At 43.0% G+C, this 270,264-nt stretch overlaps 1 protein-coding gene across 4 annotated transcripts; it reads right to left on the reverse strand.

The window, feature by feature from the left end:
• Positions 1-25,681: 25,681 nt before the first annotated feature.
• Positions 25,682-235,951, reverse strand: arhgef18b (rho/rac guanine nucleotide exchange factor (GEF) 18b). 4 transcript variants are annotated; one of them, XM_063032416.1, is made up of 32 exons: positions 235,209-235,951; positions 188,967-189,100; positions 182,694-183,169; positions 159,912-160,119; positions 147,045-147,141; positions 145,370-145,427; positions 143,380-143,421; positions 142,512-142,535; positions 136,068-136,148; positions 134,240-134,342; positions 132,134-132,284; positions 86,974-87,041; positions 82,565-82,619; positions 72,071-72,215; positions 67,489-67,601; positions 66,387-66,527; positions 59,966-60,219; positions 55,478-55,603; positions 55,267-55,384; positions 54,215-54,469; positions 53,982-54,058; positions 53,358-53,536; positions 50,605-50,696; positions 49,238-49,417; positions 48,302-48,442; positions 48,080-48,210; positions 45,589-45,645; positions 44,931-44,978; positions 42,120-42,596; positions 32,702-33,107; positions 31,272-31,397; positions 25,682-29,241 (listed from the first exon to the last, which is right to left on the reverse strand). In XM_063032416.1, exons 1-32 carry the CDS (start codon positions 235,282-235,284, stop codon positions 29,090-29,092), a joined length of 4,791 nt encoding a protein of 1,596 aa, XP_062888486.1. In that variant the 5' UTR covers positions 235,285-235,951; the 3' UTR covers positions 25,682-29,089. The 4 variants fall into 4 exon arrangements, with proteins under 4 accessions (XP_062888486.1, XP_062888487.1, XP_062888488.1 ...); XM_063032417.1 differs by lacking the exon at positions 142,512-142,535; XM_063032418.1 differs by lacking the exons at positions 159,912-160,119; positions 182,694-183,169; positions 188,967-189,100; positions 235,209-235,951 and adding an exon at positions 148,209-148,241.
• Positions 235,952-270,264: the final 34,313 nt, after the last annotated feature.

Here is a 270,264-nt window from a genome sequence, read left to right on the forward strand (position 1 = left end):
TGCAGAGTGACTTGGACAGGTTGGGTGAGTGGGCAGATGCAGTTTAATGTGGATAAATATGAGGTTATCCACTTTGGTGGCAAGAACAGGAAGGCAAATTACTGTCTGAATGGTGTCAAGTTAGGAAAAGGGGAAGTACAACGAGATCTAGGTGTCCTTGTTCACCAGTCACTGAAAGCAAGCATGCAGGTACAGCAGGCAGTGAAGAAAGCTAATGGCATGCTGGCCTTCATAACAAGGGGAATTGAGTATAGGAGCAAAGAGGTCTTTCTGTAGTTGTACAGGGCCCTGGTGAGACACCTGGAGTACTGTGTACAGTTTTGGTCTCCAAATTTGAGGAAGGACATTCTAGCTATTGAGGGAGTGCAGCGTAGGTTCACGAGGTTAATTCCCGGGATGGCGGGACTGTCATATGTTGAAAGATTGGAGCAACTGGGGTTGTATACACTGGAATTTAGAAGGATGAGAGGGGATCTGATTGAAACATGTAAGATTATTAAGGGATTGGACACACTAGAGGCAGGAAACATGTTCCCAATGTTGGGAGAGTCCAGAACCAGAGGCCACAGTTTAAGAATAAGGGGTAGACAATTTAGAACGGAGTTGAGGAAACACTTTTTCACACAGAGGGTTGTGGTTCTGTGGAATGCTCTGCCTCAGAAGGCAGTGGAGGCCAATTCTCTGGATGCTTTCAAGAAAGAGTTAGATAGAGCTCTTAAAGATAGTGGAGTGAAGGGATATGGGGAGAAGGCAGGAAGAGGGTGCTGATTGTGGATGATCAGCCATGATCACAGTGAATGGTAGTGCTGGCTCGAAGGGCTGAATGGCCTACTCCTGCTCCTATTGTCTATTGTCAAAGGCATCCTAGTAGATTACCTGTAGCTGGCCCCGAGTGCTGGCAGGTGGCAGGAGAATTGGGGAGTGGATGAGCATGTGAAAGGGAGGTAGTGGGGGGGAGGGAACTGATAGATGTAGTCTGAAAGCTGGCATTGATTTGCTGGACTGAATGGCCTCTTTGGGTGTTATAAGAGAATAAATCAATATTTATTATATTGACAATATTATATTTAAAAAATACAAGTACTTTGACTTTCTCTTAAGATCTCAGCTTTCCCAGAAGCCGATCCTCAGCTGCCATGTGCTATCTTTAAGAGCTCTATCTAACTCTTTCTTGAAAGCATCCAGAGAATTGGCCTCCACTGCCTTCTGAGGCAGAGCATTCCACAGAACCACAACCCTCTGTGTGAAAAAGTGGTTCCTCAACTCCGTTCTAAATTGTCTACCCCTTATTCTTAAACTGTGGCCTCTGGTTCTGGACTTTCCCAACATTGGGAACATGTTTCCTGCCTCTAGTGTGTCCAATCCCTTAATAATCTTACATGTTTCAATCAGATCCCCTCTCATCCTTCTAAATTCCAGTGTATACAACCCCAGTTGGGTCACTGGGTTGCAGCAAAGGTCACGGAACCCGACAAAATCCAGGCTGTGGGACAGACAAGCTGTGATCTGGGTCCAACTGTGCCTCAGGCCTTGCTGCTCCAGCACGTGGAAAATGACTCAGGTGTACCCTGTCCCCAGAAAGAAAATAGTCATAGTCATAGTCATACTTTATTGATCCCGGCGGAAATTAGTCTTCGTTACAGTTGCACCATAAATAGTTAAATAGTAATATGTAAATTATGACAGTAAATTATGAAATAAGTCCAGGACCAGCCTCTTGGCTCAGGGTGTCTGACCCTCCAAGGGAGGAGTTGTAAAGTTTGATGGCCACAGGCAGGAATGACTTCCTATGACGCTCAGTGTTGCATCTCGGTGGAATGAGTCTCTGGCTGATGTACTCCTGTGCCCACCCAGTACATTATGTAGTGGATGGGAGACATTGACCAAGATGGCATGCAACTTGGACAGCATCCTCTTTTCAGACACCACCGTGAGAGAGTCCAGTTCCATCCCCACAACATCACTGGCCTTATGAATGAGTTTGTTGATTCTGTTGGTGTCTGCTACCCTCAGCCTGCTGCCCCAGCACACAACAGCAAACATGATAGCACTGGCCACCACAGACTCGTAGAACATCCTCAGGCAGATGACTCAGGTATACCCTGTCTCCAGAACGCAAGGCAAGTCCAGTCCAGTGAACTGATCAGCCCACTCTCAGTCATTAGTAAAGAGCTGGAGGGTGTTGTCAGTGACATCAATGAACATCTACTAATAAACTACTCACTGATGCACAAGAGACTCCGCAGATACTGGAAATCCAGAGTAACACACACTCACAAAATACCGGAGGAACTCAGCAGGTCAGGCAGCATCTGTGGAGATGAGTAGGTAGTTGACTTTTCAGGCCAAGACCCTTCTCAACTAGAAGGGAAGGGAGATGATGCCAGAATAAAAAGGCGTGGGGAGGGGCAGGAGGACTAGCTAGAAGATGGTAGGTGAAACCAGGTGGGTAGGAAAGGCTGGAGAAGGAGGAATCTGAGAGGACAGGAGAGTGGACCACGGGAGAAAGGGAAGGAGGGGCACCAGTGTGAGGTGAGAAGAGGTAAGAGGCCAGAGTGGGGAATAGAAGAAGAGCGAAGGGGGAGCGGAAGGAGAGATCAATGTTCATGCCATCAGGTTGGGTGCTACCTAGACGGAATATGAGATGCTCTTCCTCCACCCTGAGAGGGGCCTCATCGTGGCAAAAGAGACCTTGGACTGACAATGTCAGAACGGGAGTGGGAAGAGGAATTGAAATACTTGGCCACCGGGAAGCTCCGCTGTAGGCAGATGGAGCAGTGGTGCTCGGTGAGGCAGTCCCCCAATTTATGTTGGGTCTCACCAATGAGGAGGCTGCACCAGGAGCACCAGATACAATATTCAACCCCAACAGATTCGCAGGTGAAATGTTACAGGCCTCGCCTGGAAGGACTGCGTGTGGGGAGGAGGTGAATGGGTAGGTGTGGCACTTCTGTTGTTTGCAGGGATATGTGCCATGAGGGAGGTTAGTGGGGAGGGGCAATTTGACAAGGGAACCAGAGAAGGAACAACCCCTGCAGAAAGGGGAGAGGGGAGGGAGTTAGAGATATACCTAGTGGTAGGATCTCGTTGAAGGTGGCAGAAGTTGCAAAGAATGACGTATTGGACATGGGAGCTCATGGGGCGTCAGGTGAAGACAAGAGTAGCTCTATCCTTGTTAAGGTGGTGGGAATACAGGGTGTGTGTTGACGTCTGGGAAGTGAAGGAGATGCGGGTGAGAGCAACGGTGATGCCCAGTTTCACTTCTACCAGGACCACTTGGATCCAGACCTCCAAACGTAAATGGCAAGTAGCATTCATGACACAAGATACCAAGCATTGACCATCTCCAAAAGGAGAGAATGCAGCCACTTAAGGCTGATTTGTACTTGTGCATCAACTCGACGCCGTAACCTTCGCAAGAGGCCTACGTGCATTATGAGCATTTATACTTGTGCGTTGGTGTGTCTGCGTCGCTCTGCAATTCGGGCATGTCGTGCATGCGCACACACCTGCCTGTGCAAGGCTTCTTGGTCACTGTGGTCTTTCTCGGGGTAAACAAGTTTAAAGCGAGCGTCTTTTTTCGTCAAAGCGAAATGTGTCCTCCATAATTCCGGAGGTCTGTAAAGCTTTATGGAAAGCATTGCAGCCAGAGTTCCTTCCCTGCCCTTCAGTCGCCCAATGGGAAGCTATTGCAGCTTAGGAGGAAATGCGATGCTACCAAGCGGACCAATCACAGTTGTTTGACCTGCGTTGCCGCGACATGTAGTTACATTTTGGGAGAGCTGCGTGTCAGGCTACAGCGTAGGGATCCGCGTAGGCTCTGCGTAGGGTTCGCGGTGACACCGTACTTACAGCGTCCAGTTGACGCAGAAGTATAAATCAGCCTTTACTCTCAATGGTAGTGTCATTACTGAATCCACTGCCTCAACACTGTGTGGGAGCTATTTACCAGAAACCGAACAGTATCAGGGTGTAAACTCTGTAGTTGAAGAGCAAGTCGTAAGCTGAATATCCTGCAGAGAGTGACTCATCACCTGAAACCCAAAGGCACAAATCAGGAGCACGACGGAATACTCTACACATGCATGGACAGACACAGCTCCAAACAGCACTCCAGAATCCAGGACAATGACACTGATCTGCCACACAAATCACTGATTCCCCCTCCCTCCACAGCACAGTGACTACAATGACCAGGATTAAGCAAATGCTCACCAAGGCCACTGGGACAGCACTTCTCAAAACCATCATTTACCACCAAGAACAAAAAGGGCTTCAGGTGTATGGTAACATCACCATAGATACATAGAAAACCTACAGCATAAAACAGGCCCTTCAGCCCACAAAGCTGTGCTGAACATGTCCTTGCCTTAGAACTACCTAGGCTTACCCATAGTCCTCTATTTTTCTAAGTTTCATGTACCTACCCAGGAGTCTCTTAAAAGACCCTATCGTATCCACCTCCACCACCGCCACTGGCAGCCCATTCCACGCACTCACCACTCTCTGTGTAAAAAACTTACCCCTGGCATCTCCTCTGTACCTACTTCCAAGCACTTTAAAACTATGCCCTCTTGTGCTAGCCATTTCAGCCCTGGGGAAAAGCCTCCGACTATCCACACGATCAATGCCTTTCATTATCTCATACACCTCTATCAGGTCACCTCTCATCCTCTGTCGCTTCAAGGAGAAAAGGCCAAGTTCACTCAACTTATTCTCATAAGGCATGCTCCCCAATCCAGGCAACATCCTTGTAAATCTCCTCCACACCCTTTCTATGGATTCCACATCCTTCCTGTAGTGAGGTGACCAGAATTGAGCACAGTACTCCAGGTGCGATCTGACCAGGGCCCTATATAGCTGCAACATTACCTCTCAGCTCCTAAACTCAATTCCACGATTGATGAAGGCCAATACACCATACAGTCAATCTGCACAGCAGTGTCCAATGGACTCGGACCCCAAGATCCCTCTGATCCTCCACACTGCCAAGAGTTTTACCACTAATATTATATTCTGCCATCATATTTGACCTACCAAAATGAACCACCTCACTTATCTGGGTTGAACTCCATCTGCCACTTCTCAGCCCAGCTTTGCATCCTATCCATGTCCCGCTGTAGCTTCTGACAGCCCTCCACACTACCCACACCTCCAACCTTTGTGTCATCAGCAAATTTACTAACCCATCCCTGCACTTCCTCATCCAGGTCATTTATAAAAATCACGAGGTGTAGGGGTCCCAGAACAGATCCCTGAGGCACACCCCTAGTCACCGACCTCCATGCAGAATATGAGAATATGACCCGTCTACAACCACTCTTTGCTTTCTGTGGGCAGGCCAGTTCTGGATCCACAAAGCAATGTCCCCTTGGATCCCATGCCTTCTTGCTTTCTCAATAAGCCTTGCATGGGTACCTTATCAAATGCCCTGCTAAAATCCATATACACTACATCTACAGCTTTACTTTCATCAATGTGTTTAGTTACATCCTCAAAAAATTCAATCAGACTCGTAAGGCTGATTACAAGTAAGACTTTGCCTTTGACAAAGCCATGTTGACTATTCCTAATCATATTATGCCTCTCCAGATGTTCATAAATGCTGCCTCTCAGGATCTTCTCCATCAACTTCCCAAGCACTGAAGTAAGACTCACTGGTCTATAATTTCCTGGGCTATCTCTACTCCCTTTCTTGAATAAGGGAACAACACTCGCAACCCTCCAATCCTCCGGAACCTCTCCCGTCCTCATTGATGATGCAAAAATCATTGCCAGGGGCTCAGCAATCTCCTCCCCTCACTTCCCACAGTAGCCTGGGCTACATCCCATCCAGTTCCGGTGACTTATCCAACTTGATGCTTTCTAAAAGCTCCAGCACATCGTCTTCCTTAATATCTATATGTTCAAGCTTTTCAGTCCACTACAAATCATCCCTACAATCGCCAAGATCCTTTTCTGTAGTGAATACCGAAGCAAAGTATTCATTAAATACCTCTGCTACCTCCTCCAGTTCCATACACACTTTTCCACTGTCACACTTGATTGGTCCTATTCTCTCATGTCTTATCCTCTTGTTCTTCACATACTTGTAGAATGCCTTGGGGTTTTCCTTAATCCTGTCCGCCAAGGCCTTCTCATGGCCGCTTCTGGCTCTCCTAATTTCATTCTTAAGCTCCTTCCTGCTAGCCATAAAGTTTTCTAGATCTCTCTCATTACCTAGTTTTTTGAACCTTTCATGAGTTTTTCTTTTCTTCTTGACTATATTTACAACAGCCTTTGTACACCACAGTTCCTGTATCCTACCATCCTTTCCCTGTCTCATTGGAATGTACCTACGCAGAACCCCAAGCAAATATCCCCTGAACATTTGCCACATTTCTTCCATACGTTTCCCTGAGAACATGTGTTTCCAATTTATGCTTCGAAGTTCTTGCCTGATAGCCTCATATTTCCCCTTACTCCAATTAGTTTCCCTAACTTGTCTGTTCCTATCCCTCTCCAATGCTCTGGTAAAGGAGATAGAATTGTGATCACTATCTCCAAAATGCTCTCCCACTGAGAGATCTGACACCTGACCAGGTTCATTTCCCAATACCAGATCAAGTACAGGCTCTCCTCCTGTAGGCGTATCTACATATTGTGTCAAGAAACATTCCTGAACACACCTAATGAACTCCACCCCATCTAAACCCCTCACTCTCGGGAGATGCCAATCAATATTTGGGAAATTAAAATCTCTCACAACAACCCTGTTATTATTACTCCCTTCCAGAATCCATCTCTCTATCTGCTCCTCGATGTCCCTGTTACTATTGCGTGGTCTATAAAAAACACCCAGTAGAGTTATTGACCTCTTCCTATTCCTAATTTCCACCCACAGAGACTCCGTTGACAGCCCCTCCATGACTTCCTCCTTTTCTGCAGCCATGATTTTGAAGCTCTGCTGGAATCTTGACGATTCCCCATCGTACTTCTGAAAACTCATCATGGGTTGCTGACCTAGTGGATCAGCAGAGCCCTGACCATTTTCAGACGATCTCTGACGATATCCCAATGCATCGCTGACCATTTTCCCAAAGTCTGCGGGGCCCACGGATGGCACCCCGCCAGAGATTTTACACTGACGTTTCTGCGGAAGCTCTGTGATGAACAAGGACCAGATTGACACACACACACACACACACCTATTCTTTGCTCTGGCTTTACCTGAAATTCATTTATTGAAGATATGGAGCTTTACTGGAGAATAACTATGATTTCCAGAGTGGTTTTACTTATTTATTATATCAGGGTTAAGATCAAAAAATTCAAGTAAAATAAAAAAATAGGAACCTAGATTTTTATCTTAAAGTCTTAACTAAATCACAAATGCATTACAATAGTGCGGTTGGTGTCCATGCTCCAGGGGAGAATGCCTGCATCTTCCTCAATTAGCCTGCTGATGCTCTTCTTGCTTTCAATGAGCGAGAAGAGATTTGCAAGGGTGTGGCTTGATCTGGAGAGTTATATTTACAGAGTGAGACCAGCTTTTCCAAGCTGAAGCATCAACTCTCCGTCTCTATCCTCAGACACTACCTGACTGGCTGAGTGGTCCCAGCATTTTCAGTTTCTGTTTCTGATCTCCATCACCTACAGTTTTCGTATTTCGATTTGCAGTTGCTGCATGGGCTTGATCTTCTGCTGCTTGTTACGCTGCTGGCGTTTAAGACAGCAATGAAGGTCCTCCATCCCTCTCTGTCCTTGGCTATTCAGATGTAGGATTCTTCATTGCTCTTTCCATAACAGTGTAGGTTTACCAGTCAGGGTTGTTTGCCCTGAGTGGAACCCCAGAATCTGGACCACTCTTAGTCTGGCCTCTACCCTTTGACCTGTTTGGCATGAGCCAAAACATAAAGCCCTGACTCCAGCCAGTATAGCTCTCCAGGTCATTGAGGCACACAAGCCTCCAAACCCTACAGCAAGGTTATGGTCCTCTTCAAAGAGACTTAATTTCCTTGGAACTAAAGACACTGGGGGCCGGGAGGGTGGGGGAGGTGGATTTAATTATGAGGGCCACAGGCAGGGTGATTAAGAGGAAGCTAATCCCAATCATAGAAGTCAGTAACCAATGGATATAGTATTAGTTAATTGGTAGTATTAGAGAGAATAGGCATCCGTTAGTCTTGTGAGACCATGGATTTGCGCCTTGGAAGGTTTCCAGGGCGCAGGCCTGGACAAGGTTGTATGTAAGACCGGCAGTTGCCCATGCTGCAAGTCTCCCCTCTCCACGTCACCGATGTTGTCCAAGGGAAGGGCACTAGGGCCGATACAGTTTGGCACCGGTGTCGTCGCAGAGAAATTTGTAATTAAGTGCCTTGCTCAAGGACACAACACGCTGCCTCAGCTGAGGCTCGAACTAGCGACCTTCAGATCACTAGACTGATGCCTTAACCACTTGGCCACGCGCCAGAGAGAAGACGGCAAAAATGAATTTTACTCAACAAGCTGTGGATGTCTGGAACTCACTGTGGACAGTTGCACATTTCAAAAGTTCCTGAATGAGATCTTGAAGCTCTGTAACTGCAGCACCATGAATCAAAAACTGGGAATTGGGATTAACCAAAAGATCCACCGGTGGCTAGTGCAGACACAATGGGCTGCAAGACCTCAAGATATGCTGAGAATCTCCGTGAGTTCCATGAACCAGATACGGGGAGTACAAGACCAAAGAAATTATGATAACTGGTTAATGTTTGGAGCTCAGCTGGTGATTAGTTTAAACTCTGGTTGCAGGAAAGATGAGAAGGCCTGGGAGAGGATGCAGAGGAGTCCCAGGGTTTGGGTCCACACACAGTGACTGGAGAATGATCCTCAGACCAGAAAATGGTGATCCTCTGAGGGGCTCAGGCACAGGATGGGCTTTGCTGGGGTTAATGAGCAAGAGGACACAGGTTTAACAACCAGCAGGAGAAGGAACATTTGCTTTATGATGTGTATTCTAATCTAGAACATTCTGTTCCAGAAGAGAGTGGAGCCTGTGTAGTAATACTAATAACTCTAATAGTGATAAAAAGGAACTGAATAAATACTTGGAAGAGAAATCAAAGCAATGGAGGGAGAACAGCTATCAAAAAATATGCATGTGATGTCTGCATCTTTATTGTAAGCGGCTAGTTTTAGAGACTGACTGTGCTTAATCAGGAATATAAAGTCATTTAAATGTCAATTGGATTGAAAGAAAAAATATATGAAAGGGTTCTAACTTCACAGAAGTGCACCTCTGAGATGAACGACTTCTCAGCTACTAATGATTTACAACTTGCTCAACCTGTTTTAGAGTCTGTTACAGACCTGCTGACAAGAGAGAAAATCAGGGGTAATTATATATTTATAATAGCTTAAATTAAAACTCGTTATGCAGTTGGCCTCGTCAGCAAAGTGGGATTGAGTGTGCTGTGTAAAACTATTTCAGAGCAGATTTGTCTTCAGGCCCGGAGCAGTGAATTGTCACATAACCTGATCTGTCATGGTACATGCTTCTCGATTCTGAAGGTGCCCATTATATACAGGTTGGCAAGGGTGGGTGGGTGGGTGGGGGTAAGAGCTTATCATCGCGAGCAAGAACCATGGCTGATAGCACAGCTAAGTTCAAACACCCCAACTAGCAGAAACATCCTCTCAGTTTCCAACAAGTACCTTGCCCTCAGCAATGTTGTGTGTCAATAAGGTCGTCTCTCATTCTTCTGAACTTCAAAGCATAAAGGCAAACTTGCTGAACTCTCTTCACACACCAATTGCTTCATCTCAGAAATCAAACCCATCTGGGATTTCTAATAATAAGCACAAGAGATTCTGCAGTTGCTAGATATCTTGAGCAAGGTACACAAACGCTAGAGGAACCCAGCAAGTTAGGCAGCATCTATAAAGGGGAATAAGCAGTCGATGTTTCAGGCCAAGACCCTTCATCAGGACTACTTCTGCACCATCTCCAGTGACAGCATTGTCTTGCTTATATACGAAGAGTAAAATTGCACATAGTACTGCAGGACTGGTTTCACCAGTGCTTTGTCAAACCACATCAAAGCTTCCCAAAAGGACAACATTCCATTTGTCTTCCTAATTATTTATCTTACCTGCATCCCCATATTTCTTTGTACCATTTTGTAGTTTAATTCCACTTAAATAATAACTTGCTTTTATATTTTTATTTTCCAATAGATTATCACACATTTCTCCACATTACGTACCACTTGCTCTTCAGTTATCCCATTCACATTCCTTTGCAGGCTGCACATGTCCTCCTCAGAATTTGCAAAGTCTTTATATCAGCAGCAAATCAGGCTGCAATACACCCGACCCATCATCTAAATCATTAGTGTAGATTGCACATAGTTTAGATCCAGTAGATAGACACTGATTGCCAGCTTCAAAATTACTAGGGTTCTGCCTTGAAGACCGAACTATTTACAAACTCTGCCATTTCTCTGTCAGTCTTATCCTGATAAAACTGTTGCAACGATTCATCTGGTTCCTTGTCATTCAGGAACAGAGATCTGCTCTCCTTGCATTTTATTTTATCTTTACGCTTCCTTTTTATATAGCCGTAGCCGTATTTTCTATTTAATTATTTATGGTGCAACTGTAACGAAAACCAATTTTCCCCCGGGATCAATAAAGTATGACTATGACTATTTTAGAATATTTGGTAGTTTGTACTCATGATTTACTTTCTCCTGACAGCTACAAACATTCTTTGTTACTTTTCTGAAAAAAAACATCTCCAACTACTAAGGCTACTCTTAATCTTCAAACATTGAATGGCTTTTCCTTCATGCCCTTAGCCAGAGATGGTGCCTTCTTCTGACAGAACCTTTCTTCCTTATTGGTGCTTGATCAGGTTTAGAACTGTCATGGGTGAACCACTTAGAAGTCATGTGTAGACCAGACAATGTAAGGATTTCTGTTCGTTCTGAATGGTAAAGAACCAGATGAGTTTTTGCAAAATGCAAACATGAGGAAATCTGCAGATGCTGGAATTTCAAGCAACACACACAAAATTGCTGGTGAACGCAGCAGATCAGGCAGCACCTCCAGGAAGAGGTACAGTCGACATTTGGGTCTCGGCCCGAAACATTGACTGTACCTCTTCCTAGAGGCGCTGCCTGGCCTGCTGCATTCACCAGCATTTTTTTTGTGTGTGTTGCTTGAGTTTTTGCAAAAGTTCTGTCATTTCACAGTCACTACTATTTCGAGGCAACTTTTGTTAAAAATATTTCAGGTTTATTTCATGACTTGAATTTACCAGCTGCTATGGAGTGGTTTCATCTTTCACCCCCCATTTCAATAGTCCAAGCCACTAGCTGCTAATTCACCAGAGACACAACTACAACGCCATAACCTTTGTACCAGCGCTGAGCTGTGATCTTGCTGTGCATCACTCTGAATGATCTAACAGACCTGAAAAATAGTTAATTTGCACTTGAAGGCAGCATGGAAATGCAAATCTTTCTTCGTCCTAGGCAGCTACCGAGGAAAGGGTTGGAACTGCATACTGTGACTCCCTGCCCAAGAACCCCGTCCATTTGTGCTTCACCCTGTGGATAGACACCAATGAGCCTTTAACAAAAAAAAGACTAATCCATTTCAGAAGGTGAACTGCATAATGGATGCGTCTGAACACCTGGAGAATGCAAACAAGTCCACAACCAGTTTCCTTACCATGCACCTCAGATGATTAAAGCTTAAAACAGCCCTGATAATTGCAACCACACCCAGCTTGCCCATACCTGCATGGCTACTGTCCCAACCTTTAATCTCCCCGATGTCTAACAGCCTACTTTCATGCTCCTCCTTTACTTCTGATTGGTTAAAATGCCCCAGCAACAGAGTAGGAATCTTCCATCCAGTGGATACTTTCTTTTCTTGTCGCAGTCCTGCTCTTTCTCGCTCGCTGATTGGCTGCTGAGTCCACTGTTGCTTAGTCGCTGGGCTTTAGCGAGTGGGGAGTATTGTCCTGATTCGGGGTTGGACACTGGCTGCTCTTGTCTTTGCATGTCGTATTGTTCACCACTGCTCACTAGTTACAGGTGGAGGTTGGTGCTGAGAGAACCCAGCTTCCAAGGATTGCAGTTTGGGGGGGGGGGCAGTGAGGGTATAAAATGATAAACTTGGCAAACTCACTTTTAGTTATCTTAATCTAATAGAAATGCAGGCGAGCTGCTAACCTCCACTGCTGTGGTGTCTCAAAATTGAAAGTACATTTACTGTATTATCAAAGTACGTATGTCACCATATACAACCCAGAGATTCATTTTCTTGCAGGCATTCACAGTAGACCATTCGACAGAGGAGCAGAATCAGGCTATTCAGCCCATCTATTCTGCTCTGCCATTCCATCATGGCTGATTTATTTTCCCTCTCAACCCCATTCTCCCGCCTTCTCCCTGTAACTTTTAATGCCCTGACTAATAAAGAACCTGTCAACCTCTGCTTTAACGATACGGCCTCCAGCCCTTCAGAGCCGCCTGTAGCAATGAATTCCACAGCTTCACCACCCTCAGGCTAAAGAAGTTCTTCATCTCCGTTTTAAAGGGAGGTCTCTATTCTGAGGCTGTGTCCTCTGGTCCTAGACTGTTCCACTACAGGAAACATCCTTTTCACATCCACCATCTGGGCCTTTCAATACTCAATAGGCTTCACTGAGATCCCCCGCCCCTCCCCACCCCTCATTCTTCTAAACAGTGAATACAGGCCCAGAGCAATTAAACAAAGCTCATACTTTAACCCTTTCATCCCTGGGATCATTCTCCCGATCCAGTCCAATGCCAACACATCCTTTCTGAGATACTGTAATGGCCTCACAGTGCCCTCCAAGTGCTCTCTGACCAATGTCTTATACAGACTCACCATTACACAAAGGATCTGACATTTGGAAAATAAGATAAGAAAAAATTCATTGCTCAGAGAAAAAATATAGATCTAACTTTTATAGCCATTCATGATAGAACAAGCCGCTTATCCAGGAATTCGTTAGTGAATGTCTTCTGGACTGCCTCCAATATCTGTATATTCTTTCTTACATAGGGGACAAGACAGGTGTGCAGTACTCCCGGTACCGGTGGCTTCACCAGCACTCTGTACAATGGCAATAAATTGTAAACTCCAGTTCCCCAGCGATAAAACCCTAAGTGCTATTTGTCTTTGAAATTACCAGCTCAACCTATCTGCTTTTATTGCTTAATGCACAAGAACAGCTAGGTCTATCTACTAAACTACACGATGAAAGGGAAAATGGAGGGTCACGTGGGAGGGAGTTGTTAGATTGATCTTGGAGTAGGTTTAAAGGTAAACACAATATTGTGGGCCAAAGGGCCTGTACTGTTCTATGTACTTCGCTCATTTCTAACATCTTTGTTTATGGTCCTCTTTTTTGATTCTTCTGAAGTGCATAATCTCACACTTCAAGATTTTAAACGGCATTTTGGCTAGTTTACACCCACTCACTGAATCGATCTGCACCCTGCCTCAAAGCCCAAACAGCCGCTTTGCAGCTTCCCTTTCCAGCTGCTCCAGGGTCATTGATGAATCTGGATAACTCGTACTTTGGGCTCACTTTCAGGTATCTGCGACCCACCCCTAAACTGATGTAGGAAGTTCTGCTCCGGAGAACTGAAAATGGAGGTCTAGGCTGGGGCTCCAGGGCAGGTCAAGGATGAGCTGAGCACTCAAATATTCTGCTTCTCATCTTTCATATACAGATTAAACTGAGGCCCAGTCTGTTCTCACAAGTACCTAAGGGATCCCATGGTCCTTAAAACAGAAGTACAGGGAAGATATATCCATTCTCAGGTCAAGATGCACTGCACAATCACGATGATTAAAAATGTATTCTGGTCGGGATTTGAAAACTAGATGGTTTACGCTGGGAAGCTGAAGAGAAAAGGATCTTGGGAGAAGCATTAGCATCCCAGGGATTAAAGAATTAAAGTCATTGTGCAACAGGTTAGTCACACCTTGGCAATCTTCCCTGTCACACCGGAGAATATATCAAAGATGTTTCCCCAATATCAGAGGCGTTCCTTTATTCACCATCTTGATTTCTCTCTGAAATAAATGTGCTTCAGGTACTGTATAGTGATTTGACAGGTTGGTCATGGCTGGAAGTAACTCTTGCTTGAGCAAGACCCAGACATCCCACCTCTCCTGGAAGTTCCGGGAGTCTCCCGCATATTAATAGTGGCTCCCTGGTGCCCGCAAATTATATACAATATCATGGAAATCAATTTTTTTGAGGGAGAAAGCGAGCGAGCGTGAGAGAGACCACGAGAGCGAGAAAGAGCGCGAGAGCGATCACGAGAGAGGGAGAGAGAGAGAGAGAACGAGGGCACGCCATGACAGAGTGTTCCAACAAAAGAAAATATAAAACATACGTCACCCCAGACTACACTGAAGTGTACCTCTGCCTAATAGGGGTCAAAATAATGACAGTGTTGCTCGCTGCACTGTTTGCAACAGTGACTTTTCTATTGCCCATGGTGGGTTAAGACTGTAAAAGACATGTTGAGGTGAGTTTAACAGGTGTCATTTGTTCATTAGCATAGCTAACGTTAATTAAACTAGCTGGCTAGCTGCTAAGGAGCTACTCTATTGCAGACATCCCACCTCTCCTGGAAGTTCCGGGAGACTCCCACAAATTAATGGTGCTACCTCCCTGAAATGAGTTTTTGCAGGGTGGGGTGTCTGAAGACCTTGACCCACTGCATTTAGCCTACAAGCACCACAGGTTCTTCACTAGGCCTTGGATCAGCTGGACAACAGCAATATTCATGTCAGACTGGTGTTTACTGATTACAGCTCAGCATTCAACGCCATCATCCTCTCAGAAGTAACCAACAAACTTCAAACCTGGGCCTCTGAACCTCCGTCAGTGACTGGATCCTTGACTTCCTCATCAGGAAACCACAGTCAGAGCAAATCAGTAATAACATCTCCCCGTTGACAATCAACACAAGTACGTCTCAAGGATGCATGCCTAGTCCACTCCTTGACACTCAGAACTCTGTGGCGAGACACAGCTCCAATGCCATATACAAATTTGCTGATGGCACCACTGTTGCTGGTAGAGTCTCAGATGGAGACAAGGAGGTGTAGAGGAGTGAGACAGGTCTCCTGGTTGAGTGGTGTCACAACAGCAACCTCGCCCTCAGTGTCAGCAAGAACAAGGAGATGATTGTGGACTTCAGGAAGGGGAAGTCAGGAGAACACACCATCAAGGGACCAGCAATGGAAAGGGTGAGCAGCTTTATGTTCCTGGGCATCGACATCTCAGAGGACCTGTTGTGGGACCAACATTTTGATGCAATTATGAAGAAGGAAGGCTTGTGGCTATAGTTCATTAGGAGTTTGGGGTGATTCAGTACGTCACCAAAGACTAACAAATCTCTACAGATGTACTGAGGAGAGTGTTCTGACTGGTTGTTTCACTGTCTGGTATGGAGGCTCCCACGATCAAGATTGGTGGAGGCTGCAGGGGACTGTAGACTCAGCTGGTTTCATCATGAACACAACCCTCCCCCAGCACTGAGGACATCTTCAAAAGGCATTGCCTCAAGGCAGCAGCATACATCATTAAGGAGTCTCACCATCTGGGACATGCCCCCTTCTCATTACCACCATCAGGGAGGAGGTACATGAGCCTGAAGACGCACACTCAACATTTTAGGAGGAGCTTCTTCTCGTCCACCATCAGATTTCTGAATGGTCCATGAATTCATGGACACTATCTCACTATTCTTCCTTCGTATTGTTTATATTTTCGAGTAACTTTATGTCTTACACTGTACTGTTGCCACAAAACAACAAATTCCATGACATTTGTCAATGATAAACCTGATTCTGCTATTAATTCATATTGGTGTTTGGCTACTTTTACTCAAGTCATATCCAGAAACCAGTCCTGCCTCCTGGTCTCTCTGTTAAACGACTGGGGGATATCTGGAGGTCTCTAACTGGAAAAGCCCCCAGCATGGCCCCAGTATTTCAGCTGGAGGTCTCCCACTCTGAAACCAAAACCCTGCAGGCGCTGACAATCTGAATTAAAGACAGAAAATCAACCCCATTGCACCACCCGAGGCTTGATGCCCCTTACGTGTCCTGAACAATAAACCTCACTGCCCACAAAGGCTAAAGCATCAGCTGATACAGATCAGAATCCGGCCCCATACATTGCCTGAGGACAACCAAGCTTGCCCAAAGTTGGGCTGGACCTGCTAAATTACCTGAGTTCACTTGGGGAAAGATGGTGACTGGATTTTCCATTCAGCCGAAAAGCAGAAGGGCCGCTGACCTGACAGATTCGTCACATCACAGCCTCAGGCCAGAGGTTATGTGCAGGGTTTGTGACCTCAGCCTTCTGATTCATAGGTTCCCACCGAGTCACGGGCAGACAGCTGACCTGAAAATGGTCAAGATTGAGGGAAGATTTGATAGTGACAGTACAAGGAGAGCAGATAAAATACAATGATGAGAAACTTTTGATAAAGGAGGCCATTCAGCCCATCATACCTGTGACATCTAAAGATCCATGCAATAATTCACCCAATCATAGGCCGAACAACCTCCTACTGAACTGTACTGTTCTATAACATCCCCTCCCTGTTGACTACCTCTCCTGCTCTGCTTTGGCCTCTACCTCACTCATATCACCTATATGACAGCAGTTTGACATCTCAGGCAGGTAATTAAGGTTCAGACAACACACATAAGATGCTGGAGGAACTCAGCAGCCCAAGGTGTAGAGTCTTACAGCATAGATACAGGCCCTTTGGCCTACTACATCCATGACAACCATTAAGCACCAGTTCACACTAATCCCATTCACCAGAAGAGTCTGTAAACTCTGATGTCTTGGGGATTCAGGTGCTCATCTAGAGATCTCTTCAGGCTGTCTGCTTTTGATGTCCTCTCAAGCAGTAGGCGTGGGATTGTTTCCAGACCACCGCAGGCTCCCCTCGTGGCAGCAACTTTGCTGTGTGATCCTCCTGTGCACAGATGAGACAGTAGGTGCCATTCTCTTGACTCCCTCCACTAGTCAGTGGTTAGTTTAAACTGTTGCTGATTTAAAGATGACTTTCAAATCCTGGAACGACAAGACGGTAGAGGAACTCAGCAGGTCAATGAAAAGTATCAACCTAAAACGCCAAATTTCTATTTCCCTCCACAGATGCTGCCTGGCTTGCTGGGTTCCCCCAGCATCCTGTGTGTGTCTCCAGTCTCTTGTCTCGATTTCAATACCTGGAAACAACCAGTTTTAAGTGGACTTTTACAGCTTCTTGGCAGAGACGTGTAAGCAGTTTCGCTTTGCGATTGTCAGCTATTAGAGAGTTTATGTCCCGTTTTTATTGCTGGAGATCCTCAGCAATATGCCACTAGGAGACAGACTTTAGAGCGAGACACTTGGGCGCCTGGGAGAGGGCAAGCAGCTGAGGATATCCAGGACATAGCCTGCTCTCATCTTTCTTGGAGATAAGTATTGCAGATTAAAGGTAATCTCTACCAGACTTCTGATCATGTTGAGGTACTGTACATAACATTTCTTCACAGGAAGGTTCAGCCAAAACCTTCATAAACACAACCAGATTCGCAGAAGCCCTGCATGTTCACAGGCTCCTGAAGCATTATCAATCCACGGACACTACAGAAAGGTACAATTCCCTCTGCACTCTCACCACAACAGTCCAGAATCAATTCCACTCCAGACTTGTGTGCAAATGTACAACCATTCCAGGCTTGTGAGCAAATATACAAATCAGACTTGTACGCTGGGGGCATTCTGCGCCGCAGAAGGAGCAGTTTTAAAGTAGGTCTGCACTACCAGAAGAACATTACTGAGGGGGTGTCACACCAGTTAGAGTGAGACCTGCGCCTGACAGTAAGGAGCTCTACATCATGGAGATTGGCAGTACTGCAGACCAACCACTACTTACTGAGCGAGCACCGGCCACCATCGCTCTGCCAGAGAGGCCGTGGCGAGCACCAGTGCTGCCCTGCCAGAGGGCCAGCGCTGAGCGGGAGTGACGCATTCTTAGTGGGACAGTACCAAGGGAGTGCCACACTGTCAGGGGAGTAGGACCCAGCAGATCTGGCAGCATTTGTGGAGACAGAAACTACTAAACTACTAACATTTAAATGACTTATCAACAGAAATGGAGAAGTTTATTATAGATGACACAGGATCTTCATTCTCTTCCCCGCCACCCCCCCCCCCCGGGCTAATACGAGAGGGCACAATTTTAAGGCGACTGGAGGAAAGTGTAGGTAGTGGGGTGGGGTGTTAGAGGTAGGATTTTTTTAAAAACAGAGTGCCAGGTGCATGGAGTGTGCTGCTGAGGGTGGTAGTAAAGGCAGGTAAATGAGGAAGATTTAACAGGTTCTTAGATAGACACATGGATGAAAGAAAAATGGAGGGCCATGTGGGAGGGAAGCATTAAGTTGATCTTGGAGCAGATTAAAATGAAGGAGCTGTACTCTATGTGCTATGATTTAAGGACGGGGAAGGCTGTCGAGTCTGGGTGTGGCATCGGTGCGAAGAATGACAGATAGAGTCGGTGACGATGGGAGTGTGGCGGTGGTGTTGGGGAGGGGAAGGGGAGTGCGAAGAATACAATCGAGGATGCAGCACAGCCGGCGGGGTGGGAACTGAAGTCTCATGTTAACTTTCCTCACTCTGCATCACCTCATCCATCTCCCGAGGCTTGCCGGAGACGATGAAAGCTGTACATTGGGTCATGAAGTTATACAGCACAGAAACAGGCCATTTGGCCCATCTCATCTACCCCATGCTAGCCAAGTTTCCTAGTTCCATTTTTTTCAGGCTTTGTGGTCCGTTGGTTTTCAGATTGATGTCTCACTTCAAAGATTTCAATCTGACACTGCATCACAACAGCAAGGGCTGCATCATTGGGAACATCCTTTCAATAAGACACAACACCGAAGGCCCATTTGTGCTCAAGGACAGATAGAAACTGTCCAGTGTAATGGACTTACCTGGGGTTCGCTGGCCAATATTCTACCCTTCATCCCATCACTGACCAAATACAGAAACAAAATGCTGCACATCACATTCTTTTAATTTATTAGTATTAAAAACCGTCTGCTTAATTTCTCACGGTGGTTGCTGGCAGCTTGTGCATATATTACAAAGGTGAGTACACCTTAAAATAACTTCCTTGTTTCTGAAATGTTTTAAAACAACTGGAGGCAATTAAAGACAACACAAGAGAAGTCTTTTTTTAAACTTGACATTGTTTGCATTATTCGTAATCAAAACAATCCAATCAAACGGAAGATCAGAAAATGAAACACCTATCCAAAACTGAACAAAGCACAATACACCCAAATATTTCTACTTCAATTAACAGATTTTGCTATTTGGGAGCTTGCTGTGTGTAAATCAGCTGCCTTTTGCACTCTACCAATGTAACATTGCAGATTTGCTGCTCTGTCAGAGTTGTGGTCTTTTGGAGAAGACATTTGACTAACACTTTGATAGGTGCATAAGTTCCCAGGGCATGGACTCAAAGCAGGAAATCTCTTGGCAGCCACCCCGAGAAAGACGGTTTCAGCCTGGGAACTAACTGATTGAAGAGACAGTCTGGGCGTTGTGCAACATCAGAACCGCTCAAAATCCAAAGAAGAACTTTTGAAATATAGTTTATTTATTAGAGGAAGTGGAGTAGCCAATTTGTGAAGATGACAAGATAAAACTACTTTTTAAAAGTCTGCTCCCCAGCTATCAGCAGCATTTGTGCAACTCACCTGTGCTGCTCCATCTCCTCGCATTAGATTCAGATTGAATTTTCATAGGTACATTGAACTATACAGTGAAATGCTTCAATTGTATCAACAAACAATAATGCCAAAGGTGTGCTGGGAGCTGCCCACAAGTGTCGCCACACGTTCCAGCACCAACATAGCATGCCCACAATGTTCAGAACACCCAAGCTGCAACAACAACAAAACAACAGTAAAACAAGACCCTTTCCCATCCTCCCACACACACACGCATGCACAGAGGCCTCCAACGCCAGGACGGGCCACCTCCGGGGCTCCAGTCTCTGGCCCTGGACTCTCATAGAGGCCTCCAATGTCCAGTCCCTGGCGTAGTCTTGCAGACCTTGGACCTCTGACCTCCAGACAAGCCAGTCCGGGGGCTGCAAACTGGGGGCCTCTGGTCTTCAACCTCCAGCTTTGCAGACCTCTGGGTATCAACTCCAGGCCTTGATGATCACCGGTTTTACCTTCAGGCCTTGACCCCAGGACTCACTGATCACGGGTGTGATCTTTGGGCCTCGGCACGAGGTCTCGTCAATCATGGGAGTGACCTTTTTTTTGGGCCTCAACTTGCAGACATCCAACCCCAGGAGGGTCACTGGCCCTTGTGATTCCCACCCGAACGGACCTCTTATCAGAGGACTTCTGGTCTCCTCAGCGTCTGCCAGCTTGACTTTCAACCAGACTCCGAACACGCTCTGACTCTTCATTTACTGCCTCTGACCTCTAACTGACCCTTATCCCTGTCCCCAAATCCCAAATCTTGCCTTTAACCTCTGCACTGCCCCCAAAAGCATCGCTACAAACCTAAATAAAACAAGTCTGAGCCACAACAGCGAGGGACATCGCAACTCAGTGCTATCTTGACCGGAACTATCCCTTGCTTTAGCTCTGGGCGAAGGCTCCCAATCACAAATCCTGCTTACATGAGGTATATAATTCAACCTCCTCCTCAAGAGAGCAGTTAAGGAGTGGACTCCCTCAGCTAGACTGCAGTAACTGGGCTGAAAGCTCTACATTGTGCCGAGCCATCACCCTCTGCCTTCGAGGCCAGACCGTTGCTCAGTGAGGCACAGCCACTGAGCAGAATCAGCTCTTTGTTGAGAACAACCCTCCAGCAAGGGGCTGATTGCAATCGTTCCCAGAGCAAACGTAGGGAGCACCGGCCTCTGCGGTGAGCAAAGCTTTAATAATGGAACCATTCAAACCAAACAGATTCAGATTTAATCTCACAGATGAGGGATGCTTTGGGAGCAGTTGTGCAAACAGTTGTGAACAATTGCAAGTTATAAAAACTGCTCCTTTTCAGTTCTTGAGAATGAACATATGACATAATCAGTTCTAACTTCTGCTCCCACGGTCCTGCTTCTTTATCTCAACTCCTATCACTCAACCTGCCTTTAATTGCAAGAGCCGAGGACGAACTGGTTGAACGAGAGTCAAATCCAAATATTTTTTTTTAGCCCTGAGCATGAAACGCCCGTCACATTATCCATTCTGTACTTTGTTCCCTGTGAACCGCTTTCATACAATGAATGAGGACAAGCCCGCACAAGCTCCCGGACCTGCTCATTTGAGCTACAACCATTAGCTTTAGAAAAGGACTTGATCTTCCCCCACACAGAGAGCATTGCGCGCTGGGGAAGGGGACAAATTCCCACTGAACACCCCCATGTCAGGACTGAGCACTTGCAGTTCTATTACCCTAAGGTTAAATAAAGCTTTTTGATTGATGTCCCAACCATCACCACAAACATTCAGGGTTTCCACCAGCAGCCCATTGCAGCCGCACCGTGCCACCTACAAAACACATTGTAGTTACCCCTCCAAGTTAATCTGGCAGCAGCTTCCAAACCTGTGATCACAACCATCCAGAAATGCTCAGCGGGGTCACCATCACGATTTGCAGTGGTCTAATCCTCCCTGATGACCAGCAACTTACCTCCACAAAGACGAGTTCAATCAGGAATGGCCAATAATCATAAACACAAGAGCTTCTGCATATGCTGATAAAATGGAGCAACACACAAGCCAGGCAGGATCTACAGCCCTCCACTGATGCTGATTGGCTTACAGAGTCCCCACAGCGTTTTGAGAGGGTTCTAAGGCAACACTGCCATATTATCATAAAGTCAAATCAGGTGATTTCTACGTACCTTCATTGGGAACTGGAGTTGGACTGACCAGTCCTGTGCAGGTGTCAGGTTTGAAAGTAGATCTTCCATCCCAGGACTGAGTCCCAGCATCCATGTCAAAAAATTATCGCCGCTTGTGTATTTCCCCCCAATTCAGGCCAAATCATATTGGAACAATTTTGCCTCATTACCATAGGGTAAGAACACAGGAAGTAGTTTAAACCCAGTAACAGCCTTCACACTGCAATGAAATAATGACCAACCTCAGCTAACCCCTTTCCCAGAAATGTGATCTCCCAAAACATAGAATGCAGATCCACACTGAGGATCCTAGCTAACCCATTTATAGGGAAAAGGCCTAAATGTATAGTCCTTACCTTACCTCCATTTTAGATAATATCCAATAATGAGGCCCGAGGTTGAAGACATGCTCACTTACCACTGCATTCTCAAGTTTTATCTAAACACATTTGTTCGATGTTCAAAGCATGATACACTCAGTGGCCACTTTTCCTCCTGTACCTAATAAACTGGCCACTGAGTGTTTGTTCATGGTCTTCCGCTGCCGTAGCCCACTCACTTCAAGGTTTGACGTGCTGTGCATTCAGAGTTGTTCTTCTGCACACCACTGCTCTAAAACATGGTTATCTGAGTTACTGTAACTTCAACCAGTTTGGCCAATCTCCTCCAACCCCTCCATTAACAAGGCATATTCACCTACAGAACTGCCGCTCACTGAACGTCATTCGTTTTTTTCACCATTCTCTGTAAACTCAAGAGACTGTTGTGTGTGAAAATCCCAGGAGTTCAGCAGTTTCCGAAACACTCAAACTAGTAAGTTTGACACTAACCATCATTCTACAGTCCGTCACTTAGATCACATCTTTCCCAGTCTGATGTTTGGTCTGAACATCAACTGAACTTCTTGACCATGTCTGCATGCTTTTATGCATTGAGTTGCTGCCACATGATTGGCTGATTAGATATTTACATTGACGAGCAGGTATACAGGTGTACCTCAGAAAGTAGCCACTGAGTGTAAAATGTCAAAACTTTATATGGCAATAGGGACCGGCTTCTGAAGCAACACATACAGATACATATTTCCCAATATGTATCCCGACGTTGTACTTGTGAACATAGGAGTTTACATCTATAGGGTTAAGCTATTCTTTTGGATGTACAGTACAATAGTTAAACAATAAATGAGTATGCCAATTGGGGTTCCTGAATGAAAAGGAGAAAGAATGTGTGGTTTATCCTTGAATACACAGATTATTCCACTCCTAAAGAGCTATGAGCAGACAGAAGTTTCACAAATTACTGCCCCGCCTTTCAGATGAATTGTTGAATCAAGGCTTATGAGCATTTCCCACATGATTGACAATTAAAGTTGGGGAAATTTATCCAAGGAAGGTATTTTGTACAGTTGAGTGTCATGTTGACTGAATGAATAGTTTGGTCCCTTCCATTCACTGTGTTAAAAGTCAGAATTTAATAAATCTCTTCCCATCGTTTGTTTACTCAGGCTCTCCAATTTGAGGTTCTGCTCATCTTCCTTTCACCTCCAACATTTAGTCATGTGATCTATGATGTCATGTCATGTCATTCAGTGGCCATTAGGTACACCTGCTCACGACTGCAAATATCTAATCACCCAATCATGTGGCAGCAACTCAATGCATAAAAACATGCAGACACGGTCAAGAGATTCAGTTGAAGTTCAGACCAAATATTAGAAAGGGGAAGAAATGTGATCTAAATGAGTTTGACCATGGAATGATTGTTGGTGCCAGATGGGGTGGTTTGAGTATCTCAGAAATTGCTGATCTCCCAAGATAATCATGCACAACAGTCTCTAGAATGATGCGTAAAATAAACAGACAAAAAATCCAATGAGCAGCTGTTCTGTGCATGAAAAATGAGGCATCAGGAGAATGGCCAGACTTGTTCAAGCTGACAGAAAGGCAACAGTAACTCAAGTAACCACAAGCTACAACAGTGGTGTGTAGAAGACCATTTCTGATTGCATGACATGTCGAACCTTAAAGTGGATGTGTTACAGCAGATGACCACACCGGGTTCCACTCCTGAGTGTATGTTTTAACTGTAGTGATGTTGCCAATATTTGGAATTGATTTTCCACACAAGAAACACTCAGTCCCAACCCAATCCACTGAGCTCACAGAGTCATCACAAAATAGAAACATTGCTTTCTTTATTGCTGAATCAGATTAATCCTACACAGCTCTTCATTTTACTGTGGCAATTAGAATAATAATCCATCATAAAAACAAATTGCTCAACATGCTACAATCTTGTTTACACTTCATTGAAGAAAACAGGTGACAATTTAACAGAATATAATTTCTTTAAATTTTACAACATGTAACAAAACTACAAGATCCTGCTTCACCATTACTGGCAGTAGGTTAACAAGACAGTTCTGAACTATATACAGACTATACATCCTAATATGATATATGATCAAAATCTCTCCACCCTTTTCATTATATGCTATAGTCTAAACAGACAATCATATGACTTTACATTATAAACAGCAGTCTGGGACCTGAGTCACTAAATGTACATTTTATCTGGAGGATTGGCAGGAACACTGATTCCACTCTATTGACAAATCCACCCCCACCCCTCATTCTCTTTAGTTTTCTTGGAAAGTCTCCTGAAGGCACAAACTTTGTCACAAGTGAATAATCATTTGTAACTCCACCAAGTACTTTTATTCCCAAATGGCCAAAGACAGAGTTTCAGGGTAAGCTCACTTGGCTGTGGAAACGTCAGTTCAGTCCACACTCAAGTGATTCACAGTGGCTGATGTAACTGTTTATGCTTATCCCCATGTAGCAAGCCCAGCGCACCAACACTAGCACAGAGAACAGATGGATTAAACTCCAGGTTTCATTCAGTAACACTTTTGTGAAATTTAGTCACAAAAATAACGCATGGTGACGGTCTGAAGTGAGAACGAAAGTGCAGCGCCTCAAATGAATCTTGAATAATGTTAAATACTGAAAGGGTTTATGGCACCTTAACTCATTCTGCATCATCCTAGTAACTCACTGCACTGCATTCTTTAGCCCTGGTAACACTGGTTACCTTCATATTCTTGTCCGTGTCCTCCCTTCATGCAATCTGAACTGTTCCACAGGAACAGGCAGAACCCTGGTACCCTAGCTGATTTGCAAGCAAGGCTGGACTTGAGTGTTAGGTTGGTATTAGGGCCTGAATCTCGCTCTTCTCTATTTTTCAACAGATGATGGCAGGAGTGGAAACCTCTGGGAGATGTTTCATTAGCGCTGGAACACTGCAGTAACTCCTATGGATGACAGACAAGGGATTGATGCATAATTGACAGTGGTAGTACTCAATTTATCCCACTCTTTTTAAGAATGACCTTGATTTCGAGGTAAGAATGGTAGAAGGGATAAAATGGACCACCTTTTGTTACCATTTTTTGCTAGCAACAGCCTTTTACTTTGAGAAACCATGGTACTTTTTGAGAAATTAACTACATTTAAAAAACACTGGGAAGTTTGCAAGCAAAGCTAGGTATGAATTTCAGCATGCAGTCACACACAAGTTGAGGTACTGGCAGTGCTATAAGAGGGATGAAGAGTTATCATCTTCTGAAGACATTGTGCTCCTCTCTGTTGTGAAAAATGATCAAACTTGGAAATGCAAACAGTAGACTGAAAAAACGTGATTTCAAGATCAGCATCATTGTCTGACATATGGGTATCTATGACATTTTTGAGGACATAATTAAACACTGGAACACCTGTTGCCATGTCACCTCTTCCAATGGACTCAAACTTGGCAACACATTAGGACACAATCAGGGAGTACAAAGAGAAACACATCAAGAGGCATTGGGAGGGTTTGCTGCTTCCAAGTATTCCCCAGGCTCAAACCTCTCACATTCTGCCCATGTCAACTGGTACGGAGAGACTCAGGTTCCTACTGGCCGAAGACTCAAAGGGGCAAACCCTCAGCCTCAAGCAAGATCAAGAATATTGCAGATCTATTAAAGGATATGGACTTCATTCATGTATTACCCTATTACATGACCAAGGGAAGTCATGTGATCAGGCAGTAGTCAAATGATAACACCTATCAGTGGAATGTTTGTGATTTTCTATTAGGTCTCCGATTGCCACTTTAGACCAAAATACAGTAACTCTTTAATTACAGAGTGCATTAAAGTGCTCTATGACTTTAAAAATTAATTGCTAAAACATTTTACAGAATAACCAACTATAAACAAATGAAAAAAAAATCCTTAAGTGCAAATTGGTGAAAAACCCGCTCAAAAATTACAAGTGTAAGATATTTTAGTGGTTAATGCTTTCAATACCTTCAAGATTCTTTAACTTGCCAAAAAGTATGTATTTTCCCCCAAATAGAATGCAATAATTCAAAAACAAAGTAGGGTGTTCTCAAACTATTCTCTAATTATGATCATTGACAATTATGATTCTTTACTGGTAACTGGATCAGCTGAGTGTCGAATTGGACAAGGGTGAAATTTGGTTTAAACCTGCATACACCAAATACTATTACGAGTAACCTTCAACAAAAGGACGTGCATACATGCTCAGATTAGAAGTAGGGGCTTATCCTGTCAAAAAACCGACACTTCCTGTTCAACAGTGCATCCTCTGCAAAATCATAACCAAGTTGGTTATCAAGCAGACTTGATCCACTCTGGGTGCCAGCACAACCATCTCCTTTCTTACAATGTGGAGATTTATAGCCAGAGATAAAGAGAAAGCCATGGTGTAACACAAAATAAAGAGAAAGCCATTGTGTATTAGAATCACAAGACACCAACAGTACATGAAGAGTGCACCTTCAAGCAAACAGTATTCTCCCAGAGGAATGATCCTCCAGTCCCCTTAGGTGGGTGGGCTGATATGAAGGCATCCATTGAAAGTATACGATCAGACATGTGAGGAGTACTGGTCGATAGCAATCTAAAGACAGAGTGTGCCTGTTCCCTGAAATATAAGTTAACATTATGTGCAAATGAATTAAAGATGTACTGTATGGGCACATATACAAGTGTGTAACAGCCCATGAGCACATGATGTTAGCATATCTCCCGCCAGTTTGGTTTTGATTTCAAACTCTGTTCTGCATTCATCAATTGACACTCAGATAAAACAGATATTCTCTCACCACATTAAACTGACCTGGGCTTTCTCCCCAAGTAGACCTGAGTGCAAACAAATGGTAAATTTAAATGGCAATAGGGCCAAACCAAGACAGGAGATGTTAGTTTGATCTGCAGGTCTGTGCCATAAACCAGTCTCAGCCAGAGAGAGCACAATAACTACCTTCAACATAAATTACATCAGTAAATTTAAGTGACCTGTTACACAATGTAAAAATGTAGACATCAGACCAAGGTCAGGACAGTCTCAGTAGTGGAATAACCTATGCTGACACAATGAGGATGCCATCAGGAAAGCTGCTGACACTTTTTCACAACTCAGAAGAATAAAATACACAGATTCATGCCAGGAATGGCAGTTATCAGAACTATGGTGGAAATCTTTGGTGGGTGGAATTAGTTATAGCTAATCTATTAACTTAGAAATACCCAAACCTAAACAGCCTTGAGGTTCAACACCTACTGAAAAAACAAGGGGCTAGTTTGGTCATCTAAACAATTCTTCCAATTATTTTTGCTTTGCACTTTATTTTTCCAACTACTTCAGTTGCTAAGAGACTCCCATCTAATCGATAATGAATGCTTGTTAGCACCTAGAATAAATTTAAGACCTGGATGTGACTGCTGCATCAAAAGCTACAGCTCTGAGATATAAAGGACTGACACGTGCTCTTCTATTTTTGACAGCACCAATTCTTTTCTCCACTGCACCTCCATCTCATGTGAAAAGCAGGGTGGTTGCAGTCATAGCTGGCCATAGTCTGCTCATTCAAAGGTTCAGGAGGAGCTGGTGCGCTGGCCAGGGTCCACAGTATCCAGTTTCCACAAGGGTCCAAGAATGGCTCCAACCAAAAAACAGCTTTAAAGAAGCTTAAATATTTGCGAGAGAAGCCATTCATATACCTTGGACAACATGGGTGTTTTGGCAAAATTGCAATGTACAGAAATCCAAGTTTAACACAGTCAGTCCATGTGCGACCCAGACTATAGTTGGCCTTCTCACTCCAGATGGAGGAATATTACGTCCAACTTGTCTCTTTCTCTTTGGTCCAGGGCAAAACCACAGCCAATCACTAACTTTAGCACAAGGTCCTTGCAACTGCACCCCACATAACAATGGATCTGCACTCAAGTCCTTCCCCCAAAACATCACCAACCACTGATGCAAATACTGCAACAGAAATAGTTACAAAATAATTGGATTAATTACCAGACAATACTTGGGGATGCCCATCAAAGGAAATCATTTCAATCCAAACCTTTCACATTCCCTACTGCATTTTGCTTAGACTGTGAAACAATGAATAAAATTCCATTAGAGTGTATTTAAAAAAAACTTTTAAGAAAGTCACAGATTCATTAAAAATTATAAATGTTAAGGTGACGTTCCTGATTCCTGGCATAAGGAGGTTTCACTGGACCATTGCCGACATTGCTCCCTCTGTACCATTCCCAGGAGGGGTGGAAGTTTAACAGTTTAAGCTGCTGTCTCAGTTGGTGAATGTTTGCATTCCCAAACCACTCGTTACATAACCACTGTGTCCAACCATGATCCGCACTAAGACATTTGTCGCACAGGGAGGGTGGCTTAGAGTTCAAAACAGCATCTTCCTGGTTAAAATTCTTGATTCAGTTATATCTCCTGATAATGAGTGGAAAGCCATGCATAAAATATCAAAAGCAGGTTTTAAAATTGGTCACCCTTTTCAAACATGTAGACCTGCTGCTGGTATTCACAATGCAGTCAGGTCTCTGGCACCATCTCGATTCAGAAGCACTAGCCTGGGACCATCGACGCGTTTCAAGCAGTAGCTGTCCCTGTGATCAGTACTGATACCCCTCCATTCCGTCCCTTCCCACCCTTCACCCCCAAAGTTATTTTGGGATTTTCCTGGGTTTTGCAGGCTATCCAGTGGCTGTGATCTCTTTTGCTTATGTCCCTCGTGATTCAGAAGAAAATGATCTCGTTGCCAGATTCATCCTGTCCACTGGGCGGCTGCTTTGTCGCCGTGGCAACGGGTGCATTCTGGAGCTGAGATCTTCCACTTGGCATCGTGTTTGACTGTGGCTCAAGCTGTATGTCCATTGGAACCACAGGTTCTGGGATAGCAAAGGAAAACACCAGTTAAAGCTAGCAGCTTCTTGGCAGTGGTGCCTGCAGTAACTTGCTGCATTATTTTTCCTTAAAACAGTGATATAAAATATCATTGGAATGACTCAGACTGATCCCCCAACTACCCACTGCTCTTATGTTATCTTTGAGATAGTTTATTATTTCTGTTCTTGTCCAAGGAAAGCAACCATGAGATTCAGGACTGGAGAAATATTAAATGCAGAACAAACATTCTGGAACAGCCCACAATTCTCAGGCCAATGCTGAACCAACCAATCCATGTTTAAAAAAATGTTTCTATATTGAATCCCTATAATTATCACTGGGACACAAGACCTTTCCATACACACACACAGTAATAGTAATATGGCCAATTGGCTTTTGCTGATGCTGGCTAAGGGAGTCAGGTCAGTGGTAGAGCTCTTTAAATAGTGGTGTAGCTTTTAATATTCCTGTCAAAGTATGATATTTAAATCTATACCCCACCCCCTCCCACAAGTTTTACAAAAAAATGAAATATAAGCACCGACTTCCAAATTAAGGAGCAATAACTGAAGACATAGTTATAAGAGGCGAACATTGAGGAAACGTCTGAAAGTGTCTTTTCAAAAGGTTTCCAGAGGGAACTGCAGTGTGCAGAGACGTAGTTAATAGTTCAGAATCAGGCTTAAAATCACCAGCATATGTCGTGAAATCTGTTGTTTTGCAACAGCAGTACATTGCAATACATAGTAAGAACAATTATAATAATTATATGTAAAAAAAAAAGTGCAAAAAGAGAGGGGGAAAATGACTGAATAGCAGATTAGGAAGGAAAGAGAATGCACCCTGATGTCAGAATGGAGAACGTGCAGCCATTCTGATTGGTACAATTAGATAACGTGAAGCACGAAGGGATACGAAACAGGACAAGGACCTTAAAACTCTGTGTGGACAATGCTACAATATGAACTTACTAAAGGACAACTTTATGAAAAGGTACATGACCATGTGGAAAAACTTCACTTGATTGGCTGCAACACTCTTTGGGATATTCTGAAAGGAAGGTGAAATGCATTTCCTTCTTTGACAATAAAGCCATTTTTGTTATAACCACTACAGGAAGATTTAATAGGTGTAATTAAAATAATGAAAAGCTACAACAGAAATAATGGAAACAGATACCTTGGACTGAGAATGATAGACTGCAAGATTAAATGTAAAATATCTATCTCAGTGAAGTCATTTTTTCCTCTTCTTAATTCATCAGAGGTTCAGAACCTCTGTGGAGCAACTGAGGAAAAGTTAATAAAAGATAAAAATGGGCTGAGAAGAAAATAAAACCTTGGGGACAAACATGGGTTTTTGCTTGCTTGATGGGTAACAACTAATATGGATTGGTTGAGCCAAACGGTTGGTTAGTTTCAATTATTTTCATGCTGGTAAAGAAGTTAACAATCTGGTTCTCGAATCAGGTAGGTACCCTGAACATGAACACAAATTGATAGGGTTTCATGGCCCGTTTCAAAATTAAACACGAGAAATTCTGCTGATGCTGGCGACACACAGAAAACAATGGAGGAACTCAGCAGGTCAGGCAGAACCTATGGAAATGAATAAACTGTCAACGTTTTGGGCCGGGACCCTTTTTCAGGACTGGGATGGAAGGAGGATGACGTCAGAGTAAAAAGCTGGGGGGTGGGGGGGAGAGGAAGGGAGATAGCTAGAAAGGGTTAGGTTGACCAGTGGTCAGGAAGGGTAAAGGGGTGGAGAGGAAGGAATCTGATAGGAGAGGAGAGTAGATAAGAAAGGAGGACCGGACCCAGGGGGATGTGATAGGCAGGTAAGAAGAGGTAAGAGGCCAGAGTAGGGAACAAAAGAGGAGGGGAGGGGGAGAGAAATTTTATTTACCAGAAGAAATTGATATTCATGCCATCAAGTTAGAGGCTCCCCAGACAGAATATAAGGCATTGCTCCTCCACCATATTTCAATGTTGTTTTTTTATAACTACATGCAGGCCAGACTGGCGATCCTCACCTTGATGAGGGAGACTTTGGAGGCTTGATATCACAGGGCTTGAAGACCTCCTGCCTTTCAGTACTGCATTATCTTTTGCAAAAATGCTTGTTGGATTGTTTTGTCTGAAGTCTGCAGTAACTGATCCTTGAAAGAAAGGAAGCATTATTTATTCAACTGATGCATAAAGGACAAGTTGCAAGAATAAACAAGGTAATGCTCGTTTCTGGACCATTGAAAGGGTGCCTTGAGCTGGAGGATAGATTTGAGGCAACAATGGGCCACTGTCTGCTTTCAGAGCCACCATTGGCCTTCTATGCCCCAGGCTCTTGAGAATAAAGAGCCAAGTTTCCTGCTCCCAACTTCTGTCGGATGACTGGCACTTGGAAGGCATCATAGTTAAAAGATAACAACACTCTTTTGTTCTTTGGGGAAGTCTTCTGATGCAACAAAAAGGCATGGGAGGTTAGGGCTAGATATAAAGTTGGAGAAATTAGTCTGATTTAAAAAGGAACAAAATCATATTCTATTTATGTAATGGGAGATTTGACGAGAGTTGGAGTTGACAAGAGGATTCAAGGTCAAGAGTTGGTGAGAGGACATTAAATAGATCATGTTGATGTATCATTGAGAAACAAGGTGGGGTGGTTTGGGGAGAGAGAGGGTACACTGAACAATTGTCCAATTCAGGCTACAAATGGAGTAGCTGAAAGATAACATGCTGAATTACGGGGTGGCATGATAGTGTAGTTGTTAGGACAATGCTTTACAGTATAGGTGAACCAGGTTAAATTTCCACCGTTGCCCATAAGGAGTTTGTACTTTCTCCCTGTGACTGCGTGGATTTCCTCTGGGTGTTCCAGTTTCTTCCTACAGACTAAAGACATATTGGTTAGTAAGTTAATTCGTCATTGTAAATTGTCCCGTGATTAGGCTGGGGCTAAATTGGGGGATCGCTGTGTGGCACAGCTCAAAGGGCCAGAAGGGCCAATTCCGTGCTGCGTCTCAATAAATAAATAAATTAGACACAAGCAGGATATGAGGAAATATTTCAAAAGGCAGGTAGGTTCTTGATTTTAGTGGCAATTAGGGCAATAAAAGATTGGGCTTCAGTGGGAGAGAAAAGGTGGCAGGTTGGTAGGTTAATTGGTCATTGTAAGTTGTCCTGTGATTAGGCAAGGAATAAATTGGGGGATTGGTGGGTGGTGTGGCTCGAAGGACTGGAAGGGTCTATTCCATGCTGTATCTCAACAGATAAATTGAGCACTGGTGGAATAAATGACCATTTGCTGCTCCAAAAACTTAAGAATTCATTTCAAGTATTAAACACGGAACACTAACATTTAATATCCCAAAGTTTATTAGAAATCTGTGGCTACTCTTGAACTGAATCTCAACATTCACACACTTACATTCAGGAATGTTTAAGTAAAATAATTATGGATGTGTACCTGATGTAGATGGCACTAATGAAGACGGTATGACAATGACTGATTGTCGGTCCTTGCCTTTTCCACCCTTCTCTTTTCCTCCTTTTAAGGTGGCGAGTTTTGTGGGGATTTTCTGTTGCACTCCAGTGTGCTTCAAACTTTCATTAGTGGTGCTGACGAGATGAATGGGCACATTGGCTTTTGGAATAAGGGATTGTCGAATCTCAGGGGTACGTGCAAACATTGAGACTGTGCTGTTCTCCCTTTGAAGCTGGATTTCAGTAGATCGCTCAGAATGTTCCACCAATATGCCTGGCTGCCCAAGGTCCTTCAAACCATGCAGGGTCAATCCTGCCTCACCTGGTGGTAAGAGACATACTTCCATTCGGTCTCCGTCAAGGCTGTGAGAGTGAGGGAAGCCTGGAATCTAAGATTCAACAATAAATTATGAGTCTTCAGCATGCTAGATATCAACAGACTGCCTGGAAGAACAAAGTAGCCTCATCTTTTAGAAACATACACAACATTGCAAGGATGTATCAGGTACAGGAACAGTCTATACTAGCACCTCAGGACTATCCTGTATTCAATAAAAATCACACCTGATCTTCCACCTCATCCTTCTTTTCATGCCATATCCCATTTAATGACTCAGATTCAGATTAATTTATCACATATGCGTCAAAACATACAGTGAAATGCATTGTTTGCATTACACACCCAAGGATGTGCTGAGGATATAGCCTGCAGTGTCTGATATTATTCCTACAGATATGTAAACATACCTGCAAGGTACATCAGTATACTGAGCAACATTTATGTTTGAACCTTGGGTAATATTCTGGCTTAAGAGTTAGAAGGTTATTTGTTCAAATTCTTTGCACATTATACTGTCTAGCACCCCGTAGCCTGGTTTTGAAGCTCCGAATCAGGTTTATTATGACCGGTTTACATGATGTGAAATTTGTTGTTTTGCGATAGCAGTATGGCGCAAAAACGAAATTACTAAGAATTACAAAATAAACAAATAGCACAAAAAAAATAATGAGGTTTTTAAAAATCTGAAGGTGAAGGGGAAGATTTCTGAATCTTTGAGCCTGGGTCACCAGGCATCTGTACCTCCCCCATGATGGTAGAAGTGAGAAGAGGGCAGGTTCCAGATCATGAGGGTCCTTAGTGATGGTGTCACCTTCTTAAGACATGGTCTCGGCGGTAGGAAGGTTGTGCCCATAATGGAGCTGGCTGAGAATATAACTGTGTAGACTCTTACGATCCTGGACACTGGAACTGCCATACCAAGCTGTGAGGCAACCAGTCAGAATGATCTCCACTATACATCTATAGACATTTGCTAGTGTCTTTGGTGACATATCAAGTCTCCTCACACTTCAAATGAAGAAGAGCCGCTGGTGTGCCATCTTCATGATTGCGTCAATGTGCTGGGCTGAGGACAGACCTTCTGAGATGTTTCCACCCAGAAACTTGAAGCAGCCCAACCTTTCCACCACTGAGCCCTCAAAAAGTTTTGGTGTTTGCTCTCCTGACTTCTCCTTGCTGACATCCACAATCAGCTCCTTGGTCTTGCTGACATCAAGTGCAAGGCTGTTGCTGGCCCACTCAACTAGCCCCTCTCAATCCAGTACGCCTCCTTGTCACCATCTGAGATTTTACCAACAGAGGTGTCATCTGCGAATCTATAGATGGAGTTTGAACTGTGCTTTGACACACAATGAGGAGGCAGAGAGAGCAGAACAGTGGACTAAGCACAAATCTTTGAGGTGTATCTGTGTAATAGCAAGATGTTATCACTGATCCGTATGGTTTTCTCCCAATGAAGTAGTTAAAGATCCAGTTGCAAGGGAGGTACAGAGGTCCAGGTTTGGAAGCTCGGTGATTAATTCTGAGGGAATGACAGTATGGAAAGAACTGTATTCAATAAACAACAGCCTGGCACACTTTGCTGTCACCTAGAGCATGCTTTTGGTACGTAGGAAACATTTACACAACAGTTCAAACAGCTAGAATAAAGTGACCACCATTTATTTCTGAAAGGACCTTGTGTACAAATTCATTGATGGGATATGCGCACTATAACTGCTCTAAGGTGGCGGTAAGTTGTTCTTCTGGAACTAGTGTGGTCCTTGTGCAGTTGTTGCGTAGTTGCATGGGTGTTGAGACAGACCAGCCCCATCTTTTGCTCTCATCCCAATGAAATCCAGTCTGCAAAGTTCAACTGAATGAACCAAGTTAAAAACACCTCTTGTATTTCTCCAAATCAAACTACTCCTCAAAGGATAATTCACTGCAACAGAGAAATGTGTAATTTTTGAGGGCTTGGATAAAACTATATGGAATTAAAGCTTCATCCTTCAACAGTGATTGTCCTGGATGTTTTTCTTGTGTTTGCAAGATCCTGCTGGACATGGTAATGTGGAATACTGCAAGTCCAGTTCACTGGTTTATTGGCAAGACAGATAGCAGGGGAGTTGCGTGGCTTCAACCTCATGCTACAGGATCACCTGAGCTCGCCCAGGAGGGGAGCTGCTGGACGTGGTGTGGAACAGCGTCCATGCTGGGGGGGGGGGGGGGGAGGGGGTTGGCCCCACCCATCGATGCTGCCCTCCAGTGTGGAAGACAAGTCAGATTGTGTGCACACATGCTTCTGTGGGCTGCTGAGGGCTTGTTCTGGCCAACAACCATGCACCATTGATTTACAGGACATGCCACTCAGGGACTTGGGCTATATAATTCTTTTGTGTGACTGTATATGTTTACTGCTATCTTATATGTGCCTGGTGCTGTTTCTGCCTGGAGGTACTGTCCCCCAGAGCAATGCTGTTTGACTTGGCTGTATTCATGGCTGAATGACAATTACACCCGAATAGGGCAGCATGGTAGCGGCTAGCACAACACTTTACAGTATCGGTGACCTGGGTTCAATTCCTGCCACCATCTGTAAGGAGTTTGTACACTCTCCCTGAGAATGCATGGGTTTTCCCGGGGTGCTTCAGTCTCCTCCCACAGTCCAAAGTACCGGTTGGTAGGTTAGTTGGTCATTGTAAATGATCCTGTGCTTTGGCTAGGGTTAAATCCGGATGACATGGTTCGAAGGGCAAGAAGGACCTATTCCACACTGTACTATATCTCAATTAATAAATAACTTGAACTTCAAGGAGGGGAACTGGCCTTATAATGCACTTGGGTAAAGATTAATTCATTTCCTCACACGAGGTCGGATCCCCTCACATGAAAAATAAATTGCAACACATTTTACAGAAGCAAAACTATTCTTCCTCTGCTAGTTTGTAAATCTTCCACTGATTACGCAACCGTAACTGATGGTGTGCACAGTTTTCTGAACAGGCAGGTAGAATTAACAAGGCTCATCGCAATAGAAGCTTTCAGTAATTCTACTCACAAAACTACTCTACTGCCCTCTGGTGGACCAATTGTCATTAACCCAAAGACATTTTGACGCAAATTTCTAATTCATACCTAATGAGAGACAGTGCAGAAGTCAAACCATGTATTTATTTCTTCATTAAACCAACAATACTGAAGTTTAGTTATAGCCTCAACCAGGCTATCTTAACACAGATGGGCCAAAGGGCCTGTTCTACATTGTACGACATTAAGCTCCAGATTATGGAGTGAACAAGAGAGAACACTATCATATTCTTACTGTAATTTATAGTATTTTTATGTATTGCATTGTACTGCTGTTGCAGAGCAACATTTTTTACGATATTGGTCAGTGATAATACACCTGATTTTGACTCTGCCCTGTCTGTTTTGTTATTTATTTGACAGTAAATTCAGCCATGAGTAAATCCACAATCCTTAATTTTATAGATTTTGTATCAGCAATGTAATTACGTTAGATGTTTCAGACTAAAACTAACATTTTGTTAATTCATTCAGCTTGTAACTCTTCACCAATCAAGACAGCAGGTGAATTTAGCAAACCTAAAGTTGCAAGAAAAAGTTTGTGAACCCTTTGCTGTTACCTGGTTTTCTGCATTAATTACTCATAAAATGTGGTTTGATCTTCATCTGGGTCACAGTAAAAGACAAACACATCTGCCTAAACTAACAGCAAACAATTCTTCTTGTCAATACTGAGAACACTATTTAAACAATCACAGTCAATGTTAAAAAAAAGTATGTGAACCTCTGGGGTAATGCCTTCCACAAAAGCTATTTGGAGTCCGGTGTTCCAATCAATGAGATGAGATTGGAGGTGTGGGTTGTAGAAGTGCTTGTCCTATAAAAAAGGCACGCAAAGTCAGGTCACTGGCACAGCCTGGTCTTCTCAAGAAAGATCTCTTTATGTGCACCATGCCTCGATCAAAACAACATCCAAGCACCTTAGAAGAAGAATTGCAGAGATGCATGAAGCTGGAAAAGGCCACAAAAGTATTTCCAAAGACCTGAGTGCTCCATCAGTCCACAGTAAGAGAAGTTATTTACAAATGGAGAAAACTCAGTACTGTTGTTACTCTCCCTAGGAGTGAGCATTCTGCAAAGATCACACCAAGAGCACAACTTGCAATGCTGAAAGAGGTGACAAAGAACCCAAAGATAACAGCAAAAGACTTGCAGAAATCTCTTGAACTTGCTAAAGTCTCTGTTCATGTGTCTACTATAAGAAAAACACTGAACAAGAATGGTGTTCATTGAAGGACAACACAGAGGAAACCACTGCTCTCTAAAAAAAATCACAGCATGTCTCAAGTTTGCAAAAGACCACCTGGATGTCCCACAATGCTTCTGGAACAATGTTCTGTGGACAGATAAGTCAAAAGTTGAACTTTTTAGCAGAAATGCACACCACTATGTTTGGAGGAAAGAAGAGCACAGCATACCAACACCAAAACCTCACCCCAACTGTGAAGCATGATGGAAGGAGCATCATGGTCTGGGGCTGCTTTGCTGCCTCAGGTCCTGGACAGCTTGCAGTTGTTGAGGGAACAAAGAAAATTGTATCAAGACATTTTACAGGAGAATGTCAGGGTAGCGATCCATCACCCGATGCTTAATAAAAGTTGGATGATGTAACAAGACAATGATCCAAAACACAAGAGTAAATCAACAACAGAATGGTTTAAAAAGAGGGAAGTTTTTGTTTTGGAATGGCCAAGTCAGAGTCCAGACCTTAACCCAATTGAGGTGCTGTGGTATGACTTGAAGAGGGCTGTTCATGCAAGGTATCACAGAAATACTGATGAACTGAAAGTTTTGTTTGGAGGAATGGTCTAAAATTCCTTCTTGCTGTTGTGCAAGTCTGATCAACAGCAATAGGAAACGCTTGGTGGAGGTTATTGGTGCTAAAGGAGGTTCTAGCAGTTATTAAATACGAGGAAGGGTTCACATACATTTTCCAGCCTGGACTGTGAGTAATTAAGCAATGTGCTCAATAGAGACATGAGGAGTGCAATTCTATGTATGTTATTAGTTTAGGCAGATTGGGTTTGTCTATTATTGTGACTGAGATGAAGATCAGACCACATTTTTGAGTAATTAATGCAGAAAGTCAGGTAATTGCAAAGGATTCACAAACTTTTTCTTGCAACTGTAGTTACTGAGGCAGTGTTTATGTGGTGTTGGTGATTATCTGGTCATTACAGAATCACAGAATGCCTTCTGCCGTAAGCAGCACTCAGATGGCTCAATCTACACTGACTTGAGCAAGGACAAACCAACTCAAGCCCATTTTTTTCCCCTTAGCTTTGCACATTCTTGCTTTTCTGATACGTTGGCAGCCTTCTTTTGCTACAAATGAAACCGCCTGCACCACAACCCCAGTAATTCCTTCTAGACTGCTACAACTGCTAACTTGTAATTTCTAAGGTAAGGACATATTCAGCACAGCTTTGTGAGCCAAAGGGCCTGTATTGCGCTGTAGGTTTTCTATGTTCTAATTTGCTTTGCAAAAATAATTCCACGTCATTTATGGCTCTTTTGATGATCACACTCATTGTACACCCCCTTGACTCCCCACATGGCTGAACTGACTTTACTTTGTTGAGAGTTTGAAGAGATTTGCTATGTCACCAAAGACTTGCAAGAATCTATAAGGTATAGTGGGGGGGGGTTGCATTCTGGTTGGCTGCATCAGAGCCTAGTAAGGGGGCTCCAATGCGCAAGACTGCAAGAGGCTGCAGTGGGTCGTAGGCAGTGCTTCAATGCAGTGGCGTTCATCATTAAGACCCAATGGCATCTATCACTAAGGGTCCTCGCCATCCAGGACATTCTTCCTTCTTGTTAGTAGCATTGGGGAGAAGGTACAGGAGCCGGAAGAACCACACTCAACAATCTAGGAACAGCTTCTTCAACTTTGCCATCATATTTCAGAACAGTCCGTGAAATCTAATCCATTTTTTTTCTCGCAATTCTAAAAAATTTTATAATTTAAGGCAATTTCATGTCTTTGAACTATACATTGCTACAAAACAACAAATTTCACAACATACACGCCAGTGATAATGAACCTGATTCAGATCCTCTATCTACTTCAATCATACGCTTCCTGATTTTAAGTTTGTCTATCACATCCCTTCGTAACACCCTGCGTTCCAAGAACAACCTCAGATTCTCAAGTTTACCCATATTCCTAAAATTAATCTGGGAATGAGGGACGTTATCTCTTTTTTCACCAATTTCTAAAGCTTTTTCACCTTCCCTAAAGGGTGGCGTCAAAACATTGCAGCTGAATTAGTGTTTTATAAAAGCCCATCATTACCTAAGCTCTGGTGCTTCTTTATAAATGCTTTATTGAAATTTCTAAAAATTACAAAAACTCATTCTAAACAACACTTATATCTTCTCGAGAGCAGCCGCCACTAAACATTCAATCAGCCAATGAGAGCACTTTACATATGCTCTGTGCCACTTACAGCCAATCACGTATTAGTTCACATTCTGCCTCCTCCACATAAGCATTCTTGTTCCCTCACCAATTTATTCAATTTTTACACCCATAATGTCTGGAAAACGGCCTGCAAATTCCAGAGAGGGTAGTACATCTAAGATGTCTAAGAAAAGCATTAATATGGACATGAAACTGCCAGTGATAAGGTGTTTGGAGGCTGGTGAGCCTCAGGTTGATGTTGGCGCCTCTTTGAAATTGGCTATATCTATGATCAGAACAATTATAAAAAATGCAGACAAAACAAAAGCTCCTGCAACAACTACCTCAAAGTTATCATCAATGAAGACGACTCGTACAAGGAGCCATTTGTTTGGAAAAAATGGAAAATAGACTAAATATATGGGTGGATGACCAACCACAATGAAACATGCCCTAAAGCCAGCTGGTATAATGGAAAAGGCAAGAAACATTTTCAATCAATTTCAAGAATAAGTCGGTAACATTCACAGTCAGCAGAGGTTAGTTTAATAGATTTAAACAGCACAGTAATCTCCATAGCATACATATCTCTGGTAATGTGGCCAGTACAAACAGCAAGGCAGCCCAGGATTTTCCTGCAACAATGAAGGCCATAATCGTAAAGGACAATTATCCTCCTGAGCTTGTCTTTAATGTGGATGAACAGGCCTATTTTGGAAAAGAATACCTTCTCATACTTTCATCTCCCAAGGAGAGAAACGTGCATCTGGGTTCAAGGCTACAAAGGACCAGCTAACTCTCTTGCTAGGAGGCAATGCTAAGTTAAAGCCTATGATTGTGTATCACTCTGAAGCACCACGAGCAATGAAAGGCATTTTAAAGTCATGTCTATCAGTGATTTGGAAATCAAAGAAGAAAGCCTGGGTGATGATTGATGTTTTCCAAAATTGGTTTGTTTCACATTTTTGTCCAGCAGTGAAGTGTATTGTGAGGAGCATGATCTTGAATCTAAAGCAATGTTGGTGCTTGATAATGCCCCAGGCCACCCTGAGAATCTTGACACGCTTTGGACCTGTATTCCTGTGGAAGTGGTTTACCTTCCACCCAGCACCACTTCATTACTCCAACCAACACTCACAACACGCTGGAGGAACTCAGCAGGTCAGGCAGCATCCGTGGAAAAGATCAGTCAACGTTTCGGGCCGGAACCCTTCGTCAGGACCGAAACGTCGACTGATCTTTTCCACGGATGCTGCCCGACCTGCTGAGTTCCTCCAGCGTGTTGTGAGTGTTGCTTTGACCCCAGCATCTGCAGATTATTTTGTGTTTGTCATTACTCCAACCAATAGATCAAGGAGTAATATTGAATTTTAAAGCCTATTACCTTCGTCGCACATTCAAGCAACTGTAGAAGAAACAAAAGTTATGAGAAACAATCCATCAGGCAATTTTGCAAAAAACTGCAAGGTCATGAAAGCTTTGGACAATATCAGAGTACCTGGGATGAAGGAACTACAAACTGCATGAACGGAGTGTGGAAGAAGCTATGGCCAGAAACATGTAAAGACATCCTAGAATTTCAGGGGGAACCAGTCATCCAAAGCATCATTGAAATGACCAGTGAGTGGGATTAGAGGATGCTAATGATGGCGATGTTGAAGAGTTACTGCACTCTCATGGTGAGAGCCTTAATAACGAAGAGCTTCGAGAATTGGCAGAGGAATGTATCCTGGGTGAATCTGAGGACACGGATGGAGAAGAGGAGACACCAGCAAGAAACCTCACCACAAAATTCCTCAGCATTAGCATCACCACAATCACACAAATCATGGACCAGTTCACCGATAATGACTCTGACTGGGAGCAAAGCAGTAAGGCAAGAGAGGTGTTTTCAACAGGATTTCCTGCTACCGAGAACTGTTTCACTAGAGTAAACTTCAGAAAAGGCAGCCAAACCTCGATGCCTACTTGAAGAAGCCAAAATTAGAGGAGAACCCACAGCCTGGTCCCTTCTCTAAGATGTAATCACCACTCGCTTCCCTCCGCTGCTACTGCCATGTGTTACTGTTCCACTGATGTACAGGTTAAGCCTATTTGCGTGTTTGTTACTCCACGAATTAGTGTATACATAATAATATTTCATATATCTCAGGTTTGATTGTTTTATATATCTGGTATACATGTCCATTTACATAATGTTATAATGACCCCGCACACCGCTCCACTCGGAGCAGTGCATCCTCAGCGTTAAGTGGGGTCTGAGTGTGCATCCATTTGAGGGGTCCCAGTTTAATAACTCAAAGTTAGCACCTGAATTTTTGTTTATTAACAGTGAACACTGTAAAGTGTGAAATGTACATCTGTAGTCTTGAAAGATTGGCTAATGGCCTATTAACCTGTTGCAGCATTCAATATGTGAATTTGTACACTTCACACACCATTTTTTATCGTCTCTAACTGCGCATGCAATGTGCTCTCAGGATTAGAATGGAACGCCGGTCTAGGTTTGTATGGAGAGTAGCACTGGACATTGAACTTAGTACGTTGAATGAACAATCATGCAGTCACCAGATGAAACCCATTCTTTACCTGTCCAACTTCAGATGAAACCAGGACTGGGTTCTGCTTCAGATGCTTGCGCTGTTGCTGTTCAAGGCGCTCCCTCTCCTTCTCTACTGTTCGCTGGGACTCTCGGAGCCGTTCCAGATCCTGCTGGTACTCCTGCCGATGTCGTTCCAGTTCCTCCTTGTTCTGAGTCACCTGCTCTGTCAACCTTTGCAAGTCCTCCTCGCGCTCTTGGAGCCGAGCCTCCTGTAGTTCCAGCTCCCGTCTCTGGCGATCACGTTCCCGCTCCCACTTCTGCTGCTCCTGCCGCACCTGGTTCTGCAGCTTCTGAAAATTTGCTCGCTCTTCACGCTGCTTCTCAAAGTTCCGTTGCTTTTCTTGCTCCAGGAGCTGGCTTCCCCGTGAGGAACTCAGTGCAGGTCGGTACTGTCTGTCCCGCTCCCAGCTTGCACTCATGCTGCGCTGCATCTCAATAAAACTGTCCTGCTGGGCAATCATAACCTGAGGGAAACAATCAGAGCATTTAAACAAGGGTAAAGAGTGTAGTAGTAATTGAGAGAGGGAGGTAACATTTGCTCTTCACATTCAGCCTCAATCTTCCACTTGAACTATCTACTCAGTCTCTCCAGATGCTTTGTCCACTACTAATTTCCCAGACATCACACCTGCCCCTTAGCAAAGTTCATATAAAAATACTTCCCCAGGTTAAGCAGTAAATTATTTGTGCTACTTTCAATTTAGCTCACATTATCATCTGATGACACGAAAGCTGGGGGTTTTGTGGATAGTCTGGAGGGTTGTCAGAGGTTACAGCTGGACATCGATAAGATGCAGAACTGGGCTGAGAAGTGGCAGATGGAGTTCAACCCAGACAAGTGTGAAGTGGTTTATTTTGATAGGTCCGAGACAGAATATAATATTAATGGTAAGACTCTTGGCAGTGTGGTGGAACAGAGGATCCTGGGGTCTTGGAATATAGCACACTCAAAGCTGCTACGCAGGTTGACAGCGTTGTTAAGAAGGCGTATGGTGTGTTGGCCTTCATCAACCATGGATTGAGTTCAAGAGCCGTAAGGTAATGTTACAGCTAAACAAGACCTTGCTCAGGCCCCACTTGGAGTTCTGTGTTCAGATATGGTCACCTCACTACAGGAAGGATGTGGATACTCCAGAGGAAATTTACAAGGATGTTGCCTGGATTGGAGGGCATACCTTATGAGAATAGGTTGGGTGTACTTGGCCTTTTCTCCTTGGAGTGACGGAGGATGAGAGGTGACCTGATAGAGGTGTACAAGATGATGAGAGGCATTGATTGTATAGATAGCCAGAGGTTTGTCCCCAGGGCTGAAATGACTAACATGAGGGGGCATGGTTGTAATGTGCTTGGAAATAGGTACCGAGGGGATGTCAGGGTAAGTTTTTCACACAGTGGGTGCATGGAATGCACTGCCAGCGGCAGTGGTGGAAGTGTATACAACAGGATCTTTTAAGAACCTTAGATAGGTGCATGGAGCTCAGATACATAGAGGGCTATGCACTAGGGAAATTCTAGGCAGTTTCTAGAGTAGGTTACGTGGTTGGCACAACATTGTGGGCCGAAGGGCCTGTAATGTGCTGTAAATCTCTATGTTCTATGGTCTATGTATCCCTACAATAGACAGACCAGATTGTGTGACAATTTTGCAGAATATCTATGTTCAATTTCAAGTTTGACTGAGATTTCAGTTGCCTTTCACTTAAATTGTTTGTCTCACCCCTAATCCTGTCCTTTCAGCATTGCTTCAGTGAAGCTCAAGAAATAAAAAGAAATGTTCTGAACAGACACATTACAGTCTTCCAGATCCGTGCAGAGCTCAGCAATTTCAATTTTTATTTCTGGCAATTTAAAGTGGTTATTCTGTTTATAATGCTTCCCTTACTTAAACCTCCACCAGACTGCTTTGCTCCCTGCATGTCCATTTCCACTCTTTTCCATTCACAAAATCACCCCTCTTTTCTCTCTGACCTCCACTGTATCACAGATCTATCCTTTTATGGACCTTTCCTCTCAATATCTCAAAAGTTTTTTCAAAACTTTTCTCAGTTTAGGTCATTGTCTCTCTGCAAAAATAATAAAATCTCTGCAGATTCTACACAATCCAATTATTTCAAGAATTTATTTATTTCACTTTTCCAGCATCTTCTGTATTTACTTATCTAAGCAAAATGGCATCTCTTCACCCTTTCATACCAAAATATCTGAACCCATTCTAACCTATATCAAAGGTTTTTGCAAATAATACACCCATTTACAAGTTCAATAAGATCCTGTCGTACACTGACATGATACTAACCACATCATCCATTCTGATGTCACATGCAAATTTTGAAATTGGACCTTCTTAGGCCAAGCCCACACTGTTTATTAAACACTGATAGTTCAAGAGTTGACTGCTGTGGAAATGAGTTTTCCATTTTTCTGCCAGTCTGAGTAACCACCCTAACTCATGCCTTCATCTAATATGCTACTTTATCCTGATGTTTTGGGATTTTACTGAAGATCCTTTGATACTACATCTACTGCTGATGTTTCACTAAACCTCTGTCATTTAAAAAAAAATAGGCTAGTCAAAAAGACACAAGTTTGAAGTACTGAACTGGTATCAGCAGGTGTGCCCTCTTGGATAAAGAGGAAGATGCAACCCTCTGAAATGCTTCGGTTATCCGTGGATGTTGTGACTAGCAGGAAGGAGGATAATATTTTCATTTCATGAATGTTGTGCTAAACAGAATTCTCCAGCTACGCTCAGTCTAAATCAATTCTTATGTGTATTAAAATTATTTAACAAAGCTCACCTTCAGCTTGTAGAGCAGATCTGTCAGCCTCTGCACACTCTGAACAAACTAAAGAAAAATAGACATATATTACATCTGGAAATAACACAAATACCCTAAAAATTAACCTTTTTGTTTAGATCTTAATCTAACAAAAATATAATTTCTCTAAAACTAATTTTCTCTTGCTTGTTTTGTAAGTGGATGTGTCAATTTTGTTCCTTGTAAGTAAACACACTGCCATCCAAATTGCAATTTTTGAGCATCTCATCTCCAAACCCTCTAGGGTTTTTAAAACAAGTTTCATATTGTCTCAGCACTACTTTGGTTAAATTTTCTTTCCTTGGGAGGGGAGTGCAAGAACTTGCCCTGCCACCTGTCCAATTGCCCACTTTGCTAATTTCACATCTCTACTCACTGGCATGATGGTGGATTGAACCATCCACTTTAACCTTTCCAATACACTGCACTCAATGAATTGGTAACAGATAGTGAGGAGCTTGTGTCTTCCTACCACCCTCCCCTCCCTCACCCCAATGTATTTTGGGAGTCGACAGGTGGTGCCTTGGTAAATGCTTGAACCTGTACACAGCTGTTTAAACATAATAGCATTTTAAAAAATATTTATCATTGTATTACTTTAGGAAATTCAGTCAAATTTATTTAAAACAGAACTGACCTCTGAATCACACAAGCTGACACTGCTGCTACTGCTGTACCAGCGAGATAGGTCACTCTGAAATGCAGCAAGTGGAAATACCAGATTAGACAATTATAAACACAAGAGATTCTGCAGATGCTGGAAATCCAAAGCAATACACACAAAATGGACAGGCAGCATCCATGAAAATGAATAAACAGTTGTTGTTCTTCAGGACTGAAAAAGGGAAACATGCCAGAATAAAGAGGTGGGGGGAAAGGACGGATAGCTAGGTGATAGGTGAAGCCAGGGTAGGTGGGAAAAATAAAGGAGTGGAGAAGGAGGAATCTGATAGTAGAGTGGACCATCAGAGAAAGGGAAGAAGGAGGGGCACTGGGGGAGGTGCCAGATGAGAAGAAGTAAGAGGCCAGAGTGGGAAATAGAAGAGGGGATAAAAATTACCAGAAGGAGAAAACGATGTTCATGCTATCAGGTTGGAGGTTGCCCAAACTGAAATGAGAATAGAAATAGAATGAAAATGGTAGGCCACTGGGAAATTCCACTTTCAGCAGAAGGAGTGGAGGTGCTCAATAAAGCAATTTATTGCTCAATTTAAGACGGGTCTCATCAATGTATAGGAGGCTGCATCAGGACAATAGACAACCCCAATAGATTCACAGGTGAAGTGTTGCCTCACCTGGAAGGACTATTTGTAGCCCTGAATGGAGGTGAGGAAGGTGGTGAATGGGTATGTGTTGCACTTTGGCCTCCTGAAGGGATAAGAGGAAGGAACGAGATTAGTGGGGAGGGCAAGTGGACAAGGGAATCACGGAGGGAGTAGTCCCTGCGGAGAGCAGACTGTGGGGTTGGGGGGGGGCAAGGGGAGGTAAAGATGTATTTAGTAGTAGGATCCCTTTGAAGATGGTGGAGGTTGCGGAGAACGACGTGCTGGATGCAGAGGCTCATGGGATGAGTGCGAATGTTCGGGAAATAAAGGAGGTGTGGGTGAGGGCAGCATCAATGGTGGAGGGAGGGGAAACCCCATTTCGTGAAGGAGGACGACGTCTCTGAAGCACTGGAAAGTAAAGCCTCACCCTGGGCACAGATATGGTAGAGACGAAGTAACTGAGAAAAGCGAATAGCATTTTCATAGGAGACAGGGTGGGAAGTGGTATAGTCAAGATAGCTACGTGAATCAGTATGTTTATAAAAGGTGTCAGTAAATAGTTTGTCTTCAGAGATGGACACAGACATTGAGGAAGTGTAGGGAGCAATCGGAAATGACCAAGTGAATTTAAGGGCAGGGTGGAAAGTTGGAGGCAAAGTTGATAAAATTGACAAGCTCAGCATGTGTGCATGAAACAATATCGATACAGTCACCAACGTAGTGGACGAAGAGTTGGGGAGCATTACCAGGGAAGGCTTGGAACATGCACTGTTCTATGTAGCCAATGAAAAGGCAGACATAGCTGGGACCCACTGAGATTAGACACAATGTTAGTTATTGTCCAGTTAGGGGTTTTGGTACACAGATCCAGTCTATTCAACTGCCTGCAGCAGTACGAAGCTTCAATACCGTTTTTTTTTAAAAGTTATTGCAACCAACAAACCACTGATATTTATAAGGTTAATTTTTCCATGGAGATTCAATTCACTGATGCCACATGAGCTTCTACACATTAGTTCATGTCAACAAAATAGATGTTTAATGAGAACCTGCTCATTTCTTCCTCTTGTTGTCCGGGCAGACACGCTGATTGTTATGATTTCCAATAAATTTTGATTAGTGACAAGTAATCATGAGAACATCTCACTTCTCTGCCCAATCCTTCTGATTTTAAATACTGCAGTGCTGGTGTTAAAAAAATCATTACAAGTCAGAACTACAGTCACTTCAATCATAGAAAGGGAGCCTGTTGACTTAGTGAATTGAACAGCTTTTTCACTGTTTGCTGATTTAAGCTTGGATAGTGGAAAGGTTGCTACAGCAATTGGCAAAGAAGGACAGAAAAGTCACTGTGGCCTGTGTTAAAAATAGTAGAGCTAATATTTGTTAGTACAGTGTGTATGTGATAGGGTTTGGCTTCAGAAGGTGATTTGCTGAGGGCATTGTAAAGAATGAAAACTACTGCTGAAGAGACTTTCCAGTAACTGATAGGCTATCAAGGACAAAGAACAGAGATCAGAATTTTAGGATGGAGGAGGTATTGAGTGTTAGTTATTGACTGAATAGGGAACAGTAACATTAGAGAGTATGTTAGGTTAATTAAGAAAAAGATATTAATGAGGTATGAATTAGGCAAATGCACGGGATCAGGTACAAAGCTCATCTGGAAATTTATGCCATAGATAGGGTGAGCTGAATGGTCTGCACATTGTAATTTTTATGCAATGCATGATGTTACCATTGAAGATTATTAATTTTTACCAGTTAATCATTGAAAGATTTACGGAATATACTCGATGGGAATGGTGGGGAAATATTGTCAATGCAAGAGATGAAAGTCACACATTAGAGCTGTTGTACTACCTGTCCACTCTCAGCCTCCATGGACAGGTCCAGCAGTTGGGAATCAGAACTTGCCCGAGCTCCAGCTCTTTCCCTCATCTTCAGCTCAATGCTGGAAGACAGTGTGTTTGACTTTCGTTTGATGGAGCCCTCTGAAAATACAAGGGTGAGAGGAAAATTGAAATCACTACAAAAACAAAACTGCAGCTTTCATAAAACATCTAACCAAGTTGCTGCTATTACCTTTGCTGGGACTGGCCAAGCTGCTGTCGTAGCCTCCAAATGTCTCTGCTCGCCGTGGCAGCCCTGAGGACCCCAAGTTGTCTTCTAACTGCCAGTTTATGTTGCTGGGCTGACAGGCAATAAGGCTCTGAAGTTTTTCAACTGCAAGGATAAAAGGTTGTGTTGTTTATACGAGATCTAAGGTCAGTTAGAAAAACTCAAGCAGTCTACCTTCCCTCACAGGTCAAATTATGCACTTGGAAAGAGCTTAAAACTTAAATAAAGCTGTTAGTGTTTTAAGGGATGTTAGTGTACAAGGCCACGCCATCTGCTGGAAAGATGAGTTGGTTGGAAGCATAGCAAGATGTGGAAGAGCAGGGCTTAATTACTGATGATTGACGAGATCAACTCCGATCTGAATGTTGACTGATCTGCACTACGTGCCAGCTTGAAACAGTTGTAGTCCAAACCAGAATCAAGGGAGGACATTCACAATATCTAACTTTAAGAATGACAAGATCTACATTAGAAATTATCCACCTTCAGCTTCATGGACAGGTCCCTCAAACAGTATGCTGCTAACAAAGGAGAGTATCAAATAGAATCAAGTAACTGGGTAACAAAAGGAACCTATTTTTGTTATAAAGCTATAGAGTGTAAGCACTAACTAACCATTTATGTGTGAAGGATGGTCTTTAGTGATGTGCTAGAGAATATTTGTGGTCCAGTGTCAGAATATAAAGAAAGGAAATGAAGAAAAGAGAAGAACATTGTTGGAGAGTGGGCAACTGGGGAATTCAGGACTATTTGATTTTTGTCTTTTATTATTGCTGGAGTGCTGGTAACTTGCCTGCAACCGTATTACCCAAGGAAAGAGCTTGAATGGTATTGTCACCATCTTAAAACCATGCTGATCCTAATGTCAATACAAATTCTGTGCACCTTGGTCTGACTAACCTTCTTTCAACACCTCAGTGAACACAATATCTCCCCGCTGAGACTCCACAGTGTCAGCTCGAAGCAGTGATCGCTGTCTTCCTGTATCCAGGTAACCACTGACTTCAGCTATTTCACTGTAAATATCCAACTTCTCAGCCAGGGTCCGCTTCAGCACGTCATCCTTTGCAGTCAGAAGCTCTGGAAGTGAAACAAATAAACAGTCAGAGTGGAACCGCCGTAAATGCTGCCGGCCTCAGAATTTACAACCCACAACAGCATAATCAAAAACATGAGATTCTCCTGGGCTGGGGTCAAAGGTAACACTTGGTACAGAAAAGAACATTCTTATATCCCTCGATTACTGTGGATTCCTAAAACATGTTGCTCTCATCCTTGAATAAACTGAATGCCCATGGATCTCCAGGATAGATTGCTTAATTACAAGATGCATTAGCAAGGGTAGCATTTACTGCCCATTTTTAAAGGTGGGAGAAAAGCTAAATTCCAAACTGTCTTAGTCTGTGCATAGGTGCTGCTGGGTACAGACTTTCTGAATCATCACTGGGTCAAATGCCCAGGAGAATCGCACATTTTTAACCCTATACGGCATGTGACTTGGAGGGGAACCTACAGACGCTGTCACTCCCAAGCATGCACTGTGCTTGTCTGAGCTGGTAAAGGATACTGGCTTGCTAGGTGCCGTTGAAAAAAGTCTTGATGAATAGCAGCAGTCATAGATTTTGCGAAATGGAATTATGGAAACTAGAAATGAAGGCAGAAGTTATTTGTTATGGAGAACTGGTGCCCATCAGATGGGCTGCTTTGAGCTGGATACGGTCAAACTTCAAGAGCTGTATTTGCACTCACATGGAGGCTGTTGCACATCTATCTGTGCATGGTAGAACGCGCTGGAGTTAGGTGGTGAGTAACTCACAGCAGGATATATAACCTCTGATTGCTCATGTAGCCACAGCATTAATGAACTGCTCTAGTTAATTTTCTGATCAATAACCTTTAGGATGTCAATGCTGAAGCAACTCAGCGACGTCAGTAAATGTCACAGGGATTAGTTAAACTATATTCAGTTCTCTCAGACTGCCTAACTGGCTGATCTCAAGCAGTGAACAACAACGACATTACAATTTCACACAAATCTTGGGATACTGATGGAAAAGTTTCCTTTCCAAAGGTTTCTCACTGACTCTCAAAAATGAAAAACATACACACTTGAGCAGGTGTAACATACACTCTTCAACACTCGCAGGTGAGGTACAGCAGTTCTGCTGATGCCTGGGCTTTCCAAGGAGACAACAACCATCTTGGGTAGCACAAGCAAAAAAAAAGCAGCCAATTCAAAATAATAATTTCTGGGAAGTTCCTCTTACGTTGCAATTCTTTGATTCGGGCAACTCGACCCTCATCCTGTCTCCATTCCTCCTCTTGCTCACCAAGGACTGTGGCCTCTTCCATTGGGTACCTAGGCAAAGTAGAAGAGCTTTAGCCACAGGGTTAAAGTCAGCAGGATGCAGTCGCAGAGGTACTAAACAAAGACAGCAGGTTTTGCCTTAAAAGTCTTGAAACTACTTATCACCTTTCACAGCTTCACGACACCTCAAAGCATTTCATAGCCCTTAAGTGTTTCTGAAAAGAAGTGACTTTTGTTACCAAGTAAATGCAGCAGTTTGCAAACAGCAAGCTAGCAAAAAAAAGCACCCACTCAGTGAACAGATTACCTACTTTAGAAATTCTAATGAACAGACAACCGATGGACAGAAGAGCAGTGACACTCCCATTGTCTTCAAAATAGAGAAGGCATCTTTTACATTCAGCTGAAAAGTCCTTTGTTTAATGATTTTTCCAAAAGATATTAAATCAAATTGGAACTTTTTTTTGAGGCTTCACTGTCAACGTATTCAATTGATCATCCCTGGCCATCCTAGCCACCTTGAAGTACTGCAGCCTGTATGGTGGAAGTTCTTCAACAGGGCATTTGAGCATTTAGACCAAATGCCAATGAAGGAATGGTAATATCTTTACAAACATCTGTTTTAGAAAATTTGCACGCGGTAGGCTTTTATGCACTTTTTGCTGTTATCCTTTAAATGGTGAAGAATACAAACATTGGACCCACACACACAAAATGCTGGAGGAACTCAGCAAACCAGGCAGCATTAATGGAAAAAGGTAAACAGTCAACATTTCAAACCCAGACCCTTCATCATTACAGGAGGGGCAAGTAGAGATAGTGGACCTTGTAGATAGATAATGTAACCCACCAGTGGCAGGAAAAGCAAATGATCAGGGGGAGGATGATGCACTGACTGATCAGGTTACTTTGTTTTTGATGTGCTGCAGAGCTGAGTACTGCTGGAGCTGCATTCTTCCCCGTGTAGGTAGTCTAACACACTCTTTGCAGCAGTAGCCTTTTAAATGATAATGACTTAATCACTTAACAAGTCACTTATGTAGAATAGTCAAATTCTTAACTCAAATCTCCAGCTTCAAGATCAGATAAGTTTCTAGTCAATGTTAATTCATAAGGTGTTGCTGTTTAGCAACCTGGTAATGGTAATTGTGTTGAGTACTGAGACTAGGCTCCCCATTCAAGATTACCTGAGATTTGTGAGAAATAAATGTCACTTTATCAACTGAATATGAGTATCTGGGAGAATGAATGTCATTGTCCAAGCTACTGCCATACCATCACAAATTAGAACAAAGAATTTGACTGCCATTTTCACATACTTGGTTCCACAATCACCAGTAATGCTGAATCCAACAAAAAACTGCAGTTGTCACATTCAAGTTGAGTAAGATTATACAGGCCAACAACAAATGGAGAACACCCAACTATTCACCTGTTGTATCTTTACTGCATGTCTATATAGGCTTGGAAAACATTTGCAAGGCAAGAGAAAAGGCTTTGATTCTTCCTCCTTCACTGCCTTAAGATTAACCTTGGGCACTGCTGATGGGATAATTCACCAATTTAAGAGGTGCTGGAGTATGCAAAAGGTCAACATATATTCAACGACTGGCCATCCATGTTTGTGGTGGTTTGGGCACCATAGTACACAACCAATGGTCATCCACCTCTGCAACTGTAAGCAAGGTTTGAAGAAGGTGGGCATAACACAAACACTGGGAGATGGCCACTGATGGTCTAGACCACTGAAGGAAGTTCAAACTGCTGCAAAGGGGGGCCAGAGATAACCTTCTCAGCTTCTCATTAATCTGCAGTGAAGATTGCCACATCAGATTAGGCTCCCGAGCCACCCAGGTATCAGACAGGAAACTGACCACCAATGCATAAAAACTCTCAATTTACATATGCTATGCATGTCCATGTCTGCATTTCACCCTTTCTTTAACTGAGGACTTGTGAACAGAACTGATTACAATGCAATTTATAATCAGCCTCTCCTGATGCACAGAAATTACTTAAAGGGCAGTGTAGATGATTGAGGCTAGAAAATTGTGCCGAGTGACCCAATCAACAACATACTGAGGTCAAAATTAGCCTTCAACAATCAGGAAATTCCTCCCTACTGTTAGGTATCACAGCAGAGCACACCATCAGTACTCCAATGGATGCTACATCTCTATAGTTGAGTAAACCTATGACTCAGGTGCTGACTTCTATCGATATTCCTTAGACAGGAAACCAAAAAAGACAAACTTAAATTATTACTGCAGCAAATGTCATTAAACAGAAGGATCAATCGATCTCAAAGATGAAGACATTTTGCCATTTCATCATGTTCCTTTCAAATAGCTCTCTTTGCTCGCTCACTTTTGTATCAGTCAAGTTAGAATTTACTCAGTAACACAATACCTATTTCCCAAAACCATATACTGTGATTAAACCATGGCCAATGTACTGGTTTGCCTCTCAGTAACAGATCCACCTGCCAGACCTAGCCAAAGGAGCATTTGTAAATAGTGTTCAACGTGGACCGAAGAGCATGAGAGAGAGCATTAGTGGTGGAACAGCCACTCAAGGGCAGTAGCCCAGGCAAGTTGAAAGTGCACTGGTAAAGCCACTGTTAAGAAGAAAGACCGTGCCGGTGGGTATAGCTCTCCAATTTATGGTTAGCACTTCTGAAATAGAGAGGCATTGTTTGATGTGTTACACTACCTGCATATTGCATCCCGAATAACTGCCATCCAGGTGTTGCGCTCCTCCTTGGAATTGGTGTGGATTTCGTACATCTCAGGGCCCTCGTCAGAAGCACTGATGAGGAACATTCCTTTCTCTTCATTGGCTACTTCCCTGACGATCAGCTTGTGCAGTGAAATGCCAGCTGGCTTCTGGTCCTGAGAATTTGGAGAGAGGTAGAAAATTAATTAGGACAATAATATAATGACTTAAAATAGACACACAGCAACTGGCAAGAATACTTTTATAAACAGATGAAAATAATCTTTCCCCTTTCCTGTACATCCTTTCTGCAAGCAGACTGTAAAGCAGTTCTCCAGCACTGCAAATCCCTTGAAAAATCAGAGGTGACAAGTCTCCCTCAATCATACATTTTTACCTCCTATCCAACTGGTTTGCACAGAGTGAGCGGACTTATAGTTTGGCATTACACAACAGGTTTTTGGACAAGTACAAGAGTGAAATATGAGCCACACTGCTTTTTGCAAGAGGAGAGGAAGCAGAGTAACAATGGTTTGTATTGCTTGTATTGTACACCTTCAGTCTATAAACAAATGAGTAAAGCTTTGTTCAACGGCCTTTCCTCCACCCCTGCAAACTTACCACAGTGGCAAACAAATATTTCTGATCCTTTTCTTGAAGTAACAGAATCACATCTGTCAAAAGGACAGCCAGAATGTCTAAAAAGAGAGGTGGAATAGGAAAATAATTAATAACTCCTTCTCCTTGCTACTCATCCCCTCCTAACATGTCCCTTCCCCTCCACCTTCCTCCATCTTCAAGGCAAGCTGTTTCTATTTCCCAAACTTAGGACAGAAGTTACTCTGGATTTCTACCTTTTAGCCGCCCAGACGCTGCCTTCCAGCAGACTACTCCTTCATATAAGAGTCTTCTCTTTGTTCGCATCATGTTGATTTTATCGAAGATGCTTCCGTTCTTGAGCTTGGCTGTCGACTTAATATCCATCCTATCCACAATCGTCTTCCATCGGAGAGCTTTCTCGTACAGACTCACTTTCTCATCTACTTCTGTTATAGTGTCCTTTATTAGGACCAATGCCGTGGTCAGCTCTTCATGATCCTCTGAGCCAGCTAGGGAAAGACAAGGGGAGCACTCATCATCTTTAGTGGGGTCTTGGAGACTCCGTGGTGTGCCTGCTTTATTTTCCCCAGTGCTACTCCATAGCTCTTAGGGTCACACATTCTTGAGTGAGCTACTTTTTGAGTAACAGTGTACATGGGGTGATGCAATGAATCAACACCCACAATGTCCCACTTCTGTCTTCCAAATAGTACCTCATGGGACAGAGTCCTCAGATGGACACATATTAAGTACAATCCATCATTCTCTAAAATTAATTTTAATGAGATCACTTCACATACTCAAGGAGAACTGGAATAACCCTGCCACTCCGAGATTGAAACTAAAGGGAATGAGTGGCTGATGCCAGTTGAACGAACTGTGTCATAACGGGATAGGCTATGGATACAGGTCCAGAATCCAGAGCAGAAAGCATTCTGGAAACAAATGAGCTAAGAGGAGAGTAATGTCTCGAAGGAAGCACAAGTTGAAAATGAAGTATATGAATCTGGCCACTGTGCTGCTTATAAAGTAAAGGGGGAAGGTATGGAGAGAGGGTTTAGATCACTGAGGTGCAAGACCTAAAGCATAAAACTACAGGTTGACACCAAAGGTGAACTGAATGAATGAATTGATTTCATTACTTACATGAGGAGTGAAATTCTTTACGTTACGTCTGTCTAAATGTGCAATGTGCAATTTATAGTAATTTGTAATACAAAATGGGAAGTCTTTTCAAAATTCAGTGGAACAATCCAGCTTCATCAACAGTACAGCAAAGTGACAGCTTCTGTTAAACATACCATACCTTCAGTATTTTGAATAATCCTCTCCACTAACACAGGGTACTTTGTAATACGTTGAGTGACTAACAAAATGCACTCCTGCACCCCAAGGCGTCTCACCACAGAATAGTTACTTAATTTCTGTAAAAGATAAAATACACTATGTCAGACAGCTCTGCTTTTCTAAACACGACTTGAATAAATATTCCATTTCCGTCTCTTCACCGTGCTCACCTTGATCAAGTTCTGAAACTTCTTATTCTGCTGATACATTACTTTGTAACAATTCACTGCCTCATTGTGCTGACAACAGAAGTTCCCATACTGCACTTTCATTTCATCTCCACATTCACCTGAAAACTGAAGCAAAAATATATTTATAGATGTCCGTCCTCCGATAATAATCCCACATATCTACATTGTAATCAATTCTGGCAAAACTTCAACACGAGGAAATCTGCAGACGCTGGAAATTCAAGCAACACACATAAAAGTTGCTGGTGAACGCAGCAGGCCGGGCAGCATCTCTAGGAAGAGGTACGGTCGACGTTTCAGGCTGGGACCCTTCATCAGGACTAACTGAAGGAAGAGCTAGTAAGAAATTTGAAAGTGGGAGGGGGAGATCCGAAATGATAGGAGAAGGCTGGAGGGGGAAGAATGGAGCCAAGAGCTGGACAGGTGATTGGCAAAAGGGATATGAGAGGATCATGGGACAGGAGGCCTAGGGAGAAAGAAAAGGGGGAGGGGGGAAAAGCCCAGAGGATGGGCAAGGGGTATAGTGAGAGAGACAGAGGGAGAAAAAGGAGAGCGAGAAAAAGAATGTGTGTATATAAATAAATAACAGATGGGGTACGAGGGGGAGGTGGGGCATTAGCGGAAGTTTGCAAAGTCGATGTTCATGCCATCAGGTTGGCTACCCAGACGGAATATAAGGTGTTGTTCCTCCAACCTGAGTGTGGCTTCATCTTTACAGCAGAGGAGGCCATGGATAGACATATCAGAATGGGAATGGGACGTGGAATTAAAATGTGTGGCCACTGGGAGGTCCTGCTTTCTCTGGCGGACAGAGCGCAGGTGTTCAGCAAAACAACCTCCCAGTCTGCGTCAGGTCTCGCCAATATATAGAAGGCCACAACGGGAGCATCGGATGCAGTATATCACCCCAGCCGACTCAGAGGTCAAGTGTCGCCTCACCTGGAAGGACTGTCTGGGGCCCTGAATGGTAGTGAGGGAGGAAGTGTAAGGGCATGTGTAGCACTTGTTCCGCTTACAAGGATAAGTGCCAGGAGGGAGATCGGTGGGGAGGGATGGGGGGGGGGGGACAAATGGACAAGGGAGTCGCATAGGGAGCAATCCCTACAGAAAGCAGAGAGAGAGGGGGAGGGAAAGATGTGCTTAGTGGGATCCCATTGGAGGTGGGGAAGTTACGGAGAATTATATGTTGGACCCGGAGGCTGGTGGGGTGGTAGCTGAGGACCAGGGGAACCCTATTCTTAGTGGGCTGGCGGGAGGATGGAGTGAGAGCAGATGAGCATGAAATGGGGGAGATGCGTTTGAGAGCAGAGTTAATGGTGGAGGAAGGGAAGCCCCTTTCTTTAAAAAAGGAGGACATCTCCTTCGTCCTGAAAAGCCTCATCCTGAGAGCAGATATGGTAGAGACGGAGGAGAGACAGGGTGAGAAGACGAATAGTCCAGATAGCTCTGAGAGTCAGTAAGCTTATAGTAGACATCAGTAGATAGCTGTCTCCAGAGATAGAGACAGAAAGATCTAGAAAGGGGAGGCAGGTGTCGGAAATGGACCAGGTAAACTTGAGGGCAGGGTGAAAATTGGAGGCAAAGTTAATGACGTCAACGAGCTCAGCATGTGTGCAGGAAGCAGCGCCAATGCAGTCGTCGAAGTAGCGAAGGAAAATTGGGGGACAGATACCAGAATAGGTTTGGAACATAGATTGTTCCACAAAGCCAACAAAAAGGCAGGCATAGCTGGGACCCATACGGGTGCCCATGACTACACCTTTAGTTTGGAGGAAGTGGGAGGAGTCAAAGGAGAAATTATTAAGAGTAAGGACTAATTCTGCTAGACGGAGCAGAGTGGTGGTAGAGGTGAACTGGTTACGTCTGGAATCCAAAAAGAAGTGGAGAGCTTTGAGACCTTCCTGATGGGGGTTGGAAGTGTATAGGGACTGGACATCCACGGTGAAAATAAAGCGGTGGGGGCCAGGGAGCTTAAAATCATCGAAAAGTTTCAGAGCGTGTCCCATTCCCATTCTGATATGTCTATCCACGACCTCCTCTGCTGTAAAGATGAAGCCACACTCAGGTTGGAGGAACAACACCTTATATTCCGTCTGGGTAGCCTCCAACCTGATGGCGTGAACAATGACTTCTCAAACTTCCACAAATGCCCCACCTTCCCCTCGTACCTCATCCGTTATTTATTTATTGGTTTATATACACACATTCTTTTTCTCCCTCTGTCCCTCTCACTATACCCCTTGCCCATCCTCTGGGCTTCCCCCCCCCTTTTCTTTCTCCCTAGGCCTCCTGTCTCATGATTCTCTCATATTCCTTTTGCCAATCAACTGTCCAGCTCTTGGCTCCATTCCTCCCCCTCCTGTCATTTCAGATCTCCCCCTCCCACTTTCAAATCTCTTACTAGCTTTTCTTTCAGTTAGTCCTGACGAAGGGTCCCGGCCCGAAACATCGACTGTACCTCTTCCTAGAGATGCTGCCTGGCCTGCTGTGTTCACCAGCAACTTTTATGTGTGTTGCTGGCAAAACTTGTCTTTTTTCTTAAAATTGAGAAATTTGGCGAGAATGATTTTCTTTATGAATTTAGTACATCAGCAGGGTATAGACAGTAAAGCTCTCTCAAATGGTAAGCCAGGTGCAGGATGTAGTATAGCTTTGTTTACACTGTTCTACTAAGTACAGCTGGTAAGGTACAAGAACATGTTGATGAGTTTCCACTTCAGCTGTGGATCAATATGAATTTCACTGCAGCACTGTAACACGTTAAGAGGTGAGGTATCCCAAACTGCTCAGTTCTTAATCTCATGAATAAGATTAAAAATTTAGTTCAAGTTAGGGGTAGGCTTTTCACTCTAAGTTCACAGCTATAAGACTCCTATCCAGAATTTATTTGTTGCAATGTCACAAAAAAAACACGTTCAATAAACAACCCCATCATCCATACATTCTTCCCACGGTCTCCCTTCCTCACCCCTTCCATTTATTCTGTGGTCTGCTATCCTCCCCTATCAGATTCTATCTTCTTCAGCCTTTGATACTTTCCACCTGTCACCTCTCAGTTTCTCATTTCACTCGCACTCTCCCCACCTCCCCCTTTCCTGGATCCACCTACCACCTGCCAGCTCTTGCTCTACCCCTTTACCCCTCCAACCTTTATCTCCTCTTTCTTTCCAGTCCTGAGGAAATGCCAAATGTCAGTTTCCTTCCACAGATACTGCCTGATCTATTGAGTTCCCTCATTTCCTTGGTGTTGACCAGATTCCCAGCATTTGCCAAAATTCTCCAAGCTTGCAGTGATATGAGTGCTTATTCCTGTAAATTTCAAGTGACAGCAAGTTCTGAAAAGGTTTGTTGACTGCCATTGTATTTATCAGTAAGCAATAAACCAACAATTTTTACATTTTCAGTATAAATTTGTACTGAGTAAACTCAGGGTAAACATGTGGTAATTACTGAAGAAATAACAAGAAAACACTCAAACCATCTACTGAAAAGTTTAAAATGACATTTCAGTCATTGGGTGTGGGTGTTACTGGTAAACTCAGCTATTTATTGCCTATCCCTAACTATCCTTGGATCTGAGACCACTTCAGAGGATACCTATACTGTGGCAAATCTAGAGTAAAGCAAAAACTGGAATTAGAACAGAAGATTTCTTTCCCTAAAGTACATTAGGGAACAGATGTTTTATTTCATGACAATCCTATAGTTTTAGGGCCATGATGATTAATTCTAGGTTATTATTTCAGACCTTTGCTTTGTTAACAATTTAAATTCCTCAGTCAGCAGAATGGAATCTGAACTAATCACTTGATCAGAGTCTGGTAGCATCACTAGATTAACTAGACCGATGGACTTTTGATCCATACACAAGTTAAAGACCAACCAGAACAGCAGGGGGAATTTAAATTCAAGTAATTAAACAACATCTGGAATAAGCAGCCAGCATCATTAATAGTAATCATGAAACTATCAGATTGTTTAAACTGCTCATCTGGTTCATTGCTGCCTTATGCACATCTCCAGAGTTCAGTGATGTATTTAACCTTTGACAATTCTCTGAAATGGCTTGGCAAATTACCCAGTTCAAAGGAAATTGAGTATTAACATTAAACTGCGGCATTATCAAATGATATTTAAAAAAGGCGGAGTGCTGGAATACTAGTCCAATCCCGTAATAACCATAATCATTTATAATACAAACTGAAAATCTTGTAAACACTCAACAGGTCAGGCAGCGTCCGTGGAAAGTGAATTAGAGTTTCATTCAGGTTGAGCTCTGTGTTGTCTAATCTGCTGAGAGTTTCCAACGTATTCTGTTTCAATTTCAGACTTCCAGTACTGACAATATTCTGATTTTCACTATGGTACAGCTCGTCACCTCCCTCAATCTGAGGCATAAAAGGAAGCAGTAAAGCCTCTTTAGTCTCCATCAGCGAACAATGAACCACGATTACGCCTGCTGGTTACCTGTTGCGTGAGGACATCCCCAATTCTCTGGATGAGGTAATTCCGTTCACTCCCTTCCTCCAAAGAACTTTTCCGTCGTTCCTTCAACCGAGCAAAGAAACACTTGTGGATCTCCAGTAACCGGCGCAAGCAGGGAAAAATTCTGTTCACAATACGCTGGTCGCTCAACTGAAGCTCCTCCTCCATTCCCCGGCAGTACACATACAGCATAATTTTCAGAGTTCGGACATGATGCATCTCCGTCTGCATTAGTTCTAGGGACAAATGAGAGAATCACAGATTTATAGATATTTATACCAAAGATGAGGCCATTCTGTTTACTGAGTCTGTGTTGGCTGAAGGCAAGCTATTAAGATTATTCCAGCTGTCCCTGAACAGCTTTGAAGGTCCAAGCTCAAAGCACATCAAGTGCTCTCCCAGAAATTCCTTAAAAGAGGATTTTTTTCACTTTCATGGACCATGTTCAGGATCCCAGAGTTTTGCACAAATAGGCAACGTCTGCGTTACCAGGGTGGGAGATATCGTGGAACGGGAGAAAAAGGAGTGTTTTGCAATTTTCCCGTAACAAAGCCCACATCATTTGCAAATGCATCAAGAAACACAAGTTGAAAAACAAAATTGTGCAGATTTATTTATTCAGTCCCCACTCAAATTCTGAGAGTTAAAATTGTTCAGTACTTCAAATTTTTGAGCAATGATTTGAATTTTGTGAGGGTGGATTTCTGTAAATTGAACGACTGCAAAGCCTGTATTAAGCATCTTTTATATATCTTTCAAGACCTCACAATTATAGAAGTTGAAAAATATCAGTGATAGGCCATTTGGCCCTTCATGTATTATCCAATTAGTTTTTCTTCACCTTAATTCCAAAGGAATAACTCCTTAATTTGAGACTGTAAGCTCATATCTGAGACATTGCAGGGAGGGCAAAGATTGTGTGTGCATCTGCTTTGTCAAGTTCAAAAGAACTTTCTATGTTTCAATGAGATCACTTCTCATCCTTCCGAAGACTAAAGACCAGAGCACTCAACATGTCCTCATAGGGCAATCATTGTAACACAGAAATCTACACAGTGAAGGCTCACTTATCTTCCTGTACAGCAAGTGTATCCTTCCTGCATGCAGTATTTCAAGATCATTTTCATTAAGGACCTATCTGATTATTTTTACTTTCATACGTCAATCATCTTACAACAAAGGTCAATATAAAATTTGCCTTTCTGTATGAGAATAGTCAAGGGTTTATGTATAATGACAGCATTTTAAAAGCTCTTATAACCTAAACAATACTCTGCTTTTCCACTGAAGTGGTTTGTGGAGTGGTGCGGGAGGAATCACTTACTCCTGAATAAGAGAAAGTCTGCAGATGCTGGAAATCCGAGCAACACACACAAAATGCTGGAGGAACTCAGCAGGCCAGGCAGCATCTATGGAAACAAGTACAGTCGATATTTCGGGCCAAAACCCTTCAGCAGGACTGGAGAAAAAAAAGCTGAGGAGCAGATTTGAAAGGTGGGGGGGAGGGGGAGAGAGAAACACCATGGCCTCCTCCACTGTTTAGATAAGGCCACATTCAGGTTAAAGGAACAACACCTTATACATATTCTGTTTGGGTAGCCTCCAAGCAAATGGCATGAACATCGACTTCCAAAACTTCCAGTAATGCCTCCCCCCTTCACCATTTCCCATCCGTTTGTCCCTCTCTCATGTTATCTCCTTGCCCGCCCGTTGCCTCCCTCTGATGATCCTACCACCCCCCCCCCACTTTCTTCCTTGGCCTTCTGTCCCTTTCACCAATCAACTTCCTAGCTCTTTGCTTCATCCCTCATCCTCCAAGTTTCACCTACCACCTGGTGTTTCTCTCTCCCTTCCCCTCAGCTTCCAGATCTACTCCTCAGCCTTTTTGCTCCAGTCCTGCCAAGGGGTTTCGGCCCGAAGTATCGACTGTGCTTTTTCCCATAGATGCTGCCTGTCCTGCTGAGTTCCTCCAGCAATTCGTGTGTGTTGATCACTTACTCCTGAATGTGGCCAAAACCAGGGAGATGGTGATTGAAATTAGGAGGAAGAGGACTGTCACAAGTCCTGCATACATTCTGGGAGAAGTTGCAGTGGTGAAGGAGTACAAATACTCGACAACAGACTTGACTGGAAAACCAACACCAAGGCTGTTTACGAGAAGGGGATGAGCAGACTCTACTTTCTAAGGAAGCTGAGATCCTTCAATGTGTGCAGCAGGATGTTGGAGATCTTTCGCCAGTCTGTTGTAACAAGTGCAGTCTTCTTTGCTGCTTTACGTTGGGGGAACAGCATCGGTGCTGGTGATGCAAAAAGACTAAATAAGCTCATTAAAAAGGCTGGATCCATCCTTGGCTACAACCCAAACTCTACTGAGTTAATGGTGGAGAGGAGGTCACTAAACAAAATGTTATCTGTTATGGACAATCTGGCACATATCTCCATGACCTACTGAATAAGCAGCAGACCACCCTTTTGAACAGAATCATTCAGCTTCACTGTCACAAGGATCGTTACAGAAAATCTTTCCTACCAAATGCAATAAACATATACAACAGTTCATCTCTGTGCGACAGAAGATCACACATTATAGTACAATAGTCTGTTTTATTATTTTATACATATATTATTGCACATTGGTAAATTGTGTATATTATTATTCTGTACATCATTAGTTAAGTCTGCACACTGCTAAGTGTGTTTTTAAATGTTGCTGATGTAATGAAAGAATTTCCCACTCAGGATCAACATTTATTATTAACTTAACATTTTTCCAATTTCATTTAGCTTCCTTGAAACTTCCTTTCATCCTCTTCATACCTCACATTCATCCAGCTTTACATCAGATACAAATATTTATATTACTTCGTGTCCCTGTTGTACTTATTCTGCTTTCCACCTACCTTTTAGTCCACAGAATCCTGCGTATTCTTTTTAAAAAAATCTCTATTGAACCTTAAAAGCTTTCTGAAAGTTCAAATACGCCACAGCAATTGCTAATTCCTCATGTATTTTGCTCATTACAACTTGGGAAAACTAATTGATTAGAAAAACACAATTTCCCCTTTTAACAAAACATGCTGATTCTGTTCAATCCTACTGTACACCTTAATCCCAGCATATAGTATTTTTCCTTACTACAGATTTTTTTAGGCCAAGTAGTTAGTACTTCCTTATCTCCCCTTTCTTAAATAATGGGAGTTACACTTTCTACCTACCAATTTGTTGGAACAATTCTAGAGTCAACATTCAGCAAACCGGACTCTCAAGAATGCAGATATGGCCAGGGCAGCCATTGCTGGAGCAGATTTGGAACCAGACTGAATTTTGGGTCGGAATGAAGTGGCGGGGACCAGGCCCAGGAGTGGGTAACAAACTGATGCAGATTGAATCACTGACCCAAATTAAAAAGATTAAGGCATTGAGGCCGAGGGTGGGGGACAAACTGTAGTGAGCAGTTCAGCTCACTACTCTGGGAGGCTTTACTCGCCTTAGTGCAGAACTGACTCTTCAGTTGCAGCCTGCAGGCATCGGCATTCATCTCATCGTTGAAACTGGTTCCAAGGCTATGGCTTGCAGCCACTGAGATCTTGGACTGGCTGTAGTGCTGAACTAGCTACACGGCTGGGGACTCTGTGGCTCATGTTCTGTGGATTGTTTGTTCACTTTTTTATTATTTGCAAGATTTGTGCTTTCTTTTTCACACATTGAATGTATGACTATCTTTATAGTGTGGATCTTTCTATGAATTCTACTTTGTTTCTTTTGTTTTGTGGCTACCTGCAAGAGGACGAATCTCAAGGTTGTAAAAGGAATACATACTTTGATAATAAATGCACTTTGAACCATCTGTTCAGCCATCTCTTTCAAAATGTTAACATTATGTTTTCTGTACAGGGACACTTCTTTGTCTAAATGGTCATTCTGAACTGAGTACACATCATCCGTACTGTTGCAATAATGAATCATAACTGATTAAACAAGCACTCTGTTCACTAGAGGTTTTCCTCTGCCTCTCCTTTCAGCCACTTTTACAAGAACGGAGTTGAGTTCAACATTTTTTGACTATATAAATGAGCAGAGGGAGACATTACTGTGCATTTTCCAACTTGCTGACGGCAGAAGTAAAATTTCTAGTGAGGGGGAAACTTGGGCTTGATTGCAACAGAGGTAGGTAGGTCATCAGGCCCTGAGGATTTATTTCTTCTAAATATTTTATTAATGCTAATTTTTTATGTATTAATGATGTTCGCTGCTGAAATGTAGAAACTGCAGTCATTATAACTTGACAGTTAAATTGTACACACAGCAAGCTCTCACAGACAGCAATGTGAAAATGAAGAGATAACATTTATTAAGGGATAAATATTGGTCAGGAAACTAATGCACTATGATTATTTATGATTAAAATGCACTATGATTATTTATACCCTCCAGAGAAGACAGGCCTTGGACTTATCTGAAAGAGTATCTCTGGCATTTCCCTGTATTACATTGGAATTTCCACTAAGATTTTTGTGCTCAAGTCTCTGGAATGAAATTTAAACCCTACTCCTGAGGTGCAGACTACCAATTGAGCAACAGCTGCCACGGCGTAAGCAAGCCCAGAACACCCTGGGGCTGCTAAGCAATAAATGGTAAAATTGGGATGGGTTGCATGTCACATTTTCTTTGTTACAATCAAGCCCAAGTTTCCCCCTCACTAGAAATTTTACTTGTCATCAGCAAGTTGGAAAATGCACAGTGATGTGCATTTATGTGGTGAAGAAATGTTGAACTCCACTCCACTCTTGTAGAATTGGCTGAAAGGAGAGGCAGAGGAAAACCTCTAGTGAGCAGAGTGCTTGTTTAATCAGTTACAAGTCATTATTGCAACAGCACAAATGATGTGTAGTCAATTCAGAATGACCATTTAGACACACAAGCAAGCGTCGCTGTACAGAAAACACAATGTTAGCATGAAAGTACAACAAGGAATTAGGAAAGTGAATCAAAAATGACTGAAAATGGGATGTTGCATTAAAGTAGGCAGATCCTGCTAAAACTGGAGAAAGTGTTAAGTGGCACTACTGAAAACATTTGGTTACAATACAAATTGAACACTGCCCCAATTGTGCCAACTGCCCTGAATTCCTCAAACTTTCAAAAATTTATCTACCCGCTCTTTGAATACTTCAAATAATCTAGCCTCCACTGCCCTCTAAGGACAGAATTCCACAGATTCACCATCCTCCATCTAAAGAAATTCCTATCAACTTCTGTTTCAAATGACTGTCCCTTTGGTCACGATTATTAATGGCTGTTTTATGAGGAAATATTAAGAGGATTGGGTGTATACAGAGTTGAGAAAAATGAGAAGTGATCTTACTGAAACACAAGATTCTTTTTGGGAATAGGAAGTGGCGTTGGGAGAAGTTGTTATGATAAATGCTGGGAATTCTCATTGTGGGGAATCTAGAATAAAGTGTGACCCAGTTAAGGAGATAAGGGTGATATCCTTCTCTGAGATTCATTAACCTTTGGAATTTCTCACCCAAGAAGAGGAATCTGCCAAAATGGAAGGATTTTTGGTTTACAGATTACAGGGAACAGGCAGGAAGATCAAACTAGGATAAAGACCAATCAGCTATGATCTGAAAGGGAAAAGGCTTGAAGAGCCGCATGGCCATCCCGATCTTATTTACTTATGTACGATCAAGAGGATCGTTTCAGTTAAAGCTTAAAGCCAATAAAGGTAGCAAAGAGATTCTGAGCGACATTGAAACAGCTGATCATAGTGTTTGGGGGGTGGGTGGAGGAGAGGGGTGATGGCTGTAAGAATTTCACCAGCACCTCTGAGTCTGGAGTGATTTATACCAAGTGGCTCCTGTTCTCCTGCTCGAAAAGATGTGACAACAGACATTAGGGCAAGAAGAGGCTAAAGTCAACTCTGATAATATTGGTCAAAAAGTTTAATAGTAATGTCTTCCAAATTCACCCACAAAGGATGACAACCAAGTATTTGAAGGAAGGTCTAATCAACATGGAACCATAGTTTGCAAGAGACAGCAGCCTCAGGACAGAAAATTGGTCAAAGACATCTTGGTGAAACATACTGCATTTTGCAATGACTTTTGTAAAAGTTCACACTCAACCTTTGTGACCAGGTGAAACCTCAGACCCCGAACTGCAGCTGAGCCTAAAAAGATGTACATGAAAATTTTTGTACAAACGCATCAGGTGGCTCAACACAAAGAGAGAGAGTATTTTTTTAAAAAGTACTCACAAGCCAGGTGTAATATTCAACTAGCAAATCACTGTGACTTGTGGAAATGTGACATGCCTCCTTCAAAGGTACTGAACAAAATTTCAAACTCTCTGGTATTTCTAGAGAGATTAATAGGATGAAGACTTTCACTTCTCTTACCGTAAATCACATCTTGCCTTTTGATGACTTCCTTACTTTGTTTCTTTGCATACGCCTGGTCGACAGCAAGACTCCACGATTCAGCTTCAAACTCTTGGCCATCTACCTCCAATTCTGCCTTCAGAGAGGCGTAAATGGTATCTGAACCACAAAATAGGAAGGTTGATTAGACAAGGTTTACATTCATCCCTTTCCCTCAGTGCTACTTTATGAAGATGATCCTTTCTGAGTTATCACTCTAGCATGAGACTATCTAATCCCCACCTCACAGCCAGATGTCCATATCTTACATTCTACCTATTTATGGAGTTTCCAGAACCCATCCATTTACAGGACATCCAACACCCTCCGCAGTTAAATATCAATCACCACATACTAATCTCAACGGTGCTCCACAGATTCTTCAGTGGCATCAATCAACACTGGTTACATTATGGCCTGGTATGGAAACACCAATGTCCTTGAACAGAAAATCCTACAAACAGTAGTGGATAAGGCCCAGTCCATAATGGGTCAAGTCCTCCCAACCACTGAGTACATCTACATGGAGCGCGGTCATAGGAAAGCAGCATTCAAGGACCTCCACCACCCAGGTCATGCTCTCTTCTCCCTGCTACCATCAGAAACAGTTATTATCCCTCAACTACCAGGCTGTTCAACCACTGGGGATATCTTCACTCACTCCATCACTGAATTGTTCCCACAACCTACGGACTCACTTTCAAGGACACTTCATTTTATGTTCTCAATATTTGTTTGTTTGTTTGTTTGTTTATTTATTTAGTTGTCTTGTCTTGCACAGTTTGTCATCTTTTGCACATTGGTTGTTTGTTCATCCTGTGGGCACGGTCTTTCATCGATTTTATTATGGTTCTTAGATTTACTGAGTATGCCCACAAGAAAACGAATCTCAGGATTGTATATGATGACATATACATACTTTGATAATAAATTTACTTTGAACTTTGAACCAATGGGAGAGCAGATCATGAAGGATTGTAGTTCTTATTTCAGCCTGTGCTCTGCCCATAGTGGGTGCAGATTTACACCATGTTTATTGCAATACACTTACTGTTATACATCACTCAGCATGATGTCCTACCTTCTGCCACAAGGGACTCAGATGATGAAACCAGACTTAGAGATTCTTCAGTGCATGGTTTACCTCTTGTGATTCCATTCTCCACCTCCTGTTCCATCTCCCCTGCAGTTACTCTAAACCACCAAACATGCACATATTAGAGTTCAACAGATAGAATAAATTCAACACAATGCTAGAATGTAATGAGGCTGGAAGGCTATTTCTGTTGGGACAAAGGACCTTATAAAATTTATCTGAAGTGTCCCAAACTATAAAAAGATACATTTGTGTTAGCCACTTGGGTATTGTATCCCACGGTATTTTGGCTCATTCTTTTGGCTATTTTTTCATCAAGACACTGTTATTGCCATGGGAGATCTAAGTGCTAAAGCAGGACAAGGTGCTGATGGAAATACCATAGGAAAATTTGGACTAGGGGAAAGAAATGAAAGAGGTGAGAAATGGGTAGAATGGTGCAAGATGAATAATCAGGTCATTATGAATACCTACTTTAAAAACTATCCAAGACACTTGTGGACCTGGAAAGTCCAGGTGATAACACTAGAAATCAAATTGACTTTATTCCTATAAACCCAAGATTTAGAAACTCAGTGACTCAATGCAAAATGTATCCAGGTGCAGACTGTAATAGTGACCATAACCCAGTAGTATGTCATGTAAAAATAAAACTTAAAAAACTAAAGAAGCAAAAACCTGAACAATCCCTTGACTACTTGCAATTAATTAAAGAAAACTGAAGACAAAAATTTACAATTGAAGTAAGGAATAGATTTCAAAGTCTAGAAATAGAATCTGTTGAAGATGATAGATGTAGAAATGAAATTTAACTCTCTAAATAATGCCTTGGTAGAATCAGCAAAGTCAGTGATTCCTAAAAAAGAAAAAAGCACAAAGAATAAATGGATGACAGATGAAATCAAAAATCTAATGGAAGAAAGGAGACGGAAGAAAGCAAATCCTATAGAATATAAGTCCTTAGATAAAAAAGTTAAAAGCTTATGTCAAAAAGCCAAAGAAGAATGGTTAAACCAGGAATGTGAGCAAATAGAAAGAATCCCTATTACTAATTCAAAAAGGTTACATCAACGAATCAAGAATATCACTGGTAAAAAGCTCCTGTTCTTCAGGTGGATGTTTGAAAGCAAAGGACGGTACCATTATCACAGATGAGATTATGAACAGATGGACTTTGTATATTCAGGAATTGTTTGAAGACTACCAAGGCAAAAAACCAGCAATTAAGAAAAACATTGAAGGTCCAAGTATTTTAAAATCTGAAGTTCGTCATGCAATAAATAAGATGAAGACAGGAAAGGCAGCAGGTCCTGATGAATTAGTAATAGAACAAATTATTGCCCTTGAAGATTATGAATTGAAAACTTACTGATTTAATCAATGATATTTATGAGACCGGAATAATACCAGAAAAGATGAAAAAAATCAGTATTTATCACTCTTATATAACCATATAACAATTACAGCATGGAAACAGGCCATCTTGGCCCTTCTAGTCCGTGCCGAACTCTTACTCTCACCTAGTCCTACTGACCTGCACTCAGCCCATAACCCTCCATTCCTTTCCTGTCCATATAGCTGTCCAATTTAACTTTAAACGACAACATCGAAACTGCCTCAACCACTTCTGCTGGAAGCTCGTTCCACACAGCCACCACTCTGAGTAAAGTAGTTCCCCCTCATGTTACCCCTAAACTTTTGCCCTTTAATTTTCAACTCATGTCCTCTTGTTTGAATCTCCCGCACTCTCAATGGAAAAAGCCTATCCATGTCAACTCTATCTATCCCCCTCATAACTTTAAATACCTCTATCAAGTCCCCCCTCAAGCTTCTACGTTCCAAAGAATAAATACCCAACTTGTTCAACCTTTCTCTGTAACTTAGGTGATGAAACCCAGGTAACATTCTAGTAAATCTTCTCTGTACTCTCTATTTTGTTGACATCGTTCCTATAATTCAGTGACCAAAACTGTACACAATACTCCAAGTTTGGCCTCGCCAATGCCTTGTACAATTTCAACATTACATCCCAACTCCTATACTCAATGCTCTGATTTATAAAGGCCAGCATACCAAAAGCTTTCGTCACCACCCTATCCACAAGATTCCACCTTCAGAGAACTATGCACCATTATTCCTAGATCCTTCTGTTCTACTGCATTCTTCAAAGCCCTACCATTTACCATGTATGTCCTATTTTGATTAGTCCTACTAAAATGTAGCACCTCACATTTATCAGCATTAAATTCCATTTGCCATCTTTCAGCCCACTCTTCTAACTGGCCTAAATCTCTCTGCAAGCTTTAAAAACCTACTTCACTATCTACAACTCCACTTATCTTAGTATCATCTGCATACTTACTCATCTAATTTACCACCCCATCATCCAAATCATTAATGTATATGACAAACCACATTGGACCCAGTACAGATCTCTGAGGCACACTACTAGTCACCGGCCACCAATCTGACAAACAGTTATCCACCACCACTCTCTGGCATCTCCTATCCAGCCACTGCTGAATCCATTTTACTACTTCGATATTCATGCATAACGATTGAACCTTCCTAACCAACCTTCCGTGTGGAACCTTGTCAAAGGCCTTACTGAAGTCCATATAGACAACATCCACCGCTTTTCTCTTGTCAACTTTCCTAGCAACCTCTTCAAAAAATTCACTAAGATTTGTCAAACATGACCTTCCACGCACAAATCCCTGTTGACTGTTCCTAATCAGACCCTGTCTATCCAGATAATTATATATACCATCTCTAAGAATATTTTCCATTAATTGACCCACCACTGATGTCAAACACACAAGCTGATAATTGCTAGGTTTACTCTTAGAACCTATAGAACTCATAGCAGTCCACTCTGATTCTCTAAGGGACCAATTTTATCCCTCACTATCCTTTTAGTTTGTTTGTTTCTTCCCAAGAAACCTGGAGCAATAGAATGTGAATTACATAGGATCATAAGTTTAATGAGTCATATCACCAAGATACTTCTAAGAATTTTGATGACAAGAGCTAAAAGTAAGATACAAACTGAAATAGGCAAAGAACAATGTGGCTTTGTGAAAGACAAAGGTATAAGAAACGCAATATTGATGTTAAGGATACTATCAAAACGAGTTATTCAAGTGCAAAAAAATTTGTATGTTTTATCGACTACACAAAAGCGTTTGATAAAGTGAAGCACAATAAGTTATTTAAAATATTACAGAAAACTCTAGATCTAGACTCGAAAGACCTCCGCCTAATCAGAAATCTGTACTGGCAACAAACTGCCGCTGTAAGAATAAATGGAGAAGTGAGTCAGTTTACGAAAATCAAGAGAGGCATTCGACAAGGGTGTGTTTTCTCCCGATTTATTTAATGTGTACAGTGAAACAATATTACAAAAAATGAGACATTTTGGGAATCAAAGTTGGCGGTGAAAACATCAAAAATTTCAGATATGCAGATGTGTTAATTGCAAGTATGGACGAAGAACTACAAAACTTAATTGATATAATTGTTGAAGAAAGTGCAAAAATGAGTCTACCTATCAACTGCAAAAAGACAGAATCTATGTTGATATCCAAAAAGAAGGAGAATCCTATCTGCAGGCTGAGAATAAACGAGGAAGACATAAAACAAGTACAGAACTTTTGCTACTTAGGAAGCTGGGTGACATCACATGGCAGGTGTGATATGGACATCAAAAGAAGAACAGGCAAAAGACACCTTTACGATACTGACTGATACTAAACTAGGCATGACAACCCGCCTCAGAGCACTGAAATGTTACTTTTGGAAGAGGTAGATGCTGCCTGGCCTGCTGCGTTCACCAGCAACTTTGATGTGTGTTGCTTGAATTTCCAGCATCTGCAGAATTCCTCGTGTTTGTGAAATGTTACTTTTATCCAGTTATGTTATATGGCTCAGAATGCTGGGCAATATCTAGTAACATGAGGAAATGAATTGTAGCAGCAGAGATATGGTTTTTGAGGAGCATGCAAAGAATATCATGGATGAAACAAATATCTATTGAGGATGTCATGAACAGAGCAAACACAGAAAGAGAAATAATGTATGAGATCACGAAAAGGCAATGTAACTTCATTGGACATGTGATTAGGGAAGAGAAGTGAGAATGCATGGTAATTATGGGAAAGATTGAAGGGAAGAAAGCAAGAGGAAGACAAAGACAAATGATGATGGAGACAGCAGCCAGAGAACTGGAAATGAATACCAATGAATTGATCCACTTGACTCGAAACAGGAGTGTGTGGGCCATGGCAGTCAAAGCTCAAACTGGGCATGGCACCTGATGATGATGATGACTCTTTCATCAATATCAATTATATCAGATGAGGTTCCTTCTCATAATTTAATTCAATATTCCAGGCGAGGTGGATTTGAGAAGTTTCACAGGCCTTGCAATCACTTTACCTGTCATTGCACCTCTGGCTGGATATTATAGTTCAAAGATTTAGAAGTATCTTTATCAGTCACGATGTATTTCTCAATATCCGGAGCTAATGAATTAACATATTTTCTAAGTGTATAAAGTCATACAAACCCGTGACTGCTGATACTGCTAGCACTGGATGAAGAAGGTTGGGAAGGTCGTCTTGGTGGAATGGTCATGCCGATATTCCGCACTGTGCCAGGCATGCCATCCGTGACCACTTGTGCACACCGTGGCTGTTCCCTCACCGAAGATACTGTCCCAACAAAAAGTTCAAATGTTAGTAAAATAAGACTAACTCTGCCTCTTCCATCTCAAATCCAAATCTTTCAAGTTGTACACTGTCCCTAAACTTTCATCCTTGACACTGGCACCACCACCCGGTGATATAAAAGCACAATCCTTATTTTGTTCTACAGTATTCCTTGATATTTTGCCTTATCAATATGGCCCTTCTATAGTTTATATCAGACACAAAAAATTAAGCTTCTCATTTGTAATTCAATCTCAAGTGGTCATACTTGAGGCAAGGTGAATCTGAGTTTAGCAGGATGCAACTCTGGCGAAAAAACACAGGAAAATGCAAATACTAGTTGATTGAAAACAGAAAACAATGGAAATGCTCAGGTCTGATAGCACCATTAGACAGAGAAATAAAGTTAAAATTTCAGATCAATGACTACTACTCCATAGTCCACAAATGAAGGCAGATAATCCATCACGCCACCATTTCCATACCTCTTCCACCCAACGTCCTTGCCTCTACGCCTTCATACCAGACATGACCCTCTGACCTGTGCCTTAGTCTTTGACCACCTTCACCCTGCAGCTAAAACTTCATTCTCAAACATATATCTACAAAATTCACTAGGCCATTGTCCCTTTACTTCATTAGAAATTAGTTATTATCTCAAGTATTTTTTATAAGATAAAGAATCCTATTTATATAGTTGATTTAAAACCCCCAAATAATTTGAACTGCTTCACACCAAGGCTGATGTATTAAGGCAGGGGTGTCAAACTCATTTTAGGTCACGGGCCAGATTGGGCAAAATGCGACTTCATGCGGGCCGGATCAGTTGTGCGCACGTGTGCTCCCACAGCTTTCGTTGCCTTCATTTTTTTCAACCTGCTCTCATGTGTCTCAGTCTCTGCTATAACTACAAAGTGTTTCACTTTACAAATTTTGTTTGTTATGAAGAAGATTGCCAAGCAAGCATTATTTTTATGATTGGTATTAACTTACAGTAGTAGGCTACAAAAAGTTGTGATGAGAGAGAGAAAAAATGATGCTATTTTGGCTAAGATTGTTTTGGGAGCCACACCCTTTCCATTAATAAACCATTTGAAATCGAACATTAGCAGACACAAATGTAGACCTAACAAATTGTAAATGTAGGCTACACAACTGCACCTAATTTTTAGTAGCCTGCTTCCAGCAATCAAACTCAGACAATGAACAGTTAGCTTCTAATTTTTACTGAAGTGATCATATTTACAACAATAGAAGTCAGAAAATGAGTGAATCACAATATTATGACACTCAATATTTCATAATGCATTTTGCTTACATGTCGCAGTGCATTGAATAATGTCACTCATTTTTCACTTGCTGCTTCCAGACACCTGACATCTCTTGGCTTTAACCAGCCTGTCAACATCAGGGACCAGTTTCTGAGCAGATATGATTTTCATAATGTCATTTAGATGTTTGTGTGTCAGCTGCGAGCGCTGTTTGGATTTGTTAATGTTCAATATGGAGAACGCCTGCTCACAAAGATATGTTGTCCCAAACATGCAAAGGATCTTTGCGGCAAAGTCTGTCATCTTGGGGTACATCTGTCCCAGGCATTGACAGAATGAGTCCAGACCCACAGTCTCAAATTTATATTTCAAAGCCGAGTTACACTGAATTTCAATTAGTTCCATTTGGAATTCCTCCGGCACATCTGACGCTGCCTTGATGGCAAACGGCGAGCAAAATAGTGAGAATTCCTTCTCGAGCTGAGTGAAGACTTGGAAATGATTCTGAAACTCACTTTTCAGCCATGATATTTTGTCCTTGTACCTGTCCATGTTGTCCTTGTTCCCATGAGCGACACGCACAGTCTGCAAAGAGGGGAAATAAGCTGGGTTGTTCTGGGATAGTTGCATCTCCCACAGGCCTAATTTAATTTGAAAGGCATGAATGCTGTCGTAGTATTCTGTAACAAGTTAGTTGTGGCCTTGCATGTTAACATTAAGCACATTTAAGTGCTCTGTTATATCCACCAAAAATACAAGATCAGGAAGCCAGTCTGGGTCATCCAACTCTGCCACTGGCTTCCCTTTCTCGTTCATGAATAGTCCAATTTCCTCACGTAATTGAAAAAAACGTTTGAGCACAACCCCTCTGCTCAACCAGCGGACTTCAGTGTGGTAGGGTAGGCCGTGTCCAATATTACTATTGGACAAAAGAGTGTCAAATTGCCGACGGTTGAGTCCCTTGGCTCTAATAAAATTAACCGTTTTGATTACTACATCCATGACATTGTCCATTTTCAGGCTCCTGCTACATAACACCTCTTGGTGTATAATACAATGAAAATTCCAGAATTCCTGCTCTGAACTTTCTCTCTGAGTTTCGCAACAACACCTGCCTTTTTCCCCAACCATGGACGGTGCGTCACTTGTTGCCACGCTGACAACGTGACTCCAGTCAACCCCCAGTCTGTCCAAGGCCTCGACAAGGCTGGAGAAAATGTCGTTTGCCATTGTGGTGTTTGTCATGGGCGCCATCTCCACAAACTCCTCAGTGACGGTCAAAGATGCATCAACACCACGAATAAGTATTCCCAGTTGAGCTACATCAGTCACGTCACTGCTCTCATCAATTGCAATAGAGAAGGCAATAAATGACTTCACTTTGTCTCTTAGTTGACTGTTCAAATCTCCTGCAAGGTCTCCAATTCACTCTGCCACAGTATTTCCTGACAAGCTGATATTACCAAAAGCCTGTCTCTTCTCAGGGCACATCAGCTCAGCCGCCGTCAGCATGCGTGCTTTGATGAATTCCCCCTCTGAGTATGGCTTCGACGCAGCAGCTATTTTGTTGGCAATAATATAGCTGGCCTTGACAGCTCCATCATGAGTCTCTCAAATTTTGGTGAACACCGATTGCTGTTTTTCCAGAGCTGCTTCAAGCTCATTTACCTTTTGCGTTCTGAGTCGTCCTGTATACCTGTCATATTATTCTCCATGTGACGTCTCATAGTGTCGTTTAATATTGTACTCTTTTGCCAGAGCCACTTGTTACGAGCATATCAGACACACAGGTTTGCCGTTGACCTCACAGAAGAAAAAACTATCTTTCCAATTATCGTTGAATATTCGACCTTCGATGTCAACTTTTCTTGGAAAGCATTTTGAACCACAGCAGCGAACAGTCTCAACCTTGCTACAGGTGTTACTTACCTGAGTATTCTGTGTGTTTACACTGTGTCTGACGACGTAAGTGGGGCCCTAGTGGTCTTCTGTGCAGGGTGGTAGGTGCTTATGCACAGCGGGTGGTTAACTGCTGCCTACTGTTTTCTAAGTGCACACAACAAGCTGCTGGCACAGCAGGCGGCACAGACAGCGGTGGGGGGGGCGGGGGGAGAGAGAGAGAGACAGAGAGGGGGAGAGACAGGGGGAGAGACAGGGGGAGAGACAGGGGGAGAGACGGGGGAGAGACGGGGGAGAGACAGGGGGAGAGACAGGGGGAGAGACAGGGGGAGAGACAGGGGGAGAGACAGGGGGAGAGACAGGGGGAGAGACAGGGGGAGAGACAGGGGGAGAGACAGGGGGAGAGACAGGGGGAGAGACAGGGGGAGAGACAGGGGGAGAGACAGGGGGAGAGACAGGGGGAGAGACAGGGGGAGAGACAGGGGGAGAGACAGGGGGAGAGACAGGGGGAGAAACAGGGGGAGAAACAGGGGGAGAGAGGCTGCCGTACAGTTACATAATAAATAGTCATGAATATACTTCACCCCCCCACAAGTCATCCCACGGGCCGAATTGGACAACCCTGTATTAAGGACTACCTTTCTAGTGCAACGCTGAGAACAAACTAGACTTACAATGCTTTAAATTAGCAAGTGAACTGAGGCTTGTGATGTTTATTTCAGTGACTCTGATCAGCATTAAAATCCCAAAGGTTTTAACCAAAGGGGAACAATCTTGCTGCAAAGTTAGTTTAAAAAACACCTTTCAAAAGGATCAAGCTTTGCTGCAAAATCTCTGATGGTGAAACAGCCCAAAGATAAAGGAAGTTCACTTAGATGAGGAAGTAGAAACCAAAATATACTAATGGAGATACAACACAGCCATGCAGAGTTAGCTATGCCTAATAATTTTGTGCCACTGATACAAACCCTTGGAGCTGTTTCCAAATTAAGCACTGGGATATGGAACAAAAAAAATCAAATGGAAGAACTCAGCGGGTCAAGCAGCATTCGTGGAGGCAAAAAGTGTAAACTGACATTTTTGATGAAGGCCCTTCATCAGGATTAGTGGGGGGTGGGTGGAGGAAGAGGAAAGGAGTGGGAATGGAGGTGGATTAGAAGGTTGCTGATGGGTGGCCAGATGGGCAGGTGAAGTCAGGTGGGGGAAGGTAGATGGGAGAAGCGAACAAAGGGAAAAGAAAACTAGCTCGGCAGGTGAGCGTGGATTACCGGAAATGGGAACATTCTATGTTCGCATCATTGGGTTAGCTATCCAAGTGGAAAGAGTGCTGTTCTTCTAAGTTGAATTTCGCCTCACTGTAATAATGGAAAAGGTCAAGGAAGACAGATTGATGTGGGAGTGGGAAGGAGAATTAAAATTACATGCGACCATTAGCTCATGATAACTACAGCAACCAGGACACAGGTACTCACTAAAACAATTGACTGTCCTGACGAAGGGTCTCGACCTGAAACGTCGACTGCGCCTCTTCCTATAGATGCTGCTTGGCCTGCTGCGTTCACCAGCAACTTTGATGTATGTTGCGTGACTATCCTGTACTTTATTTCACCAACTTAAAGGAGGCCACCACAGTGTAAGCAATAGGAGCTGCTCTATGACATACAACTGCCCACTAAGTTGCCACTGCAGACAAACCTGAGAGGCTCAGGGATGGACCATGTAGTAGATGGTAATTACCACACTGCTGCAGTTGAGGAGTACTTCATGTCTTTGTGGCACATCCCTTAGATCTAACAAAATGAGCTTTACACTTCATCTAACCCCTGAACCACAAGTTAAGGATGCCACTACTAAGAGTTTGAAAATGTAAAGTACAAAACATTACCTTGATGAGAAAAACAAAACTTTAATTGTTTGGTCAACTTATGACACAGGACAGCACAACCCAAGGTTGTCTTGGATAAAAACTTAATCTACTCCTTCAATCAAGCACTGCTTGTCAGCTGTTAGGCTGCAGCCCTGATTCAAATACTGATTTAAAGATCAGTGTGACCTGGATAATACAAGCTGAACTCAGGAATCTCAGCCAGATGGAAGAACTCCACATGCAGGCAAAGTGTAGGATGAGATAACGTATTCAATTCAGGATCTAATGAACTATTCCCCATGAGTGGCACAGTGGCATTGCAGGTGTATGACTGTTTAGTGGTTCCAGCAACCTAAGTTCAATTCTGATTTCTACTGCTGTCCATATGGAGTTTGTACATTTTCCTGGGGGTTACCCCACCAAAGTGCTCTAGTTTTGTCTCAACTCAAAGACACGCTCTATGTTAATTGGTTACTATAAAATACCCCTCATGTTGGCAGTTGGTGGAGAGTTAGTGGAGGGCGGGTGTTAATGGGTTAAGCGAGAGAATATGTTGCAAAGAAATGTGAAGGAAATTGGAATGATGGGATTGCACTGAATGACCCCATATGTTTTTAAGGAAATATGGAAATATAAAATATGAAACATTCCTCAATAACAAAAATACCCCCCTTACAAAGAAACACACACAAAATGCTTGGGGAACTCAGCAGGCCAGGCAACATCTGTAGAAAAGAGTAAACAGCCAAGGTTTCAGTACGAGGCCCTTCACCAGGAAAGGACAGAGAAGCCGGAGTAAGAAAGTGGGGGGAGGAGAGGAAGCCTTCGTACTCTGACTTCTCCTCTTCCCTTCCAGTCCTGATGAAGGGTCTCGGCCCGAAACGTCAACTGTTTACTCTTTTCCCTAAATGCTGCCTGGCCTGCTGAGTTCCTCCAGCATTTTGTGTGCGTTGCTTTGGATTTCCAGCGTCTGCAGATATTATTGTGATAACCTCCTTACAAATTAGTCCACCTCATAATATCCTCTAAATTAGTTTATAAGTTACAGGGATACTTAAAATGGGAGACTGTTCTCTCGCAGAGGTGGCCAGTGCTTCCACACACCAAGTGACAATCAGCACAGGAATGACAATCTGTGGCACAGGGACCAAAACTCCATCTAGTGATAAAAGTACACAGTTGCAGACTCAGACTCTCAGAATAATGTCCAAATAAGGAGTCCTTGCATTCAGAGAACCCTTTGTACACATTACAGATTTTTAAAATCTATTTCTGCAAACTTGCTGCATGAAGTGAAAAACACAAATGCAGGTAAACCTATACAAATTGAAATATCCTTAGCATCAAGTTCCCTCTACATTAAGATTTTGTTTCAAGTTTCTCTCCATTCCTCCAAGTGTGAATTATGTCACTGTGCAGATTCAAGGGTAAACCCTACCCCTCGGCCAACAGCTCATTTGTACTGTGCAAGTGCAGCAACAACTAAATAAGCCACAGCTCTCCAAGTGTTTCCAGCCATGGAAGACAATGAATTTCACCCACCTTGGCTTAGAAATTCTCTGGCTAAAGTTCACCCTTCCACAACCATTAAAGGAAAGCTTATACAGTCATTATTAAAGTCTCTGACAATTTGTGCTTAAATTGGTTGCAGCATTTCCTACATTAATTTGCTGTAATGTAACTTTGGCAGAAAAAATACTATATAAAGGCAAGCCCTTCTTTTTCTCGGTTCACTTAGGAGGGCAGGTCAGACAAAAAAATGCAGATCTACTTTAGATGTGTACAAAGGTGTATTGGGTGGTGGACAGTAAGGGGAGTCAGAAGTCATTCATATTTTGGATTACACACTAAACAATCCTATCTGCCCACTATGGTTAGTCTGGTGCCTTACAAAATCATCAATTGAGTTAGACAGAAACAGCTTGCAACTTTGAGAAAGTAGTAAGTACCACTTGCACCATAAAAGTGCCAAGCAATAACCACCTTGAACAAAAGTCAAACTAACCATTTACCCTTAATGAATGCTTTTCTATTGTCAAATTTCCTACCATCAATATCGTGAAACTTACCACTGGCCAGAAACTCAACTGGATCAGCTAAATAAATATTATGGCTAAACGACAGGAACCCTGTGGTAAGTGACTCACTTGTCGATCCCAAAGCTAATAAGACTTGGGTCTTGAAACCAGGAGTATGATGAAAAAACTTTCCACTTGGATAAGTGCAAATCCAATCCTGAAGTAACATGACAATATGCAGAACAAGGCAATCCACTTGATTAGAACTCCGTCCACACTTTAAACTTTCATTAACTCCAGCACTGACACACTGTGGTTACAATATATACAAAACCAAAAAGTGCATTTTCCTGGGATAACCAGGCAGTACCTCCCAGATCAGTTCTATCTATCAGAGTTCAAAGGTTCAAGGGAGGCAAAAACATAACTGAAGGCTGTCCTTCAAGTGTCCATGATGCTGTGAAGGCATTCTGTAGTCTAAATTCTAGAATTCCTACTCAAGGACCTGCAGGTGTAGCCTCATTAGTACCCTATACAGTTGCAGCAGAACCTCCCTGCTCTTAAGTTCAATTCCTCTATCAATGAAGGACAATATTCTATTTGCCTTCTTGATAACTTGTTGCATCTGCAAACCAACCTTTTGCAATTCATGTACAAGCACTCCCAAGTTTCTCTGCACAACAGCATACTGCAATCTTTCACCACTTAAATAATCTAATTTTCCTTTCAAAGTGGATGAGCTTGCATTTACTAATATTGTACTCTATCTGCCAGACCTTCGCTATATCTCTCTGCAGATTCTTCGTATCGCATGCACAATTCCATTCAATTTGGCATCATCAGCAATCTTCCAAATCTTTAAAAAGTATCACAAATAGTTGCAGGCCCAGTAACAACCCCTGCGGCACTCCGCTGATCACTGCCAACAAGAGACACACCATTTGTCCCAACTTCTGCATTCTATTGGTTAACTAATCCTCCATCCATTACCCTCAACTCCATGCATCCTCATCTTGTGGGCAAGTCTTTTATGTAGCACCTTCTAGAAATCCAAGTATACAAAATCCACATATTCCTATTCCCCTTTATCCCACTACGCTCATTATATCCTCAAAGTACTCTAAGTTTGTCAAGAAGGATCTGCTCTTCATGAATCCATGCTGTGTCCATCTAATGGAACAACTTTTATCTAGAATGTCACTATTTCTGCCATAATGACGGGGGCGGGGGGGGGGGGTGGATAAAAAACCTTAATTAAAACAGTTCCCAAACATGAAGTATTCTAGAGGAAGGATGAAGCAACTGTGGGTGACAAGGGAAGTCAAAGACAGCATAAAAGCAAAATGGCATACAACAGCAAGAATTAGAGGTAAGTTAGAGAACTGGGAAGCTTTTAAAATTCAAGAGAATGCAACTAGAAAAACCATAAGGAGAGAAAAGATGAAATATAAAGGTAAGCTAGCCAAAAATATCAAAGAGGATACCAAAAGATTTTTCAGATTAATAAAGAGCAAAAGAGAGGGGAAAGTAGATATTGGACTGTTGTAAAATGAGATTGGATAGGTAGTAATGGGGGACAAGCTCATTAAGTATTTTGCATCAGTCTTCACTGTGGAAGACAATAACAGTATGTCAGAAATTCAAGAGTGTCAGGGGGCAAAAGTGAGTGTAGTTGCTATTAATGAGGTGCTTGGGAAACTGAAAGATCTGAGGGTAGATAAGCAAATGGACATCTGAAGGTAGATAAATCAACTGGACCAGATGGATTACACTCCAGGGAGGTAGCTGAAGAGATTGTGGAGGCTTTAGTAAAGATCTTTAAAGAATCATGAGATTCTGGAATGGTTTTGGAGGAGTGGAAAATTTCAAGTATGATTTCACTCTTGAAGAAGGGAGGGAGGCAGAAGAAAGAAAATTATAGGCCAGTTAGCCTGACGTCAGTGGTTGAGAAGATGTTGGAGTCCATTATTAAGGATGAGGTTCGGGGTAGTTAGAGGTTAAAGTCAGCATAGTTTCCTCAGGGGAAATCTTGCCTGACAAATCTGTTGAAATTCTTTGAGGAAATAAAAGGCAGAATAGACAAAGATTTTCAGAAGGTTCTAATAAGGTGCTGCACACGAGGCTGCTTAACAAGTTAAAAGCCTATGGTATCACAGGACAGATACTAAGCATGGATAGAAGACTGATTGATTGGCAGGAGACAAAGAGCCAGAATAAAGGGGGCCTATTCTGGTTGGCTGTTGGTGACTAGTGGTGCTCCGCAGGGGTTGGTAGCAGGGCCACTTCCTTTCATGTCAATGTCAACGATTTGGATGACTTTGTGGTCAAGTTTGAAAATGAAACAAAGATAGGTGGAGGGGTAGGTAGTTTTGAGGAAGCAGGGTGTCTGCAGAAGCACTTGGAAAGATCGGGAGAACGGGCAAAGAAGTGGCAATTGGCAGATGGAATATAGTGGAGGGAAGAGTATGGTCATGCACTTGGTAGGATAAAAGGCATATACTATTTTCTGAACAGGGATAAAATTCAGAAATCAGAGGTGCAGGATTCCCTAAAGGTTAACTTGCCAGTGGAGTCGGTCATAAGGAAGGCAAATGCAATGTTAGCATTCATTTCGAGAGGACTAGAATATGAGAGCAAGGATGTGATGCTGAGGTTTTGTAAGATATTAGTCAGATTGCACTTGGGAGTATTGCGAGCAGCTTTGGGCCCCTTATCTAAGATGTGCTGGCATTGGAGAGGAGAGAATGATTCCAGGAATGAAAGGGCTAACATGAGAAGTGTTTGATGCCTCTGGGCCTGTACACACTGGAGTTTAAAAAGAATGGGGCGGGGAGGGTGGCAATGAAACCTATCAAATATTGAAAGCCCTAGACAAAGTGGATGTGGAGAGGATGTTTTCTATAATGGGTGTCTAGGATCCAAGGGTACAGCCTCAGAACAGAGGGATGTCCATTTAGAACGGAGACGAGGAGGAATTTCTTTAGTCAGAGGGTGGTGAATCTGTGGTATTCATTGCCACCGACAGCTGTGGAGGCCGGTATTGAGTAGATTTAAAGCAGAGGTTGATAGGCTCTTGGTTATTAGAGAAGGATAATAAATTAGCCATGATGGAATGGCAGAGCAGAGTCGCTGAACCCAGTTGTCTAATTCTGCTCTTTTATCTTAAGCCCTTCGCATCAAGCCACTGTCCTGAAATATCAATACTCTTTCTCTCTTTAAAAATACTGCCCAACTTACAGTATATTTTCCACAATTTGTGTCTAACATCCCGTTAATCTGCTTTTGTGAAGAACTCACCGTGTTGGGTTGTGCTCTGTGGACTTCCTGTAAGTTTTTGCTGGGAATCTTTTAGCTGTGGAAAAAGATTAGATAAAATGTTAATATTCGCATTGGGTTCTACTATATTCTGTAGTGTCAATAAATTACTATATTTATCAACTATTCTAAAATATCAACCCTGATAATGCAGACTAATAAACGTCCTTTGTAAGAATGCGTTTTTTTCTTTGCAGGAAAATGGGAAATAGTTTTGCAAGTTATCACATGGGTTTATAGGCATAAATAAATATTAACCAGAAATCCCTAAGAATGTCCTTGGGATCTCTGGAAGTATGTTAAAATTGCCCTGAAGAGTATCAACATTTACTTGCAGTGTGTCTCAATATTTACAAGGGACCTATAGATCAGATGCTCACAAGGTAGCATGAAAGGATGAAGATTTTTTAATATAGAGTGAATTATGAAAAAGACTACATTTTTATTTAGAGATGAAGGTCATTAATTTTAAAGTATTCTTGCAAAATGAAGAGTTGCAAAGGGTTGGAGCATGGAATGCTTTGATTCTGGCAACAGTTGAGAGAAGAGATTACTGCATCATTTAAAGCAAATATTTGAACCTGAAAAAAATAAAACAAGTACAAAGAGAGCTAGGTTACTTCTAGATTGCTCAAGCAAACTGCTGGCATCAGCACTGTATCAAATAGACTCTTTCTAGGTTATAAACTGTAATGGCTAAATTATCAATGGAAAATCGATGAAATCCTTCTTTCAAAAACATACTTCATTGCAAATCATTCTGATGGGTTCACAAGTCTATTATATCTTCATGTAACTACAAAGAAGTAAATCTAGGAAAAGAGCTTTACAGTTGGTCTGTGCACTCAAATGCTATCTTATCCCAAAGAACTGCAGTTTAAAGTATATACACAGCTGTCTATATACTGAACACCATCTACATGCAAAGGCACCAATTTTATGATAAACATCTTCAGTATAATTCCAGGTCTGTACTTGAGGTTGTTCATGTTAAGCTTGAAGTCTGTACAGTAATAGGGAGATTACAGATTTTTTTCACACTCAGCACCCCAAAGGGGAATCAAACACCAGTAGGGGTCAGCCTCAGAAAAGATGTTAAAATTTTGCTGCTCTTCTGACAACTACAAATTATGATACATTTACCTGTAAAATCCTTGTTCAACTTGACCTGAAAATATCTAAACTACGTCCTTTACAGCTCCTTAGATAGCCACCACCCTCATGCATGAAGGGGACTACAATCACCACTTTCTGCTAACTTCAGAGTGTCAATAGCAAAAAAAGTCTCACCAGAAATCTGCACAAACTGACAGACTTCAAGGATGGTGCTGGAACAGGAAGATATCACACTGCTGGAAGTGGAAATGCAGGACAAAGTGCATAGATGGGAGCTTAACTCCACACTAAACCTTGAGCAGTGTCTGAATTGGAAGTGACTAATACTATGTTGATGAGAATAACAAAACTGATCCAGCTGAGTTGGGTGGGAACCACTACTGCACCAAGAGCCACTCACTCTTTCAGCATATTGCTCAGCAGATAATCTATTGTAGGTTAAATCCAAAGCATTGTGTGCCTAGCCCTGGGTGTGTATATTTATCCATGTATTTAAAAACACTAAATTGAAAAGGGGGTGGGGGGAAACAGATAATGACTGCAATCAAAATACTTAAGTGCACATAAATAAACTGATTGCTTTCTGAGTCACTTCCGCAGCTCTGGCACAGTCCAGATACATTTTCAAGCATTTACAGCCAATTTGAAATAAAGAAGCATTATGCTGATGCAATAATTTTCTGGAAATAAATATGCCATTAACACTGGCATTTATCATTCAACTTGATCTGCAAGGCATGACCAAAAGCTTGCCTCAGATGTAGCACACTCTGGGCTCATACTGCAACTGAAACACAATGCTGCGATCAATACTGGCAGTCCCAACAAAGCAACAGAACTGGAGCAATGTGGAAACCAACTGTAACTATTTGTCCATTGCCTGCCAATTTATATTAGTTAGAATGGGGGAGCGGCAGTGGGCAGTCCAGTTAAGCACAGTAACGAGCTTGCAAAATGTTCTAGGAGGTAGCGAAGTCACTAATGCAAACTATCATCGGTGATCTTTAAACCGCAGTTCAATTTAACTCAATTCAAAGCAACTGAGGTCAGTCAAATGCTGTTGAGAGCTCTCCAACTTTCAGTGAAGCCTGGACTTTAGTGACATTCACGATGACACCAAGAGCAAGCAGAGTCCATTTTGGATTTATCGTCCCCTCTAAATGCAAGCTGGAACAGAAACCACCATTTCAAGCTGAAACTGTGATGGAAATTTAGGAAGAGCTGTCAAAAGTAGCCACAGTGAGTAAATGGGAGTATTCTCTGTATACGGCACATACAATAGCCACTGTGCCAGCAATGAAGGGAACAAAGATTTTAATGTATGCCAATCAAGGTAAGCTGCTTTGACCTGGATGCTGAGTTGAGTTTCATCGGGGACACATTTTTATTCAAGTTTCATTCATGCCACCAAGCTCCTGTTTTGTAGGTAGTGGAAACCTTTTAGGTATCAGGAGGCAGGTCACTGCCACAGAATCCCCAGACTCCTCTGACTCCTCTAACCAGTATTTCTGTCTAGTCAAACCTCTGGCCAACGTTGACCACCAGGACTTGGCAATAGCATTGCCATTGAATGTTAAGGGCAGGTGGGTAGGGGAGATGGTCATTACCTCACAGTTTCTCACTCTGTACTAGAATATTTTCTGGGATGTCCTGCATTTTGGCAAAGGCTGTGTCATTTGCTGATTAGTTTCAAATAGTATTAAATATTGTGCAATGCATATCTATCATCTCCACTTTCCCATTAACTTCACCCATATTCTACCACTCACCTACACTAGCAGCAATTTACCTTGGGCAATTAACCTACGGACCATATGTATCTGGAAGGAAATCAGAGAACACAAGGAAATAATTCCATGTGGTCACCAAGGTTCCTTGATAGAAACATAGAAAACCTACAGCACAATACAGGCCCTTTGGCCCACAATGCTGTGCCAAACATATACTTACTTAGAAATTACCTAAGGTTACCCATAGCCTTCTATTTTTCTAAGCTCCATGTACCTATCCAGGAGTCTCTTAAGACCTTATCGTATCCACCTCCACCACTGTCACCGGCAGCCCAATTCCACGCACTCACCACTCTCTGTGTAAAAAACTAACACCCAACATCTCCTCTGTACCTGCTTCCAAGCACCTTAAAACTGTGCCATAAGTGAGGACATTCACTCTCGCCTATGTGAAATACAGCTGCATTCATGTTTACAACAGGAATTCTGCAAATGCTGGAAATACAAGCAACACACATAAAAGTTCTTCCTAGAGATGCTGCCTGGCCTGCTGCGTTCACCAGCAACTTTTATATGTGTTGCATTCATGTTTACTTGTTTTTAAAAAAAAACAGATATTAAGATTTCAGTGAGGATGATGCCAGAAATTTAATCAACTCTGATTCTTTCAGTAACAATGTCATCACTGGCTAACCTTCAGTATTGATGAGTGTAAGTTAGTCAAAACACTGCGCTGGGGTGCTGGCCACTGAAAGGAAAGAAACAAACAGAATATATCCTAGAATGTTACCTACAGTAATTTTCTTTGAATTGGGTTCTTTCGGGTTTCTTGCTTTGTGGCTACCTATGAGCAAGCAAATCTCAAGGCTGCATAACTTATACGTTCTTTGATAATAGATGTTCTTGAATCTTATTAAAATTTTCCTTATGGAGCACTGCAATAAATTAAAATTGGTTTGTGGTGCAAGTCCAAAAGTGCACAAAACGAAGATGACAAGCACTTAAGCCTCAATAAAGTCACAAGGCAGTATAAATCTTAGGTTTGAAAAACACGGAGACTTTAGAAGGACGAAAACCAGTGCCAGAGACCCAGGAAGGCAAGATCAGAAAAAGGGAGCTTGGAGAGAGGAAGGAGAATATCATAAAGGAGAAAGACAGGGAGAAGAAGAGCTCCATAATTTCAAGCACAAGGGAAAAAAATGACAGAGCAGCAGTCAATTAGTGCCACGAAGACAAACTGCAGAGTACATTGGAAAACCTGTTTAACAAATTGTTTAAGAAGAAAGTACTCTGGGTTCTTGTTCTGCAGTGAGCTATTCCACCTGCTGAATCACAACACTGCTGAGTACAGGAACTTGTCTATCTCAACAATCGCTGCTGTAACTTTCTATTTTTTTTTATCTCCAATATCATGCTTGACCTTGAAACCAGCTCAACAAAAGACTCTGTCACCACTAAAAAGAGAAATGATTAAATAATAACAACCAAATACAACATATAAACAAGATAAGCAGCATCTGCACAAAACACAGGGGAAACACTAACCTTGCTCTTGGAAGTACTGCATTCAGCTAGAAGATTCCTGCAGTTTTTGTGTACATTCACAGCACAGTCTGCAAAGAAACACACAAATGTCAAAAGTTAAAAAAAACAGAAGATGTCTCAATGGTCAGGCATCAAAAAGGAGAGAAAGAATAAACATTTCAGATTGACGACCTTCCTTTCCACTTTACTTTACCTAATACAACGACACCAATTTGAAATAACCACCACAAATGGCATTTATTGACATGGGTAAAACAGCATCTTTAAATAAAAACAATAAACTACTGGAACACTTCAAGTTCTAGCTGGAACGAACTGTCCTTGGGTCAGGTAGACTCGGACATCTATCTCCAAGGGGGAGGCTCAGATGGGGGCACAAGACATTCTAAATTGGGCAGACAGATTTCTCCCTCCATTATAGCCACATACTGCACTGTCCATAGGACACAGATATGCAAGCAAAATAGGCCATTTGGCCCATCAAGTCTGCTCCACTATTCCATCATGGCCAATTTATTATCCATCTCAACTCCATTCTCCTTCCTTCAACCCGTAATCTTTGATGCCCTGACTAATCAAGAACCTAACAACCTCCAGTTTACATATACCCAATGACTTGGCCTCCATAGCCATCTGTGGCAATGAATTCCACCTATTCACTACAGTCTGGCTAAAGAAATTCCTCCTCATCTCTATTCTAAAGAGATATCCCTGAATTCTGAGGCTATGCCCTCTGGTCTTAGACTTCCTCACTCTTGGAAACATTCTCTCCATATCCACTTTAACTAGGCCTTTCAATATTCAATAGGTTTCAATGAAAACACCACTCATTCTTCTAAACTCCAGCGAGTACAGGCCAAGAGCCAAACACTCCTCTTAGATTAACCCTTTCATTCCTGTGAATCTCCTCTGGACCCTCTTACACTTGGACTACTTACAACTCTCTTCCTTTTATTGGCCTCTGCTGAGCGCCTAATAGATTGTATGACTGCAGCCTGCCGAAAAGTTCAGAAATGCCCTGAGCTCTTTATGAACTTCATGCTGCCTCAGCCAATCCACTGCTCGCAATGACTGCAGCCTGCCGAAAAGCATGTCCTCCGTCAGTCACAAGACAATCATGAACTGTAGGAACCTTGGTCTATTTTAACCCCACCTATTATCCCACAATGTCCGCACTATTGGCCTCTGGAATTCTTGGGATAAAACCAGGTACCTTCTGGACTTGTTTATCCACAACACTTCCACATGGCATATAGCCTTCAAATTGATTAATTTTAAAAATGGAAAATTTCACAGAAGTAATCAGCCAATATTTTTCTACTAACATACCAGCACATGAATGGATTCTTCATTTAAACTGCAGCAAGCAGCAACAGAAAAATGCACCAAGTAATCCTGACTTTGATTGATCCACATATTATGAAAACGGGTCAAAGAAAAAATTGGGCAGCAAATCCTTATCAAAGGATATGTGAGCAGCTGATGCTAATTTCAACCAAGCTTGATTACAGCTTTTCAACAGATATTATACAAAAATTAAAGACACTCAGAATTAACGTTCTGAGCAATGTTAATGCTGCATGAAATACATCAGCTCTTGTAAAGTGATGTAGAAACATCTCTGGCTAGTGATACTGCTTATCAGGAAATCTTTGCTCTGTCTAGCTCACCACTTCCTTTAGAATTGTTGATGATTTCTAATTCTGGATTTCACTTAAAGCAATTTTTGTTGACTCCAAAAAGTAAAAAAAAAGAACCTGAGAGTTGCTATAAATATTGAACTTCAACTCTAAGGAGACATAATGAAATTTCAATCATGTTATCCAAGAACAACACTGACAATGAAGCAAGCACTGGGTTCTGGACAGCATCAAAAATAAAATTATTGAATTAAATTTTCTGCAGTTCAGTTAAAGATTGAAGCACTGTTGCAGCAAATAATCTGAGCTGACAACCCGAAGTAGGATGGAGTAGGTGCAGCTTATCAAAGGCACTATCTTTCAAGCAAAATAAGGCTCCAGCATACTTGTTTGGGTAAATGCACAAGAGCTTGAAGTATAATTTAAAGGTCCCTTTCTCAGTCACTAGCCAAAATACAGCTTTCCGAGACTGATACACTGGTAATTCATTTCACTTACTGTGGGATTTTGTGTGCTGGTTGTCTATGCCTTTTTTCTCCATACAAAATAATAACTGTACTTCAAAACCAATTCATAGCATGTTAAGGGGATAGGAAGGATGCTATACAACTAATTTACTCCTTAATCTGAGGAAAATACAATCGTGTACATTTTGAATCTGCATAAAGCCAACTGATGCTGGTCTTTCAATTAGATGGTTTACTGCTAATAGACTGATTCAAAAGTAACATTAATGAATCTTAGATTTCAAAGAACCAAAAAATTAAAAGCAGTAATGTTGAAGCAGTAAATAATTGTTTAAATCGCTGGTCTCTTCATAGGAATTGAATCAACAGAAAGGTGTTGATTACACTGCCCAAGTAATGACTAGCAAAGGGAGCATTGGAAATGTAACAGTTTTAACGGTGCATTATGCCGGCTGGTGATGTAGCAGCATCCGCATCAGACTTCAAGACAAGTGGATCCGTGTTCGAATCTGGCTGGCTCCCTGCATGCTTTCCATCCGTGCTGGGATGAGTGTCGAGTTAGCAACACAGCCTCGTAAAAAACAGACAAAAATGCTACAAAAACGGCTAGGTTGCCTCCCGATGTGCCACAAGACGCAGAAAGGAACAAACAAAGGCAAGAGTGGATTAATAAACTTGAATTCATTGCTTTAATTACAGTTGCAACGTGGTTGCTCTGTGTTCAGAATCTATCAACAGGATGAGGGAGAACGTGATCACAAGAGATTCTGCTCATCGATTATGTAACTTGCTGATCAGTTGAACAGGTTTGTGAAATACATTAGACTACGAATTCAAACTCTGATGATTACTTGAGCTCAAAAACAAAGCTGACAGCCCGATACAATGGTAAAAATAATACTCATGAGTATTAGCATTTTCTTAATGGGAATAGAAAGGTAGTCCAGATGAAATCGTGGCAGAAGAGCTGGTGTAGGGGGCAAGGATTCAGGTTCACGGATCTTTTCTGGGTTTGCGGCAACCTGTACAAGAGAGACAGGTTGCACTTGAAGCAGAGGGAGACCAATATCCTAACGGGAAAATTTGCTAGGTACGAGGTCTTGGATCATATGCATATTACAAGGAAGGTCGCATTTGCAGCATTGAAGCACATTAACGCCAGCAAATCCCCAGGACCATACTGGATATTACTGGAGGCCAGGGAAATTGAAAAGGGCCTTGAAGAAATATCTGCATTGGCGTTAGTTACTGGTGAAGTTCCAGAAGATTGAAGGCTGGCTACTGTTGTTCCATTGAGGGTAGCACAGTCACTACTGGCCAGCAAGCCAGCCTGACTTCAGTTGCAGTGAAGTTACTGCAGGGGATTCTGAGAGACAAAATCTACCATCTTGACTACCTAAGTCAAGGCCTGATCAAGAATAGTCAGCAATTTTTTGTGCATGGGAGATCATGTCTCGAATTTTTCGAGGAGATAACTAAGGGGATAGCTGAAGGTAGGGCAAATGGATGTTGTCTGCATGGATCTTAATAAGGCCTTTGACAAGGTCCTGCGTGGCAGGCTGATCTGGAAGGTTAGGCTGCAAGGGATTCAAGGGGAGCTAGTGAGGTGAACTAGCTTGATGACAGGAAGCAGAGGGTGATGGTTGAAGGTCAATTTTCCAGCTGGTGAAGTGCCCCAGGGGTCTGTGTTGGGATATATTCATTATTTATGTAAATGATGTGGATATGAATATACACGACAGAATTCTCAAAAACGCTGATGATACTAAGTTAGGGGTCTTGTTGATTGTGAAGCAGGTTACAATGAATTGCAAAGGGATCTTGATCAGTTAGGAAGATGGGCTGCAGAACGGCAAATGAATTTCAACTTTTGTAAGTGTGATGTGATGCATTTTCAACATTCAAACTAGGATAGAACACACAGTGAACAGCAGGGCACAGACAAGTGTTGTGGAACACTGTTGTGGGAATATAAGTGCACAGTCTGCTGAAAGTAGCTGCACAAGTAGACAGAGTGGTGAAGGAAGTGTTCAGCCTGTTGACCTTCAGCAGAAAGGGCATCAAATTTACTATTGTAGCACCTCCACCATGTAAACCTAAAGGCACAGATTCTGATCCACCAGTATCTATAGGGGGAGGGATGAAGAGGTGAAGTTTAGAAAGGAAGTCCAGGACCTGAAGAGATGATTCTGGAGAGGCCAGAAATAGAGATGATTACAGACAGGAGGATAAACACCATGAAAATAGGATGAGAGGTGATGAGCTCTGGCGTGTCGCTTAACCAGTTTAGATCAGCAAGAACAAGAGTGAGTAATTAAAATAAAACTTTTGTTCACTTTTTCATCCAAAATGTAGCAGCTGGATTTTGCCGACCTATTTTGGAAAACCAGTTACATAGTGTGGACTTGGGAGGCTGATCAGCGCTGCTTTAATCTAGAAGGAACAAAAGCATGGCTTTGTATTGTTAGTTTATAAAACTATTGTATCTCAATGCAATGGTTTCCCTTTGAGTGTTGAGGCCTCTGATGAACAGCCTGATCAGTTGGTGTTTCAATTAGACCGAGACCAGTTGCAATACTGAAACCTGTTTCTCAGGAATTAAAACCTAATTTGTATACTGTGTAATGTATCATCTTAGTAAAGTTTAGATTCCTCCATCTCCCCCACACCATCTCCAGTCTACCACATCTCAACATTAGACATCTTGCCAATCAATCAAGCATGAAGGACGGAGTCAAAGTTTAGATATGATGAGGGGTTTCTGGATTAAGTTCAAGTAAGAAGTATGGTGGAATTTATACAGAGCACATCATGTTTTCTTTCTAAATTGATTATTACCTGAGCCAATAAACCAAGGAAGATCCCAGGCTGCTAGTTTCATTCTGGAGCTGCTTTTAAAGAATGCTTGGCCTGACCCTTCAACAGTTGTTTGAAGGAGTCAAGAAATGACTTTGTTGTACTACATGTGGGCAATAAGGATCTGTTTTGCCAGCAACGCCCACATGTCAAGTGTTGAAAATGGTGTTCCCATCTTAGAATATTTGATACTCTCAGTTTCAAACTGAATACAGGACTGTGACAGTATGGAATGATTAGCTGCATTCACCTCTGGCAGCACTACCAGAGCCATGAAGTGACTGTTGTGTATGAAATGTTTGTGTTCAGTTCTCCACAAATCACCCTTCCTGCCAGGTCTATTTGGTTTGTGAGTATTTTATTTCTAACTTTAGAAGGTGCTAAGTTTCCTGGAGCAAGAAAATAGGACAAATACTTTTTCTCTCAACACTTTTCTCATTACAATTTTTTAATTAAGTGGATAAGATGTATTTAAAATTGAATTTCACATATTACCGGAGCACATCAATAGAGATCTATGTAAGCAATGTTCTATTAGCAGAGAATTTTTTTAAAGTACTGGTCAGGATAGCAGGAAAAGATGTGACTGTTTTATTTAAATAATACTAGTACTGTGCAAGGAGAATTAGTATCATATCCAAGCATCACAGTCATAGAGTAATACAGCACAGAAACAGACCCTTTGGTCCTACTGGACCATGCTAACCACAGCATCTTTCCTGCTGGTCCTTTTTGCAAGTATTCAGTCCATAACCCTCCAAGCCCTTCTCCAAGTACCAGTCCAAAATCCTCCTGAATGTTGCAATTGTACAAGCCTTGACCACTTCCTCTGGGAACTCATCCCAGGTACTCATGATCCCCTGTGTAAAGAAGTTGCCTCTCAGGTCTCTCAAATCTCTTCCCTCTTTTATCTGTGGCCTGTAGGGTTGGACTCCCCAACCCTGCATAGATGGCTATGACTGCACAGCTTATCCATATACCTCATGATTTTATTCACTTATGAGGCCACCCCTCATTCTCCTGCGTTACAGAGAATAAAGATCCAGTGCAATCTAACTCAGGCCTTCACTGAGTTGTCATTCATGGCAACAGTAATCACCAACCACTAGAGTCCAAGTTGACAAGCCCTGAAGAATGTACCTGCCTTTCCAAATAAATGGCACATGTCAATATGAGGAAGATTTTCTCTGTTTCTTAGGACTAGATTGATGTTGTACTCACCAATTAAAACAACTTACTCCAATCAAACATTAACCAACAAGATTATCTCTGACTTGCTACTCCCTCTATGTAAACATACAGAGTGCAACCCCAGAGGAGGCTTTCCTGCATGTAAAGCCTCACTCCTTGTATTGTATTAGGGTGCAATCCAATCTATCACTCGAATATCCTTCCATTCAACCTAAGTGTTTGGAATAGCTTGGGCAATTGAAATGACAAAGATAATAAATTGATAATAAATAATGACAAAGATAATAGTAACTCAAGCTGATCATGTAACAATGACACTATTCATAACCATAAATAAAATCAAAATACTCCCTAGTCAGAGTACTTTGTGTAATACTGGGCCTCGTGCTGCAACATAGGAAATAAAGGAGACAGTGAAAGATCACACAAAAAGAAAATTTGGATCTCCACCCACCCCGCATTCACCAAAGAATAATACAGATCATGGAAAGATCTGATTGAAGTGTTTATACAAAAGGATGGAGACAGGATAAATAAAAGTAAAATCTGCAATTGTTGTGGGGTCAACAGCAAAAGGGATGTATATCATGCAGAAACTACAAAACATTAGCAGGGCTCCCATCTGGGCTGTAGTGTCCAACTCTAGTCACATTACATGGAAGGTAAGATAGCATTAGAGAAGGTACACTTCTGCCACCATCTATGGGGAATCTTAAGATATGATTAAAGAATGGATTTGCTCTAATTACCCTTTGGAAAAGAGCAGTGTTTTAGTTCAACTACATCAAATTTTAATAGAATTCTGATGAACAGGAGGAATCCATTTCCACAGTAAAGAGCTCAATAATAAGTAATTTGGATTTAAAGTAAAATGCTGGAGTAGAAGAGATTTGGGAAAAATGTTTCAATTGAAGAACATGGCAGGAGTCTGGGACTCACTGCCTACAATGATGTAGAGCTAGAAACCATCACTAAATTTATAAAGCAACTGGGTGAGCACTAAAGGCTGATTTATACTTGTGTGTCAAGCTTGCACCGTAGCCTACGCAAGTGGGCAACGCCGTTGTGAGCATTTATACTTGTGCGCTGGTGTGTTTGCGTCGCTCTGCAATTTGGGCACGTTCACGTCATGCATATGCACACACCTGCCCGAGCAAGGCTTCATGGTCATGATAGTCTTTCTTGGGGTAAACAAGTTTAAAGCGAGCGTCTTTTTTCGTAAAAGCAAAATGTGTCCTCCATAATTTTGGAGGTCTGTAAAGCTTTATGGAAAGCATTGCAGCCAGAGTTCCTTCCCTGCCCTTCAGTCGCCCAATAGGAAGCTATTGCAGCTTAGGAGGAAATGCGATGCTACCAAGCGGACCAATCACAGTTGTTGCAGTCTGCGTTGCTGCGACGTGTAGTTACATTTTGGGAGAGATGCGCGTCAGGCTACAGCGTAGGGATCTGCGTAGGATTTGCGGCTACGCCGTACCTACGGCATCAATTTGACGCACAAGTATAAATCAGCCTTAAGTATCATTTAAAGATTTTCAGATCACAGCTGGAAGCCAAGCCATGAATGACAACTTCCTCCTGTACCATATATTTCTATTTCTATTCTTTGAAGTTTACCAGATTTCAGGTAGATTATTAAAAATGTGAGAATTCAGAAACTTAAAATATGTGCATGTACTTACATCACAGACACACACAGTGCAGCCACGAAATTCTCAAATGGCAGAAATGGTATGAACATTCAGTATTACACTGAAAATGTGAATAAGGACAAATGGTTGAGTAAATATGATTAAAATTTATTTGAGTGGAAGATATATGTCAACAAAGTCTAGTTAGTTAAAATAATCCACTTCCATGTTATGGCTCTTTAGCAGCACAGAGTCATGTCAGATTCCAAATTATATATTAACAGAATAAAACATAGAGGTCTGGCTGTTGAAAGTAGATGCGAGAACTGAATTCAGAGCTAGGGTAAAGCAAAATAGCTTCTGATACTTGATTAAATATAATTCAGCACCTTTGGTGTGAGAAGGAAAAGATCTATGTAAAGCAACAGGCATAAAAGCAAGATTTTACTTTGAAAGCAATGTTACATCTTAAAATGTAACTCACCACCTTCATAAAGTCCATGATTCATGCTGGGGTAATCTTTCAAGCATGTGAGATAAAACAAAAACAAATGTGAAGCAAGATCTGACAACAGCACAGATCTTTTAATGATTTCAGCAAAAAGAACGATATGTACAACTGACCTTATGCCAACTGCTAGTCCAGACTAAACTTCAGTGAGAATATTTATGCAAGTCCCTCTGATTGTGCAGTATACTAAGATAACTCCAATAACACCCCACAATTTTTTTAATAAATGCAAGCCTTGCTCTGTCCTCAGGTAACCACTGACATGCAAAGAGCATTATGACCAGACTGCAAATTAAACAAACTGAATGCTGCAGAAGAAATTTTAAAAGCAGGTGGTCTGTAGGAAGGTCAAAAATTTTCATTACTCACTAAAGTTTCTTTCCACTGCTTCCAGGTCTATTGTCCTTCAAAGTTGCAAAGCTGAAATTAAGCTGGGTGGAGTAAGTTGTGTAGTTTTGGCACCACACAGGAGGCAGGAACCTATGCCAAATGCATCTGAACTCCTCCAAGATTCGCTGCCACTGGCCTTATCTTGCACATGGCAGTTAAAAACAAAATCACATAATTCCTGATTCTTGTTTATTATTCACCCAAACTTCACCACTCATGTTATACAAAGGAAATACTGAAAGCCTGAGTCTCAAAGTTATACAATTTCAGATTCATTCTCACCAGCATGAGATTCCAGTCTCAGTGCATTTTACCCTCCAATGTCATGTGATTACATATCTACAACAAATATAGACCCAGTGTTAAACAATGATCAGCACCTACCAATACTGTACAACTGAGTTAGAGCTCATGCCTGCTATCCATACACAACTTTCACACACTGACATGTTACTGAGGTGCAGGAGGAAATTGTGACTTGCTTGTGGACAGGCTTGCATATACTGACAATCCAGCAAACTTTAGCACATATTCACTCGTGAGGGCACCCTACACATCCTAACAAATGGCAAGGGACATCAACAGATAAAACTAATAGCTGTAGATGCTGACATTATCAGGGACTTTCTGTAAGCTGAGACAAGCTAAGTACTGCATCAGATTTTGACAGCATAATGGAATCTTGGAAACACTTAGGTCAGGCAACAGAGTACAGAGAAAAACAAGTTATGACGAAGGGTCTCGGCCTGAAACGTCGACTGCGCCTCTTCCTATAGATGCTGCTTGGCCTGCTGCGTTCACCAGCAACTTTGATGTATGTTGCTAATATTTCAGTCAATGGCCTGAAGATGTTAACTATGCATTTGCTGTTTTAATTTCAGATTGTTCAGGCATTAACGCTATAATTACTGTCACCTTCCCAGGAAGTTCCCAAAGGTACTGACATAGTGCTGGGATGCTCAGGGTGTACGTTGGTTTGTTTAAGTGTCTGAGAGTCAACTAGTTAAATTAGAACAAAGTTGGCATGAAAAAAAATCCCTTTTTAAATAAGTAAAATAACAGAAATAACATATTAGTGAATAAAAATGGAAGTGTAAATAAATAAATAAAAAGGGAATCCCAGACATCACGGAGCCCCAGTAATTTGACATCAACTTGCTGCAGGAACAGAAATGACCTTCTCCACAGAGCACAGCCCATGAAGTCGAGGAACAGACAACGAGCTGATCTGCTTTTTGACAATGTTATAACCCATGAGTTAAACTACATTGCTTGCCAAATCAATTTCAATTTTCCATTTCAATTACCAAGTATCAATTTCCATTTAAAGCTAACATCAGATCACTGACAATAAACTCCTTAACCCTGATCTTAGCAATTCATTTTACTGGAATTAGGAGAAAAGATGGGAAATAAGAGCATGAGACAATACAGTTGGCCAATCTAATATGCAATAAACAACTGACTTCAAACAAGCAAGCCCTGATCTGGGAACAATATATTCTGAAATCTTATGACAGATGCAGTTCCAACCTGACACATATGGCCCATGATGATTAGAAACCAGCTAACTACTTTGAAGTATAAAAGACATTTATAGTAAGCAGACTGTTTTATCCAAGCCAGAAGGAAAAGTCTTTCAAACTGTCCCCAATTTCCAGCTTTATCAATGCAATTGCAAATTACAGCATACGATATTATGGATTTGGTGGTAAAGGTGGGTGGGGGAGAGTGGTAGAAATAGAAATTTCTGCAATTCCTCTCAAACTCTCTAGCAATATTTTTGTGTGCCAGCACTCACTGACCTTTTATATTCTATGCCTCAGTTAATAAACCAAGCTGCACACTTACCTTCATTCACTTTATTTACTTGTTCTGCTACCTACAAGCATCCGTGGATGTGCACATCAAAATCCTTCTACTGATGAGATTCTTCTGTCAATTATGGGTTCCTCTACCTCGCTCATCTTTTCAAAGTCCGCTGCCTTACAATCCTGCGGACTGAGTTCCATACTTCACTTTTCTGATACCAAGCAGGTTTAATGATAACCTGCTTGTCACCAATCCAGACTACCTGCCACTTGGCCAGTTTCTGTAATGAAAGCACCTTCTTTCAAGCCTACAACAGTAACATACAGGTTCATAATCCCTTATCCGAAATCCTTGGGGCCAGTTGCATTTCGGAATTCAGAATTTTTCGGATTTCAGACCCCCCCCCCGATACCAAAAAACACGTATGCTCAAGTCCCTTATTTAACCTGTCTCAGTGAAGTGGACTTTAGGACCCAGCGGTGCACCAAACCTACGCACATCCACCCATATACTTTAAATCATCTCTAGATTACTTATAATACCTAATACAGTGTAAATACTATGTAAATAGTTATTATACTGTATTGTTTAGGGAATAATGACAAGAAAAAAATTTATTTCCAACAAAAACATTCAATAAAACATAAAAATATACAGCTTCAAATGAACCGAATCAAACATGGTAAATGACATTGGAATAAATGTAGAACGTCACTGTCACTATAAAACTTCAGTGACTTGTCTTTCTGTTTATTTAAATCATATACAGTAGTCGTTCCGACAATATTTTCTTCAGTCAGACGCTGCACAGACACACCACGATCAAGCTTCTGCAATAACTCCACTTTTTGCGTTATTGATAATGATAGATGCTTCCTTCTCTTTTTCTCATTGCTACCCATAGAGGTATCTGCAGCTCTTTTTGACATTTTCACAGTGAAATTAAACACGAAGTCAACAGTGAATATCAAATATCAGCGAACAGCAAATGCATGTATAACCAGTACAAGCGCTGAGCCACAACTGACGTCTGGCGGCCTCTGCTAGTGCTGCCATGTCACACCTGAGTGACGTCAGCTGTTGGCGAAAAAAAAATTCGGTTTTCAGAGCTTTTTGGATTTCAGAATTTCGGATAAAGGAATGTGCACCTGTACTATGAAAAGCATGGAACATAAAAATAGACTGGCAGAGCTGCAATGCCAACAACCACCTGTCAATAAAACAGCAAGGCATTGTTTCTTGCATTTTGTAGAAACAATTTTGGATACAATTTGCCCACTTTCCCTTATGTCCTGACGTGGAATTACAAGAATCGCCTTGAATTGAACCAACAGAAACAAATCAAATGTGTTAACCACATTGACCATATATCATCACAAAGATTCAATCAATATATGACCTTCCCTTAACAAAATCATAGACTGTCATTGATTAACCTAGCCTTTCTAAATTGATTTCCCTTGTCACTCAAATATTTTCCATTAGCTTGTTCAACATCAACTTGAAGCAGCCTGATCTCTTAATTATTCCATGCATATTTTCTCCCTTTACATGCAACACTGCCAACCTTTAATGCCTGTGCCATAGTTTTAAGATGCCTGAAAAAAACAACAATTTTCCTAATTTCCTTAAGTTCCACCCAAAATATTTCCTACTATTCAATGCTCATGGCAAATCTTATTCCAAGACTGACTCATTTACATTAAAAATTGCTGATCAGATATATAAAGCTCTTAATATTTTCTTGAAGAACTGAATCTAATATCTCAAACCTTCTCATTAATGACAAAATTTGCAAAACAATACTCCTTTAAGATATACAAAGTATTCATTTACTGTACCCATCTTTTAACTCTTGATCTTTTGAGCTCATCATTATTACATAATATTTACAAGTTTTAAAAAAATTATTTAGCAGCATCTTTTCAAGCTCTTTCTAATGTCCTCGTTAATCTTACCACCATACTTTCTACACTCCTTTATGTTTTCTGTAAATAGAAAACCAAGCTAAAGATTTTAAACTATTTTTTGTTTTTAAAAAAATCACTTTTCTGCAACATGATCTATTTTTGTGATGCTCTGGTTTTCTGCAGGCAAGCTTCTGTATAAACAGAATCCATCATGTTTATACCAACAGCTGTAAAGTAACTGGCCTGATTTTATGGGGCCTTACTGCAGGAGTTTGCTGTAGTGCTGATTGGTAATGTCATTCTAAGAAAATGTGGCTTCAGTGCAGACATATTTGTATCACTTAGGTGGTCTATGCAGAGCCAGAATCCAGTCACACACTTATTTAAGAGGGTGACATTACAGAGATGAGGTAGTAAAAGAGATTGAAAAGGGGTTGGACATGCACAACACTGAAAACATGCAAAATATCATTAATTGAAAATGGTACCAGCATCAAACACAAATCACTGGGAATAACTGATCAACTATATGTTATTGACATTCCAGAGGCATCCCCCACAAAAGGAGCTGTTCAGTCCGAGCAGACTGCTGCAGCACCAACATTTTCGAGGCTCTTGCTTACTGGGGCTATTTCACACAAGCTGCCAGCTGCACATGCCCCAAGAATGACTGATAATATGCTGACCCTGACTCTGTTTAAGTGACTTTCATCTTAATTTTTGGACTTCGACTTGCCTAAACATGCAGATCATATGAGTGATGGGTGGTAACTGCATGAACACAGCCCTATTTTAATGCTTATTCAAACACTCAAAAATTTGCCAAATTGATCCATCCATCAAGCAGTCAAACTGGTTTTCAGAAGTCACTAACGCACTCAGTTCTTGGTACAATCAACTGTACAAAATACGCAGTCCATTCTCTTCATACGTACTCAGCAATCCTGAGTACCATCTATGGCATCACCCATGACAGCTGCTTCAGAAACTCTGTTCAACAGCCTGTCAGCAAGACTATCTCTGAATTCGCTTTTACCCCCAGATACACATCGGTTCCAAAAGCCTTCATTCACGGCTGAGCACCACGGGCGGTTAGAGCTCACAGTACAAGATCGCTTTTCACCTATCTCGACTGCAGATCCGATGTGTTTCTCTTCCAATGTCTACTTTCATCTACTGTAGCTTTCATGCTCCCACTATTATGCACCAATTTTGTCATTCTTCTCTCCCACCCTTATTTACAAATTATTTTCTCCTTTCACTGTAAGGACAAAATATTACCTATTTCTACTTCATCCTAAACTTATTTTATTTATTTAGAAATATCGCATGGTACAGACCCTTCCAGGCGAACCAGCTTGCGCTGCCCAATCATACCCATCTGACTAATCAATCCGCTAACCTGTACGTCTTTGGAAAGTGGAAAGCAGAGCACCTGAGGAAACCTATGCAGTCACAGGGAGAATGTATAAACTCTACTCTGGAAACTTTTTGGAGAGACATTTTTAATATTATCTCCAAGGTATTGAATATAGATATCTCTCCTCACCCTATTACTGCTATCTTTGGACTACCTAAGATTTCCAGTAATCTTTCTCCTTCAGCCCGTAGAATGATTGCATTTCTTACTTTAATGGCGAAAAGATGTATCTTACAACATTGGAAAGAGCTGAATGCTCCAACTACCTTTTTTTGGTTTTCTCAGACGATATTATGCTTGAATTTGGAGAAAATTAGAAGCAATCTTTATGATTCTTCACTTAAATTTGAACAGACCTGGAGATCTTTTATTCAATATTTTCATTTAATGTAATTTTTTTTCCTCCTCTTTTTTTGCTCCATATTTATATACCCTTCTTGTTTTTTTTACTGTTTTTAATGGAGGTCGGGATTGAGGACGTGATTTTAAGTTTTTTAACTCTGCTTGGTTCCAAGTTAGCCCATTGCTTTGCTTTGCTTTTAGTTAGTTGCACGGTGGTTTTTTTTTCCTTTTCTCTATTGATATATATATAAATTAGTATACTATTATGTTACCTTAGTATGTTATGTTTAAATTACATTGTTTGTATCTTTTTTTTGTATTAATATCTCCTGTAATTTTATTATATTCTAACAGTGTATTACTGCCTATATGGCTTACCTTTTTGTATACTTATTCAATAAAAAGATTTAAAAAGAAAGAAAATGTATAAACTCCTTACAGTACTGGAACTGAACCTGGGTCACTGGCACTGTAACGTCATTACCCTAGCTGTTATTCTACCATGTGCCAGATCTATTTCTCTTCCTACACATGCCATTTGATTGGCCATAATTTTCACATTTTCTGGCTAGCATAGTATTGCAACAACTATTTATCTAATGCTTTTAATGTTAAAACTATCCCAGATGCTTCGCAGGGGTTTGATCAAAGAAAAATATTATGGCAAGCCCCACACAGTGATTTTGGGGCTCTTGGCAGAGCCAGCATTTAATTATCCGTCCCCAATTGCCCGAGAAGTTGGTGGTGAGCAGTCTTCATGAACTGGTGCAGTCCTTGAAGCAGGGAGGGAATTCTAGGGATTCTGATCCATTAATAGATGATATATTTCCAAGTCTGCTTATGTGCAGCTTTGAGGGCAATATCCATGTGGCAATGATTCCATGTTTTTGCTGTCCTCATCCTAACTGGGAGAGGTTGTGGGTTTGGAAGGACCTGTCTAATGACTGAAAGTTGCTACAACGCATCCTGTTGATGTTACCAATTGTGTCCACGAAGTAAGACAATGACAAGAGAAGGGACGCTGATCGAAATGGCTATTTTGCCCTATGTGGTGAAGAGCTTACTGTATGGTGCTGAAGATTCACTCACCCGGACAAGTTGTGGGTACTCCATCACACTTCTGACATGAGATTTGCAGATGAACAGGTTTTGGGAAGTCTGGCAGTAGCTTACATGCTGCAATATTCCTGGCATCTGACTTGTTCTTGTTGCCACATTGTTCATATGGCTACCGCAGTTCTGCTTCTGGTCAATGGTAAACCCCACGAGATAGGTAGTGGGAATTCAATGATGCCACTGCATGTCAAGATGTGATGATCTATATCTTGCCATGTCAATGCCTAGCACTTAAGTGGCATGAATGTTACTTTGCCATTTATCAGTTCAGGCCTGGATATTGTCTTAGCCAAGGAGATGCTTCAAAGGATGAAGGAGATAGATTTAGGAGATAGGATTTGACAGGGAACTTCAGAGCTTATGGTCATGGCATTTCAAAACAAAGCCATCAAAGATGGAGTGATTAAGTTTAAGAATTATTCAGGGATCCTCTATACCTCCAATATCCTCAGTAATCTATCACTCAATTGTTTCATTAGACGGTTGAATTAATTAACAATCTTTATGTATTTACATTACTGGAGAGTCTGAGAGGTTTGCTAGCAAGAGCTGAAACTGCCACCTTTGATTAACTTCATAACATGGTTTTGAGCTGCTTCCTGAGCAACTAGCTTATTGAAGTTATTTCTAGAGAGCTGTTATCAGAAGTCAGCAAATTATCCAAATCTTATATAAAAAATGCATCTGTTAATCTTTCCTTATTTTTGATATTTTTCTTTGATCTGTTAAGTTTCAATCATCTAATAAAACTGTAGATAGCAGAATCTCAGAAAGCGTTAAAACCACAAAGCATTCTGTTATTATGTGATAAGAACACCAACGGCATTAACCTCTATTTTTGTACAGATGAAGTGCCATGCTGTTCCTAGACTACTTTATTTCAGATTTCCAAAGCATGCATTCTCACACACATTCACCTCCTCTGGATTATGGTTTACTAATGTAAAATTAGAACTTAGTTCAGATAGCTGCTGTTTCTCCGGCTCAGCATTAGCAACCCCACCTCAGGAGAGCAGTATTACCTTTGAACCAGAAGATAGTGGTTCCAAATCCTACTCCAGAGAAAATTCCAGGCTCAGACATCAAATGCAGTTCTGGGAGAGTGTTGCAATGTGAGGCTGTTCAAGCCAAATTTCACTGGGGTAAGGCACTCTGGGAGCCCCAGTGTCACGAAAGACAACACAGAAATCCAATTCTTCTTCCCGTTTGGAAAATTGTGGCTCTGTGCCCTGTTTTGGGAACTAAGTGCAGAATCTAGACTTGCACTCAAATGTAATACTTAGGAAATACAGTCGTGATGGATGGACGAAGTAAACCAGAAATCTACCTGCATGTCTGTGTGGTTCTCCAACCCTTTCAATTTCATGGTAAATATTTCTTTGTTACCCACAGATATCCTAACAGATCAACTACACTCTTCATTCTCAGCACCCCCCCCGCCAAATCTCCTGCAGCTCAAAGATTAATTGCTGACAAACAACAGAGTTTTGCTAGATGTTCTGCTAGATGTATTTTTCCTGTATTGTGAGACTGCCAGGATGGTGAGCAACTGAATGGGCTCTTTCTCTCCTCCTCCCCACCCCCCAAAACAAGCATTTCCCATATACTTGCCGTTGCTATTCCAGGACATTGTTGAAGTAAAAACTTTTGCTACATTACTGAAATCAGTAACAACTGATATAAGCACATGAAACAGCTTGGGGAATTTCTGAGAGTTAAGAATGAGAGACAGATGATGTGACTTTACATCGGAAAAAGATTGCATTATAGGCCATTTTCTACAAGTCGTCTGTATCTCATTGGCCCGTAGCAAACTCCACTATTCCATTTCCATCAAGACTGAAACTAGACAATGATTGTGGGAAGTACTTAACCATACAGAGTATCACAATTGCAAATATCATTAAAAGTTCAAAAGATATGTGTAGGGCATTTTTTTTTAAAAGAATGGTGGGTACCTGGAATGCACCACCAATGAGATTGGTGGAGGCAGATACGAGAGGCATTTAAGAATCACATAAATATGATGGGAATGGAGGGACATGGATCACGTACAGGCAGAAGGGATTAGGTCTCATTAGTTTAATCAGTTTAGCACAACATCATGGGTTGAAGGGCCTGTTAATGTGGTGCACTGTTCTGTTCTGATAACCATCTTCTCATTTCCAGAACCAAGGTAGAACCCACACAGCTTGCACACGGACAGCGTATCCCTACCGACTTCATAAAGCATACAGAAATAAAATCGCTGTTTTGTAGAATTTAAAAGATAGAATACTTAAAATATTACACATGGAAACTCTCAGTGCGACAGAAACTGTTCAGTCCTTGCCAGGCAATCAGGACTGTTCACAATAGCTGCTTTTGGCAGAGTAACAAAGTGAAGATGCCAGCCATGACTCAGTTGATATCTCACCTCCTTTTGTGTCTGAAGGTTAGAGACTTGAGAGCTGAACATGGACAATTAAACAGACACCAAGACGGTGATGTAGCATTTAAGATTGCGATGAATCGGCACCTCATCTGCCCTTTCTGAACCAGAATCAAAATTGGATTTATTATCACCGTTTTACATGATGTGAAATTTGTTGTTTTGTGGCAGTAGAGTAGTGCAAAGATATAAAATTACTATAAATTACAAAACAGTGTGGAAAAAAAAGGTAGTGTTCATGTCTGTCTGAAATCTGATGAGAGAGAAGCTGCTCCTGGATCACTGAGGGTCACTGACATAAATTGTGAAACTTGTTGTTTTGTGACAGCAGAACAGTACAAGACATAAAAATTACTCTGTTTAAAAAATAAATAATGCAAGAGTCAAATAACCAGTCATGCTCATGGACTGTTTAGAAATCTGATGGCACAGGGGAAAAAGCTGTTCCTAAAGTATCGGATGTGGATCTTCAGGCTCCTGTTCCTCCTACTCGATGGCAATAATGTGAAGACGGCAGGTTCTAGACAGTGAGGGTTCTGATAGATGTAAAAAGTCCTTCAGGGATTAATTGCTGACCTGTTTATTAATCCCTCATAACAGATTGTATCGGGTCCATCTGACTTTGCTGCTTGTGTAAGCTTGGAATACAGGCTACTCTTACTTGTCAACAGGATGTCATTAGCTGTAGAGTGTTTTAGCACATACTGGGATTCTGAAAGGCAACACTTACTTTCTTTTTATTAAAGAGATGCCTCCAAGCCTGAAGCAGCCAAAATTCTAACTGCATGTGTGATGACTGCACTTTTTTTCACATTAATGGATGTTATCTAGAATCACAGTCATAGATATGCAGAAAATAGCTAAAACTGCATTTTGGGTTAACCGAACTTCCTAAATGTTGGGTCCACTAAGCCTGCAGATAAAAGCTCTTCAAGTGCTCAAAGTGTTGAGGGTTTCTGGCTCCCCTCCCTTTCAGGAGAAGTTTTAGACTCTAATCACTTATTGAATGAAGGTATTTTAGACCATAAGACAAAGGAGCAGAAGTCGGCCATTCGGCCCATCGAGTCTGCTCTGCCATTTTATCATGAACTGATCTATTCTCCCATTTAGTTCCGCTCCCCTGCCTCCTCACCATAACCTTTGATGCCCTGGCTACTCAGATACCTATCAATTTCTGCCTTAAATACACCCAATGACTTGGCCTCCACTGCCACCCGTGGCAACAAATTCCAAAGATTCACCACCCTCTGACTAAAAAACTTTCTTCGCATTTCTGTTCTGAATGGGCGCCCTTCAATCCTTAAGTCATGCCTTCTCATACTAGACTCCCCCATCATGGGAAACAACTTTGCCACATCCACTCTGTCCATGCCTTTCAACATTCAAAATGTTTCTATGAGGTCCCCCCTCATTCTTCAAAACTCCAAGGAATACAGTTCAAGAGCGGACAAACGTTCCTCATATGTTAACCCTCTTATTCCCAGAATCATTCTAGTGAATCTTCTCTGTACCCTCTCCAACGTCAGCACATCCTTTCTTAAATAAGGAGACCAAAACTGCCCACAGTACTCCAAGTGAGGTCTCACCAGCGCCTTACAGAGCCTCAACATCACATCCCTGCTCCTATACTCTACTCCTCTAGAAATGAATGCCAACATTGCATTTGCCTTCTTCACCACCGACTCAACCTGGAGCTTAACCTTAAGGGTATCCTGTACGAGGACCCCCAAGTCCCGTTGCATCTCAGAACTTTGAATTCTTTCTCCATTTAAATAATAGTCTGCCCGTTTATTTCTTCTGCCAAAGTGCATAACCATACACTTTCCAACATTTTTTCCAAGTAATCCTTCTGCCAGTTAAACTAGTGAGTTAGTTTTTTTTCCCCTAAGTGGGAAATAGGTTAGCCCTCTAGTTACTTTCCTCACTATGAAAGAGGTCCTCTCTGTTCATTAAGTCTTTGTCTCTCCTTCAATTAAATCTCCACCAAGTTTCCATTGTTCCAAGAAAAAGAAATTTAGCCTAGACAGCATTGCCCCAATATTCCTATAAGTTGCCTCTGGCCTCTCCAATGTAGCATTATAAACTAAATTGCACACAATGTCTAACTGTGGCCCAGTACCAATCAACTTCAACCTCCTTCCCATTCGATGAAACTCTCACTCATTCAATACAACCTCCTGCTCAAATACTTCAACCATGTAACGTTAAATCAAGAAGCCTCCATCAGGAAGGAGGTACAGAAGGTATGCAGTCAACGAGTCAGGACCAGCTTCTTCCCCGCTGCCAACCGATTTCTGAGTGAACATTGAACTTACGAACACTATCTCACTACTTTTTGTTATTTCTATTTTTGTGCTCCTTAATTTGTTATATATAAAGCACACACACATTGTAATTCACATTTTTTTCTATTATGTATTGCATTGTACTGCTGCTACAAATATTGTTTCAATGACATATGCAGGTGATACTAAATCTGATTCTGCATCCTCACAACTGGTTGAAAGCAAATCATCCATGCCCCTGAGGGATTGCCAAAGAATAGTTCTAGAGTGACGTCTCCACTCCTGCATTCTAGAACCTCAGCCAAAACAAGAATCCCTCATTTTGTACATTCTTAGCCTGTACCTTTCAGTAAATTTTCAGATATGCAGATCATTCCATTTCACACTTATACTACCAATCATGATGCATTCCTTTGCTTCATTTACCTCCCCCCACCCCAAAAAGCACGCAAACAACATCAGGGAGACTCAGCATCAGTTCACTTACTTTCCCTGGAGATGAGCCTGGCCTGTTTCCCACATTACAATAGTAACTATTGTAACACTTCACTGTTTGTGAGATATCAGACTATCAAAAGTGAACATGACAGGCATTATAGAAATACAAGAGGTTTCGTTCAGGTGTCATAAGTAGAGGGGGCCTTAGTCGATTGCTCCAATTATTACAGATAGCAGGGGCATATAGTTGGTGTGTATGGGGGAAGAGGGTGGCCAGATTTACGTGGGATGGGTGGGTGGGTGGTCAGTATAAGGGAAATCTATTGCAGGGGAAAGGTCTATAGGGGTAACAACGTTTATGGAGTATGAGGGCTCGTTTACCGGGGGGAGGGTGGTAGTGGTGAGACTCCGGAGGGAGGGGAGCAAAGTTGACCGGGATTGCTGAGTTTTGCGGGGGTAGGTTTGCCAGGGATGGTGAAGTTTGTGAGAGTGGGTTCATCGGGAGGGAGAGGGGTAGAGAAATTTATGGGGGTGGGTTTATCGGGGTTTGTTGGGTTTAAAGATAGTGGGGGTAGTGGCTGAGGTGAAGATGTTGCGGAAGGATTTGGGGCCACATGGGCCCTTTCTCGCGTAGGGGCTCACTTCCAGCCTCCAAGCAGCCTGCTGACGGACCTGTCACCGCTCCTTACCTGTAGCAGCGCGGCCTAGGACACAGGAAGGCGCCTGGATCCGTATCTCGGCCCGGGCCGGACAGTGTAATCCAGCCAGCGACGCGACTTCCAACCTTCGGCTGCGGTGAGCCGGAACCTGCCCCGTGGGATGCTGGGAGTGCCTTCTGATTTGCATACGATCTGCATATCACAACATTCCACCAACGGGGCTTAAAGGGGCAGTTCACCAGGAAGTAGCAGAAAGAATCCACGAGGATTAAAAAGACTTCTCTAGGATTCGAAACTTAGTTTTGACAGAGATGAATAACTGACCAGGAGTTCCTCTGAATCAGGTTTAATATCACTGGCATATGCCGTGAAATTTGCTGTTTTGCGGCAGTACTTTGCAATAATAATAGTAATAATCTATAAAATGCAATAAATGAATAAATAAATGGATAGAAAAATAAATAAATATTTATAAGTAAGTAAGTAATGCAAAAAGAGTCGGAAAATTGTAAGGTAGTGTTCATGGGTTCATTGTCCATTCACAAATCGAACGGCAGAGGGGGAAGAATCTGTTCCTGAAACCTTGAGTGTGTGTCTTCAGGCTCCTGTACCTCCTCCTTGACGGTAGCAATGAGAAACAGGGCATGTTCTGAGTGACAGGGCAGATGCCACCTCTTTGAAGCATCACCTTTGGAAGGAGTCCTCAGTGCTGGGGAGGCTAGTGCCCGTGATGGAGCTGGCTTAGCTTACAAAGTCCTGGCCAGAGCTTCTGGTCTGTGATTCTACCGCATTATTGATGGGGCTGAATAATTCAGCAAGTCTGAAAGCAAACTGGGCATCAATTCCACAATCTTGATAAAAGTCGATAAAAAAAAATGTCAAGCTGTGCAAAATCTTCCGCAATCCTGCAGCACTGTGGTAACCCATCAAGATCAGATGGGTTAGATCGATCCTGGATACAAATGAGTTCTAAGCACTCACAGAAAAATCTATCACATTGATATTCTTTCCTAAACACTATTTCCTCCTGGCAGGGGCATATTGAAGGTGAAAATCAAACTGCTGAGCCTAGAAAACACTGGGAATCTAAAAGGAATTACATAGCTTGGAGAACCACAAAACTCTGATACACTGTTGGGATGCAATCAAGGTGAACATCAAAAAGTTTTAATTTTCATAAGCATGAGTGTCAGATGGAGTTGTGCCAACTCCAGAAGAGCATACAGAATGGGAATCTGCCACAGTCAGTGAAGGTGGATAAGGAGATGGAACTCTCAGAGGCAAAGTGCTCGCAAGCCTCAAAAATAAAATTTCTCAACACAGCAGCTGTCGGCTGAGATGTGCTCGGCTTGAGGGATAAGATGGGCACAGACAGTTACGGCACTTTCCTGCCAGCATGGGCATAAGAGAGGGGCAGGGGTACTCAAGTCAAAGCCTCCACATGCATGGACAATGTCTTCAGCCTCTTCTCTGACCTACTAATCAGCCAGTTGATTGATGAGCATCAGAAGCATCTTAAAGAGACCTCAGAGGCTGGAGTCCGTTGCAGCAAAACCGAGGGCGTGTTTGTTGGCAGCTGGGGTCCGACCAATACTTTGTCCCTTTCACAGTAAAGTTTCATTATGTGAATGCACTACCAGGAAATCGGCAAAAGTTTGCTGCAGCCAATAGCTACGATTTAACAGAAGTCGGGAAAGGGGGAAGAAGCATTGCTCCAACCCAGTGGCAGTGAAGAACCGGGTCAGCAAGTGTAAGGTGACCTGGGGGTTAACATACATAGCACAGGTGTGGCCATATCCTGCCCCTGTTCCAAAGAGGTCATCTAAACCCTCTTTATCTTCTGAAGACTGAAAATTCATCACGTCCATAGGATGTGAGGAGTGAAGTTCCAGAGACAGGGGGTGCAAAATGGATTCATTTCTGATGACCATGTTTGTGTGTGGCTGCACCACACCACACCGTGCGTACAGTCGGTTACACAGGTACCGAGTGTCACTATATGCTGAAGCTCTAACAGTCCTCCATTTTGTGAAGGGCAGTTAAACCATGACACCCCACCTGTCACTTGTAGAAAACTTTCTGGGACAAAAGCAAGTTTGACCACAAATCCATCAGGCCAGTGGATGTCCTGTGGGAGAGAGAGGTACCGAGTCCTGTTGGATGGTTCTCTGAGGACAATGTCGAACAAGTGCTACAACCTTGGTTGGTGAGAAGGTCGCTCCCCTGTGGGAAGTTTCAGTCTCACCACATAAGGCCCTCAAGGCGGTTATTGTGTGGAAAGAGACACCCACCCAGTTCCTTATAGACTATTTGTTTGCCAAGGTTATCTGGAATTGGACGCAGAACTCTTTATGTTGGGGTTCATCTTAAGCAGCTGTGTGACACGTAACTCTGTGCTCTAAAGGCTGTCCCCAAGGATGCGAACTAAAACAAAATATTACTACTGCTGGCAAACCCTCAGCTTGGTGAAAGATTAACTTTGGTCTGCCTGGAACTTGTTGGTCCTCTGGTGCAAGGTGTCCACAAGCAGATGCTGGCAACGAGCACGTTCCAGAGTGCAGGGGCAGATGCTGAAGGATGCACCGAACGTTGGTACAGCTGCTGCAGAGGCTCTGTGAGAAAGGATCTTAGTCTAAGATCCCGTAGCCACTGGACACAAAGGGGCTGCGCTTTGAGTAATATCCTCTCAAATGTTTCAGTGATATAAAGTTTGGAGCTGAAAAGTGCATGCATTGACTTGCTTGAAACTGATGAAAGTTTTTAACTTGAACTATTACCATTTTAAGGTTAAGATCAGATTAGCTTTATTTGTCACGCGCATTGAAACATCGCAGTGTATAGCAAAATGCATTGTTTGCATCAACGACCAACACAGTCCGAGGATGCGCTGGGGGCAGCCCCCAAGTGTCACCATACTTCCAGCACCAACATAGCATGCCCACAATTTACTAACCCTAACCCATACACCTTTGGAATGTGGGAGGAAGCCCACATAGTCATGGGAAGACGTACAAAGTCCTCACAGACAGCGTCAGGAATTGAACGTCCATTGCTGCAAAGTGTTGCCCTAACCGCCATGCTTCTGTGCCACCTGTGTTGCCAACCGACTCCTCAGCATTTTCTGATTTTGTCACAGTATCGCAAACCCCGCCGTGCGATGTTTATTCAAGGTGGCCCACAGATCATCCCTTCTGGTCTGTGTGGCTCGCCATCAGCCTGGTGTGTTCACCAAATGGTATCACCAGAAGTGACAACTAATTGCACTTAAACATGCTGGAGCGGCATGCAGGTAACAAAAGAAACGGACGTGGGTTTGGCCTTTATTTTTCACTAGTTGAGGAGATGGAAAATGTTTTTGCAGCTCCCCATCTGTGATGATCTTTCCTACAACTAAACCTCTGCTATTTAAGATTCCCTTCCTGACTTAACCAAAGACTTGCCTTCTTTAATCACCCCTCTGGCAGCCTTTAACAGTACCAAGCTAACCATGATCTTCCTAATTTTCCTCACTTTTCACAGGCACTTCCTTCTCTATCTGGCCGTGGTTAATTGGTGCCAGCAGTGGTTTCTAATCCCAGAGGCACACCATTTTAACTCTGAATTTCTAAAGGATTTGTCTTGCCTTCACACACCTACCCTTTTCCTCATTTAACTGCTGCCCACTGGCGATACCAACTCCACCTTTTCTAATGACATCTATTTTCACTCACTATACTACTTTTGTCCACGATCAAGCCACAATTTAGACATGTTTGAGTCAAATAGGCCTTTGTTTTTCCTGACTCAAATAGGTCAAACAGTCATGATCGAGCCTCAGTTTCCTCCATTTCAACCTTGGCTCTCAAAGCAGAAGACACCCCACTTTCCCATCACCTTCGTGGGATACTTTACCACGATGAAGACACTGCAGAACTGCAAATTGCTGGTGGACTTCAACTATTCCGTTCCACTCATTCAGCTGCCTTGTTTTCCAATATTCTCATAGTCATCTTTATAAAGAGGGGCAAGATCGCATCACAGTTCCAGCATCTCAGGTTCAATCCTGACTCCAGCAGTCCAAGTAAAGTTTGCATGGGTTTCCCTAAAGTGCTCCCGTTTCTTAGAACACCCCAAAGAAAGAGTCACAGTCTCCATCATTTGGCTTCTGTGACCATAGATGGCAGCAGAGAGGAAGCCGATGAGCGTGTGAACTAAGGGGAAATAAGATAAGGGAGAATTGGAATGATGGGATTGCTCTGCTGGTTTGTAAAAAATAAGTTAAATATCTTCGTGAATTTATGCTTCTCTGATTGTTCACCTTCCTCAAGTTTTACAACTCCCTACTTGTTCTTCCGATTTCACGTGTGTCCATATTGTTGCCATCACTCCTGGAATTCACTTCCTAAATTCTTCAATCTCTCTCTAATTCTGTTCTCTAATTCGTGATCTCCATTTGACCATCTAAATTCCTGCTTTGGCTTGGGGTCCATTTACTTCCGAAAGTGACGCACACAAAACGCTGGAGAAACTCAGCAGGCCAGGCAGCATTTGTGGAAGTGAGTAAAGAGTTAATGTTTCAGGCTGCGACCCTTCTTCAGGGCTGACTGGAAAGGAAGGAGGAAGACTCTAGAATAAAATGGTGGGGGAGTTGTTGGAGAATACAGTAGCTAGAAGGTGATAGGTGATGCCAGGTGGGTGGGAAACGTAAAGGGCTGGAGAGAAAGGAATCTGATAGGAGAGGAGAGTGGACCATAGGAGAAAGGGAAGGAGGAGGGGCATCAGGAGGAGGTGATAGATAGGTGAGGAGAGGTAGGAGGGGTAATAGAAGAAGGAAAGGGAAGGGAAAAAATTTAGCAGAAGGAGAAATTGATGTTCACGCCATCAGTTGGAGGCTACCCAGATGGAACACAAAAGTGCTTTATAGGGAGTTACCAGACAGCCTTACTGTTGTGGGAATTTCTTGTGAGCTCAACCAGCTAGGTCTCTGTTAGTTTCTTTCCCCAAGGACTATTAGTAAATGATTTTTAAACAAAAACAGCATTATTGGTGTCAAAAATGAATCCAAACAACTAAGCCAACATATGAACTTGTGTGGCCAAGACTATTATGGGTTCTGAATTCAGCAAAACATGACAAACTGCAGGAACCCTCACTAAAGCAAAGAGCAGATGAATATTTTTGTAAAGAACATTCTATTTTGTAAGAATTCCTTGCATCTAACCTTTCCATCTTTACAAATGTAAAACCGTCCATCAAGCCAGTAGGGTCTATTGGAAGATAAGCTAATGATTTCTTTCTTGTGTCCTAGCCCATCCTTATCGATTAGACAACACTAAAAGAATGATTCACTGATGATCACTTTTCAATTTGTGAGATCTTGCTATGTCCATGAGGTTTTTCCTGATTCCTGCATTACTACAATGCTTACATTTTGAAGCTACTTTGAAAAATGTAAAGCTGAGTTGGAAGTCTTGGTATTATGAATGGTGACTTTGCCATGACTTCCCTTCTCTGAACCTGGGCTCCTCCTGTTTCCATATCCACATGTTCCAGCCTGTCACATCATAGTTTTAAGGCTCCGCTGCAGTTGACTCTTGCCTCCTATACACCATCACTTCTCTCAATTCCTTCAATGGCGGTACAGTAGCGTGGCTGTTAGCCTCACAATGCCAGCTAACACTGATCAGGGTCCAATTCCCGCCAGTCTGCAAGGAGCTTGTATGTTCTCCTTGTGACCGCATGGAACTCCCCTGGATGCTCCTGTTTCCTCCCCCATTCCAAAAAGATGGAAGTATAGGGTTAGGTTTTGTAAGCCATGAGCACGCTATATTAGCACTGGAAGCATGATGACACATGCAAGCTACCCCCAGTGTTGGTCGTCGACACAAATGAAGCATTTCACTATATGTTCTGATGCTTTGTTGTACCTGTGACAGATAAGGCTAATGTCTCTTTTCAACCCTTGCAAATGTTAGACGGCTTGCCCAACATTCGGCCCGGGATGCACAGAAAATTTCCTTCAACTAAATATTGCAAAGATCAGTATAATATTTGCTGCTGTCACAAATCCCATTCCTTCTCGACTGAATTAATTCTTTTCTAGCATTTGTCTGAAATTGAACCAGGCCACTTGCGACCCAGTGTCATGTTTGCTTTGGACCAGTAATTCTGACCATCGATAAAGGCTGCCAAAGTCTACCTCCGTCACATTGTTTTATCTCTTTGCTGCTGAAACACCTTCATGTCTTTGCTGAGAATGCCCAAAGGAAAACAAATCTCAGGGTTGTACAGGATATGGTGACATAGATGTACTTTGATAATACAATTAACTTTGAACTTTTTGAACTCTGGCAGGCTATTCTATTGCACTGAATTCCTCACCTGACTTACTCGTACTACTCTTGTAAAGGAGGTCATCCAAAATTCAGCTGTTCCCCCACCACACTGACTCACACACTCCTCCTCCTTTTCAAATCCCATGATGGTAGCACCTCCATCCATCACTCTAATCTTCAGCTGTACAACGTTCCAAAATCTTAGTGATCCAATAATCCCGCCATCTCAAAGTGCAATCACTGCACCATTAGTGGTTGCATCATCAGTCGTCAGGGCTTCTCTTCTCTCCTCAAAATGTCCTGACTGACCAAACTCTAGTCAATTGGCTTTATGTGTATGAAATTAATCAGGAAATTAGAAATGTGTGCAATAAAGGAACAGCAGTTATAATGGGTGACTTCAATCTACATGTAGACTGGGTGAACCAAATTGGTAAAGGTGCTGAGGAAGAGGATTTCTTGGAATGTATGCGGGATGGATTTTTGAACCAACATGTCGAGGAACCAACTAGACAGCAGGCTATTCTGGACTGGGTTTTGAGCAATGAGGAAGGGTTAATTAGCGATCTTGTCGTGAGAGGCCCCTTGGGTAAGAGTGACCATAATATGGTGGAATTCTTCATTAAGATGGAGAGTGACATAGTTAATTCAGAAACAAAGGTTCTGAACTTAAAGAGGGGTAACTTTGAAGGTATGAGACGTGAATTAGCTAAGATAGACTCGCAAATGACACTTAAAGGATTGACGGTGGATATGCAATGGCAAGCATTTAAAGGTTGCATGGATGAACTACAACAATTGTTCATCCCAGTTTGGCAAAAGAATAAATCAAGGAAGGTAGTGCACCCGTGGCTGACAAAAGAAATTAGGGATAGTATCAATTCCAAAGAAGAAGCATACAAATTAGCCGGAGAAAGTGGCTCACCTGAGGACTGGGAGAAATTCAGTGTTCAGCAGAGGAGGACAAAGGGCTTAATTAGGAAGGGGAAAAAAGATTATGAGAGAAAACTGGCAGGGAACATAAAAACGGACTGTAAAAGCTTTTATAGATATGTAAAAAGGAAAAGACTGGTAAAGACAAATGTAGGTCCCCTGCAGACAGAAACAGGTGAATTGATTATGGGGAGCAAGGACATGGCAGACCAATTGAATAATTACTTTGGTTCTGTCTTCACTAAGGAGGACATAAATAATCTTCCAGAAATAGTAAGGGACAGAGGGTCCAGTGAGATGGAGGAACTGAGTGAAATATATGTTAGTAGGGAAATGGTGTTAGGTAAATTGAAGGGATTGAAGGCAGATAAATCCCCAGGGCCAGATGGTCTGCATCCTAGAGTGCTTAAGGAAGTAGCCCAAGAAATAGTAGATGCATTAGTGATAATTTTTCAAAACTCGTTAGATTCTGGACTAGTTCCTGAGGATTGGAGGGTGGCTAATGTAACCCCACTTTTTAAAAAAGGAGGGAGAGAGAAACCGGGGAATTATAGACCGGTTAGCCTAACGTCGGTGGTGGGGAAACTGCTGGAGTCAGTTATCAAGGATGTGATAACAGCACATTTGGAAAGCGGTGAAATGATCGGACAAAGTCAGCATGGATTTGTGAAAGGAAAATCATGTCTGACGAATCTCATAGAATTTTTTGAGGATGTAACTAGTAGAGTGGATAGGGGAGAACCACTGGATGTGGTATATTTGGATTTTCAAAATGCTTTTGACAAGGTCCCACACAGGAGATTAGTGTGCAAACTTAAAGCACACGGTATTGGGGGCAAGGTATTGGTGTGGGTGGAGAATTGGTTAGCAGACAGGAAGCAAAGAGTGGGAATAAACGGGACCTTTTCAGAATGGCAGGCAGTGACTAGTGGGGTACCGCAAGGCTCAGTGCTGGGACCCCAGTTGTTTACAATATATATTAATGACTTGGATGAGGGAATTAAATGCAGCATCTCCAAGTTTGCGGATGACACGAAGCTGGGTGGCAGTGTTAGCTGTGAGGAGGATGCTAAGAGGATGCAGGGTGACTTGGATAGGTTGGGTGAGTGGGCAAATTCATGGCAGATGCAATTTAATGTGGATAAATGTGAAGTTATCCGCTTTGGTGGCAAAAATAGGAAAACAGATTATTATCTGAATGGTGGCCGATTAGGAAAAGGGGAGGTGCAACGAGACCTGGGTGTCATTATACACCAGTCATTGAAAGTGGGCATGCAGGTACAGCAGGCGGTGAAAGAGGCAAATGGTATGCTGGCATTTATAGCGAGAGGATTCGAGTACAGGAGCAGGGAGGTACTACTGCAGTTGTACAAGGCCTTGGTGAGACCACACCTGGAGTATTGTGTGCAGTTTTGGTCCCCTAATCTGAGGAAAGACATCTTTGCCATAGAGGGAGTACAAAGAAGGTTCACCAGATTGATTCCTGGGATGGCAGGACTTTCATATGAAGAAAGACTGGATGAACTGAGCTTGTACTCGTTGGAATTTAGAAGATTGAGGGGGGATCTGATTGAAACATATAAGATCCTAAAGGGATTGGACAGGCTAGATGCAGGAAGATTGTTCCCGATGTTGGGGAAGTCCAGAACGAGGGGCCACAGTTTGAGGATAGAGGGGAAGCCTTTTAGGACCGAGATTAGGAAAAACTTCTTCACACAGAGAGTGGTGAATCTGTGGAATTCTCTGCCACAGGAAACAGTTGAGGCCAGTTCATTGGCTATATTTAAGAGGGAGTTAGATATGGCCCTTGTGGCTACGGGGGTCAGGGGGTATGGAGGGAAGGCTGGGGCGGGGTTCTGAGTTGGATGATCAGCGATGATCATAATACATGGCGGTGCAGGCTCGAAAGGCCGAATGGCCTACTCCTGCACCTATTTTCTATGTTTCTATGTTTTCTTGTGAAGGCTCTTAGGGTTATTTTGCTACATTAAACATGGTATTTTTATTTTTAAAAGCTGTTTTTTTATGATCTTACATGTTCTAACAACAGCTGTCTTGAGTTTTTGTTTGTGTAAACTAAACAGTGAGGAAATCTACAAATGGAGCAAATTATTCTGGAACTAGACAAGAATGAAGCCAAAATGAAGATTCTGGTTTGGGATGCTGTTGGAGAGAAGTGAATGGCTTAATGAAAGTGACCCAAAGAAGAATGACAGGCTATGAGGATATCTAGGATACCATTTGTTGCGGGGGGGAGGGGGGGAAACAAATTAAATAAGAATAAAAACAAATTCTGTGACCTTCCTGTGAAATCTACTGGTTGGAGGTAAATTTTAAAGGGTTGTGCCAAAACCTAATGTCAGTGGCAATGTTAGTAGAGAGAGATACATAAACACGGTCGGTAGAGAGAGGCACATGAACACTGGCAGCACAGACACACATGGACACTGCCAGCAGACAGGATAACGCACACACAAACATTGCCAGTAGAGGCACAGAACTACTGCCAGCAGAGAGACACACAAGGGTACCAGCAGAGAGAGTAACACACAAACATTGCCTGCCGTCAGAGAGAGAAGGAGAGGTAAACAGTATCAGCAGAGGGTGACACAATCATTGGCAGCAGAGAAGAGCAGCACGAGAGAGAGGGTAGAGCTAGCCTCTCAGTCGGAAATACAACCCTGTTAACACAAAGTAGTGGGGCACCAAATAATCCGAGTATCTGTAGCTCTGAACGTCTGTGTGTTTGCAGATACTCAAAATAACTCCTACAGAACCTCAGAATAACTACCACCCATTACTACGCTTGTTCTCTACAATTTCCTGTGTCTGACTGCCATACGTCAGATATATTCGTGTTTTTTGCACAGATTGCCTCACACTCTTCTGACACGGCTAGAAAAATGAAAGAAGCGACAAAGCACTAATTACTTCTTGAGCACGTAGTCTGGGTGCGTCTCCTGCTGGACATGTCTAGAACCAGTCTCTAAATAAGGAGTTAGCCATTCAAAAGGAATTTCTTCAGTTGGAGGGTGCTTAAATTTTGTAACTCTCTACCCAAGAGGTTTTTAACATAGCAAGCATATGGGGTTAGTGCAGGGAAACAGGGCTGAAGTGAAAGATAATTCAGATTCAGAATCAGAATCGGATCTATTATCACCGGCATGTGTCATGAAATTTGTTAACTTAGTAACTCAGTGATAATATATGTGATAATATAGACAGAAAAAAGTGAATAAAACTCAGGATATTGAGATAGAATGATCGAGGAGGGGCTGAATAATTCGTTGTCAAGCTCAGCTCACATTCATTTTGACGCTGGTAGGGTCTGGCTCAGATTGAGTTTTCAGTCTGTCCTGGGCAGGCCTCAAATTCAGTCACAGAGAAGTCTGTAAGTCAGGGTGGCTTTAAAAGAAACTAAATAGATATTGCCTTGAAAATAATAAAACCTCCTGAAGAGTCAAAACCAGACACTGAGCATTGACAGAACTAAAGACAGAAACCAACAGTACGGAGATCTGCCATGCCTGTGTTCTGGAAAAATTTCCTTTTTAAGTATCTGTGCAACATCCTTTCGAAGTTACTATGGCTAGAGGCCCGGAGGCAGCCTGTCCTGGGGGTTGGAGGACTGCATGTGTGGGAGGAAAGGGTTTCGTTTTGTTGCTGTTGTTCTGCTGAACACTGGGTGTGCTCTGTTGACACCGAAACGTGTGGCGATCCCTGGGGGCTGACCCCAGCACATCTTAGTTTGTGTTGGTTGTCAATGCAAAAATGATGCCGTTCACTGTATGTTTCAGTGTACGTGTGACAAATAAAAAGATCTGTCTCTCTCTCTAGTTGATGCAGAGCAACACCCTGCAGGAACACTTTTCCTCATCTCCTCACTGCATTTTTTTTCATTATATGAAACATGTTCTCAAGTAAAAGACCCATGTAGAATCAAAGCATCAAACAGCTGGAGTTCAAAGAGCTTTTTGAAGGAAGAGGAAAGGTGATGAGTTGTTAATAGTTGAGGAGAATAAAGACTGGAGAGAGGTAATAAAATCGAACAACTGACAGAAAGAGTAAGAGAGAGTTGGAGAGCGAGAGAGAGAGAGAGACTGAGAAAGAGAGGGTAGAAAAGAGGAAGTGATAAATAGACAAATAGACAAACATGAGAGAAATAAATATTTTGCCCTCACTGACTGATCACGCCAAAGCAACACACACATAACACGCTGGAGGAACTCAGCAGACCTGCCGAAGCATCTAGCACGAAACGTCGACTGTGCTCGTTTCCATAGATGCTGCCTGGCCTGCTGAGTTCCTCCAGCGTTTTGTGTGTGTTGCTTGGATTTCCAGCATCTGCAGACTTTCCCTTGTTTCTGATCACACCAAATGCAGTTTAAACAGAGCATACAGGTGGAAAATTGGTGAAGCGGGGAAAAGAGGCAATGCTTGAAATAAATATACTGGTAGAGTAGCCATAGTCATGAATATAACATGTGTAAGGAAAGGGAAAGAGATGTCGCTTGTTATTATATTGAAATTCATTCAGATTAGGTTAGTAAGGTAGTAAAAACTATTCTATTAAAAAAAACAGGTAAACATTGAAATTAGCCTGATAACTCTAACCTCAGCCAAGCAGATATATTCCCCTTGTCCTTTTGCTAACCCTTCCACTCTCTATAACGTAAAACTAATTTGTCTTTCTAAGTTACTGGTGAAAGGTTAATTTAATTCCTTTTTACATAAACCACAATCAATGCTTTCAACATTCGATATTTTTAATAAGGAAACCACGTGTTAGTCGTTGACCTGAGAGAGTTCACTGTTACCATCGGGTAGGAGGTACAGAAGCCTGAAGACACACACTCAGTGATTCAGGAACAGCTTCTTCCCCTCTGCCATCCGATTCCTAAATGGACATTGAATCTTTGGACACTATCTCACTTTTTAAAAACTATACAGTATCTCTGTTTTTGTACTTTTTTTAATCTATTCAATATATGTAATTGATTTACTTGCTTATTTATTATTATTTTTATTTTGTTTACTTTTTCTCTTTAAGCTAGATTATGTATTCCATTGAACTGCTGTTGCTAAGTTAACAAATCTCACGTCACATGCCAGTGATAATAAACCGGATTCTGATTCTGATTCAGTCAAGGCAGATATACATGGGGTCTGGATAACATCGACAAGGCCATTCTGACTGGAGACCTGAAGCTCTGGTGCTTGCAGTTGGGACCCCTACCCCGGGTGATGAGGCCACTTACTATCTACGAGGTCCCACTGACAACCGTGAAAAAGCTTGAGCAAACCATCATAAAGACGTGACTCAGTATCCCAAGGTGTATCTGTCTCTATGGTAAAGGAGTCCTTGAACTATCTTTCACCGACCTTATAGAGGAATTTGGGTGTTCTAAGGTGCATATACAGACGATACTCATAGACTGTCATGACAAGACCATCAGTAACACCGCACGGACCTTATCAACTGGGTGGAAGTGAACCCCAGCTGATGTGGTGCAGCAAACAACAGCAGCCCTTAGGCCCAGAGACATTGTGGGGCAAGTCCAACAGGGCAGGGGCGGCTTTGGTCTGGCAGCAAGTGGATCCACCTAGCACAAGGCCACAATTCCAGAGCGGAGGAAGATGATTGTCGAGGAAGTGCGGCGACAAGAAGAGTCAGAGAGAAGTGTCTCCCTGGCTAACCAGGGGCAATGGATGCGGTGGGAAGGCTTTGAGAGGAGGAAGATTAGCCGGAAGGACATATGGGAGATGGAAGCAAACAGACTTAGCTTTCTTATCAGAGCTACATGTGATGTGCTTCCATCACAATAAAACCTCCACCAGTGGTTCGGTGAGGGCCCAACTTGTGCCCTGTGCCCGATTCTGGCAACCCTCAAGCATACCGTGGCAAGCTGCAAAACCAGCCCCACACAAGGCAGATACACGTGGTGTCAGTACCAGGTCTTAAAGGGTCTGGCGGCGGAAATCAAGCCCAAGAGGATAGCATCCTTGCCCCCTCGATCAACTAACACTGTGACACCAGCAACATTTGTCCAGGAGGGAGGGAAAAGAGCAACTAATCTCCCTCCTAAGTCAGAAACAGGACAGGTGAACATGGCCCATGACTGGGAAAATGCTGGTGGATGTTAATAAGCAACTCACCTTTCCACCAGAAATTGCTACTACCAACCTCAGTCTAGACTGGGTTCTCTGGTCCAGTTCATTGCAGATCGTCTACGTCGTGGAACTCACTGTCCTGTGGGAGGATTCAGTGCCTGAAGCTTATGAGCACAAGAGGCTACACTATGCAGATCTAGCAGCTGAAGCTCAGCGGCGGGGCCGGAAAACCAAAGTTTGTCCTGCGGAAGTGGGTTGTAGGGGATTATAGCTACACCCACCATCAAATTGCTGAAGGAGCTGGGGATCCATAGTCAGACTCTACGGCAAATCATCAGAGCCACGTCAGAGGTGGCGGAAAGGAGCAGTCACTGGCTTTGAATCAAGCAAGAAGACCTCTTCTGGGTTCCAAGATAGTATCTAGAGAGTGGAAGATACAGTGGTGGTGACTGTGGGTCGCCAGAAGTCATCGTCGAGCCCTCCGGAGATGTAGTGGGCTAATCAATGAAACAGCGAGGAAGGAGGGTGCCCACTTGAAAACCCCTGTGTGTCAACCCTGTGCCACTCCCAACATCAAGGCAGTCTCAAGCAAGTGCTCACAACCCACTGGCATGAGGGATAGTAACATCTTATCCTGTGTTTTTTTGATTTTAAACCGTAAGTAAGAACTACAGGAGGAGCTGTTTCTTACTCTATTCCCCACACTGACCTTTTACTTCTCACTTGCCTATCACCTCCTCCTTCCCTTTCTCCTGTGGTCCATTCTCCTCTCCTATCAGATTCCTTCTTCTCCAGCCCTTGACCTTTCCCACCCACCTGGCTTCACCTATCACCTTCCAGCTAGTATCCTCCCCCTACCCCACCCCCACCTTTTTATTCTGGCACCTTCCCCTAGCTTCTCAATCCTGAAGAAGGGTCTCAGCCTGAAAAGTTGACTGACTATTCACTTCCACGGATGCTGCCTGACCTGCTGAGTATCTCCAGCACTTTGTGTACATATCACACGCTGCTCTACTGGTCAATAAGATCCTACTTCCCTTTGATGTACTATCCTTCAATTCCCTTACCAGCTAAAAATCTATTTTGAACAGTTTGAATATATCCATCAACAATATGAACACACACAGTTCCTAAAAAGAAAGTATTTACCCCCACCCCTTTGAAAGTTTTCACGTTTTATTGTTTCACAACACTGAATCACAATGGATTTAATTTGGCTTTTTTTGACTCTGACCAACAGGAAAAGACTCTTCCGTGTCAAAGTAAAAACAGATCTCTACAAAATGATCTAAATTAATTACAAATATAAAACACAAAATAATTGATTGCATAAGTATTCACCCCTTTGAATATGACAAATCATCACTGGTGTAGCCAATTGGTTTTACAAGTCACATAATTAGTTAAATGGAGATTACCATGTGCAGTCAAGGTGTTTCAATTGTTTGCAGTAAAATACACCTGTATCTGGGAGATCCAACTGCTGTTGGGTCGGTATCCTGGCAAAATCTACACCATGAAGACAAAAGAACACTCCAAGCAACTCCGTGAAAAGGTTATTGAAAAGCACAAGTCAGGAGATGGATACAAGAAAATTTCCAAGTCACTGAATATCCCTTGGAGTGCAGTTAAGCCAATTATCAAGAAATGGAAAGAATATGGCACAGCTGTAAATCTGCCTAGAGCAGGCCGTCCTCAAAAACTGAGTGACAGTGCAAGAAGGGGACTAGTGAGGGAGACCTATGACAGCTCTGGAAGAGTTGCAAGCTTCAGGGGCTGAGATGGGAGAGACTGCGCATCCAACAACTGTTGCCCGGGTGCTTCACCAGTCGCAGCTTTATGGGAGAGTGGCAAAAAACTCACATGAAATCTCAGCTAAAATTTGGAGACTCTGAAGTCAGCTGGAATAGTCTGATGAAACCAAAATTCAGCTTTTTGGACATCAGATTAAATGCTACAACATACATCAAAGTTGCTGGTGAACGCAGCAGGCCAGGCAGCATCTCTAGGAAGAGGTGCAGTCGACGTTTCAGGCCGAGACCCTTCGTCAGGACTAACTGAAGGAAGAGTGAGTAAGGGATTTGAAAGTTGGAGGGGGAGGGGGAGATCCAAAATGATAGGAGAAGACAGGAGGGGGAGGGATAGAGCCGAGAGCTGGACAGGTGATAGGCAAAAGGGGATACGAGAGGATCATGGGACAGGAGATCTGGGAAGAGAGACAAGGAGGGGGGGAGTGACCCAGAGGATGGGCAAGAGGTATATTCAGAGGGACAGAGGGAGAAAAAGGAGAGTGAGAGAAAGAATGTGTGCATAAAAATGAGTAACAGATGGGGTACGAGGGGGAGGTGGGGCCTTAGCGGAAGTTAGAGAAGTCGATGTTCATGCCATCAGGTTGGAGGCTACCCAGACGGAATATAAGGTGTTGTTCCTCCAACCTGAGTGTGGCTTCATCTCCACAGTAGAGAAGGCCGTGGACAGACATGTCAGAATGGGAATGGGATGTGGAATTAAAATGTGTGGCCACTGGGAGATCCTGCTTTCTCTGGCGGACAGAGCGTAGATGTTCAGCAAAGCGGTCTCCCAGTCTGCGTCGGGTCTCACCAATATATAAAAGGCCACATCGGGAGCACCGGACGCAGTATATCACCCCAGTCGACTCACAGGTGTTTTATGCACACATTCTTTCTCTCACTCTCCTTTTTCTCCCTCTGTCCCTCTGAATATAGCTCTTGCCCATCCTCTGGGTCACCCCCCCCCCGTCTTTCTTCCCGGACCTCCTGTCCCATGATCCTCTCGTATCCCCTTTTGCCTATCACCTGTCCAGCTCTCGGCTCTATCCCTCCCCCTCCTGTCTTTTCCTATCATTTTGGATCTCCCCCTCCCCCTCCAACTTTCAAATCCCTTACTCACTCTTCCTTCAGTTAGTCCTGACGAAGGGTCTCGGCCTGAAACGTCGACTGCACCTCTTCTTATAGATGCTGCTTGGCCTGCTGCGTTCACCAGCAACTTTGATGTATGTTGCTTGAATTTCCAGCATCTGCAGAATTCCTGTTGTTTAGACTAAATGCTACGTTTGGCATAAGCCAAACACTGCCCATCATCAAGAACACACCATCCCTACCATGAAGCATGGTGGTGGCTGCATCATGCTGTGGGGATGCTTCACTGCAGCAGGCCCTGGAAGGCTTGTGAAGGTAGAGGGTAAAGTGAATGCAGCAAAATACAAGGAAATCCTGGAGGAAAACCTAATGCAGTCTGCAAGAGAACTATGACTTGGGAGAAGATTTGATTTCCAGCAAGACAATGATCCCAAGCATAAAGCCAAAGCTACACAGGAATGACTTAAAAACAACAAAGTTAATGTCCTGGAGTGGCCAAGTCAGAGTCCAGACCTCAATCCTTTGTGAATTTGTGGCTGGACTTGAAAAGGGCTGGTTACTCACAATCCCCATGCAACTGACAGAGCTTGAGCAGTTTTGTAAAGAAGAATGGGGAAAAATTGCAGTGTCCAGATGTACAAAGCTGATAGCGACCTCTCTATAGACTCACGGCTGTAATTGCTGCCAAAGGTGCATCTACTAAATACTGACTTGAAGGAGGTGAGTAATCATGCAATCAATCTTTAATAACTGTAAAAAATTTAGACTATTTTGTAGAAATTTGTTTTCACTTTGACACAAAAGTGTTTTCTGTTGATCAGTGTCAAAAAAGCCAAATTAAAAGCCCAGACAGCTCTCCCTCGAATCTCAGGAATTTCTCCCCATGCCTCGACGCTCGAGAATAGGCTTAGCTAGTTTTAAGTGTTGTTGAAACATCATCGTGTTCACTGCAGGGACGAGAGCCCATTTATCAAAAGTGGTTGTTTAATGTGATGTCACATGCCAATGAAGATGTAAATATTTCTCACATGGCTGTTGGCTCAGTAATAGGTGCTGAGTCTGGATTTTGTCTCTCCTGAGTTTTCTAATGAATTGTGAAGAACCACTTCTGGAGTGGAGGGTGCGGTGGCTAATTTTAGGGAGAGGGTGTGGGAGTTTTGATAAGGTAGGTTCAAAGTGTATAATAATGGTCCAGAGGAAAGAATCATGCTGCAGTAGTGAATCAGAGATTATAGGTTCAAGTCACACCCAAAAAGACATGGGCACAAATAGTCAGCCTGAACCCTCTATTGGAGATACACTTTATGAATGAGATGCCAAATCAGTGCTCCACCCAGCATCTCAGAGGCACAAACCCCTATTCTGAAGAAAGGCAAGTTACCAAAAGTGCCTCTGTGTCATTACTTATCCCTCAAACACCATCACAGCTTATCTGAATATTATCACGTAAGGAGGGAGGAGAAGATGGCAGTGCAACGCAGCGTGTGCGGCCGTTCTGAATGATATTGATATGTGTTAACTAGGGGCCGTGCACAATCCTGATTTGATGGAGACAGACGTGAGAAGCACGGAGGAACATCTGGAGAAACTTCTGAAATGCCCGCTTCGCTGCCCTGCTACTGTGCAATCGAGAATCTCCGGAGGGGAAGGCCCCAAATCCCCGGCTTTGCCTATTGCCTGTTGCCAGGGTCAGGGTCGAAGTGCTCGGCAGAGATGGTGCTCGGTGCTCGGTGTCGGAGAGCTGGTCGGAGGCTCGGAGTTTTTGGATGGACTTGGGGTCGGACTGTGGTCGGCTGCTTCCAGGATGCTGCATCGGCAAGTTTGCGGCGCTGGAGGTTCACCGTCGGCGTGTAATGATGGGACTTTCGAGAGACTTTTTATCGTGCCATGGTCTGTTCTTTATCAAATTATGGTATTGCTTTGCACTGTTGTAACTATATGTTGTAATTATGTGGTTTTTATCAGTTTTTCAGTCGGTTTGTCATGTGTTTCTGTGATATCATTCTGGAGAAACATTGTATCATTTCTTAATGCATGCATTACTGAATGACAATAAAACAGGACCGCGTGTCCTCATAATCTAATTTGTTTATATGAGTATGCTGTACATAAATTGGCTGCTGGACCTCTTACAAAAGATAGTGACCGAACTCTGCAATTATTTAATTAGTGGTAAAGTGCATCGGAACTACCGGAGATCATGAAGGATATTTTTTTTCCTTCTTCTGGAGATGATAAAGTCTGCTTTTATTGCAGAAGACTGCAGCCTAAGTTGGAACACCCGGTTTTGAAAGCACAGGGTCCAAAGATTCAGCAGAAGATCACGCTACTGCAGAATCCACAGTTAAGTAGATGGTTGCAGATCTGGTCCATGAGCAAAAGTGGGTTCTGTTTATTCACTTCAGCTGTAAAAAATATATAATCCTATTACACTATTAAATTACTTAATTTCTTCCTTTCTCTGAATATTACTTGATCATAAAAGTTCAACGGCCCAGGCTGGTTCTCCAATGCAATCACTTTAGTTTAAATTTAAGGATCACTGAATCCATTCCCATTTTCCCAGTGAATTTCCTTCAATCCTGCCTTTCAAAGTCATAGTGAGATTCCTCATCTTCAATACTAATAAATCCACAAACAATAACTGGCAAATCTCTCAGCAGTGTAAACTTACTCCAGCAGCCTGGCAAATTGTTCAAGTCGCTGCCCTCAAGATTCAAAGTCACAACTGAAATTCTGTCTACAATTGATGCTTGACCCACAGAACATTTCCCAACATTTGTTTTTGCAGTTTCCAGTATCTACATTATTTTGCTTTTCATTACGTTAAACTCTGATTTCCTTGTTGACCAATCTCATCTGCCCTGGCTAGGGTTAAGTCGTGTGATGTAAATGCCAGAACTCACTTGACCTTAAAGTATGAAGTGCCTCTTCGCCAAACTCTTCTCTCTTCAAATCACTTCTAGATTCACGTTGAACTCACATAAATTCTACTTCAGGTACCCCCGTCTAGTAAAGAATTTCACTTACTCATATTCTTAAAATTACCATTCCATTTCAGTTCAGGATTTCATTCCTAATCCTTTTACAGTAATGTTACGTATGAGTAGCACCATTCCTCGATCAGGCAAAGAATATCCAGGGACTCAGAGAATGAATCTGTAAGATCCCACTCAAGATCCTTTGGCCCAATCCAAGGCAACTTTCCCTCCTGCTGTCCCTGTATGATGGAAGAAGAAAGGCATTCTCACATGCCCCCTGGTGGCTGTTTGCAGAATAACAAAAGAACATGCAGGAAGAAAGCCACTCTTCCACACCATTGGAGAGAAAAAATTAACTGTACTCTAGAGTATTTCGTCATCTTGGGATCTTGGGATGTACTAGAATGTTCTACGGCCAATTAAACATCGATCTAGTTGGTATTGTAGGGCTATGTGACACAACTTGCTGCACAAACAGCAATGTGAAAATGATCAGGTAATTGATCTTTATTACTGAGTCAGCCAATTAGTTGGAGGTTCAGGGTACAAAACTCACAGAAAACAATCCTTAGCAACAGACACAAAATTCTGGAGCAGCTCAGGCCGCATCCATCCATGGAAATGAACAAACAGTTGATGTTTCGGGCCGAGACCCTTCTACAGGACTGGAAAGGAAGGGGGAAGACACAAGGTGGGGGGAGAGGAAGGGGGCTAGCTGGAAGGTGATGGGTGACGCCAGGTGGGGGCAAAGGTAAAGGGCTGGAGAGGAAGGAATCTGATAGGAGAGAACCATGTGAGAAAGGTGAGGAGGAGGGGCACCAAGGAGAGGTGACAAGAGGCAAGAGGATAAAATAGGGAATAGAAGAGGAGGGGGAGGTAATTTTTTTTTACCAGATGGAGAAGTCAATATTCATGCCATCAGATTGGAGGTTATCCACAGAATATAAGCAGTTCTTCCTCCACCCTGAGGGGGGCCTCATCGTGGTACAAGAGGAGGCCACGGACTGACATGTCGGAACAGGAATGGGAAATGGAATTAAAGTGTTTGGCCACCAGCAAGTTCTGCCTTTGGCGGACAGAGCAGAGGTGCTTGACGTAGCGGTCCCCCAATTTACGACGGGTCTCACCAATGCAGAGGATCAGGAGCCCCTGATACAACAGATCTCCCCAGCGCATTCGCAGGTGAAGTGTTGCCTTGCATGGAGGGACAGTTTGGGGCCCCTGAGTGGAGGTGAGGGAGGAAGTAAAGGGGCAGGTGTAGCACTTTAGCTGCTTGCAGGGTTAAGTACCAGGAGGGAGATTGGTGGGGATGGACGAATGGACAAGGGGATCACGGAAGCAGCTGTCCCTGCGAAAAGCAGTGTGGGGTGGCAAGTAAAGGTATGTTTAGCGGTAGGATCCCTTTGGAGGTGGTGGATGTTGTGGAGAATGATGTGCTTGACGCGGAGGCTCATGGTGTGGTAGGGAAGGACAAGAGGAACACTATCACTGTTAAGGTGGCGGGAAGATGGGCTGAGTGTGCATGACCGGGAAATGAGGAGATACAGGGGAGGGCAGCGACAATGGTGAAGGAAGGGAAACCCTTTTCTTTGGAGATGGACATCTCTGATGTCCTGGAAAGGAATTCCTCATCCTGGGAACAGATGCGGCAAAGACAAAGGAACTGGGAAAAGGGAAGAGTCAGGAGAAGTATAGTGAAGATAGCTGTAGGAATCAGTAGGTTTATAAAAGATGTCGGTCGACAGTTTGTCTCCAGAGATGGAGACAAGAGAGATGAGAAAGGGGAGGGGGGTGTCAGAAATGGACCGAGTGAACCTCAGGGCAGGGTGGATTTGGAGGCAAATTTGATGAAATTGTTCAGTATGGGTGCATGAAGCAGCACCAATGCAACAGAGTCAATGTGTCCTTGTACTGCAAATAGAGTCAATTTGCTTAGAAAACAGGGTCTGCTTAAAGAGCAGAAAACTAGAAACTGCAGTTAGTCCCTCCAATAAACACAGAATGAAACAGGAGAAATCGCCCTGATGTGAATGATGGTTGGTTAAATTTTGTCAATTCAGTCTCAGTTATATACGCCAAGCTTGATTGATAGGAATTTTATCCAAGTATCCTCACTCTGGCTAGATCTTTTGTTATTTCTACGTAGAGTGGTTTTTTTCTCACGTTGTTTAGCCTGAGATAAATATCAATCAGAACTTTGGAACAAACTTGCCTGCTCCTCTTTGAAATATTACTGCTGATTTTGTTTTACATCTACAAGGGAGAACAGAAAGGACTTTGATTTAATGATTCAAACAAAAGACAGAAACTTTCTTAGTGCTAACTCCCTCAACACTACCCAGGGTTTATCTGCCTAGACCATGTGGTCAAGTCCCTAGATTTGAAACCATGACTCTCTGACTTTTACTACTTGAGAAGGTAATAAAAAATAAGCTAATTAATTATTTTCAAAGGTACTTTTTTAAAAAATGAAAGACTACATTGCATCACAACTTAACCTTAGATCATACGGAGGTATCACTCATTCACAAAAGATCAGAACTTTTCAAAGCCTGATTACACTTAATGTCAAGATATTTAAGCAAATATAACAAAGTGAAACATTAGACAGCACAGATTATAATGCAAAGAAAAACAAACACCAACAGAGATTGACTCAGGAGGTAGTAGGAATTGCAAGTAAATATCCATCTCAGATTAGCATCTAATAAGTCAACACATTGCCATGAAAACAGCTCACAAATTATATTATTGACTCGAGATTCAAGAAGCATGTTTGCAGCAACCTGGGGGACACACACTGAGATGGGGGCTGTTTGGCAGGAGGATGGACTCACCCTGAGTGAACTTTGATATTTAATGGCCAAGGTGGTGGCCAGTCACGCTGACGTCAGGTCTCTCTCTTCTTACGGGAATTTGCAAGCGCTTTCAGCCTTGCAGCAGCCGATCATGCACTGGGTGTCCAGTGCCACACTCCATGCAATACAGGGACCTGGTCCCAATTTACACCTACTTTGTTGATTAGGTAACAAAGAAGGCTATCCATTACAGCAACCCAGCATTAACTGAATGAAGATTGACCAGTTTTGATTACCCATTGTTAATTACCTCCTCGGTTGAACTTCTTTCAGAGGGTAATTAAAAGTCAACCTTGAACAGGGAGAGTTAAGTCACATAGAGTGATAGTAACAGGCCCATCAGCCCATCTAGTCCCTGCCGAACTACTATTCTGCCTCGTCCCATCGGCCTACACCTGCTCCATAGCTCTCCACACCCCGCCTATCCATGTAGCTATCCAAATTTCTTTTAAATGTTGAAATCAAATCGCATCCGCTGTACATGTACACCGTGACTGTGTACGGGCAGCATGTCTCCTGTACTAAAGATGTGAGTGAATTAGATGGGCTCAGAGGTTTCATGGATACCCTTATCAAGGCTAAGTTTTCAATCCATAATTATCTGCGTCAGAAGCCAATGAGCATTGTGAGTCGGGACTACCAGTCACCTAGATCCACAGTGTGATCAGTGATATTTTCATTTATCAGAAGAAGGTAGAGGTCACCTGGTCATAAAGATCCCACGTCCAGCTCACTGGTTTGCATTAGGGTTTATTACACTACTGGCCTTAGGGTTTATTACACTACTGGCATTAGGGTTTATTACCTACTGGCCTTCCCCCAGTATTATTTCACAGGTTAATCACTCTTAATGTGACAACAACAATAACTTGCACTTGTATTGCTCCATTAACAAAGTGAAAAATGGCAGATAAAAGCAGCAAGAGGCCAGACTTAGAGGAGATCAAGGAGGTTTGTAGGGGTTGGGAAAGATGATTATGTAGAGAAGTGGTTTTGAGGGGCATGGAGGGATTTATATTTTAAACGTGAGCCAATGCCAGATTAGCAGCCAGTGAGGGAGGGGGCAGTGACGGGGAGCCAGTGCATGCCAGTGACCAGGTGTCAGTGCCCTCCAGTGTCGGGGAGCCAGTGCGTGTCAGTGGCAGTGAGCCAGTGCACACCAGTAATTGGGAGCCAGTTCAAGCCGGTGACAAGGCATCACTATTTGTTGACCATACAGTGCAGTAATTCCTAATGGAAGGGCAGGAGGATACAAGCTCGGCTAATTGCAGAAAAAAACCCCAAAACTTCCTAAGGCATGATTAAGTTCCAATGGACTATAGCTGCCTGCAATGCATCAGCAGACCACAGTTAAGGCATTCCACACAGTACTTTTCTACTCTTGTTCACTCAACCAGTAGTTTTCACACTTTCTATCAGGCAGCCCAGTTTCATGAAGTGGTTCATTCATGCAAACCAATAATAACTCCAAATTAGTAAAGATCTAATTGTAGGTGCATTCAAACCATGAACCAGCTGCCTTACTGCATCCACTAAATGTATTGATACAAACAGAAATTGGTCTTGAAATCATAAAGTGTAGCACTACTAGAACAGCAGCTAATTATCACACCGCGGGCAGCCACCCTCTGCCACGTCTATGAGAGGTCAAGCTGAGAACAAAATCAGTTTTGGTGACCCACATCTTAATATCCCACAATCCCGCTGAGGGTCACAAACTTTACTTAGAAATTTTTGCTCGCATGCTTATCCTTTTCCTCTTAAGTATGTCTGCCAAAGCTCACAGCGGGTCATAAATTCAGCCATCTACCTGGGTGCTGCCCTCGCCCCTCCAGCTCAATTCAGGAAGCACCTGAATGATCTCCCGCTTCCCAAAGGAAAAGTTTTGGACCACGTACTAACTAAAGGAAAAGTTTGACCTGGTAAGCCGGACTGTGAGAAGTGCAAGAGCAAGGCAGGCGTGGAAGCAGCGTGACTGCGATACTCACTCACACACTGATAACCGGTTCTACTGCTCAGCGGTTTACTGCACAGCGTGCAGTTGGTGGAGCTGGAAAAGGTTCCAAGCACTAACTCGTGGCCATTGTTAAACTTTCTCTTTTCTTTTGGACTCTCCTTTTCTTTCTCTTTGGTCTTACCCTATAAAAGGAAAGGAACACAAGAAAAAGACATTCGCGTCAAAGAGTCAAAGGAACAGGAGGCCATTTGGCTTCTCTTCAACCTGTCCTTTCACTTAATTACTTATCTTATTTTATCGAGGGTTACAGTATGATAATAAGCCCTTCTGGCCTAATGAGACCACGCCCCCCCCCCATTACAGCCATGTGATCCCACTAACCTGTACATCTATGGAATATGGGAGGAAACCACAGCAGCTGGACAAAACTTACACAGCCATAGTGACAAGGTGCAAACTCCTTACAGACAGCAGTGGGAATTGAATCTGGGTCACTGATGCTGTAACAGTGTTACACTACGGTAGCAGTCATTGGACGCAGCTGACCTGCACTTTAAGTTTAACTCCTTTACCCCGCGACTCAAGGACCAGAAGTCAATCTCAGTTTCAGCGTTTACAATGGATCCTTCCCCCCTCCCAACCTCCATCCGATTACTGTGGGATAAAGTCCAGATTTGAGTTAAAAAGTGCTTCACCATCACCCCTGAATGGCCCAAACTCCACAATTAATGCCCACTTCTGTTAGGATATGATGACACAGTCTAGATCCCACGTATATAGTTCCCTGCTCAGCTGGGTCCTACCAGAAAGTACAGATCTCAGTTGGACTCTTCTGCTAAGAGCTCTACCTCAGGCTTTCTGGGCTACATGTCAATCTAGATCAGGGGTTCCCAACTTGGGCTCCACGGACTGCCTAAGTTAATGGCAGGGGTCCACGGCATAAAATAGGGTGAGAATCCCAATCCAGATGGACTCTATGGGCAAGATCCAGTTCCTTTTTTCCATTCACCCAATCCTTGGCAATGAGCAATACCAACATTGTTCATTCACTGTATCCGTGGCAATGCTAGAATTTATTATTAATCCTTAACCGGCTGTTAATTTATTTATATATTTAGAGATAAAGCCTGGAACTAGCTCTCCCGGCCCAACGAGCCATACTGCCCAGCAACCCACCTATTTAATCCTGGCCTAATCACAGGACAGTTTACAATGACCAATTAACCTACTAACCGGTACGTCTTCGAACTGTGGGAGGAAACCGGAGCACCCGGAGGAAACCCACGTGGTCACGCGACAAACATACAATCTTCTTATGCGCGGTGTTGGAATTGAACTCTGACGCCTCGCGCTGTAACTAGCGTCGTGCTAACCGCTACACTGCCGTGGTGCTCCTAATCTGACTGTCTCAAAGAATAATTAAAAACCGACTACTTTGGTGGAATGAGAGTTACATTCATGGACCCTTGGACTATATTTTTTTTGTGTGATATGCTATATGTGCCTTGTGCTGTGTGTGACTGTTGGTATTGTGTTTTGCCCCTTGGGCTTGGAGTAACACTGTTTTGCTTGGCTGTATTCATGTATGGTTGGATGACAACTAAACTTAAGTACATAAAGGCCAGACCAAACGTGGATGACCTGTGCCCTTCCATGAAGGATATTAGTGAGTCAAATGAGATTTTTTTACAACGAGCTTTTTCACTGGCACCATTAAATAAGCACAGGTGTTTATTTCACTTTTCGCACTAGGGTTTGAATTCATGTCCCTGAATCAAAATTCCAGGCTTACTAACTGGAGCGCAGTAACTTTACTATTCTGCACTATATCATTTATGCAGCATTTCAAGAGCTTGATCTATCTACCTCTTTCCTGATCCCAGCTATACTAATACTGGCAATTCCCAAATGAGGCTCATCTACTACACAAGCCAGGGGCTAAATCCCGAGAGCTCATTCCACATCTTGGCTGCTTGGGTAGGTGGGTAGCTCCTTAGTCCATCAGGCTTGAACCGGATTCCAGGTGAGAGAGCACGGCCTTCCAACATAGCTAATTTTCAGGGCGCAATAAAAAAGTCCCGCTACTGGACCTACCACACAGGCACCTTCGAGAGCAATTTCCTGCGATCCTTCTCACCTTATCCTTGAAGGAGCCAGTCATCCTGCTCTTGAGGGAACTTAACGTCCTCTTCACCTTCGTGCCTTTCTCGGGTCGATCAGTTTTGTCATCATCTTCTTTCCTTTAGAGTGAGGGAGAGAAAGTTGCAAACTTACACATCTAGATTTAATGGAAAATATGCCAAGTTCTGTTCAAATGAACAAGTAGCTTCAAACATTCATAGCAACATCGTATTAAATTGTGCTAAACAGAAGTCACTTCTCTTTGAATCATTTGTCTCTGGTGACATTTTACTTTGCTCTAAGCTTCATCCTGTTGAGGCCTTTGCTTGACAGGGAACTGAGCATGAACTTGACTAAAAAAACTACAAACTGCAGAAACTGGAGATTGAAATCAAAATAATAGATAGATGGAAATACTCAGTAGCGAAACAGAAAGGTTATTAACCTGAAACCTTAACCCTCCATCGATACTGCCTGAGCCATTAAAAAATTCTAAAAATTTCTGTATTTATTTTATATTAACATCATGTTGGATTTCCCCCAGTTATCTTGAATTATTGCTGTTCTTCAGATGAAGCATTACATGGACGTCTCGCATGGAGAAGGTCCAGGGGAGGTTCACAAGAATGATCCTGGGAATGAAAGACTTAACATATGAGGAGCGTTTGATGTCTCTGTGCCTGTACTTAAATGGAATTCCGAAGGATGAAGGGCAATCTAATTGAAACTTACTGAATATCGAAAGGACTGAATAGTAATGTTACTCTAGAAAGGTTACGGGGAGAAGGCAGGAGAATGGGATTGAGAGGGAAAGTACAAACGTTTGTAAATCAGCCATGATCGAATGGTGGTGCAAACTTGATGGGCCAAATACTCTAATTCTGCTTTATGTCTTGGGTCCTCTCTGCTGGATGTGAAATGTCCAAGGGCATATTTTAAGGGATTCCCTCCAGAGTTCCGGCCAAACATTTCCAAAATCACAAAAAATTCCAGATCATGTTGACAAACAACCATTAGTGTGAGTGGGATTTTTCATGCACAGGTTTGGTCCCTTTTTACAGTATAACTACACTTTAAAAATACCTCGGTGGTTATAAAGTACATTGGGATCTACTACGGCTCTGAAAGGTGCTGTGTAATCACAAGACATTCCTAGCTGGTGGGGGTGAGTGAAGGAGGTATGGGAGCAGCTGAACATTTGTCAGAGTTATAAAATGGATGATAAAGAATCAATTCTTAGAGTTTTCTCAACTTTCCTTTCCTCTGGATCCTGAAATGGGAACCTCATTCAGTTTCCTTCACTGACTAGTCCCCAGATGGTATTCACTTAAGTGAATGGAAGGTGAGGTTTGTTCCTTCACAAATATTCACATATAAGAAATAGAAACACAGATAGACCACATAGCCCCTTGTTCTTTCTCGATGATCCAAGAACATTGTGGTTAATCTTTTAGAGACACAAGGAACTGCAGATAGTAGAATCTGGAGCAACACAAAAAACTGGAGGAATTTATTGGGTCAGGCAGTATCTATGGAAGAAAACAGGCAGTTGATGCTTTGGGTTGAAACAATGGCTGATCTTTTAACTTAACATGACCTTTCCATACCAATTCCCATATACCTGATCCCTTTAATATCTGTAAATTCTTTGATCTGATTGGTTGATCCAATAACCACTCACTCAGCAATAGAAAACTCCACAAACAAAAAAAAAACAGAAAGGTGGATTAATCAGCTGTGATTGTGTAGATTAGTTCTGCCCAGAGGTTTGTTAGGGTCTATAAATTATATGAAGATACCTCAAAATCAGTACCATGAATCATAAAAGAATTCTAGGAACCTACTCAGCAAGAAATTCCATCCAAGTGAGATCATGTGAGGAGGCAGAATGGTGAAGCTGTGCAGATCCTGATCCTGCTCTTGCACTGCAGAGAAAATAACCAGTCAGAACAAAATATACACCATGGGGATGAGTAAAAGATTCCTTGACTAAGGGTCTCCGAGAGTCTGCTGCTCACTCACAGCATCAAAACTCAAGAAAAGCGTTCCTAAGATGGAAATGGAAATTCATCACTGTTCCGGTTTAGGAAACTGAAGTGAGGGAAGTGCATCATATTAGGCTCCGGTGACCAATTGTAACTTCCTGGTGAGCACACAGCCAGGCAAGAGGTTCTTATTCAGGTGTCAACATGGCACATGCGTAAAAGTCCGTCCTTACTATCTCAATCCGTCCTAACGCACGCTCAGAGTGAGGCACTATAAATCTACATCAGAACTTCATGAGATTTAGGAAACCCTTAAATACATAATGCCCGATAATTTAAAACATTGAATTTTAACTTTATCCATCCATGCTGTTGCTTCTCTAGTTTCAGTAAGTAAGTCTGCTCATACCTGAGAATTAATGTTTCTCAACACCAGACTCCCACTTTTCAGTCTGGCAAAACTTTTTTGCAGCCCTTGTTTCCTATATGAAGTAAGGCTTGAGAACGATGTGGCTTTGTTCTTTAAATTGTCCTAGTAATTCACCTTGGATTTAGTGTAGGTTTACTGTACCAGAACGTTACCTCAATCCTGTTTGAAACTGTTTTAATCAAATTAAAAGTTTTTAGAGGCATCAGAAAAGTCTTTGTCCTGCTTCCATTTTATTATATGCATAACGAGGACAGCATAGTCATTAGTGCAACGCTTTACAGTGCTAGTTGTAAGATCAGGGTTCAATTACACCACTTCTGTCGGAATTTTGTACGTTTCTCCGTGTGACCACACGAGTTAACAAACTCATTCGTAAGGCCAGTGATGTTGTGGGGATGGAACTGGACTCTCTGACGGTGGTGTCTGAAAAGAGGATGCTGTCCAAGTTGCATGCCATCTTGGACAATGTCTCCCATCCACTACATAATGTACTAGCTGGGCACAGGAGTACATTCAGCCAGAGACTCATTCCACCGAGATGCAACACAGAGCGTCATAGGAAGTCATTCCTGCCTGTGGCCATCAAACTTTACAACTCCTCCCTTGGAGGGTCAGACACCCTGAGCCAATAGGCTGGTCCTGGACTTATTTCCTGGCATAATTTACATATTACCATTTAACTATTTATGGATTTATTACTATTTAATTATTTATGGTGCAACTGTAACGAAAACCAGTTTCCCCCAGGATCAATAAAGTATGACTATGACTATGACTATGGGTTTCCTCCGGGTGCTCCGGTTTCCTCCCACATTCCAAAGACATACAGATTAGTAAGCCGTTGGCATGCTATTTTGCTGCCTGAAGCACGGAGACACTGCAAGTTGCCCCCAGCACATCCTCGGACTGTGCTGGCCATGACAAAAACGATGCATTTCACTGTATATTTTGATGTACATCTGACAAAGTTTAAGGCTAACTTTTTATCTTAAACTAATTCCCAGAAGATTCAAGACAAGACTATATAATCTAGACGGCTTGGATTTAAAACTAAAGCCCGATCACAATCAATCGAAGTCACACCAGCACACACGAGGAATTCTGCAGATGCTAGAAATTCAAGCAACACACATCAAAGTTGCTGGTGAATGCAGCAAGCCAGGCAGCATCTCTAGGAAGAGGTACAGTCGACGTTTCGGGCCGAGACCCTTCATCAGGTTAGTCCTGATGAAGGGTCTCGGCCCGAAACGTCGACTGTACTTCTTCCTAGAGATGCTGCCTGGCCTGCTGCGTTCACCAGTAACTTTGATGAAGTCACACCAGAGTACTTATAATTTCTACATCTGATCCAGAGCTATTTGCAGACAGACTTGCAATGCTACACATATGTTGAGTTGATAAAGCATGGTGAACGGCACGTCTAACCTGAACCCAGACCATTTGTCAGAATGTATAGCTGACCCAACATGACCATCTCATGAATAGTCAGATCCATCAGGTTTGGTCAAGTAGCCAAAGTTCAACCTGAAGTGACACAGCTAGTTGGGAAGAATTAGTTACTGGAGGAGAGCAGTCTGCTCTCGTGATCTAGGGTCAGAAATTTGAACCTCACAATAGCAGATAAGTTTCGATTAAATATGGAATTATAAAGCTACAAACAATTTCAGTGACAAAGGCAATGCGTTTTCAGACCACTAATATGTTTCATGGGACGAAGTATGGATCCTTTATGGGACTGCAGACCTACTTATATGATTGACTCTTAACTTCCTGCCTATGAGGCCTCGGTATTTACATGGGAAATAAAAAAAAAAGTAATGATCATATCTTTGAGCAAAAATTTTTAATGCCCATATGGTAATGAGGGAATGCTGTCCCACTGTTTCGGTATCTGTCAGGTGAGATGCTGTACTGAGGCCCTAGTTCAATACTGAGGTGAATTTAAAAGATCATAGATAAAGCAGGTGTCATCAAATATACTGTGTCTGTATATACATACAGACACACATTCCTCAGTAGTCACTGGTTACTTTACTAACTACACCTCGTTACTGCAACTATCTAATCAGCCAATCACATGGCAGAAACTTAATGTATAGAAAGCACGCAGACATGGTCAAGAGGTTCAGTCGTTGCTCAGATCAAACATTAGAATTGGGAAGAAATGTGATCTGAGCGACGTTAACCCTGGATTGATTGTTGGTGCCAGATGGGGTGGTTTGACCATCTCAGAAACTGCTGATCTCTCGGGATTTTCACGACCAATGGTGACTACAGTTTACAGAGAACGGTGTGAGAAACAAAAACCATTCAGTGAGTGACAGTTCTGTGGGCAAGATGGCCTGTTAATGAGAGAGGTCAGTGGAGAATGGCCAGACTGGTTGAAGCTGACAGGAAGGTGACAGTAACTCAAATAACCATGCATTACAACAGTGGTGTGCAGAAGAGCATCTCTAAATGCACAACATGTCAAACTCTGAGGTGGATGGGCTACAGCAGCAGAAGACCACAAGCATACACTCAGTGGCCACTTTATAAGGTACAGAGAGTATTTCTGTTGGTCTTGGTCATTTACGGGCATATATCTGGACATTTCTGAAGAGGGCCTTTGGGAGTGTCAGAATCATTACTGCGGGCACCCAGGATCTATCAGTATTGGTATTTTTGAAACTTTACAGAAATCATGCAGAAATATTGGAAATTTTTAACTCTTATGTGTACAGTTATAGGCAGAAGGATCTTACATTGTCTTCCTCAAGGCACCTGAGTGTTTAAGAAGGATCTGAGGCAGTGTACAAGTTGGTCTTGTTATGGTTCCAGATGATTTTTCTTACAACCAACATTAGATTTCACTTTTAGAGGAAAACCCTTCGGTTCATTAGGCCAAAATATTGCCAGGATTCAAAGGAATAGAGCCTTGGGCCCCTAGATGTAGGAATGCCACTACATAGGGAGGAAGGCAAAAGAAAGGAAATTATAGGCCAGTTAGCCTAATCTCAGTGGCTGGGAAAGTGTTGGAGTCCATTATTAAAGGAGGGGTTTTGTGGTATTTGGAGAATAATGATAAATAAATCAAGTAAGCATGGTTTCTATAAAGGGAAATCTTGCCTGATGAATTTGTTAAGAGTTCTTCAAGGATGTAACAAGCAGGGTGGGACAAAATAGAGGCAGTGGATGTCATTAACTTGGATTTTCAGAAGGCATTTGATAAAGTGCCTCACATGAGGCTGCTTAACAAGGTAAAATCCCATGGCATTACAGAAATGATACTGGCATGGATAGAGGAACAGCTGGCAGGCAGAAGGCAGCGAGTGGGAATAAAGGGGGCCTTTTCTGGTTGGCTGCCGGTGACTAGTGGTGTCCCTCAGGGATCAGCATTGGGACTGCTACTTTTCACATTGTTTGTCAGTGATTTAGATAATGGAATGATGGCCTTGTGGTAAAGTTTGTGGGTGATATGAAGATAGGTGGAGGGGTAGGTAGTGCCGAGGAAGCAATACAATTACAGCAGGACTTAGACAAATTGGAAGAATGGGCAAAAATGTGGCAGATGGAATACAGAGTTGGGAAATGTATGATAATGCCTTTTGGTAAAAGGAACAAAAGTGTGGATTATTATCCAAATGGGAAGAAAATTCAAACATCAGAGGTGCAAAGGGACTTAAGAGTCCTCATGCAAAACTTCCAGAAGGTTAATTTACAGATTGAGTCTTTGGTAAAGAAGGCAAATGCAATGTTAGCATTCATTTCAAGGGGAGTAGAATATAAAAACAAGGAGATAATACTAAGGCTTTATAAGACACTAGTCAGGATGCACTTAGAGTATTACCAACAGTTTTGGCCCCATATCTCAGAAAGGATGTGTTGTTATTGGAGACAGTCCAGAGGAGGTTCACGGGGATGATTCCAAGAATGAAGGGGTTAACATGTAAGGAGAATTTGGCAGCCTTGGGCCTGTACTAACTGGAATTTAGAAGAACACATGGGGATCTCATTGAAACCTACCGAATGTGAAAGGACTAGATAGGGTGGACGTGGAGAGGATGTTTCCTATGGTGGAGGTGTCCAGAACTAGAGGACACAGCCTCCAAACTGAGGGCCAATCCTGTAGAACAGAGGTTAGGAGGAATTTTTTTTTAGCCAGAGAGTAGTGAATCTGTGGAATGCTCTGCCGCAGACAGCTGTGGAGGCCAAGTCCATGGGTGTATTTAAAGCAAAAATTGATATTCTCCTGATTGGTCAGGGCATCAAAGATTATGGCGCGAAGGTAGGTGTATGGGGTTGAGTGGGATCCGAGATCAGCCATGATGAAATGGTGGAACAGAATCAATGGGCTGAATGGCCTAATTCTGCTCCTATGTCTTGTGGTAGTACATTTAAGGGCACTTTGATGCAAAATAGCTTCCACTCCTTCCTTACGCGTTTTGTAACAGACTAAAATATCAAAAGGAGGTGCTTGCAGATAAAGCTTTACACAGACAGCAGAAGGAGAAGCATGATAGTGAATTAGTTCAAGTCCAACAATCTAGAGCCAGCTCGCTAAAGAGTATTGGGCAAATTAGCTTGATAAAATCCTTGGAAAACTCTTGGTTGAACTTAGGATAAAGCACATACATTTTGGAAAGAGAGTGACCATGTTCTATATTGAGCTAACAGAAATACCATCAGCAGAATCTGCACAAACCCCTCCTTCATGACCATTCATAATCAAACGAGCTGTCAGTCAATAGCTTAGTCACCTCTATCTAGCTTGTCTGTGACCTAACAGGAGTGTCCTTCCAGTTACCAACCCATTGCACAAGATTCATTGTGAGACATGCATGAGAAAAAGACATTCAAACTGTAATCAGGCATTTAATGTGCTGCAAGAAGTCATAATTTAACGACTGAAATGCTTTAAGTTTCTAAAAAAACTACTTTTTTTGATTTCTCATATTCTTAGTTTCATCCTTCCTCTATCATCTACACTGGAGCTTTGACTCCTACCTCTTCAACTGAGCTTTGGTTGTGATTGCTGGTTTCAACTATTTATGACCTATGACACAGTGGGTAGTGCTCAAAGTTTAGTAAGACTGTGGTTCAAGCCCATTCAAGAATCTAAGGCACATAACCCCGGCTGGCTTTTCAAGGGCAATGTCGCACTGCTGGATCTCAAGTTAGGAGTTTGTCTGCTCACTTCAATAAATGCAAAAGAAACAGTGAAAAAAGGAGAGCCAGTAAGTTCTTTCCAGTGACCTGGCACATTTGCAGCGATCTGATTATCTGGTCTTTTTCATGCTGCGGTTTGCTGGATCCTGGGCTTTCTGCCAGTAAATAGTGACTGTCGCTCATTCAAAAGGGAATCATCAGATGTAACATCCTTTGGGACATGCATATATCATAAAAGCTATTAGAGAAATGCAAGTCCTTGGAGGCAAGTAACAGTGATGGCTGATACCCACGAGGACCATCCTTCAGCTGGGTTCTGTGGTTAGCAATCAGGTACTGCCCCTAGCACATCCTTAGGTTATGTTGGTTGTTAACATAAATGAATACATTTCACTGTATGTTTCAACGTACACGTGATAAATAAATGTATGTGAATCCAGACTGATCTTTCCTCCTATTTCTCTCCCATCCCAGGAAATTTAGGGCTCAACAGCACAGGGATGAGAGAGGAGTCATCAGCAAACTGAACACAGAATTTTATTCTGAGGCAACAGATCAAATACGTTGGTAAAAGTAAACCTTTTAAACAATATTAAAGCTTCTTAAACTGAGGGAAAGGCAGCAGAGCTGAGAGCAGAATGAGAACACCTCAGCGTTGGCAGGGACCGGGGTTGCAAAGCAGCACATGGAGCGAGAGACGTAAACGCACACTGGAAGCTGCTCACCTGCTTGCTGCATTGTTGCACTGTCTGAGGGGAAGGAGAAAATTAGACACAGGATTAGAGATAGACTGAACTATTTGAAATAAGGCTCTATCCTCCCTCTCAGGGACTCACAGACATAATTCTCGTCCCATGTCAAAACTGCCAATTGCTACATTCATCTCAACCAATTGAAAAGGAATTTCAAAGCTCCAGTAGAGTTCCACCAGTGATCCGAAGGAAAAGCTCTTGAAGCCGGAGGTCAGTCTGCTACAGTCACCAGACTTCGGGCCTATCGTTGCCTGTTGCTGGATGGTGCCAATTGTTCCTTTGATGACATTTCATGAGCAATGAAGCCAACTTTAAAGTTTAGGACTTTATGCACCCCTTCTTGCAATCTTTGGTCTTAGCAAAGGTGACGATATCAAAGAGGAATGGAATGAGATACGGGAAAGAGAGTCAGTGGGAACACGTATTCATTGGGAAGAGCCAGCATCATTATGACTCCATGTAGGAGCAGAAAATGAGGGAATGTCCTGACTATTTACAGCAGAGGTTGGGTTGAGTGCTTATCCAGATGATAAGTGGCTCTCTTATCCCTGGCAGTTAATGAGTTCCTAAAAGATGAGTAAAGTTTCTGTAGCATGTGACAAAATCAAACATTGCCTCTGAATGTAAAAATAAATGCTAGCTCCTCGAAAGGCCTGTCAATCAGTCCCACTTCCCTTTGGTCTTTCCCCATGGTCCTTCACACTGTTCCTTTTCAAGTTTTCAATCTAACTTCCTACTTGAATATTTGTTAATAAACTTGAGTTCAACTTTCTGAATAGATTTTCAAGATTTGTGTAACCTTGTAGCTCAGTATCGAAATGGTAAGTGGGACGTGACTAACCCATGATAGGCCTTCAGTTCCTGCAGCACTTGTTGAACCAACCTGGAAGACAAGGAAAAAGAAACAATTTCAACAGACATATCACCCAGCAGCTGACATTACTGGCAGACTTGCTTTTGATATAAACTCTCTGAATAATGATCACAATAGATATTCTGGATGATCTGCTGTCATGCAGAACATGAAGATCACAGGCTTGAACCGCAGTGTAAATGGTCTATATTTGTGATTAAACACCATGCAAGTCTGACATACAGTTAATTCCAGAATAATATCTTGTTTCTTTATCTCCATCTACCAACCTCCTTTGCTTTGTACTTTTTCCTTTATGTCACTTAATCTTCCGTACTCTGCCTTATCACAGACCTTCCTTTTTCTGCATTTTACGGTCTTTTCCCCTCAGACAGCGCCCTCTCTCTGAGTCCAGGTCCCACTCCAGAAATCCATTAAGAGCTTAGATTCTCTAGAGAGGAAGTGTCATCCTCCTTCAGGTAAGATATTGAACCGGTTTGGATGAAAAGGATCCCATGACATTATTTTGCTGAACAACACAGAAATTCATGCTCTGGACCAATATTTAATCAAGCAAACAAAGAGTCTTGAACAAATTGCTATTTTTAAGAGTTTGCCTGTGCAAGTTGACTGCTGCTTTATAACAGTGCTTGCACTTCAAGGAGTACATGAAAGGGGAATAGCCCTGGGGTGTGCTGCGGTTATGAAAAACATTATATAAATATCAATTTTTCTTTCTTGCATGAGAAGATTTGGGATTATGAGATAGTATCATAGAGCACAACCATAACCACAAAGACGATACGACATAAGAGAATTAGGCCATCTGGTCCTTCGTGGCACATTTATTATCCCTCTCAACCCTATTTGCCGACTACTCCACATAATCTTTAGTACCCTTACGAATCAAGAATCTATCAACTTCTGCTTTAAATATGCCAAATGACTTGGCCTCCACAGCCATCTATGGCAATGATTTCTACAGATTCACCACTCTCTGACTAAAGAAATTCCTCCTCATCTCTGTTCTAAAAGGATGCCCCTCTAATCTGAGGCTGAGCCCTCTGATCCTAGACCCTCCCCCACTACATGTCCTCTCTATCTAGACCTTTCAACATTCAATAGGTTTCAATTCTTCTAAAGTCCAGGGTCTTGTACAATGCCAGCATATCCTTTCTTAGATAAAGGGTCCAAAACTGTTTACACTACCCAAGTGCGGCCTAACCAATGCCCTTAAAAGCCTCAACATTACATCCCTGCTTTGAAGAGTCACTTCAGCCCATCTAGTCCATGCCAAACTGTTACTCTGCCTTGTACCATCGACCCATAGAGTCAAAGAGATATCTGAATGCACTCTCCCATGCAAATGAAGCAAACTGCGGAAAGTTGTAATCTCAGTCAACTCCATTAGCCACTTGCCTTCCCGGCATCTAGGACACCATCAAGGAGCAATGTCTCAGAAAGGCAGCATCCATCATTAAGGACCCTGATCACCCAGGACATGCCCTCTTCTCAATGCTATCATCAAGGAGGAGGTACAGGAGCCTGAAGGCACACACTCAACAATTCAGGAACAGCTTCTTCCCCTCTGCCATCAGATTTCTTAATGGACATTGAACCCTTGAACACTACTTCACTATATTTTTTTTCTCTTTTTATTTAATTTTTAAAAATATTTTATATATGTGCATATACATACACACACATACATATATACTTTTTACTGTAATCCACAGTTTTTACTATTCTGCTGTTCATTGTACTGCTGCCCACATAAAAACAAATTGCACGACATATGCCAGAGGCATTAAACCCGATTCTGATTCTCTCTGGAACTAAAGGTTGGGAGAATGTGATGGAAGGTACTTGGGAATTTTGAGTGAGGAGAGAACCAATTGCAGAATAGTCCGAATCCCTCAAGCTGATAAAAGACTCAGTTGGGGACAGATTAATGTACGGAATGGTGTTTTATACGTACAAGTGGTCAGGCTCCAGATTTTCTTTCTCCTCTTCATTCTTTGGAGAAGTTTCAGATCCTGGGATGAAAGAAAAGAAAAAAAAACACAAAAGTGATTTCCACTGTGGTTCAGAAAAATCCAGAATTATCTCTTTAGTTCGAAACACCTTTCCTATTAGTTCAGAAAAAAAAACTGCATGAGGGCCCTGTCTCAGACTCTGGGTCCTGTCCTAGAATAATGCTCTTCCTTCCAAAGTGAGAGTATTGTCCCAAAGTGAGGGTCTAAGCATCCCATATCTAGACTAAGGTCCCTTCCCAAGGTGGGACACCCAGTTACATAGCAAAGACTGCAGTCCCAATGAAATGGTCCAACTCCCCCCCCCCCCAGTATCAGGGTAAGGGTTCCAGTCAGAGCCTCAGTCACAGAGTGAGGGCCCCAGTCCTAGAGAGAGGGCTCTGTCACAGGGTGAGGGCTCCGGTGGTGGTGGGGAAGTCCTAGCCCCAGGGTGAAGGTCCTTCACAGTAAGAGGACTCCAGTTCCAGGGTGAAATTCTGGAGTAGGGGTGTCCCAGTCCCATAGTGAGAGTCCCAGCCACAGATTGAGAGTCCCAGTCAAAAGAATGAGAGTCCCAGTCAAAAGAATGAGGGCCCCAGTCTCATGATGAAAATTCCGGAGTGGGGATTCCCAGCCCCAGAGTGAGGGTCCCAGTCAAAGATTAAAGGTCTCATTCACAGAATGAGGCTCACACTGAGAACCCCGTGCCACTGTGTATGGACCTCGTGAGGTAAACAGGCATTTATCACCCCTTATGTCTGATCGCTCTTGGTGAGAGGACAACTAAGCACAAACTAACACAGAAAAGTAATCCACACAATTGATGTTATTGAATTTCCCCAATGAAAACGGGATTCAACATGAGTTTGTTATGTACTAATGGCCTCTACTCTGCATCCACTGCCTATAGGTGTGGTGGAGCTTCACAGAGCCAAGGTAGTCAAAAACCAGAGATCTGTCTACTCCATCATCTTCTTGGGTCCTTGTCCATTTTCAACAGGATCATTGGCCAATAACGGAGAAGAAAGAGAATGAAGGATTGTTCTCAAAAGAGGACAATCCTTGGAGCTGCAGAGAGCTGTAAACTTAGTTAGTTCCACCATGGGCACTGGCCTCCACAGTATCCAGGACATCTCCAAGGAGCGATGCCTCAAAAAGGCGGCGTCCATCATTAAGGACACCCATCACCTAGGACATGCCACCTTCTCCTTGCTACATCAGGAAGGAGGTACGGAAGCCTGAAGGCACACACTCAGCAATTCAGGAGTTTCTTCCCCTCTGTCATCTGACTTTTGAATGGACATTGAACCTATGAACACTTCCTCATGACTTCCTTATTTCTAGTTTTTGCACTATATATATATATATATATAAATTACCACAGGGTAATTTAGTTGTTTTCTATTATTATGTACTGCACTGGACTGCTACTGCAAAGTTAACAAATTTCACGACATATGTCGGTGATACTAAACTTGATTCTGTTCATTCCCATTATGAGGGCCAAGCAAATGGCCCCATCTATTCCACAAAGGCTGGGCTGAGTCAAGAGCTCAATGCCGTTCAAAGTTGTCCACTGGCCAACCCAAGCCATCAGCAGTCTCTGAGATGATGTCAGGCCCTGTTAGGTGCCTCACTAACCTGCTGCTCTGGACTGGGAAGAGCGACTCGGAAACCCTTTGAAGTTATAGGAACATCCCGCATCCAGCCGTGGCCGCATTTTTGTTCTCTGAATCTCCTGGAGACAAGAAGCAAGGATGTCAATATCTGAGTGACTAGAATTCAGTCTCCTGAAATTATAGGACAGGAGGGGGGCATTTGGCCCATCCAAGCAGAATAATCCCATTAATCCAATTCTCTTGTTCTTCCCTACAAATTATTCTCTCTCAAGTGCCAATCTAATTTAAAAAAAAACTTGAATGATTATGTTTCCAACACTCTTATAGAGAGTGAGTTCATGTCGTTGCTGCTCTCTGCAATACTTTGTCACACCCACCTTGTAGCTATCTGTGAAGGTTTCAAAGTCATGACCCCAGATCCTCACCCCATTGCTAATAGGACCAGCTTCTCTCTACTTACCCAATCTACACCAGCTAACATCTTTCCCACCTTTATCAAATTTCCTCTCCAACTTTCTTTGTTCTAAAGAGTAAAACCAGAATCAGAATCAATAGTCAAATTGGTGTCTAACCAGTTCAATATAACCCCTCTGCTTTGTTGCTCTGTACATCTATTTATAAAACCTACGATCTCAAAGCTTTACTAATCGACATGCTTTATTCCTTCCCATAGATACTGCCTGAGCTGCTGAGTTCCTCCAGCATTTGTTGTGTTAGTCAGCATGCCTTTCTGGTTTTAACATACGCAAAAGGCCTCTGATTCTGCACACTCTTTAGAACAAAGATTTGCTTGGGTATAAAATTCAAACCTGAGAGAGGTCAGTTCTGACATGATCAATTCATACCTAACCCATGAAGAGGTACAATCATTCTGAACCCACACAAACACGTTCAGTCAGGTCCCTTGGGCTTGCGTCAGGTAACTGGGGCTCCACTTTAGAAATTCTCCTCTCCCCACTGCATAAGAAGTGGTCCCTTCTACTAAATGCAGATGGGTGACCACTCTGCAGAACCCATTCTGTTCAACATCCTGACTTTCCATCTTCTGCCCTACTCTGATTCTCTATCCTTAGCTTCCTGCAAAGCTTCAGTGATGATCAACAAATACTTGAGAAACAGCACCTTATCGAACTTCGCCCAAGTACACTGCAGACTTCAGAGACTTAGTACTGAATTCAACATTTACCGGCAACAACTCCATTTCATGTTTTCTACAGGTGCGATTGTATCTCTTTGTTTCAATTTGTTTTTTCTGTCTCCAACTGCCAGATTTTCAGGTAAATAATTACCCTGACAACCTCCGTCTGCACCCAATCACAGACATTCCCTCTCACTCTCTGCAATTTAACACACTTGTTTACCCAACCCCCACCCCCCACCATCCTGGCAACTGATCTTTGACCTGAAGCATTTACTCTGTTCCTCTCCAATAGCTGGATGCTTTGAGTGCTTCAACACTAAAACAGTCCGTGGTTAATATCACACAGTTACTTATTGGAGCTTGCTTTGCATAAATTGGCTGCCACATTTCCCATGTTTACAACGGTGACCATACTTTGGTGGCCTCAAGCACATTAGGTTGTAACAAGACAGTGAACAGTCTCTTATAACTGCAAGTCAGCCTCTTTCCCAGGATGTGTTATTTCTCTTTAATTTATTCTTGAAGTAGCAAGGCTGGAATTCATTCCCCATCCCCAGTTGTCCACTGGAAGGTGATGATCATTCTTCCTCTCAAAGACCTGCAGTCCATGAAGGCACTTGAATGCCTTTATCATATCAGGTTTAGGACCAATCACCAACACCTTGCCAAGGGACTCCTGTGAATGCATTATAAAAGGAAGACATTTAAAGAGAGTTGCCAGAGATATCCCAGTGCCACAAATTGCATTAATAAAGGTCAGCAACCCAAGACTTGGTTATCAAACAAGAGCTAGCATGTAGCCACATACCTATTTAAGGATGTAGACTTTAAGCACAAAGAGCTATAGGAGTTGGTGGTATGAATTTCAGCACTTTGGTTTTGAAGAGCTGGAGTCAAGGTCACAGAGGAAAAGATGAGCTTTGGAACTGGGCAAGAGGCTATAATCTGAGGTACACCTTATTCTTCTCCTTTCATACCATTTATTTATTTGCAATTTACAGTTATTTTTATGTCTTGCTGCCACAAAACAGCAAATTTCATGACATCAGCAGGCCAGGCAGCATCTATAGGAAGAAGTACAGTTGACGTTTCGGGCCGAGACCCTTCGTCAGGACTAACTGAAAGAAGAGATAGTAAGAGATTTGAAAGTGGGAGGGGGAGGGGGAGATCCAAAATGATAGAAGACAGCAGGGGAAGGGTTGAAGCTATGAGCTGGAAAGTTGATTGGCAAAAGGGATACAGAGTTGGAGAAGGGGGAGGATCATAGGACGGGAGGCCTAGGGAGAAAGAAAGGGGGAGGGGAGCACCAGAGGAAGATGGAGAGCAGGCAAGGAGTGATGTTGAGAGGGACAGAGAGAGAAGCAAGGGGGGAAATAAAAATAAATAAGGGATGGGGTAAAAAGGGGAGGAGGGGCATTAATGAAAGTTAGAAAAATCAATGTTCATGCCATCAGGTTGGAGGCTACCCAGATGGAATATAAGGTGTTGTTCCTCCAACCTGAGTGTGGCTTCATCTTTACAGTAGAAGAGGCCATGGATTGACATTTCAGAATGGGAATGGGACATGGAATTAAAATGTGTGGCCACTGGGAGATCCTGCTTTCTCTGGTGGACAGAGCATAGGTGTTCAGCGAAACGGTCTCCCAATCTGCGTCGGGTCTCACCAATATATGGAAGGCCACATCGGGAGCACTGGACGCAGTATATCACCCCAGCCGACTCACAGGTGAAGTGTTGCCTCACCTGGAAGGACTGTCTGGGGCTTTGAAGGGTAGTGAGGGAGGAAGTGTAAGGGCATGTGTAGCACTTTTTCCACTTACAAAGATAAGTGCCAGGAGGGAGATCGGTGGAAAGGGATGGGGGGAAGAATGGACAAGGGAGTTGCGTAGGGAGTGATCCCTGCGGAAAGCGGGGGGGGGGAAGGGAGGAAATGTGCTTGGGGGTGGGATCCCATTGGAGGTGACGGAAGTTATGGAGAATTATATGTTGGACCCGGAGGCTGGTGGGGTGGTAGGCGAGGACCAGGGGAACCCTATTCTTAGTGGGGTGGCGGGAGGATGGGATGAGAGCAGATGTGCATGAAATGGGAGAGTTGCGTTTGAGAGCAGAGTTGATGGTGGAGGAAGGGAAGCCCCTTTCTTTGAAAAAGGAAGACAACTCCTTCGTCCTGGAATGAAAAGCCTCATCCTGAGAGCACCAGCATTTTGTGTGTGTGTGTTGCTTGAATTTCCAGCATCTGTAGATTTTCTCGTGTTTGTGAATTTCATGTCATACCTCAGTGACAATGAACCTAACTCTGAATTTTACCTCAGAAGGTCATGGGGCTGTTAGTGGTTACAGAGGTAGGAAGGGCTGAGACCATTGAGAGATTTAAGAAGTTGGTGATTTTAGTAAAACAGAAAAGGTTGGAAACAATTGGCAGGATGAAATATCAGCCGGAGACACCAGTTCTCTTTCTCCTCCCCCGCAATGTTACTTGATTCACTGAGCATTTTATATTTTACTTTGGATTTCCAGCAGCTGTGGTACTATTTTTTAGTACCAGGAAGCACCGGTGTCGGCCAGTGAGGAAATGCAGCTAGCTGATGTGCCGTATATAAACTTACAGCAGGTGTTTGATCATCAGCCACATAACTGGCCTGTCAAAGTTCAAGGCAAATTTACTATCAAAGTATATACATGTCTCCATATACTACCCTGAGATTCATTTTCTTGTGGGCATTCACAGTAAATACAAACGCACACAGTAGATTCAGTAAAAATCTGCACACAACAAAGACGGACATACAACCACTGTGCAAAATACAACAAATTGTGCAAATACAAAAATAAAAATAATAATAAATACTGTAAATATGTAATGAATATTGGGAGTATGAGCTGTGGAGTCCCTGAAAGTGAGTCCACAGGTTGTGGAATCAGTTCAGTGTTGGGGGTGTGTGAAGCTATCCCCACTGGTTCAAGAGCCTAGTGTTTGAGGGGTAATAACAGTTCCCGAACCTGGCGATGTGGGACCTGAGGGTCCTGCACCTCCTTCGCCATGGCAGCAGTGAGAAGAGAGCATGTCCTATATGCTGGGGGTCCTTGACGATGGATGCTGCTTTTCTGCAACAGTACTCCGTACAGATGTGCTCATTAGTGGGGAGGGCTTTACCTGTGATGAACTGGGCTGTCACCACTACTTTTATAGTTGTTTTCATTCAGGAGTATTGGTACCTCCATACTGGGTCATGATGCAATCAGTCATTATACTCTCCACTGTGCATTTAGAAACATAGAAAACCTACAGCACAATACAGGCCTTCGGCCTACAAAGCTGTGCCAAACATGTCCTTACCTTAGAACTACCTAGGCTTACCCATAGCCCTCTATTTTCCCAAGCTCTATGTACCTATCCAGGAGTCTCTTAAAAGACCCTATCGTTTCCACCTTCACCGTCGCCATCGGCAGCCCATTCCACGCACTCACCACTCTCTGCGTAAAAAAACTTACCCCTGACATTTCCTCTGTACCTACCTCCAAGTACCTTAAAACTATGCCCTCTCGTGCTAGCCATTTCAGCCCTGGGAAAAAGTCTTTGACTATCCACACAATCAATGCCTCTCATCATCTTGTACACCTCTATCAGGTCACCTCTCATCCTCCGTCACTCCAAGGAGAAAAGGCCGAGTTCACTCAACCTATTCTCATAAGGCATGCTCCCCAATCTGGGCAACATCCTTGTAAATCTCCTCTGCACCCTTTCTGTGGTTTCTACATCCTTCCTGTGGTGAGGTGACCAGAACTGAGCACAGTACTCCAAGTGGGGTCTGACCAGGGTCCTATATAGCTGCAACATTACCACTCGGCTCATAAACTCAATCCCACGGTTGATGAAGGCCAATGCACCGTATGCCTTCTTAACCACAGAGTCAACCTGTCCAGCAGCTTTGAGTGTTTTATGGACTCAGACCCCAAGATCCCTTTGATCCTCCACACTGCCAAGAGTCTTACCATTAATACTATATTCTGCCATCATATTTGACCTACCAAAATGAACCACCTCACACTTATTTATAGAAGTTGGTCAAAATTTTAATGATACGCTGGAACTTCGCTAACTTCTAAGGAAGTAGAGGTGCTGCCGTACTTTCTTTGTAATGGCACTTATGTGCTGGACCCAGGGCAGGTCTTCAAAAACGCTAACAGCAAGGAATTTAAAGTTGCTGACCGCCTGATCCCTGGATGAAGACTGGCTGATGGACCTCCAGTCTCCCCCTCCCTTCGTCAATAATCAGCTGTATGGTTTTGCTGACGTGAAGTGAGAGGTGGCTGTTGTGGCACCACTCAGTCAGAGTTTCAATCTCCTTCCTGTATGCTGATTCGTCACCGCCTCCGATTTGACTAACGACAGTGGTGTCATCAGTGAACTTGAATATGACAAAGGCGCCGTGCTTAGCCTCGCGATCACAAGTATAAAGCAAGCAGAGCAGGGGTCTCAGTGCAGCTCGCTGAGGGAGATCGTGAAGGTGTTGCTGCCAATCAGAACTGGCTGGAGTCTGCAGGTGAGGAAATCGAGGATCCAATTGCACAAGGAGGCATTGAGGCCTAGGTTCTTGGAGCTTATTGATCAGTTTTGAGGAGATGATAGTGTTGAGTGCAGAGCTGTAGTCAACGAAGAGCATCCTGATGTACATCTGCCCCTTCACTGTCCAGATGTTCCAAAGAGAAAAGTCAACCAAACAGCAACTGCCGTTGACCTGTTCTGACAGTAGACAAATTGGAGGGGGATCCAAGTCACCCCTTAGACAAGAGTTTATATGTTTCATCACCAACCTCTCAAAGCACTTCATCACTGGAGATGTAAGTGCTACTGGACGATAGTCATTAAGACAGGTGACCAGGTTCTCCTTGGGCACTGGGATAATTGAAGCTCACTCGAGGTAGGCGGGTACCTCAGACCGCTAAAGCCAGAGGTTAAAGATACCAGTGAACACTCAAGCCAGTTGAATAGCACAGGTACTGTCTGAGCCAGATGCTCTCCATGGGCTCACCCTCCTGAAGGCCTCAGAGACTGAAATCAAGGGATGAAATCCGAGATGGAAGCCCGTGGAACAAAATGGGGCAGACGCACATGGGTAGATACATTGTCAAACTCACATTCCAAAGACATGCGGCTCGTAGGTTAATTGGATGCTGTAAATCATAAATTTCCTCTGGTGTGTGGATGAGTGGCAGAAATGATGCGGCGGGGGGAAGTTGATGGGAACATGGGGAGAATAGAAAAGGGATTTATATAAATGAAGACAGGCTATGTTGACTCTGGAATGCGTGGTGACACTTAAGAGCTGGCCCCACAACATCAATAGGTTATGCTGGTGGTTAATGCAAACGACTCATCTCACACAAGGAAACTCCTACCCCACAGTTATATTGTCAAGATCCTCATGCATTTAACTCAATCCCCCTCACACTCCAAATAATACACACTTAGGAGCAGAGTTATTCTCCCCTTATTTATTTATTTATTTATTTCAAGATACAGTGTGGAACAGGCCTTTCCGACCCAAATGAGCCGCACTGCCCATTAATCCGCCTATTTAACCTCACATGACAATTTACAATGACCAATTAACCTACTAACTGATATGTCTTTGGACTGTGGGAGGAAACTGGAGCACCATGTGGTAACGGGGAGAACGTACAAACTCCTCACAGAGGATGCCGGAATTGAACTCTGATCTCCGACCCCTCGAGCTGTAATAGTGTCATGGCAACCACTATGCTACTGTTAATTAAGGATCTGGGTGGTGTTGGCAAGACAGACCGTGAGATCTTTAAGTGATGGTTAAAATCACGAGGGACTGCACAGAGCAGATAAACTCGCCGTTCGATGAAGATTCAAAATTGCAGAAAAATCAAAGAAAAATATCTGGCAAAAGCAACAAAACTGGTTTTTAGGAAAATCTTGTTAAAGCAGCAAATGGTCAGTGTGCGGAATATACCACCTGGGATAGTAATGGAGGGAGATTCAATAGTGCCGTTAAAAGGTAACTGGATAAGATTAAAGATTCAAGTTTACCTGTTACGCATACGTCAAAACATACAGTGAAATGCATGACTTGCATTCACAACCAACACACCCGAGGGTGTGCTGAGGGCAGTCTGCAAGTGTTGCCACACAATCCAGTGTCAACTTCGCATGCTTACCAAGTAGGGTTGCCAACTGTCCCGTATTAGCTGGGACATCCCGTATATTGGGCTAAATTGGTTTGTCCCATATGGGACCACCCTTGCCCCGTATTTCCCCCGCTAAGGTACAGCGTTCCTATGAAACCGATCGTAAGCCGAAATGGTGTAAGGCAAAGAAGCAATTACCATTAATTTATATGGGAAAAATTTTTGAGCGTTCCCAAACCCAAAAAGTAACCTACCAAATCATACCAAATAACACATAAAACCTAAAATACTGCTAACATATAGTAAAAGCAGAATCAGGGAGATTAAGCCAAAACCGATTTGTAGAAAAAAAAATCAGCACGTACATGCATGCGCACACAGGTGCCCGCGCAAGGCTTCATGGTCATGATAGTCTTTCTCGAGGTAAACACAAATGTCCTGTATTTGACAGCTACTTTTGTCCCTTATTTGGGAGTGAGAAATTTGGCAACCCTATCACCAAGCTTGGCATAACAACACAGAACACAACAAGGAACCAACAATAACAAAAACGAGCCCATTTCTACCTCCTCCGCCACCCACACACATACACAGTCCTTTAACCCCGGGACAGGCCCCCAACCGACACAGACTCCGGCCTTCAGATGCAAGGCTCTGACTTCCTCAGCAGACTCGCACAGGTTTGCAGACTCGGCTCAGGCCAACGGACCTTGACTTCTGGACTCCTCGTTCGTCCTTAGGATAACATTGAAAGTAAAGAATATGCAGGGGAGCTGGATTGTTCTTTTGTAGAGAAGCTGAAGACTCAGTGGACTAAATAGTTTCTCTCTATGCTGCCACTCTAAGGGTGCCTTTGCATGGTAGCTGAGAGAACAGCAGTGTGTATCCACAGGAAAGAGGATTTGGGATGAACTCGAATATATAGAGGATGGGAGGTGGCCAGACAAACCCATGAGTGAAGGTACAGATGTTATTGAAACTGCAACAACCATATCAAGGATTAGCAGGCAATTCTAAAGTAGGGTGCCTTGGGTTTACACAGGAGTGGCAGGAGCTATTGCCAGCTGTTTCTTGAGATGGTTTTAATGATAGATCAAGATTTGGCCCTTGTTTTCATTTAGAACAATGTGCCCTTTAACATTTGAACAAATTGCTACCAGCTTCTTGTCATTTGGCACCACAGGGGCCAAAGTCAGCTCAAAACAGACACATTAAAGTATTTCCCGTTCTCTTTGAGTGCATGATTAATATCAGATACAGGGGAGACATTCAGATTGTCTGAAATCTTGTGTTTTGTTTGAAATAGATGCCAAGAATTAAATTTGTTTACAATCAGTGCTGATTGGTTTCAAAACGAAAAATTGCAGATGCTGCAAATTCAAAGTAAAAAACAGAAAGTGCTAAAACATCTCTGAGGGCGGAGGAATGTAGTTAGTACTTCAGGTCAATAAAGATTTTTCAGAGCAGGGAAAGCAGAGGTGCAAAGCGTTAACTGAAGAGGAAGACTGAAAAGTGGAGAGACCTTGGGAGAAGGTCTGTGATAGGTAGAGAGGAGGAAGGATTGAACGTTACAGTGGGTGTGGCACCAGCAGAGTAATGGTGGTGAGATGTTTGTCTAGAAGAGGTGTAAACATTTAAGTGAAAGCTGAAATACCAGAAGAGGAGATAGTGACATGCAGGAAACAAGACTAGAATGGTTGATTACCTAAAACTGTCAAAACCAGTCCTGAACTCTGAAGACTACGAATGTGTTAAACTGAGAGAGCAGATGCTGTCTGTTCACCTCAGATAGTTGCCTCATTTAGTTATTTTCCGAACGTTGATTTCAGCAGCTTGAATTTTTAGCACAGCAAAAACATCCCACACACAGGAACACAAATTTTGACAAGTTACACAGCAAATGACCAAATCAAAGAAAAAGGTCGAGGAAAGTGAAAGGATAGACTACAGAGAATAGAACAATGTAGCACACAAATTTGCCCTTTAGCTCATCTCACCCTTGACAGCCAAGATGCCCATCTAACCTAGCCCCATATCCCTCTAGACCTTTCCTATCCATACATCTCTTCAAGTCTTTTAGCGTTATTATTAAATGTTCTGAAGAGTGTCTTGGCCTGAAACATTGACTGTTTATTCATTTCTATAGATGTTGCCTGATCTGCTGCGATCCCCCAGCATTTTGTGTGTGTGTTGCTAATGTATCTGCCCCAACCACTTCCTCAGGCGACTTGTTCCATGTACATGCACCACTCCCTGTGTGAAGACATTATCTTTCAGGTACCTTCTAAATCATTTCCCTCTTTCCTTAAACTGTCCAGGACATGCCCTCTTCTCATTACTACCATCAGGGAGGAGGTACATGAGCCTTAGGACCCAAATTCAACAATTCAGAAACAGCTTCTTCCCCTTCACCATTAGATTTCTGAAAGGTCCATAAACACTACCTCATTATTCACTTTTACATTATTTATCTAGTAATTTACTGTAATTTTATGCCATTGCACTGTACTGCTGTCTGAAAACTAATTTCATGTCATATTTGACATTGATAATAGACCTGATTCTGAACAGCCCATGAACCCATGAATACACCCTTTTTTGCACTTTTGTAATTTACAGATTTTGCACTATACCGCTATCAAAAACAACAAGTTTCACATCCTATGTGAGTGACAATAAATCTGATTCTATATACAGTACTGTGCAAATTTCTCAGGGACATGTAAAAAAAAATCAGTAAAAAGCAAAAATGTTTTCAAAAATAATGAAAAGTTTCTAAATATCAAAAAAATTACTATAAAGAACAGCAAACAGTAAAAAAACTAAAACTAATTAATATTTAGTGTGACCATCCTTTGCCTTTAAAACTATTTCAATTCTTTTAGGTGCACTGTGTACAGTTTTACAAGAAAATTGACTGATAGGTTGTTCCAAGCATCTTGGAGAAATTGCCACAGTTCTTCTGCAGACATTGGCTGTCTCATTTGCTTCTGTCTCTCTAGCCTCAATGACGTTGAGATCAGGGCTCCATGGAGCCCAAACTATCCGAAACCATATAAAAATTTCTAGGGTGCCTAAGACTTTTGCACAGTACTGTATATTCCCACTCAATATAAGTTGGTTCCCATGTTTCCACCTTTACAATAGTGACCACATGACAGATATACTTCATTGACTATAAAGTGCTCTAGGATGTTCATGACAGCCTGGGAAAGACACCTCAGCAATGAAAGTCTTCATTTCCTAGGAATGAGGAATTACTACCGTGGACAACAGTTAAGGTGAACTTAACAGAATTGTTTCTAGTATCTTCCTTTTCCTTTCAAGGAAGAAGAGGATACAAGTGATACAGATTTATGGAAAGGTTTAAAGACGTATTGAGGAAAACGTGTTTGTATGAATTTGAGATTTCTATCTGAGAAGTAGAAACTCTCACATAGTTAAGAAGTACCCAGGTGCAGCAGGATTTGCAGGATAGTGGACAGGATTCAAGAGGGGTCAAGATACGACAGATCAAGCAGTCTCTTCCTGTGTCATAAGTTTCCGATTCTGTGAAATTCTACTCTCTTGGCTGAAGACAGGTAAAAGGGATGGGGAAGGAGAAGATGAAGGAGAGCAGGAAGAAGAGGGGTAGGTGGGGAATACCCTATCACCAGCACAGACCCTGCTGGGTGTAATGTGCCCCCTGCATTGTGACAGCAGTGGGACTGAGACGGACTGGGGTGGAAGGGGTACCTGAGTGGAATAACAGAAATACCGGAGTGGTGGAGCAGGGCTCAGGGGATTGAGGAGCTGTGCCCCACCCTATCTCCACAGAATAAACAATTACAACCCCCACCCTCCACCCCCCAACTCCACTATTCTAGTGATGACTTGGGAGGCTTGGTGGATCTTCAAAACCACAAACACACATTAGCAATTCCACTACAGCAACAACCCCAACCCCGAACCCAAACCAAGTAAGACAGAGTGAGCTACCATATACAGCCAGGAGCCAGCTGCACTCTGGAACCCTCCAGCCGCAGGTTGAGTCTGCCTGTTGGTCAAAAATTGGGCACATCTAGCCCAAGAAATGACTTCACTACTGCACACGAATTACTGCCTGCTGCCCCCAGTGGCCGGGAGGGTTCTTGACAGTTGCCTTTCTCTTTGGCACTCAGAGAATCATGGCCATGAGTACTCTGTAGTCTGTGTTATATGTGTGTTGTATGATGCCAATTTTTTTGTTCTTTGCTTCTAAAATTCATCCAAGTTTAACAGAATTGAACTAGTGACACTAGATGTTTATCACAGCCAAGAGCATGAATTCTACCACACAGAATCATAGATTGGTATGGAAAATGAGCTCCACTTCATGCTTAAAAGGCAAAACTAAATCTAATCCCATTGCCCTTCACAGCAGGACAACTTGCTGCAGAAATGTTGTCCCCTTCATCCTGACCAGAACCAAGCCCAGTCTGCATTAATGTAGCCACTTACTCCTCACAAAATAGCCACACAGGGTTAAGCAATGGGATAGGGACTGCTCAGTAAGTTGGGTTTTAAGGAGGAGAGCAAGATGGAACTGCATTCCAGGTCATTGCTGCTGATCTATGTCACACCATGTGTTGCTACCTGGAGTACACTGCAGGCCAACCAACCCCTCTGCTTGATAGCAGAAAAAATTAACCACGTTCTGTTCAGCATATACAAGCAGAGACATCAGTCAATAGGATAACGAATATGTTTTGTCACAACCCTTTTGTGCTTGTCCAGACTCCCTTGGAAGCCGTTTCCTGCCCCCTTGCAACATTGCAGCAACCACTCATGCAGTAGCTGGAAGAATACTGCCTGCATTACGGTCTCTCCTTTAAGAAGCTAGTTTCATTAATTGTAATTGTACCTGCCGAGTTGTGCTGACAGTTATCAGAACTAGCAAAACATCACTGGAGAAAACTGTGCTGGGACCTACAATGTCATGCAAAAAAACCTGACAGTGGCACTCAATGTATCTCAAAAATGGATGTTCTCAATATTTATACAACTTTTATAAACAGCATTAGGGTGAACCATAACACTGTTTCAATAGGCACCCTCCAACCTGATGGTATGAATATCGGTTTATCAAGAAAATTCCCCCCCCCACCTGCCTTCTTATATTCCCCACTCTAACCTTTTATTTCTTCCCACCTGCCTATTACTTCCCCTCCTTCCTTCTTCCCTTTCTCCAATTGTCCACTCTCCTCTCCTATCAGATTCATTCTTCTCCAGCCCTTGATATTTCCCACCCTCCTGGCTTCACCTATCACCTTCCAACTATCCTCCTTCTTCCCCCCCCCCACCCCATCATTTAACACAGGCATCTCACCCTTCCCTCTCAGTCCTAAAGAAGGGTTGTGGCCCGAAACGTTGACTGTTTACTCTTTTCCATAGACGCTGCCTGACCTGCTGAGTTCCACCAGCATTTGCGTATGTTGTTATTTTAATATGATTAAAAGACAGTAATTCAATTTATAGACTCAGAAGTGCTGAGTTACAACAAAATCATTCAGTGTTACTCACCGATCCAAAAGTGGGTGAGTGTATCTATCATCATGCACTGAAAGTTACCTGCTCAGTCATAACATCCTCAGGTAAGATTCTGCCGATCTTCCCTTGAATTCCAGTTGCTTGCCTGTTGTCCTCTGTGTTGTCTGCAACAGTGATATCGGTTTCTAGTAATTCGTAGGCTGAGGCGTCCTGTGAGGATTCTAACTGATCTTCGTCTTCTCTGTCACCTTCAGCATCACTGTCGATTCCCAAAACATCGAGGCTGAGCCTGTGGAGCCAAGATGAAAATATTTGTGATGACCCGGTGTGACTGAGATGGTAACAGAAGAGCTCGTGGAAGCAGATGCAAAGAAGCCTTTAAAACGGAACTGGATAAGCATCTGAAGGAGAGAATTTATGTGACAATGGGGAAAGAGCTCAATATAGATCACCAGACAGGCTCCAGATAGTGTGGTTTATTGGCTCACAAGGAAATGACATTTACCGTATTTACTAAAATACATAGTCATCAAGAACCTTAACATGGACATTATTAACCACAATTGAACCAGTCAGGCAAGCAGGAGTTCAAGAACCCGAGAAAGAGAAGCAGAACTATACCCCTCAGTTTGCTCATGCTTGCCTTACCATTCAATGACACCTTATCTAAACTTTTCCTCAGTTTTGCTTTCTTGCACTGACCACGTACTCCCTGATTCCTGTCATGCCCAAATATCTATTGATCTCAATCTTGAATGTACTCAGCTGTTGAGTACCCACTAGCCACTTGAGCACAGAATTCCAAAGATTTGTTACCCCCAGATGAAGAAATATTATTTTGCCTTACCCAGAATGGCCAACCCTTCATTTTGAGGCAGTGGTCCCTGGGTCTGTACACCCCAGCCAGGGGAAATATCTATGCAGGGGAAGCATCTACCCTATGATGCCCCAGAAGAATCCTGCATGTTTGAATGATTCAGTTCCAACAGCAAGCAATAAGGAAGAGAGTAGCAGGGTCTTCTATTTGGCTGTCTTCATCATCCAATCAAAGGGTTAACCTAGTCAGGCCAATGTTGACAATAGTTCCACCTCAACATTCCAACATTTTCCCTTTCTATGAATCATCCTTTTACAATGACTCAGTCATTGCTTTTTACCATCTCGATTACAAGCAAACCAATTTAGTCATAACCTCATGGGTTCCTCTTAGATGTCCTTCCTCAGTTTCTACCTTACTCAGTTCACTTTACCAAGCCTTCCCTGAGATACTATCTTGCTCAGGGCACCAGTTTAATTAAATTAATCATTATTTGTAGTGTCCAGGTTCCTTCCATTCAGTTCACACTTTTAGGGATGTGGGAAACTAGTTAATGAAAGAAATATTCTGATGTTCTTACTCTTTCTTTTAGGTGGGGATCTCCCTTCTACAATTTATCACTATTGTTATAAGCATTTAATTAATTAACATTTCTTATTATAATCAAGGAATCACTGAATTTTAGACCATTTACAACATACAAGCAGGCAAATTCACCCATTTTATCCATACTGGTCAAAAAAAGTCATCCAGCTTTGTCCCACTGTCCAGCACTGGGTCTGTAATGCCCAAAAGCTCACAGATCACATAGTGCACACTCAAGTACTAGTAGAATGTGATAGATGCTCCTTCCCCACTACCCATTCTTCGATTCTTTGATATTTGGTTTGACTGACCTCAATATAACAGCATTTCTACAAATGAGTTCACCAAGCACTGCCTGCTTCTATGTTGTAAATGTTCTAAAAATCTATGATTTCTTGATTATTAATCCAGTAGAAATTAAGTTACAAAATAACAGGATTATAATAAGAAATGTTAATTGATTGAATGCTTATAACAATAGTGAACATTGAAAAATCATGAGCTTAGCACAAACAACATCCAAGTCATTGATCAATCGGGAAAGAAGTTATGTCTTCATTACAATTTCCTAATGCTAGAACAAATCATGTTTAGCCATTCTGGGCACCTTCCCCTGAGCACAAATGCCTCATAGAGATGCCATGGTACAATGAAAGACTTTTGTCCTTTATCAAAACATTCCAAAATATTTTCTAGTAAATTAAGTTAGTTTTGAGGTGCTATTAGTGTTGCAATATAGGAAAGGAATTAGCTAATTTGCATGACGGTTGGCTCATGTGAAAACTCGCCCACTTTTCCAGGGTGCAAGGCTACAATCTCCTGGAACCTCTGTCAATCAGACTGATTTTGCAAGTAACGTTGTCCCGTCTAACTACCAGAGACCGTGACCGTTGCTGTTTCACTTGCAGTACTCACACCACGAATGAGAAAGCTCCCTCTACACAGCCCTGAGCACTGGTCTTTGAATCACGGGGGTAAATTGTAACCTTTGCTGCTGATGGAAACTCCCTTAACAGTCAATGCAGGACAAGGACAAACACAACGAGTGGATGACTAGGTGGCTGATCAGCTTCCGCTCAAAGATAAACATTTATCTTGGGTGTCTGGGTGGCTGAGGAATTGGAGAAGGGGGCAGGGTTTCAGATTTCTAGATAATTCAGACCTCTTCTGGGGTAGATATGACCTGTACAAAGGGGACGGGTTGCACTTGAATCCAATATCGTTGTGGGCGGGTTTGCTAGAGCTGTTAGAGAGTGGTTTAAACTAATATGGCAGGGGGATGGGGACCAGTACGATAGAGCTGAGGATGAGCCAGCAGGTTTACAAGTAGACGATGTAATAGGCGGGAGGAGAGAGAGCAGCGCACCCGCGCGTGCGCAGCCCTCTGGTGAAAAACGATATCGTATCCGTCAAATAGGGGCTGTGGACAATTCTGATTTGATGGAGAGGGACGTGAAAGCACAGAGGAACATCTGGAGAAATTTCTGAAACGCTCACTCGCTGCTGTCGTTACTGCGTGGTCGGGAATATTTCAGAGGGTAGGCCTCAAAATCCCTGGTTTTGCCTGCTGTTGGCGACCGAGAAGGAGGTTGAATCGTTTGGATAGAGGTGGCGCTCAGTACTTGGTGTCGGAGAGCTGATCAGAGCTCGAAGTTTTCGGATGATTCAGAGTCGGACCGTGGACGGGTATGGCAGGGAGAGTTTTTCTTCCTTCTCCCGTCTGCGTGAGATGTGGGACATTTGAGAGACTTTGAACTTTTTACTGTGCTCATGGACTTCTTCATCAAGTTATGGTATTGTTGCACTGTTGTAACTATATGTTATAAATATGTGGTTTTGCTAGTTTTTTTTCTAGTCTTGGTCTGTCCTGTGTTTTGTGATATCACACCGGAGGAAATATTGTATTATTTCTTAATGCATGCATTACTAAATGACAATAAAAGAGGACTGCGTGTCTTCATAATCTAATATGTAATATGAATGTAAGGAAGGACAAGCCAATGATTGAGTACAACTGCAGACAGAGCAAAGAGGTAAACTGTGCCAGACAGGCTAAGCTCATAAGTGTGGAGAATGCAGGACTGAAGGTGCTGTTTTAAATGTGTGTAGCGTTCGGAATAAGGTGGATGAACTCGTGGCACAATTAGAGATTGGTCGGTATGACGTTGTGGGCATCACAGAGTCGTGGCTGAAAGAAGGTCATAGTTGGAAGTTTAACATTAAATGAGATGCTTTGGTTCGAAAGGACAGGCAGGAAGACATAAGTGGTGGTGTGGCTCTATCAGTAACAGAAGGAATTATATCTTTAGAAAGAGGTGACACGAGGTCAGAGAACGTTGAATCTTTGTGAGTGGAGCTAAGAAACTGCAAGGGTAAAAAACCCATTACGGGAATCATATATAGGCCTCCAAATAGTATCCAGGATGTGGGGTTGAGATTGCAAAGGGAGCTGAAAAGGGCATGTAACAAGGGTAATGTCACAATTGTAATGGGGGACTTCAATATGCAAGGGGATTGGGAAAATCAGGTTGGGTGTCAGATTGCAAGAGAGGGAATTTGTTGAATGCCTAGGAGATAGCTTTTTAGAGTAGCTTGTGCTTGAGCCTACTAGGAGAAAGGCTATCTTAGATTGGATATCGTGTAATACTCCAGATCTCATTAGGGAGCTTTATATAAAGGAACCCTTCGGAGACAGTGATCATAATATGATTGAATTCATATGGCAATTTGAGAGGGAGAAGCATAAATCATAGGTATCGGAATCACAATGGAATAAAGGGAATTACAGAGATGGGAGCTTCCTTGGTGGATCGGAGGTGGGTACTGGCGGGGATGACAGCAGAACAGAGGTGGGAATAATTCAGGATAGACATGACCCTCAGAAGAAGTTGATCTCAAATGGCACAGCAAAACAACCCTGGCTGACAAGGGAAGTTAAGGACAGCATAAACGTCAAGGAAAGGGCATATAATGTAGCAAAATTGAGTGGAAAGTTGGACGACTGGGAAGTTTTTAAAATCCAACAAAAGGTAACTAGAAAGCTATAAGAAATGAAAAGATTAAATATGAGTGCAAACTAGCTGATAATGTAAAACAGGATACTAAAAGTTTTTTCAGTTATATAAAGAATAGAAGGGAGGTGACAGTTGATATCGGACCACAGGAAAATGCTGTTGGTGAGGTCGTAATGGAGGACAAATGGAGGACTTAATAAGTTCTTTGCTTCAGTCTTTACTGTGGAAGACACTAGCTATATGCCAGATGTCCACGAGTGTCAGGGAACAAGAGTGAGTGCTATTGCTATTACAAAGGAAAAAGTGCTAGGCAAACTCAATGGTCTTATGGTGGATAAGTCACCTGGACCAAAGTCCTGAAAGAGGTTGCTGAAGAGATAGTGGATGCATTGGTCATATTTTTTCAAGAATCATTTGATTCTGGCATGGTCCCAGTGGACTGGAAAATTGAGAATGTCACTCCACTCTTTAAGAAGGGAGGAAATTATAGGTCAGTTAGCCTAACCTCAGTGGTTGGAAGAGTGTTGGAGTCTATTATTAAGGACAAGGATTTGGGGTACTTGGAGAATAATGATAAAATAAGTCAAAGTCAGCACGGTTTCTGCAAAAAGCAAATCTTGCCTGATAAATCTGTTGGAATTCTTCGAAGAAGTTACAAGTAGTGTCAACAAAGCAGAGGCAGTGGATGTCATTTACTTAGGTTTTCAAAATGCATTTGATAAGGTGCCTCACATGAGGCTACTTAATAAGATAAAATTCTATAGTGTTACAGGAAATATACTGGCATGGATAGCTGAATGGCTGTCAGGCAGGAGGCAGTGAGTGGGAATAAAGGACCCTCTTCTGGTTGGCTGCCAGTGACTAGTGGTGTTCCTCAGGGGTCAATATTGGGACTACTTTTCACATTGTTTGTCAGTAATTTAGATAGTGGAATTGATAGCTTTGTGGCAAAGTGTGTGGATGATACAAGATATGTGGAGGGCTTGCTAGTGCTAAGGAAGCAATGCAATTGCAGCAGGACTTAGACAAAAAAGTGGCAGATGGAATGCAGTGCTGGGAAATGTATGATAACCATTTTGGTAAAAGAAACAATAGTGCAGACTGTTATCTAAATGGGGAGAAAATTCAAACATCAGAGGAACAAAGGAACTTAGGAGTCCTCGTGCAAGACTCCCAGAAGGTTAATTTATGGGTTGAATATGTGGTAAAGAAGGCAAATGCAAGTTTGGCATTTATTTCAAGGGGAATAGAATATAAAAGCAAGGAGATAATGCTGAGGCTTTATAAGACACTAGTCAGGCCGCACTTGGAGTATTGTCAACAGTTTTGGGCCCCTTTTCTCAGAAAGGATGTGTTGTCATTGGAGGGTGCCCAGAGGAGGTTCACGAGGATGATTCTGGAAATGAAGGAGTTAATATATGAGGAGCGCTTGGCAGCTTTGGGCCTGTACTAACTGGAATTTAGAAGAACGCATGGGGATCTCATTGAAACCTACCGAATGTTGAATGGACTAGATAGGGTGGATGTGGAGAGGATGTTTCCTATGGTGGAGGTGTCCAGAACTAGAGGACACAGCCTCAAATAAATGCGACCTTTTACAACAGAAGGAAGGAGGAATTTTTTTTAGCCAAAGGGTGGTGAATCTGTGGAATGCTCTGCCACAGACTGAGGTTGAGGCGAAATCTGTAAGTACATTGAAAGTGGAAGTTGATAGGTTCCTAATTGGTTGGGGCATCAAGAGATATGGTGAGAGAGCAGGTGTATGAGGTTGAATGGGAACCAGGATCAGCCACAGTGAAATGGCAGAGTGGATTCGATGGGCTGAATGGCCTAATCCTGCTCCTACATCTCATTGGTCTTTATTGCACAGAACCATATGCCATGAAATCATTGAAAAATATTGAAACAGAAAATATACAGGATTGAAAGAAGCCTATCACATCAGTGCCGATGGCAAGAGAACTTGTTCAACCTTCCAGGAGGATGAGGTCTGTAGCCTTGTGGGTCACCAGTCTTCAAGTACACAAGAAGTATTAGTTAAATGATAAGGGTTTCGCCTTCCTTTTTCACAGTGAGTTTCATACACCCTACCATCCTCTAGATATTCAACTTTTCCTCATCGCCCTCCAATTCTGCCACTTACTTGAAAAATACATCCCTGGTTTCTGGCCCCTCTGCTTATGGAGATTAGTCCTTCTCACTCCAACTGTTTTTTCTCTAAACTCAACTGTTTTTCCCCAGCCTCTTCTGCTACAACTGAACAATCCTGGCTCAACATTTCTTTAGCTGAATTAATCAACAGATGATTTAATTGAATTTAGCTGAACTGCATTATTTAATTCCAATCTATTTGATAAACTGAATTTATATTACATAATTTAATTTGCTGTCCCCGCTTGCATCACTACTTCTGTTACACTTCTGTAAAGCACAATGGTACCAGAGAAAAATCCATCCAAAACTTTAGATGAAGCCCAGGCTCAACGGTTTCCCGAGGGAACATGTTCCCGAATCTCATCACATTCTGTGTGAAGAAATGATTCTTGACACTAATTTTCCAGACATAGCAACATCTTCATAAATTTACTTTACAGTATACCCTCTTCAGTGCAATACACCTGGAAATGTGCTGGGCTACCTAACAATTCCATTATAGATTCAATCTTAGACTCATAACTTGGGACAATGAAGTTAAACATTCTATAATCCTTTTAACCACCTTATTGGCCTCTTGTGTCATCTTAGCACTGACATTCCAGATGCTTTTCTTCCCTATACCACTGTATCCTGCCATTTATTATACAGTCCCTCGTCTTGCTACACCTTCCCAAAGGCATTACCACACAATACTCAGGGTTAAATTCTATTTGCCACTTTCTATCCAACTGACTGGAGCATTCCTCCTCCCTGTCACCATTCCACACAAAAGAGCTGGAGGAACTCAGCAGGTCAGGCAGCTTCTATGGAGGGAAATGAATGGTCGACATTTTGGGTTGAGATTCTTCAACTGGACTGGAAAGAAAGAGGGGAGATAGCCAGACTTCCAGCATCTGCTGTCTCTTGTGTCTCCTCATATCAGATGCAAATGAGTCCCATCCCGCGAGGTTAAAATTATCAATGTTTTACAAAAAACAAGAAGCTGAACACTGAGGACTGGCAACAGAATCCAGCCACAATGAAACTGTACTTGTCAACTATCATCCTTTGCTCCCTACCCCGATTTGTAATTCAATTTGCCGCACTCCCTTAGACCTTATGCATTTTTACCCTTTTTGACCAGACTGCCACGTTTAAAGCTTTGCTATATTTTATTTATTTGTTTATATCTGGAGATGCAGCATGAAACAGGCCCCTCCAGCCTAACAAGCCATATCGCCTAGCAACCCACCTATTTAACACTAGCCAACTCACAGGACAATTTATAATGACCTACGAACCAGTACATCTTTGGACTGTGAGGGGAAACTGAAGCACTCAGATGAAACCTGCATGGTGTTGGGGAGAGCATACAAAACTCCTCATAGATGGCGCTGGAATTGAACTCCGACTCCGAGTTGTCATAGTGTTATGTTAACCGTTGCCCTGAGAAACCCTCCAGCTTTCCTCCTCAATAAGTTCAATCAATTGAGTCAGACTCAACTTCCTTTAATAAATAAGTGTGCCTGTTCCCATTTAGTATGCGCCTGTCTGAACGAAGGTACGGGCATCGATTTAAATCGATGTTTTAATGGCAAACTCGGCCATCTTCATCAGGGATCATTCATTCGTTCATCCATGATGAAGGTGGCAGAGTTTGACATCGAAACGTCGGTTAAAATTAATACCTGTACCAGGCTGGAAGCTCGAGAAGAGTTTATTCTTCATATACGCCGGGAAAGCACTGCATCCTTTTCAAGGTTTATATTATTCTCCAAAAGTGGGGGTTTTGGTAATTTACCCAACAACAATGATAATACTAATAGGCTTGTAAGTGTATTTCTTTTAGTTCTCTTAAACACACCAGGATATACAGATAATCACACTAGAAGCAGGACAGTTTTATTTCCCCTCCTCTACATCTATTAAAATATTGTTTCTCCCATATTTATCTTCTTTCCTATGTAAAATGATCGTGACTACAGGGGGAGTCTAGGATCGGAGGGCACAGTCTCAGACTAAAGGGACAACCATTTAGAACAAAGACAAGGAGGAATTTCTTTAGCCAAGGGGAGATGAATCTGAAATTCGTTGCCACAGGCGGCTGTAGAGTCCAAGTCACTGAATGTATTTAAGAAGAAGGTTAATAGGTTTTTGGTTGGTAAGGACATGAAAAGTTAAGGGGAGAAGGCAGGAGAATGGGGTTGAGAAGGAACATGGATCAGCCGTGATAAAATGGTGGGGCAGACTCAATAGGCCGAAAGGCCTGGTTCTGTTCCTATGTCAAACATCCCACCTCTCCCGGAAGTTCCGGGAGCCCCCCGCATATGAATAGTGGCTCCCTGATGCCCGCAAATTATATACAATATCACGGAAATCAATTTTTTTGAGAGCGAGAGAGAGAGAGAAAGCAAGAGAGAGAAAGCGCGAGAGTGACCATGAGAGAGAGTGAGAGCAAGAAAGAGCACGCGAGCGAGAGAGAAAGCAAGCGAGAGAGAGAGAGAGAGAGAGAGAGCGAGAGAGAGAGAACGCACGCGAGAGCGCACCATGGGAGAGTGTTCCAAAAAAAGAAAATATAAAACGTACGTCACCCCAGACTACACTAAAGTGTACCCCTGCCTAATAGGGGTCAAAAATAATGAGTGTTGCTCGCTGCACTGTTTACAACAGTGACTTTTCTATTGCCCATGGTGGGTTAAAATGTAAAAGACATGTTGAGGTGAGTTTAACAGGTGTCATTCGTTCATCAGCATGGCTAACGTTATTTAAACTAGCTGGCCAGCTGCTAAGGAGCTACGCTATTGCAGACATCCCACTTCTCCCGGGAGTCTCCCGCAAATTGATGGTGCTACCTCCCTGAAATGAGTTTTTGCAGGATGGGATGTCTGCTATGTCTCATCGTCTTACGGTATGCCTTCAATCTTTCAGTTGTTGGTCTTCAAATGATTAAATGGACTTTTCTGACAGGCCCAACTAAAACTCCTTGTGATTTTGATTGCGTCACTACCTTTATTTTTATCTTCAGTGCCTCATTTTCATAAACTGAAAGAGAAAAAGGGAAACAAAGAGTGAAAGAGAAAGAATGTCCCTGCATAAGCACTAGAGGAAATCTTTGCATCAGTGTGGTAATGTAGGAAACATAAGAGCCAATTTGAGTACAGAAATTCCCACACACAATGTGATAAAGAGCTGATTTATTTTTATGATTTCGTTTTGAGGAATATTTTTTGGCTGACACTCAATTGAAAACATCCCCTAGTCTATCAAGAAAAGTCTTCTGGTATTTTTTTCCTCTAACAGTCAGGATCTAGGTTTGAGGCCTAATTTTAAAAAAACTCTTCTGACAGTGACACTTTCCATCAATTCTATCTACAAGATATTTTCTCCTAGTCAGTACTCTTTCAGGCCGAACTTTTGGTGCAGCCATAACTAAGTAGGCTCCCGGCAATGCATAAATAGAACCAGTTCCAAACTAGATCCTCTGGAGTGAGTTAGAGTTGGGTTAATGGTGGGGATTTAGAGAAGGATCCCGCAAAAGGCAAACATTGCTCCTATTCACCGTGGAACACACAAAAAAAATACATGGGCCACGGTGGGAGATTTCAACGCAGATTCACCCACCACTGATACCAAGACTTAGAGATTTCCACAGTCCAGACTTGTTTGTATTCCTTTGGTTTGAGAAGATTATAGTGTAAACTAATGGAGCTTCGTTTTAACTGATTAAAGGTATTGTGCTGATTGACACAGAGACACCATTTCCTTTGGCTGCTGGGGTGAAGGTGAGAGTGAGTTTCAAATCAGGTCTTTTAGGGAACGATGTCAGGAATTAGTTCTTTACACATATTGTGATGGAAATTGAGAGACATTTCCTCAGGAAATTGTTGAGCCCGGTCTTAATCTAAAATCTCAGATGGATTCTTCTTTGATGGTATTATGCTCTACAGAAGTGTGACAGAAGTAGTGGTACAAGTGGAGAATTCAATTTATTAACTGACTGGAATTAAATGATCAATCATTTTAAACCACTAAACTGACTGTAGAGGGCTATCCAACTCACAAAAGCCCCTTCCAGCTGGTTGACTCACAGATGCCCTACAAAACCATTTAATTGTATCAGAAGGTCAGGAATCAAAAAAGAATTTGAGTCTTAATCCCTGAAATTTCCTATCACCAATTGGACTACTGTTATTGAAGAAAACAGCTCCCCCACCACCTTCTCAGGAACAATCTTCTCTCACAAAGGGCAATAAGCATTAGCCTAACCCGTAATGTTGTAAGACACATAAGCCATTTGGCCCATCGAATCTGCCCCATCCTTCCATCGTGGTTGATTTATTATCCCTCTCAACCCCATTCTCCCACCTTCTCCCCATAACCTTTGATGCCCTGACTAATGAAAACTTATCAACCTCCATTCTAAATATACCCAATGACTTGGCCTCCACAGCTGTCTGTAGCACTGAATTCTACAGATTCACCACCCTCTGGATAAAGAAATCCTTCCTTCCCTCTATTCTAAAGGCATTTCCTTCTGTTCTGAGGCTGTACCTGTTGGTTCTAGACTCTCCCACTATAGGAAACATCCTCTCCATGTCCACTCTACAAGAAACACCCTCTTCACATCCACTCAATCTAGGCTTTTCAATGTTCAATTGGTTTCCATGAAATCCCTCCTCATTCTTCTAAACTCCAGCAAGTACAGGCCCAGAGGCATCAAACGCTCTTCATACATAAACCCTTTCTTTCGCAGGATCATTCTCATGAACTTCCTCTGAACTGTGTCCAATGCCAGCATATCCTTTCTTAGATAAGGGGCCCAAAACTGCTCACAATTCTCCAAGTGTGATCTGACCAACGCCTTTTAAAGCCTCTACATTACATCCTTGCTTTTATATTCTAGTCCTCTTGAAATGAATGCTAACATTGCATTTACCTACTTTACCACCGACTCAACCTGCAAGTTAACCTTTGGGAAATCCTGCACAAGGACTCCCAAATCCCTTTGCACCTTGACTTCTGAATTTATTCCCTGCTTAGAAAATAGTCTATGCCTTTATTTCTTCTACCAAAGTGCATAAGCGTACATTTCCCTACACTGTATTCCATCTGCTACCTTTTCTGCCCAATTCTCTTAATCTGTCTAGTCCTTCTGCAGATTCTCTGCTTCGTCAACACCACCTGTCCCTCCACTTATCTTCGTATCGTCTGAAAACTTGGACACAGGGCTATCAATTCCGTCGTCCAAATTATTGACAGATAATGCAAAAGGAGCAGGAAACAAGAAAAGGCCCTTTTATGTCCATCCTGAAAGTGACCATCAAAGAAATGGAGTTGGACGAATGATACAGCAATGGATTTCATTGAAAAGTGAGAGGAAATGAATGGCCAACTCCTGCTCTAATTTCTTTTTCCTTCATAGAGCATCCCCCTTCACATTTAAACTGAGGCTCTCTCTGGGACATTTTAGTGGAAAATTAAGACTCAGGCTCAATGGTTCTTCCATACGTAAAGGCAATGGGTAGTTTATGGCTGTGAATTACTAACACCAGCAAATCAGAGAGCATAGTTAATTAGCTGAATGTTGTTTATGCAGTAAATGGGCTCCAGAAACTAAACTGAGTATTGTGTACAGTTCTGGTCATTGAATTATAGGAAAGATGTCAATAAAATTGAGGGAGTACAGAGGAGGTTTACTAAAATGTTGCCTGGGTTTCATCTCCTAAGTTACAGAGAAAGGTTGAACAAGTTAGGTCTTTATTCTTTGGAGCGTAGAAGGTTGAGGGGGGACTTGATAGAGGTATTTAAAATTGTGAGGGGGATACATAGATTTGACGTAGATAGGCTTTTTCCATTGAGAATGGGGGAGATTCAAACAAGAGGACATGAGTTGAGAGTTAAAGGGCTAAAGTTTAGGGGTAACATGAGGGGGATTTTCTTTACTCAGAGAGTGGTAGCTGTGTGGAACGAGCTTCCAGCAGAAGTGGTTGAGGCAGGTTTGGTGCTGTCATTTAAAGTTAAATTGGATAGCTATATGGACAGGAAAGGAATGGAGGGTTATGGGCTGGGTGCAGGTCGGTGGGACTGGGTGAGAGTAAGAGTTCGGCACGGACTAGAAGGGCCGAGATGGCCTGTTTCCGTGCTGTAATTGTTATATGGTTATATTGGTATACCTCTAATGATAGGAAAATGCATTAGATTGAAAAGTTTATAAAAGACCAGACTCCAGTAAATTATAATTGGAATCAACTCTGAGTGGAGACCCTCAGTAGGGTTATCACATCCTCGCAAAGTTTCTCTCCTCCAGAAAAATTAGAAGCAAGCCAAGCTTAAACGAATGGTCAAACTGGAACATTCTCAGGCAAAGACCACTTTTGTAAGTTGAAAAACTTTAATAACACTTTTGTGATATTTGTGATTTTGTGCTTGTCCTGATCAGTATCTCTGTGCAGCCAGTGTCTGTAACCTGATGAAGGACATAAGAAAAAATGATTCAGGAATTGAACAAAATGCCAAGAAGCAGCTATTAATCCAGCAGAAGTTTATATGGAAATAATCTCTGTATATAATATAGAGGATAGCTAAACCTGTGTTTATTTTACATGGTAATAGGAGAATCTGTGAGTGTTACAGAGAATTGACGCTCTGTATACATTACAAGAAAATAAAAGATGTTACATTTTGCTATGGAGAGAAAATACTGTGTACTGCAGGGAATTGAGGGCCATAGAGTTCAGCAAACTTTGTGGGTATTTTAGGAATAGAAAATCCCTATCAGTAACAATTCCTGAATGTTGTGGACAACAGCAAATCCTGTAAATATTACAGAGAACAAATAAACCAGTGAATGCAACTGAAAAAGCAAACCACATCTACCGTGCATGGTAGGGAACAGGTCAAAGTTCAAAGCAAATTTATTACCAAATATATCACCACACACGACACCAAGGTTCATTTTCTAGCTGGCATTTACAGTAGAACAAAGAAAGACAACAGAATCAATAAAACACAACACACAGAGACCGACTAACAAACAAAGAATGTGCAAAAGAAAGACAAACTCTGCAAATGCAGATAGATAGACAAATAAGTAAATGATATTGTGATGTAGAGTCCTTGAAAGTGAGACTATAGATTGTGGAGTCAGTTCAGTGTGGAGGTGAGTGAAGTTATCCACACTGGTTCAGGAGCTGATGGTTGAAGGGTAATAACTGTTCCTGGTGTGGGACCTAAGGCCCCTGTACCTCCCGCCTAATCACTCTACGTATACTACTGGGAACAGCAGACAGTGTTTGTGTAAAATAAGATAAATATTTTTTATTTCCCTTTTGTACTACTTATTTAATTTAACTAATTAATATATAATTACTGTAATTCACAAGTTTTTTCTATCATTATGTATTGCAATGTACTGCTTCTGCAAGGACGACAAGTTTCACAACATATGCTGGTGATATTAAACCTGATTCTGATTCAATATGTAGTCAGTGTTCTAATGTGAGGAAGACCATAAGCATTTTATGTCCAGGTCCTATCTTCTGTTTTTGTTTGGCAAATAAATGAAGAGATAATGTTGGCTCAGGGATTAAGCCAAACTTCCTTGCTCTTCTTTGACATGGTTCTGAGTTTTTTCTTTCCATTTTCATCCATATTGACATCTCACAATCTTATCCAAAAGCATCAGCCCAAATTATACCCCTGGAGCAGGATTTAAACCGACAACCTCTGAACTTGGATTTGTGAATTCTATCCACTGAGCCACAACTGCAGCCACACATTCTAGCAGGCAATTACCACACCTATTCACTTTTTTTCTTGAAGGGGTGAACGTCTGTGCTGACGGACAATGCTCACTTGGGTCCACTGTGGCACTGAGTGCAGATCCTGGTGGAATAACCCTGTCTTCAAGTCATAAGGAAATCAAGGACTTAGGGGAAACTGATGTCAAGGGAGAGCTCAGGCTGACATCAGGTCACTGATAGAGCCACAGAGTACTACAACAGAGAAAAAGGCCCTCCTGCCCATTTAGTTCATGCCAAACTGTTATTCTGTCTGGTGCCATCGACCCGCAGCTGGATTATAGTCTTCCAAATCCTTCCCATCCACGTACCTATACTCTTAAATGTTGCAACTGGACCTGCATCCATCACTCTGCTAGCAGTTCATTCTACAGTCACGCCACCCTCTGAATGAAGTTCCCTCTCATATTCCCCTTTAATATTTTACTTTTCACCCTTAACCTATAACCCCTATCAATGGTAAAAGCCCAACTGCATTTACCCGATCTATATCCTGCATAATTTTGTATATCTTTATCAAGTCCCTCCTCCTTCCCCTACGCTCCAGGGAATGAAGTCCCAACATATTCAACCTTTAACCAAAAACTCAAGGTGCTCAAGTCCCAGCAACATCCTTGCAAATTTTCTCCGTACTTTTTCAAACTTATTGATATCTTTCTTGTGGGTAGATGACCGGGACCATATACAATACTCCAATTTTGGCCCTACTGAAGTTTTCAACAACTTCAACATAACATTACAATTCTTATACTCAAGACTGATTTATGAAGGCCAACGTGCCAAAAGCTCTCTGCAGGAACCTATCTACCTGATGATCTTACTGAATGATGGAGCAGGCTCAAGGTGCCATCTTGACTCCACTTACTCCTGTTTCTTGTGGTTTTGGATACAGCAGTTGGCATACTGATCCAGGATTAGTGTGCAGGATGCACATCATGCACGATGGAATGCACATTGTAATGGTTGTGTTCCTGTGCCGCAAATATTGCCAGAAAATAACACATCCAATTTCTTTAAGCAGACAACTGAATGCAAAGACAAATTTTCCTTCAGCCTCTCAGTACTCTATTCATGTACTCCCTCCTCTCTTGTAGGTCAGGTCTGCCAGTAAGGTAGCATTTTACCTCTATTTATCTATCTCTCTCTCTCACACACACACACTCCCTTCCCCAGGAACATGGAGTTGCCACCCCTAAGGCACAAAGTAATATAAACTGAAAACAGTAACACACACAAAATGCTGGAGGAACTCTGAAGGCCAGGCAACATCTATGGAAAAGAGCACAGTCGCCATTTTGGGCCAAAACCCTTCTGTCCTACCGAAGGGTTTCAGCCGGAAACATTGACAGTGCTCGTTTCAATAGATGCTGTCTGGCCTGCAGAGTTCCTCCAGCATTTTGTGTGTGTGGCTTGGACTTTCAGCATCTGCAGATTTACTCTTGTTTATAAGCTGAACAGACCTGGACAGGGAACTGAACATTGGATCTCCCAGACATTTAGCCAAGTGATCATAAACGCCAAGGGGAGAGTTTGCATTTTGAGAACATGTTACATTCTTGGGCTGGCAATACTTGTAATTTCCTCAGTTGCACTCAGTGTTTACTCTGTAAGCGTTAAGAATGAAAACCCCCAGAAGTTTTTGTTTCTAGTCCTGCATCACCAACTCTCTCTCTTTTTCTCTCCCAGTTGGCTTCATCTGCTCTGATTAATTTCCATCCTGATTTTTTTTGGTTCCACTGTTTAGGAGTTGGCAATGTCTAATGCACTTCTTCCACTTGTTTACAATTTCCCCATTAGACTGGCTAATGTTACAAGCAAATCATTTATTCTCCTGCACTTGTGGAAATGGGAAGTCATCCCAGGTGGCAGATTTCAAATGGGCACCTTGGTCAGTCACATACTTTCAGCACCAGCAGAAAGCTGGAGCTTTTGGTGCCTGTCTGTATCGATCAGTACCTCAGATGTGGTGTTTGCTCTTCACCGCTCACTTAAGCAGCAAAATCAAACACATGCTCCTCCATCTGTAACCTACTGGGCAGAGGCCAGGGATACGATTGTCCAGCTGAGTTAAGGAAGGGCAATGGGAATACACCAGCCCTGGTCTATTGCCTTTTTATTGCCCCCTACAAACATCACAACTAACAACTTTACAACGTGAAACAGGGATGGGTAATGGATGGTGGATTTGCCTGTGGTGCCCACCATATTGAAAAGAAGACTCACACTTCCCCTGATCTGACACTGACTTAAATACTAACACGAGAAAATTAGCAGATTCTGGAAATCCAAAGCAACATACACAAGATGCTGGAGGAACTCAGCAGGCCAGGCAGCATTTTGCCTTCTTTATAGCTGCATTATCAATGCAGCTGTAAAGAAGGCAAGATAGTGGCTATATTTCATTAGGAGTTTGAGGAGACTTGTCACCTAAGACATTCAAAAACTTCTACAGACATACCGTGGAGAGCATTCTTATAGGCTGCATCACAGTCTGGTATTGAGGGGAGGGTGGTGGATACTGCACAGGATCATAAGCAGCTACAGAAAGTTGTAAAATTAGTCAACTCCAACATGAGCACTAGTCTCTGTAATACCCAAGATATCTTCAAGGGTCGGTGCCTGAGAAAGGTGGCGTCCATTATTAGGGCCCCCATTACCCAAGGCATGCCCTCTGCTCATTGTTACCATCGGGAAGGAGATACAGAGTCCTGAAGGCACACACTCAGCGATACAGGAGCAACTTCTTCCCATCTACCATCTGATTCTTAAATGGACATTGAACCCATGAACACTACCTCACTTTTAATATTTCTTTTTTTGCACTATTTTTAATTTAACTATTTACTATATATTTTTTTCACTATAATTGATTTTTCTCTATATTTAACATGTATTGCATTGTACTGCTGCTGCTAAATTAACAAATTTCTCGACATATGCCAGTGATATTAAACCTGCTTCTGAAAAGAGTAAACAGTCGACGCTTCGGACCGAGATCCTTCGTCAGGACTGAAGATTTCAACTTCTTCCGGGTTGGCAAACCTCGAAGAGACTTCGCAGTGGTAGCAGTGTCACAAGCCTGGGAAAAATCTGCAGATGCTGGTCCTGGTGAAGGGTCTCGGCCTGAAACATTGACTGTTCACTGATTTAAGTAGGCAGACTGCCACGTCTATGTTGTTGTTTCATATGGTAGGTGTCTTCACACTTCTAATTATTTTTTGTCATGATGAAGTACGGCTTGGGAGGGGCAGACATGAGTCTGTCCGTTCGGGAACCAGGGTTGGATTAATCTTCGTCTACAGCTGTCCAACATGGGTGGCCCTGAGCTAGCATCGCCTGATGGAGTCCTGATGATGTGTATGACAAGGTTTAATTAATATCTTGTTACCAGGGCATTATACAGGAGAGCTGCTTCACACCCAATCACTTGAAATATTCATTATGCACATGGTCAAGGAATTTGATTTTTAATAAAGTTTCTCTTAAAGGAGGAGTAGGAGATAAAGAGACAGAGAGGCCTTGGGAGAAAATTCTATACCTCATCATAGGCAACCAAAGACTTGGCCACCAACAGTGAGAAAATTATGTTTATAAACATGCAAAGGTCAACACTTTGAGGCATTCACAGTGATCAGAATAATATTTTATAAATGAGAATTCAAGTCCTTTCTGGACAGGATGTCAGTGTAGGTCAGAGAATGGTGAATGAGTCAGGACACAGGCATCCGAGTTCCAGACCAGGAGTTTATAAAGGGTGAAAGGGGGATGAAATACACCATCCAAAGCCCAACCTCGGTACAGGCAACGTATGTCAATAGTGTTTAAAAATAAATACTCAAGGGATAGATAGAAGTGAAAAGGAGATTCTGACAGCAGTCCTAGTTGAGGCTGAAGGTATTTGGCAAGTAATTGTACAGATTAAACACAAAGCCGTTGTTAACCACTGACTGAGCACCTCACAGTTCCAAGCAACTCCTAGTTTTAAGTCCACTCTCTATTAAGTGGCCACCAATATGGGGCCAGAGCAGCACCAGTGACGTTAACAGTGCGTGCTATGAATGGCTTCCCTGTCTCGCTTACATGGCATGGTCTGGACTGCTGTGGCTTGGGTGGTTTGTCGACTGAACCTGAAAGGCTGTGCTTATGATCTCATGCCACAGGGTCACACTGGATTTCAAAGTTTAGTGGATTAGCTCTGTTTGAACATCCTAACCTCAGCAATTTTCCCATGTTGGTGGAAAAGTTCGCAATCCAAAAAGCAGCTTGCCAAACCAGCGTATTCAAACAGGTACCAAAAATATCACCGTGAGTAAATAATGACTTTGCAATAAAGCAATGATGAGATATAGGGTGATGGGATGAAAGAAAGAGATTGCCGGGAAGTCGACAGTTTACTCTTTTCCATAGATGTTGCCTAACCTGCTGAGTTCCTCCAGCATTTTGCATGTGTTAATTTAATTTCCAGCATCTGCAGACTTTCTCTTGTTTGTCATAGAAAGCATGGTTACTTTTCTGAATGGAAGGAGATAATCAGTGGACTATGGCAGGGATCAGACCACAGTCACTGACCATTTACATTAATGACCTGGAGGAGGATAAATATGCAAGATTTCTATATTTGCAGATGATACAAAAATAGGTGGAAGAGCCTGCAAGGATACTGTGGTTCCACCACAGGATGTAAATAAAGTGAGTGGGTAGGCAAAAGACTGGCAAGCAGAGTTTAATGAGGGCAATTGTGAGATCATGCATCAGTAGGTGAAATCAAAAAGCAGATTATCTACTGAATTGGGAAAAGCTTTGGCACATATACATAAAGTATTCATCCCCTTGGAAGCTTTCATGTCTTATTGTTTTACAACACTGAATCACAGAGGATTTAATTTGGCTTTTTTTGACTCTGATCAACAGAAAAACTCTTTTGTGTCAAAGTGATCTAAATTAATTATACTGTAAATATAAAACACAAAATAATTGATTGCATACTTATTCAAGTCATCAAGTCAGTATTTAGCAGATGCACATTTGGTAGCAATTACAGCCCTGAGTCTGTGTGGATAGGTCTCTATCAGCTTCGCACATCTGGACACTGCAATTTTTCCCCATTCTTCTTTACAAAACTGTTCATACTCTGACACATTGCATAGAGATCATGAGTGAACAGCCCTTTTCAAGTCCAGCCACAAATTCTCAATTGGATTCAGGTCTGGACTCTGACTTGGCCACTCCAGGACATTAACTTTGTTGTTTTTAAGCCATTCCTGTGTAGCTTTGACTTTATGCTTGGGGTCATTGTCTTTCTGGAAAACAAATCTTCTCCCAAGTTGCAGTTCTCTTGCAGACTGCATCAGGTTTTCCTCTGGGATTTCCATGTATTTTGCTGCATTCACTTTACCCTCTACCTTCACAAGCCTTCCAGGGCCTGCTGCAGTGAAGCATTCCCACAGCATGATGCAGCCACCACCATGCTTCATGGTAGGGATGGTGTGTTTTTGATGATGTGCAGTGTCTGGCTTATGCCAAACATGGCGTTTAGTCTGATGGCCAAAAATCTTAATTTAGATTTCATCAGACCATAGAACCTTCTTCCAGCTGACTTCAGAATCTCCCACATGCCTTCTGGCAAACTCTAGCTGAGATTTCGCATGAGTTTTTTTCAACAGTGGATTTTTCTTTGCCACTCTCCCATAAACCTGCAACTGGTGAAGCACCCTTGGTAACGGTTGTTGTATGCACAGTCTCTCTCATCTCAGCCACTGAAGCTTGTAATTCCTCCAGAGTTGTCATAGGTCTCTTGGTGGCCTCCCTCACTAGTCCCCTTCTTGTACGGTCACTCAGTTTTGAGGATGGCCTGTCCCAGGCAGATTTACAGCTGTGTCATATTCTTTCCATTTCTTGATGATTAACTTAACTGTACTCCAACAGACATTCAGTGACTTAAAAATTTTCTTGAATCCATCTCCTGACTTGTGCTTTTCAATAACCTTTTCACGGAGTTGCCTGAAATGTTCTTTTGTCTTCATAGTGTACTTTTGCCAGGATACTGACCAGCAGTTGGACCTTCCAGATACAGGAGTATTTTTATGACAATCAATTAAAAACACCTTTACAGTGATCTCCATTTAACTAATTATGCAACTTCTCAAACCAATTTGGTGTGTCATATTAAAGGGGGTGAATACTTATGCAATCAATTATTTTGTGTTTTATATTTGTAATTAATTTAGATCACTTTGTAGAGATCGGTTTCACTTTTGACACTGCTGATCAGTGTTTAAAAACAATTTAAATGCATTGTGATTTGATGTTGTAAAAAAATAAAACATGAAAACTTCCAAGGGGATGAATACTTTTTATAGGTGCTGTGTATAGCTAGGGTGCCTAAGACTTTTGCACAGTGCTTTATTTGTCAATGCGGAGCAGAGATCGAGTTTGTAAATCTGGTGGGTGCAAAGGATGTCGGGAATGGCAAGCGTGGAGCGTCATGGGAAGGGTGTGGGACAGCTGGCAGAGAAGGAATCCCAGGGGAAGGAGGGGTGGGTGGCACAGGTTCAGACACACCCATCCCTGAGACACTAGGCAAGGTCAATTGATTCCAAAAAACTAGCTTATTAATCATTACAGAATGTCTTCTCTTTTGCTTCCTGCTCTCTCTCCTCTTCACTCCCTTTCTTCCAACCACAATCCCCCTCTCCCTGTCTCCTTCCCACTCTCTGTCCACAAAAGAGACCCATATCAGAAACAGGATTATCATCGTTCACATATGTCATGGTTTATTATTTTTTGGTAGCAGCAGTACGGTGCAATACATAATATTACTCAAGTACTGTGCAAAAGTCTTAGGCATCCTAGCTACAGGTATATATCTATATAATACACACACACCCAAGACTTTTGCACAGTACTGTAAATGGAGAAAGATTGCTAATGAGTGAGGTACAAAGGGAGCTGGATATGCTAATGCACGGATCATAAACAGCTAACAGACAGGTCCAACAAGCAGTTTGCCTTCTTAACTACATGGTGTCCTTCTTTGCAAAGGGGTTTGAGTTTAAAAATAGGGAGGTTTTGATGCAATTGTACAGATGGTGGTGAGGCCTCCCCTGAAATACTGTGTACAGTTTAGTTCCCCTAATCTTAAAAAATTGTAAGTAATAAGAAAGAGATTCACCAGGTTAACTCCCGCAATGACAGAGTTGTCCTACCTAAATAATTTGGGTCTACATTGCTTGCAGTTTGGAGGAAAGAGGGTTAACCTTACTCAAGCATATAAGAACCTAAGGGGACTTGACAGTTTAGTTGTTGGGATGTTTTTGCTCGTGGGAGAGTTCAAGGGGATGTTCATGTAAAACTGAGATATATAGAATTTTTTTCTTTCAGATGAAGGCGAATCTCTGCCTTGGTGGTGGTGGAGGCTGGATCATTATAGGTATCTAAAGCGGAAGTGGATAAGTATCTGAGCAACCAAGGAATAGAGGGATAAGGAGAAATAGCACAGGAGAGGAGATGAGGCCAACATAGACCAGGCGTGATCATTTTAAATGGTCGGGCTGGCTTGAAGGGGCTGATGCCTATTTTTTTATGTTCTACTGTGACATTGTTTAATTCCAGTCTTCTGCAAAAATACACATCCATTCTTCACATACCTTTGATCCCCATGATCTCCAGGCTTGTTTCCCACCATTTGGCTTCCATAATATTCACTCCATTAAAAGCTCTGCTGCCCGTGTACTGAGTCACATCAAGGCCTGTTCGCCTATCACCCCTCTGTCATCTGCCTTTGTGGACAGATGCCTCTAATTTAAAGTTGCCATCCTTACAAACAAATCCCTCCATTGCTCCAACTAACCTTCTAGGCTCAGAGTTCCCTGCATACTCTTTCAAACATAACAGACTTTTATAGCTACTAATCCCTTTTCAAGATGTTCGGCAGAGTTGTATTTGAAAGTCTGAGCTCTGACCTACTATTCTTTAATACTAGAACTACCCACTTATCTCCATTCTCTCGATCACTCTCAGTCCCCCTGTCTTCCATCTCCCCAAAGTTTTCACCTTCCTCTTTAAGACATTGCTTCTTAGCTACTTCTGCCTTGAGCTTTTGTTCATTTCTAAAAGTATTATCTACATTTCAGAAGAGTTTAATTGCCTGTAGAGCACTTGGGGACATGTGAGTACATACATTACTGTTTTGGATCACTGCTGAATTATGTATAGGTCATCCTTGTAAAGTATCTTCCTGTGAAAGAGACTCTAGAAGTAGCATTATTATAGTTTTTTTAAAAATATTTCTGACCAAGGGAAAAACTAGTAACTTTTTGAGGCATAAACATCACTTTGCTGGTACTCAATTTTACAATTTCCAATAGGATCACACAAACACCAGACTACAATCAGGCATTGATCCCTAATGGGTATTGCTAATTTGCCAACATAGCCTTTACAGGCAAAACCATGAGCTAAGGAAGGGGACCTGGAGAAAGGCCTTTATCATGACATTACTGGATAATCTTACCTTCTCCTTGAATCTCCATAAATTGAAGGGGATAAAGGTCCTTCCCAACTGTGCCTTCTGGAGCTGGACATGGACCTGATCAACAAAGGCAATGAATCCTGATCCTCATCGTCCATCACATTCTCAGGATCAGATCCATTGTCATTTTGATCTTCCTCTGTTCTGTCTTTCAGATTGCATTCCCCACTCTCTTGGTACGTGAAATAATTGTTGGTTTCCATAGCTTCTTGCGAAGGACAGGAGGCTGTAAGTTGTGGGAACGTTTTTGCTTTCCCAACGTTACCGAGTTGCGTTAGGCACGTTGAACCCTTCTCTGTTCTGCTAACATCTACTGAACTGCTAGCCTCTGGATAGTGACGAAGTCCGAGTTCTCCAAAGGATGTTGATCCTTGCAAAGACGGTTCCAATGAGGGAATATCCTCTGTGCTGCTGGTGGCATCTGTCGCAGAGTCATCATAATCCAGGAAGGCACCATCCTGCAGGAAAATCATCAGAAGAAACAGGTTGGAATTTAAGACAATCTCTATGCTGGATGGTTGTGAGTTCATGTCTCGCCCAATGGCCCTCATTGTCTGTAAGATTATTGGAAACAGTGTCAACTAAATCAGGTGGAGAACATTGGAAACACTCAGCAGGGCAAGTTTCTCATCTATGAGGTGAAACATTAACTCTGCTTTTCTTTGCACAGATGCTACCTGACCTGCTGAGTGCCTGAGGCATTTCCAGTATCTCCAGCACCCGGAGTTCTATCATTTTCATCTTTCCCTTCAGAAAGGAAATAATTCAGAGGGAGGTGGGAGAAAGAATGAAGGTAGTGGATTGCTTTGGCGGGACTTGACACAGACTCAAAGGTCTCCTGTGCAGTGACAGTGCTATGATTCTGTCTCTAACTCTTTCATTTCAGGATTTGAGCTCTAAACTCTAAACTGTAACACTGAGGGGGTGAATCTTCGCAAGAGGTGCTGTCAGCCCCAGGTAGGCCAAGTACTGGGGTAAAATTAAGCTCCAGCCTGCTCAGGGGTTGGTGGCATACTGCAGAATAGGCCAATTTGGCCTGGTCCAACACAGTTCACCATCCTGGCCAGGAAATATGTAAGGTTCAGGTAAATCAAGATAATAAGGAAAAAGAGAAAATGCTGAATGACTTCCAAAAGAAATATACAACATGCCCACAAAAGGATTTCCAATATTTTATAAGGAATATTCACTGCCAATTTTGACCTGTCAAAAGTACAACACAGCAAAACACCAGCAAAAAGCTCCCCAAGTACATAGTTTTCAAATGACCCCTTCAACATTCAAAGGAAATTTATTATCAAAGTACATATATGTCGCCATATACAATCATGAGATTCATTTTCTTGTAGGCATCTCAATAAATCCACAGAATAATAACCACAACAGAATCAATGAAAGACTGTACCAACTTGGGTGTTCAACTACTGTGCAAAAACCAACAAACTGTGCAAATACAAAAAGGAAGGAAGGAATAAATAAATAAATAAATAAATAAATAAATAAGCAAGCAAGCAAGCAAGCAATAAATATCGAAAACATGAGATGAAGAGTCCTTGAAAGTGAGTACACAGTGAGTCCACTTCAATGATGGGGCAAGTGAAGTTGGGTGAAATTAAATTCACTTTTTGCATCTGTGTTGTTAGAGAAGTTGGGAGGTTTAAGTTTAATAACTTGAGGGGGTTGGTCCTTCACGTCATATGTTAAGATAATGCCAATCTTAGGATCAAAACTTAGTCTGGATCAACAGTTGTTTCTGCCATCCTTGATCTAAAATAATACTTGGATATATTGAACAAAGGAAAGTCCCCAAGTGCTTTTGAGGATGAATTGTCCTTAGAACTGTAATGACTGTTGTAACGTGACAGGTATTTTACACCTGCAGTATCGCTTCCGCATTAAACTCTTTTTCAATGAGGCAGAAATGTTGGCCAAGATACTGGGAGAGCCACTGAAATGAACAAAAGGAGGGCATTTGGGCCATCATATTAATACTGGCAACACTCACAACATGCTGGAGGAATTCAGCAGGTCGGGCAGCATCCGTGGGAATGATCAGTCAACATTTCGCCCCAGAACCCTTCGTCCCGAAACATTGACTGATCATTTCCACGGATGCTATCCGACCTGCTGAGTTCCTCCAGCGTGTTGTGAGTGTTGCTTTGACTCCAGCATCTGCAGAGTATTTTATATTAATACAGGCACTTCTGTACTAAATAATTCAAAATTAATTTCCAGCTGTTAATACTAAATACAGTATTCCTTTTCTAAAATCCAGTTGCATTAGCTTCAATGGAACAGAATTTTGAAAGCACTGCCATTCAATCATTCCATTATTGATAGGAATGGGGATAAATTTTTAGGCCAACGTGGCTGAGCAGAGCGTCTCACCATTCATCAAGTAAAGCAGTTTCTGTGGAAGGAGAAACAGGTTTAATCCTTCAGGTCAAGGGCCCTTAGTCTGAACTAGGGGAAGTGATAAAACAAGTCAGTTTTAAATTGCAGGAGGGTAGACGAGGAGTGGGGAGGAGATGGGGATAGACAGCACAAAGGGAACATTTCTGATTGGGTGAAGCTAGGGTTGCCATGGAATTGTCTTGGAATCAGAACCAGGTTTAATATCACTGACATGTCATCAAATCTGCAACAGATAACAAACTATAAATTACTATAAAATATATATGAATAAAAATTAAATAAGTAGTACAAAAATAGAGAGGTGGTGTTCATGGGTTGGTTCATTGTCCATTCAGAAATCACATGGCGGAGGGGAAGAAGCTGTTCCTAAAATGTTAGGTGTGTGTCTTCAGGCTCCTGTACCTTCTCTATGATGGTAGTAGTAATGGTGATCAGTGGCTCCTCCATACCAGACTAGTGATGCAGCCGGTCAGTCTGGTACAGTATATAGAATGAAGGGGGTTAAAGAGGGAGAGGAGACAAATAAGGGACATGTAAAAGCTGTTAACTGCAGGTCAGGATTGCTTCGGAGTCCTGAAACTGAAGGGGAATACTGGAAATGCCCAGCAGATCAGACAGTGTCTGCTGGGAGAGAAAAACTGAGATTTAAAATTGTGCCCTCTGGTTCCTTATTGTCCAATTGTTAAAGAGCTGGGTTAGTGGATGGGGTGATGGGGTGATGGGGTGATGGGGTGGTTGGGGTGATGGGGTGACAGAGTGGTGAGGTGATTGGGGTGATGGGGTGATTGGGGTGATGGGGTGGTGAAGTGATTGGGTGGTTGGGGTGGTGAAGTGATTGGGTGGTTGGGGTGGTGAGGTGATTGGGTTGATGGGGTGGTTGGGGTGGTGAGGTGATTGGGGTGATGGGGTGATTGGGGTGATGGGGCGACAGGGTGACGGGATGACGAGGTGGTGGGGCGACAGGGTGACGGGATGGTGAGGTGACGGGGTGGTAGGGTCGTGGGTTGGTGGGGTGATTGGGTGATTGGGGTGATGGGGTGGTGAGTGAGGTGATTGGGGTGATGGGGTGTTGGGGTGGTGAGGTGATTGGGGTGATGGGGTGGTGAGTGAGGTGATTGGGGTGATGGGGTGGTGAGTGAGGTGATTGGGGTGATGGGGTGTTGGGGTGGTGAGGTGATTGGGGTGACGGGGTGGTGGGGTGGTGGGTGATGGGTGACAGGGTGATGAGCTTAACATTTTGATTAACAGAATGGAAGGTACGTTGTGATTTGAACCAACGGACAAACTGCTTTCCCTTCCCCAAATTACCTCAATGTTTGAATGTTACAGAGTTTAATCCCTTGTATAACTTATGTAGCCCATTTGTAGTGTGTCAGAAATAGAACATCTGCATTTAATTTATTGTCAGTCTTGTGCTGAATCTTAGTACTGAAAGATGGTGGAATCCATCCTTGGTGTGAGGAAGACTTTCCTTCAATTTTTTAAAGAATTTACATTAAAATGAATATATAAATAAATTTCACTTGTTGAAAAAGGCCTTTTTGTGCAGATTTTTTTTTAAACATCTGGAAGCAACACAAAATAACCACTGCAGATCTGTTCTTGTGCTGGCACTGATCCCAGGCTGGGTTGGGGCCGTGTTTCTGAACGCACCGTATGTTTTGGCAGCTCCTGCAGTATTTTCTTTTCCATAACATCCCTCCACAGCAAACGTGGATGGCTTCTTGGACACCAGCCCAGGTACTACAACATCAGGCTGAGCTGCACTCCACAGCCACATTTGTTGGAGACCTTAAACCCACCAATGGGGGAGGAAAGATCGTGTCTTGAGGACAGGAGGAGGTCGTTCTGGGCCACAAGCATGAGCCAGCATTCAGTTAAATCAAGTTTGATCTATATTTCTATTCAATTCACCCAAGCTGAAACTGTACTATTCTGGACTTGTCAGAGAAAATAGTTCCTACCCTCAAACCTACCAACTGTTTAATCAACTTAAGCTCATCTGTAATCATCTGTCAAGCTGTGGCTCAGTTGGGAGCTATTTTCCCTCTCTTTAGATTGCTATTCCAGGAACCTGCATATGAACATCTGGACAGTGCTGAGGTAGGACTGCACTAATGGAAGGACCGTATTCAAATGAGGCATTAAAAGCAGGAACCCCGGCAGACTCCTGATGAATTTTCAAAGAAAAGTTTTCCCTAGTGCCCTTGCCCCGCATCAGCATCATTAAAGCGGATAATATAGTTTTCAGCACTGCTGTTTATGGGAGCCCGTTGTGTACATATTGACTACCGCAATCCATCTATTGCAAAGGAAATAATCCTTCAGTAGTATTATGTTGGATGAAAGGACACACAAAATGCCAGAGGGCCAAGCAGCATCTATGGTGGGTCTACTGTTAAGCTGAGGCCAGACATGGATTAGAGGAACAGCATGGGATTCCACCATGGTAGTCTCCAACCTGGCAGCATGAACGTCGATCTCTCCAACTGTGGTAACCACTGCCCTCTGTTCCACCCTTTGTTTTCCCTTATCCCACCAGCCCCCTTCTCTTTCCCATACCCCACCTTCCATCTGTCCGTTATCCACACATTCCTCCCACCGGTTTTCCTCTCCATCCCCACAGGACTCTCCTGCCAGATTCCATTGTCTTCAGCCCTCTGTCACTTCCGCCTATCACCCCTGAGCTTTTTACTTCATTCTACTCTCCCCCTCATGACCATCCTTCCCTTCTCGCCTGGATCCACCTATCACCTGCCAGCTCGCACTCCATTTTCCTATACACCCCTCCCCATCCTTTTACACTGGCCATCCTCCCTCTTTCTCTCCAAACCTCAAGAGCATTGTCACAAGACACAGACCGTCCATTTCCTTCCATAGCTTCCACTTGACCCCATGTGCTCCCCTTGCATCTTGCGTGTCGCTCCAGATTTCCAGCATTTGCAGTCTCTCTTGTGTCTGCACATTGGCTGATAAAACAGTTTGGAATACCTCGAACACCAGAGATTCTGCACAGCTGAGAATCCTATGCGACAAACACAATATGCTGGAGGAACTCAGCGAGTCAGTCAGCACCTATGGAGGAGAATATACAGACAAATGTTCAGTCCGAGACCTGGCAGTCCTGATGAAGGGTCTCAGCCCAAAATATTGGCTATTTATTCCCCTCCATAGATGCTGCCTGTCTTGCTGAGTTTCTCCAGCATTTTGAGTGTGTGGCTTGGGATATCTTGAGATTGTGAAAGATATAGTGGAACTAACAGCTTTCACTTAAGATATAGAGCAGAATTAGGCCACTTAGCCCATCGAGTCTGCTCTACCTTTTCATCTCCTGCCTTCTCCCATCATGCACTGATCAATCAAGAATCTATCAACCTCTGCCTTAAGTATACAAAAATACTAGGCCTCCACAGCTGCCTGTGGCAATGAATTCCACAGATTCACCACTTTCTGGTCATCTCCATTATAAAAGGACACGCCTCTATTCTGAGGCTGTGGTTTTGGACTCTCCCACCATAGGAGACATCATCTCCACATCCATTCTACCAAGGCCTTTCACCATTCAATAGGTTTCAATGAGGTCACCCTCATTCTTCTGAATTCTAGTGAATACAGGCCCAGAGTGATCAAATGCTCTTCATATGACAAGCTGTTCAATCTTGAAATTATTTTCATGAACCTCCTGTGAACCCTCTCCAATTTCAGAACATCTTTTCTAAGACGAGGGGCCCAAAGGATGACCTTGGTTATCAATTACCTTGGCTCGCTCTAGCTAAATGGAAGTGGTCTGCCCTTGGGGAGTTGCTGACCACGAGAGCAGTTGCCAGCTAAACTACTTGCCTTGTCCTCAGCCATCCTGTTGAAGTACATCTCCTCCACCTCACTGAGTGAGTTTGACCGTGTTTCCACGTTGGCACAGGCTGGGGGCGAGCTCTCCGGAACCTGGGGAAATGTGTGCGGACACTGCTTGCATTCTGTGGAAAGGGAGTACAATAAAAGGTAAGTGAAGCAAATCAAATACTTGTATTTGCAGGAGAACAAGAGAAGTTATCTACAGGCAGTCCTCCATATCCGTGGGTTCCGCATGCGCGGATTCAACCAACCACGGATCAGGAAAACCCGGAAGTTCTCTCTCCAGCACTCGTTGTTTGAGCATTTTTTTTCTTGTCATTATTCCCTGAACAATACAGTATAACAACTATTTATATAACATTTACATTGTATTAAGTAATTCAGAGATGGTTTAAAGTATACGGGAGGATGTGCGTAGGTTATATGCAAATACTATGCCATTTTATATAATGGACTTGAGCATCCATATTTTTTGGTATCCGCGGGGGGTCCCGGAACCAATCCCCCACGGATAAGGAGGGCCGACTGTACTTACACAAAGTTTAGCAGTGATCTGGAAGTGGAGGGAACGTAGAAGCAATCTCTATCACAGCTTTCAAGTGGAGAATGGGGAAATGAGGGCAGGTTTGTAGAGTTTTCAGGGTAAACGATTGGGAGCGGGATTAATTACACAGCTCTATCAAGTGTGTCGAGAGGCCTCCTACTGCGACGTATGGCTTTACACCTCAAAGCAAAACCTAGAAGTCTCAAAATAACTCGCAAGGGGAACTGCTCCTGGGAGCACATTTCGGAAACAGAATCAGAATCAGAATCGGGTCTAATATCATTGGCATATGTCGTGAAATTTGTTGTTATATGACAGCAGTACAATGCAATACATGATAATAAAAGCTGCAAATTTACAGTAAAATAACTGTGTTAAATGAAATAAGTCGTGCATAAGCAGAAAAAAAAGTTGTGAGGTAGTTTTCTTGGGTTCAATATCTATTCAGAGACCTTTTGGCAGAGGGGTAGAAGCTGAATCATTGAGTGTTGAATTGAGGTTCCTGTCCCTCCTCCCTGATGGTAGCAATGAGAAGAGGGCCTGTCCTGGGTGACAGGCGTCCTTAATGACAAGTACTGCCTTTTTGAGGCATTGCTCTCTGAAGATGTTCTGGATGCTGAGGAGGCTAGTACCCATGATAGAGCTGACTGAGTTTACAACTTTCTGCAGCTTATTTCGATCCCGTGCAGTACCTGCCCCAAACCAGACCACAATGCAGCCAGCTAGAATGTTCTCCACAGTACTTCTGTAGAAATTTATGGGTGCCTTCAGTGCCATACCAAATCTCCTCAAACTCCTAATGAAATATAGCTTCTGTTGTGCCTTCTTTGTAAATGTACCGATAATGTTGGGCCTAGGATAGATCCTCAGAGATGTTGACACTGAGAAACATTGGCTGTTGTATCCGTCAGCCAGTGCTCTGTTCCACCTGGCCATGGGCATTGGCATTGGTGTTGGTTTATTGCTGTCACATGTACCAAGACACAATGAAAAGCTTGTCTTGCATACTGTTTATACAGATCAAATCATTACACAGTGCATTGAGCTAGAATAAGGTAAAATATTCACCATGCAGAACAAGTTGTAAAAGCTGCAGTAAAAGTGCAGTGCAGGTAACCGATAAAGTGGAAGCACATAACCAGGTAGATTGTGAGGCCAAGAGTCCATCTTAGCTTATATCCATCTTAATGGTGGAGCAGACTCAATGGGCTGAGTGGCCTAATTCTACTACTATGTCTATGGTCCTATCATACAACTGGTCCATTCAAGAGACTGATAACTGTGGGATAGACATTGTACTTGAAACCGGTGATATGTGCTTTCAGGACTTTGACTGATGGGAGAGGGGAAAAGAGAGAAAGTCCGGGGTGGGTGGGGTCTTTGATTATTCTGGTTGCTTTACTTAGGCAGCAAGAAGTATTGACCGAGTCTAGAGAGAGAAAGCTGGTTACTATGGTGTCCACAACTCTCTACAGTTACCTGCAGTAGCATTCAGAGCAATTCCCACACCAAACAGTGACACATCCAGACAGAAAACTTTCTATGGTGCATGGATAAAAATCGGTAAGAGTCGATGGGGAATTTCTTTAGCCTCCTAAGGAAGTAGAGGCTCCCCATTACTATAAATAATCTACAAATGGTCTCCCTTCAGGATCCCAGCACATCCCTCTATCAATGCCATCACAGAAAGCAAGTCCTAGCTAATAGAGAACCTCAAAACCATTAATATTTACAGCACGAAGGAGGATATTTGGTCCATTGCTTCAATACTATACTTCTATAAGAGCCATCCCAAGCTGTCAAATGCTAAAGCAGTGTTACTGAACTGGAAATCCATATGAGGGTGCATCAATGGTTCAGAGGCAAAAGTTGGAATCCTAAAACCACCTGGACAATTCTAATTTAGTTAATTATATTTGCCATGCTATTGTTGTCTAGTTTTGTTTTGTTGCTGTTGTCACTGCTTTTATAGTTCTGAACGTTGTAGGCATGATATGTTGGCACTGGAACATGTAGTGACACTTGTGAGCTACCCCCAGAACATCCTCGGGAGTGTTGGTTGTTAATGCATTTCACTGTATGTTTCGATGTACGTGTGATAAATAAATCTGAATCTGAATTATAGACTTGTAGAAGTAAAAATGAACATGAAACTACCAGATTATTATAGACATCCAGTGCCTATAGAAAGTACTTAGCCCCCTTGGAAGTTTTCATGTTTTATTGTTTTACAACATTGAATCACAGTGGATTTAATGTGATCAAAAAAATGACTGTGTCAAAGTGAAAACAGATCTCTAAAAAGTGATCTAAATTTATTACAATTATTAAACAGAGAATAATTTATTGTATAATTACTCACCCCCTTCAAGTTAGTATTTAGTAGATGCACCTTTGGCAGCAATTACAGCATTGAGTCTATGTGTAGGTATCTATCAGCTTTGCACATCCGGACACTGCAATTTTCCCCCATTCTTCTCTACAAAACTGCTCAAGCTCTGTCAGATTGCATGGGGGTCATGAGTGAACAGCCCTTTTTGAGTCCAGCCACAAATTCTCAATTGGATTGAGGTCTCAGACTTGGCCACTCCAGGACATTAACTTTGTTGTTTTTAAGCCATTCCTGTGTAGCTTCTGCTTTCTGCTTGGGGTCATTGTCTTGCTGGAAAACAAATCTTCTCCCAAGTTGTAGTTCTCTTGCAGACTGCATTAGGTTTTTCTTCCAGGATTTCCCTGTATTTTGCTGCATTAATTTTACCCTCTACCTTCACAAGCCTTTCAGGGCCTGCTGCAGTGAAGCATCCCCACAGCATGATGCAGCCACCACCATGCTTCATGGTAGGGATGGTGTGTTTTTGATGATGTGTGGTGTTTGACTTATGCCAAACATAGGGTTTAGTCTGATGGCCAAAAAGTTCAATTTTGGTTTCATCAGACCATAGAACCTTCCATCCAGCTAACTTCAGAATCTCCCACATGCCTTCTGTCAAACTCTAGCCAAGATTTCATGTGAGTTTTTTTCTAACAGTGGCTTTCTCTTTGCCACTCTCCCATAAAGCTGTGACTGGTGAAGCACCCGGGCAACAGTTGTATACACAGTCTCTCCCATCTCAGCCACTGAAGCTTTAACTCCTCCAGAGTTATCATAGGTCTCTTGGTGGCCTCCCTCACTAGTCCCCTTCTTGCACTGTCACTCAGTTTTTGAGGATGGCTTGCTCTAGGCAGATTTACAGCTGTACCATATTCTTTCCATTTCTTGATGATTGACTTAACTCTACTCCAAGGGATATTCAGTGACTTGAAAATGTTCTTGTATCCATCTCCTGTCTTGTGCTTTTCAATAACTTTTTCGCAGAGTTGCTTAGAGTGTTCTTTTGTCTGCATGGTGTAGTTTTTGCCAGGATACTGACTCACCAGCAGTTGGACCTTCCAGATACAGGTGTATTTTCACTACAATCAATTGAAGCACTTTGACTACACACAAGTCTCCAAAAACAGATCTCCATTTAACTAGTTAGGCGACTTTTAAAACCAATGGCTACACCAATGATGATTTGGTGTGTCATATTAAAGGGGGTGAATACATGACCATCAATTAATTTAGATCATTTTGTAGAGATCTGGTTTCACTTTGACGTAAAAGAGAACTTTTCTGTTGATCGGGGTCAAAAAAGCCAAATTAAATCCACTGTAATTCAATGTTGTAAAACCATAAAACATGAAAACTTGAAAGGAGGGTGAATCCACACTGTACTGTACTTCGGGATCACTACTGTCTTTAAGGGAAGAGAACCTATTGTACTTAGCAGTGTGGCCTGCATGTGAGTCTAGACCCACCAATGAGGTTAAGCCTTACTGTCCACTACAATAGCCTAGTAACCATCCCATTTCAAAGCTAGTTTAAAGATGGGCATCAAATTCTGACCTTACCAGCAATATCTATGCCATCTGAATGAATAACAAATATTTCACTGTCTGCTGCCAGTCTCTAAGAGTGAGGTCAATGTGTTTTTCTCCCCAGAGACAGAAGCCAGTCCATCAATTTCTTTCTATGTACAAAAAGGATTAATATATCACAGCTCAGATGCTGCACTTTGAAAACGTGAATATGAGAAAAAGGATGAAGATATTTATGTTAACATAAGCCACTCAGGACTGATGACTTTTGGTTATCATTACCTCTCTAACACGGTAAACATCATCATTAACTAACCAGGAATTTGACACCATGTCCTTAAAGTGACAGCCTGTTTTAAGCACAGTTGCTCCTGAGTTTCAGAAAGAGAACTTGCCGAGAAGCTGGCTGACTTCCCTAAAGTCATGCTGGCCAGTCCATTCACAGCCAGCTGCTTTATAGGCTGGGAAATTCAACTGGCCCAAACCATCACGTGCTACCGAATCTGCACATACTTTTCCTCCCTCTGCCTTGTCGACTTAGAGGATGCAAAGGATATCATGCACATCTCAGGGATGAGAACAATTTCCTTGTTTTTAAAGCACTAACCTCACTTTTTCATTAGAAACCAGCTTGCATCCTGTGATAGATGTAACGGCAATGAGACAATGATCAGATGATCTGTTTGTCATTTTGACTTAAGGAAGTAGACACCTAGGAGAACCCCACAGCCCTTCCTAGAAATAGTGCCACAGGCAATTTTTACATCTGCCCAAACATGTAGGCAAGGCCGTAGATTTAACGTCTCAGCTCAATGGTGCAATGCTGAAGTCACTAAAGCCCTCAGTACTGCAGCCATTGTACCAGTGTAGGTTTACGTGCTCAAGTAACCTTTTGACTCAGAGACAAAAGTCCCACCGACTGAGATATAACTCAATGCAATTGGCTAAGGGATGGTACTAATGTGACAATAGCATCCAGATTGGATGTCGTTGAAACACTTTTATAAAGTATTCCATGAAAGCTATAACTTAATTTGACCATTATCTCTGTTTCTCTTTGAAAGGGAAAGTTGAGGAATCTGTCCTGGATTTTTTTTAGATGTTTTAGCTTTTTTAGGTTTGTAGGGATGATTTTGGGGTAAGAGAGCAGAGTTAGGGGTCAAGTCAGGTTTAAGGGACAGGAATATGGGGGAAATTAGAGACCAAGTCAGAGTTTAGGCCTCCAATCCATGTTTGAAGGACTGTGATGTGAACATGGAGTCCATAGTCGGAAGCTGTGTTAGAGTACCAGTGTGGAGGAGGGTCGGTGGCTACCTCCTGTGCCACAAACCCCCCACCCCCGGTCAACAAGCCATCGTCAGGACTGGAGTTCCATTTTGGCAGGAAGCATGAGGGCCAGTGACCTCCCTACGGATGCAAGTCAGCAAGACCAGAGTTTGAGGCCTAGTGTTTGGGTTCTATCATCCGTGAGTCCAGAGCTCGAGGCTTGGAGTTCAGAATCCTCATCCATCATCATCAGCAAGAAATGGTATCAATATCGAAGATCGAGACCCAAAGGAAGTTCAGTTGTTGAGGCGCAACGGCCAGAGCCCTGAATCTGCGAATTTCTGCCAGTCCACTGGAGGCTGAAGACCTCCAGCGGGCACTGTAGGCTGAGGAGTGGGCTTTCTCTCATCTCCTGTTGTCTTGTCGTTCATTGTACTCTGCCCAGCACGGTGGACATGCTGTGTCGCTACTGGAATCTGTGGCGACACTTGCCGGCTGCCCCCAGCACATCCTTCGGCATGCTGGCTGTTAATGCAAATGATGCACTTCACTGTATGCTTTGATAGATAAATCTGAATCTAAACAAGATGTAGAAATTGAGCAGATACACACAGTTACATTCCTGACACCTGTGTTACTGACTGCAGCCCTACTATCATTAACCCAGCCCCTCCCCACTGTCACTGAGTTATCACATTCCCAGTGCATCTAAACCTTTGTTAATACAGCTTTATCACGGTAACCCCCTTCCTCGGCGGCCTGTATCTCTGACAGTAGTGTACTGATTTTAACTGAAACTCCCTCACAAAATCACTCAGTTATTACATTCCTCAGCAGCCTGAGACAGCATCTCATATTTTCACTGAATAGTGTCCCTCCTTCAGCATTCTGTGTTACTGACTTTATCAGCAATGATTTTAACTAAAACTCTCACAGACTGTCACCCCCCCCCACCGTCTCTCTCAACCAGTTTACCTTAATTCAACTCAGTTATCTCATACTCATTTTTTTAAATGATGTAAAAGACAGATTTTGGCCCATTGAGTGTACACCAAAATCCTGTCGGTTGCACTCATTCCCTAATTTCCTTGCAAGTTATTCAGCTTCACTTCCCCCTTTACTGGTGCCACTCCAGATCTCTCCGTCACTCTCGTCCCCCAAGTTTCTTTAGTTGCTTTCCTCTGACATTAAATCAGCTCCCTCACAGTGTCACACAAATGTATTCCCCCAACTGCCTTACTTTACTGACAGTATCACAATCTTTGTTGTTGTTCCTTTTTAGTGCCGTCTGGCGCATTGGGTGGCATTTTTGCCATTTCCGTGGCACTTTGTTTTTTTACAAGGCCGAGTTGCCAGCTGGACGCTCAACGCTCAACCCAGCATGGATGGGAAGGAGCCAGCCGGATTCGAACCCAGGACCATTCGACTCGAAGGCCGGTGCTGATGCCACCCGCTCCACCGGCCATCACAATCTTTAAACCCACTTTGAAGGGCTCTACAACTCATGCTCACAGTGTTATTTATTTACTTTTTTATTATTTGTATGACTTCCCTTCTTTTGTGCATTTTTGTCAATTTTCCTTATGAATAGTTTTTCATAAATTCTATTGGATTTCTTTATGTTCTGTAAACGTCTGAAAGAAAATGAATCTCAAAGTAGTATATGGAGACAGAGAGCACTGTGCAAAAGTCTGAGACACATATATCTAACTAGGGTGCCTAAGACTTTTGGAGAGTATTGTAGTAATCTTATGTATTGCACTTTACTGCTGCCACAAAAAAACACCCACAAATTTCATGACATATGTGAGTGATGATCAACCTGGTTCTGATATGGGTCTCTATTGTGGACTGACAGTGGGAAGAGGGCAGGGAGAAGGGGAAGAGAGAGGGGAAGGAACAGGAAGCACAAGAGAGACGTTCTGTAATGATCAATAAACCAATTGCTTGAAATCAAATGACCCTGCCTGGTGTCTCAGGGCTGGGTGTGTCGGCACTCGTGCCAACCCCCACCCCTGGCAGCCCTTCTCTGCCACCTGTCCCACACCCCTCCTATGGCACTCCACCCTCACCATTCCCAGCATCCTTTGCTCCCACCAGATTTGCAATCTCACTCTCTGCTCCAAGTTTACAGATACAGTACTGTAAAAAGTCTTGGGCACCCTAGATATATATATGTGTCCGAGACTTTTGCACAGTACTGTATATGTTCTCTGATAACAAATTTATTTTGACTTTGACTGATGTTTATCCAGAACCACCATCTGGCTCTTCACCTTACGTCCTGTTGACTGTACGACAACTGATGCTTACGCATGCCCTTTACTTATGACTCAATAATCCTTCTCCCCCAGCAGCCTGGCTTACTTACTTATCTCTCTGATGACGTTAATTCAACTCCCTCACCTGCCGTTCAATATCCTTCTCTCCCAGTACCTTTTGAATGACTGTATCACTACAGACGTTTATCCAGCTCCCACATAGTGTCAGTCAGTGGCCCCTTTTCCTTTAGTTCCAATCATAAAGTGCCCGCCTACACAAACCCTGCTTTCTTTCTGCATTCCCACTAACTCCTCCCACATTCTACAACTCGCCTACATACGAGGGATAAAGATCATAAGACATAGGAGCAGAATGAGGCCATTCAGCCCATCGAGTCTGCTCTACCATTCAACCATGGCTGATTTACTGTCCCCCTTAATACCATTTTCCTGTCTTCTCCTCGTAACTTTTGACGCCTCTACTAATCAAGAACCTATCAATCTCCACTTTTAATACACCCGATGACTTGGCCTCCACAGCCATCTGTGGCAATGAATTCCACAGATTCACCAGCCTTTGGCTGAAGAAATTCCCCCTCATTTCTGTTCTAAAGGGACACCCTTCTATTCTGAGGCTGTGCGCTCTGGTCCCAGACCCTGTGGGGAGGAGACATTCTCTCCACATCCACTCTATCGAGACCTTTCAGTATTCAGTAGGTTTCAATGAGATCCCCCACTTATTCTTCTAAACTCCAATGAGCACAGGTCCGGAGCCAACAAGTGCTCTGCATATGTTAACCCTTTCATTCCTGGGATCATTCTTGTAAACCTCCTCTGGACCCTTTTCAACGTCAGCACATCTTTTCTTCGATATGGGGGTCCAAAAATGGAGTTACACTTGCCTCTTTTCAATCAAACCACCTTTCCTTCACCTGGGGGGAAATTTGCAAAAATAAAACTTACACATCGGCTCTCTCACTGGTCGCTTCTTTGAGGACCCAAGGATGAAGACCGCCAGGACTCAGAGACCTGTCAGCCAACAGTCCCTACAAATTATCCAGCACAACGTCTTGAGAGATTTTAGTCTTCCTGAGGAGTTCCTCCTCCCTTCCAAGTTCTGATTTACGGCTATATCCAAAATGTTTCTTGTATCATCTGCAAAGAAGACCGATGTAAAGTATCTCTAACTTCCGGTAATTACCCCCCCCCCCCCAACTCTCCTTCACTATTCCCCAATCTTGTTTCTCTCTCTCGCCTTATCTCCTTACCTGCCATCAAGTCTGCTCCACTATTTCATCATGGCTAATCCAATCTTCCTCCCAGCCCTAATCTCCTGCCTTCCCACCATATCCCTTCATGCCCTGACCAATCAAGAATCTACCAACCTCTGCCTTTAATATACATAATGAGTTGGCCTCCACAGCTGCCTGTGGCAAAGAATTCCACAAGTTCACCACTCTCTGGCCAGGGAAATTCCTCATCTCCATTCCAAAAGGACACCCCTCTACTCTGAGGCTGTGTCCTCTGGTCTTACATTCTCCCACCATGGGAAATACCCTCTCCATGCCCACTCTATCAAGGCCTTTCACTATTTGACAGTTTTCAATGAGGAATTTAAGGTGGAGGGGGGGTATATGGGAGGCAAGGTTTGAGGGTTGGCACAACAATGTGGGCCGAAGAGCCTGCACTGTGCTGTACTATTCTATGTTCTATGTTCTAGGGCACCCCTCATTCTTCTGCATTGTAGTGAATACAGGTCCAGAGCCATCAAACGCTCCTCATATGACAAGCCATTCAATTTTGGAATCATTGATCCTCTCCTATCAGATTCTCCCTTCTCCAGCCCTGTATCTCTTTCACCAATCAACTTCCCAGCTCTTTACTTCACCTCCTCCCCTTCTCCCAGTTTCACCCATCACCTACCTCCTTGTACTTCTTCCTCCCCTCCCCCTTTCTTCTTACCCTGACTTTTCCCTCTTTCTTTCCAGTCCTGGTGAAGGGTCTCGGCCTGCAATGCCGTCTGTTTACTCTTTCCCCTAGATGCTGTCTGGCCTGTTGACTTCCTCCAGCATTGTGTGTGTGTGTGTGTGTGTGTGTGTGTGTGTGTGTGTGTGTTGCTGATGTAAAGTACCTGTTTAGTTCCTCTGTCACCTCCTTGTTTTCAATGATTAATTCCTGACACTGGTCCTGCACTCACTTTGTAATAGTTACACATTTGTACAGTACGGAGAGGGGCCGTCCTGCTCAATTTGCCCATACCCACTGCGATACCAATCTATGCACTTGCCCACATTAGGCAAACATCCCTCTTTCCTTTCCTGTACAAGTACTTGTTCAAATGTCTATTAAATAATCTAACTGTATGTCTCCAGCACTTTCTTTGCCAGTCTGTTCCATGTAACCTCCAGCCTGTGTGGAAAAACTGGCCCATCAGATCTCAAACAAGAGAGAATCTGCAGATGCTGGAACACACACAAGAAGCTGGAGGAACTCAGCAGGCCAGGCAGCATCTATGGAAAAGAGTACAGTTGACATTTTGGGCCGAAACCCTTCAGCATCAGATCTCTGACCATTTCTTAACTCTTCTCTTTTTGTGCAGCACCCTCTCCTTTCACTCAGTCGTCCCTCTCTCTGATACTCCATCTTATTCATCGCATGCCTGTTGATGTTTCTCTCCAGCTCCTTGACCGTGACCTCTCTCCCCAGGGCCCTGTTAACAGTAGCCTTGCTATTTGACTCTTCCAGACGTCAAGCTGAACGAATTTCTGTATTTATTATCGAAATGTGCAGATGAGCAGGAGTAAATTATGGAGGGACCAACAGACACCATGCTGGCTTTAGCAAGAAGAAAATGGACACATGTTGGAATGGGACAAGAAACTTGTGCAATGATTGCAAATCACCCGCTGTGCTTTGCAGAGCAGGCTGTGTGAGCTACTCCAGAATGTTATGGACAGAAGTGCAGAAATTGAATTTTATTTACTTAGATTTTTATTTAGAAACACAGCACGGTAACAGGCCCTCCCAGCCCAATGAGCTCGCGCTGCTCAATTACACCCATGTGACCAATTAACCTCTAACCCGTACGTCTTTGGACTGTGGGTGGAAACCAGAGCACCCGGAGGAAACCCATGCAGTGACGGGGAGAACGTACAAACTCCTCACAGACAGCAGCAGGAAATGGATGCAGGTTACTGGCGCTGAAACAGCTTTACACTAACTGCTACGCTACCATGCTGTCCCAGTGATGCCAGACTTGTGTCCCTGGGCTTTGGATCAATAATCTACAGACATGCGTTCAAATCAAAGCACGAACGATACAAATTTCAAAGTCAATGAATTAAGTAGAAAATTAAAACTAATGTGGACCATGAAACCATTGAATTGTTATGAGTACATATGGATAATGAATGTCCTTGAGTGAAGGAAATCAGTCATCTATGCCTACACTGACATACAGTATACATTATTCCACACCCACCACGGGGTTGACTTTCTCTGTCCTCCGAAGACAGACTCTCAGTTCAAGAACAATTAGAGATGTCTCTATGAGTACAAGGATAGCAGGTGTACGGAGGCCAGCGCAAGTCGATGGGGCTAGGAAGAGTAATAGTTCAGCATGGACTAGATGAGACCAAGGGCCTGTTTCTGTGCTGTAGTGCTCTATGACTCTGACTTTGTCAGTGAGTCCATAATCTGCGCATGAATGATAAAAAAAGTTCAGAAAGACAGACCTGCTGAGTTCCTACAACACTTTGCGTGTGCTGCTCATAAAGTCTACAACAGGAGACAGGATTCAGGATGTGGATTTTAACTACTTTAAGAGCTAGAAAAGGCTAGTGAGACTGGTTTTTACCACAGCAGCACATTCTTTAATGTTCTAAGGGTTTTACTGTGCACAGAGCCCTTAAAGAGTCAAAACGTTACTCCTTTCAAACTTGGAATTTCTGCAAACAACAAACTCGTTGCATGTGAAAATCACTGACCGACAAACACACGGGACAGACAGCTGGAAACGTGGTTTGTAGCATGTGCGGAGGTCTGCTGGGAGGCAGGTGCGTGGGCGTGCATGTCCGTGGCAGTGCATGTGTCTGACTGTGCATGACTGAGTGTCAGAGTCCATCTGTCTGTATCTGTGTGTGTGTGTTTTTGTGTGTGAGCTCACATGATTTTGCGTGTGGTTTTTAATCTTTAAGCCACTCTGTCTTTAACTCCACTGAGAGCTTCTGCAGTTCCTCCTCAGGAGCCCAAAGTGGAAATCTTCACCTGAATCCTTGCTTCATCTTCAGAATCAGGGTTAATATGATGCAGTGCCTTCAAAAAGTATTCAGCCCCCGACCTTTTGTTCACATAAATGAGTATTACAACCAGTGACTTTGATCAATTTAACTGAGAAATTTTCACAGAATTACTGTGCAAAAAAAAAAGAGCAAGGATTCACAAGTAAAAATTCTCAGTGAAATTAGTCAAAATACTCATACATGCGAACAAAGGGTTGGGGCTGAATACTTTTTCAAGGCACTGTGTGTCATGAAATTTGTTATTCTGTGGTAAGCAATACTCTTGCTGCAGGGAGCAGTAGATGAAACAAAAACAAACTGCATTTATATAGCTCCTTCGACTCCTTGTCAAAGCATTTCACAAGAACAGCATCAAACAAAATTTGATGCTTAGACAGATTGTTGACATAAAACAAATTATGCTATAAATACTCAGCAGCCAGGAATCATCCGTAAAGAGGGAAACTGAGCTAATATTTGGGGATAATGGCTGCTCATTGGAAAATGTTAGTGATAAAGCCAGATTTATACGGTAGAGAAAGGTGGAGAGAACAAGAGGGAAAGGTGTGTAGGATGTGCCCAGAAAAAAATTGAACAGCATCAACTAAGTGAGAGAAAACGGTGAAGGCTAATGAATAAAGAAAGGGAGTCCTGGGGGTAATTTAAGTCGGAAAAGAGGCTTGTTCCCTTTCCACAAGAATCTTCTCAATTTTTTCTATAACTGCAATTTCAAACTTGCTTTTCCAAGTTTTGATTTAAGTATCATTATTCTGTTTCTCTCTTCATAAATGGTATAGGATCTGCTAAAGGTTCCAGCATTTTCTATTCTAACATTTAGCATCTGCAATGTTTTGATCTTAGTTTGGAGGTGCTCTAAGTGGGGCAGACAGAAGAGCTGAGGGGACTCCCATTATCTGCTGACCATACACCCAGAACAGTAATAAGCCTGTTCTCAATCACTCTGAAGCTCGTTTCAAATTTTTCATGTGTACATGTAATGATCAAAATTACCAGAGGACAGTTCTGTGTATTAAATATTGTTGGAGCCAAGAATTTAGCTTTGAAGGTGATGCAACGAGCTGTGCAACAATAACTACTTTTTTTTGCAAGAGATTACTTTAAGCTAGCTGACAGGAAGACCCTTCAAACTGGAGCCAACTCCAAACACAGATCACACCAGTGCGCAGATTACTGGATCTACTCCCCGTTAAACTCGGAACAGACAGTTCACACTTCAAGCTAGGGAGCCTAGAAATTCTTACATCAAACACCACCTCATTATAAATATTAAAAACTACATCTGTAAATGCCTTTTCATTGAATTCTGGGTGAATTACTTAACGTCTCCACAGAATTTTTCACTATCTCAAGACATCTCAACAAAATGTGAAGTATGTTGGGAGACCAGGCATGAATAACAGCAAACATGAGGAATTCTGCAGATGCTGGAAATTCAAGCAACATGCATCAAAGTTGCTGGTGAACGCAGCAGGCCAGGCAGCATCTCTAGGAAGAGGTACAGTCGACGTTTCGGGCCGAGATCCTTCTAACAGCAGCCAGCTCTCACACTGTAAATTCCCGCAAATTATGGTGTTATTGCTCAACCGTAATCAGCCTTGAGAAGGTGTGCATATCACATCCTTTTCAAGCACAGCAGTCTGAATGAAGAAGTGCTCCCCAGTGCCATTCAAGATTCAAGATTCAAAACACTTTGTTGTCATTCTAACCGTACATCAGCTCTGCAGGGCAGAATGAGACAGCGTTTCCCAGAAGCAGTGCAATCATAACATAACAAACGCAACACTAAATAATAAACATAACAATAAATAGTAAAACACAACAGCCACATGTCAGTTAAAATCAGTTATAAGTGTCCGTTGCAAGTTAGAAGTGTCCAAAGCAGAGTCAGGTGGAGCAGCTATTTAGCAGTCTGACTGCCTGTGGGAGGAAGCTGTTTAGTAGCCTTGTGGTTTTAGTTTTGATGCTCCTGTAATGTTTGCCTGATGGCAGAAGAACAAACAATTCATGGAGAGGGTGTGAGGGGTCTTTAATGATGTACCGTGTCTTCTGGAGGCATCGACTCTGAAAGAGGTTTTGGACAGCAGGTAGGGAGACCCCAATGACCTTCTCTGCTCCCCTAACCACCCTCTGCAAGGCTTTTTTGTCGACAGCACTCCATGACTTACCCTAATGATTAGGACGATGGCAGGTAACTGGGAAAGAAAACTGCAGGTAGAGGTGTTCCCTTGTGTCTGAAGTCCTCGTCCTTGTCCTTCCTGCTGGTGCAGGCTGAGTGTGGGATTTGCTGTCAGAGCAGCCTAGGCAAATAATTCTGAGCACTTTATCGATGGCACACACTTTGGCCACAGTGCAACTCCGATGGAAGAGGGAAGGGTAATGGAAAATCCAGCACGTTGTCTCGTTTTTACTGTGTACTGTACCAACAGTTATGGTCGAAATGACAATAAAAAGTGACTTGACTTGAGGTGCTGGTCAAGAAGACTACTTTGTCCTGGATGATGCCCAGTCCTTTCAGTGTTATTGGAAATGCAGACATTCATTTCAGGATTTGATTATCAAAAAAACTCCAGTTTACTGAAAATCAGAAGTAATAAAAAATATACAAACTGCAGAACACTCCTCGCTTTTTTAAGTACACAATATTTCTGTTTCAGCAATTTTTAAAAAAATCTATTCAATATATGTAATTGACTTACTTGTTTTTATTTTATTTTTTTTTCTCTCTGCTAGATTATATATTGCATTGAACTGCTGCTGCTAAGTTAACAAATTTCACGCCACAAGCCAGTGATAATAAACCAGATTCTGACATTCAACGCACAGGCAGCATCTATACAAAGGAATAGTTTCAAGTTGAAAACCCTTTACTAATGTCTTGAAACCCAAAATAGATGCTGCTTGGCCTGCTGAGTGGTTTTATCATTTTTAAGTATTATTTGTCGAAGGATAAATATTGAGTACCGCTGGAGAGAACTTTCCTGCTCTGCACAGAGATAGAAGCTGTGACAGGAAATTCTGGAGTAGAAATTGCTGTCCTTTTCAAGGTGGTATGGAACATGGTTCCCTGTGGATACCCTCTCCCTACATTCAAAAGCATTGGCTTCAAAGAAACTGAATGTCAGAAGCATTTGCATAAATTAGATCAGGAACTTTAGGCCTGAGGACAAGATTTTCCCTTGGTGCCAACCTGAAAGGCCAGCCAAGACACTGGTTTAACATTCCTTTTAAAATACTGCACCACTGCCAATGTCAACAAGTATGAACCTGAAGGTTTAACCTTTTGGTCCTAACCAACTGAGCCAGATTAACCTAACAGGGCAACTGCACTCCGAGAGGCTGTTAAGACAAAACCGAGATAAAACAGGCAGACTCTTGTTCTTTCCCACCACCAATGTGGCCAAGCTACAAACTCCAATAATCTTTCACTTTTCTGAGGAGAAATCTTACTCAATTAACGAGTCAAGGCAAAGAAACCAGGCAGAAATCTCCCAGAGAACGGACTCGTATTTTTTTTTTGAGATGATGGTTCGCAGAGTTTGTTTTTTGACAGTTTTGTGTTCAGCTAAGAAAAACAGATGGTCTCTAAAGCTCCACTCAAAAGAAATTTTTTGATTATAAATATCTTGTGACAGGATGTGTCACAGCCAGAGATGATAACTGATAAATATCTTCCCAGTTCAAGTTGGCCCACAAGTGACACAAGTTCTGGCTGTGTTAATCTTGGTTCTCTAAAGAAACCCCATGCATTTACAATATTTCACTGCTGGCAATCACTGCTTCCATTACTCACTGTGCAGCCTAATATCTTGGTCTGTTCATGCTGAGTCATATCATTAGCCCCAGTTGTCCTGTAATTAGGCTAGGGTTAAATAGGTGGGATGCTGGGCAGTGTGGTTTGTTGGGCCGGAAGCGGAAGGGCCTGTTCTGTGCTGTATCTCTAAATAAATGGAAAATAAAACCACATCTCTCACCGTGTCAGCTACGTTTCCTAGTGGTGTGCGCTCACCTCTGAGCAAAAGGTTCTGGACTCAACTTTCTCTGTGCCTATCACCAGGCAGGAGGTACAGAAGCCTGAGATCTCTCACCAGCGGGCTCAGAAGCAGGTTGCGTAACGCTACTAGTGTCAGGAATCCCCGTTCAATTCCCCCCGCTGCCCGTATGAAGTTCGTACATTCTCCCCATGACTGCGCGGGTTTCTTCACAAATTCCAAAGACGCTCAGGCTCACAGGTTAATTGGTTTCAGGGGTATAATTGGGCGGCATGGGCTTGTTTGTGCCAGAAGGGTCTTTTACAGGGCCTATCTCCAAATAAAAATAAATTAATGTAAACAGCTACCTCCCTTCAACCCGAATTACTATCTCAGTATAGCAACATTATGACCACATTGATCACTTTGCACTATAATGAATGTTGGCTTTTTTGACACTATCTGTTTTATTTCTTATAAACTTAATTTATGTCTTTTTTGTGAGTACTGCTTATCTAATATCATAATGCTACTGTAAGGTTTTCATCGCACCTGTGTATACGACAGTTAATTTGACTTCAATCTCTGGGACACCAGCACACAGTCTAGGCAGACGGTCCCGTGTGCAGAATCTTTCCCTACTTGCTCATGGGTCATGGCATCGTGAGCAGTGCCAGCATTTATCAAACATTACTAATTACCCCTGAACTGAGCAAGCAATGAAAGGTTAACTTTTGTAGTACTTCTGGAACCACAGGTAGATTGGCTGAAATGACAGATTTGCTCCAGTGAAGGACATTAGTGAACCAAATTATTTTTTTTAAATGAAAGCCCTGTAAGTACCGTAATATAGTTACCATTACTGAGGCCAGCTTTCTTTTAAAGTCCAGATTTAATTTAATTTAATTTCCCCAACTACCATGGTGAAATTTGAAGCCACAGGTCAATGATGTGAAACTTTGGAAGCTGCCGTACCCAAAATGGCCTGCCTTTTCAGTGATATGTTTACAGCGAGATAAATGAAAACCCCAATACTGTCTCAGATATATAGTACATAAAATAAATCTTTATTCAAAGACCAATTTATTACAGTGTTCTAGCCAATATTTATTCCTCAAGAAATGTTACAAAGCAGACATTCTGGTCATTATGTCATTGCTGCTCGGTGAAGTTTGCTGAGGACTAATTGGGGGGGCTTCCTAAAATACATGGAAACTCCATTTCAAAAGTATTTCACTGCCTGTGAAGTGCCTCAATTAGCCCTGAGATGCTAAATAAATGCAAGAATCCTCCCTTTGTGACCGACATTGAACAGCAGAAGTTAGCTGAAAGCTGATGGGAGTAGATTATTCCAGATGGCCCTGCCTGGAGCAAGTACAAACTTTCTCCACTATCTAAACAGATGCTAATCCTAATTGTAGCGCATATCCTAACACACAGATCTCACATACCAGATCTGAGTGCACATGGATCCTAGTCTGATCATGACTCAATTTTTAAAAAAAAATTCTGTACCCCACTTTTAAAACCTTCACCTCTTGGCCTTTCAACTCTCCGTAGCCTCCTCTGGTTATACACCTTCCCTGAGCACCTTTCATTTCAGCTTTACACACATGATCACTCTGCTATTGGCACCTACGTCTTCAACTGCTAGACCCTCAGCTCTGGACTTCCCTCCATCGAACTTCTCAACAGTTAACCAGGAAGACATTCCTTAAAATCCACCTCTCTAACCAAGCGTATGATCACCTGCCCTGCTACCTTCATATCTGCATCAAGTGCCTTGCATGTTTTATTACTTGTTATATAAATGGAGGTAGTTGTTGCTGTCCAATGGCAGCTGAGAGAGAAGACTGCATTAATGTCCTACCAGATCTAGTGGCATTCTTAACCCAGTGGATGTGGAGGGGACATTTACTCATGCGGGGCTACTGTTTAAAAATAACCCCTCTACGTCCTCAGGAGTCTGCGCGAATTTGGCATGACATCCAAGACTTTGACAAACTTCTATAGATATGTAGCGAAGAGCGTATTGACTGGCTACAATATGGCCTGGTATGGAAACACCAATGCCTTTGCATGGAAAATCCTACAAAAGATAGTGGATTCAGCCCAGTACATCACAAGTAAAGCCCTCCCAACCATTAAACATATCTACATGACATGCTTCGTAGGAAAGCAGTATCCATCATTAGAGATTCTCACCACCCAGGCCATGCTCTTTTTTCACTACTGCCATCAGGTAGAAGGTACAAGAACCTCTAGACTCGCACCACCAGATTCAAGAACAGTTATCACCCGTCTACCAACAGGCTCATGAACAAAAGGGGAAAACAACACTCACTTGCCCATCCACTGAGATGTTCCCACAACCAATAACCTCACTTTAAGGACTCTGTATCTCATGTTCTCATTATTTATTGCTATTTATTTTATATTTTACATTTGCACAATTTGATGTCTCCTGCACTCTGGTTGATCTTTCATTGATACTGTTATAGTTACTATTCTATAGGGGTGTATGGGGTGTCAGGGAGGGGTAGCATCTCTGGTGGGGGAACGTGCCGCGACCTTTTCAAGGCAGTTAGTCCACCCTTGGTCCCCACCTGGCACTCTGCTCTCACCTGTGGCTCCCCGTAGCTGTTTGCATGCGACAGCAGCCACACCCCGGGCAACAGCTTCAACAAGCCGGCTAAACCAGGTGAGGGTAGCCAACGGGTCTCAAACCCTCAGTGAGATAGGGAGTTGTCTATCCCAGCATGTGAAGACAGACTCCGTTAGATTGAGCGGACGAGACCTATGGAAGGTCCAACGATCAAGAAGGTGGTCTCTGCAAGCGTCGTGGAACGTGTAGAGCAGGACAAGACACAGAAGACGTCCTGGTCATCCACTGCGCCTAGTCCCATCTCCAGCTGTCTCAACTCTGTCTTGCTACTGGATCCAGATGGGAATTGGGAAGAGAGAGTGATGCTGACGCTGCGCAACTCTCCCTCACTTAATTCCAAGTCACGCGCTAGTCTCAACACCATCATAATGGTGTCGAGGTCCTCATCGACGTTGATGATGAACGAACACACCCTATAGGTTTACTGAGTACGCCTGCGGGAAAATGAATCTCAGGGATGTATATGGTGTCATATACGTATTTTGATAATAAAATTTACTTTGAACTTCGAAATAAAACAGATATTTTTCTTAGAGTTAAGAGTGTGAGGAACTCTCCTCCTAATAATAACTGTATTAGCAAAGTTCTTGCATATTTTTATATCAGATAAGCAAGTAGATGAAAGGTTACAGCAGGAAAACAGCAATGCAGAGTTACAGATACAACCAGATCTTACTAAGCGGTAGAGCAGGCTGGGAGGGCCTACACCCACCACTCAACTCCCACTTCCGTCTAATTTCTCACCATGACCGTGTGGGTTTCCTCCAGGTGCTCCAGTTTCCTCCCACATTCCATAGATATACGGATTAGGCTTAGAGCTAATCAATTGTGGGCATGCTATGTTGATGCTGGAAGTGGCTGGCACGTTTGGGCTTGCCCAGCACATCCTTACACAGTGTTGGTTATTGGCACAAAAGAACACATTTCACTGTATGTTTCGATGTACATATGACAAATAAAGCTAATCTTTAATCTTTATCTCCTCCTAATTCACATGTTCAGATATACAGGGGCGGTACCTCCCTGGCTATTCTCAAACTCAGTAGCAGAAACACATGCTGAAATTTATGTTCGTCAGCTAATGTAGAGAAGACTGAACAAGTCCTTGACATTTGAAGCAAATGTGTGCACTGCCAGCCAGAGCTTGCTTTTCGATTTTTTGGATGATTATCATGTTGGTGTGTGTCCTTTCTGGCCTATCTCCCTCCTCTGCACCTACCTGTGAGTGGCTAACACTCAAACCCCTGTGTCTGTGCTTGTAACATCCAGCTTCCATCACACAGCACTGCTGGGAGCATTTTGCAAACGGCCCAAGATGTTTGGCGATTTATCAAAACCAAAGGGTCCCCAGTGACTTTGCTGTAGGTCGTTCGGGTTCTATCATTGAACCTGCTTCTCAGCCTCCAGGTGTTATGGTGCAGCTACTAGAGCTGCAGTTCCACAGCGCTGGTAACCCAGCTTCAGTCCTGACCTCGGCCGCTGTCTACGTGGTGTCTGTACATTCTCCCTGCATGGTCCTCTTCAGGGCGGTTCTCTTTCATTCCACACCACAACCTCTTGCATTTTGGTAGTTTCATTTTCTTTAGTATGCAGGTAAATGGTAGGATCTGGGAGAGAGCTGATGGGAATGTGGGGAGAATAAAAAAAGTGTACAAGATTCGTGTAAAAGAGGCCAAAGCAGCAATTTCTGTGCTGCATAACTCTCATGACTCTACCATGGTTCTCCAAATTAGCACAAGACTACTCCACTGTGACCTAGGCCAGAATGGGCTCAGGGTCAGCTGACAGTTATTTGCAGGGCCACCGGTGAGACTATTAGGACTGAGTTTCTCTCCTGAGACAGGCTAGAAGAAAAAAACTGGTATAAATGAAAAGGCAAATTCACAGTGTGGAAAGTTTGTACTTCGTGTGCACTTAGTGAGAGAATCTTCCTTTTAAAGTCAAAGTTGAGTTTACTGTCATGTGCATAAGCACATGTACGTATACAGTACACATGCATTGATAACCTTACTTGCAGCACCACCACGGGCACTCAGCGTCATATAAGCAGCATTCACAAGAAAAAACATAAATTACACACAAATTATACACAGTTTTAAAGAGGAAAATTAAATCACTTCTATTTTCTAATTACTGAGTCAACAGAGACAGGCTTTATATGCTCCAGTCAAGGTAACCAATTAGTGTTGCATTTAGCCCTGTCACTACAGGAGACGTGTTTATAGTCCCTTCTCAAGCACCAGAAGACTCAGATGGGCTATTCTGGACAGAAAATTATTCCTCAAATGGAAACATCTTCAGTCCAATTTATTCCTGGTTTATTATTGCACTGTGACATGGCAAGAGGAACAGTGCTCTCAACGAGGAAAAGTCTTTCAGAAACATCTTTACAGAATCCAGACCTATCAGACATCCAAAGAGAACTCTACAATCCAGCAGTGCTGAGAGCTGGGCAATCACGGATTTACTTCGGCTCAGCCCCGAAGAACTGTGCATATAAGGAGAGACTTGCTGTGCAGGGAACAGGGTCAGATGAAGGGCGGATGAATTCAAAGGGAATAAGAAAAAACGGAGGTGTTGTGAACATGCACCCTACGGACCAGTTGGGGAAAGTAGACAGATTTTGGGCAGTTGGTGAGTATTGGATTACAGTTGGTGGATGGAATGGTAGGCCAGGACCCCCTGTGATCCCAATGGATCAACTGGATCGTAAGGGCAAAGACAACATTGGACCTTGCTACTCTCCTGTCCGACTGGCACAAGAGGATTCATTCCTTCATCAGAACAACGCCAAGTACAATGGTTAGAAAACCTACAGTAAACATAGTGTGGAGGGTAGATTTGGCTACAGAGTGATATTGACCAAATAATAAGGCTGGGGAGGGCAATGGCAGATGGAATTTAATCCTGATAAATATTAGGTGATTACATTTTGGTGGTCTAATTCAGGTAGGTAAGAAAGGTAGGGACCTAGGGAGACTTGAGGAATGAAGGGACTGTCGTATACCTGTCCAAAGATCCCTGGTGACAGCACAGATAGATAAGTCAGTGCAGATACACGTGGGATGCTTGCCTTGGTTAACTGGAGCACTACGTATTAGAAAAACAGAGGTCTTGGTGCAATATTTAAAACTGTAGTTTGGCCACAACCCGAATTTTTTTTGCAGTTCCAGCTGCCACACTGCAGGAAGGAAATGATTGCACTGGAGAGGCTACAAAGGAGATTTACCAGAATGCGACCTGAGATGAAATGTTTCAGCTACGAGAGGGACCAGATAGAAAGGGCTTGTTTTCCCCTGGATCAGAGGAGGTTGCGGGGGGGGGGGGGCATCTGACAGAGGTACACAAAATTTATGATAGACACAGACAGGGTAGATAGTAAGAAACTTTTCCCCATGGAAGAGGTGTCTAAAATTATAAGGCACACGTTTAACATGAGAAGGAAGAGAATGAGAGGAAGCATTGCTGTAAAGGTGGTTGCAATCCAGAATTCACTCTCTGAAACGTGGTGGAGGCAGGAACACTTGCACTGTTTACAAAGCATCTGGATGAGCACTTGAATTGCCAAGGCATTGTAGGCCATGGACTAAGTGCTGGTAAATAGGATTGGCATAATTAGGTATTTAAGGGTCGGCATAGGCATGTCAGGCCGAAGGGCCTATTTCTATGTGGTTTGACTCCACGACTACAACTCCCTAGGTTTTTAAATTTTCCATTCAAATGCTTTTGTACAGAAACCAATCTGTGGTTAAGTGGCAATCAGATGCCAGATTGGTGGGGGGGGGGGCAGGTAGACTATTCTTATTGATTTCATTCATTTTTTTTATCATAAAAATAGAATCTAGAAATACAACCTTTCTAGATTCTATTTTTAGGATGAAAAGTGGAAGATAAAATTTAAAAACATGAACTTCTGGAAACACTGGGCCAATCTGGCAACATCTGTGGAAACAGACAGCGAGTTAACATTTCAGGTTGAAATTTCTGCATCAGAATGAAGGTGCAGAACAAAGAGGTTGAAATGTTAATTCTGCTTCTCTCTCCACAGACGCTACCTGGCCTGCTGAGTGTTTCCAGCATTCTGCTCTTATTTCAGATTTTCACGTACTGTTGAAGAATGCAAATTGTTGCATTGACCATGAATTTTTTTTGCGTGTGCCTGCGTGCATGCGCGTCTGTGCGTCCGTGATTATGTCTTTTTCATGGCTTTTACAAGGCGCGGAGAGAGAGAGAGACTGCGTGACGTGCCTCTCTTCACACAGACATTTCGCAGTATTTTTCCCTTTATTTTACGAGGTGGAGTTGCGATCTCGACACTCAACCCGGCATGGATGGAAAGCGTACTCGGGAGCGGCCCCGACTGGTTTCGAACCCGGGAACCTCCGCGCCTGGGTCCAGCGCCGATGTCGTTGAGCCACCAGCCGACTCTTGATCATGAAATTTAACCATACTCTATGCTTTTCACACTGTCCTTTAGATCTTTGACAAGATAATTTACAAAGTATACATCTATTCTGGTAAACTTAGCCAATGAAATATGTTTTTAATTGATTCAAGGAAAATCATAAAACCATCAAGGAATGTTCCAGAAGAAGATATTTTGTGGAAATCCATTTGGCCAAAGTTAGAATGGATACAGTTGGTATTAAAGCAATGGGCATGTTCCTGTTTCTTTAGTATTTCCTGTCACATGGTGATACATACCAACAAAACTTGCCATTTCATGGCAGTTCCCACATCCTGTTGTACAGTAACTGTGTGTTCTCAAGCCTTTTGAAGTGATAAGTTCCATCTCAGGAGTGCCACACAACTCAGAAACAACTGGACTATGCCTGTGTTTGAAGTCCCTTCTGAAACCACCATGTCCAGTGCTTCTAGAGAATCAGTGCTGCTGGCACCTCTCCCAGGGATCTGTGTTTCCCAGGGATGTAGCTGTCATCCTTCCCAAGGGTAAAACCATGGCTGTGGGGAGGTTGGCCTTACCATCAGCACTTGGGCATGAAACCAACCCATGTTTCATTAACTTCAGCAGGCCCAAAGTTCAGAAGATGGGCTACTGCACCATTAGGAGTGTTGCAGTTTGTACAAATAAAGTCTCGTCTGTCCTTTTAGGTAGATGTGAAGATTGGAAATGTACTGTTTCAAAGATAAAAGGTGTAATCTCCAATGGTATGACTAGCCCCTGGTTTGTAATGTTGGGTATGATATCCCGGTCAGTATCTTGGGTTCTTGCTTTACACAAAGTAACTTGCTTTATATGAGGGGGATCTCATTGAAACTTATTGAGTACTGAAAAGCGTACATAGAGTGTACATGATGTATCCTATAGTGGGACAGTCTACGACTAGAGGGCACAGCCTCAAAATACAAGGACGTCCCTTTAGAACTGAGATGGGGAGGAATTTCTTTAGCCAGAGGGTGGTGAATCTGTGGAATTCATTGCCACAGACAGCTGTGGAGGCCAAGTCATTGGGTATATTTAAAGTGAAGGTTCTTGATTAGTAAGGGATCAAAAGTTATGAGGAGAAGACAGAAGAATGGGATGAGGGGAAAAATAAATCAGCCATGGTAGAACGAGGGAGCAGACTCAATGGGCAGAATGGCCTAATTCTGCTCCTATGTCTTATGGTCTTAAGAGTTGTGCTTCCTATATTACCCTGCTGACTACACTTTGGAAACCACTTTATTGGATCTATTTTGAGATATCCTCAGGTTATGAATGGTAAATGTGCTCTTTGCCTTTTGTATTCATCAGGGCAATACTTGGGGTAATGAAAAGGGAGAAGAATCAGCCACATTTCAAATCCCATGTCCTCGTGATCATACATTGTATATAACCCTGAAATGGTCAAAGGCTGGATCCCTGGTCCTGTTTCCACTATTCCAAAGTGAATGGTTGGAAGCTGCCAACAGAGATCACACAGATAATGATCATCCCTGACTCAGGATTTCCAAGGGTTGCCAGCACATTTTAGAGATACCTGAAGATTTTCTCTATGAATTCCCGCATCAAACTGCCACTCTAATACTCCAACTCTCCTATCTCATTTATTTACAAAGATTTCAAAGATTCATATTTATGATTTTCTTCTTTCAGCATTGTTTATGGCAGTACCGTACAGTATTCCTGGGGTTGCCAAGACTATCCTAACAAATTAATGCCCAATTCTTTTCAAGTTCAGTGGCCATTTCAGGTGGGGATACGGGTTGGTGATATGGAAATCACTCGCCCACCGACATCCCCAGACACGCTTGTGTACGAGAGTGGCAGTGCTCCTTCAGCACCATTGAAATGCTAAACCAATCCTGCATCTATCAGATGAAGCTTATCCTTAGTTTTCCTTAGGATACAAGAAGTAAAAGCAGGAGAAAGCAACTCAGTTCCTTCTGTGCCTTGGACATTCCATATGATTGCAGCTGATCATTTACCTTGGTGTTACCTTCCTGCACTAAGCCATACCTATTAATTCCTTTTAAATCTAAAATACATCAAATCTGAGTTTTGTGAGCTTCCTCCAATATCTTGGTTAAAGAATTCCAAAGACTCATCAGCCTCTGAATGCACACACGTTACTTCTTCCCATCCCTTTCTTGAATGGCCAACCCTCTATTTAGATTCTATAAACCGTGCCCTGAGACATCTCAGCTATGGAAAACATCATCTCTGCATCTACTCTGAAGCAGCAGTAGAATGTTGTGTGTTTCAATGGGATCACCACTCATCCACTACAGACACAACCTCTCCTTAAAAGATAGTCATAGTCATACTTTATTGATCCCGAGGGAAATTGGTTTTCATTACAATTGCACCATAAATAATAAATAGTAATAGAACCATAAATAGTTAAATAGTAATATGTAAATTATGAAATAAGTCCTGGACCAGTCTATTGGCACAGGGTGTCTGACCCTCCAAGGGAGGAGTTGTAAAGTTTGATGGCCACAGGCAGGAATGACTTCCTACGACGCTCTGTGCTGCATCTCCGTGGAATGAGTCTCTGTCTGAATGTACTCCTGTGCCCACCCAGTACATTATGTAGTGGATGGGAGTCATTGACCAAGATGGCATGCAACTTAGACAGCATCCTCTTTTCAGACACCACTGTGAGAGAATCCAGTTCCATCCCCACAACATCACTGGCCTTTACTGAGGTAAATGGTAAATTCCCCATCCCAGGAATCAATCTCATGATCTTTCTCAACAGCAGGTACACCATTCCTCAAGTGGGAAGACCAGACCTGTATAGCATATTGTGAACGTGGTCTTACCACGACTGAAAGGCGGCAATGGAATATGTTGCTGGTGAGTCCAGATTGAGGTCCCTCCAGATCTGTTCCCTCATGTGGACACAAATCATCCAACAGTCTCTATTTTGAGAAGAGCAGGGCTGTTCCCTCCAATGTCTATTCTTCAATTGACACTTAAAACAGATCAGCTGGTCAATATTATCTTGCAAACTATGGAATCTTGCTGTGCACAATTGTTTGCCACACTAGTGATAGGTTCCAAAAATATACATTGTTGGCTGTACAGTACTGCTGAGGACTGAGTTATAAAAGGTTGTACATGAATATAAATTAGCCAGGGTCAATTAAGACAAGACTTAGGTCACTGAAAAATGGGAGAAGCCATGAGGAAATTAGCCAGGTCTCTCATCCTTGCTCCTTCTTTGGTGATTTGTATCCAACTGAAGTCCAAGATCATGATTATAGAGTCATACAGCTTGGAAACAAGCTCTTTCACCCAACTCACCATGCAAATCAAGGTGTCCATCTAAGCTAGTCCCATTCACCTGCATTTGGCCCTCTAAACCAGGGGTTTCCCACCCGGGATCCACGGATCCCTCAGTTAATGGTAGGGGTCCATGGGATAAAAAAAGTTGGGAGCCCCCGCTCTACACCTTTCCTAACCAGGTACTTATCGAAGTGTGTTTTAAATGTTGTGACTGTACCCGTCTCAATTACTTTCTCTGGTTAGCTACAAGGTCTTCTGTAACTGAATTGTCCCAAACAGGATAACTTTACACTGTTTCCACTTTCAAAGGCCACAGCATGGCTAGTGAGGTCTAATAACAAAAATGGTCCATGGGAAAAAGGACTCCTGTCACAAGGCAAGGAATATCATCAAGTGAAAGCCATTTTAACAAGCTTCTAATTCAACAACAGCACAATTTTTTTTTAAAGTGGCCTGACAACAAATGAATGATTCATGTTCAGCCTGCTCAACTGTGCTCCCCCCATCTCACACACACACACATATTTCATATGATTAACTGTAACCTGTGGTTTTTCCCTTTTTCCCACGAGCCGTCTCATGATACCATAAATAAATAACAAGCTACACACGACATGATCAGCAAGAGCCCATGCTCTGTGTACAACAGCAACGCATCCAGGAATGGAACATGGGGAAAGGAGGAGGCCATTCAGCCCCTTTATCCCATACTGCCATTCAGAAAGACGCCTGGTCAAGGACTACAAGGTTACAAAGTGGCTGAACTGCTAGATTATCAATGCAGGGACATGAGCAGAAATTCTTCTGTAGCAGCTGGGGAGTTTCAACTCCAGCAGTTAAATAAATCAGGAACAAAAATCTGTAGAAGTAATCTTGAAATGACCAGATTATTGTAAAAATCCACCTGGTTTACTAAAGGCCTTCAAAGGAAGAGATCTCACTCATCTGCCCTGTATGCCACCAATCCCAGCAATGTGGGCTATTAAGTGCTATCTGAAAGGGCTTAGGGAGAGGAACAGTAAACACTACCCTTTCACGTGAAAGAAGAAAACATCCATATCCCTAACACACACAAATGTTGGAGGAACTCAGCAGGCCAGGCAGCATCTATGGAAGCGTACAGTCCACGTTTCCGCCTGAAACGTCCGACTGTACTCTTTTCCATAGATGCTTCCTGGCCTGCTGAGTGCCTTTAGCATTTTGTGTGTGTTGCTCAGATTTCCAGCATTCGCAAATTTTCTCTGGTTTGTGATCCATATCCCCAATTGTCTGCATTGCTTAATGCTTTTGGTTAAACAAAACAGCAACAGTACTAAGATTAACTGCTGTTTGTAGAAGATAATTACAAGTTATAGAAATATTTCCAAATTTCTCTCCTAAAAGGTCCAGCTTTAATAGTTACACTGTTTCTGCAGTTCCTGACACTCCAACCTGCCGAAAGAGTTTATATTCATTATTGGACAGAAATCCTTCTTTAGTAATCAATGCTAAACATAAATTGAAGAGTTTGCCACTGAAATAAAACCATATTTGTGGTGGGAAGTGTGGTGATTGCCCCTACTCCAAAACACACTTGATGCCAGGATGCATCTTCATGATTCTTATAGATAAATTCCAAGGGTTGCATAGTTCCACTTTGTCAAGGCACTTGCCAGCTTGTCAAACTAGAATACAGCTTCTTCCACTGAGAGCGCTGTCTTATCAACTCAGCAAGATTTTCCTTAATGATTTAATCTATCAACTTGTTTGCCATTCTGGAAGAGATGGCTGGGGACCAAACCCCAAAGCCCAGGCACCATCAAAGAAAGACTTGGACTTTGCCAGTATCTTTCATGAGTTCAGGAGGCCTCAGAGTATTTTCTAGCCAGTAAAAGATGTGGGGAAGCTCAGTTGCTCTTGAAATATAGAAAATGTGGCAGTCAAGATTCCCTCAAAGGGCCAATAGAATAGCTAGTCATTGACAACATTCATTGTAGGGTGGATATTGTCCATCTCAATTCTTCCTGTTCTTCAGTAGAAAGTCATGGGATTCCTTTTGACCACAAAACGAGTAAATTCCTTGAATTAATACCTCATCTGACACACAGCACCTCCAGCAGTGCAGACTTCCTTATTCCTGAATACTGGGTGGTATTCTAATGCAGCTAGTACAACGTTCCAACAATCCAGGCTCAATTCTGACCTCTGGTGCTGCCTCTGTGGAGTTTGCACATTTTTCCTGTGATCACAGAGGTTTTCTCTGGGTGGTCCAGGTTTCCGCCTACCCCCCCAAAGATGTTAGAATCAGAATCAGGATTAATATCACCGGTATATGTCATGAAATTTATTGTTCTGTGGTAGCAGTACAGTGCAATACATACAAATACTACAAATTACAATAAGATATATAAAATTAAGTTAAGTCGGCAAAAAGAGAGTAAAAATACTGAGGAAGTGTTCCTGGGTTGGTTCACTGTCCGTTCAGAAATCTGATGGCAGAGGGGAAGAAGCTGTTCCTAAAACACTGAGTGTGTGTTCTCAGGCTCCTGTACCTCCTCTCTGATGGTAGCAATGAGAATAGAGCATGCTCTAGGTGATGGGGCTCCCTCGTGATGGATGCAGCCTTTTTGAGGCATTGCTTTTTAAAGATGCTCTCGATGTTGGGGAGGGTGCTGCCCGTGATGACGCTAGCTGAGTTTGCAACCCTCTGCAGCTTTTTTCCAGTCCTATCCAATGGACAGGTTGGAAAATTAATTGCCCAATGTAAATTGTCCCAAACTTAGTTGATGAGACTATGGAGAGAATAAAATGGTACGAGTGCAGGATTACAATAAATAGCTGTTTGACTGTTAGCATGGATTCAATGGGCCAAAAGGCCTGTTTTCATGCTGCACAACTTAATGGTGATGTCACAAGGGCTTCTTTTCACTCTGCCTTGTTGAGTTGGTCATGCTAGTACAAACGTAACTTGCAACATAACTGCCCATGTTTAAGTATTGTCTGGGTCTCGTTGCATGCAGACACGAGCTATGTCGTTTGATGAGGAGTTGCAAATGAAAGTGAATCCCTATTTCTGTCCTTATGATGGTGTTCATTGATGAAGCGTAGTTGGGCAACCTCAAGTCATCCACTGGCTCCCTTCATTTTCACTCATCTAAAAAGCTACTTCCATGGGCATCGGGCAGACTCATTTGTTTTCAGAATGCAAATATTCTGACTAAAGTCAAGCAGTGCTTTGCTCCCCCTTCTCCATCCTCTCTAAACCCTTTGCTCCCCCTTAGATAAGTTCATTCAAATGAGTTTCCAAAAAAGTAAACAGTATTGCCAAGTAGTGACTTCACTTTTAAAACATTTTTCTAAACCTTGATTGCTAACTTGCCAGAGCTAGAAGCAATCGATGCTCATTGAGTACCTCAGCATTAACCTCATGAAATATCACCAGCCCAAACGACAATCAGGTTAACAGCCAACAGGGACGGTACAGGCTTGATGCTGTAGCCTTCTCAGTGTAGGCAGGTTCCCAGTGAAGGAGGAGAGACAGAAACTTCTAGAATCCTGGTCAACAATCAGCCCTCAGCTTTAACACAGGAAGCAGGTAGGGGAAGGGATTTATCTCCAATCACTGAAGTAAATGAAACCGAGTCTCAGAAGGGCTACACAGCGACAGTACACATTTATCACTAGTCACCATTTCCCCGTCACTTCAAATAAGGGAACAGGAAACTTGCCCTATTAGATAAGCATTAGTTGTTTGAGAATGGTGTCAAGTCCATAATAGACTGGCTGCACTTTGCGACTGCTGTCATGTCTTAAATTTAAACATGGTAATGAGAGAGAAAAAAAAACGCTGTCCTGGAATCAATCAGCCTGAGACTGGAATATATTTACTTTTCAGAATCAGAATCAGATTTATTACCACTGGCACGTGTTGTGAAATTTGTTAACTTAACAGCAGCAGTACAATGCAACACATGATAAATAAATAGAGGAAGAAGTGTTGCGTAGATATATATATATTAAATAGTTAAGCTAAATTAAGAAGTACAAAATGACAGAAAGAAAAAAAGTAATGAGGTAGTGTTTTGGAACAATTCTGCCAAATTAGGGCCAGTCACTTTGAATCTGTAGGACTTTGCAATGTGTAAAATGGCCGCAGTGTTTGATTATGGAACATTAACTATTGGATCAATAGATCAAAACAGACATCCTGTGCGCATCCATGGAAGCCCTATAAATGAAGGCTTCACCATTCTTAAACACACAACAGCTGGATGCTTGGTATGGTGCACGTGCTTCTCAGAACTTTGCTCCAATTGGCTCTGCTTTGGCCTGTGATAAATCACTGGTCTAACTTGCCTTTTATGGCTCTTCTGTCTTTCTGACTCAATGAAACAACCAGTCTCTGCTGAAGAGCTCAACATTCATCAGTGGAGCCGAACTTGTCTGAAACGTTGCCCATCTGTAACAGCTGGAAGAGAGAGCCCTCTTGCAGTCTACACCTCCAGCACAAATGTTGCCAGCTGTACTATGTCCCATAAATTTAGTTTTCAAACGTTTGCAGGCAGACTGCAGCCAGCTTCAGTTTTATGCTATGAAGAAGGGCAGCTGTGGAACTCATCTCAGGGGAAAGGAGCTTCGGAGTGATTTGGGAAAACTCCTAACCATGTTGCCAATTCCCTGGGAGTATCCAGAAATTAAAGATCAAATTCACAACTTTGCAACAAGAAACTTTGCGAGAGGGGCATTAGGAGAAAACGGTCAATATTCGCACATCTTCTTTGACGTCTTTGGCACTTGGGATATGGGCCACGGGCTGGTGGCAGAGCAACCATTTCAAATCGCTCAAACTGGTAGTGAGCCACCTTTCAGACTCAGTACAACTGAAAGATTTATGAAGCTATTTCAGAGGGCAGGAAGGGGCAGTCAAGTTGCTGTGGAGATGGAGCCACTAGCAGTAGGGCGATCACTTGACCCGAGTGTGATGCTCTCCTAAGGGGTTTCCTATTGGTGGTCTTCAGGTGGTTGTAGAAGCCAAACAGGGATCCACATGGTTAGGAAAATGCCTGTGCGTGACTTTATTTAACATGGGGAGGCACAGGTAGCCACCACACGGTCCTTGACAGATCAAGGGGCAGGGTCTAGTGGCGTGGAATGCCGGACGACTGGGGACCCTTCTCTGCTGCAGCCTTCCTCCATCTTCACTGCATCATGACCAGCTCCACTGTTGAGGTCTAGGTTGGATCACTCTTAGACTGGAGTTTCCCCCTTGAACTTACTGCTATGGGTGACGTTACCAGCAGCTAAGTGCCAGATGGCTAAACTCCAGGCCACGTTGCTCTTGGGACCTCAGGAACTCATAAACCTCCACACCACAACAAGGTGCTGATCTCTGGAGCCACTGGATAAGGCTGGCAGAAATTTCCTCTGTCCACAACACTAATGAATCACACGGGCTTTAATGACCATGTTATAATGGTTCAAGAAGAAGAACCATTACTGAAACTAGCATTTTGTTCCAGATTATTAATCATTTAAACTTGTATTCCACTGGTGCCGTGGTAAGACTTAAACACAATTAATTGAACTGAATCACTAGCCTAGGCTTCACAAAGTTAGACCAATAACTTGATTTGCCCCTCTTCACACCATAACCTTGCTGCGCTGGATAGGTTTGTAGGGGTACACTATTGGAGAGTTATATTCCTGATGGTGTCACCATTGGCAAATAGGTCTGTGGCAAGGTTCCAACCAACTGCAATCCAAACTTCTCAAGAGCCCAGTGATGAAAAGCCTTGTCTGCGAACTTGTCATTTCTATTGCCAAGAAAACAGATGAGAGCTGTAGCAGGTTGGTGAGGGGTTGTGACAAACTCCCTTCCCACTATTTCAAAGTTTCACAAGCCTCTTCCAAGTGTGCTGATGCTCATCACCTTACAAACCACAGTAACTTAACTGTAATCTCTTGACCATCACCCCTACTGAGACTTGTCTAGAAATTTACAGACCACATTTCACAACCTCAGAAGCAAAAGCTATGGGACCAAATAAGATCATTTGGAAGTTTGATTGTTGGATTATAATACATTTAAACCCTCCAGAACAGATAATGACACTATCTACAGGAGATAATCATTTAATTTATACACACTACTAGTGCAGTTTTTCCCCAATTTTTGTCAAATCTTGAGAATCTTGTTATGTGCCTCTGAATTAATTCTCCCAAATAAGCAGGTCTAACTGCCCCTGTGCTTTAGATTTCTCACGCATGGAAACACCTTCATTGCTCCCCTCTCAAGTATAAAAGTAATTTTCCCAGAACATGACACGCAGAGTCCCTGGGGACAAAATTTAAATGGAACAAATTCCCGTTCCACAATAATGGGTTAATTCACTGTTTACACTTTGTGTCATTCTGGATTATTCTTCATCAAATTAAAATCATATTTCACTCTAATCTTGCACCAAGATTCTTATTAAATTCAGCTTTAGCAAACATGGGAAGGATGGGATTTGGCATGCTGTTGTTCTCAATAGGATATCTCCAGAGAATCTAGGATACCCCTGTTCCTGGTTACTCCAATCGATACATCTGGTCCAAGCTTTTGTTCATAATCTCCACAGATCTCCTCCAACTAATTCAAAAATATAGGGCATAAGAAACACAAGCAGAAGTAGGCCATTCAGCCCCTCACACTGCTCTGCTATTTAATAACATGGCTGATCTATTACCTCACTACCACCTTCCTGTACCAACCTCTTGATTCCCAGTGGAGTTAAGAATGTATCAATCTCATTCCTTGTATATATAGTTGGTGATGAAGCCACCACATCACTCTAAGGTAGAAGTACTCGTTAATCCTCGCAGTGAAGGAATTTCTTTTCATCTGTCCTCAGCAGAGGACCCTTTATTTTGAGCTTGTGACCAATGGTTCTCATCACCTCAACCACAGGAAAGTTCTGCCCTGCATCTACTCTGTCAAGCCCAGAAGAATTCTATATGTTTTAGAGAGATTACCTGTCATTCTTCCTGTAAGCCCATCCCCATATCACAATTGTATTATGGAAATTTATGACACAAGGAGTGGCTGTTTGGCCTATTATACCTATACTAGTCTATTCCCATAGCACAAGCAATTCTACTTGCTAAGTATATCCATTGTTCAGATTCCTTCCAACGTGTGACTTATTTTTCTGTCTTGCTGATAAGTGTTCTGATACTTCCTCTGGATTCATGTTTGATCCATTTTAGAAGTAGCTGTTTCCCTTCACATCTGACAACTCTCCAAGTGTCAGTGTGGACAGCAAAGACCACTGAAGACATTGCTTGCAAGTCCCATTCTGCGTCATCTAGCATTCACTGCTGCATTTCCCAACGGATATTCCAGTCTGAGAATTCCACTCCCTCTTCACGGGACATTTGGACCGAACCTCATCCTCTTCCCAGCTGGAATCAAATCCCACAGCAAATAACCAGGAAGAAAGCTGAGCAAAGAAGGCACGGCAGTAGCTATATTTCATTCAGAGTTCTGAATATGTCACCAAAGACACCAGCACATTTCTACACATGTATAGTGTAGAGATTGTGTCCCGCATCACCGCCTGGTATGGATGCTTCAGTGTTCAGGACTGAAAGAGGCTGCAGAGGATTTTAAACTCAGCTAGCTCCATCGTGGGCATACCACCTCCACACCCTCCCCACCGCCAACACCACCACCAAGGCCATCTTCAAAGGGCAGTGCCTCAAGAACTGCATCCACCATTAAGGACCCTCACCATCTGGGACCTGCCCTCTTCTCAGTGCTACTATCAGGGAAGAGTTACAGGAATCTGAAGACCCACACTCAACGTTTTAGGAACACACACAAAATGCTGGTGGAACGCAGCAGGCCAGACAGCATCTATAGGAAGAAGCACAGTCGACACTTTGGGCTGAGACCCTTCGTCAGGAACAGTTTCTTCCCCTCTTCCATCAGATCCCTGAATGATCCACAAACTCATGAACACTATCTTGCCACTCCTCTTTAAACATCTTATTTATCTATTGTAACTTGGAGTAAGTTTATGTCATGCACTGCACTGCCGCCACAAAATATTTCCCAACATTTGTCAGTAACAATAACCCTGATTCTGATTGACTCCTCAGCCTCTAGCTCAATTAAGTCAGGTAAGGCCTCCGTCATTGGAAAGACCAGGACAATTTTCTCTTGAGGGTAAGCTGAGGATTTGCATTAATAAAGGTCTTTAGAATTATGAACATTCATTTAAGCAGGTAAGGGTGAGAAAGTTCCGTGCTAGGGATGCAGAGAACACTAGGATCACCAATAGAAGATGGGTATTCATCAATCCAACAACAAAAATGGAGAAGATGGCGACGCAACAGCAGCGCGCACAGCCTCTCCGGTGATGATATCTGTAATCTGTCAAGTAGGGGACCGTGCACAATTCTGATTTGATGGAGACGGACGTGAGAGTATGGAGGAACATCCGGAAAACTTCTGAAATGCCCGCTTCGCTGCTGCTGCTACTGTGTGGTAACCAGAATCTCCGGAGCTGAAGGCCCCGAATCCTCGGCTTTGCTTGTTTCAGCGGCCAGGGCTAGGTCGAAGGCGCTTGGCAGAGGATGGCACTCGGGAGGCTGTATCGGAGGGGCTGGTCGGAGGATCAAAGTTTTCGGACGGACGGACTCAGTGTCGGCTGTGGTCGGCTGCTTCCAAGGCATCGGCAAGTTGATGGTGCCCGGAGGTTTATGGCAGGGAGTTTCTCCCTTTTGCCGCCTGCTATCGGGGACTCGGGAGTCGATCAACTCGGGGACTTTGAGACTTTTTTTTTTACTGTGCCCATGGTTTGTTCTCCATCAAATTATGGTATTGCTTGGCACTGCTGTAACTATATGTTATAATTATGTGGTTCTGTCAGTGTTAGTCTTTGGTTTGTCTTGTTTTCTGTGATATCACTCCGGAGAAACATTATATCATTTTTTAATGCATGTATGCATTTCTAAATGACAATAAAAGAGGACTGACTGTTCTCATAATCTAAAAATAGAGAAAACAGATGCAGGAAAACTGAAATCTAAAAGGCTGCAAACATTTGCCCTTTGACCTCACTTCTTTCCCTGACACCTCCATCCAGTTTGTACCCCTTCCCTACCTTAGCAGTCCCTGGAGAGGGCTTTGCACTATATGTAATGCATGATGACTCTGCTCTGGGAACACTTCACGTGACGGTGTAGAGGGAGTATACTCAATATCTGAACAATGCTTAACCCAACCTCAGTCCGTTTGAATGGCCTTTTGAAAATTCTTTGTTACTCTTTTAACACTGGCATTAATCTAAGTTCTGACTCACAAGGATATATTGTTAATTGCATCAGCATTAATAGTTAGCACCTAACGGAGCCAGTCCACTCTGGCTGTGTTGATTCTCTAAGTGTTCTCATTCCCTCTGCCCTTCCCCATTATTTTAATCAAAGTATCCAATTCCTTACAGAATCAGCTCGGTGCAGAATAATGCAGGGTCTCCAGTCAGAGAGTCATCGAGAAGTACAGCACAGAAACAGGCCCTTCGGCCCATCTAGTCCATGCCATTTAAACTGCCTACTCCCAGCGACCTGCACTGGGACCATAACACTCCATATCCCTACCATCCATCTACCTATCCAAACTTGTCTTAAATGTTGAAATCGGGTTTGCATGGACTGCTTGTGTTGACAGCTCATTGCACACTCTCACAACCCTCTGAGTGAAGAGGGGTTTCTCTTCATGTTCCCCTTAAACTTCTCACCTTTCACCCTTAGCCCATGACCTCTGGTTGCAGTCCCATCCAACTTCCGTGGAAAAAGCCTGCTTGTATTTACCCTATCTATACCCCTCATAACTTGGTATACATTATTGAGTGAAGTCCCTCATTCCTGATAAATCTCCTCATCACCATCTTTGGTGCTAACACTCCTCACTGTAATGAGCTCAAAATTCACATGGGAAAAGAACCTGATTTAGGCACACTGCTAAGACAACCTACACAGGTTCAACAGGCTGAAAGTCACCCCTCTGTGTTGTATCATTCTGTGATTATAAGAATCATTTGGGTTGTGTTATGGTTAGGAATATATTAAACTATCAGGTCTTGTTCCACCTTCAGTACAGACTGTGTACTTTTAATGATGTGTTTGTCAGCTGCAACTTAAGAAGAAAGAAAATCAGCCTCTTTCAAAGGACTAGAGATCTTTCCAAGACATTAAACATTGCTTGGGAGAAATACAGAAACACTTTGCGGGATATAATTAGAGGCTTGGCTCAGCACTGTATAATGACTGAATAAATAATTACATTAAAATATCTGTAAGATTAACAATGTAGGAGAGAGACTGGTTGTTGTTTAGTCCACTCAGTCAGGACAAGCTCCAAGTGCAAGTTAATCAGAATGGGGCAAATCAAACTCGGCTTTTGTTCCAACTCAGTAAATGAACAAGAAAGTTAGCGGAACATAAAAAAAGAGGAGAGTTAGAGACATGATCAAATAAATGATTGCTTGCAGTTATTATTTAAGAAGCATCTCATGGCAGGGGGAGGAGGGGAGAGGCAGAGTTTAGGGAGGGAATTTTGGCTTACAATCACAAAAGAAAGAACAGCCACAAGCATTATTTAGTGATCCCAGTTTAGTGGTGAGGATTTTGGATGAATGTAGGCCAGAATTACGGCCTGAATCAACTCTGATGTTTCATCATCTGAGCTCCCAGATGAAGGACAGCCATTGGAGCCAGGCATCGGAACCTGGCTGGAAGCTTGGAGACTCTGCCTTGGAAAAACGCCAAACAAGGGAAGAATACTGCTGGCTTTTCAGCAGAGAGATCTGGGCTCAAGTTAGACTCAGGCTTATCAGTGTTCCCTCCCTACTTATTAGCTGCCAAGGGTTCCATGTGAAATGAATTGTGCAGACTCTCGACCATATCAAATTTGGATATCAGTCAATAGCCCAAAACTCCTCATACGTCAGACATAACTCAGCGGTGCTACTTTGACAGATACCAAGCGAAGTGTTAGGTGGAAAATGTAACTGTCACCACGCCGTTGTAATTGAGGTGTGCTGGAATACAGAGAAAGAGCTCCGCTTCAAAACTGGCCTGCATGCAGATTACATGCGCCAGGCACTTTGGAACATCAGTAAAAAGAGTAGCCATCCAACTCTGACCAAATTAAAAAACAATACCAGTTGTGAAAGCTCAACTTGACCCCAGTTACAGCTTTTCAGGGAAGGCAATTCCAAAACTTCATCACACTCTATTTCTCTTTTTTTAAAAAACTCTTCCCAGCTTCCCTTCTGATTTCCGAGCCTCTACTTTTAAGTTTATATTGAGGATTCCCAAAAGAAGAACTAAGTTTCCCTGTACCTACCCTACCAAAAATTCTATCACGTTAAATGCTTTATTCAATCATCCCTGCAGAGGTGGCCTCAAAAGTGGAATAACATTAACAACTGAGATATAGATATTTATGATGGTGGGATTGTCCAGTTCAATACGAGTTGCCCTTACACAATGTTCTTAATATTACAGCAGAAAGAGGAGGCATAACAAACTATAGGCATAATTCTTTGAAAGGGGAGTATTGACAGTATTTGCATGCAATTAGCTTAGCTAGTACAACTTCAAATCCTGCTGTTAATCAGTGCAGAAGGATGTTGGGGGAAGGGGCTGTCCAACATGTGTTGAACACACTAATCAGGTATGTAAAACGTTCCAGGAATTGGATAGCAATGTGAGGAATGTAGGAAGGAAGGAGGAGCATGAAGGAAGATGTTTCCAAGTCTGGGACAGTCTCAGAATAGAAGTACGTCTCTTTAGAATAGGGGTTCCCAAATCCTGACCTGGGGTTCATGGAGCCCTCAGTTAATCCCAAGGGTCCATGGCATAAAAAAGGTTGGAGCCCCTGCTTTAGAACAGAGATGAGGAGGAATTTCTGTAGTCAGAGGGTGGCAAATCTGTGGAATTCATTGCCACAGATGGCTGTGAAGACCAGATCATTGAGTATATTCAAGCAGAGGCTGACATGTCCTTGATTAGTAAGGACCTTGAAGGTTACAGGGAAAAGGCAGGAGAATGGGGTTGAAAGGGAAAATAAATCAACCAAGATTGAACGACGAAGCAGACCAGATGGGCCAAATAGATTACTCTGCTCCTATATTTCTGGTCTTATGGAATCTTTGGGGTTCTGGTAAGCTATTCATTTGCTCTTTGCAGCCACCCAGTTTTATCAAAGGAAAAACCAGCACTTCCATAAGTGTTTTTCACAGTTTGAGCTCCATCATGTTTTACAGTCTGAGAAATATATACACCTGAAGACAGCGTGATGAAGCAAGGAATACAGTAGCCATCCTAACATGGCTAGCTCCCACAACAGGCACGGACTAGATGGGCTGAAGGGCCTGTTTCTGTGCTGTACTTTTCTATGAAACTGACAGTAACATAATCAGGTATTGCAGGAATACATATTGGCTGAGGCATTGGAGATCACTCCTTTGCTTTTCTTTGATAAACGCCTCTGATCCTCTACGTGCATCTGGTTTGCAGATGAGGCCTCGGCTGTAGGTCTGGCCCAAAAGACATCATCTCCAACCCTATGGTATCCCCTCTACACTGGCCTGGAATACAACTGAACCCAGAGAGTGGGTAAGTCAATGCAATGAGTGTAGAAGGAAACCTGGCCACACTCATGTTGCCTGAAAACATGACTATTAAACATTTGCTTCTTTTCAGAAACTCTGTGTGTGTGTGTGTGCACGCGAGAGAGAGAGGGGGGGAGAGAGGGGAGGGAGAGAGGGGAGAGAGGGAGGGGAGGGGGAGGGGAGGGGGAGGGGAGGGGGAGGGGAGGGGGAGGGGAGGGGGAGGGGAGGGGGAGGGGAGGGGGAGGGGAGGGGGAGGGGGGAGGGGGAGGGGGAGAGGGGGAGAGGGGGGAGGGGGGGGGGGGAGGGGGGAGAGGGGGGGAGAGGGGGGAGGGGGGGGGGGGAGAGGGGGGAGGGGGAGAGGGGGGAGAGGGGGAGGGGGAGGGGGGGGAGGGGGAGGGGGAGAGAGGGGGGAGGGAGGGGAGAGGGGGAGAGAGAGGGGAGAGAGAGGGGAGAGAGAGGGGAGAGAGAGGGGAGAGAGAGGGGAGAGAGAGGGGAGAGAGAGGGGAGAGAGAGGGGAGAGAGAGGGGAGAGAGAGGGAGAGATAGAGAGAGATAGAGAGAGATAGAGAGATAGAGAGATAGATAGATAGATAGATATCTCTTAGATTGAGTTGAGGGGTTCAGGACTTATGAAGAGCACCCAATCTGTGTTTAAGCTAACCCAGTCTTGGGCTTTTGCTGTTATCATATGCCATACCTAGGTTGAAAAGACACCTCAATATCACAGCCCAGTTCTTCTGTTTGTCCACTCTGAACCCAAGGCTTTCAGGATACATTGTGACTTCTGCCACAAAGGAGTTTATGGGCAACTGATGCAAAGAAATGCCATTCAACACCCCCTCCCCGCCCCCCACTGGTCACACAATGCCCCATATTGTAAATACATGGCCTACTTTGTCTCCTGTTGAGTCTCACCCCTGGCAATTTCCCTGCCCCTCTTCAGAATAGTTCAGCCCTCAGCTTGAGGTCTCAGCAGCACCCCCTTCTCATCCAGGCCCCCAGGTTCTATCACTCACCTACACACTAGCAGCAATTTACTGTGGCCAATCACCCTAGCAACCCACAGTTCTTTGGAACATGGCTGGAAACCCACATGATCACAGGGAGCATATGCAAATTCCGCACAGAAATACCCGAGGTCGGTATGGCACCCAGGTCTCTGACACTGTGAAGCAGTGGTTTTACCAGCCGCAACACTCGGACACTTTTGGGATTTTTTTTAATATGATGCGGTACAGGCAGTGGTAGCAATGATGCCTGCCAGGGAGATATGGGGTCATACAGCTGTACAAAATGGGAAAAGTCCTTCAAACCACCATGACTATGTTAACCCATCATGTACTAATACTACCTGCCTTGCTCATTCAGGTACCGTCCAAAAGTCTTCTAAGTGTTGTATTGTTCCTGTCTTCGCCACTTCCTTTATCAGCTCATTCCAGATTCGAACTGCTTTTTATGTGATCCATTTACCAATCAGATCTCCTTTCAACCTTCTTTCTCACTTTAAACCTATCCCCACTAGTTTTAAACACTGCAACCACGGGAAACTGACTCTAGCTATCTATGGTTAATTTGAGATTCAATACCCAACTGATAAACATCAGACTTTTGGGTAGAATGGTCTCAACTTCTCCTAATATACAAATCCACAGTGGGAGGCTAGAGGGCAGAATTCAGCCCAATCTTTAAGCTGGACACTGAAGGAGAACCAACACACACAAAACACTGGAGGAACTCAGCAGGTCAGGTAGCGTCTATGGAGATGAATGAACAGTTGACGTTTCGAGCTGAGTCCTTTCTTCACAACTGAGAAGAGCTTATAACTCACCAGAGGCAGACAGACCAGAGTCAGAGCTAGTTCCGGAGGGAGACAGCACACAGCACACTTTCAGATCCAAACATCCCCGGGCTGCAAAGGTCAAGGCAGAGTGTTTACCTGGAAATACTCCCAGTGGTTTAATGGGGTTCGTTGAGAAGTGTCTGAAAGGAACTTGCCAAATTTTATTTCCTGGGGTTTTGTATTCATTCTGGGCCTGCGTCTGTCCTGAATGGATTGCATGAAGATGAGCTGAGGGGTTGTGAATACTAAGTAGACAAGTGCAAAAAGTAAGATGATGCTGTTGTCTGGTCCTATGAGAAACAGCTCAGGCTCAGAGAAGGCTGCCCGGCCAAGTTTGTGTTTGGAAATGCTTCCGGAATATTCTAAATGCTCGTCATTGATGGAAGGCTCTTTTGCTCTCCTGCCACGAAGAAAAACTGCACATGCAGCAGCAATGGGTCAGCGAGCTGTTTCTTTCACATTCCTCTCTTCCACTCTCTCATCCATCTTTCCCACAGAAAGTTACAGGCAAGTGCTCGTACATTCACACTGTTATGTTCAGGTAATGGCAACCATTATTAATCAAACGCTGGTGAGATATTTGAAGTCCATCATTTTGAAAATGAACAAGACTTAAAGCCTGTCAAAAATATCTACAAACCATGAAGCTATTGGATGTTAAAAACAAAAAGCTCAGGTGCTGTCCTGATCTCCTTCATGGAAGACCATCTTTGTTCTTACCCAGCTTGTGAGTGTGGTTCGTAAAGGCTATGGGGTTCCAGGATTCATAAATGGAGGCAAAGAGCACAAACCCAGGGGAAACACATCAATCATAGAACCCAGGACAGAACAACACAGGAACAGACTCTTCAGACCATAAATTTAGTGTGACCATGGTGCCAAGTTAATCTGCATATGGTTTATCCCCTTCCATTCCCGGCCCAATCATGTGTCAGTCTACGTTCCTCTTAAAACTTTGACGTGGTATCGGCTTCGACCAATTTCCCTGACAGCGTGTTCCAGGCACCAACCTGTCTGTATCCCTGTAAAGGCCAATTTATACTTGTGCATCAAATCGACATAGCTGCATACCCTACACTGAACCCTACGCCGTAGCCTGAAGCGCACCTCCCCAAAAATGTAACTACTTGCCGCGGTGACGCTGACCGCAACAACTGTGATTGGTCTGCTTGGTAGCATCGCATTTCCTTCTACGTTGCAACAGCTTCCCATTGGGCGACTGAAGGGCAGGGAAGGAACTCTGGCTGCAATGCTTTCCCTAAAGCTTCACAGACCTCCGAAATTATGGAGGACCCTGTGTTTGATGCCAGTTTGAAGCTAGCTGCTACAGCCTATTGACTTCCACCTGAAGCTAAAACTCAAATGGTGATTGCCAGTCACTGTGCGTACACTGACGCGAAATAAATGGTTGGAGACGATGAACTAAACCGTCAAATCTACCTGCCGACATCCGAAAATATTTGAAATGCATTTCCTCGTCATGTCTCTCAGTGGCCGGACAAGCACAGAAAATTCACCCTCCTTCAGTTTCAGTCGCCATTGTTTGAAGTTTGAGCATCTTCATGTTGAGTTTCAACACGAAGAAACTCAACACAGTGGCACAGAAACCCCACCACCAACTAGCATTTTGGCAGGGAATTGCAGAGTGACGCAGACACACCAACACAGAAGTATAAATGCTCACAACGACGTAGGCCACTTGCGTAGGCTACGGTGTAGGCTACTACGCAGAAGTATAAACCAGCTTTAAGTCTCTGTTAAACCTTCCCCCTTTCACCTCAGGCTACGTGATGAATGCACAGGATCAGGGTGGGCAGAGCCTGGAAATGGTGGCTCTTGGGAGTGCTCAACCAGATGCAGGCATGGAGTCTAGAGACCATTCCTGTGTCATAACAATTATATCATCCTTTAATAAGTAATCATTTGATTTATCAGCAGATAATTCCTCCCCTTCTTTGTCACAGATACACCAAACAACATTCCCCGCTCCTCTCCATCACATAAAATTCAGCTTAGTAAAGAATCATTGGTAGAACACCAAGGTTTTCTGGACAGAGGTGGGGGTAAATTCTTTCCAGGTCCCCAGCACCACTTGTCAAACAGACCACAGCAGGTAAGGTTTACAGGAAATGCTGCCCTCTCTCTCCTGTGGAGGTCAGCACCCTCTTCTCCACACCACCCACTCTCTGCACATCCTGATGGCGCTGACTCCCACTAGGCTGGTTCAGCCACAACGTCAAGAGAAGTTGAGGTTGTCTTCCTTGGGGCAAAGGTTGAGAGCAGATTTGACAGAGGTGACACAAGCCGGGTTTAGACAGGGGAAATGGAGGATAGCTGTATCACTCAATGGTTCAAAGGTCAGGGGAGAGAATTTTAAAATTGCGGGTGAAAGGTACAAGAGGAAATCATTTCTTTGAGAGGGAGTGGTTATGGTCTGGAATCCACTGTTTGTTGGGGTAATGGTAACAGAATGAATTGGATTGGCATTGGAGACAGAAATAATTTCTGCTTAAAGCTGCCATGGATTTGATGGGCCAAAAGTGTTTCTGTATTGTAATGATTTCATGAAGTTTTTTCACTGCTATAATATGAACAACATGCATAAAACCCCACCAAGCACTGTGATGCATGGTCAATTAATCAGCATTCTGTGTAAGAGAGAAGATATTGCAGCTATCTTTCCCTTCCTTGCAAAATGGTGCTAACCGTGTGGCCCAGCAGCTAACAGCACTGGAATCTCAGGAACATTTTGAGAATTAAAATAGTCTGTTTGAGACCACTGTATAAATACACAGCCTCTTGACAGGTCATCATTGCGATAATGTAAGAAAACACTGCAGCAATAATTACAAGAGGTTCTGCAGATGCTCGACATCTTGAGTGACACAAAGTGCTGGAGGTTCTCAGCCAATCAGGCAGCACCTATGGAGGGAAATAAACAGTCGACTTTTCAGGCTGAGAACTTTCATCTAGACCTGATAAGTCTCAGCCCGAAATATCAATTGTTTATTCCCCTCCATAAATATAGCAGCCAATTTCTGTACAGAAAGATCCTACAAACTAATAATAACCTCATGGCCTAGAGTGGCTAACTAACAAAGCAATTTTCGAATGCTGTCATTCTGTAATGTTTCAAACTATCCTCATCCTAAATTCACTGGTGATTTCCAACACAGTGCCACAGACTTTTTTCACATCCACTTAAAATAGAAGACGTGATTTCAGTTTAACGCCTCATTTCAAGACAGGATCCCTCAAAGTGCCAGGCTTCCAGACTCTGCGGGGAGAGCCAGCTGGGATTACATGGTTTGTGCTGGGAGGGCCAGCTGGGATGACATGGTCTGTGGTGGGAGGGCCAGCTGGTATGACATGGTCTGCGGTGGGACAGCCAGCTGGGATGACACGGTCTGTTCTTGGAGGACCAGCTGGGATTACATGGTCAATTCTGAGGGCCAACTGGGATTACATGGACTGTTCTGGGAGGGCCAACTGGGATTACGTGGACTGTTCTGGGAGGGCCAAGTGGGATTATGTGGCCTGTGCTGGGAGGGCCAGCTGGGATTACATGGTCTGTTTTGGGAGGGCCAACGGAGATTACATGGTCTGTTCTGGGAGGGCCAGCTGGGATTATATGGTCTGTTCTGGAAGGGCCAACTGGGATTACCTGGTCTGTGCTGGGAGGGCCAGCTGGGATTACCTGGTCTGTGCTGGGAGGGCCAGCTGGGATTACCTGGTCTGTGCTGGGAGGGCCAGCTGGGATTACCTGGTCTGTGCTGGGTGGGCCAGCTGGGATTACATGGTCTGTTTGTTCACTGAACCGGGGGATTTATGGGAAAGTTTAAAGAATGAGATTAAGGAAGCTGCATAAACAGTGTAACTCAGAAGCAGGTAGAGTACTATGAAAAAGTCTCAGTCACATATACGTAGCTAGGATTCCCAGGACTTTTGCACAGTACTGTAGTAATTTTATGTATTGCACTGTACTGCTGTCAGGAAAAAAAAACAAATTTCATGACACATGAGTATTGATCAACCTCATTCTGATATGGGTCTCTATTGTGGACTGAGAGTGGGAGGGGAATTCATGGTTGGGAAAAAGAGGAAGGGAGAGGGAAGGGAGCACTCCGTAAAGACGTTCTGTAAAGATAACTAAACCAAATGATTGGAATCAAATGACCTTGCCTGGTGTCTCAGTGCTGGGTGTGTCTACACCCACGCTACCCCACCCCTCTGCCCCAGCACTCCTCTGCCACCTGTCCCCCACCCCTCCCGCAGCGCTCCACCCTCATCATTCCCAACACCCTTTGCTCCCGCCAGATTAACCAACTCGCTCTCCGCTCCACGCTGACAAATGCAATACCGTGCAAAAGTCTTAGGCACCCTAGCTGTACACAGACGTGCCTGAGACTTTAGCACAGTACTGTAGATGATATCCCACATGGCCGTGGTGGCGTTTATCAGACACACACACACACAACACATTATGTACAGCAAAGAAACACTGATACTCAACTTTAGTAGTTAGAGACATACACACAGCCACACATGTGGTCACATACGTATATAGACAGAAGTACGAACACACACACACACTTTAATCTACACAGCTCAAGAGACACACATTCACATACATAAAAGTACTACACATATGCTTGAATATGATATGTACCATTTATTAGCATGAATCAATCTGTAAAACATCCCCAGACTAGTGGAGTGAAGCTGCCAGATAACTGTGCATTATTCAGTCCACCTTCAGCCCCAACTGCCAGACAGAAGATCCTTGAAACACATCTCGATTTGCAAAGGACAGTTGTTGTGTTCGATCTGTACTGAGGCCCAGCTGCCCCACAAATGTAAGCAGATTCTGGAACCTAGCATGTACAACCAGTTCGTTCGGCAGTAACATGTTCTGTTATACCACTAGAAACTCAGAAACCGCAGCACAGAATCTTTGCACATTTTCACCAAGAGACATGTTGTTCTTGAACTGAGACAGACAACAGACTATGGGCTCTGAGTCAAACTTTCATACATAAAGTATCACAAATAATAAGTTACAAGAAGCAAAGCTCAAAAATATCAACAGGAAATTAAGAAAGAGAAACAGTACCTTTCTTAAATGACCATCGTTTCATCCAGAATTTAGAAAAGGCAGGCCAGGAGTTATTCAAGGGGGAGTCAGCCATTTAAAGAGTTTCAAGTTACTTCCAAACAAGCCTCAGGACTGTGAAGGTTCAGACAGAGAGAGGCAGCGAGAAGGAAAGATCGTAGCCCAATATCAAAACAGCTTCAAGAGCTGAGAGCTGCAAGGGGGTGGAGAGAGAGTGTGCTGTCATACTCTAGCAAACTGCCAGCATCTGAGGCCAGGGAAAAAACGGCTGTGGTTTCAGTGGGTGTAGTACTAAACAGAGCTGGGCGAGTGGATGAGAGGGGAGAAGGGGAGGGTGAGAGACAGAGAGAAAGCTGGGAAAGAACAGCAACAAATATCAGGAGCAGAACACAAAGAAAGACATCGAAGAGTAAGGTAAAGGACAGAGAAATAAAGGAAAGGGGAGAGAGGGGAGGGTGACAGGAGAAGAAACCAGTTTATATCTCGCTGTGGAAAATGGCAGAGGGGATATGGGGAAAAGGGAATAAAAGGAAAAGGATGGTGAAGGAAGAGAGTCAAGACAAGGAGTGTAAATTAAAGGCAGATGGAAAACGAGGAAAATAAACCGAGGGTGGGAGGGAGGAAAGAAGTACGAGGCAAGAGAAAAAGAATGAGAAAGTGGAGGGTGAAAGAGTGAGAGAGAGAGAACGAGAGGGAGCAAGAGAGAGAGAGGAGAGGGAGCGAGAGAGAGAACGAGAGGGAGTAGAGAGACAGCGAGAGGGAGTAGAGAGAGAGCGAGAGAGAATGTCAGAGAGAGAGAGTCAAATGCCTACACATCTTCCGACATTACATTTGCATGACTAGTCCCAGATCGAGAACCCTGTGGTATCCCACTGGTTATTTCAGGCCTTCTGTGACCCGTGGGCACTGCAAGAGCTGGAGTTCACCCTCGATAGAGCATACTAAACTTAATTTATTCCCTTGTTGATTCTAATAATGTTGGTTTAAAACAAGACTTACCGCAAAGGAGGGAAACTCCCTCTAAAATGTCACATCAAATTTTCCCAAGACAGAGACAACACAGATAAGGTACTAAATAAATCTCCCATAAGACCTTCCTATTAATCACTTCAAGGCCAGGAGTAAAGACAGAAACACTTAGCAGGTCTCTCTCCACAGGCGCTGCCTGTCTCTCTGCGTATTTCCAACACTTTCTACTTTCATTTCAGATTGCCAGCATTTGCAGTTTTGTACTTTTTACTCCCAGAGCAAGGACAACATAGATCAACTGCATTAGGAACTTCAACATTTACTTGATGTCGATGTGGATTGCTGATTAACGACGGAGGCCCAACGGCTTTACCCTGTGGAAGCTATTGGCAATAATTAATAGTTGCCACTGCCAACATTTCTTGGAATATCTGAACCTAACACAGACCCTACAACAACACAGCAAAATCTACTTCCTGTCTTTAACACACATGGGACAGACGGGAAAGGAGTTTGCAAAGTCATAGCTGAAGTCTTCAGGTGTCAGCTGTGGTTCGACAGCTTGCAATCTTGCCTGTGAGTCAAAAAGTTTTAGGGTTCAGCCCCACACTAAGCACTTCAGCACAAAGCTCAGGCTACAGCGAGCAGCCCTGGCAGGGGTGCTGCTTTCAGAATGTGACACTAGGTGCAAGAGATCTCCTCATCAAAGGGATAGTAACAGATTCACATTCACACTCACACTGCCAAGGAAGGCAAACCTGAAATTAAAACTCTCAGTAGAGTACTAAGGTACTCTGATTCATTGCAGAATGCTCTCAAGCGGAATGACGAGCAGTCGGAGGTCACTGTACACGTGTACCAATGACGTAGGCAGAAAAAGGGAGAAGGCCCTGCAGAGTGCACACTGGGAGTTCAAAAAGAGATTTAAGAAACAGGACTTCATGGGTAGTGTTTCTCGATTGCTTCCAGTGGCATGTACTGGTGAGGTCAGACTTAGAAGGATAGGGCAGGTGAATGCGTTACAGAAGTTATTACAGGGGTATAAAGACAAGCTCTTAGATCATTGGAACTCTTCTGGGACAGGGTGACCTGTACAAGAGGGAAAAGGTTGCATCTGGACTGGATGCATCTTGGGAAGATTTACTTGGGAGGGTTTCAAGACTGGCAGTGGGAAGGGGCACTGAACAGCAATGAGGCAGCTGAGAAGTCGGGGAAAACATCGTTGTCGATGATCAAATTTAGTTGACAGGACAGCCAGGAGCATAGCAAAGGGAGAGGAAAGGCTGGTGATTTAAACTGCATCTACTTCAATGCAAGAGGCTTAATAGGTAAGGCAGAGAAACAGGATGTGGATTAGCTCTGGGGTTTGGGATGTTGTAGTCATAACAAAAAATGTGATCAAGAGAAGGACAGGACTGATAGATCACTGTTCCAGGAGACAGGCAGGATGAGGTGGGCAGGGAAAGGGGTACAGGTAAGATGAGGTGGGCAGGGAAAGGGGTACAGGTAAGATGTGGGCAAGAAGGGTCGTCAGTTTGATGAGGGAGAACTTAACAACAGTGCTTAGAGAGAATATTATTGGGGGAATTGTCAAGTGGGGTTATATGAGTAGGACAGAAACAAGATTTGAACACTTTGATGGGCGGTATTATGGGCTCCCCAATAATCAACAGGAATTAGGGGAGCAGATGTATAGGGAGTGCAGATAACTGCAGGAATAATAGAGTAATATTGGTTGGAGATTTTAACTTCCCCAACATTGACTGAGTCACTCATGTGCAAAGGGATTTAAACAGGGTGGAATATGAAGTCTTGGAGACTTCACAAGATATCAACAAATCAGGCATTATCTTTGGAGAAAGAAACTGGGTTAACACTTCAGATCAACAGGCTTCATCAGCAGAGGCAAATGGGCCTGGTTTAGGTGGGCTACTTGGCCAACATGAACTGAAGAGCTGAAGTCCCTGTTTCTCTGCTGCATTACTCTGAAACTTCCTTATAAGCGACCCTACGTCAGACGATGCAACACTGCACCTGCTGTTAGGGAACAAGGTAGAGCAAGGGACTGAAGTGTCAGTGCAGGCACACATTGCAACCAGTTACTGCAACTCTATTAGCCTTAAAATAGTCATGGATAAGGACAGGACAGGTACACAAGTTAAGGTCTCAAATTGGGGCAGGGATAATCTTAAGTTCAGGATTAGCTCAGGATTGAGATGTGAGAACTTGCAGAGGTTGGTTGGGTGAGATTGCTTACAGGTATTGGCATTTTTGGCAGGTAGGAGGCTTTTAAAAGTGTGGTATCAAGAGTTCAGGGCCAGTTCATCAGATATATAATGAGGCAGGTTCTACTGCTTCCCTGGGCAGTGAATTCTGCAGTTCATTACCTTCTGGGAAAACCCATTTCTCCTCATCTCCATCCTAAATCTATTCCCCCAAAGCTCGAGTCTACCTACCCCGGTTGCAGTCTCACTTACCACTGGAAACAACTTTCTGATTCTGTACTGCTCGTCTCCTAGTACATTTTTCCTCAAGTAAGGAAACCAGAAATGAATGTAGTACTTCAAATGTAGCCTTTCCAATACCCTGTACCGTTGCAGCATAAACTCCCGGTCTTAAATTTTAATGTATTAAGCAAAAAAAACACAACAAACCTCAGTATCTCAACCCTACATTCTCATTCCTACAATCCTGAAGGTCTGTGGGAACCAGCTTTAGCGGGAGTGTCTTTTCCAAAGATGCTGTGCTATCCAGGGAATAGGATACGGTGACCACGGTATAATTCCCTGGAAATCACAAGATCACTAACCCTCTTGGCCTTCAGCTAGTAATATGCATAGAACTGGCAGAAAGCAAATATTCATAGCCATGTACCTGCTGCTGCTGCGCTCCAATTCACATGCAAAGATATTCCCCATCCCTCCCAGCCCAACACCCACATCAATGCCACTGTAATTTGCACCAAGGAGAGGTAGAGAATGTAGATCAAAGGGACAAAATGGAACATCTGTTCATTGTATCTTTTGGAGTTACTTCAGTAAGACTAATAAAACTTTTAAACTCAAAGAACTTTACGCTGTTCTGGAAATGTTGTTACTTAGTTTGCATTGGAGTATACCCTTCCAAAGTATACTGGATGCCTCTTTCTGTTGGAAAATGTTGCTTGGGTCAAATATTAAGTGCAAAATGTTGACATACCCAAATTCTTACTTAAAAATAGTACTGCGGGCAATTGAGACAGAAGTGAAGCATTCAAGGGATCTGTAGTTATGGGGAAATCAGAAACTCCCTTTACTATCTTATCCTTCCCTGTTTTTAAAAGGCTGCTTCTTTAGAATTGGTAGCTTTAACACTGACAATTTATTATAGCCGTGTGTACGAAGGTACCGTGAATGAATTTGTTTTGCATGCCACCCGCACAGACCACTTCATAATATCGGTGCATCAGACCCAAACCCTGCATCAGGACTCATTTCTGCCGTTGCACAGATGCTGTTTGACCTGCTGGGTTCGTCCAGCAGATTGTGTGCTGCTCCATCTTCCAGCATCCGCGGTCTCTTGTGTCTGTATCCAAATAGGACAGGACCAATATTCTAGCAGAGGCACTTGCTAAGCCCCGTCGAGGGGGTCTAAACAAGCTTGGCAACTAAGCAACTAACACCGGCCTGTAATTTCAGGGGGAGGGAGGCAGTATTTGATGTGTAAGATGGGTCTTAGAGTCAAGATCAGAAGGTAGAGGAGTGAGTTTGGCAAGCAGAGGAAACAAGAGCTGAAAACGCTGGCTACAGTATACTTTAATGCAAAGAGTCTTAGAAATATAGCTGAAAACCAGGACAAAGTTAAATGTTAGAGATCATGGCAATTCTGAAAAATTACCTCAAGGCTGACTGAAATGACAGCTGGAATTGGTGAGAAAGGTGGGTGTGGAGAGTTGAGCAAAAATTGGGTTGTAGCCATGTAGGTTAACAAAGGAATTATAAGTTTGAGCAGGAATGATACATAAGACAATAAGACACAGAAGCAGAATAAGGCCATTCATCCCATTGAGTCTGCTCCACCATTCAATCACAGCTGATTTATTATCCCTCTCAACCCCATTCTTCTGCCTTCTCCTCATAACCTTTGACACCCTGACTAGTCAAGAATCTATCAACGTTCGCTTTAAATACACCAGTGACTTGGCCTCCATGGCCATCTGTGGCAATGAATTCCACAGATTCACTACCCTCTGGCTAAAGAAATTCCCCCTCATCTCTGTTGTAAAGGGACATCCCTCAGTTCTGAGACTGTCTCCTCTGGTCCTATTCTTCCCTACTACAGGAAACATCCTCTCCACATCTTCTTTTTCCAGACATTTCAATATTTGATAGGCTTCAATAAGATCCCCCCCGCTCCACAAACCATCAAACACTCCTCATGCGTTAACTCTTGCATTCCTGGAACCATTCTTGTGAACCTCCTCTGGATTCTCTCCAATGCTGGCACATTTTTCTTAGATAAGGGGTCCAAAATTGATCACAATATTCCAAAGGTGGTCTGGGCAATGACTTATAAAGCTTCAGCATTATATCCTTGTTTTTATATTCTAATCCTCTCAGAGTAAATGCTAACATTGCACTTGCCTTCCTTATCACAAATCAAACCTGCAAGTTAACCTTTAGGGAATCCTGCACAAGGACTTCTAAGTCTCTCCACACCTCTGATTTTTGATTTTCCTCCCCATTTAGAAAATAGTCAATGCCTTTATTTCTTCTACCAATGTTCATGACCATACACTTCCCCACGCTATATTCCATCTGCTACTTATTTGTCCATCCTTCTAATCTGCCTAAGTCCTTCTGCAGGATCCCTGCTTTCTTAACACTGTCTGCCCCTCCAAGTACCTTTGTATTGCTCACACTTTGGAAGTCTGATCACCTGACTGTACTTCTCCAAGTACAGACGGAGACTGAAGACCACAGAACCAGTAGAGAGGACCGAAAAGGAAAGGACAAGGGAGGCAGAGGAGCGATTACAGCACTGCTTTGAGTCAGTGGACTGGACAGTATTCACCCATTTATCTTCCAATCTGAATGAATACGCCAACGTTATCACCGATTTCATTAAAACCCACGTGGATGAGTGTGTGCCTACGTGAACATACCTTACATACCTGAATCAAAAGCCATGTATGAACCAGGAGATTAGTGGTCTGCTGGGAGCTAGGTCTATGGCATTTAAGTCTGGTGATCCAGGACCATAGAAGAAGACTAGCTTCAACTTACAGAGGGCTATCTCAAGAGCAAAAGAACAACTCCGACTGAGGACAGAGGTGGAATTGGATGCACGTTAGTTCTGGCAGGGTTTCCAGGCCATTACTTCCTACAAAGTGAAACCTAACATTGTCATGCTTCACTCCCAGATGAGCTCAATGCCTTTGAAAAGGAGAATAAAACTACAGCTTTGAGGATCCCTGCAGTATCCAGTGACTCTGTGATCTCTGTCTTGGAGACCGACGTCAGAATGTCTTTCAAGAGGCTGAATGTTTGCAAGGCGACAGGCCCTGATGGTGTACTTGGTAGGATTCTGAAAACATGTGCCAACCAACTGACATTTTCAGTCTCTCATTGCTAGTCAGAAGTTCCCAGCTGCTTGAAAAGGGCAATAGTTATACCAATGCCCAAGAAGAGCAGGGTGAGCTGCTTTAACAACTATCATCCAGTAGCACTCACATCTACAGTGATGAAGTGCTTTGAGAGGTTGGTTGTGGCAGAACTAACTCCTGCCTCAGCAAGGGCCTGGACCCACTGCAATTTGTCCATCGCCACAATAGGTCTACTGAGACGCATTCTCATTGGCTCTTCATGGCCTTGGATCACCTGGACAATGCTAATACTTACGTCAGGCTGTTGCTTATTGACTACTACTCAGTGTTTAACACAATCATTCCTACAGTTCTGATCAAAAAGCTCCAGAACCTGGGCCTCTGTACCTCCCTCTTTAACTGGATCCTTGACTTCCTCACTGGAAGACCACAGACCGTGTGGATTGGAAATAACATCTCTGAGCCGGCTGGTGGCGCAACGACATCGGCGCTGGACCCGGGAGCAGAGGTTCCCGGGTTCGAATCTAGTCGGGTCTGCTCCCGAGTATGCTTTCCATCCGTGCCGGGTTGAGTGTTGAGATCGCAACTCAACCTCGTAAAATAAAGGGAAAAATACTGCGAAAATGTCTGCGTGAGGAGTGGCCCGCCACACAGTCTCTCTCTCGCTCCGCGCCTTGTAAAAGCCATGAAAAAGACATCACCACGGACGCACACACGGACATGCACAGACTCACACGCACGCAGGCACACGCCAAAAAAAAAGGAAATAACATCTCCACCTCGCTGACACTGATAACGGACTTCAGAAAGGGTAGGACAAGGGAACACACAGCCGTCCTCATCAAGGGATCAGAAATGGAAAGGGTGAGCAATTTCAACTTCCTGGGTGTCAACATCTTTGAGGATCTATCCTGGGCCCAACATATCGATGCAGTTACAAAGAAGGCACAACAACAGCTATATTTCATTAGGAGTGAGGAGATTTGATACGTCACCAAAGACACTTGCAAATTTCAACACTTGTACCGTGGACAGAATGCTAACTGGCTGCATTACTGTCTGGTATGGGGGTGGGAAGGTGGAGGAGGGAGGCTCTGCACAGGATCGAAATAAGCTGCAGAAAGTTGTGAATTCAGTCAGCTCCATCATGGGCACTAGCCCCCCCAGGATCCAGGAACAAGTTCAAGGAGAGATGCTTCAAAAAGGTTAGTTAAAGTCTGTCCCGAGCCTTGTGGCCCATCAGGTTAGTGCTTATACCAGTTTCTGAGGCATGTCCTCTTCTCATTGCTACCATCAGGGAGGAGGTACAGGAGCTTGAAGGAACACATTCAACAGTTCAGGAATAGCTTCTTCCCCTCTTCCATCAGATTTCTGAACGGATATTGAACCATGAACACTACCTCACTACTTTTTTTGTTTTTTTTCTTTCTTTTTGCCTATATATTTTTTTTTCTCTCACCCCTTATGGGTGGAGTGTATATGTATTTTTCCCTCAATCTCACATCCTCTACCAGAAGCCTGGGAACTTGAGGATACAGCCGCAGTATCCTTGCTGTTTGTAGTAGTGTGCTCTTCTAGATCAAGATCTCAGATATTGCTCCTGAGATTTGTTGGAGCCACTCTCTCAATCCAGGTGTCACACCCCAAGTGTTCTTATCATCACCAAGATTACTCTGGCTTTAACCTTCCACATCCTTTCTATCTGCTCTTTCAAGCCCTGGTATTTCTCCAGCTTCTCGCATTCTTTCTTCCAGATTTTACTGTCATTCAAGGTTTCCACATCTGTTACTATTGCTTTCTTCTGTTCCTTGTCCAGTATTACGTCTGGTTTGGATGGTTAGCCAGTACCTGTTTAATCGGTCTGTATTTGGAAGTCCCACAAGATCTTATCATGCTGACTTTGATATACTAGAAAGTTCAACCAACTGCCTGCAGATGCGGTGACTGAGGAAGCAGGGCAAGGACCATGTGATTATAGAACTGTCAAACTAATAACAGTGGTGAGCAAAATATTGGAAAAGGTTCTGAGACACAGTGTAAATTATCATTTAGAGAAACACCACTTGAATCGGATAGGACAAAGGTCGGTAGATAGCTGACATAGAATGCACAAAGAGAGAAAATGAGAAATTGGAATAAAATTGCTTTCATAGAATAAAGCAAAGAACAATGATCAACAGAAGTTTAAGAATCTGGAAGCATGTGTACAGTGGGGTCCTGTGGGACTCAGTACTGGCCTCTTGCTACATGCTAATGATTTGGATAAATATGATTCAGAGGTTTGTCAAAACTGGTAAAGTGGTTGATAGTGGAGAAGACAGCTTTGGGTTGTAGGATTTTAAGAATGGATAGCAGAAGTGGGTAAAAAAGTGGCAAATATAATCCAGTTTGGAGATGTTTGTGAGTAGTGCATCTGGGAAGGGCAAATGAATGAAATGTAGAGGAACATAAGGATCCTGGAGGGCAATCCCCAGAACATGAAGGCAGCAGGATAATTAGCCAAGGTGGTCCAGAAGGAATTTTGAACATTGAGTTTTATTGGTCCGAGTATTAACAAAGATCAATTCTAGGGTAGCATTAAAAATAGCTAAGCCACAGCTACTGGATTACGTACATTTTTTGGTTACCACATTCTATGTACAAAGGGGTCAGTAAATGTGCAAAGGATTTTTGTTATGAAGAATTATAGGTATAGGGGAAATTAAACTGGAAAAGAGGATTAATGTCTGAAATTGTGAGTTTTTGAGAGAAAAATAAACACTTCTGCAAATTTCTGGGAAATACTGAACGTGAGAAACAGAAGTGGATTTAAACACTGGTCATCAGACAAACCACAAAATTCGCTGTGTGAGATCTGGCCTTGAGCATGTAGGGGAGTGGCAGATGAAAAGCTGCCTTGTTTTAAGTGTAAATTTATAAACATGCATGAAGGATAAGCCATTGCCATCAGTAACCCGTGAGTATAACAAAGCCAATCACTTGCTGCATCAAGTTGTGAGATCTGATTGCAGGTACCTCTGGAGGTTACATCACAAGAGTACATAGCTCACTCTGAACTTTTCCCAATCAATAGACATAAGCATCAAACTCTGGGCTGATGCTCCCTGCACCACTGAAGAAGAGGCATGCTGTCAGAAGTGTCACCTTTAGAAGGACTGACTAAGTCAAGAATCAAGTGAATACCAGGATTTTAAAAGAAGGGAAATAGAGTTATCTCCAGTGTCCAAACCAACAATGTTCCATCAATCAACATATCTGAGACATTTCACATTGCCATTCTTCCATCTGCGGGATGTGCTGTGTTCAAATTGGCTGCTTCACTTTTTACATTACAGCAGAGATTGCATATTGGAAATATTTTAGGGGTACTTCAAGGGTGTAGTAGCTGCTTTCTATCTCCTGTCTCCAGCAAGCCCACCTCCACACACTTGCCATTGGTTAATCTGACACATCAATCCTTAGGGTCCTCGAAAGGCCAATAGGATATTGTATTGACTTGTAAAATGATTGAAAGTTGCTTCACTGTCAATTAAACAATCCATGCTATAAATATCTGTTATTTCTCAAAGGAAATGCATCTTACTCTGGACTTGCTGCCAGCAATATCTCAGAGATCAGTTCTTCATTCCCTGGAGAAGTTGGATCTCTTGGAGTTTTGTCCCAATTTGCCAAGTACAGAGGAAGATTATGCAATGGATTTAGGACCCACACACGTGACTCGTGATCTCAGCCTGGTCCACAGTCACAAGGAAGTTAATCACTATTTGAAGGTGCAGATTATCTTAACAGGTTAGGAAGAATGACTTGAGCAACACGCACAAAATGCTGGCAGAACTCAGCAAATCATGCAGCATCTATGCAGGAGACCCTTCATCAGGGTTGGAGGTCAGAATAAGTAGGTGGGGGAGGGAAAAATACAAACTGACAGGGGATAGGGGGGATGAAGTAAGAAGCTGGGAGGTGATAGGGGGAAGAGATAAAAGGTGGAAGAAGGAACATAACAGGAGAGGAGAGTGGACCATGGAAGAAAGGGAAGGAGAAGAGACATCAGAGGGAGGAGATAGTTAGTTGAGAAGAGAAGGGGTGAGAGGGTACCAGAATGAGGAATGGAAAAATAGAGAGAAGGAGGGAGGGAGGAGAAATTACCAGAAGCTAGAAAAATTGATGTTCATGCCATCAGGTTGGAGGCTACCCAGATGGAGTATGAGGATCTACTCCTCCAACCCGAGTTTGGCCTCCTCATAGCAGTAAAGAGACCATGGACAGACATGTCAGAATGGGAATGGGAAGTCGAATTGCAATGAGAGCCGTTGAGAGATCCTGCCTTTTTTGGCGGACAGCGTGAAGGTGCTCGACAAAGCAGCTCCCAGTCTACATTAGGTCCCACCAATGCAGAAGAGGCTGCACCAGGAGCACTGGATCTAATAGATGAACCCGACAGACTCACAGGTGAAGTGTCACCCCATTGGAAGGGCTGTCTGGGGCACTGAATGGTAGTGAGGGAGGAGGTGTAGCACTTGTCACACTTGCAGGGATAACTGTTTGAAAAATGACATTCTTTTGTCATTTTGTGGACTGCTTCAACAACCGCTTGGGGTGCCAGATGATTGTTGTGGGCTTACTAAAAGAATTTTTTTTTCCAAATACTAGGTGAAATTCTTTGCTTCCCCTTCAAAATTCCACCAGGGAAGGCAGACAAAGCCTCAGTTTAATACTTCAGCTGAACTTCATCTAGTACTTCTAGATGAGACGAGTACTTCATCTCCGTCAACACAGTAGATGTCGAGAGACCTTACCAACCTTCTGAAACGACATCGGTGTGGGTGCATGTGTTTCATACCAACTCTGAAACTGCCCAAGGTACTTTACATTGTAGCTACACTGAGGGGTGGCGTCTCAGGTTTGCAAGGCAATCCTAGCAAACAAGCTTTACACAGCAAGATTCCACAAATTTCAAGATCACTTTTGAATGCTGATGTTTAGTGCATCGCCAGTAGAACCTGAGGGATTTAAGATATTGATCCACCCAGCTATAACACAGAGGGGCACAAGGTCTTACGGCAGGTACAAATAGGGTCCCAGCTTCTTACTGTAAATATAACACAGTCCCATCTTCTTTATGTGTACAGCAGTGACATACAATGGCCACACACCAGTACTGCATGAATATATGGTATTTTCCATCACCAACTATAACAGCTTGTACTTAAGACAGCCCAACACTCCAAAAGTTTTCACTAGAATGCCAACAGGTAAATATGAGGGGTGATTGATAAGTTTGTGGCCTAAGGTAGGAGGAGTCAATTTTAGAAAACCTAGCACATTTATTTTTCCTACATTTACACACTTAGTCCAGTGGTTGTGGAGCATACGGATCCCTTCTTTGTAGAAGTCGGCATCTTGGACCTCCAGAACTGGTCCACAGCAAGGGTGATTGATAAGTTTGTGGCCTAAGGTAGAAGGAGATGAGTTATTAACTTCAAACTTTCTGCATAATCACTCAAAGAGTTGAACTGCACGTGCATGTAACGAGAGCTGTATAACTCACCTCCTGCTACCTTAGGCCACGAACTTATCAATCACCCCTGCTGTGGACCACTTCTACAAAGAAGGGATCTGTATGCTCCACGAGTGCTGGACTAAGTGTAGGAGGGGACTATGTTGAAAAATAAATGTGCTAGGTTTTCTAAAATTGACTCCTTCTACCTTAGGCCACGAACTTATCAATCACCCCTCGTATATAACACCACTGGGTGTTCCAATAGGAATCTGAAAGCTTGGCAAAGTGGTAGATTTGAAAGAGCTCCTTAAAGGATGAGACAGAGGTAAAGGAGGAGGGAAATTTAAGGAGGAAATTCCGGAGCTTGGGGCCTCATTGAATGAAGTGAGAGAAAGCAGGGGTGTGCAAGAACCAAGAAGAGATAGAGAGAAAGATAAATACTTTATTGAGCCCAAAGGAAATGGCCGTGTCACAGTAGCATTACAAGTTCACAAATATACAAGTATTATAAGAGAAATAAGAAGAATAAAAATAGGTTATCTTAAACAGTCTAACAGGAGGGCGTCATCACTTCCCTGGCTATAGGGTGACTCATTATAGAGCCTAATGGCCGAGGGTAAGAATGACCTCATATAGCGTTCTTCAGGGCAGCGCAGTTATCTCACTCTATTACTAAAAGTGCTCCTCTGTTCAGCCAAGGTGGCATGCAGAGGGTGAGAAACATTGTCCAGAATTGCCAGGATGTTCCGCAGGGTCCTTTGCTCTACCACAGCCTCCAGTGTGTCCAGTTTGACTCCTATAACAGAAGCCAGCCTTTCTAATCAGTTTATTGAGCCTGTTGGCATCAACCATGTTGTTGCCATTGCCACAGCACACCACCTCATAGCAGATTGTTTGTACTGGTGACAATAGACAGATTAAACATGTAAAGGAGAGGCCTGCATACTCCAAAAGACCTCGGTCTCCTCTTCTTGTACTAAGCCTCTATATTGGTGCTCCACTCAAGTCTGTCATCCAGATGCACCCTCAGGTACTTGTGGGTCCTCACCACATCCACATCCTCCCCATCAATAGTAACAGGGAGCAATGCAAGTTTCGCCTTCCTGAAGTCCATTGCCATTTTTGTCTTACTAACATTGAGAAGCATATGAATCAGCTTGCACCATTTGACAAAGTTCTCCACCAGGGCCCTGTATTTATCTTCCCTTCCTCCTTTTACACACCCAGCTATGGCTGAGTCATCAGAGAACTTCTGCAGATGATATGGTTTAGTGTTGTATCTAAAGTCCGAGGTACGCAGGGTAAACAGAAAGGAAGCCAATACAGTCCCCTGCGGGGCTCCGGTGCTACTTATAGCCATGCCTGACACACAGCTCTGAAGCCACACAAACTGATCTAGCAGTCAGGTAGTCCATTATCCAGGGTACAATGGAAATACCAATCTGCATTGAACAGAGTTTTTCTCCCAGCAGTGAGGGCCGTATGGTATTGAAGGCACTTGAGAAATCTAAAGTCATGATCCTCACAGTGCTGCCCTGCTAATCCAGTTTATATTCAGATTCAGATTTACTTTATCACGGGTACATACAGTGAAATGCGATGCTTCTGTTAACAACCAACTCACCCAAGAATGTGCCAGGGGAAACCCACAAACATCACTATGCGGTCCAGTACCAACAAAGCATGCCACATTAGTTGGCAGAACAACACAGAACATACCAAGTGATAAAACAACAACAGCCAAACAATCTCCATTCCTCCCTCCCAGCTTGCATATACACAGTCTTCTAACCCCCAAGATTCCCGTGGAATCGCAGACACTGGACTTTCAACTTCCCCTATATAGAAAAATTTTCCCTATATACTTTACCATATATAAGGGAAATGAATCTCAACTTTACATCAAACATTATCATCAGATCACTTCCCCACAATTCTTATCTCCTTTCTGGTTCCAGATCAATATTTATCGATGGCTATCTATTGCGCGAGATTACGGACTTGCTGAAAAGGCAGTCATGAAGGAGCACGGCACTGTTGGACAGACACCACACCACCTAGAGAGCAGCAGAGAGGAAGTGTTTCACTGCTGCAAGGCAGCACTACCAGAGGGGCTGCACCAAAAAGATGCCACCCTCCTCGAGTACTAAGAGTGTGCTACAACGGGCAACACTAAGCTCTCAGAGACGCAATCCTGAGGGAGGACTGCAGTAGACCATAGGACATAGGGGCAGAATTAGGCCATTTGGTCCATCATGGCTGATTTATTATCATTCTCAAACTGTGATGCCCTTACCAATCAAGAATCTAACAACACACACCCTGCCAAAGGGTCTCAGCCCGAAACGTCGACTGTACTCTCTTCCATAGATGCTGCTGTCTTGCTGAGTGCCTCCAGCATTTTGTGTGTGTTGCTTGGATTTCCAGCATCTGCAGATTTTCTCTCGTTTAATAATCTACCAACCTCTGCTATAAATATACCCAAAGGCTTGGACTCCACAGCTATCCGTGGCAATGAATTCCATAGATTCACCACCTTCTAGCTAAGGAAATTTCATCTCATCTCTGTTCTAAAGGGAAATCTTTCTATTCTGATGATGTGCCCTCTGCTTCTAGACTCTCCAACTACAGGAAACATCCTCTACACGCCCACTCTATTTAGGCCTTTCAATAGTCAATGGGTGTCAGTGACATTCCCCCGTCTATCTTCTAAACTCCAGCAAGTACAGGCCAAGCACTCCTCAAACAATAACCCTTGCATTTTTGGGAACCTATCAACCTCTGAACCCTCTCCAATATTCAATAACACTGTTCAAAGGCCCGTACCAAGGGAGCGATGCATTACAAGAGGTGCAGTACTGAGGTGGTGCCACACCAAGGAAGAGAGCGTAGTGAGGTAATGGCGCTCTGTTCAAACTCAGTTTTAAACTCCTGGGGGTGCACACCTCGCACAACCTCTCAGGGTCCCAGAAAACACCCTACACAATCAGGAAAGCTCACCAATGCCTCCACTTTCCGGGGAGGCTGAGGAGTAACGGACTATGCACATCTATACCCACATACTTGTACAGATATACTGTAGAGAGCATCCTAACATGCTGCATCAACGCGTGGCATGGAAACCGCACTGCGACATTCAGGAAGGCTCTATAACGGGTTGTCAAAACTGCCCAAGGCACCAGCAGTGCCAGCCGCCCGCCATCAAGGACATAAATACAGAAAAGTGCCAGAAAAGGCCCAGCAACATCATGAAGGATCTCACCCACCCTGCTCATGCTCTGTCCCACTTCCATCAGGGAGGAAGCTACGCAGCATCCACAAGCAGGACCACCAGACTCAAAAACAGCTACTTTCTCCAGAGAGAACCATGGGAGAGCCACAGTGTCAGACAGGCAGTGTAGAAAAAGTGCTACTCTTTGAAAGGAGAAAACTCAGCAAGCGCAAAATTGCGGGAATCATCGCAGGAATGAAAGGGTTAATGTGCGAGGTGCACCCAATGGCCCTTGGCTGGTAGTCGCCGGAATCTGGAAGAACGAGGTGGAATCTCATCGGAATCTACCCAATATTGAAAGGCCCAGACAGAGCAGACATGGAGAGAATGTGAAAGTCTAGGACCAGAGGGCACAGCCTCAGAATGGAAGGATGTTCTTTTAGGACAGACATGAGGAGGAATATCTTTAGCCAGAGGGTGGTGAATCTCTGGAGTTTATTATCACAGACAGCTGTGTCAAATTATTGGGTACATTTAAAGTGAAAGTTGATAGATTCTCAATTAGTCAGGGTGTCAAAGGTTACAAGGAGAAAGCAGAAGAATGAAGTTGAGAGGAAAAATAAATCAGCCATGATTGAATAGTAGAGCAGAGTCAAAGGGCTGAATGGCCTAATTCCACTAGTATGTCTTCTGGTCTTATGGTGAAGAGACAGAACTGAAGGAGCACGGTATCCTCAGTCAGGGAATGCCCTACAATCTGATGAACGGTATTTAAGGAGCTACCTTCCTCTCGAGTGGTTCCTTCGGATCACAGACAACTTGTTTCTATCTGTTGGTTTTGAGATAACTAACAAAGTAAATGTGGAAACTGTAAGCTTTTCCTCAGATGGTCAAAAGGTGTCCGTTGGGATGAGCAGGTAGATAGTCAGTGAGGTGATGCATTTGCAGTATTTCATAGCCTTCATGTGCTCCCGTTTCATGGCGTTAAAGCACTTAATATCATCCGAAATACCCCTTCCCCTCTTTGAATGGCCAGCGGTACCTGGAGTCTGTGGAGAAGTTGCATTTTTCCCTCATTGAGGAGATACATGAATCTTTTTCTCTGTTTATCTCTTCCCACAACACTGCCAGAATAGAGTGCCTGCGTCAAGAGAATGGAGTTTCTGGATGCTGATGTCGGGGACTTTGGAACAAGGACAATGAAACTGTTCATTCTTTCTGCAAATTCGAAGATTTTTGCGGAAACAGCATTGCTGGAACCTCTGAGGGCCTTGAAATTCCCACTGTAGGCAGTTCAGGTTTCAGAAGCATAAAGAGGGCAGGAGTCACTGCTGTCTGGCAGACCATGAGTTCTGTGATAGGTCTGAGCTCTTGATATGAAAACAGAAAATGTTGCAAACACTCAGCAGGTCAGGCAACATCTGTGGAAAGTGAAACAGAGTTAATGTTTCGGGTCATTCCTCAGAACTTTACTGACAAATGGCCGAGACCCTTCATCAGGAGCCAAAATGTCGACTGTTTATTCCTCTCCGTGTACGCTGCCTCACCTGCAGAGTTTCTCTGTCGTTTTGTATGAGCTGCTCTGGATTCCCAGCATCTGCAGAATCTCTTGTGTTTAATGTTTTCAGCAGTTTCTATTTTTAGTTCATGGTTCCAGCATCTGCAGTTTTGTTTCGATTTTCACTTACTGAAGTGGCAATTTTCGAAAACCCAGAAGGAGTACAGCACAGTTGGAGGAGCCCAATTAACAAGATGCTATGCTGTCAGAGGAGCAATACAAAGGACTGTTCTTACTGAGGAACAGCTCCGAGGAAGTGTTCTGGTCAAAGGGGCAGCGCTGAGGGAGAACTATCCTGTCCCGTAAGCAGTAATACAAATGGTGCATTGTCAAAAGTTCAGCAGCAAGTGACTACTGCAGTTCTGAGGAAGCGGAGTTAAGGATGTGGCATATTGTCAGAGAAACAATAATTGATGTAGTGTGGTACCATCATAGACCATAACAGCACAGTACAGGCCCTTTGGCCCACGATATTGTGCCAACATTTTAACCCTTCCCTCCTACATAGTCCTCCATTTTTCTATTAGCCATGTGCCTAAGAGTTCCTTAAATGGCTTTTAATATAGCTGCCTCTACCACCACTCCTGTCAGAGAGTTCCATGCACCCACCACTCTCTATTTAAAAAAGTTACTGTACCTCTGACAACTCCATATACTTTCCTCCAATCACCATAAAATTATGGTCCCTCGTCATAGCCATTTCCACCCTGGGAAAAAGTCTCTGGCAATCCACTTGACCTATGCCTCTTATCATCTTGTACACCTCTACCAAGTCATGTGTCATCCTCCTTCGCTCCAAAGAGAAAGCCCTAACTCGCTCAATCTATCTTCGTAAGACATGACCTCTAGTCCAGACAACATCTCGGCAAATCTCCTCTACACCCTCTATGAAGCTTCTACATCATTTCTCCAGAGAGGCCACCAGAACCAAGCACAATATTCCAAGTGTAGGCTAACCAGGATTTTATAGAGCTGCAACATCATCTTGATCTCAATCTCCCAACTAATGAAGGCTAACTCACTTTTTAACAACCCTAACAACTTGTGGGGCAATTTTGAAGGATCTATGGATGTGGAATCCAAGATGCCTCTGTTCCTCCACACCTCCAAGAATCCTGCCCTTGACAGAGGGGTAGTACTCAGCAGATGCAGCACCTTAGGGAAGATGGTAGTGAGAGAGTGCTGGATTGACAGAGAGGTAGTAATGGGGATGTGCTGCATTGTAAGAAATACTATGCAGTCTTGAGGTGTCAGAGGAGTTTATTACCTGAACGGTAGGATGAGTCTTTTGTTTCAGTGGAGTTACAAGATTTCAAGGTAGCCACCTTTGGTGTTATACACAGCTGAACTGTTATTGCTTGGTAAATAATTTGCTAAGCCAAATGAGCAGCATAATTCTTCCTGCGAACCTTTCCTGCCCTATTACCCTTGCTTCGATTACAACGGCCATTGTGGTTAAGGTGCCATTAGCTGCCTGCGTGAAACTTGCAGAGCTAACTTGATTTGTTGACATACTTTGTAAGTGTGTTGTGGAGCTGTGAGCTTCTGTCCATTCCTGCAGCAAAACTTGATTTGTTTTGCTTTTGTTACTGATTCTTAGCTTGGATATTCAAACAGCTGGGGAGGCAACTCAAACCCCTCCAGTTTATCTGACCTATAGGTTTGAAAGAAAATCTTGAATTCACAAAACTCCCTCACAGCTTCAGTTCATCCCAAAGTCCTTTATAGACAGGAAGATTCTTTGCACTATGCTCATTCCTGTAATGCAGAGAATCTGTGCATGGGATGATCCCACACATGACAAAGTAACAATGACCCCGATTCCTTTCAGAGTAATATCAATTGAATCAGAATCAGGTTTAACACCATCGGCATACGTTGTAAAATTTGTTAACTTTACGGCAGCAGTACAATGAAATATATGAAAAATAAATAAATACAGAGAAAAACTGAATTACATTATGTATGTATATGTTTATTAAATAGTTAAGTAGTGCAAAAGAAACAGAAATAAAAAAAAGTAGTGAGGAAGTGTTCATGGGTTCAATCAACATACATCAAAGTTGCTGGTGAACGCAGCAGGCCAAGCAGCATCTATAGGAAGAGGCGCAGTCGACGTTTCAGGCCGAGACCCTTCGTCAGGACTAACTGAAGGAAGAGTGAGTAAGGGATTTGAAAGCTGGAGGGGGAGGGGGAGATGCAAAATGATAGGAGAAGACAGGAGGGGGAGGGATAGAGCCGAGAGCTGGACAGGTGATAGGCAAAAGGGGATACGAGAGGATCATGGGACAGGAGGCCTAGGGAGAAAGACGGGGGGGGGGGTGACCCAGAGGATGGGCAAGAGGTATATTCAGAGGGACAGAGGGAGAAAAAGGAGAGTGAGAGAAAGAATGTGTGCATAAAAAGGAGTAACAGCTGGGGTACGAGGGGGAGGTGGGGCCTAGCAGAAGTTAGAGAAGTCAATGTTCATGCCATCAGGTTGGAGGCTACCCATACGGAATATAAGGTGTTGTTCCTCCAACCTGAGTGTGGCTTCATCTTTACAGTAGAGGAGGCCGTGGATAGACATGTCAGAATGGGAATGGGATGTGGAATTAAAATGTGTGGCCACTGGGAGATCCTGCTTTCTCTGGCGGACAGAGCGTAGATGTTCAGCAAAGCGATCTCCCAGTCTGCGTCGGGTCTCACCAATATATAAAAGGCCACATCGGGAGCACCGGACGCAGTATATCACCCCAGTCGACTCACAGGTGAAGTGATGCCTCACCTGGAAGGACTGTTTGGGGCCCTGAATGGTGGTAAGGGAGGAAGTGTAAGGGCATGTGTAGCACTTGTTCCGCTTACACGGATAAGTGCCGGGAGGGAGATCAGTGGGGAGGGATGGGGGGGACGAATGGACAAGGGAGTTGTGTAGGGAGCGATCCCTGCGGAATGCAGAGAGAGGGGGGGAGGGAAAGATGTGCTTAGTGGTGGGATCCCTTTGGAGGTGGCGGAAGTTACGGAGAATAATATGTTGGACCTGGAGGCTGGTGGAGAGAAATTGGATGGCAGAAGGGAAGAAGCTGTTCCTGAATCATTGACTATAAGCTTTCAGACTTCTGTACCTCCTTCCTGATGGTAACAGTGTAAAGAGGGCATGTCCTGGGTGGTGGGGATCCTTCATGATGGACACTGCCTTCCTAAGGTACCGCTCCTTGAAGATGTCTTGGATACTACAGAGCCATGATGGAGCTGACTAATTTTACAAGTTTCTGCAATTTACCTCAATATTATGCAGTAGCCACACACCCCCACCCCCACCCCCCATTACCAGATAGTGCTGTGCCAGTCAGAATGCTCTCCACAGAACATTTGTAGAAGTTTTTGAGAGTTTTAAATGACAGATAAATACGGACCAGGACATTGGGAATAACTACCACCTATATTGAAATGCTGCCCAGGGATCTTTTATGCCCAGGCTGAACAGACTGGACTTGTTTAATGTCCAGTTATGCTGGACAGCTTCAGTACTGGAACAGAAAGTCAGCTGCCAGTCTGCATCCATGCATCCTGAATTGTGCAGGCAGTGGGTTCTCCAGCAAGTAACAGAAATTGTAGTACCCCAGATGTATAAAAGAAACACAAACTATTTGCAACTGTATAGTACTTTTACAATTAAAAAACACAACTTTAAACATTTCACAGTCCAAAAAACATACCTGTTGGTAGGTTAGTTGGCCATTGTAAATTGCCCTGTGATTAGGCTGGGGTTAAATCGGGGGATTGCTGGGAGGCGTGGCTCAAAGGGCCGGAAGGGCCAATTCCGTGCTGTGTCTCAATAAACAAATGTATTACAGGGCTGGAGGGATGGAGGGCTAGTAAACCGCGTGCAATGGACAGAGCTAAGCAATACTGTACCACAACCAACAGGTCAGGTCGCAGCGTTGCAACCTAGCTGCATCTCTTTGTGAATGGGGTTCAGATTGACCTGAAATGTTAACACCGTTTCTTTCTCTGCTGCTGTTGCCTAACATGCCCAGTATTTTGAGCACTCTTCGGTTTTTAATATAGATTTCCTGCATCTACCGTCTTTTCATTTCCAATAGAAATGAATAGCATTTCCTCAGCTCAAATTTCCTCACCGCCTGACTCCATTGAGTCTGACCTGACTCACAAAGCATTACTATCAATTCCATCTTCTCCACTTATTTCCCTGTGATCCAGTTACTCTCAGGTACAACGACTCTTTCCTGATTCTCTGACACTCGGACCAATTTACAGTGACTATGAACTTACCAGGATAGGGGAGGAAAGTGGAGCACTCAGGGGGAGACCAGCATTGTCACGGGAGGAACCTAGAGCACTCAGGGGGGAGACCAGCATTGTCACAGGAGGAACCTAGAGCACTCAGGGAAGACCAGCATTGTCACAGGGAAAATTGTGTAAGCTCCACACGGAAGCCACGACTGAACCTGGACGACGGCTTTGCCTGTTCTGCCAGAGTGCCACCCACAAGACAGAGCCAAGCAGCTTACTTATGTTTGCCACTCTTCCCCTCACCCCCACACCCACAAAACACACATTCTCTCCAACACAGGAGCACCATGATGCAGAGTGAAACCTGCAAAATGCATTGCAATTATTCAGCCAAGTTACACCAACAGCACTTCCTCTACCGCCAAAAATGACAAGGACAGCAACTGCACGGGGACGCTACAGCCAGCCTCCTCAAGTAGTAGACCACCCCAGACTTGGAAATACGTCTCCAATCCTTCATCCCAACTTGGAAACGCATCTGTAATCCTTCATCAGTTTTTTTTTGGGTCTGACTCCCGGAACACCGTTTCCAACAGCACGAGGAGCACCTTCACCACAGGACCAGCAAGAAGGTAGCTCACTTCTGAAGGGCAACAAGGGTGGACAATAATTGCCAGCCCACATCCCCCACCCCCACCTCCACCTCCAAAATTAAGCTGTCACAAGTGCAGAGATAATCAACACCATCGCAACAACGTGTGAGTCAGTGGGCTCGTCCACACCGACATCAACTGTGCCCAGATCTCAGAGTCAGTGACATCTCCCCAAGAGAAAACTGGTTCGTCGGCATCTAGCTTCAACCCACCCAGGGTAATGAATGGGGAGGGGATTACATGCTACAACCAGAACTCCCTCCCCACAATGCTGTTGCAAGGAGTTTAATTTGAAATTTTGCAGCGGGAGGTGCAGATGTCATCCCCCCACATACATATACAGGCAACCCTCCACATGTAGAGATACAACTCACTGAGGTGAGGTCCGAGACGACCGACCGGTCCTGAGCTTCGGCTCCTACCCCAAGCACCTTCCGTCTGAGTTTTCTTCCGAAGACTGGCGAGTGTGAAGCTTCACACGTGACCGTTCTGATGAAATGAAGCGAGAGGAAGCTTGTGGTCGGTGGAGCTGTGCGTGTTTTGTTTTCTTTCACATACACGGGCTGAGGACTCGCTTCTCAGGCTGACAGGGTCCGACTGCCACTTCCTGAGCTCCGAGGGCTGCGGCCTCGGTGTTTCCGCCCCCTCGCCGGCTCTGGAGCAGTGACCCCCGGCCCAGCGGCGTCTACGAGCAGCCGCCTCCGCCCCCAGCTCTCCCCACCCCCACCCCCACCCCGTCTCCCCAGCTCTCCCCCCATCCCACGCCCCAACTCCTCTACCCCCACCCCCGCCCCCGCCCCCGCCCCCAGTTCTCTCTCCCAGCCTCCCGACCCCCCGCCAGCACCTTGGTCCGCATCGGCTCTCTCCCGTAACCCCCCACCCACCCCCGCCTTTCCTTGGCTCGGCTCTTCACCTTCCCGGAACCCCTGCCCCTACTCTACACCCTTCCTTATCAAAACCTTAATCTGTCACCATCTTTTTTTAAAAAAAAATCTGAAGTTCTGCTCAAACCACTTTTTAAAGAGTAGTCCAACCCCGAAAGGGGTGGGAGAACTAATCTCTCTCTTAAGTGCGCAAACACGAGGAATTCTGCAGATGCTGAAAATTCAAGCAACACACATCAAAGTTGCTGGTGAACGCAGCAGGCCAGGCAGTTAGCCTTAACGAGGGGTCTCAGCCTGAAACGTCGACTGTACCTCATCCTAGAGATGCTGCCCTGGCCTGCTGCGTTCACCAGCAACTTTGATGTGTGTTGCTCTCTCTTAAGTGAATGATTTTTTCCCCCCTAATCGGCCATCCCCTGGATCTACATTCTCCCACAAGTGGAAAGTCCTTCTCATCCACACAGCCAAAAACCTCACAATCTCATTTCTTTTAACCAATTCAAATCCTTATCACTCTGTTCATTCCAAGTATTAGAATACCAATATTCTCTGAACTGTATCTGATACATTAACATCCTCCCTTAAATAAAAAGGTCCAATACTACACAAAGTGCTCTGGATGTTGCCTCACCTGTGCTGTGTGCAACTGAAGGATAATCTCCCTGTATTTGTATTCCACCCTCCTATCAACAAGCAGCAACATTCTTGAGATACACCAAGAATGCAGATGCTGGAATCTGGAGCAACATTTTGCTGGAGGAACTCAATGCAGTGACATCTGTGAAGGGGAAGGTGCTGTTTGACCTGCTAAGTTTCTTCAGATAACACTTTTCACTTTCCTAGTTACTCACTGTATCTCTCTTATAGGGGTCATAGAGCCTGCAACTCAGAAAGAGGCCCTTTGGATCAGCTGGTCGAGGCTGACCAAAATGCCCTTGAGCATTTTGTAAATTATATGCAGAAGCACCGAGATTTCTGAATGCTGCTATCTCTCTCTCTCATCATTTTTGTAGTCTGCTTTCTTTTTAAGTCGTTTTGTCAAATGGCCAAATTCATATCTTTACAGATTATACTATTCCAAAGTAACGGACGTAGGTTCCTGATTTTAATCTCCCTGAGGAAGGGGTTCTTTGTTACTTTCTATACAAGTTGGCCTTCCCCAAATAAAGGAAATTTGGAGAATGAAAACTATCCAATTTCTTCTTTTAAGATCCCAGGCTGAAATCCACCAGGATCTGCAGACTCGCTCCGCATCATTTCCCTAGCGACTGAGGTTTTGCTGGATTCTTCTTCCCTTCCATCCAAAAGCTGATCGACATCTCTCGGCAGGTTGAATTCAGTGCGAGAGGTTGTTCATTAGTGACACATCGCCAAGTTTAAAAAGAGCTTGTGAGCTTTCAGTTTCTTTTTGGCGGGCAGAAATCAGCGCGGAAGGTCGCTCGTTGGTGACGCTACAGCTTAAAAAGAGCTCAGACGCTTTGTGCTTTCTTTTGGCGGGTTGAAATCAGCACGTGACCAATAAAAAGAAAGGAGGTGCAAACTGAGCGGCCATTGTGTGAGTGGGGCAGTGTTAGAGCTGTCTGGCTTTGACTCAATAGGTTTGAGGAAGCACAGGTGGCGTTTCTAAGTAAACAAGTGTGTAAGGAAGTTTATAGTAAGTTTTTTCTTGTTAGTACTTTGCTAGTGTGCTGAGAATAGATACAGAGGTAGTGGTAAGTTCCTTGTGTGAGATATGGAAAAGCTGGAACACCTCCAGTCTCCCTGAAAACTATATCTGCACAAGGTGCATTGAGCTGCCGCTCCTTAGAGATGATGTTAAGGAACTCGAGCTACAGCTCGATGACTTTTGACTCATATGGGAAAATGAGGAGGTGATAGAGATGAGCTGCAGGGGGTAATCAACCCTAAGTTGCAGGAGGCAGGTGCCTGGGTGACTGTCAGGAGTAGAAAACGGAACAGGCAACCTGTGAAGAGTACCCCTGTGGCTGTCCCCTCAATAATAAGTACTCCTCTTTGGATACTGTTGGGAGGGCAGACCTACCGGAGGGAAGATGCAGGGGAGAGGGAATTGGAAAGCTTTTAAAAAATAACAGAAGGTAAGTAAAAAAGCCATAAAGAGAGAAAAGATGAAATATGAAGGTAAGCTAGCCAATAATATAAGAGAGAATACTGTACCAAAATATATATGAAGAGTAAAATAGAGATGAGAGTGGTTATCAGATGGCTGGATAATGATGATGGATAAGTAGTAATGAGAGACAAAGAAATAGGAGAGGAACTTCATAAATATTTTCTACCAGTCTTCACTGTGAAAGACACTAGCTGAAAGCCAAAGTGACAGGGGGCAGAAGTGAGTATTGTTGCTATTGCCAAGGAGAAGATGGTTGGGAAGCTAAATGGTCTGAAGATAGTTAAGTCATCTCGACCAGATGGACTGCACCTCAGGGTTCTGAAAGAGGTAGTTGAAGACATTGTGGAGGCATTAGTAATGACTTTTCAAGAATCACTAGATTCTGCAATAGTTCTGGAGGTGTTTGCTGTCTTGAAGCACGTTAGAGTGAACAAATTCCCAGGACCTTACAAGCTGTTTCTTCGGACCCTGTGGGAGGCAAGTGCAGAAAATGCAAGGGCCCTAACAGGGATATTTAAATCATGCTTAGTGACAGGTGAGGAACTGGAGGACTGGAGGATAGCTTAATGTTTAAGAAAGCCCCTAAGAATAAACCATGAAATTATAGGTCAGTGATCCTGACATCATTACTGGGAAAGTTATTGAAAGGTATTCTAGGAGGCCGGATATATGAGTATTTGGATAGACGGGGATTGATTGGGGGCAGTCAGTATGTCCTTGTGCGTGGTAGGTCATGTCTAACCAATTTTAGAGAGTTTTTTGAGGATGTAAATGGTAAAGTTCATGAAAGCAAGGCAGTTGATGTTGTCTACGTGGACTTTAGCAAAGCATTTGATAAGGTCCCCAGTGGGAGGTTGGTCAGGAAGGTTTAGTCACTCAGCAATCAAGATGGGGTACTAAACTGGATTAGACATTGGCTTTGCAGGAGAAGCCAGAGTGTTATTAGATGGTTGACTGGAGGCCTTTAACTAATGGAGCACCACAGGGATCAGTACTGGGTCCATGGTTGTTTGTCATCAATATCAACAATCTGGATGATAATGTGGTTAACTGGATCAGCAAATTTGCGGATGACACTGAAATTGAGAGTGTAGTGGACAGTGAAGAAGACTATCAAAGCTTGCAGTGGGATCTGGACCAGTTGGGAAAATGGGCTGAAAAATGGGAGAAGGAATTTAATGTAGGCAATTGTGAGGTATTTGGGAGGACCAACCGAGGTAGGTCTTACATTGTGAGAGGTAGGGTACTGAAGAGAGTGGTAGAACAAAGGGATCTGGGAATACAGGTCCATAATTGATTGTAAGTGGCATCACAGGTAGATAGGGTCATAAAGAAAGCTTTTGGCTCACTGGCCTTCATAGATCAAAGTATTGAGTACAAAAGTTGAGATGTTATGGTGAAGTTGTATAGAACATCGGTGAAGCCTAATTTAGAGTATTGTGTACAGTTTTGGTCATCTACCTACAGGAAAGATGTCAATAAGATTGAAAGAGTATGGAGAAAATTTACAAGGATATTGTCAGGACTTGAGGACCTGAGTCAAGGTTAGAACTTTATTCTTTAGAACATAGAAGGTTGAGGGGAGATTTGATAGAGGTATATAAAATTATGCAGGGTATAGGTAGGATAAATATAAGCAGTATTTTTCCACTGAGGTTTCGCGACACTGCAACTAGAGGTCAAGGATTAAGGGTGAAAGATGAAATGTTTAAGAGGAAATGAGGGGAAACTTCTTCACTCAGAGTGAGGTGAGAGTGTGGAATTAGCTGCCAGCACAGCTGGTGAAGGCGATTTTAATATCAACGTTTATGTAAATTCGGATGGGTCTGAACAAAGCCTCAGCATTACACCCTTAAGTTGTATTCTAATCCTCTCAAGATGAATGCTAACATTGCATTTGCCTTCCTTACTACTGACTGAACCAGCAAGTTAACCTTTGGGGAATCCTGCACGAGGACTCCCAAGTCCCTCTGCATCTCTGATTTTTTAAAAAAAAATTTCTCCCCATTTAGAAAATAGTCCACATTTTATTGCTTCTGCCAAAATGCATGAGCACTTCCCTACATTATATTCCATCTGCCACTTATTAGTCCATTTCCCCCAATTAGTCTAAGTCCTTCTACAGACACCCTTCTGCCTCAGCAGTACCTGCTCCTTCACCTATCTTTGTGTCATCCGCAATCTTGGCTACAAAGCCATAAATTCCTTCATCTAAGTTATTGATTACCTAAAGGTTAACTTGCTGGTTCAGTCAGTGGTAAGGAAGGCAAATTCAATGTTAGCATTCATCTTGAGAGGATTAGAATACAACTTAAGGGTGTAATGCTGAGGCTTTGTTCGGACCGCACTTGGAATATTGTGAGCAATTTTGGGCCCCTCATCTAAGAAAAATGTGCTGGCATTGGAGAGGTTCCAGAGGAGGTTCATGAGATTGATTCCAGGAATGAAAAAGTTAACATATAAGAAGTTAACACTGGAGTTTAGAAGAATGAGGGGGGATTTCATTGAAATCTATCGAATATTGAAAAGTCTTCATATAATGGATGTGGTGAGGATGTCTCTTACAGTGGGGGAGTTTAGGACGAGCCTCAGAATTGAGGGAAGTCCATTTAGAACAGAGATGAGGAAGAAGTTCTTTAGCCAGAGGGTGGTGAATCTGTCTGCTTTTTCTGGCAGATGGACCATAGGCGCTCAGCAAAGTGATGCTCCTGGTGTGGCCTCCTGTATATCGGTGAAGACCCAATGTAGATTAGGATAAGAAAGGGGCTTCCTTTCCTCTGCCATCAACGCTGCCCTCAACCGCATCTCTTCCATTTTGTGTACGTCTGCCCTCACTCCATCCTCCCAGCACACCACCAAGGATAGGGTTCCTCTTGTCCTCACCTACCACCCCACCAGCCTCCACATCCAGCACATAATTCTCTGTAGCTTTTGCCATCTCCAACAGAATTCCACTACCAAAGCACATCTTTGCCTCCCCCCCACTTTCTGCTTTCTATAGGGATCGCTCCCTACACAACTCCCTTGTCCATTCGTCCCTTCCCACTGATCTCCCTCCTGGCACTTATCCTTGCAAGCAGAACAAGTGCTACACCTCCTCCCTCACTACCATTCAGGGCTGCAAACAGTCCTTCCAGGTGAGGTGATGCCGCCTGTGAGTCTGTTGGGGTTATAAACTGTGTCCAGTGCTCCTGATGTAGCCTCCTGTATATCATTGAGACCCGATGTGTGTTGGGAGACTGCTACACCAAGCACCTACAAAAAAGTGGGATCTCTCTGTGGCCACCCATTTTAATTCCACTTCCCATTCCCATTTTAACCTGTCAATCCATGGCCTCTTCTACTGTCGCAATGAGGCCACACTCAGGTTGGGGGAGCATTCATTTGTGCAAGTATATGTAGATTATCAGAGGAAGCCAGCAAGAAGTTGCTAAAGGCAAATCATGCTTACCTAACTAACTAACCCTGGGGGGGGGGAGGGGTGGCAGCCCACGTTGGTCGCCATGCTTCCAGTGCCAACGTAGCATGCCCACAACTTACTAACCCATAATGATTTGTAATGTGGGAGGATTTCGCAGCACTCACACGACACCCACACAGTCATGGAGAGAATGTACAAAGCAGTGGGAATTGAATCTCAATCACTGGTGCAGCAAAGCATTAGGCTAACCACTATGCTCCTGTGCCACTTCTTGGTAAAGATCTCTGATGAAGGCAGGAAGGTTGGGGTAAATATGGATTATATGATATATATAGAATTCTAATAGTCATTTGATAGGTTCCAAATAATAAGCTTGTCACCAGAGCTGAGTACCATCCAGGTGAGATTAGTATGCTGCTCTGTTATGAGACCTGCACATGGTTGACTTCTCCAAACTCTCTGCCATCCACAAATCATGTCCATTGTGCAGTGGGGTACTTTCTGTGGACCCCTCAGGAGGCTCCGTTCCATTCAGGACAAGAGAGCTCACATGGGCTTGGGCTACTCCAACAGCATCACCCAAATCTGGGACCTCCACCACCAAGAAGGACAAGGTCAGGGAATGCTTGGGAGCACCGGCACTCACTGATTCTTGTCCAAGTCTCACACAGGCCTGACCTGGAGTTATAGCACCAATTCCTCACTATGGGGATGCTGCACTGTTGGATTGGGCAGGTAAACCAGGGGCTTTTCCACTCTCAGAGAGGAACATAAGAATTCCATAGTTCCTTTTTTTAAAAACTGGGAGCTTTTCCCCAGTGCGGACCATAGTAATCTTCAGTCACTGATCTCACTGCTGTCTGTGGGAGCTTGCTGCACTCAGATTGTCTATTTGCATTTCCTCATTTGCTGCAGAGGTCGTGCTATCTTACAGTCAAATACATTGGGACATCTTGCGGTGGTGGTACGTAGAGTAAAAATGTAAGTCCTTCCTTTAAGGGAAGGGAAAAGCATCGAAGGAAAAAAGAGGAAATCAAAACGTCTGTTGCATCAACGAGACTAAGGAAGATGTTTGAAGCTGATCTGATTGGTTACAGAGAGTTGCAGCAGCAACCCATGCGGCTGTGAGAAGGATTTTGTACAGTACAGCTTTAAGTTTCTTGGTATTAGCTGCATGCAATTTGTGCCAAGAAACCTGTGCCTCAGCCCCTGACCCTGTTCCTGTAGTCAGCGCGGTCATGTCAGGCAACTCGTGGGGTGAAGAAGGTTAACAGGCGCAGTTTGAGGAAGTCTCGATCACTGGAGATAATCTTAGGTATCTCTGGACCATTGCAGAAAGCAGCAGCCCACTTCCTGTCGAGCATGTGCAGACTGCAAAGTGTAGTCGGCAGAGTGACTAATACTCAGCGAGAACGACTTCATTTAATTCCCCTTCCCATCCCAATTCCTGAACTGAGCTGGCTGGCGTTCAGACAGAATGATGTTGAGTGGAACCTTTTGAGTTTTCTCACACAGATTTTGAAGTGTAGCACTGCCGTGATGACAGAAACATGGCTGTAACAGTGATATGCTAATTGGTAGCTAATTGGTTTTACCTGTTGGTTGAGTCATACAACATCAAAACAGTCATATGAGTCTGAGCCAATACCATTTATACTAATCCTACCCTAATCAATAGTTCAACAGTTCCATTTAATATCAGAGAATGTATCCAATATACAACCCGAAATTCTTGCTCTTTGCAGATATCCATGAAAACAGAAGAGTGCCCCAAAGAATGAACGACGGTAAAAACATTAGAACCCAAAGCCATCTTCTCCCCCTCCCATGCACAAACAGCAGCAAAGCATCAAACCTCCCCTCCCCCACTTATTTCAGCAAGAAATATCGGTACCCACCGCCCACCAACAAGCGATAGCAAAGCCTCCCAAGGGAGACCATGATCTGCAGTACAGAAGAATTAATCATTCACCTGACAGTACGGCATGCCATCGGCTCTCTCTCTCTCTCTCCCTAATAAAGGGGCAGAGACATGACACCTATTTAATTCCACCCACATTCCTATCCTCTCCCCTTTGATTCTGACTTCCAATTCATGAGTGTTGTACCTTTTGCATTGTGCCCTCTTATTCCTGCATTTTTACGGACAACATTGGCCAGACTTCAAGTAAAATCACATTATCACCCATAGGATTTCACCACTACACTACAGGGCAATTTACAGAGGACAATTAACCTACAGGCCTGTGTGTGTTTGAGAGGTGGGAGGGAAATAGACTGACTACACTCCTGAACGTGCATCTGTGAGATTGAGAGCCGTGCATCCAGTATAAACATAAATAATCATTTATTTCTTCAAAGCTAAACTCTCAGCTTTCTTGTTCATTCTTTTCCTGTCTCACTTTCACTTGCTAGATCAGAAAGCCACATCTTAGGAGACTCTTTCAGAGATTAGAGGTGCCTTCTACCAAAATATCTTACTGCTGGATCAGAGCTTGGTTTTGTCAGCAGACTCTGGAGTTAAAAGAATTAATCTCCTCATGGTTGATACTTACAGAGGCTAGCAAGGTTCTCCAGTAGGATGTGCAGATCTGTGCCTACAGGTGACCTTCCTGTGATCGGAATGAATCTACTTCTTCAGAGCCTCTTCATTTTTTAATGTCACTGTATCATATGCTAATTAGAGAGGAAAAGGAAACAATTCTCAGAAGATGAAGTAAGCTTGCAGACTAATATTTCTTTCAGTTTCTTTATTATAACATCCATTCTGACACTTAATAGAAACTGTATTTAAGGTTTTAACAAACCTTATTACACTTTTTTTCCATTTATAGCTTTTAACATGTACTCTAATGGTGAGGTGCTCCTGATGTCGGAGTACGTTCGGAGGATTGTATGGACATACCCGCTCCTATTTCTAATGTTATGGCACTGTTATCCATGACGAGCACCCTCACCCCTGTGCTGTGGGCTCTCTGCTTTATGATGGAGAGTTTAAGGAGAATCATGTAACTGTAGTACTCACTCACTGTCTTGATGCCAGTGGGAATTGCCCACCATACACAGTGGATGATAAATTGTAAACTATTCTAAATCAAACAGCTGATCAAGAAAGTGAAACAAACAAAAGAACTTAAGAAAATATAAAGCAGGACAGCTATCAGATACGAGGTCCCAGTGAGCCACTCTTGGCCTCAAATCTGCTTTCCTCCCCATAGGTCCAGTTATCCATCTATCAGTTTTAACTCCATGACGCAGCCTGCACGGCTTTCTGGGGACAGGGATTTCAAAAGCTTCATGGCCTTCTAAGAGGAGAAACCCCTTTGTATCAGTCTTAAATGTATAACCTTTTATTCAGAAATTATGTCTCATAGTTCTGGACTGCCCCATGAATGGAAACATCTTCTCAGCTTACACCCTGTCAACAACCACCCTCGCAGTCTTCTGGTTTTAAATAAGGTCACGTCTTGTTCTTCTAAATTTCAAATATTGAAATTTATCGTTCCTCATTCATCCAGGAATCTAATTTGCACCACCTCCAATATCATTACTCCTCATCAACTAAGGAAACTAAAAGTAAAAAAACAAAAAGTATTCAGGTCAATTCGCCAGTTTGGCTCCACTCTTACCTCTTCTCTTCTTCTCACCTGTCTATCACATTCTTCAGGTGCCCCTCCTCCTTCCCATTCTCCCATGGTTCACTCTCCTCTCCTATCAGATTCATTTTTCTTCAAGCCTTTACCTTTTCCACCTCCAACCTCCCGGCTTCTCACTTAATTCCCCCCAGTGCACCTGCACACCTTCTCCCTCATCTGGATTCACCTATCATCTTCTAGCTTGTACTCCTTTCCTTCTCCACACCTTCTTATTCTGGCTCCTTCTCCTTCCTTTCCAGTGTTGAAGGGCCTCGGCCAAAATCGTCAACTCTATTCCTCTCCATAGATACTGCCTGACCTTCTGAGTATTCCAGGTATACAGTTGAAATAAAGTCCAACATTTCATTTGCACTATTGACTTGTTGTACCTTATTGCTAGAGGGATTGAATTTAAGAGTAGGGAGGTTATGCTGCAATGATACGGTACTAGTGAGGCCGCACCTGGAGTACTACGTGCAGTTCTGGTCTCCTTACTTAAGGAAGGATATACTGGCTTTGGAGGTGGTGCAGAGGAAGTTCACCAAGTTGATTCCAGAGATGAGGGGGTTACACTATGAGGAGAGATTGATTCACTTGGGACTCACTGGAATTCAGAAGGATGAGAGGACATCTTACAGAAATATATAAAATTATGAAAGAGATAAATAAGATAGAGGCAGGAAAGTTTGTTTCCACTGGTAGGTGAGACTAGAACTAGAAGACATAGCCCCAAGATTCAGGGGAGTAAATTTAGGACAGAGATGAGGAGGAACTGCTATTCCCAAAGAGTGGTGAATCTGTGGAATTCTCTGCCTAGTGAAGATGTGAAGGCTAGCTCAGTAAATATATTTAAGACAAAGTTGGATAGACTTTTGCATAGTAGGGGAATTAAGGGCTATGGGGCAAAGGCAGGTAGGTGGAGGTGAGTCTGCGTCAGATCAGCCATGATCTTATTGAATGGTGGAGCAGGCTCAACGGGCTAGATAGCCTACTCCTGCTCATGTTCTTATGTTCTTATGTACATACCAAGAAATCTATGTATAAGAGCATTCTACAGGCAACATTCTTATCTCCTAATCATCCTACCAACACGGATAACCACACATTTCCCCACATTAGATTCCATCTGTCAATTTTAGCCCAATGATTTTTATCTTGCTGTACCTCTCAGTTATTTTATTCTCAAACTATTTGTTTTCCCACCTACATAGCTCCATATCATCAGCAGATTTGGTTATGATATACTTGGTCCCTTCACCCAAGGAAATGATTGCATATGTTGGAAATTCGTTTTAACAAAATGCTGGGAAAGTAACATTCACAGTTGCTATTTCAGATGAGACAGTTCTTTATTTCCAACTTTAGGAAGGGCACAGAAAAGATTCATGAGGATCTTGCCAGGACTGGTAGGCTTGATTCATAAGGAGAGGCTGGCTAGGCTGGGACTTTTTTTTATCCTTGGAGTGTAGGAGGCAGAGCAATGACCTTACAGAGGTTTATAAAATCATGAGGGGTACAAATTAGGAGGGTGGTTGCCATCTTTTCCCCAAGGGTAGGGGAGTCTCAAACGAGATGACATTGGTTTATGTTAAGAGGGGAAAGACTTAAAAGGGAAGTGAGGTGAAATTTTCACAGTTGAGTGGTGGGTATATGGAACAACCTGCCAGAGGAAGATGTAAACACAGATACAATAACAATGTTTAAAAGACAATTAGACAGATAGGTGGTTAGAAAAGGTTTATTGGTATACCGGCCACAGGGACCAGCTAGCATGGACATTAACCAGCATGGACAATTGGATCAAAGGCCCCATTTCAATGCTGTATAACTCTATGAACGACCAGATTTAATGCAAATTAATTGATCTAAAACATCGTGTATTTTTCTTCCCATAGATACTGCCTGATCTTTATATGTATGACTGAAGAGTTGTTCTATTCTTACCTGAACTCAGCAGAGATCTTAACCATCTGCCCTGTACAAAGTAGCCAGCTTGTTTCACAGAGTTTGACCTTCGCCTCCTGATACCTTGGTGCTGACAAATAATTTGCGCCCTTTTCCTGATAGGAGTGACATTCTGTGAAAGAATGGTTATTGTAGATGGTCCCAATTTTTCTCTACCTTCTTAAAATCCAATAGAATCTAAATATGGTCAAGACCAAAAGAAAGATTTAATGCCTTTGTAGTCCCAGGATGTTCAAAATCCCTTACAGCCTTAGAGATACCTTTGAAGTGTCTTCGCTGTTGTAATGTAGGGAAAATGGCAGTCACTTTACACACAGAAAGGTCAAATGAGAGATATAGGCAATCTTTTTTTTTAAAGATATTAAGCATTGGCCAGGACATTAAAGAGAAGCTCTCTGCCTTTTTTTTTCACAAGTTAAAGCCCATTTGTACTTTTATATGAGAGAGGATCTAATGCTCCCTCAGTCCAGCATTGGAGTGGCAGCCTAGAACTTTATGCTCAAGCGTAGAACAGGACACTAAACTGAAGCTTATTCAATCAGATATGACAATATTATAAATTGAACCATGAGTCATACCATTACCAGATAATTAGCAATATGAAGAAAAACAATCCCAGTATCTTCAGTCTATTCAAATAATTGAAATCCATTGTCAACAGGGCCATTCTATAAAATACTTTCTCAATCCGTCTTTAACAAGCTTCCATTTGTATGGAAACCGTCATTGGGTACTGTCCTCTAATTATGATCAGAAGAATCCTTGCTCTTTTGCAACCTGCCTAGTAGCTTATAAGATCTATGCACATGTATACATTGGCCTCTATATTCTTAAAACTCTTTTAAAATTGTATCTTTATTTTACCTTTCCTCCTTCTTCCTATCAATGTGTCTGACTTCACACCTATCGGTGTTGAATACTATCTGCCTAATACCGACCAAATATCCCCTCAAAATCTATCATTCCCACTACTTACACATCCTCATTTATTTTTGTCATCAAGAAATTTTAAAAATGGACTCTGCACTCAAGTCCTTAATTTAGGTCAATAGTCAACTTAGTACTTACCTTTGGGGAAGACCGCTGTATACATTATTCTGATCTGAAAATTAACCATGCACTGTTTCCTGGCCAGAAGCCACCTTGCTGCACCGATCTTGTTTATAGCTTCGATACATAGCAATTTTTGAATCTCCTTGCACATCTTGGATAGAAAACGTCAAGATTCACTTCATAAAAAGTAAAGAAATTTCTTATCTATAAACACAAGGGCTTCTGCAGCTGCTGGACATTTTAAGCATCAAAAATG

Source organism: Mobula hypostoma, chromosome 24, assembly GCF_963921235.1.
Source record: "Mobula hypostoma chromosome 24, sMobHyp1.1, whole genome shotgun sequence".
Taxonomy (NCBI): Eukaryota; Metazoa; Chordata; class Chondrichthyes; order Myliobatiformes; family Myliobatidae; genus Mobula; species Mobula hypostoma.

Excerpts from the sequence above, each read along its gene's own strand:
- arhgef18b (XM_063032416.1), bottom strand. The coding sequence starts at position 235,284 with ATGGCTGACTCCCCCTTGAATAACTCCTGGCCTGCCTTTTCTAAATTC. Across the intron at positions 142,536-143,379 it reads GAACTGAAGGCCTATCATGG|ACAGTGCAACAATGCAGCAA; the intron begins GTTAGTCACGTC and ends CCTTCCCCTCAG. Across the intron at positions 42,597-44,930 it reads ATCTGCTCTACAAGCTGAAG|GTTATGATTGCCCAGCAGGA; the intron begins GTGAGCTTTGTT and ends TGTTTCCCTCAG.